General features: G+C 41.0%; 3 protein-coding genes, 1 long non-coding RNA gene and 1 pseudogene across 20 annotated transcripts; 1 reads left to right on the top strand and 4 right to left on the bottom strand.

The window, feature by feature from the left end:
* Positions 1 to 11,304: 11,304 nt before the first annotated feature.
* Positions 11,305 to 17,577, bottom strand: LOC147825677 (protein FAM170A-like). The gene is made up of 2 exons (XM_087185350.1): positions 16,872 to 17,577; positions 11,305 to 11,384 (listed from the first exon to the last, which is right to left on the bottom strand). Exons 1-2 carry the CDS (start codon positions 17,575 to 17,577, stop codon positions 11,305 to 11,307), a joined length of 786 nt encoding a protein of 261 aa, XP_087041476.1.
* On the bottom strand, positions 16,742 to 29,378 carry LOC110347789 (NADH dehydrogenase [ubiquinone] 1 beta subcomplex subunit 8, mitochondrial pseudogene; annotated as a pseudogene). Its single transcript, XR_015440398.1, has 3 exons — positions 26,217 to 29,378; positions 23,618 to 23,802; positions 16,742 to 22,127 (listed from the first exon to the last, which is right to left on the bottom strand). The product of XR_015440398.1 is annotated as an NADH dehydrogenase [ubiquinone] 1 beta subcomplex subunit 8, mitochondrial pseudogene (transcript).
* A 13,073-nt stretch (positions 29,379 to 42,451) lies between these two features.
* LOC110347846 (uncharacterized) lies at positions 42,452 to 61,983 on the bottom strand. The gene is made up of 3 exons (XR_015440397.1): positions 51,080 to 61,983; positions 50,708 to 50,934; positions 42,452 to 50,151 (listed from the first exon to the last, which is right to left on the bottom strand). It is a non-coding gene; the product is annotated as an uncharacterized LOC110347846 (long non-coding RNA).
* A 27,002-nt stretch (positions 61,984 to 88,985) lies between these two features.
* On the bottom strand, positions 88,986 to 223,957 carry R3hcc1l (R3H domain and coiled-coil containing 1 like). Of its 12 annotated transcripts, none has more exons than XR_015440393.1 (8): positions 223,802 to 223,955; positions 177,916 to 179,717; positions 148,409 to 148,584; positions 143,603 to 143,673; positions 142,647 to 142,742; positions 141,911 to 142,051; positions 99,956 to 100,092; positions 88,986 to 89,346 (listed from the first exon to the last, which is right to left on the bottom strand). XR_015440393.1 is itself a non-coding variant. In XM_087185097.1 (7 exons), exons 2-7 carry the CDS (start codon positions 179,701 to 179,703, stop codon positions 100,079 to 100,081), a joined length of 2,286 nt encoding a protein of 761 aa, XP_087041223.1. In that variant the 5' UTR covers positions 179,704 to 179,717; positions 223,802 to 223,955; the 3' UTR covers positions 99,835 to 100,078. The 12 variants fall into 12 exon arrangements, 5 of the variants coding, with proteins under 5 accessions (XP_087041223.1, XP_004838690.2, XP_004838689.2 ...); XR_015440394.1 differs by lacking the exons at positions 88,986 to 89,346; positions 99,956 to 100,092 and adding exons at positions 129,715 to 130,514; positions 146,878 to 146,947; XR_002392594.2 differs by lacking the exons at positions 88,986 to 89,346; positions 99,956 to 100,092 and adding exons at positions 129,715 to 130,514; positions 132,855 to 132,960.
* Positions 108,805 to 127,426, top strand: Loxl4 (lysyl oxidase like 4). 5 transcript variants are annotated; one of them, XM_021253174.2, is made up of 17 exons: positions 108,805 to 108,933; positions 110,739 to 110,813; positions 112,872 to 113,165; positions 113,742 to 113,920; positions 114,791 to 114,996; positions 116,531 to 116,569; positions 116,698 to 116,917; positions 117,432 to 117,615; positions 117,765 to 117,919; positions 118,478 to 118,645; positions 119,503 to 119,592; positions 119,685 to 119,847; positions 121,840 to 122,083; positions 123,369 to 123,484; positions 124,170 to 124,306; positions 124,610 to 124,721; positions 126,198 to 127,426. In XM_021253174.2, the coding sequence occupies exons 3-17, from the start codon at positions 112,889 to 112,891 to the stop codon at positions 126,263 to 126,265; spliced, it is 2,358 nt and encodes a 785-aa protein (XP_021108833.1). In that variant the 5' UTR covers positions 108,805 to 108,933; positions 110,739 to 110,813; positions 112,872 to 112,888; the 3' UTR covers positions 126,266 to 127,426. The 5 variants fall into 5 exon arrangements, 3 of the variants coding, with proteins under 3 accessions (XP_021108833.1, XP_021108832.1, XP_004838688.1); XM_021253173.2 differs by lacking the exon at positions 110,739 to 110,813 and having other exon boundaries at positions 108,807 to 108,933; XM_004838631.3 differs by lacking the exons at positions 110,739 to 110,813; positions 119,503 to 119,592 and having other exon boundaries at positions 108,807 to 108,933.
* Positions 223,958 to 224,258: the final 301 nt, after the last annotated feature.

Here is a 224,258-nt window from a genome sequence, read left to right as displayed (position 1 = left end):
AACTGGGACCAATAGACCCTCTACCATACAACCAAACCATAGGGGATTATGTACATTTCTCCTTTAGCAGTGGGGACACATGAGATTAATTTTTGAACTGTTATTCATGTACATGTTATATCTAAATATTTATAAGCCAAAATTTGTCTTGAAGTAAATAGTATTTTCCACTGTAGGCCAAACCAAAAACGCTTATCAGGCTAAACAGACAATGAGGACACAAAATCAATAGTAATTTATAAATAAAAAGTATGAGTAACAGCAACCAAAAACTACAGCAGCTCAAAACAACTGCTAAAAAGCCAACTAAGAAGCAAAAAAAAAAAAAGTTCCATCTATGTAAAGTGTAGTGTACAATAGCAAATTTGAGTCCTCAGTAAACTCTGGGAACACTAATTTTAGTTTGTGAATACCAAATTTTTGTGGTTTGCTAGCAAGTAGCCTTTAATTGTACATAAGAGGGAGAGTCCATGGAAGGTGTGTGTGAACCACTTAGAAGAAGCACAGGGAAGATTTCAAGGTAGGGCCACTTGATAGTGATTAGAATGACACTCACACCCCACCAGGGTGTCAAGGCCAACACCTTCAAAATCACTGTATCAGCTCCATTCATAAATTAGAAAACTGAGGCCCAGAGAAGTTAAGTGACTTTTCCAAAGCTTTAATTATCATGGACCCCTTCCCTCTCAAAAAATTTTGTCTGGGGGTTCTAGAAAATCTTTGATTGTTAGGGAGGAGATTTATAAGATTTTCAGATATTTTATTTGTTCTCTTTAGTTAATCCTTCCAGATGCATCTGAAATAGTGAAAGAGGACTAATTCTGTAGGCCCTTGTTGGTCCTGTTACGGGTTGAATTGTGTCCCCTAAAAAGGTACACTGTAGTTCTTTCTTTCTTTCTTTCTTTCTTTCTTTCTTTCTTACTTTCTTCCCCGCCCCCCCAGCCCGGTCTTTCTTTCTTCTTTTGGTACCAAGGATCAAACTCAGGACTTTGCGCTTTCGAGGCAGGTGGCAGAACCACTGAGCTAACTCCCTGGCCCAGGTACACTGTAGTTCTAACCCTTGCTACCTGTAACTGTAACCTTATTGAGGAATACAGTCTTTGCATATATATAATCAAACTTAGACAGAGTCATCAAGGTGAGACCTCATCCTATAGAACTGGGCTCCTGAGAAGGAGAGGGAAATTGGGATACACACACACCACCACCACCACCATCACAGGAAGACATAGACACTGAGGGAAGATATGCAGGAAGATGGCCGTGTGAAGACAGAAGCAGAGATGGGAGCTATGCTGCCACAACCAAGGACACCTGGGGCGACTAAAAGTTGAAAGAGACAAGGAAGTGTCCTTTTCTAAAGCTTCAAGGGAGCATGACCCTTCTGATACCTTGATTTTGGACTTCTGGCCTTCAGAACTGTGAGAGAATAAACTTCTGTTATTTTAAGCCAACCAGTTTTGGTACTTTGTTATCAAAGCTCAGAAAATGATTACAGGCCCTCTAAGTGGCTCTAAGTCACTCAAAACCCCAGGACTGGACATCCTTCTCATGTTCTTTGCATCTGGTTGGGAAGGCACAGGCCCTCATTGCTTCTCTTCACTGTGTACCTCCTGTCCCTGCTGTAGCATCAGGCAGCTTGGGGGCATCCCTCGCCTGGAAGAGCTCCCAGCTCAGGCCTGGAACAGATGACGTGTGTTGATACCTATGTAACAGGTGGCAAGGGAGCCTGGAGATGCAGGGAAGGTGAGCCAGCTCCAGGCCAAGAGCTTCCTGCAAACACTTGATATTTGCCTGTCCACACACCATTTGAAAGGAGCAAGGGCTTTTATAAGCTGTCCTACCTTTCACAGTTTTGTTCTAAGACAAAAGTTAAAAGCTCATCAGATTGTGAGGAAGGGACCTGCTTCTGTGGAAACTGATACATGGTGAAATAAAATTTTAAAAATTTATTAAAGTAAAAGATGTATTGCATTAATTCCCCTTAAAACACTCCCTCTAACTTTGCACACACTTATCAGTCTTGTGACTTTCTGAAGCTGTTCTGAAATTCCTCTTTTGTGAGTGTCTTTAGGAGGTGTGATAAAAAATACAGTGAATGTTGCTGCTGCGCCACCCAGTGGAAAGGCAGGCTTGTAAAAACATAATAGTTTGAGGGGCCGGAGATTTAGCTCAGTGGTTCTGCTGCCTGCCTCGCAAGGGCAAGATTCCGAGTTCAATCCCCGGTTACCAATAATAATAATAATAATAATAATAATAGTGTGTCCTCATCCATATTCACTGGATGTGGCATCTGTGACTTCTGGCTCTTCTCCAAAGTCAAAATGACAATGAAAGGTAAATGTTTTGAATTGATTCAGAATATTGAGGCAGCTACAACACCACAACCAAAGACACTCATGAAAAAGAACTTGTAGAACTGCTTCAGAAAGTGGCAAGAACAATGGGATAAGGTTTTAGAAGCAAGGGAGGACCTTTTAGAGGATTAATGGTAATGTCCCTTTTACTATAATAATTTTTTTAATTTAACATTCATCATATTTTTCAATCACATCGCATTCATTATGTTGCTCTTAGCTCTAACATCTTATAGATGCAACATAGAGAACTGGTTGGATTACAGACTCTTCTGTGATCTGACTGCTTCTGAACTTGCTCCCTGAGGAGAGGACACCAACTATTACAAGGGGATGCTTATGAATATTCACAACATACAGGGGCCATGGATTTAGCTCAGTGGCACCGCCTCTGCCTGGTAGGCGCAAGGTCCTGAGTTCAATTCCTAGTACCAAAAAATCCAGAAAATATTTACCACATACAGAGTATGATCAAAATTTTATAAAATAAATGGACTGAAAAGTCTTTCTGCATATTAAAATGTATGGAAAGAAAATACCTAAACATTATCCATCTAGGGCAGAATTATGAACATTATTTTATCTTACTTTTTGTTTATCTCTTTTCTAGTATTGCTACAATAAACAAGGGCTAATGTAAGAAAAACTAACAATAGAAAAAAATCACCCTTGGTTACAGCTCTTGAGCACAAATGTGTTAATATTTTGATGCCTGATAGATAAATAAAAATGCCAAAAGAAAGCAACATAACGGCATTTAATGCATAATAGCCACCCTTCCTTACTCCAGAAAGCAATGAATATGGCTTTTTCCAGTGAAACACTTTTGACCCAGAGTGTGTGTGTGTGTGTGTGTGTGTGTCTGTTTGTAGTACTGGGGATTCAACACAGGGCCTTCACACTAAGCTACATTTCCAGCCCTTTTAAATTTTTTTGAGACATCTCACTAAATTGCCCAGATTGGCCTTGAGCTTTCAATCCTCTTGCCTCGGTTTCCCAAGTAGCAGGTGTTCCCTAGTTTTGATTATTCTGTGTTTACAATACTGTGGTTTCACATACCTTCATAACAAACACCTCCCACATTGTTCTAAACCCTTATAGTCATACTAACTATAATACTTAATAGGTGCACAATAATCCATTAGGTATATTTAGCCTTCACTTACTTGAACAGTCCCTATAATTGGACATTTTGGTTTTGGAATTTTTAAACTGAAATTTTATGCTGTACTTCTAGTATCAAAATTCAGAGACCACACAAGTTACAACATGTAATCTTTTTTTATCCTATTAGTTTATTTTGTAGCTGTCTGTGGTATAAGTGCATGAATGCTTTTGTGTCTTACCACCTTCTTCTGTCTTTTTCTTTAAATTACAAGTTTTTAAAACATCTTTAACATTTTATGCCCTGGGATCCAATTTGATTGGTCCTCATAGAATAGCAACTTCCCTTCTGCTGAATTTGAGAGAGTTTGCAGAAACCTGTCTGGAGCCAAGACTCTCCTTACATGACTGGCCCATAAAATCCACTGCACCTGGTCCACAGGAGGAGCAAGCACTGGTTTATCATCTCTCTGTTCCCATCACTGCTACCAGCACTCAGTATGGAAATTAGCTGGAGTCACCAGCACTCAGGATGGAAATCACCTGGAGTTGCAGATGGCTGTTTGGATTTCACCAGTGTTTGGATTTAGAACTATTTTGCTTCAACCAGGGCCAGGCATTCTTATTACTATTTTTTCTTTCCCCTGTGGGTGTATGGGGGGTATGTATTTGTTATACAGAATAATGGGTTTCATTCTGGCATGTTTGTACATGCCTAAAACATACTTCAATCATTTCCACCCCTCATATCTGCATTCCTATTCCCTTCCTCCTGATTCTTTATTTTTTTAATTTTTTACCAGCCTTGTTGGTTTGAAAGTGATTTCGAATATCAGTTGATATTGAGTAAAAGAAACACTAATTCTGCTACTAGCTTTCAATTTTCCTAAAATACCAGTGTTATTTTAACTTCCCTTGCCCAGTAGGACATTCCGCCTTTCTGTTAGGAGGACTAATATGTGGCATATGTCACCAACTCCTCATCCTTTGCTTGTGGCAACATCACCAGATGATCTCAGCATTCTTTTTGGCAAAGTCCAGACACAGCAGTGATTGGCACTGGGACCTGAGATAGAAAACTATTTGCTGTCCCTAGACTCTATACTCTTTAATGTCTCTTCTAATTCTTATTCTGTGAACCTTAGTCCAACTGTTCCATTTTCATCTTTTTAATTTAAAATTTGAAGTGTGTATGACTGCAAACAGAACTGGAGAAATCTGCTGTTACTAACAGAGGAACTCTGGTACTAGGAACTGAACATCCTTGAACTCAGCGAGGCAGGGCAGAATCTGCTGGAAGGTGGGATATGAGGACCAGCAGCACATAAATGATGAAACCGGAATCTGGAAGGAAGCTCCCCGCTGCCACCCCAAGCTCCTAGGACAGAGAAGGTGAGCTGGTCCCAGAACCCGGAAGGAAGCTCCCCCTCCGCCATCCCAAGCTCCTAGGGCAGAGAAGGTGAGCCGGTCCCACAACCCGGAAGGAAGCTCCCCCACTGCCATCCCAAGCTCCTAGGGCAGAGAAGGTGAGCTGCGCGAGCACCAGAAGCACCCCCCCCTGCCCCGTGGAAATGAGAAGGCATGTAAACAAGCCTCAGAAACAGACTTCTGGATCACCTACAGCAACCCCAAAGGAAAAGGAGAAGGAACAATCTGATACTCAACCACCTGGACTCTCTGAACTGGCAACAAAAGAGGATCTGGGAAAAATGAAATCAGAAATAATTACTCAGATAACAGCAAAGATTTTGCTCATGGTGCAAGACATGATTAATAAATCTAGAGAAGACACAGATAAAAAATAGAGGATCTGAAGAACATGACGGAATCCCAACATAGGAAACAAATGGAATCCATAAAACAGATGCAAACAGATTTCCAAGAGATTAAAAACTCCACTGAAAGTCTATGCAGCAGAATGAGCCAATGTGAGGACAGAATTTCACATATGGAAGATAAGATTGCAATTACTGACCAGGAAAAGAAAAATTGCTTTAAAATTGCAAGGGAACAGGAGAAATCAATCCAGCAGCTGCTAGACGATGCAAAGAAGAATAACATAAGACTGATTGGAATGAAGAATGAAGAAACAAGAGAGAGTGCAGATAACATAAAAAAACTGTTCACAGAAGTGATGGCAGAAAGCTTCTAAAGGATGGGGAAAGAACTTGACATACAGATAAGTGAGGCATATAGGACTCCAACTAGCCTTAATCAAAAAAAATCTACACATAGGCATATAATAGTTAGGATTCCAAAAATCCAACAGAAGAAAAAAATTCTACAAGCAGTGAGAGAAGAGAAACAAATCACATACAAAGGAAAGCCCATCAGAATCACAGCAGACTTCTCAATGCAAACCCTCAAGGCAAGAAGAGCTTGGAGTGATGTATTTCAAGCCCTAAAGGAAAACAGCCTCCAACCCAGATTGATGTACCCTACAAAACTATCTTTCAAAACTGATGGAGAAATAAAATACTTTCATGATAAAGAGCACCTCAGGAACTTCATGAATATCAAAACGGCAATCCAAAAAATTTTAGACAATACCCTAGGAAAAGACAGTGAGGATCACAACCCCAGGAAACCCAGCAGAATGAATCCATTGGGCGTGACAAATTAAACGCAAAGCGGGAGAATCCAACAAAAAGAAAAAGTCATGACAAGGCTTTTAAAACTTTTGACTTCATCTCCCTAATGAGTGTATAATTCAATCTTGTTATTGTACTGATTAGTATTTTTCTGATTCTAGAGTTGCACACCATTCCTTGTGCTGGTACTGGCTATTTATCATCTTCTTACATCTACATTTTAATTGGGCTATTAATGAGCTCTAAGAATTCTTTATATATTCTGCTCATAGGTTATATGCATTGTAAATATGGTCTGTTTAAGGACTACTTTTCATTTTAATGATGTCATTTAAAGTTCTAAATTTTGATGGAATCTCATTTATCAATTTTTTTCTCTTATACATCATGTCTTTTGTATACTAGGTAGTCCTTGCCTACCCTGAATTCATAAACATTTTCCCTTATAATTTCTTCTTAAAGTTTTATACTTTTAGGCTTTCATATTTAGGTTCATAGATCCCTTCAAATTATTTTCATATATGGAAATAAAGGGTTGAGGTTAATTTTTTATGTAGGGATACCAGGTGTTCTAGTGCCATTTGCTGAAAACACTATCTCTTTCTCAGCTCTTGAATTGAGTTTATATTCTATAAAATGCTAATGTTAAATAATCTTTCAAAACTCAGTGGACTATATATGTGTGGTTCTATTTCTAGATCCTCTGTTTTATTCAAATGATCTATATGTCTTTCCTTACACCAACACTGCCTTGATTACTGTAGCTTTAGAAAAAGTCTTAAAATTAGGTACTAAAGGTCTTCCAACACTGTTTATTTATTTATTTATTTTTTAACTTTTTAACTGGCAAAGAAACAGACCTGAGAACCAGTGGAACAGATTAGAATATGCAGAAACAACTCCAGACACACTCAGCCACCTCATCTTTGACAAAGGAACCAAACACCCTCACTGGAGGAAAGATAGCCTCTGTAATAAATGGTGCTGGAAAAATTGGGCTTCAACTTGCCAAAGATTAAAACTAGACCTATATCTCTCACCATGCACTAAACTAAAATCAAAATAGATTAAAGATCTTAATATTAAAACAGAAATGCTGAACTGGCTGGAACAGAGGTTAGGTAGAACTCTTGAAGACTTTGGTGTAGGAAAAGATTTTATGAACAAAACCTCAGTTGCCCATGAACCAGCACAATCAACAAGTGGGATCTCTTCTTATTAAAAGCTTCTGCACAGCAAGAGAAATGACTGACAGTGTGGAGAGACAACCCACAATGTGGCAAAAAATTTTCACCTGCTGTTCCTCAGACAAAGGTCTACTATCTAGAATATATAAAGAACTGAAAAAAATGAGACCTCCCAAATTTAAAGACCCAATCCAAAAATGGGCATCTGAAATGAACAGACATTTCTCAGACAAAGAAGTAGAAATAGCAAATAAACATGAAAAAATGTTCAACATCACTGGTCATTCAAGAAATCCAAATGAAAACAATGCTGAGATTCCACCTCATCCCAGAAAGAATGGCTGCTATCATGAAATCAACCAATAACAAATGCTGGCAGGGCTGTGGGGAAAGAGGAACCCTGTTCCACTGTTGGTGGGAGTGTAGACTGGTGCAACCACTGTGAAAATCAGTATGGGCATACCTCAAAGAACTAGGACTGGAAGTCCCATTTGACCCAGCTATTCCTCTGCTGGGTAAATTCTCCAAAGAATTAAAGAAACATACTACAGTGATATATGTGCACCCATGTTCATAGCAGCAAAATTTGTAATAGCTAAAACATGGAAGCAGCCCAATTACCCATCAACTGGAGACTGGATAAAGAAAATGTGGTGTTTTTATAAAATGGAGTACTACTCAGCCATAAAAAATTAGAAATTAGAGACATTTAAAGGTAAACAGATGCACATTGAGGGGATATTCTTAAGTGATATAAATAGGACACGCATGTGTAAATACCAAATAGTTTCTCTAGTGTGAGAAACTTAAAATGTAAATAAGGACTAAAAGGTATAATAGATAATGTGAAATAGGAAGAAAAGGGGCAAAGGGGAAGGGGAAGGGGGAGACGTAGGGAAAAGGAAAGAAGGGAAGGAAGGTAATTGAGTTAATATGAGGAAATGAAAAAATGGAAAGAAAGATTTTGTAAATAGAGAGGGATGGAGGGGTTGAAGGGAGGGTAGGGGAATGGCAAAAAAATAAGAACCAAGAGAGATTATGTAAAGGTGCAAATTTCCAATGGTGAATGTCATTACGTTGTATACCTAAAATGTACCAGTAAAATCTTTAAAAATAGAAAAATAAAAAGAAAAAAAAATGATGAAACCAAGCCAGGTGGCAACAGAGGCACTTCCTTAACCATACTGGCTGAGGATTTTCACTCATCCTTGGTGAGGAGTGATTAGAAATTATTATCAGAATCCCACTGTGTATCTGTAATTCACAACATACAATTATGCTGAAGTTTACAGTAAACCATATGTAATTCTTACTCTATATGGTAGTCCAGACAGTCTCAAACAAGTCTATTATTGTTCTTAGAAGCCCCATGGCAAAAATAAAACTTTCTGGATATCATTATAATTATAAATCTGTCCTGGAAGTTCCCCCAAGTGCTTACCTGGGATGGGGGTGGAGGTGGGCTGGGATGGCTGTTGCAGCAGCAGAGAGGTGTTCATTCTCTCCGCAAGCATCTACTGAGAACCTGTGATGCAGCAGGCACTGCATTCAGTGCCAGGAACACAGCAGAACATAAAATGGAACTCATAGCCTCAGGAAGCCTCCAGGAAATAATTAAGCAGTGAAGATATGAGTGAAACTGGGACCTTAAGAAAGTCTGGGACAATCACTGAAGGGCAAAGATGATGAGGACCATGTAAAATACATAAAAGGACCAATGTAAAACCAAGCCCGTATTGTTACAGACTAGGTCCCTAGGCCCTGTATTAAATATTTAGAATGAAGAGATGAGAGGCTGGGTCATTCTGTTTTGTGCTCCAAGAACATAAATAGTGCAAACAGTGAAATTCCAGAGGATTTGGATGAGTTTGAACATCAGGATATTAGGCAGCAAGTATTCTGTAGTGTGTGCAGATGGCATGAAGTGGAGCACATGAGCAAGGAGATTTATAAGGGGCCGATGACTGAAGTGCTCATCTTGCAGCACAGCTGCAGGAAGGATAGCCAAAGAGCTGCAGGTGGGCGAAGGACAGGGAGCACCTCAGGTTCTACCCTCCCTTCCATTGCCAAAACCAAGGGAAGTGGGGAAGCCCGGAGACACTCAGATCTGTGAGTGCTCAGCCTCAAGAAGCCTAATTGCTAGAAAGGGCTGAGCAATTGCGTTCTCGGGAAAGAGGACAGTTTAGAGGTGACTAATCAAAGCCTTTAAAATTACTGGCTGAGTTTTTAGTTCTGCCCTGAGGCTATCTTGGCTTTGGGTTGTGTGCAGGAAGGAATGTGCAGGAGTCTCTTTTCTCCCAAAGGCTCTAAATGTAAAAAAACCTCAAATTCCAAATGATTGCATTCCCCACTTCCACCACCTTCCACCCTTCCAGCCTCCAGGCTGGTTAGTACTGAAGCTTATAGCTGTCTTTTTGCCCCACTCCCTCCACTTGTCCTGAGCAGCCTGGCCTTCCTTGATGACAGTGAAAATTACAATGATACTTCATTGTGTCTGTATCAGTCTCAGTGTACACACTTATGACAATTTTTAATCTCATTTGATAGAACAATGATAGAACACTTTTACAGCAGAAAAAACTGAGGCTCAGAGAGGAGATGGTGGGCATTTCCTTAGAGTTCCATAGCTGGTGATGGTGCTAAATTTCAACTCCAGCCATCTGCTTCCAAAGGCCGCTGTGTGATGAGTGGTCTTCATAAGGCAGTGTGTCCACACTGTGAACTGTAAGCTGCTGATGCAACCTTGTCTAAGTACATGAAGACTAATTCCCAAGAGGTGAGATGCTCCTTCCCAGTTCTGGGTTGGAGGATGTGGGAATCTTGCCCACCATGGCCAGATGTAGATGGCGGTAATAATGGTGGCATTACCAATGGCATTCTCAATATGCTAGGCCCTGTCTCAGCCCTAATGCAGTCTGAGAGACCAGAATTTTAGTCCTTGACCACTGGAGACAGTACCTAAAAAGTTCTGGTGTAGTAGTCACTTCTTTGGGGGGCATTTAGTGCCCATTTCCCCTCCGTTTATAATGGCATTTGGAGAGTCAGAGCTCTCTCCTCTACTGGTACTGTGTTGGTGCTTTTATATCTCCTGGTTTAATATACACCCATCAACCCAGTGCAGCCAACTAGACGCTCCCCTAGGACTTCAACTCTCACTTTGCTTGTGGTGAAATGGTTGGAGCACATTTATTCCACCAAGCACCCCAAGGCTGTTAATTTCTTTCTCTTTCTCTGACTCCAGAATACTTCTGGTTGTTATCCTTTCAAAATGCTATTCCACTGGATTTCAAAAGCCACCTGGTGCCATTAAATAAAACCCTGTTCCCTCTAAGCCAGCCAGAATCCCCACCTGCTGCTTGCAACCAGAGAACAGTTGATCGTCATCATCTTTTTTCTATTTCTTTTGTCTTCTTTCTTTTCTATCATCCTTTTAATGGGAATCAGAAAAGTAGAAAAGAGAGAACCCCGGATCGAAGCCAAAATGCTGTTAGAATCGTCTCTGCTACCCCATAGCCAAGTAATAACCAGACAAGCCAATCAACCTTTCTGAAAACTCAAATTTCTCTCCAAAAACTACAGCTAATGATATTATGTTTGTTGTAAAGATAACATGAGAAAATGTAGAAAGGCTCTGGCATAGGACCTAACACATACTAGGTGCTTTCCTTCTTTTCAGTTCTATTCCCTTGCTGGCTCTCTCCAGGTTGTTTCTACCTCTAGCCTCCATCTCCTGAAGCTTCTCTCTCCTCTTTAGTCTTCTTCTATCCCTCCTTCCTGCCTAAAGCAGCCCCTTCATCTCTGTCCTACACTACCTCCACCCCTCCCATAACCTGCTTCTCCATTCCTCCTCTTCAGCCACCTGCTCTCACCAATAACCAGCACACTGGTGATGTGCGGGACAAGGCCTTGGCTTACCAGCAAGTTAGCAGCAAATTACACGCACACAGAACACTTTTAATGGTGCTTTGATCAACCGATCATGAGATGTCAAGTCAATTAAAAATAGCTTCTAAGATAAGTAAGAATAAGGAAGGAATTCATAAATAAACCTGATGGTAAAGCTGTTTATCTTGGGGGAAGAAGACGGAAGTAGAGCAGGATCTCTGACCCTTCCAGATCTGTGAAGGAGCATTGTTCCAAGTACCCTGTGAGGAAAAGAGAGCAGGCCCAGAAACACACCTTAGGAAGAAAAGTAAACATGCCAGCCCCCAGCCCCAGGTGAGACAACTGCCCTCTTTCATCTGGGGATAAAGAGCACACTGAGTTTGTGACCAGGCTGAAGGTGAGTGGAGGTGAAGTTGGAAATTGGCTATATTAGGCTGGCTGCAAGTCAGCTGGTGTGTTTGGGGCTCAATGAGCCTGCCCTGCTGTGCATCTGTGCCTGCCCCAGGCTGAGTGTGGAAAGAAGGACTACCAGACTAAAGCAGAAGGGCATATCGGTCCCTGAGCTGTGATCAGACTCAGGGCATCAGCAGGCAGCTGCAAGACCAGGGCCTGACTCTGGCTTTGAAATATGTAGACAAAACCCCAGCCTGCATCAGAGGCCATCGTGACATTTTCAGTTGCTGTGAGCATGTCTGGGCACTTCACTTCCACCTCCTTCCTTTCCACCACTTGAAAATAGCATATTAGCATATTTTTTGTCTTGGATGAATATTAGCTACTGAGTTGACTCAACACAGCTTCCATCAGCCTTGTAGGCAGAAGCATCTTATGCCACAATGGCAGAAGTTCTAATGGGTGGCCTGACCCACTTCTTCATTCTGAGCCAGAATTCTGTTCAGATAATTCTTCCATCAAATGATTATGTTGCTCTTCAGATGCACATGCCCAATGAGCACTGCAGTTTGATCAAGGTCAACAAGATTTCTGGGCCTCTAGTGACCTATCCAGAGTCGTGCCATTATCCAAATTATTTTAGAATTGTCAGAAACCTATATCTGAAAGTGTGGAAAGAGTGATGGTGGGCTGTGAGCTCTCAGAGAATAAAGCTCAATATTAGAAAAGAGAAAGGAAATTGAGTTCATCTTCAGATGCTCCTATTGCTGAGGTCATCATCATCTGGGACACCAGTCCCATAGGACACATGGCTCCCTCCTCCCCTCCTTCCTTCCTTTATTCTCAATGGTAAGGAACAAGGAATCATGGGTACTTAGGCACATCATGGCTAGTGACCAACCATCTGCTGTCTACTTATCATCTCTAGCCTAGATGATATTTAAAGTCTTTTTGATCTTTAATAGTCCATGACTAATGGCATTTATGTTTAGAAACAGCCATGAACCTGGAGTCTCACCCAAAAAACAGTAATTATTTAATCTGGTTTAAAATCCTCTTAACTACAAACACATTGGTCACTATGAGCAAACAAACTATCTGAAAACTTAGAAAATAATAAATAGAAAAAAAGTAAGGGAATGATTAACCCAAAATGCAAAACTATCTTTGGGTATAGAAAGGAGAATTCTATAGGGAGGGCTTGCAAGAGAGGCTAAGTTACTGGAGATACTATGTTTTTTAAATTGGCTGGTGAATACATGAGTGTTGACTTTATTATGATTTGTTTGGATTTCATATACCTTCTTCAGTGTATGATATATTTTATAGAGACTTGCATATACACACAATTTATTAGGTGAAGTAAGGGAAATAATAGATTGAGCACAATGTCTGCCATCAACTGTATCTAAATGGACCATTTTACTCAGAGCCTCCTCACATCTAGTTCCTGTGTGAAGAACTTGTTTCCTACATGAATCTATTGCTTCCAGTGTCCTGTGGTGGTAACAACCTCAAACTTGGAAGGGCTATGCTGCTACTCATTAGCAATACTATATTTTATGTATATTGAAGTTATTGTATTCTCTTCTATAAAATGGGAATAGCAATTGCCTACCTTAAAGTGTTGGCATGAGGATAAAAGATGATGATGAAGGCCAATATTCTAAAACAGATGTCCCCAATCCTCAAGCCACAAGTCTAGTCTGTGGCTTGTTAGGAACTGGGCTGCACAGCAGGAAGTGAGCAGTGGGTGAGTGAATGAAGCTTCATCAGTATTTGTAGCTGCTCCCCATTGCTCGCATTAGCACCTGAGCTCTTCCTCCTGTCAAATAAACATTGGCATTATAGTCTCATAGAAGCCCAAACCCTCCTGTGAATTGTCTATGTGAGGATCTAGGTTGTATGCTTCTTATGAGAATCTAATCCCTGATAATCTGAGGTAGAGCTGAGGCAGTGATGGAGCTGGGGCACTGGGAAGCAGCTGTGAATACAGATTAACATTAGCTGAGGGGTTTGACTGCACAGAGACCATAATAAATCAATTGCTTGAAGACTCATATCAAAACCCTATTAGCAAGTGGCAGGGACAATTAAGCTGCTCCTAGTAGCAGGCCTTATAGTGGCAAATGAATTGATGTACTTCAATTGTATAACTGCATTTGGTGGCATGCTTTAGGTCAGAATCCAACACTTATTTTAGTCTGCACATTATTTTATTTATTACTTCTATCCATGCCTCTTTCCTGTACTGTGCACTTGTCTCAGTCACAGTTTTGGTAAGCCCACAAGCTAACCCTGAGTAAAAAACAAAATGTCAATGGAAAGCTTCCTTGAAAAGGGGGAAAGACCCAAAGATAAGAGAGCAGAAGACTCTAAGACTGCCAATAAAAAAGAAATCTGCATTTAAAAGAAAACACCGAGTCCTACTTAGATTGTCAAGCGGTGTCCAGCTATCCAAAGAAGATATGAAATCTTCAGAATGGTTTTACCACATGGAGAACAAGCAACCTGCATTGAAATACAAGACTTTGAAGTTTTTCAAAGGAAAAAAAGTGAACACAAAGAATAGAAGCAATTATTGAAGGCCACCACTTCATCAAATGTGTCTGCACTGAGAGCATCATTCTTAGTGGCTAACCACATAGCAAAAGCTATGAAGCCCCTTACTATTGGTGAAGAGTTTATCTTGCCTGCTGCTAGGGACATTTGTCATAACTTTTAGGAAAGACTGCAGTCCAAAAAGTGGCATGTGTTCCTCTTTTGACTAATAACATAACTAGATAAATTGATGAAATAGCAGAGGATATTAAGGCACAATTGTTAGGGAGGATTAATGAGTCACCATGGTATACAATTCAGGTTGATGAGTCTACTGATGTTGAGAAGCCAACAATGCTTGTTTTTGTGTAATGTATTTTTCAGGAGGATGTCCATGAGTATTTGTTATGTGCCCTTTTGTTACCAACCTACACCACAGCTGAAGAACTATTTAAGTTTTTGAGTTATTACATATCAGGAAAGCTTAATTGGTCATTTTGTGTTGGTTTATGGAAAGATAGAACAGCTATCATGACTGGATGACTTTCTTTGAGTCAATAAGGTCACTTCTGAATGTGAGTCTATTCACTGGGTCATCCATAGAGAAATGTTGGCTAACCAAAAAATTGTCACCTGAACCTAACATTTTACAGGATGTAATTAAAATTACCTACTGCATTAAAGTACATGTCTGTTCATTCAGTTCTGTGAGGAGATAGACTCAGAGCACACATATCTCTTATGCACAGAAGTGAGATGGCTTCCTAAAGGTAGATCACTGACCAGAGTTTTTGAGTTACAAGAACTGCTCAAGAAATTTGTTTCACTACTATTTAGATTCAATGCAATGCCAATTGAAATTGCAACAATATACTACACAGAACTGGAGAAAACAATCCAAAAATTCATTTGGAAACAGAATAAACCTAGAATAGCAAAAGCAATTCTAGGCAACAGAGACATGGCTGGGGGTATCACAATCCCCAACTTGAAACTATACTACAAAGCTACTGTGATAAAAACAGCGTGGTACTGGCAAAGAAACAGACCCGAAGATCAGTGGAATAGATTAGAAGATGCAGAAACAACTCCAGACATACTCAGTCACCTCATCTTTGACAAAGGAGCCAACCACCCTCATTGGAGGAAAGATAGCCTATTTAATAAATGGTGTTGGAAAAACTGGATTTCAACCTGTCAGAAATTAAAACTAGACCCATACTTATCACCGCACACTAAACTAAGATCAAAGTGGATTAAAGATCTAAATATTAAGACAGAAACACTAAACTTGCTGGAAGATAAGTTAGGTAGAACTCTTGATGACATTGGCATAGGGAAAGACTTTATGAACATATCTTCAGTAGCACAGGAGCTAGCACAAAGAATCAACAACTGGGATCTTATCATATTAAAAAGCTTCTGCACTCCAAGAGAAACTACCAACAGAGCTAAGAGACAACCTACAATGTGGGAAGAAATATTTAGCAGCTGTACCTCACACAAAGGTCTATTATCGAGAATATACAAAGAACTGAAAAAAATCAGACCCCCAAATTCAAAGACCCAATTCAAAAATGGGCATCTGAAATGAACAGACACTTCTCAGACAAAGAAATAAAAACAGCAAGTAAATACATGAAAAAATGTTCAACATCACTGGTCATTTGAGAGATGCAGATGAAAACAACACTGAGATTCCACCTCACCCCACAAAGAATGGCTGCTATCAAGAAATCAACCACTAACAAATGCTGGCAGGGTTGTGGAGAGAAAGGAACCCTTCTCCATTGTTGGTGGGAATGTAGATTGGTGCAACCACTGTGGAAATCAGTATGGAGATACCTCAAAGAACTACAGCTACAGGTCCCATTTGACCCAGCTATTCCCCTGCTGGGTATCTTCCCAAAAGAAATAAAAGAATCATACCACAGCAATATATGTGCATCTGTGTTTATAGTGGCACAATTTGTAATAGCTAAAGCTTGGAAAGAGCCCAAATGCCCATCGACTGGAAACTGGATAAAGAAGATGTGGTTTTTTTATAAAATGGAGTACTACTCAGCCATAAAGAATGAGAAACTAGAGACATTTATAGCTAAATGGATGCATATTGAGACCATACTCTTAAGTGAAATAAATAGGACACACATGTGTAAATACTGAATAGTTTCTCTAGTGTGAGAAATTGAAAGTGTAAATAAGGATGAAAATGATTAAAATGAATAATTGATAATTTGAAATAAGAAAAGGTCCAAGGGTTTGGGGATGGTGGAAGGGAAAAGGAAAAGGGAAGAAGGGAAAGAAAAACTTATGAGAAAAAAATGGAATCAAACTCTGTGTAGATAGGGAAGGGTCGAGGGGGTGAAGGGTGCACAGGTAATGGGAGAAAAAATAAAAACTAAGATGCATCACGTTCTGGTACAAACACCCAATGATAAATGTAATTACCTAAAATGTACCAATAAATATATATATTTTAAAAATTAAAAAAATTTAAAAACTTAAAAAGAAAGATGTCAAAGTAGGGGTGAGGGAGGGGCAGAAGGGAATGAAAAAGGAATGAAGATGTGTTATGTCCATGTACCAACTCTCCACTAGGAATGTAATCACTATGCTCTGCAAACATGTACTAATAAAAAATAAAAATTTATAAAAATTGTAAAAAAAAAAAAAAGAAAAGAAATTTGTTTTAGAAAGAGTCACCACTGGCAGTACATTTTTTAAAATTTAATTTGTATTTATTATAATAGTAAAACAAAAACTCCAAAAAGCCAAAAGTAACAAGAGCCTCAACAGTGTCCCCATATCACCTCCAGATGTTGTCATATTCCCATTCTCCCCCTCTGTGATTCTCTTGCTTTGCTTCGTTTTGTTCCTTAGTTTGGCAAATGGAAGACTAAGGCATGAAGCACCACCCTCAACCCCATCCTTCAGGTGTTTCTTAAGCATCCGCATATTGGGGAAGACCTGGCAGCTGCCCATGCACCTGAAGCCACTATACAGGTCCTCCAGCACCAAATCCCGGGCCAGATGCTCAGGCGGCTTCTCAGCCTCTTCCCTTTCCTCTTGGCCTTCCCAGTACAAGCCATTTTCACTGTCAGTTAGGGCATCTCTTAGGCACACAGAAGAGAGGCTGGCTTTTGAAGGGATCTTCTCAGGAAAGGTGATTTTTGCTCTTCTTGTCCTCTTTGCGGGGGACTCCAAATCTTCTTCTGTATCCCCCAGGGAAGCCCTACCCCTTTTCATTGGGACAGGCTTATAGTAAACATTCAGGACTCTTTTCTTTTCAGTAGATGTTGCAGACTCTGAGGGGTTATTGGCCAAGGAGAAAGGTAAATGGGAACGTTCCATGAAGGAGAAATTCTCCCTCTCCATCAAATCTTGATTTAAAAGCCTCTTGGAGGATCCAGGACCATCCTGCTCCATAGGAATGCACTTGCTTGAAGAAGAGATCCACAGCAAATGTTCTGAGATGGAGAAATTCTCTCCTGCATCCAGATTTGAACTTGGGACCATCTCATGTGTCTCAGCGGTATCCTCTGGAGAGTCGTGCAGTTCTGCATCCAAGCATTTGTCTTCATAGGAGAAGTCCCCTGAGATTGAGGAAGAACTGTCCGCCACTTTGTGGCCTTGAGTATGGGCCAGTACCTTGCTCTACCCTGCAGAACATCTTGTAAATCCATCTTTCCTCTTGTACCCCTTGACTTCTTCACAGGTCATTTTAAGAGTTTCTTCTGGTGTTTTTTCTTCTCTTTATGTTTCATGGTTCAACTCTTTGCAGAATTGCTGATAGCAAGTAAGAGTCTAAGACTGTTCTCAGAGAATTATTAGTAAAGATAAGAAATTAAATGTATACACCCAAAATAAAGCAAATAAGACACTATCTGTTCACCAGATCACTGTCCTTCGCAACACTCAGTGTGATACCCTGGTTGGTATGATACCAGTTATCACTAAGGCCTCAGCAGGGTTCTACGACCTACTGACGACATCCACGGTGTTCCAGGACCCCACCAGTATTCACAGCACTGCAGGATTGCCTAATCTATTGCCTTCGTTCATCTGTCACTGACTTGAACTTTCATACCCAAAGTGTAATAGATGATATTAATTAAACAAAGGAAATCCTTTGATGTGTCTAGGGCTACTGTACTTCTGAATCTTCCCAACCCCAAGGATATGGCAGGACCAGAGATGATTAGGCTTAGAATCATACTTCTATCATGGAAATTAGTAAATATTACATCATAGTATTACTATTTAAGTTATCTGGAAATACACATCAGATACATATTATAATAGAGGTGCATATTTGAGAGTACCTCATAAATCCAAACAATTCCAGCACTTATTAAATTTCTCCGGCTACTGTGTACATTCTCATGTGTCTTCCCAGTCCAGCCTGTCTCCTTTGCCACTCTTCTTCATCACTTCCCTGATAGCTGGGAGAGACTCAGTTTATTTATTTATTTATATATATATTTATTGGTACATTTTAGGTATAACATACATGTACATTTATCATTCGGTGTTTGTACCAGAACATGATGAATCTTAGTTTTTATTTTTTCTCCCATTACCTGTGCACCCTTTACCCCCTCCACCCTTCCCTATTTACACAGAGTTTGATTCCATTTTTTTTTCTTTCTCATAATTTTTCCTTTCCTTTCTTCCCTTTCCCCTTCCCCTCCCACCATCCCCTAACCCTTGGAAAAAGGTAATGATTCTGTTTTGTATCTAGCAATATGGAAGCTCTTGGAGACAGCAGAGGTAGAGGCAGGGACTCAAATTAGAAGACTACTAGAAAAATCCAGGCAGTGAAAGCTTGGAATAGAGTGTGATTATGACCGACAGCTGCACAAGCTCTTATGACTGACAAAGGTAAGGAATTCAAGATTATTATGGCCTTAGAAGTAGGAAACTAAAAAAAAATACTGAGCCTACTGATGGAGCTAGTGAACTTGAGGATGTGGGCAGGGGATGTGAAGAGATCACTTTTTATGTAGAGGGCATCATGGCGTTTCCAAATAAATATGTCTTGTAAGCAGCTGAAGACTTTGGATCTAAATTGGTCCAAAAGTTCCACCTAATGCACGAGCACAGTAGACTGTAATCCTGCCTGTTTTAACTCCAGAGTGGAGGCCTGGTTATCTGAATGTAGGGCCCAACTCATTCTGACACAATTTTGGAGTGCCTTTTCATGTGCATTTGGGAGTTCTGAGGTCAGAGAGAAGACACTTTATGGCACCATCCATGCTTAGAGCACCTTTTTTTACCTACTACGCTCTCAACAGGTATTTCTTGAATTTAATAGTAGATGAGACCTGAGGAAAAGTAAACAGGATTAAAAACTGAACGTTAGGCAGTATGCAGAATTAGGGAATAAGGCAGAAGTGTCATTGATGGAGTACTCATAAAGAAATTCAGAGACAGAATCAGTTTCAAGTAAGACATGATTAAACAAAAGTACACCTTTCCCAATTCACACATCTCTGAATTCTCTTCACATTATAATTGCTGGACTACTCTAAGTAATTACTTGACAATTTCATCTTGTACAATTTTATATCCCCAGGGCCTATCAGTGTCTGATACAGAGACACACATTTGCTAAATAAATGATGATTGCTAGGCATGGTGGCACACGCCTGTAGTCCCACTGCTCAGGAGGCCGAGGCAGGAGGAGGATAGCTAAGTTGGGTTTTTTTGGTACCGGGATCGAACTCAGGAACTTGTGTTTGTGAGGCAGGCGCCAGGACCACTGAGCTAAATCCCGGGCCAGGATAGCTAAATTTAATAGAAATCTCATTCCAACCTGAGAAGTTAGGAAGACCGTCTTCCTTCTTTGATCCTACAGATGAAAAAAGGAATGACCTTTACTACATGCTACACGAGCGGAATTCTCCATCCCCTCCCAGTCCGATGAGGTCAATACCCATCTTTCCACTTACACCAACAGAGCAGGTAGAAGGGGAGGGGAGTGGACAGTAGGTGGGGGAGAAGGGTGAGGCTTTTCACAGCAGTGACTGTTCCTGTGGAAATGAAGCACAGATACCACAGCACCAAGTTTTGTTAGGGATTTCATTAATGTTAAATCTCTAGGAATGACGAGTCCTCATTAGAGGGCACAAGAGTCCAGAAAATCTCTTCAGATCTCATAGTGAACCATCAGCTCAGGTTCTTTGGTGGGATCACCGCCTCGTTCCAGGTACAGATTATTATAAGGACACTGTTTCGGCCCCACAGGCTGGTAGATGGGGTACATCTCTCCTACCCAGAACATGAAAATCCTGAAGGCCACAAAGCCGAAGAGATGCTTACACATGATGTCCCAAGAAACAGGTGTAGGGGACGTGTCTACACGGTTCCTGATATACATGTCTAGGTCCCAGTGAATCGGTTCACCCCAGTTCAACCTCAGGTCTGGGTGATCCCATGCATACCATGGATCCCTCTCGTGCTGTGAGGAGTCAGGCAGCTTTGGGTAGTCGCCATACCCCATGCCATCATCCGGGTAAGGCTCGTAGTCGTCCACACACATATTACACTTCTTGGCGGCGGCCGCCCGTTCCTCTGGGGTCCTAGGGTAGGGGCCCGGCAGCAAGTCCTTGGTAATGTGGGAGGCTGTCTGTGCCCCTAAAGGCACCGCCTCCTGAGCTACGCTTTGCAGTTACCGGACGCCAAAAGCCGCCGCCCGGCTCCCCGCCATCTTTGGCAGTACATTTGATGTGTGACATATTCAACCTGTTCAACAAACTCAATCTATCACTTCAGGGGAGAACAACTGTATTTAAATGGCAGATAAAGTGGATATATTCAAAGCCAAACTAAATTTATGGGGGTGACAAATGAAAATTTGGATTCTTGACATGTTTTAAACATTAGCAGAGACTTTGAAAGAGCCTGGGCAAGGGACTTCTTTCTTCCAGCTTGTGCATGACCACCTATCTCAGCTTTCAAGAGTTTGAGCATTACTTCCCCACCACAAAGGCCCCGAAGTGTGAAGGAATAGATACACAGCTCATTTGTAAATAAGCCAGGTGAATCAGCTGTCTGTTCCAGGAGGCTCAACTACTTGAGATCATACATGACAGTGATCTTAAAAGTATGTTTGGGACAACTTCTAATCATACATTCTGGGTCAAAGTTAAGGCAGGATATTCTGAGATTGTCACAAAGCCTGCTTCTATTTCCAGCATCCTTACTGGAAGCAGGGTTTTCTTTAGTGACAGCAACCAAAATGAGATTACAGAATAGACAAGACATAAGCAACTTCAAATGTCACTGTCTCCTATCACCCCTAGAACAATCTAGTTGCAGGAAAGCAAGCTTGAGTTTCTCACTGGTTCTGCATTATGGTGAGTTGTATAATTACTTCATTATATATGACAATGTAGTAATAGTAGAAATAGAGTGGACAATAAATGTAATGCACTTAAATCATCCCAAAACCATCCTCTCCCCTACCCTGGTCTGAGGCAAAATTGTCTTCCATGAAAATGGTCCCTTGTGTCAAAAAAGTTGAGGACCACTGTTCTAGAAAGCTTCATTTTTTACCAACGGCTTCCCACTATCTCCAAGGCTCCAGTGATGTGCTTCTTCGACTCTTGTGCAATCTTCAAGCCTCCCAATGCCTCAGCTTACCTCAAAGTTCTGGTATTGCAGTCATCAGATGAAGGTTGCTATTTCTTTTCTGATTAAGCCAGGGAGCTGCTTTGTTTTCTGCTACCCAAAAATGGTCAGGGAAGGGACCACCTTTTCTAGAGACTGTCTCCATATCATTTGTCCCTATATGAATGGTCCCACTTGTGGCCTAAAGTCTCCAGAAACTAGGCGTTTGTGACTATTCTGGGTGACATACTGACTTCCTTTGGAATGTGCTCATCTCAAGCTTTCCATACTTTCAATCCCCTTAGGAAAGCACACAGCAGTGTTACCTTAGGGACAACTACCCAGCTCTCCAGGACATGTCTGCCATCCCAGCTGATCTAATTTGCTTCCAGGAAGAATTAGGACATACTGTATCTTAGTCAGTTTTCTCATCACTGGAACAAAGTACCTAACACCTGCGATTTAAAGGAGAAATTTATGTTGATTCACAGTTCAGAAGTTTCAACCCATGCTCATCAGGCTTAAACAGAGAAACAGCATAGCAAAGGGGCCTGAGTGGAGGAAAGCTGCCCATGTCACAGTAGGCAAGAAGCAGAGAATGCAAAGGGAGGAATTGGGGAGGGAGATACTGTACACCCTACCAGGTCATGTCCCCAGAGGCCTACCACTTCTAACCAAGCCCTACATCCTAACATTATATTTAGCTATAATGCCACCATGATTCAATCACTTTTAAAAGCCCCATCTATGAGCATATAAGGTTTGGGGGGACAGCTAGATATAAAATATAACATTAGGCAAAGCCTCACTCAGCCCAATCAGTCACTCAGCCAGGAAGTGGTAGGCAAGTTAAAAACGTTGGTACATCAGCCCTTGGAGTGCACCTTTTCCCAGCCACTGTCCAATAGTCTCCAGAACACACACATCAGGGCTGGGCCTCCCCTTCTTCTCTATTCTCCATGTCACATTAACTTGGTTATTCTTAACATCAGCTTCCTCCAAATACTCAGAAACATGTACCAATGAGTCACTGGCCTTAGTTTGCATCAGGTGCAGCTGAAGGATTTGGGCTGCGGAAACCATGTTGGTAGAAAGGCCCAGAAGGGCCTGTGCATGTCAGGTACCATTCTTGTTGCTACAGAACATCCCTAAGGCAAGTATATATTTTTTTTGCATTTTATAGTTTATTTTGAAGAGCTAAGGTCCTTAGTAGTCAACCAAAACATGTTGTTTTCTTTTTAAAATACTTTAAAATGTTTCACAGCATCAAATATGATCTTGGAATCAAAATGCTTTCTAAAATTAATGGCTGATTTTATGACTCAAGACTATCAGAAAATAAGCCTCCTTACACATTCAAAAATTACTTTACTAGATGCTTTTATGCATACCTATTCCAATAAGAGGTAATCCCCCACTCATTAATTTCATGGAGATTCAGAGGCTAGCTGATGGGCAAAGAAATGAGGAGGATATATTTTGTCCTCAAAGAAAGTTAAAGCCATTTTCAAATACTAAGTTCCTTGTACTTTTTAAAGAGAGTGAGATTTTGCAATCTGAGGGTGTTTTACTGTTTAAGGATCTGCCATTAAAAAGAATAACTACTGCTTTTCTCCTTTAAAACACACATATAAAATCACACAGGCCAGGATTCTCTTTGTACTGTAATCATTTTCATCCCACCTCCTAACCCCCAGATGTTCTGTTTCCAACATATTGGAAACCCAATTCACCTAGCAAAACTCCGGGAAGACATAGAAAAAGCAAATAGATCCATTAAAGTTCTACTTTATTTTTCAATATTTAGCTACTCCACAGTCCTCACATGGCTGTCAAGTTCCTCCAGTTCACAAGAATAAGCTCTAAAGTCAGAGTGATGCCCTGCAGCTCCAGAAAGCCTTCTACAGATGCAAGCACATGGCCATTCCTTGTTCTCTTGACTCACCTAATTGATGAGGCTGGAAGGCTTGGGCCAGAGCAGGCTAGCTTCCTGGCCTTCCTGCCTCCAGGTCTCCCTGTCTCCACTCAGACACCCCACAAGAGATGTCATAGACTCTTCTTCCCAGCTTCAAACCACTATGATTGCAATAAAGGGAGACAGCCAAACATTATGAGCCTCCTGAAGTTGTCCTGAAAGAAAAAATATCAAACCTGAATCTGATGACATTGATAGCTCAAACTTTCAATTCATAGCTAACACACAAAGGCACATGTTAAATGACACCATGCACAGGCATCTCACAAAATCCAGACTTTACAGGGCAAATGACCAGGTTTCTTCAGCAATAAAGAGAATGTAAACACTTAATTGAATATTTGGTAATCGTAAAGAAACATGGCTAAACATTTTTAGATGTGGTATTGTGGTTATGCTTTTTTAAAAAAAAAAGTCCTTTCCTTTTAAAAAAAATATAGAATATTTCCAATCAAAATTATGATAGCTGAGATTATCATCAAATTAATCCACAGGTGGTAGAAAGAGATAAACAAGCTATGGCACAAAAAGACTGACCTTGATCATTGTTGAAAGTAGGCCACTGAGTCTATTAGATCATTTATAATTTATACTTTTGATATATTTGAAAAATATAGTAAATATTTTTTAAATGAAAAAATGTTCTTATTATCTCCCGTTGTCTAGATCAGCAGTGATAGCTCTGGATCTCATGTATTTCACATCATGAAATACATAGATTCTCTCCTTTAGAAATTCATGTACAAAACATGGGCATAGTGGCACAATCCTATAGGGCTGATTACCCAAAAAGCTGAAGCAGGGCGATTGCTTGCATCCATGAGCTTGGGCAATATGGTGAGATCAGAAAAAAATTCATGCACAGTCAGATGTTTGCACATAATTGGGGTGATCACAGACTCATGACAGCCCTTAGATCTCTAGTTTTCAGGTTCAATTATGAGCCAGGCCCCTTGTCAACTTCCTTCCCAGCCTTTCTCCACCTTCTGCTATCAGCTCTGCCCACACCTGCTCCTCATTCTTCTGCTCATGGGGGCCCCTTGTCTGAAGACCTTTTCTAAGGCCACAGTAAACCTCCCCTCATTCCTACAATTCTCCCCAGTCAGCAGCATGTCCACAGTGCTGGCCTCCACCCTGAGGACCAGGTCCTCTCCATCCCCACCTGCCCTCCAATGCACTGCCACTCAATAACCTGGAGCATCCATCCCACCTGCACTAAAAGCCCTGCTCACGGGTTTGCTCCTCTAACACTACAAGCTTCTGTAAGGCTAATTTTCTCTTTTCTATGCTGAGCCCAGAACTTTATACACAGCCAATAAATGTTGGTTAAAATGAATTCAGTGGAAAATATAATGCCCCAGGGTCAGGGGAGAGCTAATGGGATCTCACAGCTCAAATACCAATATTACCAAAATGTCAGTACAGAGGAACAAAACGCTGAGCTCATCACAGCCAGGTCATTTGTCAGATGAAGTCCATACCCTGAGGTGGCAAGGGTAGAGGTGAAGCCTCTGCCAGGTCAGTGGCCTGCACAGCTTCAGCCCACAAGGACTCTGTCCCTGAGCTCAGCTAAAAAATGGAGGTTACCAAAATGGGGCCCTTTGACTCGTACATCTGGTATTTCATTTTCTCCCTGGAAGTCCCTGAGAATGTGTCTGTGGGTGCAAGTGGGGATGTCTTCTTAGGCAAGTGGGGATCGCACTGGACATGTGAGCTCACCTGCACACACACGTACACACACACACACACACACAGGCCTCGTAGCTTCTGTGCTAACATATTTCCAGGTGAAACTTCACTCAGCCCTCAGTGTGAATTAACCCAGCCTTCAAGAGTTCCCAGAGAACTTCAGGCATCCAGGAGGCAACCTGAAATCCAAGGTCCTAGGAATACAAAAGCCAGCTGAGGGAGAAGAGCTCAGACAGCGAAAGCTACAGCCAGGAGAGATGGGCGAATATTAAGTCAAGGGCAGATAGAATGGCTCAAACCAGAGAAAAAGCCCCTAAGCCCCAGAGGAGAGAATGCAGCCAGTTCAGGAACTGACATGGCCCATGACAGAGCCTGAAGGGGCTGCTAAGTTCCCTACCAACTCACCTCAGCATTTGAGTGGCACCTCTTTAAAGGACTTGGCCCTTCCTGTTTTTTAAAAGTCACCCTTGGACCTGACAAGATGAGAGAAGCAACAAAGGGAATAAGGCAGCTTTTCTGAGTTTGCTTTGATAGCTATGTGACAATGGCAGGGACAGTCTGGGTAGCTGCAAAGTAATTTTGGTTGTCCATTCAGGTACCTTCTCCACCTTTCATACACTAGAAAGGACAAGCTTGTGAGGGGCACACTGGGTCTGACTCTGGGAAGTTTGCCTACTCTCAGGTGGCCTCCACTGTCATCTCTGAAGAAGGCAATACTGCTCCCATTTTATAGCTGACAGTGCTGAGGCTCATCAAGTGCACTCGGAGTAGACAAGTCCCTCATCCAAGAAGACGTGGCTGGCAGGTAGCAGTCCTGGATTTAGAAGCCAGGTCTGATGTGCTGAGAAGTCTAGAGCCTGGTACAACTGCCATGTCTCACCTGTGGAGATGAGGCTGTAGCTGGCTTCAGGCAAAACATGTGAGCCTTGAATTGTTCCATCAGCTCTCACAGCTAACAGTGGCACAACTCCTACACCAGACCTGGCATGAAACAGTAATTATTGCTTACATAATATATTATGGATGGGGGAACTGAACTTGGCAGGCAGAGGGGACCCCCCCAGGGAGGTAGTGTGGAGTTTCACCTACCACAGCTACTTGGCCAGCATTTGCTCTTTCTGAGTTTCTTCCACTCTGGACCATAAGCAATAGCTAGAAGAAAATTCTTCTGGAACTGGTACCTTCCCTCAAGGGATTCTGTGAAACTGGGCAATGTTTCTACTTCTTTTTTTTTTTTTTTTTTGGTACCAGGGATTGAACTCGGGTCCTTGCACTTGCGCAGCAGGCGGCAAAACCACTGAGCTAAATCCCCGGCCCAGTGTTTCTACTTCTAAAGTGCCCCATTTCCCCTCCCACCTGCAGCATTTTCGAGGGGACCCCCAAATCGTGTTCTAGTCTTAGTCATAGCCACATCTGATGCCAGATCAGGAAAGTGTTCTTGCCAGCCTCTCATTTCCCTGTTTTATCCCCCTATCTCTGTAGGACATCCTCTCCCTCCCTGGTGAATGATGAACTTGCCAGGAGACCTGGATTTTCTTCCTCTCTTCCTTTTCTCGTTTGCAGAATTTCCTTATCTTGACTCCTTCTTTCATTCCATCTTTAATCATTTGCATCCTTCCTTTCTCACTTCCAGTTCTTTCCTCTTTTCTCTTTGCAGACTTTTATGGCACCTGCTGAGTCTCCTGAACCCATTATGTCTAGAGCCCATCCTGTGGATACTTTCATGATTTGCTTCATTGTGTCTTCAACTCCTACACAGGATCCCAGGCATCCTCCCCATTGTGAAATGTAGATTCCTGGCCTATTTACCCTTCCTTCTCTAAGGGAAATGCACTCAGACTCCAAAACCTCGGCCTCTTCACATACACCACAGCAAGGAGGGTTGCTGTAACTACCTCTATTTCTCAGGTGGGAAACTGAGGTTCAAAGACTCCCCAAGTTTCCCATGGCTAAGAGGTGTTGTGGGAAGCACAAAGCAGATGCCTGCAATGTAGAAGTGCTGCCCTTTTCATTCCTTCAGCTGTCACCAGAAAAATCCTGGAGATATGTAAGACGTGCGGTTCCCCTGTGAGGACCTCATTGTAGCCACGTAGGGATTCATCAAACTGAATTGCCAAAAAGAGCCCCATATGTCCAGACCCCTGTGCATAGGACGGCCTGTTTCCCCACAAGCTCCCCAGAATTGAAAGGGAAGAGTTTTACTCACCAGTTCCACACACTCCTGAAACAGAAGGATGATGTCTGCCCTTCAGCAGCCCAAGTTCCTGGGCTCCAGGTCTTCTCTTCAAAGAGGTCTTCTCTATGAAGGAGCCAGAGCTCCTTTGTATACTGGCCCACAGCCAAGGTTCCCCTCTCCATCCAGAGTCTCCTCTGGCTGATGGCTTAACTTCTCTTCTCCCTCTTCCTCTCATCTTATCAAACTCTGACAAAGTCTTTACCTGCTGCAGAGATGCTGCCTTTTGCAAACTGCCACAGACAGAATTTACTTTTTCCTCTATGAACAGTTTAAACACTCTTTACCAGATCCATCACACCAGTTGAGGTTAAACTTGCACCATGAACATATCTGACAAGCTTGCCCTACCTGTCTGCCAGCCCCCACTCCTTCCTCACTTGGACACTTCTCTGGATTTCCTACACTCCCTGCAGTCTCATCCTTATTCTGGCACTGAGCCTCTGGCACTTGTCAGTTTCAAACTCTCCAAAATTGATGCCCTTCCACTTGGTTTGGACAGACATATTTTCTCATTCTTACTGGAACATAACTCCATGGCTGAAACCTCCACCGCTTTTAAGACAGGACTTTCACAGGGGGGTTGTACTCATCAGCTCAGCCATTCCCACAGTCTTTAGCCTGTAGCCCCCAACAATAGCCAGACCCCTTGGCCATCTTCCAATTTGAGGCCCATGGACCTGAGAGCCCTGCTCATGCAGTGAGTAACCCCTGACCTGAGACTCTTCCTGGACAGCCTGTCCTCTTGTCTGGATCTTGCCAAAGAAATTGGGACACAGAGTGCCTGTTGGGAGGAGGGGCAGTGGTGGAAGAGCTACCTGGGGTGTAATGCACAAGGCAGCCTGTGCTGGTCTCAATTCCTGCCAGGATGGAGTCTAGCTCTGTGAGTGTGAGGACAAGGGCCATGGCGACAGGGCAGCAGGGTCTTCAAGCAGAGCTCTAGAGTCAGGCAGCAGAAAGGAAATTAAATCTCCTACCAATAATAACCATTTTTCAGCCATTTCCACTCCACCCTCTTTTTTGCCTTTATAGTCTAGTTTTTTAAAATCTTGAAATAATTAAAGATTGATGGGAAGTTGCAAAGATAAGACAAAGATGTCACCTGTACCCCTTACCCAAGGGTTATCAGTACAGCTATAGTACTAAATCAGAATGAGAAAATTGGCACAGGGTCAGTGTGTGTGAGTATTTCTATGTCATTTCCTCACATGCAGATCCACATAACTACCACAGCAAATGAGATACAGAACTATCCCATCACTACAAAGAACATAGCTGCTCTTTTTATTGTATCCTAACAGTGTTCTAGGTATATGTTCAGCATATCTTATTTATTTCCTGTATCACCTGTGACTGTTAATTGTGATATATCGATTTGACTAGACTAAGAAAAGCCTAGCAGATTAGTAAAACACACTTCTGGGTGTGTCTGTGTCATGATTTCAGAGACCATTGGCATGAGAAGGAAGAACTCTCCTGATTGTGGGTAACACCAAGAAGCAGGCTTATAGCCTGGGTGGAATGAGAAGGAAAGAAGGAAGGCATTCAGCTTGCATTTAGAAAGCTCCGCTCTGCTTGAATAGGCATGTCCTTTGCTACTGTCATCACCTGTGGATATCAGACTCTAGTTTTTCAGCCTTTCAATGCAGACTAATGCCAGCAACTCTCTGGGAAGCTTCCCAGCCTTCTGGCTCAGACCAGTACTGCATCCTTGATCTGTCTTCTTCTGTGACTTCCAGCTCCTTAGCTTTTTTTTTTTTAAGCAAAAGATTTATTGGTACATTTTAGATATACACAATTATAACAGTCATCATAGGGAATTTGCACCTATACATGATGTACCCTGCCCCTTCCCCTTTTCCCATTCCCCTCCCTTCCCTCTACCTTCCCCTCCCCTCCCCTCCGCATGTATGAAAGCTGTGTTTCCATTTTTTCCTTCTATTTTCACTTTTTTTTAATGTCCCTTCTTTTCTTTTCCCCTCCCCCTTTCCTTGTTCCCCTTCCCATTTGAACATTCTCTTCGCATTTCCCCATATCTATTATACATGTTAGTCTTCATTTCCAATTCAGGTTTCTAACACCAGAGAAACAATGCAGTATTTACACATGTGTGTCTGATTTATTTCATTCGTGAAATAAATCGGACACACGTGTAAATACTGAATAGTTTCTCTAGTGTGAGAAACTGCGAATGTAAATAAGGATTAAAAGGATTAATAACTAATAATTGATACTTTGAAATAGGAAAAGATCCAAAGGGGTAGGGGTGGTAGGAGGAGATGGGGAAAGGAAAGAATGGAAAGGAAAACTTATGAGAAAAGAAAAAACAATGTAAATGAAGTCTATGTAAATAGGGAAGGGTGGAGGGGTGAAGGACGTACAGGTAATGGGGAAAAAATAAGAACCAAGATACATCATGTACAGATACAAGCACCCAATGAGAAATGTAAATGTATTGTATACCTAAAATAAACCAATAAAAGAATTTAAGGGAAAAAAAAAGAGTATGGCCTTAAGGTGCATGCAGTTAGCTATAAATGTCTCAAGCTCATCCTTCTTTATGGCAGAGTAGTACTCCATTGTATTAAAAAAAAACACATCTTCTTTATCCATTCATTGGTTGACGGGCATTTGGGCTGTTTCCAAGATTTAGCTATTACAAATTGTGCTGCTACTATATTTTTTTCTATTGTTTTTGTTCCTTTAGAGAACCCTAACCAATGCAATACTCTACCAAATAGGGTCTAGAATTACCTTCATTTCACACATCAGAAGATAGAAGCTCAAGATAGTCACATTTCTTACCCATGTCTCACTGTTAGTAAATAACAGAGGACTCGAGCTGGGGTCTTGGTGTCACCAGCACATAGTCGAGTACACTCCACTGCTCCAGGGTGCAGATCAGGAGGCCCCTTTATCTAGGCCTGTTGGTGTTGAGCTGAGCTGAACTCATTCAAGAGAAGATCATTCTTATATCTGTCTTATCTAATTTCACTGATGAACTTGGAGGCTCTTTTGATTGCTGTTAACAAACCTTTAGTGTAGAAAGTGGTTTGTGCACATAACAGAAGAACAATATAATTTAAAGAGAAGATATTATAAACTAAATACTATAAATTAAAGAGAAGATGAGAGTATCAACCCTAACCAAGAGAATGAATTTGATAGAGAATTAGATCAAGCAAGACCACTCCAGGATAGCAAAGAGGGGGTCCAGAGAGATGTGAGAGCCAGAGACCTACATAGAAGGAGGAGCCTGAGAGCCATACAGCACCAAGTTTGGAATGGCACTGCCACAAAACCTCTGAAGAGGGTGTAGAAGCACCTAGAAAGCACTGCAGAAAGGGGCTATGGCTATGCATTGCTCTTGCAAATCTAGGTCTCCTCCCCACACTTCAGCAATGATGTTGTCAGAGAAGCCTCTTGAGATGTCTGTCTTAATTCCTGTCTCAGCTTCTCCATTCTGCAGAAGAACTTTCCCTCCAAGATACCCAACTGGATGCTGTGTTTCATGTGTACTAATTCTAGCTAGCCAGGCCTGACTGAGGACCATGAACTGTGAGCAATTCCAGCATGCCGGAGCCAACGAATGATTTTCTCAAACAGTGAAAAATGGAACTTGTTTTCACTTATCATTGACAGGTTTATGGATTCATCATATGGACTTAAGGAATTTTATTTCACCATACCCAGGCTGTAAGCATCCATCCTTAGTTAGCATAACCACAAAGAAACTCTCTTTTCTGAAACACAAAATCCTCAGACTCTTTGCCACCTAGTGAGTCTTTTCCCTCGTGTGAGTTCCCTGCACAGCATGCAGATGGCCTCAGCTCTGTGTTTGGTTGTGGTCTTTGTTCCTTAACAATTTCTTTCAATGACAAAATCAGTTCAGAATACAAGTGAGATGGCCATGTGTATTTTAGGAATAATCTCCATGTTTTCCTTTTCTATCTTTTCTTCACTGCATGATTTGTTTACCTTGGAAATAAATTAATTGTAACATATCACACCTGGTCACAACCCTGCTGTTGAGAAGCAAACCTCATCCTTCTCTCTGCAGGACTTATTGTTTTTTTTAAAGTCAACTGAATGATGTTTTAGACTCTGGCAAGCTGTGGTCAGGATCTCTGAGGCAATCAGTCTGGCTGCTAGCAGAATGTCACTCATTTTGAAATGTGGAGGAGTAAGATGCTGCTGTTTGGTGAAATGGAAGTGGCTTGATGGGACCATTCATGCAGCTATTACTTACTCATAACTTTCCTATCTTCATTTTATGGCTGCAACATTTTACAGTTACATGTTAATCACATTTCCCACTTCCTTCTCCACTAAGCTCAGCCCAGCCAGTGATAAGTTTAAGTGCCTCCTCTCAGCATGAAGCAAGGATGCCTGAATTCTTAGTTGACAGCAGCTTGCAGGCTTGGAAGCTTTTCCTTCTGTTATCCTGGAGAATGTGGGCTTGTTTGAGGTCAGGATGCAGGAAGTATCTGTGTTGGCCCAATGTGCTGGGTCCCCAGAGAGCTATATTTCAACAGCAAGAAAAATGTATAGTTCCTGCTCCTCCTTGCAAGTCCAGATGTGCACATGCTGAAAAGGCAGCATGCTGAGAAGTGGTTGAGGCAAACACCCAGGGCAGCTGCTCTTCAGAAGCTAAGACTTGTAATTTGGCACCAAGTACCCTCTCTTGCTGTTTGTCTGGAATTAACATTGCCATTTGGGATGTTTTTAGATAAGCTATAAATCTCTCCCTGCCTCTGATTTGACCCAACAAGTTGGCAATGCACAGTGGGATACCAGTAGGTTGGTTCCTCCATGGGGTACCTCCAGTCCCCCTTCTGAGTGTGAATTATGGCCCCAGGGCATCCATCATTACTTGATATTCTGCATCTGGAACTGTCACCTATGTCTGAAGGGCAAGAGGACATAAATGTTCAACAGACTTATGGATTCACTCAGCTATGATCCCAAAATTCCACAGAAAAAAATGCAGAGAAAGCTCTCAGATGTGAACTCCAGAGACCTGGGAGATGCTCGTGTTGGTAGGAAATGAGCCCTTTGCTACCACCTCAAAAAGCAATCGATAAACAAGTGAGAACTTCATAATCGATGTCCAGAGGAGACAGCCCTGATGGAGCAGGTGATTTAAGTTGTGGCTGTTCCTCTTTTTTTGTGTGTCTCCCTATAATCTAACATTTCTTTAGAGTTTTACTGTTCCCTAGACACCCTAAACTTCTCATTCAATTCTTGTACCAGCCTATGCAATAGGTATTGTGATCCGTATTTTACTGAAGACTATGCTGAGGCTTCAAGAAAAAAAAAATAATGTGTCCAAGACCCTTCAGCTAGTGAGTAACAGAATGGATTTCATATCATCCCTTCTCCTTTAAATACCACCGACTGGGTGACTTAGTCAAGAGATATTCAGTTCTCATAGTTCTGAGGCTGGAAGTCCAAGATCAAAGTGCTCTTTAGTTCAGCTCCCAGTGTGAGTGCTCTCCCCTGCTTCCAGACGGCTCCCTTCCCACTGTGTCCTCTCATAGCCCTTCCTTAGTGCAGTCAAGGAGGGAAAGAAGGAGAGAGATCTGGTTTCTCTTCTTATAAGGGCACTAATCGCATCAGTCAGGGCCTAAATTTATGACCTTGTGTAACCTTAATTACTTCCTTGGAGGCCTCATCCCCAAGTATAGCCAAACTGAGGCAGGGTTTCAGCATATGACTGGGGAAGGGACAAACACCAATGCCTAACAGAGAGCTACCAATTTCTATTCCCTCATGGTATGCTGGGATCTTGTATGAAGAGGCCCTGGTAACCAGCTCAGCAAGAAATAAATAGTTGCAGACAGGTAGGTCTGTGCACGCCCTACCGAGGTCCCGAGTCACGTGGAAGACGCCAAATCACTCCGCTGCAGACAGGCAGCCACCTGGTTTCATACTACAAAGACGCAGAGGACACCAGACCACCAGACCACGGTACTGAGTCCTGCTGCTCCCAGCCCAGAGGTAGGGGCTTCTGAGCCGCCGTCCCACTGCTCCTGGTCCAGAGGAAGGGGCTTCCCGGTCACCATCCCTCCCGCTGCTCCCAGCCCACAGGAAAGGGCTTTTGGGTCACCATCCCTACTGCTGCTCCCGGCCCCTGTCCCACCTCTCCCAGCTCAGAGGAGGTAATCCGTACCGGCGGTAACAGCCCACCGCCCCACTTGAAATGAGAAAACATGTAAATAAGTCTCAAAACCAGACTTCCAGATCACCTACAGCGACCCCAAAGGGAAATGAGATGGAACACTCTGATACCCAATCACCTGGACCCACTGAACTGGCAACAAAAGGGGATCTGGAAAAAATGAAATCAGAAATAATTTCTCAGATAACAGGAGAAATTGTGCCCCTAGTGCAAAACATGATTAATAAATCTAGAGAGGAGCTCAGGAACATGATGGAATCCCAACACAAGAAACAAATGGAATCCATAAAACAGATGCAAATAGATTTCCAGGACATGAAAAACTCCACTGAAAGTCTACACAGCAGAATGAGCCAATGTGAGGACAGAATTTCAGATAGAGAAGACAAGATTGCAATTAGCGACCAGGAAAAGAAAAATTGCTTCAAAATTATAAGGGAACATGAGAAATCAATCCAGCAGCTGCTAGATGATGCAAAGAAGAATAACATAAGACTTATTGGGCTCAATGAAGAAACAGGAGAGAGTGGAGATGACATAAAAAATATCTTCACAAAAATAATGGCAGAAAACTTCCCAAGCAGGGGAAAAGAGCTTGACATACAGTGAGGCATATAAGACTCCAAATAGCTTTGATCAAAAAAAATCTACACATAGGCATGTAATTGTTAAGATTCCAGAAACACAACAGAAGAACAAAGTTCTACAAGCAGTTAGAGAAAAGAAACAAATCACATACAAAGGAAAGCCCATCAGAATCACAGCAGGCTTCTCAACACAAACCATCAAGGCAAGAAGAGCTTGGAGTGACATATTCCAAGCCCTAAAAGAAAACAGCCTCCAACCTAGATTCATGTACCCTGCAAAACTATCTTTCAAAATGGATGGAGAAATAAGATACTTTCATGACAAAGAGCACCTTAGGAATTTCGTGAATACCAAACCAGCACTCCAAAGAATTTTACACAATATCCTAGGAAAAGACAATGAGGATCACAATCCCAAGAAGCCCAGCAGAATGAATCCATCAGGCATGACAAGAAATTAAAAGCAAAGGGGGAGAATCCAACAAAAAAGAAAAAGTCATGACTATAATAAGTCAATACATATCAGTTATAGCCATCAATGTTAATGGTCTCAACTCACCAATCAAAAGAAATAGACTGACAGAATGGGTCAAGAAGCAAGATCCAACAATATGCTGCATACAAGAGACACACTCAATTCAAAAGGAAACTCACAGACTGAAAGTTAAAGGGTGGAAAACAATACTCCATGCGACAGGAACCCGAAACAAAGCAGGAGTAGCTATCCTCTTTGCAGATCAAGTAGATTTCAAACCAACACTGATTAAGAGAGATGAAGAAGGACACTACATCCTTGTAAAGGGAAGAATCCAAGAGGAAGAGATAACAATCATAAATATCTATGCACCAAACACTAGTGCACCCAACTATATAAAACAAATACTAACAGACATGAAAAGTCATATATGCACTAATACAATTGGAGTGGGGGACCTCAACACCCCACTGTCACAAATAGATAGATCAACTAGACTAAAAATAAGTAATGAAATACTAGAACTCAATCAAACTCTTGAACAAATGAATTTAACAGATGTTTACAGAGTCTTCCACCCCACAAAATCAAAATACACATTCTTCTCAGCTGCACATGGGTCATTCTCCAAAATAGACCACATACTCACACGTAGAACGTGTTTAAGTAAGTGCAAAGGAGTTGAAGTTATCCCCTGAATATTATCAGACCATAGTGCGATGAAATTGGAGATCCATAGCAAAAGAAACTCAAAAAATTTCATAAACACGTGGAAATTGAACAACACACTTCTGAATAACCAATAGGTCACAGAGGAAATTAAAGAAGAAATCAGACATTTCCTTCAATTAAATGACAATGACAATACAACATATCAGAATCTATGGGACACAATGAAAGCAGTCTTATGAGGGAAATTCATAGCAGTGAATACTCATATTAGGAAAACAGAACAAGCCCAATTAAACAACCTGATGCTGAACCTCAAGCTTCTAGAAAAAGAAGAGCAGGACAAACCCAAAGCTCATACAAGGGAGGAAATTATAAAGATCAGAGAAGAAATCAATGCAATGGAGACTAAGAGAACAATACAAAAAATCAATGAAGCCAAGAGTTGGTTCTTTGAAAGAATCAACAAAATTGACAAACCTTTAGCCAACCTTGTCAGAAAAAGGAAAGAAAAGGCCCAAATCCATGCAATTAGGAATGGAAAGGGTGAAATTACAACAGACCTAGCAGAAATCCGGAGGATCATCAATACCTACTTCCAGAACCTATATGCCAATGAGATGGAAAACACAGAAGAAATGGACAGATACCTAGATACATATGAATTACCAAAGTTGAACGAAGACGACCTAAAAATTCTGAACAACCCAATATCAACCAATGAAATTGAAAATGTAATTAAAGACTTATCAACTAAGAAAAGCCTGGGCCCTGATGGCTTCACTGCTGAATTCTACAAGACATTTAGAGAGGAACTGCTGCCACTACTCTTTAAACTCTTTAATGAAATTGAAAGGGAAGCAATACTCCCAAATTCATTCCTGGAAGCAGGCATCACCTTGATCCCCAAAGCAGAGAAAGACCCAACCGAAAAAGAGAACTATAGGCCAATCTCACTAATGAACATAGAAGCAAAAATCCTTAATAAGATACTGGCAAACAGAATGCAGAAGATCATCAAGAAGATCATACACCCTGATCAAGTGGGATTCACCCCAGGGATGCAGGGATGGTTCAATATACGAAAATCAATCAATGTAATACACTATATCAATAGAGCCAAGGACAAAAACCATATGATTATCTCCATAGATGCAGAAAAATCATTTGACAAAATCCAACATGCATTTATGATAAAAACCCTACAAAAAATTGGAATAGATGGTCTCTACCTCAAACTGATAGAAGCCATCTATGAAAAACCAACAGCCAATATCATACTAAATGGTCAAAAACTGAAATCCTTCACACTCAAATCAGGAACAAGACAAGGATGTCCACTATCACCACTCTTGTTCAATATAGTTCTGGAAACATTAGCCACGGCAATTAGACAAGAGAAAGACATAAAAGGAATAAAGATAGGTAAAGAAGAAGTCAAATTGTCATTCTTTGCAGATGACATGATACTCTATATAGAAGACCCCAAGAACTCCACCAAAAGTCTTCTAGACTTAATCACCAAATTCAGTCAAGTAGCTGGTTACAAGGTTAACACACAAAAATCAATAGCTTTCCTCTACACGAATGACAGACTCACTGAGAGAGAAATACGGCAAATAATTCCTTTCACAATAACATCCAAAAAACTGAAATACCTAGGAATCATCCTAACAAAAGAAATCAAAGACCTCTTCTCTGAAAACTATGGCACTCTGCAAAGAGAGATTGAAGATGATATCAGAAAATGGACAGACATCCCCTGCTCCTGGGTAGGAAGGATTAATATAGGGAAAATGGCCATACTTCCAAAACTGCTATATAGATTGAATGCAATTCCAATTGAGATCCCAGCAGCATACTTCATAGACCTTGAGAAAACAATCCAAAAATTCATTTGGAGCAAGAAGAGACCCAGAATAGCAAAAGCAATTCTAGGCAACAGAGACATGGCAGGGGGTATCACAATCCCCAGCCTGCAACTCTACTACAAAGCTACTGTGATAAAAACAGCATGGTACTGGCAAAGAAACACACTTGAGGATCAGTGGAACAGATTAGAAGATGCAGAAACAACGCCAGACACACTCAGCCACCTCATCTTCGACAAAGGAGCCAAACACCCTCACTGGAGGAAAGATAGCCTCTTCAATAAATGGTGCTGGAAAAATTGGGCTTCAACTTGCCAAAGATTAAAACTAGACCTGTATCTCTCACCATGCACTCAACTAAAATCAAAATGGATTAAAGATCTAAATATTAAAATAGAAATTCTGAACCAGTTGGAACAGAGGTTAGGTAGAACCCTTGAAGACATCGGTGTAGGAAAAGATTTTGTGAACAAAACCTCAGTTGCCTGTGAACTAGCACAAACAATCAACAAGTGGGATCTCTTCTTATTAAAACGCTTCTGCACAGCAAGAGAAACCACCAGCAGTGTGAAGAGACAACCCACAATGTGGGAAAAAATCTTCACCTGCTCTTCCTCAGACAAAGGTCTACTATCTCGAATCTATAAAGAACTTCAAAAGATCAGACCTCCCAAATTTAAAGACCCAATCCAAAAATGGGCATCTGAAATGAACAGACATTTCTCAGACAAAGAAGTAGAAATAGCAAATAAATACATGAAAAAATGTTCAACATCACTGGTCATTCGAGAGATGCAAATGAAAACAACGCTGAGATTCCACTTCACTCCAGAAAGAATGGCTGCTATCATGAAATCAACCAATAACAAATGCTGGCGGGGCTGTGGGGAAAGAGAAACCCTGCTCCACTGCTGGTGGGAGTGTAGACTGGTGCAACCACTGTGGAAATCAGTATGAAGATACCTCAAAGAACTAGGACTGGAAGTCCCATTTGACCCCGCTATTCCACTGCTGGGGATCTTCCCCAAAGAATTAAAAGAATCATACCACAGTGATATATGTGTGCCCGTGTTCATAGCAGCACAGTTTGTAATAGCTAAAACTTGGAAACAGCCCAAATGCCCATCAACTGGAGACTGGATAAAGAAAACGTGTTTTTTTTATAAAATGGAGTACTACTCAGCCATCAAAAATGAGAAATTAGAGACATTTATAGCTAAGTGGATGCACATTGAGGCAATACTCTTAAGTGAAATAAATAGGACACACATGAATAAATTCCAAATAGTTTCTCTGGTGTGAGAAACTGAAAGTGTAAATAAGGACTAAATGTATAATAGGTCATGTGAAATAGGAAGAAAAGGGGCAAAGGGGAAGGAAGTGGGAGGGCTAGAGGAAAGGATAGAAGGGAATGGGATTAATATGAGAAAATGGAAAAATAGGAACAAAATTTTTGTAAATAGGGAGGGCTGGAGGGGTTGAAGGGAGGGCTGAGCAAGGGTGAAAAACAAGAACCAAGAGAGACTATGTAAAGGTGCAAATTTCCAATGATGAATGTCATTATATTGTATACCTAAAATGTACCAATGTTTAGAATGAATAATTGAAAATGTAAAATAGGAAGAAAAGGTCCAAAGGGGTAGGGGTAGTGGGAGGGGCAGGGGAAAGGAAAGAAGGGAAAGGAAAAATGATGAGAACTGGAAAAAATGGAAATAAAGTCTTTGTAAATAGGGAAGGGTGGAGGGCGTGAAGGGAGGGCTAGGAATGGGGAAAAAATAAGAACCAAGATGCATTATGTAAAGGTACAATTCCCAATGAGAAATGTAATTGTGTTGTATACCTACAATGTACCAATAAAAGAATTTAATTTTTAAAAAAAGCTAAGAAGTAAATAGTTGTCTTCCTTATACTGAGGCAGAACACTGGCTGAAGACTAGGGTAATTATCTGAGAGCTGGACTGGGGCCATGAATTCGATGAGGGGCAGAGGTCTGGCTGGAGAGGAAGAACATGGGTCACAAATTGTTCTGAGCTGCATGTGGTCTGTGTCCAAAGTTCCCTGAAGGAAGACATGGATTGAGGGTGGCAAGGTTTCTCAAGGAACAAAAATGGTCCCAAATCTCCTCTCTCCTTTCCTTCTCCCTTCCCTTTCCACTCACATTCCATTTATTTATTTATTTATTTATTTATTTATTTATTTATGATTTTGCCTCTGGAGCTATACAGGTTAGGATTAAATGAAACCATAGTGACCACATTATATCTTGTCTAACATCCCAGTTTTTCAGTCCATCCACCACAAATTCACCCCACCTCTTCCTGAATATTGACCATGTCAAAGAACTCACCACCTCCTGAGCAGGCCCATTCCATTTCTGAAAATCTTTGATTGCACAAACCATACTTCTCTTTGGGTCTGGGTTCCACATTCTGGGATACCACAAATGAGGTCAGCCCTTTAGAAGACATGGAAAACAAATCTCTCCCTTCTCAAAATTCACAAATTTCTTATCTGTTCTTCATGTCTGGTGTTTCTTTCCACATTTCAATCCTCAAGATGACCTGGTAGCTTTCATTTCTACACCAGCAGCAAATTCTAGTTAAATAAGCTTGCATTCACTAAATTTAAATCCACATTAACTGTTCTCTACATTTCCTTCTAAGTCATAAAGCTGCTCTTCATCCCCTTAGAAATGACTTAGGCATTATCTCTGTACAAACACTCCTCAAGGAACAAAGGATACAGTTCTGAGTAACATGGACAGAGTTCCTCACCACACAGGGTTTATAGTCTTAACTGGGAAGATAAGTAATAAACAGACAAACAAATAAGAATTGCAAGTAAGAAATGCCATGAAATAATAACATTTTCTTTCACAGTCAAGCTATAGTTCTAAAGTCTAGTGAGCACTGACTTTGAGCAAGGCAATGACTAATTACAGAACTAATAATCTATTGATTTTAAAAATGGGTTTCATGGCACTTTTTGTTCTCTGATGCACACAACAACCTTATAAAAGAAATAGGGGCATTATTTTGATAATTAACTCCATATCATAAACTGAGAAAACTGAGACTTATTTTAGCAAAAAGATAACCACTGAATATGTGGAAACTTGCTCTGGTCACAGATCTGCACTGTTCAAATGAACAAGATTACTGATTCCTTTTCCTTGTTTCCCAAGCTTCATTCAGCTATTAGCAGTGTTGTTGGCCAGTTTTTAACATATGTGTGCATTCAGATATTTATGCAATGTCTTTGGTGGTTTGGAAAACATACCTTGCATCTTGCTGTCATCATCAGGGAGGACCCCACCTTGCTGTAGGGAGGCAGGAAGAGGCTGGTCAACATCAGGAGACTCCATCACAGAGCAGGGTCTGGTTTCCACATCAGGAAACACAAGAAAGACATCTGGGAAGGTTATGGCCACTCAGTTAATAGCCAGGATTTGGTGGTGGAAAGATATGGCTGGGTGCAGGCGGGGAGCCCTTTGCAAGGGGTGAGCAGCACAGCTGCTGGGGGAATAATCATATTGGGCCAGAGTGCTGTGGGAGCTTTGGAGACCTCCAGAATGAAGTGTCTTCCAGCAATGGAGGAGGCAGTGGTGTTTGGAAGTCTTTTAAATGAGGTGGCAAAAATGCTTCTCCTCCATGTCCGAGCATATCCCTGGCTGTTCAGCCCTTGTTAGAACTCTCAGCTCTTCCTTCCTTCTCTGCTTGCTCATGAAGGGACAACCCCCAAAACAGTGCACCCATCATAGGATTTCTCATGATTAGTCTCCTTTGAAAACTCTACACAAGACCTGTTTTATTTATTCTCTAATCTTTTTTTAATCACTCTGTTGTGTGACCTCTTTATGCCATCTATGAGCATGGCTGTATATCAGTCCCTGTGTTTATAGGTAACGTCGTTACCTAGACTGGGGCCAAACAGCCAGATGGGGGGGACTCCTGAGGTGATGCAGGGCTCCGTCAGAGGCACCACATAAAACAGAAGAGTGGCAGGTAGCAGGCTTCATGCAAGGAACCACATAGAATAGGAAATTAGCTTCTCAAGGGAGAGTGAGACCATGCTGTAGCATGGGAAAGAATAGAAGCTTTTCATTTCTCATCCCTCTTGGACCCCAAGTAACCTGGTAGCAGAGATTCATGGGTCTGAGCTGTGGTAATTATTATTATTAGGAACTGGAGGCCTCTGAGTCAGTCATGTGTGTCTGTCATGCCCTATGTAGTTACTTCTTGTTTTTCAGTAGTGACCAGCATGACTTGTCCTTGAAACAGTGTAAAATAAAAACCAGAGGAATATGAAACAAAGTATAAATGTGAGCTAGGACGTCCAATTTAGACAGCCCTTGGTTTGTTCTATGTCACTTGATATTTTCTTTAACTAGTGATGTGTGATGTTAGCCATGTGAGCCTGATTCCTAGTCTGTAGCATGACAGAGTTGGGTCCAGTGACACCCCCCACCCCAACCATACCATCGAACTGGAAATACTGAATTCCTATGAACAGACATGCAGGAAGAATGAGAAGGCCGAAGAATACCTGTAAAGAACTCTTTAAGGGTACTAGATATTTCTAAATCTTACTAATTTGCCTCCTTTTTGTACTACATCTCCCAGCTTCTATTTCCACACATAAGTTGTCCAAGGTGGCACCTGCCACAACACTGGGACACAAAGCCAAATTGGACTTGAACTCATCACATCATTCCACTTTGCTCTCCATTCCTTCATCTCTTCCTCATCTCATACACTGCCTGCCTGTTACCTTGACCCTGGCTTATAGTCATCTGCTGTCCACATAGACCTGGATGTGTTCTCTTTTTCCTGCCTCTGGGCTCCCTGCCCCACTACACTCATGTTCATCCTTGGATTCCATTTGTTTCTGTTGATCCAGGTCGTGCTCAGCTCAGACTCTGAGACTTACCTTGTATTGGCTGATGCAACCAATATCCATGCAGAAGGAATTCAATAACCGCTGCACAAAAGAATTATGTCCATAAGGCAGGAGGGTCTTTCTGCCACATCTTTGAAGAGGAAAATCAATTCAACAAATATTTATTGGCACTTATTCTGTGCGAGGCATAGTCTGTATATTAAAAAGAGAAATGGTATGGCCTTGAGGTGGTGGAAAAAATAAAAACATGGTTCAGCCAATTTTTAAATGTCCAAGTGAGTACAGGGAACAGGTAGGCTCCATAAAGCACTTGTCCAATCTGACCAACATTTCTATTTATTCCACAATAGGAATAATGACAGCTTAAAGGATATGTCATCTCTTTGGACAGCAGTACAACTTCTCTCCCAGAAGACAAACAAGGAGCCAAATCAAGAAGTGGCTCTGTGCCTAAGGGAATGAGCTGATCAAAGAGAAGGCAAGTTAGGAGGAAAGTGGGCAGGTGCTGCTGAGTTGAGCTCCAAGGGAAGTGGCTTCTGGGGTTAAGCCCCAAGGTCAAGTTAGCTGGGAAGCCCTGTGCTGATTGTTCTTCCTCAGCCACCTGCCCTGGAGGCCCTCTATCATTCCACTTTTGGCACCAAATTTGATCTCATGTAGATCTTGTGTGTTCTTTTTCCCTCACAGAAGAACCTGCTAGCCACACTTTCTGGGCACATAAAACTAAGAGATCATTCCAGACTTCTAGGACTGTACTTGTCTGATAAATATTAAAGATAGAAATGAAAGAAAGCAAAGAGTGATTAGCCTCCTTGGAGAATAATCAGTTGGGCTAAGAATAGGTTCCTTCTGGGACATCACACAGAGTCACAGAACTGCATCTGAGCCTTAAGTCCCTGATGCTACTTCCCAGTAAACAACACCCAGCCCAACCTGGACACTGGCCCTGGCCATTGGTCATTACCAGTGCTGTCTTACCAGGCAATCTTGGTGCTTACCAGCACTCTCTTCCTAAAGGTTCCTTTCTCCAATAACTTCCTTTAGGTGACCATGGCTTCTGCTCCTCAAAGCCATAATGAACAAGGGAGATTCCTAGAATTTTTACTGTCTGAGACTCTAATGCAAGATTAAGGGCTCCTAAAGTGCAAGAACCAAATTGAATATTTGAAATGCTCTTTAAATTATGAAAGAAATACAAGCTCACTGTACAAAACTCAAAACCACAGGAAATCAGGCATAGTCTCTCTTCACCCCTTTCCCAGAGACACCCACTATTAACTTTTAGACTTTTTATTATGCATTAATTTTAATTCCACTGTGGTTCAGTTCAATCTTCACTTTTAAAAGCCTCTCTCTGGCTGCAAGGTAGAGGATGCACTGGATGAACCAAGAATCAAAACAGGAAGTCTCTCTGGCCAAGGTGAAAAATAAAGGGAGCAGAGACAAGGCGGCAGCAAAGGGGATGGAGCCAAGTGGTCATATTCGGTGTATTTTGGGACAGTAGAACCAGTAAATAATTGCTGAGTGACTCACTGGACCAATGTGTGGGGCCACTTTCCTTCCCACTGTTGCTCCTTTGTCCATATTCCCCCTGGTAATGATCAGAAAACCAAAAACTTTAAAAATAGAGCTAAGCTTCCCCTCACCTGCTGTCTAAACAGGGTCCCTGGACAGCAGAGCAAGACAAGACAAGAAGCAGCCCTCAAGAGGCATAGGGGAGATGTTGCCTCTTAAATCCCTATTTTTAAACCCTGAGCACTTACTAGAAAGTGACCCCCCCAGCATACATGGATATTTATTTCTTCATGGTTTCCAACCCATGGGTGAAATTTGAAGATACCATATATTTAGGCGAAGAACTGACTCCCACCACCCTTCCATGGTCCCAGATTTACCCCTAGGGTGCAAGCCTATTTGCAGATTTCTTTTCTTTCCCACTTGCAGCATTTAAATTGCAGCACCATCCCTATACATAGCCAGGGAAGCAGCTGACTGAAAATAGCTACTTAGAGAAACAGAACAATTTGGAATAAGCAAAAATAGCTCTTTGCGGTAATTTGAGTGTCTCATTTTCGATATTGATTTCCGCACCCTCTTGAATATGGTTTTCTGAAACTGTGTGTACAGGCAGGTGACAGCACCACCCTTGTGTATTTCCTGATGCACAACAGCATTCTCTGGTCATGTGTGTTCAGAGGCTGAAATAAACCTAGGGAGCAGGCTTATTTTCACTTGTGGTCACTAAACTTGTAGGTACTGGTTTAGTATCCCTAATCCAAAATGCTTAGGACCAGAGTGTTTCAGTTTTTTCAGATTTTGGAATTTTTGCATACATGCAATGGGATATTTTGGGAATGGGCTCAAATCTTAACATGCAATTTATTCATGTTCCACATACACCTTATAGATGTAGCCTTTTTAGTGCATCTACATTTTGACTGCAACCAGTCATATGAAGTCAGATGTAGAATTTTCCACTTATATCATGTTAAGTGCTCAAAAATCTTCATATATGGTGGTGTTTTGTGTTTGAGTTTTGAGGTTAGGGCTGCCCAACCTGTACTGCATTCACATGAGGGCCAGAGGATGCCCTACCAGCTATTTCAGGTCCAACTGAGCAGCCCCCTTCTTCTGTGGAAGGTGACTCTTCTCTTACCAACAGGTGCTGAGTTCTCTTCCTTTTCCTTTGTCCATTGCCCAGGTGACTTTTAGAAATTAGTTATGTTCCTTCAACCTAGCTATACCTCAGATCTCTGAACCTCTGGAGATGGAGTCTGGGCAAATGCAATGTGGAAAACCTGTTGCAAGATCCTAGTGTGCTCCCTGGTAAATCCTGTGGCTTTAGGATCATCTTGCATACTACTGGGACATGGGCATACCAGAGTGCTCAAAATGTATGTGTCAGAAATCCCAGGCAGCCAGGAGTTCATGACCAGAAACCCCTCAGCTAAGACCCTTGGGAAGCACTGCCAGCCTGCATCTCTCACTTGGAAATAATTTTTTCCACCATGTACAGGAAAAGGATATACTTTTTTAAAAGCAAAATCAATAATCAGTAGCTTTGATGAATCTCAAAATAATTATACTGACTCAAAGAAGCCAGACCAAAACCCAGTGCCGCTGGTATGAATCCATTTATAAAACTGGAAAATGCAGGCGAATCTGTAGTGGTAGGAAACTGATCACTGTTTGCTGGAAACAAAAAGGGGCCAGCAGGGATGGAATATAAAAGGGCATGAGGAAATTTCTGAGGATGATGGGTCATTATCCTGATTGTGATGATGGTGTCACAGGTGTGCACTGTGTCAAGACTCATCAAATTGTACGTGTCCATACGTGCAGTGCACCGTGTGCCAGGTGTATCTCAACAAAGCAAGGAGGATGGGGAAGATGTTGTGAAAGGACTGGCTAGGAGGGATGACTCCTGAGCAGCAGCAAGAACACTGGACTGCAGTCGTAGCTCGTCTGCAGCATTCACCAGCCACACTCAGCCCGCACTCATATTATCTATCTCATTTCATCCTCATAGAGCCCCAAGAGGAAAGGAGGTGTCAAGGCAATAAGCAGTCTCTTCATGTTCCCTCAGTGAGTAAGTGGTAGAGCTGGCCTGGGGCCGGCTTCAAAATGACTTCTCAGCCCAAACTCTTAAATCCAAAAAGGTACATATTTATTTCTGGCCCTGCCACTAAATGGCCAAGTTATTGAGTTGGGAGGATCCCTAGGTAAATATCATTATGAGGCCTGGACACTCCCTAAACAATATATTTTTATAAAATTTTCCTGTGAGATCACCAGATTGTTCCAAAAATTAGTCAAAGCCTATAGGTCTTAAATTATAAGCTGGCTAATGTCACATAATTATAATGTAACAATTTCAATTTGGGAGTCACTGCTGTGCTTGAAAATAAAAGTGCATTTGGCCATCAGCTGCTTACTCTTAAAGGGTGGTGGGCAGCCCAGCTGCTCTTGATGAGAATCCCTGGGGCCACCTCTCTGGGACAGCTGAGGTGGCAGGCTGCCTACAAGGTTGGTGAAGCTGAGGCTGACTTCAGAGCCCATGGACGGAAAGGCCACTCCTGACCCACCAAAGTAGAAGGTGCCAGAATCTTAGAGCCCTTACCCTATATCACCTCCAATGCTTTTGCCCTGCCTGAGAAAGAATGAGAGGTTTTTCTTCTTCTCTTACTGGACCACAGTTTGTGTCACCCACACCCCAGACATCTCCACATCTTCTCCAACTCTCTGTTTTACCCAGTTAGTGGGAAAAGAACCTGCTGCAAATTCCCCCTCTGAAACTAAAAAGGTATCCTTAATCACACTAACGCTATGACCATGGGAAAGGCGCTTCAGTATTCTAAAGACTACACTTTCAGTTTCTTTAGATGTAACAAAAATAATAATAGATTAGTTAAGTGACATCAGGCAACTTACCTAATCTCTCTGCACCTCAAATTTCCTCACCTGTAAACTGAAATGAAAATAGGGCCTAAAAAAATTATGCCTAACTCAGTGTTTGTGAAGATTAAGTGAAATACGAGAAGTAACATGCTCAGGACAGAGCGTGATAATTCATACACAACTGTTGGCTGTGGATGGGTTGTTGTTGTACTTTGCCATTTATGAAGAGCTTTAGAAGTTCATTGTGTACTCATTTTACAGAAGAGGGTCCCAATGCTTAGGAAAGTTAAGCAACTTGCTTATATTTAGTGAATGGACAGTTAGAATGTGATGCAGAAACTGACCAAACAATGAAAAAGTCCCCTCCTACTCTAGCACTTTTTTTGCTTTCTTTTCCTCCTCCTCCCTCTTCTCCTTCCTCTGCACTCTCTTTCTTTCTTTTTCACTTCAGTGATGATAAGTTTGTAATATCCTTCATAAAAGATCTCCAAATCACATACCACTCTTGCATTGTCAAGCAGAGATGGAAGAAGAGGAGGATGGGCAGGGACAACCCCTCTGCTCCCCTGCCCTTTTGGCAAGAATTCGGAGGTGGGGTGGGCAGAGGACCTCCACCCTCTGGTGCACTGCCCCCTGTTGGTCAGTAAACTAACTCCCTAACTAGCAGCCCATTGTTCACCTGGAGTCCACCACCTTCTACAAAAGGGGTTAATTTTCACACCCAAAAGTATATGGCACTGGTGGTTGTACAAAATTTTTCTGCTTTGAACTTCACAGTAAAATGTCCCCAGAAATCTTGAATCACCAGGAATGCTGAAGGACACCCAGACACTTGATTTAGAGGGCATCTATGTGAACCAGACAAAAACCTGAGATAACCATGCCAAAACTATAACTTCTGATTCTTCTATATTTATTGTTAGAAAAATTCCAAACTTTAGTGGACAACTCAGTGGTCTGGTTAAGAGGAACATTTTTCAGGAACAAAAAAAAATTAAACTGGGTTTGCCTTCAGAATTGAAAGAAGGAAATACAACTAGTGTTTTTTCATCATAAGTGCCTTAGGCTTAGAGTGCTGACTTCTTGGTGCAAGAAGAAGCAGAAAGCCACTTGAACTAATTGAAATAAGACAGTTATGAGAAGAGCAGGGGCCATCTGAAAACTACAGGCTTGTATATTCATTGTTATCACATGAGTGTCCCCAACAAAACTCATGTTGATATTTAATGACCATTGTGAGGTACCAAGAGGTAAGAACTGGTAGGATTTTAAGAGATAATTAGGTCATGATTAGGGGATTCATGTGTTGATAGATTATGTGTTAATGGGTTATCTTGAGAGTGAGTCAGCTATAAAACCCAAAAGTGGGTTTGGCTGAGTCTTTTGCCATTAGACACCCTGTAACACTCACCAGTAAGAAGATCTTTACCTGATGTGGCCCCTCTGCCTCCCAGGCTCCAGAAACGTGTTGAATAAAACTTTAGTTTTATAAAATAAACCTGTGGTGTGCAGTTGTAACAACAGGAAATAAGACACATTCATATTCTTTTTCTTAAGGAGGATCCCCAAGTTGTACAAGCTCCGGGCCCCACAAAAGCTGGATCTACCCTGTACTCTGAGCCTCAGTTCTCTTTGCACACTGGCCCTGCTGGTGTGCTGAAGGGCCTGTTGCTGGCCAAGCTCTACATAGTATTCCCTCACTGCCTAGAGTCTCTCCCTCACTTAGCTCAAACCCTTGATAGGAAAGACCACTGTTGTTGCTGGCTAATCAATGCCTTGGCTGCGCCCTTCCAGTAACCTGCAAGAATAGATGGGAAAGGAGCCCTTTGGAATAAAGGTAAGTTTACCTTTGAGCATCGCTTGTGAGTGAGACCAATTCCCAGAAAAGGTGGCTGCAGATTATGTTAACTGTATCAGAAAACATGACAGAAAGACCTTGAAGAATGTGGCCAAATCACCGAGCACATTTGAGGTCCTGGATTTGATCCCCAGCACTGTAATAAATAAATAAACATAAATAGCTAGTATATGAAATATAAAATATATTTTTGAAATAGATCAAGTCCTCAAATTGCTCTTCCTTCTCCCTCTTCTTTTGTCTTTTCATGGTCTTTTGAAGGTGACAGGGGTCACGGGCCAAAGGACTGAGAGGCAGCAAGTCTAAAGAGATAGCAAGCGGCCAGGATGCCAGAAGCTGCAGTGGGCAGCAGGGTGGGGAGCAGGGCCCCAACCTCAGAGGCAGTTGGCATTGTCAGGACATTGTTTACACAAGGGAACAGAGAAGAGAAGTAAATAAAGGTTAATTGAAGCCAGAGTTCTCACTGAAGAAGAAGTAAAAGATGGAATTCAGAGGTGACAGATTGTAATTGGAAGTGTTCCTATGAGCTTGTGGGGAAATAGACAGATGATGATAGTTATATGTGTTTATATATGTACATAGTATGTGTGTGTGTGCGCACGTGCGCGAACGTGCACACGCATGCAAACACAGGATTCCAGCTCTGTCTACTGAGATGGTCTACTTTTTCACCATAAAATGTTAACAAATGGATGCAGAAGGAATGATGAAAATCAATTACTGCCACTTGGCAACTGTTGTAGGGGTTGTGGATAAAGGCATCCAGGGACTTTTAAGGGTGGGGAGAGGAACATGATATGGGCATGGCTCTAGAATATCTCCTGTCAGTAACCAAGGGAGAAATGATAAGGTAGAGAACTTTGGCAGACACCTTGACCAGAGAGATGATCAAGGTTCATGCTGCTAAGGATGGGAAGGTCGACCCCCCCATTTCCCTGAGAAGAGCCCAGCCTCATTTCTGTGGTTTTCCTGACAAAAAGCAGGGCCTGAGGATATACTGGACAAACCCAATGAGAGGCCCATCCTCTTTCTAACCTGTTGAGGTCAAGAAAGATAGGGAAAGAGTGAGGAGCTCTACCATATTGAAAGGAAATAGATAAACATGACAACCAAAGGCCACTTGTGATTCTGGACTGCATCTTGAATAAAAGAAACATTAATGGTCCAGTTGACAACTTTGAATAAGGTCTGTGAATTGGATGGTCATATTGCTGATTTGGAAGATCTGTGATTGTTGTGTAGAGGAATGTCCTTGATTTAGGGAAGTACACATTGAAGTATTTAGGGGTAGGGGTATAAGACCTGTAGCTTATTCTCAAGTAGTTCAGAAAAGGAAAGATGATAATAGATAGGTGTATATAGAAAGAAGGTAATGAAGCCAAGGAGGCAGTGTTGACCTTTGAGGAATGTCGATAAAGGGATAATGGGTGTTCTTTGAACTCTTCTTGCAACATTCCTGTAAGTTTAAAAGTAACTTCGATATATATAAATTATTAAAATTTGTTTGTAAAACAACCACTCCCTGAAATTGTTACCCATGGCCCCAGACTTTTGCCTTAGGGAGAGAATTCTTCTTCTCAGCCTCTAACAAAGTCACTTCCATTGTCCACTTCAGTAACCAAGTGCTTCCCCCTCTTCTGCTGACCTCTGCAAAACACCAAAGCCAAATAAAATAAATTTTACAGTCTCTCACAAGAACAAATGAGAAACTGGTTCTGCTTTGTAAGACACTCGGAAGCAACCCTTTGCTCATAATCACAAAAGCAAACAACTAGTCATGCTAAAAACAGAAAGCATTTAAAATTTTAAAATTAAGCGCCTCTGGCAAACTGTTTGATTAGGGCCAAGGTAAAAGCACTGTGCTAATCATTTTCATAATTTATTTATAATAAATATTGGCATTAAAGAAGATCAGTATGGTGAAACATAGAGAACTCATTTTTGGAAACCAGACTGTCTTGGGTTCAAATTGTGTGACTTTGGGAAAATTATTCTACCCTTCTGAACTTTGTTCTCCTAAACTATAGGTTGTGCACAATCTTAAGCTAGTTCCTATGCTTGTGTGAGGCTTAGTGAGATCTCATAAGCAAAGCATCTTGCATTTGGGGACCCTTAATCTATATTTGTCCCCTTACTTTCTGTCAAACACATGGAGAAGCCTCAAATTCCACCTGCACCCCTTGTCCGTGCTGTAAGAACTGACCTGACAAACAGTGAGGCACTTTACCAGCTTCATTTGGGCCTCCAGGCCCAAGACTCCTATAGCCTGTAATTTCCTTCCTTCAGTCTGGTTTTTTTTTTTTGGCCTGTCTTTATTTCAACCAGACATCCTTTAATCTCACAGTACAAACTCCAGGCCACATTTGCAACATGCCCAAATTTGTTCTTCTCCGTTCAAGACATGGCCTTTCACTTCATGTGGCTTATAGGCTAAAGAAAACAAGAGGAAAAATGTTTGTGTGTCTTAGCCTGTCTGCAAAGAGGAGCAGCACAGTAACAAATTGGACTGAGATAAATTTTCAAGGAGGTGAACTTAATAGCAAAAAGCCAAATAAATCTCAAGGAGTGCACTCACCAGACAGGAGGGCACTGCTTTGGGCCTTTGCTTCATGGAAGCTGGTTTATCCAGAGAAGAATGTGTCATCTTTTACAAGCCAGGGGGATGTCAGGCCAGCATCATTTGTGTTCTTGTCTCCCATCATTCTCACATCCAGTAGGGTGCGTCACTCGTAAGCCACTGTTTCAGATCAAGCCCCACCATCATCCCACAGCTAATCCTTCACTATCATTCTGTTGACACTGCAGGGAAGGGGAGAAGAATGGATCTCTGGAGCTTCCGACTCCCACACAAATTGCTTCAAACTCACTGAGGGACAGAAAGGGAAGGACAGTGGAGATAAATGGCTTAAAGGTCAATAATTCTATCTAGCTCCAACAGGGCAAGACTGTTCCAAAAATGCTCCTCAAAGATCTCCTAACACTAAGTGTATTCTTTCAGAAGACAAGCTGTGAAATAGCACTCATTGCTTTGGAGGGGAAACCTTGTTTTCTTTTTCTTATTGCCAAAGAAATTCATAGTCATAATAGAAATTTTAGTACATACAAACAAGCCAAAAATAGGAATGAGGGAACAAAAGAAAATCATCCGTAATCCTATTGACATATGTATTCTCTCTTTTTCCAAATAGAAGGCCCTATGCATGAACTTTTTCAACCTGCACTTTTCATTTGAGAGAAGACCGTGAAGCATTGTCCCTTGCACTAAGAAGCCTTCCACACCATCCTTTTAGATGGTTGCATTGTTGTCCATAGGACCACAGTTTATTTAACTAAATCACTAATGGTTTAGGTTGTTCCTCCATTTTACCACGTAGATAATGCTGTGATGAATGTTTTATGGCTCTTAAAACCTGTATCTTCACCTGTATCTATGATTGTTTCCTTAGAACATGTTCCCAGGTGTAAACTAACGCAGTGAAAGTATGCACACTTTTAATGCTTTTGCCTAAAATTGCCAGTTTTATTGACAGACATGTTTTATCAATGAAGTAATACAGCCTTACATTCAGTGGATCATAGCTGCCGTGTTCTGCCCTTATCTTCTTTAACCTACTATGAAATTAATGGTGTGTGATTTACTTACACAGTTCTGAAGACAGGGCTAGGTTCAGAAGCTGTGAGAAAGCTGAAATAGGAAGGAAGTGTCCATAGTTCTGAGAGTCTAGAAAGGGTCAAGAAAACAGACTATCACTGAGGGGCTCCTGAAACCTTAGCTACCTGGGAGGCTGAGGCACAAGAATAGCAAGTTCAAGACCAGCCTGGGCAATTTGGCAAAACTCTGTCTCAAAATAAAAAATAATTTTTAAAGGGCTTGTGATATAGTTCATTGCCTCTTGGGTTTAATAGTACTTTACAAAAACAAAAATCACAGGCTATTGTGATTTCTTTCTACAACTAAAGTTCTCCCCCAAAAAAGAATTTATATTTTAAAAATCTGTTTTTCATTTTTTCTATTTATAAAATTTTAACAGTTCAATCTAGATTTGAAAAGAAAAGACAAAATTATAAAGAGTTGTCCCAAGCCCCACCACCCAGAGGTTACCATTATGAACATTTGGTGAATTTCTCTTCATTCTTTCCTGGCGTATAGGCTGAGTTTGTGTAAATGAGATGATATGGTCATGTTCCACTTTGCACTTTGCATCCTTCACCTCTCTTTCTATGTGGAGGGCTTTCCCACCTTCACCCACTCAGGACACTGCCTCAATTGACTCTCATGCTTCCAGGAGTACATGAACTATGTGGCATCTGGTGGAGGAAAACCGTGTACCTCTCCTAAGGCTTTGGCTACCGGCTCCAGTGCTGGGCTCCTAAGCACTCCTAACAGTGCCTCCCTCTATAACAATCTATAAGCCATTAGCTGGGGCTATATTAAATCTAGCAGGTTCATCCCTAAGTCCTCAGCTCTTACTCAGGGTCGATATAATAAACGACTGTCTGGAGAATGTTTCTGCATCTTCTGCAAATCTTTGAGGAGAATGTCTGTTATGTGCCTCTCTGTCCCTTCTATTGAGATTCTTATGATAAATCTGAACTCACATGGAGTATCAGGGAAAAGTTTGGCTCTCCTGACAAATGGCTATACTTTCTTTTATCCAATAACTCATCACATTTTGCCTTTCGCTTTAGCTCAATTTAATGCGCAATTGCAGTAACTATCTTCTGCTAAGTTTCTGGTTTAATCTCCTCCCTTCATCCATATAACTTCAGATATTTTATTTTTAATCTCATTGTCTTGGAGCCCATATTTCTAATTGTCAGTCATCTCTAATCTGTATGGAAGTGAATAGGAATACAAATCATAAATAAAATTAACAATCATCTTAACCCTCAGGTTATCTCTTTTGGAGTCATGCCTGCCTTACTAATTAATAATTGCTTTCATTAACCCTAGATTCCTTCCTGGTATTTCCAAGCAACTGCACCCAAAGAGCCATTATAAGATGCACTTGGGGACATTAGGCTTGACAGGGAGGGAAGGGGCTTTCTTAGGGATGAATTATCTTATATCCATGTCATTTAGTCATTATCCTTCTAAATGCAGTCCTGGAAAGTCTCTCTGATCAAATGCACCCTTTTCAGATATAACAGTGGGCTATTTCCTTGAGAATGGCAGTCACTTTGCTTTCGTGCTGACCACTAATAGATAAAGTTGAATAAAGAGGTCCTGGCCAGTGATGCTTCTTCTTGTCAGTGCTCCAGGACCCATGGGAATGGACACATTGCTTTTTTTCTTGAACTATCTGCCACACAGCATTTCCTTCCTTCTTCAGCCCCACCATGGATCTCCCCAGGTATGTAGGAGAAGATTAGAGGGACATAAAAAATCCAGGATAAAACATGGATGACTAACATTGTAAAATCATCACATGCTTATCTATGGCTGACAATTGTAAGATCATCACACACTTATCTGTATACCATGTGCTTGAAAAAAAATGCACCCTACTGTATCCTTATGAAATTGTTATTCACACTTACTGCATGCTTAAGAAATCTCCAACAGACCTTGTCTCCTTCCCAGCAGCAAAGCTGAGACCCTGATTGGGCTACCCACACCAATCACCGAAACAGTTTGTACCTGTAACTATGAATACATCTCATACTCACCTGGGGCACCCCAAGCAGGATGCCCCCTGTCTTGCAGCTCACTCTGCTATTAAGATAGCCCTTCTGCTTCTTCTGCATTTGCCACACTTTAAATAAACTTTTGCTTTGCACTGTACCAGTCTTGATTTCCCCCTTTCTCCTGAGAGTCCCACTTCTCCATTCTTCGCCAGAGTGAGAGCAAGGACCCAAAGAGAAGCAGAGGGTCATTACAGGGGACTCCTGGCCCCCTCTCCTCAGAGACACCCCCACACCAGATGCAACAAGTGTATGTTTCCCCACTTTGGTGTTTGTCCCCTTGGAGTTATCTCTGCCTCTTCAATCACCCCCACCCACTAGGGCCCACGTATTAAGTGATAGATCAAATTAAGGCCGTAATTCTTCACCTCTCCTGACTTCCCAGCTCCTTGCATTGAAGGTTGGCTCTGTGACTTGCTTTGGTCAATGGAATGAAACGGAAGTAACAATGTACCAGCCACAAGCCTAAGCCTAAAGAGGACTGGTGAGCTTCCACTTGCTCTGCTCCTTTTGTTTCTTTTTTTTCCCCCTGTGTTTCTTCCAAAGCCATGAACACAACTTCTCCTGGGGACCTTCAGTTCCTTCATCATAGACTCATAGATTCATGAATGAAGCAAACACTCGGGTGGCTTGCCACTGAGGTGTTGTGGGGATTTCTTATGCAGAAGAAGCTGACTGATACTCTCTGTAACAGCCTTCCTGGAAGAGCTAGTTCTAGTTCTTGCCTCTCTCCTTTTGTCTTTGATTTTCAGACCATTCAGCTTACTCCCAAGTCACCTAGAAAATAGACTCTACTTCTGTGACAACCCCAAGGGCCCTACCTCAGGGTACACTACTGTGCCTGCAGCTAAAATCTCCTAAGAATGGGTAGGTATATAGAATATGTATCCCCTTAGTTCCTGGAATGGGGGTTCTTGATACTAAAAATAACCAACACTTACTGACCATGTGCTAACAAACTGCCAGGCCTTGCACTAAGTGCCTATATGTGCTGTAAGGCACTTGCTAGAATTGTGTAGTGGATACTGTTATTATCTTTGCCGTACATGAAAGAAGACTGGTACCTGACACACTTAACAGAGTTTACTCAAGCATCACAACCTCACAGAGGAGGACTGGAACCCAATCATCTCCAATTCCAGGTCCCATACCATGCTGCCACCCTTCAGTTTAGCTCAACTATAGAAATCACTCTGGTAGCAAAGTGATTCCAGTCGCGGCTGGGCTATTTCCTCATCCCTATGTCCAGAGTCAAAGAGCCAGGTCCTGGGTCCCTACCAGTGGCCATCTTTGCCATTGCTCCCTCCCACTTGACCCCCCACCCCCACCTTAGAGGTGACAGAAATTGTGGCAGGAACTTGCAGGAACCTGTCTGTGTCGTGGTGAGCAGTAGTGAAGCCTTAGGGAGCCATTTTGTGAGTGGGGGAGCTGGAGAACTAAGAAACGAAAGAGCAATAAGATAATCAGGCCAGCTTTGCAGAAGTTTCTGGGAGGATCTCTGTGTGGCTATGGGAGATCTGGACCATGCCGCTTCTCTAGGGAATAGCCTCAGCCCCCTGCTACTGCTGAAAATCACCAAAGCACAGCAAGGCAGACCTGGATGTGGCCCTAGGGAACTTTAATTCCAGCTCCCTCATTTTACAGATGGGGAAACTAAAGCCCATTTCTTTCTTTCTCTCTTTTTTTTTTTTTTGGTACCGGCAATGGAACTCGGGACCTTGTGCTTGCAAGGCAGGTGCCAGAACCACTGAGCTAAATCTCTGGCCCTAAAGCCCCTTTCTTTACAATGTGGTGTCTCACTCCCCAGTTCCTATGAGCAAGAGTTATACCCATGGGGCAGCACATTGATCCCTGCTATAGTTTGATGCTAAACGTCCCCCAAAGGCCAAAATGTTAAAGATTTGGTTGCCATGGTGGAGCAACTGGGAGATGAGGGAAGCCTTAGAAAGTAGGGAGGCCTACTGGGAGGTCCTTAAGTCACTGAGGGTCACCCTCATAGGGGACAGTGGGACCTCAGCCCCTTTTTCTTCCTTCTTTGCTCCCTGACCATGAGGGGAGCAGTTTGCTCTGTCATATGCCACTGCCATTGCACCCCCACCATTGGTCTACCTGCCCATAGCCTGAAACCTTTAAAACTGGGCGCCAAAAGAAACCCTTTCTCTTTATAAGCTAACTATCTCAGGTGGTGCCGTGAAGCTGACCAACACAGGTTCCTTATTAAAATGTTTATGCAGCGCTGTGTATCCCTCGCATACATATTACTATTAGGGTGCTAATTCATTCAGTTGATTTTGAGTGCCAGACTACTTTGAGGCAGACACATTTTGAATGCTGTGGGATTGAAAGTGTCACATTCACCTTTGTATGCCTTTGTGGAGCTTTTGTTTAACCAGGTGGATGTCTGTATCATGAAAATCTGTCCTTTTCTGGGCTTCTCCAGTCTGCAAGTTCCAGGGAGAGGTGAATTTGTTCCTCCCAGTGGCTCCCTGGAGAGGACTATGTTTCAGAACAGACAGGTGACAATATCATCCCACAAGGAAGGTGCCCCTCATCTCTGCTTATTTTCCTCACTCTCATGAGCATCTTCCCACGCCCTGAAAAGCGCTCTTTGTGAGCAATGATGCTCACTTCTTAGGAGATTTGCTTCTGGGGATGGAAACCAAAAGTGTGCTCCAGTTTTGGTCGACAATGCCTATCATTTATTGAATCTATGGGAGCAAAGAAAAGGTTCAGTCTGTTAACATCTTCACCCTATACCTGACATCCATCTCTCCACAGGAGTGGCATGCTCCGGATCCCTTCCAAAGAGGGAAGCCCAAAGTCCACTCAGTACTGGCCCAGAGGCCATTGTCCAGCTGTGTGCAGCAGGGACTGTGTGTCCTTGTTGCCCTTGGACAAGTCTGCTGGAGGTGACAGCTTCACAGTCCTCCACCCATGGTTTTGGAGCTACTGCATGCCTTCCTCACCCCTCCTCTGATAGGTGTAAATTGGTTCACAAATCCTGCAATTCGTTTAGCTCATGCTCCACTGAGTTTCCTCGGCGATTTTCTGGTTTATTGCCCGTTGCCTGGTTGCTAAGATTCCTTGTAAATTGCATTGCCCTCTGCTCTGTTCTGCCATTTGTTTAGGCTCAGCGTAGAAGCTGTCGCCCCGGCACTTGCCATGTGCCAGTCGTGAATTGCTCCTAAGCAACAGTTCTGCTGCAAGCAGGCTAGCCACCTGAATGGCAAAGAGGCAGCACAGTGACACAAAACCCAAGGGTACAGAGCTAATTTATGCCACCAAGCAGAACTCATCTTTCTCTCCTGTCTCATTCCAGAGGAGGAATCAATATATTGAGGTTGCGGGATCACTTGGTGCTCTTGAAGTGTTTCTCGATGCCATCACCCCCATGGGATTGCAGATGACTAAAAGACAGGCAGATGGTCTTTCATGGGCACCGCAGAGACAGACAAGATGTGACTGGGGAGAGGCTAAAAGTGTAGGCTTGTGCCAGATGATACAGGTTCTAATGAAATCTCGGCTACTTCCTGGCCGTGACCTTGGATGAGTTACTTACACTGTCTGTGCTTTAACTGCTCTTCTATAAAATAGGGATAACAAGAATACCTACAGCACTGGGTTGTTGTGAGGTTAAAATGAAATGATAACATGTAACACATGGTGCCTGGCATATAGTAAGGGACTCAGTAAATGTCAACTATGATCATTCTTATCATTAACAACATCATTGTCCCAAAGCAGCTGGCCAAAAGCCAGTGGGTAGCACCCACTTCATCTCCTACCTTGGCCAATGTGTTTTTACATTGCAGCCCTACTGTTCTGACCACCCCTGAGCTAGTGTTCCCTTTTAGTTTTATCCCTGTTCTGCCTGCCTCTCTGGTTAACAATGGTGGTTTCATACTTATTATGGTTTATATCTAGATGTCTCAGAAGAGCCTCATGTGCTCAAAGGTGGGGCTTTTGGAAGATGATTGGATTATAGGGGCTTATAGCTAACTTGCTGTTAGGGGATAAGGTCTGGTAGAATAGGCAGGTCACTGGGGGTGTGGCCTGGAAAGGTTTATGCCCCTCCCCAGCTCTTCACTTCTCTCTTTGCTTCCTGGGCACCATGCCACAAGCAGCTCTCCTCTGCCATGTCCCTCTGCCATGTCATCCTGCCTTGGAGCAGCCAACCATGCAAGGACAGAAACTCCTAAAATGTGAACCAAAACAAACCTCCCTTCCTTTAAATTGTGGATGTTGGGCATTATCTCCCAGCAATGAGGAAAGCGACTAAGACAAAACCCTTGCACTCTTTAATTGGGAACGATAAGTCAGTCGAGAGGGACCTACCTCTTCAGGGCAGAATTATAAATTATACCTCACATTTCTATAGATGCCATGGAGTTATATAATTATAGGTGATATTTGTATGACATAGACCTGTGGACTTTTATACAGATAAAACTTTTCTCTAAGTACCTAAAGAAAGGCTAACATGCATCTTCCTTGGACAGACCACATCTATATGTTCTTAGCAGCCACCAGAGTTCATCTGATGGAAGTGTCCTTATAACTAACTTTTCCTTCAGCTGCCTGAAGGGAAGAATGTGGCATGACCCAGGGGCTCACAAACGACTTTGTGGAGCTCTTCACAGGAACTCAGAGGTAGAAGAAACCTGAGAAATCACCAATGATTCCTGTTTCTACCCAGCCAAGCAATGGGCTATTATAGTCTAAATATGAAGTATCCCCCAAGACTCATGTATTGAGGATGCCAGCTTCGTCAGTGGATTAATCCACTGATGAGTTCATTAGTGTGAAATGGGCTCATCACTTCTCAGCCTTTTGGCTAAGATAAAGTGTAGTGTGGAATGGGCTGTTAGGAGGTGGACCTGGTTGGAGGAATTGGATCACTAGGGCATGCATCAGAAGGGTATATCTCTTCTTGGGCTCTTTCTCTTCTCTTTCTGCTTCCTGGCTGCCATGAGGTGCCAAGGTTTCCTCCATCATGCCATCTCTGCCTTGGACCCAGCTAACCATGGACTGAAACCTCTAAAACTGTGAACCATAAATAAATCTTTCCTCCTTTAAGTTGTATATGTCAGGTATTTTATCCCAACAACAGAAAGATGAATAATACAGATTCAAACACTAGATCCTGAGGCTCTTTCTAGAGGAAAAGCCTGCTGTGCTATGGGGCTCAGATGCTAGAAAGTCACTTACAGTTAAACTTAAAGTTAGCTTCTCTACTCATACCCCATCCATTCTTGCTTCTTTGCCAAGAAGGGGAATGTCCAGCCCTCCTAAACACGGCAGACTTTTCAGACATCAGAAGCCACCCTTCCATCTCTCTTTGGCCTCCCCTTCCTTGGGTTAAACATTCCACATTCCTTAAATAATCCAGACCATTTCTCAACTGTTTTCCATCCCAGTGTTTCCTTCTGACCACTCTCTGGCCTGTTAATCTGCCCTCAGAACACAGAGCCAGACTGGGAAGGCCTTTACTTAGAGGAGTTCCAACCAGCCCAGGCCTCAGACCCAGTAACACGATATCATAGTGCTCATCCTGTAACCTGAAACTCCACTGGCTGTTTGGTAGCTCAGTCTCAGATCATTAACCCCTGGGACTGATGTTAAGCCATGGCTCCCTTAACCTACACTTGCAAATTGATTTTTGAAACTAAAGGTGGAATTTTACATTTTTTCCTTGTGGCCCTCAATTTAGCCTCTCTGTTTCTTCTAGGCAGGGAAACAGGTTAAAAAGGAATGGACTCTGCCACTCCAGCACTTAATGAAGCTTGCTACAGGGACTCTGTTACAGTTACTTCTTTCACTAGCACCTGTTGTGTATAGCTGAATATGGATCTGAACTGCTACATCACACCCTAAATCATGAGTTCAAATGTAGGATACATGTAAATACTCTTTAAATATTGTCAAGTACTGTGCAGACATCAATTAGTGTTAATGTTGCTATTGTTACTAAGCATATGAAAGGCAAAAGCCATGTTATTTTTCTCTATCTACGAGTGTGATGTCTTTTACACAGAAGGTACTCCATGAGTGTTGGCTGAACATCATAGAAAGATTTGCACAACATCTTGGATATGGACTTAGAAGAAAAAAATCCAAACTTGAGGTGGGAGTCTCTGGATAGGATGTGGCAGGAGATAAGGTCATAGAACAGAAACCAACAAGGAAGAGATCTCTAAAAAGTAGGGTTTGGGACCATACTGGGCTGGAGGCATAGCTTCTGGTGTTTCTACACTGTATTAATTAGCAGATCAGTAGGTAACTCTTCCTCCATAGTTAAGTTGTTTAAAAGCAGCAAGCATAACAATAGCAACCTGTCATAAGACTGTGGTTCAGGGGGCCAGATCAAACCCAGGTGTGGCTGACCTGGACTGAGCTGGCCTCATTCTTGCATCTGCTGATCAGATGAGGTTGCAGCTCGAGGCCCCTCACATGCACAAGCAGGGTTGCCCAGCTGCAGGCTGTGAGGGTGGAGTGACAAGACCATATATCTCTCATCATCAATAAGACAGACCCTGCTTATTGATGTGGCAGCTCAGCAGACTTCCAAGAAAAAAAAGCAAGGATTCTAAGAGGTTGTTGTGAGGCCTTGGCTTAAAATGCATACATTATCACTTTCACCACATCCTATTAGCCAAAGCAAGTGACAAATGCAGCCTAGATATAAGAGATAATGGGAAAGACCCTCCACCTCTTCATGCAAGGATCTAAAAGGTCACATTGCAAAAGGCATGGATCCAACAAGAAGTGAAGACATAGAATCATTTTAATAATAAATGCACCCCATTCTTACCTTCCTTTCCTTTCCCTCCCTTCCTTCCTCCTTCCTTCTCTTCCTTCCTCCCTGGTGTTCCCCCTTCTCTCAATCCACTCTTCCATCCAACACATTCAGATTGGATGTCTGCTACAGGATTGGACCACCTGGTGTGGCAGGCATGGCAGAAGTGGTATATATGTTAGGGACAGAAGCTCTTGACTTTGGAAGGAGCTCCAAGTAGAAGAATGCTGCCATGGAAATGGATTAGGAGGAAGACTGCTGATAGTAGCCAGCGTTGTTTCCATAGGTATCAATGTCTGGCTGTGGCAACAGAAGATTATCCTTGTGCAGATTCTCATCAGCACTCATTTCCTTCTGTGACCAGACTGCACCCTGATGCCCAGCATGGCTGCTGCCAGTGCCAGAATCCTGAATGATGTGCAAATCCCATCCATCACAGTGCCCAATGCCATGTCATTTTGACTCTGGCAAGGACATGACAGCCTGATAGTCCCCTTGAGGATACAAAGACCCCAGCAGTTTTCATCAACTGCAGACATGTCCTAGAGTGACTTGGGACAAAATTGGGACCCCTGGTGGGGGCAGCCTAACCCCATGCAGAGCTCTTGGGAGGGCATGTTATAGCTCAGTTTTATGAGCTCTTAAATCTTAACATTTTCTAAAATGAGGGAGCCCAGCAGGAAGATTAAGTGTGGCCAGGCCCTTTAAATCATCAGCACCACCTTTCTGGGGGCTAGATTTCTTTTAGGCCCTGGCATGATCTCTGTGGCCCATGGAACTATGCAATCATTAAGAGCTTAAGTTCCTCACCAAGTTCTGCCACTGACTAGCAATGTAACCTTGGGTGGGTGACCCAGTGTCTCTGTACCTCAGTTTCCTCCTTCACACATGAAACTGTAAGCACTCAAAAAAGTACGTCTCGGAGAGTTTGAGAGCCCAGATATAGGGATCCAATGACTCTGGGTGCTCTTAATGGATTCTAGCTCCAGTAAGCAACTCCCCCCACCCCCAACCTCAACCCCAACAAACCCCAACTGCAGAAGTTCCAAGGCTAATGTGTCTATAGGAGCCCTCAACTTGTCAATCAGCCAGAGTCAGAAGCAGACGCCTTAAATCAGCTCAAACAACCCAGACCTGAGAACATTCTGCAATCCCTCAGAGATGCCCTGAGCCCAGGATGTAGGTGAGCCTCAGCTGCTCTCCTGCTCCTCACTTGCTGAGTGCTCCAGACAAGTCACTTACCTTCCATGCACCTCTTCCAAGTATCACAATACTCTTAGGGACTTTGGTGGAATAAATGGTACATCAGGTATGAAAATTCTTTCAAGATAGTAAATTTCTGTGTGGTAGATTTACTTGTTCAACAATGAGCACCACACATCCAGCACTCTGCTGGCCTTGAAAGTAGAGAGGAGTGAGGCACCATCCTTGCTCACCAGGGAACAAGGAAGAGGAAACCAACATGTTCCTGCATAGGGTCAAGGCCCTGGAGAGCCTGGAGGAGATCTAACAGGGTGCCGAGCATCCAGGAAGCTCCATGGAGGATACCCCAGCAGGGGCCAAAGGAGGCAACAACCCAAAAGGGGATGGGAAGGAGTGGTGGCCATAACTGGAGAAGAGTAAGTAGGGTAACAAGGCTGTGATAGGCAACCGTAAAGTGTCTGCTGGGGCCTGGGGCCTATACCAGAGAGGTCAGAAAGAAGAGGATAAGGCCAGCCCACAGAGAGCCAGATGGGCCCTGTCAAGGGGACTGGGTTCTAACCCGAGAGCAGAGGCAGTAATTGCTGGCAGTGGCAGCACCATCAGCCATGCCGGAGCGCGCATGCACCATGTTCCTTGGAGAGAGCCAAGCAGCGCTCACAGCCAGCCTTTCCTAAGTATGGGTCATACCCAGAGCCCTGTGGCCAGCACCCAGTTCCTCCCATGCACTCACACAGAAAGGCAGAGCTGGGCATTACTGTATTTGTGTTTTGCAGGTGAGGTGATTTTGTCTGGAGCCAAGGTCACCTAATAAATCTAAAGCAGAGCTGGTTCCAGACCCTTGCCCCTTACCTGGATAGGCAGCCTTATAAAAGGCAGACTCCCCACTCTGTCCTCTAGGAACCCCCAAAACAGACTTTCTCCTCAAGTGCCCAGCACAGACTTCTCCCCCTATATCCAAGCACTTCCACCTCCAGCTTACCTTTCTCCCTCCCCAAGCTGAAATCCCCTAATTCATATTTCCCCTCCTCCCCAGGCCTAGCAGTAAGCCCTGTCCCTAGAGTCTGTGCTCTGAAATCCTCATTAGGCTCCTAATGTGGGAAATTAAAGCTATGAGCTTGAAGCTTTCCAGGGCAGCAAATAATATTTACAGGCATACTGTTTTTGAAGATCAAATATTTATAATAGGGTTGACTCCATGATGTTGCCCGTTGTCTGAGCTTCTGGGGCTGCAGCAGCTGCATTATGAATGGGACCAGTCATTAAAATGCTTTCAAAACCATTTGTGCTGGGGGGTGGAGGGGCAGGGAGGGGAACTCAGGGAGGATGGTGTATCCCCGTGTGGAAACCACTGCCCAGAGCTGAGTGAGTCAGGGTTCCTCCACAGGGACATCCATTCTTCCTACAACTTCCCTGGTTTGGGGGAGGTGCCCCTCCCTGTCATTTGTCAGGTCCTAGGTTTCCCATCACAGTCCCAGCCCGTATCACTTGATACCCTGCCGACCACCTTCTTATTAGATTCCCCACCAAAGAGCTCATTCATTGAAAGGCAAGACAGTGTCTTTCTTCTGAACAGCTGTTTTCCCAGGGCCCAGAACAGTGTATGATACAAGGTAGAGACTAGACACACTGTTGCTGGATGGACAACTTGCCTCCAAACTCATCTTTTTCTGTAAGAGTCATTATCCATCCATCAAAGAGGGATTCTGTTCAATCTATTTTTTCCTCTCTGTCTAGTTCAGTTCTCCGTCTATGCTTCCTAGTCATAGACTCAATTTTACAAAGAACCAGGTCTGATTGATTCAGAGTCACTCTTGCCAGGGCTAAGTTGGGTCCCCTGTTTTCTAAGTATTGCATTTCTTTTCCTTAGCCATTTTCTTCCTTCTAATCCTCATCTTATAGTACTAAATTATTATTGAAAGAGTTCTATTATAATTACTATCTAAAGACTTTATTTTTGTCTTCTTATCCCAAAGCATCACCCTAGTGATCTTCGCCAAATTTCTCTAAACTTCCCCCAGTTTGGAGATGTCTGGTGGCCAAGAAGCATGTGCACTCCAGATGTGGCAAATCCTTTGCCTAGTTCATAGTCAGAACAAGGCCCTCTGGCAGGGGGTCATTGTCCAGACTTCTTGACCTTTGCAGAATGTTTTCCTGTAAATAACTGCAGAGAACAGTTTGCAGGGACTCTGGGTCCCTTTCTGGGATTCATGTGATAGCTCAGTAGGATGCAATTCAGGTCAGGGAGTACATTAGTCAGCTTTCAATCACTGTGACAAAATACCAGCTTAAAGAAGGAAAGATTTATTTTGGCTCATGGTTTCAGAGGTTACAGTCCATGATAAGTTGGTTCTATGCAATACATCATGGTAGAGAGCTTCTGGTAGAACAGAATAGCTCATCTCATAGAAGACAGGGAAGAGAAAGAGACCCAGTGTCCCAACATACTCTTCAAGGCCATGCCACTCAGTGACCTACTTCTCCAACTGCGCCCCACCTCCTATAGTTTCCACTAGTTTTCAATATTGCTTCCAGCTGAGGATCAAGATTCCAACACATGAACTTTCAAGGGGCATTTAAAATAGAGGCCTTAACAGGGACAAACTACCCTGGTCCCAGGATGGTCCCTTCTTAAATTTTCCCAAGTCAGCTGACTGAAAGGTAGGCCACATGATCTTTGGGGCCTTGAGCCTACATCTGTGATGTGGCTTTCATAAATACAGCATCTGTTTGTGTGGACAAGCTGGAGTAGACAGATCAAAGGGTGGCCATGAAGTAATGAGACTATGTTTAAGTCATGATGTAATGAGGGTGATTTTCTGGTTTGGCTCCAAGGACCAAAAGAGCCCTCAGGAGTGTTTCATAACAACTCTATTATGTGGGAAGTGTAATCAAATACTTTTTTAAAAATTCAGGTAACTTACATTTATCCTCTTTCCTGTACACATGTAGTTACTACCTCCCAGATTACTGATAAATTAGTGACAAATGGCTTCTTTCAAACATCCTGCTTACTTATGTGTTCAATGATTTTACCCTTCATTATAGATCAGTGGTTCTCAAACTTGTCCATGTGGCTGAGCACCTGGAAGTTATGGGGCTTTTTGCGGAACACCATGAAATACTGATATATTTAATCCCATTATATGAGCCAGGAACAATTTTACAAGCAGAAAATATTACTATATTAATGTGTGTAATATAATATCATAACCATAAACACATGTATCCTAGAAAAGAAAAAAACTGTCAAGCTGAGATTAGCTGTATATGAAATTTCTCTTCAGCGTTTGTTTGCTGCATGCTCATTCATACTTTTATCTCCTGAGGCTGATCAGTGTGTATCAGAGTTTTAGGAAAAGAATTATGGACCAAGGGTGAGATGACTGAGCAGTTGTGTAGGAATGTAGACCCTGAGTGTTCAGAGAGCCCCTTCCATCTACCCAGATGTGGGGTCCTGGAGTCAGAAGGCCCCCAGGGGCTCAGGTAGCTCTTGCAGAGCCACCAGCACTGTCTTTTTTTTTTTTTTTTTTGGTACCAGGGATCGAACTCAGGACCTTGCGCTTGCCAGGCAGGCACTGTGCCACTGAGCTACATCCCGAGCCCTAACAGTACTGTCTTGAAGCCCTATGCCTTCTAGGACAGCTGGCTGAAGTACCAGATTCCAGGATGGCTTGGCTTCTGTTGAGGCGATACTGTTGTGACCTCATATTCTTAGACATCCTTAAGTCACCTTGGCAAATCTTGTCCTTGTGACTATGAAGACCAGTGGGCATAATGAGAAAGATAGAAGCAGGAACCAAAGGGAGGGCCACCAGGATGATCTCATCCCTGGCTTCACTTATGGTGCCCAAGGATGAGTATAAGAGGCTCTGGATCTCTGCTCTCTTCTTCCCCCCACCATAGCCCAGCCTCAATCGTCCACATGGGTTCAGCTCTTCAGCTAATATTTTTGCCACTTAGTTCTATATCCACTGCATTTATTTCCTAGGGTGGTGATAACTAATTAGCATGAACTTGGGATTTTTAAACAGCAGAAATTTATTCTCTCAAAGGTCTGGAGGCCAGCAGTCCAAAATCACCATCACTGGGTAGAAATTAAGGTGTCAGTGTGCTTACACTCCTCCAAAGTGGGAGAAACCTTCCTCTCCTCTTCCAGCTTCTAGTGACGCTACATAGTCTTTGCATTTGGTTGCCTCATTCCAAGCTCTGCTTCTGTCTCATCTGGCCACCTTCCCTGCTGTCTCCTATAAGGATCTGAGCCACCCAGATAAACCAAGACGATCTCACCTTGAGATCCTTAATCTGATCATACCTGCAAAGACTCTTTTCAAGTAAGATTACATTCCTAGGTTCCAGGGGTTAAGACATGGACAAAGCTTTGGGAGGGGCCACCATTCAACCTATGACAACCTACTGAAAAATCTCAAGATCACTCTACTGAAAAATCTCAGCACCTGGATGATACTACTGCACTGACATATCCCAGCTCTGGGCTCCAACTCTTGCCTGTGGTCTTGGCTCAGCATTGCTGTGAGGTCTGGCTCATGCCAGAACTCCAACACAGCATCACAGGGAATGATTCCGCCAGTGAGAGACCTCAACGACAATTTAGCTTTGGTCCCACCTCATCTTAAGTCTAGCACAGCTCACCTCTCAGAAGGAGGGTTTTCCATACAGACTATGATTCACATCGAGACAGTAATTTGATTTTTAAAATCTTTTCAAAGGTAACTTCTGGGGAAGATCTTTGGGATATGAAGTTGACAATACCAAAGACAAAATGAAAATTGTTTATTTTCTACAATTAGGATCAGAGAATAAAAGGCCCACAGATTTGAGTAAAGCTGAGACTTTCCGGGGCCACTGAAAAGTCTCATTCCCTCTGTTCCTGGGGAAATTCTGCCCCTAAGATTGTGAATACCATGAGGAAGGTGATCCTGGGAAGAGAGTTCTACCCTGGGTGATCTTTTCAGGAGATGACTCCCCCTCGCCCACCAGTTTATGCAGCTGACCAGACACCTCCCTGAGTGGGACTGCACTAAGCCAGGGAGTGAAGGTCCCCAACTGCACCCCACTCATCCCTTTCTGCTTTGTAGCTTGCAAAACACTTATCACCTGCCAGGGGATGATCATTTCACATGTGGTTTGTCATCACACCATTGAACTTCTTGCTCTTATATATTCATTTGGGCCATTTGGATTTTCCGTCTCATTGTCTCTGGTCTTCAGTGCAAAACTGTAGAGGAGCCTCAGCTGTGCTTTCTAATCCCAGCAGTTTGCTTTCCTTTCAGAAGGTGAAACTGAACAGGACCAAAGGATCAAACTGTCAAGGACTCCTGTCCTGGGTCCCAGCCCCCATGGACTCAGGGTGCATGGAGTGTTTGCAGCTGGACCCCAGCTCCAGAAGGAGGTACAGAATTGACCCCAGTACATTCCACACACAGAGCGGAGGTGAAAATTCTGACCCTGTCACTCAAGATAACTCAGCATTACTTCCTGGCCCAAGTCATTAGGAAATAATCTGCTTCTTTAATGTCTGTGTCTCACCAGACAGTGAACTCCCAAGGACAGCGATAGTAATAGCACTAATAGCCGCCATTTGTTCAGCTTGTACAATAGACCATGCACTGTCCTCAGTATGTAGCACACATAACCTCACCTGATCCTCTTTACAGCTCAGGGAGCCAGAAGCCGCCGCCACCTACCGGCTTCATTTCCTTTGACACTGGTGCTTAGAGGGGTTAAGTGACTTACTTGCCCAGTGAACTGGAATTCAAATTCAGCCTGAAAAACTCCAGAGCTTCTGTTCTTAATGCCATCACCAACCATAGTGCCTGGCACAGAGTAGGTGTTTAATAAAATATGCTGGCAGGAACAAATATATAAATAATGCCTTTTCTCCCCCTTCCCAGGTTCAGCCAGTGCAAATACCCCCCACTCTGTCTGCTCTTTCCAGCAGGGACTCACAGCGGGCTCTTCTAGCCATGCCCAGAGCTTGTTTCCTGACTTCTGTGGTAAAGTCCTGGGCCTGGTGCTCTCTGTGCTGCTATACATATCAGGAAGGAGCATGTAATTCTGAGAGGAGACCAGGACACAGATTCTGAACAGGAAAACATCTGGAGGCCAAATAGAAAAAGAAATCAAAGTCAGGAGAGAGGCTGGGGATTTAGCTCAGGTCCCGAGTTCGATTCCTGGTACCAAAGTTAAGAGAGAGACTCAGAAGTAAGACCTAAGACAGATGGCTTGTTCACCCTGTTAACCCATTCCCCCTCTTCTAACCACCTGCCCTGGGGCTCAGCTGCAGAGGAAAGGAGATGTAGCAGAGTCCTGGTCCCATGGACACTTAACCCACCACAGACAAGTGTGCCTGGATTGTTCCAATAAACAGAACCTCAGGGAGCAGAGGGGCTCCTAACGAAGAGGGACAAGATAGGCTCAAGGGCTGGCGGACCTGGAGCCCCCTCCTGCCTGGGCAGTCCAGAACAAGGCTCTTTATACCCTCTAAGCCTGCCTTCTGTCATCTGTAAAGATAGGGCAGTGAGACCTCCTTAGGTTATCAGGGTTCATACAATGTTGATATAAAGGGCCCGCGTCTTCCTCTCCAGGCCTGGCCTACGAACCAAGCCATGTCTTCCCCTTTGGCCCTTCTGGGGACTTGAAAAATCAACAAGATACAGAAGAGACAGGCTCTGGAGCCAGAAGTCCTGGGTTTCTGTCTCAGCTCTGAAGTTTTCTACCTTGTATGATTTTGCATATTTTTATCTATGACTCAGTTGCTCTATCTGTGAAGTGGGGCATGTTTTACTGTCCTATCCTGATAACTGTTGTGAGGATGAAATGAGATAACAGGCTCAATAAATGTCACAGCAGCAGAGCAGCAGTGATTTTACCATGTCGTCCCCCTCTTCCTTCCTCCCTCCCCCACACTGAGAGAAAAGGAAAGACAGTTTCTTCAGGGAGGAGATTTAGACAGAGTAAGACCGCCCCTCCTCCTTCCTCTCCTGACAGAAAAGACCCCAGAAGGAATTAGAGCCCCTGGAGGTCCTGGAGGCCTCCCTCTACACCCTCCCAGTAGAGAATACTTCTTCCCTAGTAAAGATTAAGGAACTGAGTTCAGCTGTCTGTACCAATGCAGACCTGGACAAAAACCCCAATCCCATCACTGATAACCTTAAGCAATCTGCTTAATCTCCCTGAGTCTCAGTTTTTTCATCTGTAAAGTGGAGAGAATTGCAGCATCCTACCTCCAGTGTTGTTGTGAGACTTAAATGAAATAACACAGAAAAGTCCTATAGAGCAGACTGCCAATGCATGAGCACTTGGTAAAGTTCAGCTACAATTTTTCCATTTGTACAGTGCTTTCGAGTTTACAAAGTATTCTTACCTACTCTATACAATCCAATCTGAAAGGCAGAGGGCAGTGGCCTTCAAATTGATCAAAGTAGGAATTATCCTTGTCTCACATATGAGTCCAGGACTCAGAAAGCTTCCTGGAAAATCCAAGCTCACAGGACATGGGACAGCATCCTCTTTGTCACCAAGCCAGACTATTTCCCAATCAAGGAAAAATGTCACCACACCCATGAAGGCATTTAATTTTACCACATCCCTGGCAAGCTAAGTGACTTCCTTGCACTGGTTCTGTGGGGTAAACAGCCCTGGCTCTGTGTCACCTGAGACAAGGTCACAGGCTTGGGTGTTGTGTTGCTGTAAACAGTTGCCACCCTCTTTGTTCTGCAAATAAATGCCCAGGCAGGGTGACGTCAGTAGAGATGAAAGCAGGGTTCTGGGGACCAAAAGCCTCTCCTTTGTTGTTTTCCAATGTGTTCTTCCTATTAAAATTCAGGCTCTGTCAACACCCTCCTGGAAACTGTGCTGGTTACGAAAGCTATGACCAGACTCATGGACCCCAAACACTTCTTTGCTGAACTAAGGAGTCCTTTTAGCTCAAAGGCTGAAAGGCTTGAGTAATCCCCCAATTTGGAAAGACAGCATTTTAAGAAAGCAGCCAAAGCTAAACCTAGCATAAGCAAAGACATTTTTTTATCCAAGAGAACAAAAATACCAACAGCCCCCACAGTAGAAAATGAAGCTGTACTGAAAGAAGAGGACACACTCACTGTCCTCCCAAGCCCACCGCTCTCCCCCCGGGCCAAATGTGTTCAGTGGACTGTTTCAAGGATGTTAGTAAATATTCCACCAGGGACAAGAGGGCTTTGAAGGAGGGGGAACCACTGTCAAATAAGTTTAGGAAACTTTGAACTGAAAAAAGTTAAATTAGTGTCTTCCTTTCTCCAGCAGATGAGTGGCAAAAAAAGGGTCCAGAAAATGATGCTTCCCAGATAGAAGTGTCGACATCACCAGAGGACTCTCCCTTCTCCCATCACTGTGCCGGGAGACAGTTAGGGATGGTGATGCCAGAAATGTCCTAGTCCCCATCCAGAGAGAGACCACTTAGTCACCTTTGCTGCCCCCAGAGCATCTAGTGAAGCACCTGGGTTAGAGAAGGCAGGAATGAACATTTGTTGAATTTAATTGAATTTCAAAGCCCCCTTCATGGGTGTTTGTCAGCAGCTTTCCAAGGTCTTTGTCATTGGAATTCTGGAAGGAGGTTTTAATGCTCCCAAGTGTCCCTGATTTTTTTGAAACAGCTTCTACATCTTCTGCAATTAAATGTGACTTGAATTCCTGCCCTGGATGTTGCTGGCATATGAGAACTGCTCCCTGGGATCCGGGGCGCTTCAGTTCACAGGCAAGGGAAAAGCAGGCAACCACATACAAGATTCAAGACCCCTTCCCCAGTGTGTGACATTACCCAGTAACAGGCTGTTTCCTTATCTGGAATATGAGTTTCACTGCATTGTAGGCTCACATTGAAGGTTTAATGAGAAAATAGATGTGACGTATCAGACACATCGTAGGTGCTTACGCAACATTAATTCTGTTTCTTATTATATTCTAAGAATCTGAACCAGGTACTTGGACAAGTTCAAAAAACTGGAGAGGGACCTTGCAGTAGGGGAAAATGCAAACCTTTAACTGACGGTTATAGCAAATGTCAGGGAAGATTTCATGGGTATGGCTGCAGTGACAGTGAAATTATACATCTCTTCAGAATCACAGAGGTAAATTGCTAGTGAGCTAGCAGAGGCCTTCTTCTCTAGCATATGCAGTCCAAACCACAGTGTGCCTAGTACTCAGACTGAGGTTTTAGCAAGGAATTCATAACCCTCGTCACCAAACTCTGCTTCCTACTCTGACCATTTAAGCTTGGGCCACGCAGCCCATAGTTCCCAGCCAGAAAACACAGGGGATGCTGAGGGATGGCGGGGCCGCCTGGTCCAGAGTCCCAACTCGGCCACTTAGTAGCTCTTGGATTTGCAATAAACTAATGTCTGTGAGCCTCAATTTCCTCACCTATGAAAGGAGAGTCTTGAAGCCTCCTTCCTGGGAATGTCAGGCCAAATGAGCTATGGCACAATGAAGACTTTATAAACCACATAGTGTTCTGCCATTTAAAGAGAGCTGCTATGGTGCTATTTCTAGAAAGAAGCCCAGTGACACGCCCAGGCACCTGCTGTGTCATGTGGACTCCCCCCTGGGCAGAGGCTCATTTCTCTGAGATGGTTCCTGCAGCACAACATGGAAGCCTGCAGGGGGCAGGGAGCAGTGTGATCTTCAGTGTTACTAACACCACAATGTCACTGTACCTGGGAGCAAACCCTGCAGGGGGCTTGGGAGGGAGCCATGGGTGCTGTGGCCCAAGTTGTCACCCACAGTTTAGGGCTCACAAGAACATAAGCTCCTGTTCGCCTGGGTTATACTTGTCATCCCCACATATTAATAAATAAAACAGCCTTTACTCTCAGAAGCACCCCAGTTTGATGGTAACTCACAAGTTTGGATGGTAACTCACGTATTTCCTGGGGCCACAGTAAAGGAAACAGAGCTGCCTCCCAATCCCTCTCCAACAGGAAAATGGTCATCTGTCACTGCAAGAAGACCCCAAGAGACCCGCCAGTCCAACCCACTGGTTTTATCGTAGAACAGACCAAGGCCTGAAAAAGCATCAGCTCTCAGCCCTCACCAAGTTCACAGCTAGTGAAGCCCAGACACCAAGTCTCCTGACTCCTAGGCTGGTGTTTTCTTCCTGTGTGTTCTGCCCAGTGGGAATCACAGAGGTGAACAAGAGCTGGAGGAATCCAAAGCCACACCTAAGTGAGGCATCTTGAACTGTGACACTATGATGCTGATGTGGAGCTTGTGACCTGGCCCATGCCTCTCACCTACCTGTGCCTGGTCAGGGCATCAGCAAGTGAGGGTGTGGCCATGTCTCAAAGCCGCTGAGTTCTGCATCACTCCTGCCCCTTGCTGGAGGCTGGACAGTGGTCTCCTCCTGCAGGAAAGACTTGAGGCAGATGTGGAGGTGTCCATGCATGAGGGGGCCAAAGCTGCTCCCCAGACAGCATCAAAGCATGTGTCTTTCCCAGCCAGGTAGTCCTACCAGCAGGCCCCTCAGGTGCAGCAAAGGGAAAAACAGATTGGGCGGACCTTTGCCAGAACTTGGCAGCCAGAGGCCAGGGACCAGGCAGCATTCAGTCTCTCTCAGGGCAGGCACCATAGACTTAAGCTGTTCGTGCAGAATAAAATCCTTCCTCCAATTCTTCCAACCTTGTCCTGGCCATACTTCAAGGGGCACCATAACTATTACCTTCTTTGTGGAGATCTTGCTGATTTCCAGACTAGCCCCCTTACCATCTGGGTATGTTTCTTCCTTTCTTTGAACCTTCCTTTCTTCAAATACTCTATTGAGTACATACTAAATGCTAAGCCTGGCACCAGGTACTATATATCACCTCTGTCCTTACACAGCCTCATGAATTAGTCAGTGATCTCCACTTTAAAATTAAGGAGGCTAAGACTCAGAGGCCATGTTGGAAAGTGAGGGAAAGAGGCAAAGAAAGAGAAGAGGTAAGTTTTCCAAGGCAATCAATTACTATTTGGAAATGAAGATGTGAAAGAAAATCACTATGGAAGGGAAGGGAAAAGAGGAGAGATAGAATTATTTTAGACTTTCCAACAATAAATGAACGTTGTGTGCTCTGACGGCAATGTCCCTAATCCTGGTGGTATGGTATCTTAATTTGTCTTGCAGAAAAAAGTGAGTCAGAGAAGCTATGTGGTTTGCCCCCTGAATCACACAGTTTAGAAATGGTATAGATGGGATACAAACCTGAGCCTGCTGATTCCAACCCCTTGCTGTATTCCACATGTGCACCATACTGCCTTTCTCTTGAGCAGCCACTGTGTGCTAGGTGCTATGCCCTCCCTGGACTCTTAGCATACATCTCCAGTAGAAAGTTCACTGAAAGGTTCTGGAAGAAGTTTTCTTCAAGAGGGAGATCACCTGAGATGGTAGCAGTGGAGGGAGAAGAACATCCACCCATTCCAGCTGAGGCCCGTACCAAGCCCTGGAGGAAGGGCAGCAGTGGCCTGTTTTCTCCTGCTACTCATTGCAGGCAGAAGAAATGCTTTTACAAGAAGGAAAGTTGATTCACACACATGACTCATTTGGTTATGTTCATATTTGTGAATCTACCACTGTGATTTTTAAGTGTTTTAAAGCACAGGATCTTTCCCCAAATCTTTCCTAAAACCCTCACTTTACAACTACTGATGTGAGCTGATGAAAGGGGTAAAAGTGGAGTTCTTGTAGTCTCAAGGCAGTTGGATATCATCCCTTGGACGGCTCTACAGCCAGCCTGAGAACTCCCAATACATAAGATGACGAATCACACAGCTGCTGAATCATAGGACTGTGCAGCATCAGAATGAGGCGATCACAGAATGATGACAAACCAAGGTCAGCATCCCAGGTGCTCTTGCTAAGGAATTCATATCAGGGTGAGCAGAGTGGGGTTTGGGGTTGATTTCCCATTAAAAACATATGACAGCGTTAACTGCGTCTCCAAAGTGGAAGAGGGACGTGTCTGCTGTAGAGAGAGTGCTGGGGCAGGGACCAGGCTTTCGAGGATAGGGACTAACGGAGGGAACAGCCAGGTCCAAAGGACTAAATGGAGCATGGGGAAGGAGAGCATGAGGTTAAACCGAGTTTGAGGAGGGAAATTGGGAGAAAAGAAACAGAAGGAACCAGAGCATAAAAGGGTCCCTCATGCAGTGTTTGATTTCCAAGCAGCCCAGAGCTGTGTTTGTGAATAGAGGGTGACTTGTAGAGATATCCTTGTCCCCTGGTGAAAAGAGAATCCAAAAGTCCCCCACAGGGTGGTCTGCTGAAGAAGGAGATCTCCCAGATTCCATGGAGTTAAGCCTCCTATTTCTCGTCTTTGCCAGGGTAATTGCCCAACCACCTTCCTTAGGCTGAACTGACCAGTCCCGGAAGGCTCCTAGCAAGGACTCGTTCAAGGTGGCCATAAGAGGGCAGGAGAGGGCTGGGAATGGGCTGGCGGCGGCAGCCTCGCCTGTGTGCTGGCACTCAGGCCGGCCAGCTTTGAAAGGTGGCTTTGAAAGGCCCTGCTACACAGAATGGAGTAGAGGATGGGAAGGAGAGGTAGGAGGGAGGAGGAGTAAGGTTAATACCACCCTTGGGAACAAATGCCATGATGAGAACTAAACAATGAGTGGGATTCCCAGCTAAATCACTTCCTACCTTTGTGAGATTGAGTGAATTAACTGGCCTCTCTGTCTCATGTCCTCCTTGGACTTTGAGAGATGCTAACAGTAAAATTACGGGGAGGTTCACACAAAAGGAAGTGAAAGACTGTCCTGCATGAATTCCAGGGCACTGACGACAGTGTCTTTGACCCCAGTCCCCCACCTCTCAAGTTCTCTGTCTCCAGGAATACCACGGACCACTCAGGCTAGAACCCTGGGCTCCTCTCCTATATCCACTCTGTCACAAACACTTGCTTGTTCCATCCCTAAGACATCTTTTGATTCTGTCCTGCTCACTCTCTCTAATTCTCTTGCTATGATGACTCCAACAGCCCCAGCCATAGCTTTGCCCTTTCCATTCATTCCCTAAAGAACATCAGGTGGTCTTTCCAAGTCACCAATGTGATTCTGTCACTCCTCAGCCTAGCACACTTCACTGGGTCCCCGTCACCTCCAGGATAAAACTCAAACACTTTAGCATGGCCTATGGGGTCTGTCTACATCTCCATATTCACCGAAGTTCTAAGGCTCCCAAATGTGTGCTGCTCCTTCTCGCCTCTGGGCCTTTGCATGTGCTGCTGTCCTTCCTAGAATGCTTGTCTTCAGCCTTCTCTTTTCATTCTCTAGCTCCTTCCAAGCTGCTCTCTCTATAGTTCCAACATGTCCCTCACTTCCCACCTAAACCTCACATCCTTGAGAACTGCCTGCTGCCTCTGCCCAGACCAGGTGAGGAACCCTGCTCAGCATCCCGTTCCCTCCCTCTCGCTGTCAAAGCACTAACTACTGGGTTTTGGTCACCGATTGCCCCCACTCAGTCACAAGCTCTCTGAGGGTAGGGACCAAGCGGCTCTGTGAGGGGCCTTAGTCCTGGGCAGTACCTGGCCTGCACTGATAGATGCTCCAGTTAAGTGAACGAATGAATGAATGAATGAGTGAACACATGCACACAAGGGAAAGACTAGATATCCCCAGTGATAGCTGTAGTTCTTCTCTATCCCCTTCCCTTTTTTCCTCCATGTGACACATTCCTTTTTCTACAGAAACTCCCTATCCCCCCTCCCATTAAGCTGGAAAGAATCTTGGAACTCAACTATTTACATAATAAAGTAATCAAATCTGGCATTTAAATGCCCCAGGCACTCTGCTAAACCCTTTACATGGGTTACTTTTAAGAATTTGTATAATTCTTAGTATGAAGTTGCTGTCTCCATTTCACAGATTAAGAAGTCAAGGCATGGAAAAGTCACTTGGTTTTCCCAAGACCTTCAGCTAATAAGGAATGGAGTTGGCTTTCACATCCCGATGGTCTGATCTAAGAGTCCACTTGCTTATCCCTCCACTCCACTCCTTGTTCTCATCCAGCCTTATGTTTCTGTCAAGGAAATTGAAAGCTAAATAACCCAAGGTCACACAGCAGATTTATAGAGAGCTGGGATTGGAGCTGAGACCTCCATACTCTGGGTTCAGACTCTCACCTGTACCACCTGTCTCCCATGGGCAATCCCCAAGCCCAGAAGATGCACTCCCTTTCTTTGTCCCTAACCTCTACCATCTGAACTCTCCAAGGTGCTCCCTGAAAGCTGAGCTCCTCTCTCAACTTATGAGAGACCCCACAGGCTCAAACATGCACACAAGGCCTTCAGCCCCATTGCCAATTCCTGCTCCCAAGACTGCAGTTTGCATCTAGCTACAGCTCAGCATTTAAGAAGCTCAGAATTGGCTGCACTGTCATCTAAAATGCCTTTCCACCTTACAGCCCTGCTTCAAGCTGCTTTCCATTGCTCTGTCTTTCTGTGTAACTTCCTTTCTGGATTCTGCCTGGACACGACCACTCCCAGCACTGGATGTCAGAGGTGAGAAGCCTCAGAATACTACCCACATGGAGTGGGCTGGTCCCAGGGGAGGAACTTGTCCTTCACTCTACCTAGAGATGCTTAGCTGCCCACCTGTTTCAAGTAGCAGAGTTGTATCTTTGCTTTGTTTTGACAGAGGTTTCTGACTGAAGAAAACTAGCTGCCTAAAATGGGCTCGAATCCTCAGCAAGCCTAAACTCCCTCCAGCTGGGTCTTCACAGTCATACACACCCAGTGAGATGAATTTCATCTTCACTCTCTTGTTGTCACCTTGTGGATATTTATAGCATTATCGTGTCCACCAGAGAGCGTAATGGCCTTTTTAGGCTAAACCAATTAAACTCTCTTCCCATAAGTCATGTCTCCTGCATGGCTTCTGCTGCCCTTCTCTGAACTTGTTCTATCTTCATTATCTCGGCTCCTCATGGCAGGGGAGGGCACAGCTGGGAGTTCACAAAATGGTTATTGGGTGTTTGCCTCACTCTAGACTGGACAGGTCCTCCTTCCCACCTCCCCTCTCAGTCCCTGGGCCTTGCAGACACAATCCAGACCGAGGCAATACTGTTGACCCTCTGGTAAAGGAAGCAGAATGTACTCAAGAAAAGGCGCTTGGTCTTTCTCTTCTTTTAATCTTTGCTACCTCCAAATATCAAGCAATACCAACAATGATCAACAAATACCAACCATCTAAGTCTATACAAATACACTGGGCTGCATTTGATCCCCATTTAATCAATATTACCTAAGTGACTATACTTGTAATCTTATTGGTTGATCATAGTTTGGTCCCACCTTGTGATTTCCCATTGGATCAATATTACTTTAGCAACTATACTTGTAATCTTATTAGTTGACTGTAGTTTTGTCCCACGTTATACCCACCTCACTTCATGGCTTTGCTCAATAAAATACCACTGGGAAGTAGAGTGGTCAGGCAACCCACTTTCTGGTCAGTCTTCTGTCTCTCTTAGACAAGCTTTCTCTCAATAAATTCTTCCTACTTGTAAAAAAAAAAACAAAAAAAAACATTGGACAGGGATTTAGCTCAGTGGTGCCATATCTCCCTCACAAGCTTGAGGTCCTGAGTTCGATCACTGGTACCAAAAACACCCACAGTGGGCTGGAAACTAGGAGGCTATAACCTGCAGTGACTGAGTTCTGGATGGTGCCCCTGGGCACCTACAGCCTGGTGAAAAAGTGCTGGGTGACACTGTGATTCCTAAGGACTCCTGAGGACATGGTAAGGGACTCTTGAGCTTAAGGGGATGAGAGTATGTTTCCATTTCTTTTCTAAATCAGTAACAGTCACTTTTCCAAAGGAAAGAGCATGAGTGCTCCAAAGACTTGCCATGATATCCTTCCAGCTTTAGTGGAGTTCAGATCAGTTGTCAGTGACTCAGTCTCCAGCTCACTGGCTCATCACTCAGCCGAGCACTGATAACCAACCTGGTGGGTCTCCCCATCACATGGTATTAAATTCTTTTTATGTTTAGTCATACCCAGTTTAATTTACACCCAATATGGACCATTGGTTCAAGACAAGAAACATAAGGAACACTGAGATGGAAATACAATATCAAGTTAATGAGGAACATAAAATATAGAATAATTCTAAAAATTTTCCTACTACTCCATAAACCAATGCTAAAAAAGGAAAGCACAGGAGCAATTAAAGCCAATTTGGCTTTTTTGTTTATTAAGGATAAAGATGATCCATTCTTGTAATGTTTTTTTGAAGAGTGCTTGCAAACAGCAATTGAAAATTTTCCCTTTAATCTCAATATCCAATGGGGGGAAATCCTTTGCATTTAAAAAGAGTTGATTTTTCAAAACACAAAATTTCAAGAATTCAAAATATGAGGTCTTATTTTTTACGCTGTAACTTACAATTATAATCTGCATTTTAAACTACATTTGGTTCTCAAACAAAACATGTATCAAATTATAATTTGCAACAAATCACCTTTTTGCATAATTAAAGTAAATTAGAGAACATTTATCATTTTCCTAATAAAGAAAATGCCCAAATTCATCTCTATACATTACAGATATAAAGAATGATTAAAATAAACTTTATGGCACATTTTTAAATAATACACTGATACAAAAGAGAATTATCATATCAAATTACAGAATTATTTTAAATAACTCATTAATGTTGCTGTCTGTATTTTTCTGGCTTCTTTGGAAGTCGCACGGTAAATATGCACTTTTTGTCCCCATGCCCACCTTGTGCTTAGGATGAGGCCACGTGGCTACTTCTGGCAAAAGAGTTGTAAGAAGAAGGTTCTAGACCCCCAAGAGCTTCTTTTCTTTCTGGAGGTGACTGGCACTATTTGACATGTGGCTGTTCCATCAGCCCTGGGCCCTGAGCTGGGGCCATGTGATGAGTGTGGCTCTTGCTGACTTATATCAGATATGTACACTGAGTAAGAAGGAAAACCTTGTAGTTTTAAGCTACTGAGATTTGGGGACTGTTTGTTATTGTAGCTTAACCAAGCTCATCCTGACTTATAAAATATATCTACTGTTTACATCTAGTAATGGCTCACTTCTATGACCAGGAATAATAGTATAATGGGACAAGCTTGGATGTTGGGGATAAACACCCTATGTTTGAATCTTGGACTAGCCACTTGCTGGTTATGTGGCTTAGGCAAGTTACTTAAACTCTCTAAACTTAGCTTTCTCATCTTTAAAAATAGCAGCACAATACCCACCTTGATTGGCTATTAAGGGAATCAGAAATAACATATTCAAAAGGTCTCACAGCATGTACAATCTGTAGACACAGTAAAAATAGAAGCCATTACAAGGTAGCTTAGTAAAATTCTATTACACTCGTCTTCCCAGCACTCCTTTCCATGTCCCTTTTGGACTCCTTCCACTGTAGTTATGTGGTTTTAGCAAGGTTGCCAATCACAGTGAGTTATGTCCTGGCTGAAGGGTGAGCATGTAACCAAGGCTTCACCAATCCCCTTCCCATTCACAGAACTGGGCATGTGACCCAGGCAGGTCCAATAGGACACTTCTGTGCTCTCTGACACAAGAGCAATGAGAGAGTGGCTCCTCCAGGGAGAGTGACTGGCAATGCAATAAGCCTGGAGTTGGCGGTGTTCACATGCCCTCCCATGGAGAGGAACACTCTTCAATGGAAGAGGATAAAGTTCCATAAACAGAGGAGAGCCAGGAGATGGGGTTATGGGGAGGGAAGAAAAGAAAGAGGGAGATAGGAAAGGTCAGAGAGAAGAAGGAAGGGGAGAAAGAGAGACTCTCTCATCATAGTTGCCATTCTCCAGCCCTTGGATATTGCTCCATCCAGCCTTGTCCAATACTAGTGTCATTTCTTTCTTCCTAGATACATGAATGAATAGACTTCTTATACATCGCTTAAGCAGATTTGAGTTGAGTTTCTATCATTGGCAATCAAAAGCATCCTGGTGAGTCCAGATATGTACACTTACCATGCAAGATACGCACACACAGCCTTAGCACAATCCAGGAACATGTGAATAGCAGCTCAGGAGACATGACAAAGGTGCAGCAGAATTCAGGGGAGGGAGCAATCATGCCCAAATGGCTAAGGCAGGTGGTGACCAGGAAGGTCTTCCTGGGGAGGTGGCATTTGACGCAAAGCCTTGAGGAAGGGTAACAAAGGCTGTTGTATTTATTTATTTTACCTTTTCAAGCACCAATGAGAGCATACATGCTCCCCCCATTCTCATCTATTTCAGATCCAGACAACAGAGTTCAAAAGTGATATGAATCTCCTTTACTTTCCCATGTCTAAAGGCTAAATTATAGAAAACATCTTAGAAAATTTCCAGAGAGAGCTTTCGGAAGGAATTTCCTCAAACAGCCCGCACCTCACCCCAAATACTAATCAGGTGCCAACAAAGTGGTAGGTCATGGGGGTATAGAAGTGAACAAGGCTGACATGTGCTGCCCCAAGCCTTATAGAACTGATAACTCACTGGGTATGAGTGGGGAACAAGACACCACAGACACTGGTGAAAGCCATGTAAGGAAGCAAGAGAAGTGGAGATGTAGAGTGATTGTGGGACAGGGTAAGGACATCCATCTCAGGCATCCCTCCCCTGTGTGAAGAGTAACCCTTCCTTTAGGACTAGAGAGACAGAGGCTACCAAGAGGGAGATGAAGCTCCTTGCACAGGGGCCTGAAAGTTCCACTGCTCAGAGGTGGGAGGAGAAGAGATATTATGAGAACTGAAAGAAGAAAGAGTGATGTAAGTAGAGCATAATAAGGACAAGGAGGCTAGAAGGGTTGAGGCCAGAGGAGTAGCCAATGGCTCAATCACTGAAAGCCAGGAAAGCAGTTGGAATTTACTCCAAGGATGTGGGAAGCCATAAAAAATATTAATCATGGAGAAGATAAGATTTGCCCCTTCCTATGGCTTTAAGCCCAAATCCTAACTCTTGCTCCATCAACCCTTTGTTGTGGAAGGATTTAAGGGGCTCTTTGGGGGCCCAGTGTCTTCCCTGGAGGCATCTGGTCCTCACCTTGTGTCTGGTGCCATATGGACTACTTACTCTGCTGCTCATTTTCTCTAAGATCAGGGCCTGCCCTGTACTTACCACTTCTCTAGGCTGCAGTTTCCCATGGTACAGTCCCAAAACATCTGAATCAGAGTTACCCAAGGAGCTTGTGAAAGACTAATTCCTCAGACCCTCCCCAGAGAAGCTCATAGGCAAACCCAGGGTTCTAAACATGCAGAAGCTTCTGAAGGCATCAGAAGAACTGTGAAGCGTGAGGATGGGGTCTCCTCTCATTGGCACCCCTTCCTGGGGCCGAATCCTTTCTTACTGGACCACTGCTCTGCCCTCCTGCCAGACTCCCAAAAAAGGAGTTCCGCTGTTCCCCAACTCCCCAGCCCACTGCCAGGCCCATGCCCGGCTCCTTCTTGTATTGAACATGTCAGATACTGAGCTTCTGTCTGTACCAACACCTGTCTGTCACTCTGCCCTCTTCCCCAGTGTCCCTAGCTGGGCAAAGTCCTACCTCTGCTGCTTGCTCCATAAGTAGGTCTGGGAAGTACCCACACTTCCCTGTGGCTAAGCACATGGGCTTTATGGTTGGACAGACCTGAATTGGGGTCCTGGCATGGCTACAGACCAGCTGGGTGATTTCAAGCCAAGTTACTATCCTAGAGTTTCAGTTTCCTGAATGGAAAATGGAGCTAATAATATTCAATGGACGGAATGTTTATGTCTCTCTAAAACTGATGTTGAACACCTAAACCTCTTGTGATTGTACTAAGAGATGGGACTTTGGAAGTTGATTATGAGGGTCTTCAGGTCATGAGAGTAACCACAGGCTCCCCCACTCTCTCCCTCCTTTTCCAAGTGAAGTGTAACCAGTCTTCAACCTGGAAGAGGCCCTCACCAGAACCTGAACATGATGGCAGTCTGGTCTAGGACTTTCAGCCTCTGGAGCTGTAGGAAATAAATTTCTGTTATTATGGACCCCATCTATCCCAGTCTACTATATTTTGTTAAGGCGGCCAAAACTCACCGTGACATTTAACTCTTACACTTCTGCTATGAGAATTAAGTGACATAACACAGGTAACAGTTCCTAATGTATAGCCAACACGCAACAATAGTTAGTCTACTATACCATGATCACCTGAAAATAATAAATCTGGCTATTATTATACCTGGCCAAGATACTCTTAAGTGAAATAAATAGCACCCACGTGTGTAAATACCGAATAGTTTCTCTAGTGTGAGAAACTGAAAGTGTAAATAAGGACTAAAAGGTATAATAGATGAGGTGAAATAGGAATAAAAGGGGCAAAGGGAAAGGGAAAGTGGGAGGGGTGGGGGAAAGGAAAGAAGGGAATGGAATTAAGACGAGAAAATGGAAAAATGGAAACAAAGTCTTTGTAAATAGGGAGGGGTGGAGGGGTTGAAGGGAGGGCAGGGGAAGGGGGAAAAATAAGAACCAAGAGAGATTATGTAAAGGTGCAAATTTCCAATGATGAATGTCATTATACTGTATACCTAAAATGTACCAATATTATACCTCGCCAAGTATCTTTCCTTGACAAACAATTCTTTATTAAATGACGATGTACACCTTGCTCCTTACAGGAACCCCCGGCCTTCCTTGAGTTAGGGTGCTAGTAAGAACACCAGTCTAGGACTGCCATTCAGTGGCTGAGGAGAGGCAAGAGGGTGGGAAGCAATACCCACAATGCCACCTGGAGCTCAAGGCCTGTGCTGATTTTTCAAGAAGGGTAACTTGTCCCTCTTTCCTATGTCTGTTGCTCTGACTAAATTCTATTTTTATCTGCTTTGCACTCCCCTGAGCTAAGATGTTTGGCTGCAGGGAACAGCTTCTCCAAGGGAGGAAAACACACACACACACACACACACACACACACACACACACACATAAACACACACACATAACCTTCAAGCCTCTCTCTAAAATCAGTTGCATGAGTGCTTCTGCTGCTCTGGCACTTCTGTGTGCTCCAGCTGGGAGACCAGCTGTCTGGAAGCTGGGGCATATCCAGTGCCCAGATGGAAAAGGAAGGTATTTCTTTCCAACCAAGCTGCCTGGAGGTGGTCTGGGAGCTCTAGGCTCCAAGAAGAGAGCCAAGGTAGGCACAAACAGCATGTGAATGTCCCCTTCCCAGGCACCGTCAGGTCATGTTAGGAGGTGAACTGCCCAGAATCAAACCCAAGTTGACAGGGCCCTCAGAGACCATCTCTCTCAGCCTTTCCATTGGTCAGCTGGGCAATGTCTCCAGAAGGAAGGCACTCTCTGCAGCCACAGTGAGGCAAAGCCACAGTTCCTAGCCTCCTGGTGACCTCCCTGGGGGACTCACTGGCAAGCTGCTGAGCCAGGTGATCTGTTTCCCAGAGTAAAAGTCCCACACCTGGACCACCCAGTACCCCCTGGAGCTGTCTGGTTGGCCCCTGGTCCTATTTGCTCACTGGCAGCACTGCCTTCCTGCTTGTTTTCCTACGGAAAGAGCCAGAGGGGCCAGGCAGGCCCATCGCTATTGAATAGCCCTTCTGAAGAGAAGACTGTTATTCCAGTGGCTCTGGAATGTCTAGAAGGAAGAAATGGAACTACTGTTTGCAAGGGTGGATGGAGTGATCTGGCCTCTGCTCCAGCTTTGTGTATATTATGGGATCAGAGCTTTTAAACAACTCCAAATTCCAGATTCCAAAGCATGTAAGCATCACTTTCATGCTTGTGCCTTCTGATGCCCCGGTATGTAAGGTCACTGAGCTTTATAGCCATTGTCATCTACAGAAGATGAGCTGAGGTTTGAGAGTTCACATGACTGTTTACAGAACCCCCAGCTGCCCTGCCGGTCATGACATCCCAATGGCTTCCACTTTTCTTACCCTCAATGGAAGTTTGCAAACCAGTTTGAAAACCCCAGAGCCTGGTACAACTGGTAGAATGAAATTTATTTCAGGCATAATGCAGAAAGTCCCTCAAAATTTATGGGGTTCCCAAATAGAAGGCCACCTCAGCCCACACAACACCTTTGTGCAAAGTAGAAAAGAGTTTCCTTTGCACAACACACCTTCCTCCTAAGTGTTGAAATAATGTTATAATGTAGTGACTTTGTCAGTATAAGGTAGCTGGTTGCCAGGAGTCTGTCATAATTTATCTACACCTTTGCGATATATAAGACATGAATGGGACCTCTGGGTTGTGCAGTGCACCATCCACACAGAGGACCATGATGGCCTACATTAATGGCACTGTTTCTCTCTGTTTCATCTCAGATCCAAATGGTCCTGTAGAGACCTTTGATTCTTCCCTCCTCTTCCCTGAATAGTTGGCTCAGCCTGGAATGGATAGCCAATGGTGACTCATAAGCTCAGAGACAAAACTGATAGAGCCCTAAGATAGTTCCCCAAAGCCTCCTTCACCCTCTCTAGGCCAAGGAAATGGCCAAGGGAAGAGGAGGGAGCCCAGGCCAACCTCTGATTAGAAAAGGAGGAGAGGGACAGGAGGCTGCTTCCAGTCTCCTCTACAGAGTGAAGGGTGTAGGGAGGCAGGCCAGTGTGGAGGGCAATAAGGAGGGGAACAAAGCCAAATGCATCCCAAAAGCATAGAGACCCTGTTTCCAGGTAAGAGCAGATTCTGAGTCTCGTTCTCCTCCCCAGACTGGGGACAGACCATTAAACTACTGGATGATCCCCACCAAATCTCTCCAAATTGAGAAAGAAAAGGCAGCCCCTGGGATCTAAAATTCACCTTCATCTTCCTTTAGGAACCAGAAAGACAGCTTTGCCCACACCTGCCCTCCTAACCCCAGCACTCCTTTTATCCAGGCTTTAACCCTGGCCCCTGCCTCTGGGCTCATCATGGGCCCACTGATATTCAGAATGATTTCATTAACATCATCACAAATGCAGTCATGAAGAACTTTTTAAGGAAGTCTGAACTGGGCAATGTTTCCCACAAAGAGCCAACTTAAATACCGAGCAAAAGATCCATTTACAGCGTCAAAGAAAACCCCAAATGCATACGGTCAAGGAAATATTGTTGCTCTTGGTCGATGATGAGGATGCTGCCAGGGAAGCTGCAAGAAAATAATTAACATCTATTTTGGGGAAAGTGGATTAAAAATAAACAGCCAAGGTGGAGGGCAGAGGTGTGACAATGGAGCAAATGTGAAAGCCAAGTGCAAGGATGTTCAGTCACAGATTTTGAGCCTGAATGATCAAGCTTTATTTGTTCCCTGTATGGCTCATAATTTTAACCTTTTATTATGCAAAGCAGCCAGTTTGGTTTTACATTGCCAAAAGAGGCTTGGCATGATTAACAGATCACATTTGCCAACCTCTTCATCTATGAAAAGATGGGCTAGATCAAAAGAGATTGTTTAAGTTATTTTCAACTCTTTGGTTATGGAGACATGAGTATCCTAAGTCAGCATCACTTCCCAAAAGCTGATGTAGAGAAAAACTTACAATGGGCCAGATCAGAGCAGGGAGTACAGGGGATGATCCAGAATGATCCTTCAGGTCCTAGGGGTAAGCTCTCCCTGTGTATGCCATTGAGCAACCTTCAACTCACTGAGAATCATGACAGGGAAGGAGCTACCAGGTGGGCCCATGTCTACAAGAAGCAAATAGGTTTAGGCTTTGTGCTTCCTTAGGAGCTCTCCAGGGTACTGGACAGGCTGCCTGAAACACTGACCCAGTGGACACTCAGGCCTTCAACTGCCCCTGGTTTCCTGGATTTTTCTCTCCATAAACCACCTACATTTGCACTTGATCTTAGCCGAAAGGCCAAGAAGTGATCCAGCTACATTTAATATTAACAGCCTTCCAGGGCCAGTATACTCTTCAGTCTTACAGTACATGAGAAAGTAGGATGGGGTAGTTGAAAGAGTATAGATTTTTCAAGTCACACAGATTTGTGTTTGAATCTACCCATTACTATGTGAGTTGAGGAAGTTAATCTGTTTTCCTTGAGCCTTAGCTCCCTTCCCTGTAAAGAAACTTAATTAGACCCATTTGGAGTCACCTTTGACCAAAATAGACCAATCTAGGGGCAGGTCACCCAGCAGGACCATGGCTATTGGGCAGAAGGAGCCATTCCCAGGGAACAAGGGATGAACACATATCAAATGGTTACTTGAGTTTCCAATACAAAAGCCACTTTCACATATTGGCTAATATATAAAAGCTCTTAAGTTGTTGTATAACAGATAGATGAGACATACGATAGATAAGACTTTAGTGATAGAGACAAAGGTACTTAAATTAAATATTTTATTGTGTTTTTCTTATCATCAGACCCACAAAATAAAAAGCAATGGTCTTACCAATGCCATTCAATAACTGACTGTGTGGGGCAGACATTGGAGATATTATATTTGCATAGAAGCCCCTCAAAGCTTGTGCCACCCAGTCATTCAGCATCCCTGGCAAGGGAGGTTATTAGAGTGATGAGGTCTCCTAGTTTCTCAGTCTGTGCCCCAGAGGTGATATGACCCCGCAGGAGACATTCCCAAACAAGAAGGACTAAGCAAAGAGAGCTGAGCCCAGAATCTGTCCCCATACAGCCTGTTTCAGAACAGTTTGTTCTGTTCCAGCCTCAAAGGGTTTAATTGCAGAACTTTCTTCTCCACACAGTCAGGATGCTGCTCTGCATCCTCTTTTCTCAACAAGAGGCACTGATAGCCTTGAGGCATCCTCTGTTATTTTTAAATTTTTAATTTGGAAACAGAGTCTCACCAAGACTCTAAGTTGCCTAGACTGGGCTCAAAATCCACCTTCCAGAGTGCTGGGATTACAGGCATGCACCACCACACTCAGCTTTTAGATATGATTTCTAGGGACAGCCTCCATTTTCACTCCACAGAGGGAAATGATATATTTCCTTTCTTCTGTCCTGACAAGCTCTCAGGAGAAAATGCCTCAAGAAGTCTGGGCTGACAAATCAAATCATTATGTCTGGATTCCTCAGGATGTTACACCATCTTCTCAAGAACCCTCAGAAGAATGGTACCTGCAAGCCTCAATTTGAGAAAAACTGTTTTATTGAAAAGCAGCCAAATCAATGCCCATGTGGCAATGGAATAGGGACTTCCTAGACTCTAGGGGCCACTGGAGTTAATGTTAAGCCACTGTTTACAGAATCCCAAGCAAAGCCTAATTGCTAAGGTTTCATTACTAATGGGAAAGTGATGGCCTCACCTCTACAAAATGAAGCCCTGCAAAGTGAGGGTCTGACACTCCTTAAAAGAACAGAAAGGCTTTGGGGCTAGTGGGAGAGGGCAAGCAGGACAGGCAAAGAATCAAGGGAGCTGGCCAGAAGTGGAGAGTAAGAAAGAGATTGAGGAGACAAAGAATTAAGAGGAAGCTCAGGGTTTAGACAAGGTTTAGCAAAGAACTCTACTGACTTCCCAGGAAGTCTCAGGGAGAAGGATACTGGACAGAAACAGGCTGACCTCAGCTGACCAGTCAAGATTTAGTAGAGACTCAGTAATTTCAGCATAGTGTGTGGGACAAGCTGGAGCTCTGTGAAGACACAGAATGTGGCCTTAGCCACGTGTTACTTCTAATAGCTGTGTAACTCTGGACAGGCTGCCCAACATCTCTGGGTCTTGGTTTCTCCATCAATAAAGTGGTTTCTTCATCAGTGTGGGGACAGTTGATCCCTGAATTGTCTCCTAGTTCTGAGTCTTATAGATGTTTCTGCTAACTGGGGAAAGCTCAAGCCTGGCTACTGTGTGTGCTAGAATATCCGCTTACTCTATCTGGTCCCTGAGAGATCCTATGACACCAGGAAACCATCCACTGATGACTGTCTAGGAGAGAAGTAGGCACCAAGGGCATGGGGGCAACCATGAGTGAGCCATGGAAGTTGGGAGCCTGGAAAAGAGCATCACAGTCATTGCAGGGGAGGGGGAGTAGCACAAGCCTTAGGAAACCTGACCCCAGACAACTGCTCCTCTTCCTCCAGGGATCTCAAGGGACACTGCAAGAGGGTCTCACTACTTCTAAAGACAGAAGGGAATCCATAACTGCCCTGATCAGGCCACACAGGCTAACCAAGGTACCAGGGCTTTTTGCTTTGTGCTGGAAAAGCCTCCACAGAGCATAAGTGGCAGTGACAGCCACCTACTCCTTGGACAGATGAAAAACAGATGGCAAATTACAGCTTCTTTGAGTAATCTGCTGGGCAGTGGAGGGGGGCTGTGTCAGTCAGGGCCTGTTTGGGAAAACAGAAACCACAGCAGTTATTTTAACAGAGAGAATTTAATCTAGGGAATTGGTTAGACTGCTATCAGATGACTGAAAAGGGGGGAAAAAAGACATTAAGGCAGAATAATCACAAAACGCAGTTGCCAGCCCAGGGCAGGATCAAAGGGAGGTTAGGAGTTATGAAAACCTAGAAGTTTGGAAGAGCAGCTGCCTGGGGCAGGAGCTGGGACCTGGACTTCTGAGGAGGGGTGCTGCCTGGCTGGTATATCTGAAGGACATGGGGAGGCTGTTTCTAGAATTATACAAAAAAGCTGGAAAGGACTGACTTCTGCTGCCAGGTTGAGGAACCATTGCTGGAGGGAAGTTGCCAGGAGTAAGGCTTTGCTCCCTTCTCCTGCCTTCTTGTTTCCTTCTAGACCCCACTGGCAGAACCTAAGGAGAAACAGCTAGCAAAGGGGATTGTGGCCTGCATAGTCCCAACACTGCACCACAGAGTGGAATATAGAACAACAGCAATGGGCCTGAGAAATGTTGTCAAGCAGTCTGTTTGCCAGCCATGGGATCCACAGCAGGTGAGAGAATAAAGAAAGCCCACTGGAGCACCGTGAAAGCCAAACTGAAGCTGGCTTTGATGTGCTGCTTTGGGACACACAGAATGGCAAGGGTCTCAAGTAGCTGGGTTTGGAGTGAGACTCAAACTTCTCATGGTAGTGGGCAGTGGGCTCTGAGCAGGTGCCCAAGTAATTCTGGGCTGAACAGCCCTACTCACCAGAAACCAAGAAAAGGCTGGCCTGAGAGATGGCCTTTCGGTCTCCGGACTTCCTTCCACTCTTTCCTTCCATAAGGGAAGGGAAGCCACTTGTGAGGAACTCAGGTGGGGATGAGACCAGATGTTCTTGCTGGGTCAAACAAAGCTGTCCTGCCGGAAGAAGAAAGGATGGGCACTCTTTTGCTTGCAATAGAGACGCCAGCAAAGTGTGGAGCATGAGAGAGGGCCTGCAAAATGTGTCACTGGCCCACTTTCACCAGCACCATCGCTGCAGGAGGGATGGGGCCTGCATAGACCAGGATGCAGGAGATAGTGCAGTGCAGCAGCCGTGCTGTGTGATTCTGGGCCCACCTCCTGGGTCTCAGTTTCCATGTCTGGAGGAACTAAGGTACCCAGGAAATGGGGAGAAAGATAGAGGCCTCAGGATGGGACAGGGGCTGGCCCCAGGGGCAGCCTGGATGGACTCAAGCCTCACCTCGTGCAGGTATCCCAGCCATAGCACGCTGACCTTTGGAGCCTGGCTTGATTCAGCCTTGAGTCTTTTCTGAGCGAAGCTCCAGCTGCACTCTGGTTTGTTTTCCCTGTGAGTCTGTCACACCCATGTCTACATGACACCCAGGCCTTTGAGCTCTGAGCATATTTTTGAAAAGGAAAAATCTGGGTCAGGCAGTCACCATCCAAGCCAGGTTTCAAAGGACTTTCCATTCCCTGACCCCTTCCCTTTGAACTTGGTCAAACCTTCCTCTTGGGTTGGAATTTCTTCCTTGGCATGAGATCTCAAAGGTGAAAAATGCAGGGCAGCCTTCACCACAAAGGGTGGGGTTGTTTTTGAGCCTGATGAATAAGTGGGGAAAAGTACTGGCAGCTGAGGTTGGCAGCTCCAGACCCGCCCAGGATAGCCCAGCTCTGCCCCAAGACCTTGCCAGTTACTCATACCACAGGCTGCCACTCCAAGAACTCCCCCCTTGAAACCACAAAGTGGTTAAAGCTACCACCTTAGCCTTTTTTTCCTCCTGCCTTCTGATACAATCCCACAGCATGTGGGCCATCCACAGATCTCCAGCCTCAGCAACAGGTTCCAGCCCAGACAGGGCCAGAAGCACTACCAACATGGGCATTGGCACACCAGGCTCCCCTTCCCAGTATCTTCCCCTTATTCCTGCCTACATGCCATGGCTCCTGCCTAGCTGGGCCAACTCAGGCTAATTTGCTTCCAGAGGCTTTTCCTAGTACAGTAATGGGGTGGAGTGACTGAGCATTGATGTACAAATTGGGGAGGAAGTATAAGATGGGTTTTCTTTGTCTGGAATCCCAGGAAGTGAAGCACAGCTCCAAGGAACAACCTAGTGTGACTTACTTTGTCCTCAGAGCCATCTAGTGGATCCCCAGCATCCCCAGGGCCTTGAAACTTCTCAAAGGACTAGAGGCCACCCTGGGCTACATAATAAGTTCAAGCCAGCCTAAATGACATAGTAAGACTGTCTGAAAAAAACCCAAAAAACCAAATGAAGAGAAAATCTTGAGGCCAATGTCCCTTCCCTGCTCAGAAAGAAGTGGGATGTCTGCAGGTAGATGTTCCTCTTGAGCTAAGGGAGCAGTCGATGGCCCATTGTGCCAGAGCTGGAGCCCCCAAAAGGCTTTGTCCTTCTGGTCTGCAGCAGAAGAGAAAGGCAGGATCCTCAATGTCTGGCCCTCCTCCTTTGAAGTCCCCAGGACTGTTGTGCTATATTGTTCTGGCAGAGATGGGTCTTTTCCTTTTTGGATTTTAATATTATTTTATTTCAGGTATAAAATTTCACAAGGGCACTTCTTTGGTTTTTGTTTTTACACTGCTGGGTATGGAACCCAGGGAACTGCACATGCTAGGCAAGCATTCTATTGCTGAGCTGCACCCCCAGTCCTTTTGCTACTTGGATTACCATATGATAATTGTTTTGGAAGGGTGGTTGAATGGTAGTTAATTTGTAGCAGCTGGCAGGTCAGCACTCCACCACTGAGCAAATTCATACACCCTCCCCCACCACAATCAATACACTAGGAGTCTCATCACCCCCAAAAACCTCACACCCATCCTCTCCCCAGCCCGCAAACCCTGGCCACCACTAATCTGTTCTCCATCATTGTGTGTTTGCCTTTTGCAGAATTCCTATAAATGGAATAACACAGTCTGTAACCTTTGAGACTGGCTCCTTCCATTTTGCACTGTGCCTTTGAGATTCACGAGGTCATTTCGTGTATCAGTAGTTTGTTCCTTGTATAGCTAAGTATCATTTAATCATGTGCACCACCATTTATCTATTTGAAAGAGATGTGGGTTATTTTGAGGGGCTTTGTGTGGTTATGAATAGAGCTTCTAGAAACAGTCACGTAAGGTTTTTGAGTAAACATGTGTTTTTATTTCTTCACAGAAAGTATTCACAAGTGAGCTGGATCATATGGTAAATGTGTGTTTAATTTTATAAGAAATTGCCAGCCAGGGATTTAGTTCAGTGGTTCCGGTGCCTGCCTTGCAAGCGCAAGGTCCCAAGTTCAATCCTCAATACCAAAAAGAGGAATTGACAAACTGTTTTCCAAAGTGGTTGTAATCATTTGCATTCTCACCAGAAACATATACACTTTCTTTTAACTTTGACCTGGAAACAGAATCTTCATCCCTGCCAAGGTAGAGGATGTAAACCCAAAGAACTAAAATACAACCTCAGTCTAGGGTTGAGTTAGATGGTAGACCCAAGTGATTGTGAGCCAGTGGGGCCTTCCGCAAAACACCAGGTGTGCCTAAGGCTGAAAGCACCTCAGCCTGGAGCTGTAGGTGGATGTGGTGCAATATGCACAATGGGATAGGTGATTGGGCTGCATCACAGGAGAACTGGGGCTTAGTGGGAACTCTGCTGTGTGCCTGTGGGCAGGCTTCTCCACTTCTCTGAACCTCAAGCTTCTCCTGAGATTGAGTTTTACAGGTTCAATGAGGCCATGACACGTGGTGTTTCACTTGTTGCATGGAGGAGCTTTGAGGTGAGGATCAGAAAAAGCTCTAAATAAAGGCTTGAGAACCAATGTGTGGTCACCTACAGACCATGGCAGGGACAAGAACCCTTCCAGAAGTATTGAGATAAAGATACTTTGCTTAGTAGTTATACAAAGACTGCAAATGCTTTGCTTTGCAATAGAGATGTTTCCAGTAGTGTAAAACCGTTCTCAGATTTGTGGGCAATGGAACAGATTTGACCCAGAGTATAGAGCTCCATTCTGACAAAAGTGCCCAAATAAAGTTGTGATTGTGTTCCTGAACTTTCTCTCTGGACCCTTTCTTTGCCTCTTGCCCCTCTTCATTACAAGGAGTTAGTTCCCCAATCCAGAGTGGAGAGTTCAAATCAGGAAGACCTCATTCAAAGCTAAGCCACCTTTTGGCTTGACAACCTTGGACGAGTTACTCCTCTTGGTCTCATTTTTCTCATCTGTAATGGGGATAATAAGAGTGCCTCCCTTGTGCAACTATTCTGAGGGCTTAATGAGATAGCAACTGTGCCCTTTGAGTGAGTCTGGCACACAGTATGTTTTACCTTGTTTGTTTATTGCTTGGTGAGAGGTTGTTTTTAATCTTCAAAGAACATCAGACTTCAGATCTTTAAGCTCTCTTCCTTCTCTTAAGGTTACACGAAGCAGTGGAGCCTACTTCATCCACTCTAGAAATCTAGTTAAGCAAAAGTGATTTACTAGAAGTAAGGGCTATCATGGAGGAAGTGCCAGTTCTGCCCAAGCTCTTCTGCTAAACCCAAACTGACTTCAGTGTCAGCTTTGGTTATGATAGAAGACCAGAAATTCTAAATCTCCTCATATCTGCTGCAAGAGTCATTTCTAGTCCAGGGCAAAGGCTTCTGAGTGGCTGAACAAAGGAGCAAGAGGTCTGCATACTTCTCCCTCCACCTGGATAGATCATCACTTGTAGCCTCTTTTTCCTACAAGGAATCTAAACTCAGGTCTCAAATGGCAGGGCTTTGCTTCTGGACATTGCCCTGGCCATATGAGGTAGGAGGACAGTCAACCCTCCACCACCATCTAGTAAATGAACAAGCAGGCTCAAATGTGCCTCAACAGATTCCTGAAAATTTCACGATAAAATGGTAGTTGTGAAACAGTCTTTGTTTCCCTCAGGCACAGGGTTATTTATAACTATTGTCACTTGCCTGATCAGCAGTGATTCAACAGGAAATTTATCACTGTTTCAGTCAACTATGTCATCAAAACAAATACATATTGGATGTCTCTATAATACTTAAAATACTCAAGTTATGCTCCAAATCCTATAAAATGGGCATAAATACAATCAAACACTTTATTATGTGAAGAAAGCCAGTGGCCTATATGCAATATATGGGCAACTATAAAAAATACAGACTTGTCATAAATTTGAACTAAAACCAATATTCTAGACTTAATGAACATGAATTAAATATTTAACTAATCCCAGTTTTCCCTACTTGCTTAGAATTCAAAATTAATTTTAGGGGCTGCAGATATGGCTCAGTGGCGCCACGCCTGCCTGGCAAGTGCAAGGTCCTGAGTTCGATCCCCAGTACCAAAAAAGAAAAGAAAAGAAAGAATTTGGGATAGATGATTTGAAATGGGTAGCTCAGGTCTTTTTTTCTTTTTTCTTTTTTTTGAATGCCCAGGGAAGTCTGAATTGTTACTTTTGTCCCTCAGTAAGTGAAGGTCCCTGAGAGGAGCAACAACATCCAACCCAGTGAACTAAACATGGTTGTAAAGGGTGATGGTCACCCCACCAGGAGCATATTCACAAGAGGATGGCCCCACACAGTGCTCCTGCTCCCTTGGTGTGGAATCCAGGAACATGGTTGGGATGCCCATGCCTGGGTCATATTCTGACATTCTACTTCAGTTCGGCTGTCAGGGGCCTGGAATCTGCATTCTAACCTACCCCTTAGTCATTCTGGTGCACACTCGGGTTTGAGAATCCCTGTAAGGGAGTCAGGTTTCATCCCACCCTGCTCCTGGCCATGCATACCAATTACTAGCGTTCTCCTAACTACACAACAAAACTGAGCACACCCTCATCTACAGCTAAACCTAAAGTCATCTCTACTATGAAAGTAATGTAGGAACACATTTTCATTGTCTAAAAAAAAGTTGAACAAAAAACAAATATAAACCATACAAAAGTAAACATCTTCCTTCTCCTCCTCTCCACCTAAGCTGACTTTCTTCCTGGGAAGGAAGCCCTGTCAGTCATGACTTGTGCATCTTTCTAAATATTTTTTTAAATGCATTCTCATATAAAATCTGTATTAACACCAACGGTATTATTCTGAAGTAGAAAGAAGGGCATGGCAAAGCTGGCTGGGGAAACGAGCAGGACCTGTCATTTACAAGATCCCAGGACAGCAACAAATAATTCCCAGGATCCTGTATGTGGAACTTCTTGGGGGCTCTCACATGATGTGGATGACATATAAGACATAGATACCACAAGGAGCCTGCTACTGATACTTTTCATGGTAGCCCACACTGTCTTCTAAACCAGGGTGCAGTCTAACTTTTGCTCTTTTTCTCTCTTGTTCAGGCCCAATTCACTCTGCAGAGCCAGTTTTCCCCTTATCCCTTCATCCCTCACTTTTCAAATAAACTTTTGGCACTGTTTTTGGCTTGTCTCACCTGATTCTTATTTTGAGGCAAGAAAGACTTGGAATAGATTTAATTGGCAAGCCTTTTCTAAATAAACTACCAAAAAACACTTCTTGCACTGGTGTGTGTGTGTGTGTGTGTGTGTGTGTGTGTGTGTGTGTGTGTGTGTGTGTGTGTGTGTGGTGTTGGGGATCAAACTCAGGAAGCCCCACATGCCAAACAAGCACTGTACCTCTCAGGTACACCCCCAGTCTGGTACTTGCTTTTTGTACTTTATAACGTGCCTAGAAACAATTCCATGGTTTCCTCATTGTTTTTCTCTGCTGCACCATATTCAGTAACAGGGATACACCATGGGTTATTCAATTGCCTCTCTTCTGAGGAACATTTAAATTCTCTGTTTTTCCTGATTATTGACCACATTATTTACATATGTAATGCAGAATCTATCAAGCACTTTCCTCACCAGAAACAGAGCCAAGAACTGAGAGAAAAGAAGCAAATAGGCTTGCAGATCATCCACGGTAGGGCAGGCAGCATTTTGCTGGTCCCTACTTTAAACGATTACTAGGCCATTAACTCCAACATTAGCCTCTTACTAACTTGCATACACTTTAACAGAAGGTCTCTATCACTTCACACCTGGGATAACCTCCCACCTATTTTCTCCACCCAGGTGTGTCCAGTTTGTGCTACCAGATCGCTCTTTTTAACCCATCATTTGTTTGGATCAGCACCACTAGGCCTGCAAATTAGGCCAGCCAGCTTCTGCTCCCTCTCTCCAGCCTTCCACTCCCTTTCCGGCATTTCCTCCCTTCGGTCCTTCCATTGATCTTAGGTCCCAAGCCTCAGATGAGTCCCATGAGTAGGAAGGGGCAGCCAGGACTGCAGAAGATGTTGTCCCACAAAACTATCTGCTCAAACCCCATGATGGCCACTCCTCCATGAGAACCACTCTGTGCTCACACCTGCTGCCAACCTCCCTCCACCCTTTGTTCCCACAAAGCATTTATGTGCTGAGGTCCCTAACTCCTCGTAGTTCAACTGCCTGCCGCTCTCATCTTCCCTATGGGAAGGTCAGCTCCTCAGGCCATACATGCATGCGTGCATGCTGTGGACATCAGAGGCTACAATGTGACTGTCTTCCCAGTGCCAAGGACTCGGGATGCAGAGACTATCCTAGGCTCCCTTCTTCATCACTTGGCACTTTCCCTGGGTGACAAACCTGCTTGCTGATGATTAATTACATCTCCAGCCCTGCCCTTCCCCAACACCCAGAAAACAGTTCCTAGCTATCTACACAAAGGTCTCCGCATGTCTGAAACAATGTAAAGCCTGCCTCCCACCACAGCCTCAGCGTTCTATAATCAGCAAATTAACCTGGCAGCCTGGTCCTTCCTCTCACCCCAGCCACAGGTCTCAAAAGCACTTTCAGCTTTTGCTGGGCCCTTCTCAGGAGTGGTGTTGAACTGTATCAACCACTGGATCCCCCCACCCCCATCCTCAGAAAGCAAACCTATCCATAAATGAAGAGGCACTTGCTCCCTGATAGCCATGATACAAGCTTTAGTGTACATGAGAACCAGACCTGCAGGGCTAGAACATACATGCTGGGCTCCTTCAGAGTTTCCAGCTCAGATTTGGGTTGGGGCCTGGTAACTGCTGTTTCTAAAAAGTTCTCAGGTGATGCTGAAGCTGCTAGTCTAGAAACCATAGTTTGAGACCCACGATCTTCCAGGGTTTAAAAGTGGTTTCTGTCACCTGAATTTGAGATGAGGTGAGCCTGAAGCAAATCTCTAGTTCCCTCACATCTACCCCAAATCTTGTCATTCTCTCTCTGGGCTGGTTTCATACAGATAACAAGAGAGTGGCTCTGTCTGGCTCCCCAGCACACTAGCAGTGGCCATCTGGCTGCTGAGCTAAGAGAGGACACCTGCTTTATGGGGATTGTGACAAGAGTGCTTCAGGGGAATACTGGCCTCAGAATGACCAAAGCTCACTTCTACCCTCAGTCCCAGTGCAGACCCTGGCTCTCAATTTAACAAGTCTGCTTTAACTCAGTGATTCCCAGCCTTTGATGGGCAATAAGATCACCTGAGAACTTTAAAAAGTACTAATGCCAGAACTCCCTGGCAGCAATTTTAGTACAACAGGTCTGGGGCAGGACTGAGGCATGGGATTATTTGAATACGCAGCTAGATAGAGGACCACTGCAACTTGTCTCCTTGCCATTGACCTCCAGCTCTTCCTCCCTTGCCCACATTTCTAGTCCTGGGACAGCCCCACAGCCCTTTCTGCCTCCTTAGATCCCTGGCCAACCTCAGCCGCTATTTCCCACTATGATGATTATGGGTAGATGGGGTGGCTTGGTGTCTGCCCAGGGTCACCTCTCCTCAATTATCATCTTCACAAGGTTCACAGCCAATCTCTAGGCCATATCCTGTGTCCTATTTGAGAGGGCATCTGGAGCAGTCAACCCCATCCTTCCCACCTGGGAACAGCTGTATGCCCCATTAACTGAGCTGCTCCTTCGCACTTAGTTGCAGATTAGTAATAGAAGGAGCTGTTATTCTGTCCTGTCTTAGGAAACAATTAAGATGAGAAAGGATCTCGAGCAACCACATGGAAAGGTCTGCTCCAGCACAGGGCATTGATATGCCTATGTGAATCAGAGTGGCAGTGGCACTGTCCCAGGAGTATACTTTAGGATTTTCAGAACAAGGAACTCTATAATCAATACTAGGAGACACCATGGGCAATTGTAATTGATTAAGTGAGGTGCTTAAATAGAACGATCACAGTCTAATTATCACTCATGGCTGACTCAGGCATCCTCTAAAGTTATAAAAAAAATAGTGATGTGAGGCTCTCCCTGGTTCTTGTGAGGAGCAGAGTGGGAAAACTGATTAGGAGAGGGGAGCTGGGGCAAGAGGAGGAACAACAGAACCATTCCATTGTGTCTTGCACAGACGAAGTGTCCCCTTTTACCTCCCATGCCCTTGCTGCTGAGCAAGGCCCTGCACACCCATCACCTGGACTAGTCAGACATTTTCTGGTGGGATGGGCAGAGGCATTTCACTGGTAGCAACCTGAATCAACTACCTTTTAGTTCTGACTAATAACCAGTCTCCTGAGCTTTAGCCTGTCCTCATCAACCTCATTATTCAGCCTTTCCTAGATCCTTCCAATAAATTCCTTTTTTATTTCACTTAATCAAAGCTGGTGTCCATTGTTTCCAAATTATACAAGCTAACCAATCCATGGCTCCGAAGGTCTGAGAAGTGAAGGGTACTGGAGCTGTAGCCCATCTTCTGACACAGCTGGACCTGGGCAACTAAACCACTTCAGGTCTGCACGGAGGCCTGAGACACAATTGAAGTCAAGGAAAAGCTAAGTGGATATAAAGACCTCAGACATGGCCAAGTTCCAGATGTGTCTGGGATGAAGCCCATGAGGTCAGACAACTGCAGACCATAGAAGTGATGTCCCCCCCAGCAACCAGAGGTCACATAGCAATAGAGCAACTGCTCTGTCTTTGCAGTACTTGATCCACTCACAGAGAAATTTCCTTCTGTGGCTTTTTTACTAGTTTCCTAGGGCTGCCACAAGAGATTACTACAAACTAGGTGGCTTAACCACTTAACAGGTTACCCTGAGCATCGTTCAGCAGGTGTCATTTCAACCAGTTAATTCTTGTATTGAATAAATTTGATAAAATTGTCATTTTTATATTTTCTGTTATGTTATCTTATAAAATTAACAGAAAAAAATGTAATCTTTGGTCATCCTGTATATAAATAATTGGACCTGTAAGTGGTTAAAACAAAAGAAATTTATTCCTCATAGTCTGGAGGCCAGAAGTCCAAAATTAAGGTGCAGTAGGGCCATGTTCAGTCTGAAGGCTCCAGGGGAGAACCCTTCCTTGCCTCTTCCAGCTTCTTGTGGTTCTAGGAATTCTCTGTCTTGGGATAGCATCACTCCCAGCTCTGGTTCTGTTTTTATATGACCTTCTCTTTATGTCCATGCATCTCAAATTTCTCTCCTTTCCCTTATAAAGATACTGATTACTGGATTTAGGGCTCATCCTAAATACAGAATGAACTCATCTCAAAACCCTTCACTTAATTGTATCTGCAAAAACCCAAAGGTCACCTTCACAAAGTCTAGGAGTTAACATTTGAGCACATCTTATTTGGAGCCACTATTCAACTACTGTTACAGATGATATCTGGAAACAGAGTCAGACTCTGCCTCCTCTAACTTTCAGCCCTTGTCATAGGCAGGCAGGACATCAACACCCCAGAAAAGCAAGATGCATCTCATGGAGAGATGAGGCACTAGAAGAAGCCTGGTTAATTAAGACAGCAGCAAAATTAGGATCACCTTAGGAGATTAATTAGGGGAAACCTAGGCACAAGGGTAGGTCAAAGTCAAAATATACTATAGCTCAACGGTTATGAGTACAGCTGCCATGGCATCCATATCCCACACTTACAGCATTGAGGTATAGCAATGCTTTTTATGTTCCATCCCATATATCCCCAGGTGGGAAATTCCCCACAGGCAACCCTTCACAACAGGGAAACACATGGAAGAAGAATTGGTAAATAGATACCTAGCCTCTCATTCTTTGGAAGGCAATTCTTAGGTGCATCCATTCAAAGGACCCATTAGACAGAGCCCAATTGCTCAACTATGGTAAGCAGCCTAACAATACATCTTCTATTGGCTCTTGTCCTTTGCATCATTCTTCTTGGTCCACCCTAGTCCTTGTCTCAGGCACTGCCTTCAAAGGAATCCAAACTAATTCCACTGGTACCAAAAGTGGTCCTAAATAGCACTAGATGTGATTCTGGAACTGGATCATTTACTTTTGCATGTGAACTAGTAAACACTGGGCTTTCCTGAAAGGATTTCAAGAGCCCACATTCCCTGCAACCATACATCAGACTGCTGAAAATTTAGCACAGGATTTAATCATAAGGGTGACAAAATTGTTAGGTATACAACGTCAGTAGGTTTCTCATGCTAAAGTCAAGTCCCCGGGAAGGAGTGGACCCTAAGGTCTAGGATAGGACATGGAAGTGGATATGTACAAGAACTGAGCTCTCAGACTCACCAAAATCTTGTGAGCTGGAAGAAGCATCCTCTACCCCTCAGAAGGCAAGAGAGTCACCCATTGAGAAGATCTAGCCCATTGAGTGGGTACCAAAGTCGTCAGCTGAGATCGTGCTTGTCTTCCTCAATCTGACTGAGCTGGAAAAAGAGAGAAGACACAAACTAATGGAGAAAAAAAAAAAGAGCCAGATGTGGTGGCACATGCCTGTAATCCTAGCATCCTGGAAGACTGAGTCAGGAAGATCACAAGTTTGAGCCCAACCTGGACAATTTAGTGACTTAATGAGACCCCATCTCAAAAGAAAAAAAAAAGAAAAAGAAAAGAAAAGAAAAAGAAAAGGTTGAGATGTATCTCAGTGTAAAGGCCCTGAGTTCAAACCCCAACTACAGACACTAAGATGAAGGAATGTGAAAAATGCCTACAAATTTGACTACTTAAATGAAATGGACAGATTCCTTGAAAAATCATGAACCACCAAACTCAGTAAGAAATAGATAACCCCAATAATCCTAGATATATTAAAGAAATTAATAATTAAAAATCTTCCAACAAAGAAAACTTCTGACCCATATAGCTTCACTGGAAAATCTACCAAATGTTTAAGAGAGTAACAATACCAATCCTACACAAACTCTTCAGAATAAAACAGAAGGAAACATGGACTTCTGCTTCCAAAAAGTTGAAATAAAAGTGCTTTCTTCTATTCTACGTTAAGTGGAGTTGAAATACAACAAAAACCAAGAAGATATAAAGGACAAAAAAGAAATTTTAGAAAAGAAAAGAAAAAATTTTCCAAGAAGTTATGAAGTAATGAACATCAGTGGTTGGTGTGTGTGTGCGTGTGTGTGTGTGTGTGTGTGTGTGTGTGTGTGTGTGTACAGGAGCAAACCTGGAGTGAAAGATTATGGAAGTGCTGCAATCTAACAGTAACTCACAGCTTATTTACAGGTATATGTTGACCACTCCCTGAAAACTCCTAGATGTAAACTGATAAGAACCTGATTAGTGGTGGGGCGTGGGGCATGGTGCTGGAGGTGCTACCTGAATAACAGAGACAAAGATTTGGAAAGTGTGACCTTTAATTATTTCTGTGACCCTGGCAACATCCTGAAGCTGGGAAATTTGAGTTATATTTTCCTTTCCCTTGTACACGTACTAGCTCCCTATGATGAATGTAATCATTAGGTCCTGCAAACATGTACTAATAAAAAATTTAAAGCTTTTTTTAAAAGACCCCCACAGTGGCTACATAAATAATAGGTACTCAATAAATATCTGTTGAACAAATAAATAAATGAATGACCTCACCTATGCAAAAAAGATGTGATTAGCTGCTGTGATTCCTATTTTTCATATAATGATATGAGTACAGTTGATGACCTAGATGATTTTAGACAGAGGACAGGAACTAAGTCTTTGCCTCTTTGAGTCCCTGCAGTGCCTAGCAAGGTGCTGTCTTTACAAATATGATGGATCCATGCCCAGGTTTTAATACAGAGCAACACCCCAACTTGAATGAGGCACATTCACTTGTTAGCTCTGATTTACAAATCCTTGCCAAAGATTTAAGGTGTTACACTCAGTTCCCGTCACACTACCTTACCACAGTGACAGTAATTCAGAGTGCTGGTGGGCAGAAGCTTATGCTCATTAATTGGTAATGAAGACAGGAAATTATTTCCCCTCAGATGTTAAGTTTCTGCTGATATGTTGGTGGAATTCCTTCTCTCCCACCTTGTTTACTAGCACTCAATGCTAAAAGGAGACATCGTTCATCTACTTTTATTTTCTGGATAGTTCAGTCAACACATTAGAGGTCAAGCTGTCCTAAGGAAAGTGGTTTTCGGTTAATGGTTAGGAAATGAAGCTTTTCTTGTCCTTTCTGGGCAGTTTCCTTTTGTAAAAAAATTAACAACCTTGCAGCTTTTTAACTCTTCTTTGGCCACTGGGATATCCAGAATGGTCCAAGACTGAGAATTAATCCTGCAATTCTGAGTCAACTGTGAGTAGGGAAAGTCAGGACCAAGTCAGAGAGAAAGGAGCGCCCTTGGAACAGGATCCAGGGTCTTTCTACCTGCCAAGAGTTGGTTGGAATCAATGATATTTGTTGACTAAATAGTCTCCAGGAAGATCTCAGGCTTAAGTCTGATGTACACAATGGCATCGATTCTTACTATGGTGTTGAACAGATGCTGAATTTCCAGTCATCAAGCAGATTCTGACAGAATCTAGATGTTGGTCTGACTGCATATTCCTGGCCCTATTCCTGGGGTCTATAATGAGGATCCCTACCATCACCAGCACCAATACATGATGAAGTCTTTGAGGACATGGAGATCACTGTAAACTCTAAGTAGGACAGAAGATATGTCCTACTCACCCCACCAAGAAGAGATTGAAATCCATTTAGGTGTAACTGGGATGTAGAAGGCTGTGATTCCCAAAGACTCAGCCCATCATTTGTGGAGGAGACCTCTCAGAATGCAAGAAGACCCCCAAGAGGGCTGAGCCCACCAGGCAAGTCTGGGACTCTAAGGAAAGTAACAATCCACAAGGCTCTAAATTTTGTCAGAGTAAACATTTTCCAAGGGTGTGGCCTAGAGAAGTGGTTCTTCGATGTTAGTAAGCATAGAATTATCTGGAAGACTTGTTGGAACATAGGTGCTAGGCCCCATCCCCCGTTTCAGATTCTGTGGATCTGGGATGGAGCTTTGTAATTGGCATTTCTAACACATTCCCCCGTGATGCTGACGTTTCAAGTCCAGGACCACACTTGGAGAGCAGCTGGATTAGAACTCAAGGGTGCCAGTTGTACCTCCTGCTCTGTCTGGCATTGTGTGCACAGGCCACCAGATTTAGCTCTGCCTGCTGGTGGCGCTTGTCTCTCTAGCTTCTGCCCACTGGTCTGACTACCAGTTCAGACCTGATTTGATATTATATTACCCTTTGATGCTAGCGGCTCCACATAGCTCTCTTGGGCTGATACTGGTTCAGGTTCTGCTTGATACAGCTGTCTCCCTTGACTTCCGACCTAGAAGTCTTCAGAAGTCTTCCTCTCCATCCCCCAGGAAGCCAAGTAAGGCAAATTCCCCACCCAGACAGCTCCTTGCTGCCCCCTCCTGGTCCTTAGAAACTGAATATGGGCTGATTACTCAAAAATTCAGAATTAGTCTTACTTAACCTTAAACAATCTTATGTTCTAGCTGGAAAGATAAAAGCAATTCCTCCTAAGAAACTTTAAAATATTTGCAAAGGTTTATATTGACAAAGTCCAATGCAAAAGAATGCAAAACGGAAGCTATTTATGTTAAGGTTAGATGTGGCACTTTTTAATCAATACTTCTGCTCCTGGACTCATATTTCCCACTGAATATATCAATTAATTTCAAAGGTAATTCACAAACCATTAATCCAGGGCTGGGAATGGATCCTAACACTGTTCCATGTGGTTCTTCCCCTAAACAGAGCATGATTTTCCCAAAGGAGCCAAAAATCTCCCAGAAGATTCTGCTGAGCTAGGGGAGGCATCATGAAAACTTCGAGGTTCTCAGGCTAGAACACTAAGCCCTGTTAACTTTATCTGCCACAAGAGACTGGAAAAGGCAGTGTAATTACTATGCTTGTTGCTGTAAAAGACTCAGGAAAATACTATGGAATAAGAAATGTGTTTTAATTTAACCTGTCTGGTGCTGTTTGGGGAAAAAGGGGTTAAGTTACTGGAGGAAGAGAAGGTCACCCAAGGGGACCTTAGGGACTTCAAAGCTGTGACACAGTCTTTGTTCATTATCGCCGCCCCCCCACCCAGAATTTATGACTTTAATTTGCCCATCCAGGCACTGCACCTGTATGTAGCTGCAGAGGCATGAAGGGGGGCAGGTTGCAGGTGGCACTGGAGGGGTAGAGAGGAATGGAAGGGGAAGATATCACCAAGAGAACTGGAGAAGAGCTGAAGGGGAGTTTAAGAGAGTGTGTGACTAAGTGGGGGAGACAAAAGGAGGGAGTAAGGGCAGTAAGGGGTCTGGAGGGGAGGAGGAAGGAGGAAGTGAGGGGAATGGTGATGGTGGTGAAGGTCATAGCAAACTTCCTCCAGCCAGAGGGAGTTAAATATGAGAAGGGGGGTGACATGAGAGCATGCATCTTCCTGTGGAAGGTGAAGGCTCTGTAGAAGAGAGGCACATTAAGTTGTTGATACCAAATCAAAGGCTGAACATCTGAGGGAACTCAGACTTTGGGGCTGGGAATCCCATTTGTGGAGGCAGAGGTGAAAATGGGGGAGTCTGGATCTGTTCCCTCCTTTTAGCAGCTTGCAACTTAGCTCACTACTCTAACCTACTTACCAGTCCTACCACCAAAAAAAGGCATGACTACGAGGGGCTCGTGCCCAGCTCAACAGTGTCCAGGAAGATCTGTTCCTACAGCCTGACCCAAACCCACCCTGCCCTCTTCAGAATACTGTGGGCCTCCACCTGCCAGAGTAAGGCAGCATGCACCTGGCTCTGGGGCTGGTGGCCCACACTCTAAGCAGAGGCTGCTCCTGACCCATCCTGTGTCCTGGGCTTCTGGCTTTCTCTCCTCAGCCCTCTCTACCTGACATCTTCAATTTAACTCCAGATCAAAGGTCTCTTCATCTTGTTCCTAGAAGCAGCTCTGGCCCTCTTTCAGCCCCAGAGCATCCTGTGGGACCCTAAGGAAGCTGAATAATTTGGCACCCCTACTATCCCCCAGAACCCACTTCTGAGCCACAGCCCCACTTCATGTCACAGCCCCCTATACACTCAATCCAACCTTCCTGTTGCGCTCAGACCTGAGCACCCTCTCCCTGCTCTGGTCCTCCATGTCTCAGAGGGCATCACCCTTGTTCCAGGGCAAGGAGTTACAGGGGATGTCCTCTCTGGAGCCCCACCCATTTCCAAACCCATACTTTAGGAACTTCCTGCCCAAGAAGCCCAAGGCTGCCTGCAGCCCAACCTCCAGAGACTGCGCCTCCAGAATGGACTTGTGGGCACAGGTGGTCTGCACAGAGCTTGGGTGCTGTATACATCTGTCACACCCAAAGGCCTCTTACTGCATGGGATGGAACAGAGGGCCACAGGGGGCTCTGAGGCTGGGAAAATGGCTTCCATAATAACTTGCTCCATGAAAAATTCCAAGGAATGGAACGTTCTGAGTTGAAACCTGACCTTCCAGGTGTTTCTCAAGGTAGGAAGGTAGACCATGTTTTGTTTAATAGCAAGTTAGTCTTCTTTATGACTTTTAAATACTTAGACCTGTGTATGGTATGGGGCTCTTTGATCCTTGGCCTGGGCCTTACAACTGTTGGGGTAAGACTATCCAGTTCCAAGCCTTACATGAGCAGTGAAAACTTTTCTGAAGTTTTCCCAGAAGAAGAGGGGAAAATGAAACATTACCTATCACAAAACAAAACTTGCACAATTTTTGTGTAACCACTGGTGCTCTGCCTCCAATTTCCTCTCCTTCCTACAAGCCAGCTCCTCCATCTTTTCTCCTCAGGAGCCATCTCCACGGCTAGCTTTGCCTCCTTGCTAGGTCTTTCTGCCTTACTATACCACCCTACCAAGTCTCCAAGTTCCCTCAGCTCCCATCCCATTTGGATGAAAACCCTGCAGCAGCTAAACAGTTCTCGGCAAAGGAAAAGCCCATCCTAGCAAAATGGCTTGTGCCTCCCCTTCCTCTCACTTTCTGTTATCATAGTCCACCCTCCAAACAGCTGTATGCATCTCTGAGCCATCCCTCCCACCAGACAGTGAGTTCCTGGAGGGTAAAGCTTGTCTGGTTTAGTTCTGTGACTCTTCTAGTACCTTCTATTTGGCGAGCATTCATGCAAGAAACTTTCATGGAAGAATCCATAGAGGAGCTGGAATCTCAGGCCAGGGTAAACAGAATATGAAAAATTAAGTCAGAAGAGGAAAGGAGCTCCAAGTGGAGGCAACAGGAAGAACAACAGTGGGTTCTCCAGACCCTGTGTGCAAGAGTGAGCTATTAAAGATTCTTGAACTAGGGCATGACAACACTTTAAGATTACTCTGTGCAGGGTCTAAAGAAGTCAGAGACAGCAAGTCAGGGAAGAAAGGAGAGCAGTTTCAAGCCTGTTAGCACAGCACAGGCATAAGGCACTGGGAGTCAGAAGGGCAGGATGAATAGATGCAGGGGGCAATACCTTGGCTTGGTGAAATGACTTGCCTGAGGCCACACAGTTCAGTTAGAGCTGGAACTCAAGCTATCCCTGTCCAAGCTGTACAACTTCCTCTGTATGAGTCTCAAAGGAGGTGAGCCTCAAGTGGTCTTGATGGCTGCTGAGGAGGCAGAGGCTTGCCCACAGGCCAGGACACTGGCTATTCTGCCAGGACCATTGCAGGAGAGTTTTCTGCAGGGAGTTCTGGCTTTTCCACTTAGGAGGAAGACACAGGTCCTGGTGTGGGTGGATGAGGTTGAAGAGAACCCTGTGGTGATGAGATTCATGTTAGCACTTATCCATGGGCAGGGCTAGATAGATGGTGGTGCTCAAAGCCCAGGTCCCTGGGGCCTAGCAGAAGAATGAGGGGAGCTATGATCATTCCTGATGCTGGCACAGTGCGCCAGGGCTTCCAAAGCACTGAAAAGCACTATTCCTGACCACCCATCTCCCACTCCCTGCCCTGGGCATCAGATGCATCCTTCCAGGCTCACAGCACTTCCACTGCAAAGCTCACTTCTCTGCACCCTCACAGCCCTGTGCTTCTGCTCCAGTTTACATAAACTACCCTCTACAGATAATAGCTGTGTGACTTTGGTCACATCACTTCACCTCTGTGCACCCATTTTATCATCTATGATCTAAGGGGGTTTTGTGCAAGGATTAAATGAGAGAGCACACAGAGCATCTGCCCCATACTTGCTGACGATGATGGATGCCTTCTCCTGATGGTGGATTGTGGGTAACTTCCCATTAGTCTGCATACTCCTTGAAGACAGTACAGAATAATATCTGGCTTATCTGTGCCTCCCTGGACCAGCCCAGGGACCAGCACGCTCTAGGTCTATTTATTCAATCCACAAGCGCTTATTCCCTTCTATGTGCCAGGCCCTGTGAGGGAATCTGGGCTTAGGGATAAATAAGGAGGTCAAGGGACATAGACCTATATGTAAAGAGTACAGCAGAGGGTCAAAGGTGCTGGGCAGAAGCCCTGTACATATGCTCAGCACAGGGAGCAAATGGCAGTCTACATCCAGTCAAAGCTGGCTAAGACGAATTGAATTGCTCTGTTTGCACCCCTACCCGTACAACAGCATTAAAGGATGATGAGATGGGGGCTGAGAATGCCCAGCCTCTAAGCCATGGGTCTGGGTCCAGGCCCAAGCCCTCACTTATCAAAGAAGGGGGCTCATAGCAGACCCCTTGGAGATTTCCCCACCACTCTCCAGCCTTGGCTTCCTTGCAGTCTTGCAAGTTAAAGGAGTTCCGGGCAAAATCCATTCATCCCCTGGGCTCTACCTGGTGCCGGCCCCTGGGCTCCAAGGTATTTTTAGTTCTGGGCAGGCAGGCTTGGGTGGGTGACTGGCGGCAGCCCTCTGTGTTGTTCCTGGCTCAGCATGAGAGGTGGCTGGGCACGGGGAGGGCTCCCAGAATACCTGGCACCCCAGTCCACAGCTGCCTCATTGTCCTCAGGGGGAGGAGTTGGACTGCTGCTGCTACCACTGACCCGAAGCTGGGAGCATTCTTTCCTGTTGATTCATCGTTGGGAATGTTTTGGGCCCAGCTGGGGTGGGGCAGGGGCAGTGTGGGGACATCTTAGACCTGGGGATACAGAGATGGATGTCAGGTCCCCAGCAGCAGGGTCACCACGGTCCACCTTGCCATCTGGTACTAATCACACTCAGCTTTCTTGCTCCTCTATCTCTCCCTCACCACTACCCTAGAAGCCCGGCCCCTCCAACCTCTAGCACTCTGGCACCTTGTCTAGGACAGAGGAGAAAATCAATAAAGCCTTCCGGAATGAAAGAGCCTTTAGAAGGACACTAGGGTACCATGGAATCAGAGAGGGATCAAGGCAGGACTGCTCTGGGCCCAGGGAGCAACCTGGAAGGCTGAAATCCTCTGCCTATTTTACAGATGAGTGCACTGAAAGGGGCCAGGACTCTGGGAAAGACACTGAGGGCTGGTCCTGGAGTTCAGGCACTGGGTGCCCATTCAGCTGCTGGGACGCCCCTCTCAGCCATTTCCACATTTGTTTTATTCCGCCTCCTACCCTCCCCACACACCCTCCTCCACTTCCTCCCTCAGGAGCCTGACAAGGGCCTGGACTGCCTCATGCAACTTTATATAACGGTATAATGGAGACTTTAAATTCTCTCATTCACTGTTTATCACCCAGGGGAGCAAGTCGTGTCTCGTAGGGCTGAGAGTTCCCAACTGCAAATGGGAAGAACAGAGCTTCGCCCCCAGGTAGCAGTCAGTAAACTCTGGGGACCAGGGCAATGGATAAACAGCACAGAGGCAGGGCTCACTCAGACCTCCTTTGAACTGAGCCCTCACTCCCAAGAAGGGCGCCCACATTGTCCTGGGCAACAAGCTAGTGGGATAGGAACCCTGGAACCGCCGCTCCATGTGAGGGGCCCGGCCCTGGGGCTCTGAAAGCAGCTCTTCGGCTGAGCATGTTCACCGTGCTTGGCAGAGGGGGACACCCCCTGTGAGAGAAGCTGGCGCGTGCCGCCGCCTCTCCAGGGGACCCTAGGCCACCTCGTCCCTCTCGCGCTCCCCAGGACCTCCCGGTCTGGGCCGCGCCCCAAGCGGAGGGCCTGGCTGAGGGCCGGCCGGGCGGGGCTCTGGGGACGGGGCGGGGCCTGCGGACTCTCCCGCGGCAGCCTGGGGCTGGGGGCCGGGCGGCTGGAGGATAAAAAAACCCCAGGGCGCTCCGGGAGGCCTGCTAGCTCTGCTCGCTGCGCGCCCGCCCCAGCCCTGACCGCCTGCGATCCAGCTGGTGAGCCCCCGCCCGGAGGCCCTTGGCCCTCGGCCCCCCGGATCTGCCTCTTGCTGTGCTGCCTTTCTGTCCTACCTCTCTGGATCTGCAGGCTTCTAGGGGTTCCTGGAGGCTGGGGACTGGAAAGAATGGGGTCCCATGCACAGGTGGTCTTAGCCCAGAGTTGCTCGCTTACAATCTTTTCCTAGTTGGACAGTGACCAGGTCGGGGAGGTTGGCTGGAGGCCCGCGTGGATGGTGCGCCCCAGCCCCAGGGGTGCCTGCGTGTGTGATTTGTGAACACCCTGTATGTAACCATTTCTCTGCCTTCTGGTCCAGGCAACAGGGAGGGGACTGGGCAAAGTGGGTTCAAATGTCACTCCTGAAACTTGGAGAACTAAACCAGGGCACAGCTGGACTCTCCAACTCAGCAGTCCAGAGCTGAGGATTCTGGGGAGAGAGGGAACCGGAGGGAATGGAGGGTGACAGAGGATGTCAGCCCCCACCTCTCCCAGCCCCCACAGGTGCCCAGTCTGGCACTGCATCAGGCCCACACAGTGAGGGCTCCCAGGGAGCATGCAGGGCTTAGAGAGGAAGCCCAGCTCCTATAGAGCTACACAGAAGGGTCTGGGAGTGATCCTGGAGCTGGTATCTCCTCCTGCTCTCTCCTGCTACCCTTGGGCATTTGCCCTCTTCCAGCCCTCCCTTCCTGGACTAGGTCAGGCCAGGTGCCAGTGTTCCCTGGCAGCACCTGCAGCAGGTGCCTCTGCCTGGAGCTGCAGGGTCCTGGATCTGTCACTTGGTGCCACTCAGTGCTGGCATCCACCCCAGTACCCTCAGACCACACTACAGCCTGGGTTATAAATCAACCAGTAACAGGGTTCAATTACATTCAGCTCCCTACCACCCTTCCCTCTTCCTTTTCCAACATCCATTTCTGGCAGTTTGGAGAGCCTGGCTTCTAGCCACGCTGCCTGGGTTTGATTTCTGACTGAGCAAATTACTTCATTCAGGGGCCTCATCTTCTCATCTGTAAAATGGAGATAAATATTAAATAAACGTTTTTAAATGTTCAACTTCCTTCTTCCTTATTTTCCCATCTCCTTTGCCTTCTTTCCCCTCTTCTGTTTCCTTCACTTGGGAAAAGGAAAAGACTATTGAGGCTGCCTCCTTCTCTAAGGGCTGATTCTCAGCCTAGTCCTCGTCTCTGTGTTCCTCTGGGAGACCAGATATATGGAGACTGGTTGTGGAGTTAGGAGGCAAACACACGAAGTGTTAGGAAAGCAGGGGACTGGGAGCGCTCAGTGGAAGAAGCAGCATTTGAACTGAGTGTTAAAGGATATGTAGGAGTCTAATAATCTGAGATAGAAGAAAAGGGCACTCCAAGTAGAAGGAACAGTGAGAGTAAAGGTTTAAGGCTGCAAAATGAAGGCTATGTGCAGGAAATAGATCAGTTTAGTGTGAGTGAAAGCTACAGGGACCCTGTAATGTGTGTGTGTGTGTGTGTGTGTGTGTGTGTGTGTGTGTGTTTGGAGAGACCTGAGAAGAGTGACTATCTTTGCATCTGACTCTTGGTTCTGCTATCACCCATTCACCTCTGGGCAGCTTGTGTGGAAGGAAGCTGCCCTGGCCCAGAACTCAGGGTCCTGAAGCAGAAACTCTCCCCTGTCCTAGACAGAGAGCCTGCTGACCTGGTACTATCCATAGCCTCTGATAAGACCTCCTCCAAGCTATGGGCACTTCATCCACAAGGCAAACAGCAGATATGCCAGCCACCCTGGCCCCTGTCAGAACATGTAACACCTAGTGCCACCCCTCATTTTACAGATGTCTCAGCTGGGGAGCAGAGAAAGGAAAACACAAGTCCAGACACAGAGCAATTTGGTGGCAGAACTCCAGAAGGTTGGTGGGGGAGGTAAAGTTATCTCAGCCCAGACTCAGTGTGACTATTGGGTACTGACAGTGAGGGCCCTGAGCCCAATCCTTCTGACCCTCTCATGTCACCTGGGGAATCTTTCCTCCTGTAGTGACTTTGGTTTGGCTCATGCCTGGTGTCCACTACTCCTCAGGGGAGCACAGAGGAGAGAAAAGTGACATGGGAAACAGGAAGGCTCCATTCATGATGACAGCCAGCCAGGAGAGGGAGAGGGATCTGGCCTCAGCAGTGGGGTGGACAGGATAGGTAACCTGGAGAATGTTGCAGAGAAAGGTACCAAGGACCTGGCAACTAAGAAAGAATGTGGTCTCTGTTTCCTTCTTTGTAAAAGAGGGGAAAGACCAATAGAAGCCAATGGTTCTGTTGCAGCTGTTACAATGGTGTCCTAGTAGTTCTGAGAGAAGAGCCTGCTCTTCTAAGGGCTTAGTGTTCAATCATGAACCTTCACAAAAATCTTATGCAGTGCATCCCATTACTATCTCAATTTACAGAGGGACACACTAGGGCCATGAGTAATTGCCCCTCAAATCACCTAGACACTGATGGGGGAGTGGAATTTGAATCCAGGCAGTCTAGTTCCCTATCTGTACTCAAGTCCTAAGACAAAGCATCTCCCAGCCGTGCAACCATGGATATTTCTGAGTGCCACCCCCATTCCTTGCACTATTCTGGGCATTCTAGACACAACACAAAGTCACCACTCCTAATGGAACATCATTCCCTAAGCCCATCTGATACACTTCCAGCCCCCTCCACCCCAGCCCTCTGTTGGATACCAGAGGAATAAGAAGTGACTCCCAAGTGGATACCAGCTGTGGGGACAAGACTTGCAGGCACCTGAGACCCTCCCTGCACAGCCTGAGTGAGTCTTGAGTGATCCCCAAGACCAATATGGCTGTAGAAAAGGGTCTCAGAGCCAGCTCTCAGAAGACAAGAGCACCTGGGCAGGGAGTCAGGGACCCAACCTTCTTCAGCCACTTTTCCAGGGAGCCTCAGCTCCCCATCAGCATAGAGCCTGGGGTGGAGGGAGGCACATCTGCAGTGGTGGCTCCAGAGGTCTCTGGAAGCTCTACCAGCCACAATAAGCTCTACCAGTTTCATCATCCAGGAGCCTGATAACCTGGGCCAGTTTGTCCCTTCTCTTTCCCCTCCAAGACTACAACACTGTAGCAGGGCCAAAAGATGTGCACTCCCTGCTCTTGCACAAACTCACCTTTTTCTCTCTTTCCTCCTTTACCTATCTGGTTCCCTGCCCTTCAGTGTCCCTTTTCCCACCCAGAAAAACTCTTACTCATCCAACAAAGGCCATGTTAAGAGTCCCTCCTTTGAAAGTCTTCCCTGATTTCTCTTCTGTACATCGTGAATATAGCGAGGATATTTGAAGTCTTTCTTTTCGTGTCACAGTACCCTGCCTAAGAACTGGCCAGAAGTAGATACAGTTCTCCAAAGGTGTTCGTTACATTAATGCATGAATCTTACACCTAGATAGAACTGAAGCTGTGACTGAAGGATACCACAGGCCATCCAAGCTGGAGATATTAGATCATATTTGGCTCAGCCTCTTCAGTTTAGAAATAAGAAATAAGGGCCAACAGAATTTAATAGAATTGGGAAGGAAAAGATAAGAACCAAGAGAGTATGTAAAGGTGTATATCTCCAATGATGAATGTCATTATACTGTACACCTAAAATGTACCAATAAAAGGATATACAAAAAAAAAAAAGAATTTAATAGACTTGGCCAAGCCACATAACAAATGAGTGGGAGAGATCTTGACTTCTCTAATAAGTCTTTCTGTCCCAGCATTCCATGTGCCTTGTGTGTGAAGGTGGCATTTTACACCTTTGCTCAGGGTGCTGAGAACATTAAAAGGTAGGAAAGAGAAATATCCCTGGAGTAGATATTCCTGACCTGAAGTTACCTCTGGGGGCTCCCCCATTTCTTGAAGCATAGGCCCCCTCCTCTACCTTCCTATGTGTTACTGAAGAGTAGAGGTGGTGATCATTGTTTACTCATTTCCCAGGTTCCCTTGAAGTCATCATGATGTGGTACCCACCAGCCACCCTCTCTCTGTTCCTGCTGCTGCTAGGCCAGGCCCCTCCCAATAAATCACAGTCACCAGGCACCAAGAAGCTCCGGCTGGTGGGCCCAGGGAGCAGGCCAGAGGAAGGCCGCCTGGAGGTCCTACACCAGGGCCAGTGGGGCACCGTGTGTGATGATGACTTCGCTCTCCAGGAGGCCATGGTAGCCTGCCGCCAGCTAGGCTTTGAGTCTGCCTTGACCTGGGCCCACAGTGCTAAGTACGGCCAAGGGGAGGGTGAGTGATGGTGCTGCTGCTCCACAGGATGGCAAAATGATAGCTGGCTTCTCTCAGGGGCTAGGCCCATTGAGGATCCAACAGAATGTGCCAAATGCCCACCTACCCTTTAATGCCCAGCTCAAGTGGCCTCCCTCATGGGGCCCTTCCTAAATGTCCCACCTGTAGAGGACTCCCACTCTGACTCTCCCATTCTCTCTTATAATGGGGCCACCACCATCACCATAACTGAACTCATTAAGTTCCTTGGACATAGCAGTTGGCACATAATAGGTACTTAGAAAGCACTGAATGGATGGATGAGTGACCATGTATGTCTAGACCCACCTGGCATTTTCCAAAAACTAGTTCTATGGACCTGAAACCAAGAGGAGGCAGTAGGCAGGGCAGTGAATACTAAGACCTCAGAGAACGAACTCCTCTTCCTCCCACTTTTCACTCAGCATTTAGAAGAGACTTGATAAGTGGGCTCCTATCCAAAAGCAGAGCTTGGTAAGTGGGCTCCTATCCAAAAGCAGAGCTGTGGCCTGCCTTTCTGTGTCCAGTCCTAAGCATTGCCCATCCTTTCCTCCATAGGACCCATCTGGCTGGACAATGTACGCTGTCTGGGCACTGAGAGCACTCTGGACCAGTGTGTGTCTAATGGCTGGGGTGTCAGTGACTGCAGCCACTCGGAAGACGTCGGGGTGGTGTGCCATCCCCAGCGCCAGCGTGGCTTTCTCTCTGAGAGGATCTCAAATGCCCTTGGGCCCCAGGTGAGGAGGCCAGTCAGGTTCTAGCTTAAGCCAAGCATTGTATGGTGGAGAGAGCCTCCTGGGACCAAGCTTGGGCTGAGCAGCATCCCTGGGCTCTGGCCATGGGCAGGTGCACAGAAAGAGGCCCCCAGTTTGATGCAGAGCAAGTCAGGGGATCAGAGGCCAGGCTTGCCAGGAATCACAGAAGCTGCTCCCCACAAGGGAGGTGGAGGGGGGGAAGGGGGCTGCTTCACCCACAGGCCTGGCCACAATTGCTGCCTCTTCCCAGCACAAACAACCCTCAGCTAAAAACAGCCTAAACCAAACATCAGGAGTGGGCAGGGCAAGGCTCTGTCTGGCTCCCACTCTCTGCTGCTGGGTAGCTTCTGCCCAAGGAGAGCTGGCCCTAGCCCAGTGAGTGCAACAGGCCACCATGGGGGCTCCCTGAGTCTAAGTCACCCAGGGCTAGGGGAGCAAGTCTTGCAGGCCAAAGGACCCTGCTGGTAGTCTCAAGCAGCTGTTCTGTGCCCATCTCAACTTTCCCCAGGGTGGCTTGAAGAAGGCCCCTCCATGCCCAGCAGAAGACTCCTAAACCCCAAGTGCTCTTGTACTGAGGGCAGGAAGGGCACAGATCTGCCTCTTTCTCTCCAGTTTAATAAATTTGAGGAGATGAGGCAAAAGGCCTATACAAACAGGTTCTGCCTCCTACTCACACTGGCCTTTAGTGAATGTCTTCTGCTCTCTGGGCCTTGGGTTCCTAGCCTAAGCAGTGAGGGGCTGGAGGAGATAAGAGCTCTGTAAGAGCTCTGAGCTCAGGGCTTTCCCACGGAAGACCTGCAGCGCCCCACAGAGGCTCAGGGATGAGGCCCACGGTGACTGTGCACATTGCAGGGCCGGCGGCTGGAGCAAGTGCGGCTCAAGCCCATCCTTGCCAGTGCCAAGCGTCACAGCCCAGTGACTGAGGGTGCTGTGGAGGTGCGATACGAGGGCCACTGGCGACAGGTGTGTGACCAGGGCTGGACTATGAACAACAGCAGGGTGGTATGCGGGATGCTGGGCTTCCCCAGCCAAGTGCCTGTCGACAGCCACTACTACAGGTAGGAGAGTGGTGGGATCCTGGAGCTATGGTTGAGAGAGAGAGAGAGAGAGAGAGAGAGAGAGAGAGAGAGAGAGAGGGAGAGGCGCACAAGTGTGACACATGATTTCTGAGTATGTGAGTACAAGTGTGAGATGTGAATGTGTGTGCATGTGTGTGTGGTGTGTAGAACCTTGCAGGGTGCTGTGACAGCTGGAGGATAGATGGGGGAGGCTGTCCAAGGCATGATATCTGCACATGTTGGGATGAGAAGGGAAAGAGCTGAAGTGAGGAAAGTGCCTGGAGTTCTTGAGTTACTAATCTCTCAGAAGAGTTAAAGAGTACATGAGGATGAGCTCCAAAATCATGAAGAACACCTAGAAGTGGTCAGAAAATAAATTTTGTATTTGCCAATCACATGGAAAGAACTGACTGGTACAGAATACCCTGGCAATGAAAACAATTGAATGTAAAACTTTTATGTCCTTGATTGAAAGATAGATTTTACCAAAGAGGTCTACACTGTTGCCCACAAGTATAGAAAAAATGCATTCTGGTCTCAACTCTACCAGCTTTGAGACCTGCTACCAGCTACCAGCTTTGCAACTTTGAGTCATGCATCTGGGCCTCAATTGTCCATTTCACTGTGAATTATCTCAACTTTGTCCCAGTGAATTTCCTCAACTAGGATACAAGCCAGGGTGATTGGGTTGCATGTAAGCAAGGCATAGAGTGGGGCAGATTTTGGGAGAGAAGACATAAAAATATTCTGCCAGAAATGTGACTGAGCTATCATAGCAGATTGCATCACCCAGTACATAATGACCACAATCCCAGTCCTGCTGGCTCCATGTCCAAGAAAATGTGTTTCTCATGGAGGGAAAAATCTCCTGCAGCACCTCTGGTCATCTACCCGAGTCAGTTCATCATGTGGCATTGATGCAGTTGCAAATTCCTGATATTCTAGCTTATATGACCTTGGTCCTAAGGGGAAAAAAGTGGTAGGCAGCCTTGTGACTCCATCCTTGGGGACGATGGGGATGTGAGGCCCTGGCTCCCTGCTGCCTGGTAATTGCACAGTGGGCCCTGCTGACTCACCTGCCCCCCATGAGGAAAGTGGCCCTGATTATAGCTTGGATATCTCTGGGTAGCAGCACTTCTACCTCCAGCAAGGCCTTCATCTCCCACCTGTCCCCAGAGGGCCTTTCCCCAGGTCCCTTCCCTCAGGGTGTGACCTCAAGGCTACCCTTCATCAGGACTGGGGGAGGGTAAGCTTAAGCTGCCTGTTCCAGGGGCAGCTCCAGTATAGTAGAGATTTCACTGCAGGACAAGCCACGGGAACTTGCTCACTTTCCCAGTTAAATGGGGATCATCATTATTTGTGAACTGGCCACCTTATTGGGCCTGTTGTGAAGCTCAGCAATGAAATAAGATTTGTGAATACGTTTGCAGACTATGAAGTCCAGGGCAAACTTAAGTGCAACTCTGTGGAACAACCTGGCAGTGGGATTCCGTATCCCCTCCACTCCTCCCCCCACTCTTTTCTCCCAACACAGGAAAGTCTGGAATTTGAAGATGAAGGATCCCAAATCTAGGTGAGGAGCAGCACCCCGGGGGAGGGTGCAAAGAAGTGTGACATGAAAGCCTCTTTCTTTTCCCTTTCGCTGTCCTCCCAATTAGCCTTCAGTAGCCTCCTCTACCCAAAATTTTTCTTGACTTCCAGGTTAAAGAGCCTGGCGAATAAGAACTCCTTCTGGATCCACCGGGTCAACTGTACGGGGACAGAGCCCCACCTGGCCAACTGCCAGGTGCAGGTGGCTCCAGGACGGGGCAAACTTAGGCCAGCCTGTCCAGGTGGCATGCATGCTATAGTCAGCTGTATTCCAGGGCCCCGATTTCACTTACCAAAGGGGAAGCCCCGGAGCAAGGAGCCCCGGGCAGAGGTGAGTGAGCACCAAGGGGCCCACACCCAGCCTGGAGGCCCAGAGCCCCTCTCAGCAGGACCCTGCCTCATGGGGAAAGGAGAGAGGAACCAGACCAGGAAGAGGAGACAAATGACAGGATGGTAGAGACTTGGCATTTATTTCAAAGGAATCATTTATAACCCTACCATAAATGGAAAGTTGACATCACTTGCCATGGGGTAACCATAAAAACAGTAAATGGCAGCTACAGCCATTAGGGCTGAGGGCATTAAATGTAAGCTGGCCCTTTGTTATAGAGAGTAGAGGAGCAAGTGTTAGTGAAGTGTTTCCAGCACAACACTGAGAATACCTCCTTGATGAGGTTTTGGGGTGATTCCTCTGGAAAAGTGGAGGTCAAAAAACACTGCTTATTTGAGGTGATAGTGATGGGAAGTCAGAGGGAAGCCCAGGACTCCACAGACAGCTGGAAGAAGCCCTGGCCTGGGTCTCTCTGTGGTGATACAGCCCCTCTGGCTTCCCTCCCTGATGCCAGGAGCTGAAGGTGCGCCTACGCTCCGGGGCCCAGGTGGGTGAGGGTCGGGTAGAAATGCTTGTGAACGGCCAGTGGGGCACCATCTGTGATCACCGGTGGAACCTCATCTCTGCCAGCATTGTATGTCGCCAGCTTGGCTTTGGCTCTGCACGTGAAGCCCTGTTTGGGGCCCAGCTGGGCCAAGGTGAGTGAGGGAGCCTGAGTGGGTTGGGAGGGACAAGATGTGCCCTGGCTCTTCTCTTGGTGGCCCTGGGTTCTAGCCATCTATGGAGGGAAGTCTCAGGTGTGGGGTTATAGAGGTGGAACTCCACTCACACAGCACCTATCCTCCAGGGCTAGGGCCCATTCACCTGAGTGAGGTGCGCTGCAGGGGTTATGAGCGGACCCTCAGTGACTGCCTCGCTTTGGAGGGGCCCCAGAATGGCTGTCACCATAAGAATGATGCTGCTGTCAGGTGCAACATCCCGGATATGGGCTTCCAGAATCAGGTGAGTTCAGGTCAGAGCATGTCTGGCAGGAAGGGGCTCAGGAGATGGGTCTTAACACCCCTGCCGTGGGGGTCCACCAACCCCTGGGTTGCTCAGAGATGTCAGAGGGACACACAGGAGCTCTTCAAGTGCACCCATTCCTCCACACACTCGAAGATGCTGAAGGTGAGGGTCATAGCCTGCCAGCATTGGGGAGTGGCACAAGGTGCTGTGTGGGATGGGATGCTCAGGTTCCAGGGTCAGTGCTGGTGGGGACTGTGGGGTTCTCTCATGGGTCATTGTGAATGAGGTAGTAGACATGAAAGCCCTTCACAGATTGCAAATCATCATTAATGGTAGGATTTTAGGTAGGAAGAGGGCAAGTTCCAGGGCAGGAGGTGCTGCATAGGCACCCAGAGTCAGATTTCTTTAGTAGGTAGGGCCATTCAGGACTATGTAGTATACTGTCCCCACTTTAAAGATGGGAATATGTGGTCTAGGGCTGGTCTCCAGGTTTGCAGTCTTGAGTTCTTCCCACCTCACGTTGCCCTGAACCTCACACATTTCTGACCATTGCAGGTGCGCTTGGCAGGTGGGAGAAGCCACGAGGAGGGCGTGGTGGAGGTGCAGGTGGAAGTAAATGGGGTCCAACGCTGGGGTACTGTGTGCAGTGACCACTGGGGGCTCACTGAGGCCACGGTGGTCTGTCGACAGCTCAGCCTGGGTTTTGCCAACTTTGCCATCAAGGTAAGTCCCTGTTTTGCTTCTTCCCTACAACCTCTCAGCCTCCTAGACTAAGAGGACCAAAATTTTCTGTAGTAGCATTCATTCAATAATTAATTGAAATTCTGGGCTGACATAATGCTCAGTACTAGGGTGAGCAAGACAGTCTTTGACTTGCAGAGCATACAGTTGAGTGAATTAGTGTTTGTTCATACAAACAAGTACACAGGTGTATCTGTAGGAAAGACAAATAGATGTTAGCTAGATGAGGTGCAAGATTAAACAGCTCATGCAAAGCCCTTGTGGCCAGAGAAAGCCTGATTCAGTTGAAGAAACCAGGGACCCAGGGTTGCAGTGTGGCTGTCAAAGGAGAGTAGTGTGACATTTGAGGGTGGAGAAGAATGCAGGGGCAACACCATTCACAATGTCTAATCCAGAGTTTTAAAAGCTTTCTTTCTTTGCTATTTCAAAAACATTTGGGGTGGAGACTAACATAAATGCAGGTAAACATACTCAGGAGGCTACTGTAGAAGCCCAGGTGAGAAATGATGTCAGACTGGATGAAATAAGTGAATAGATTCAAAACACACAAAGGAACAAAATCAAGAGATCTCGAGCATGGCTACAGTACAGCCATCCACTCTGGCCTGTTGGGCAGTGCGTGGGAAGACTTCACTAAACTGGGCACAGCCCTGAGCATAATGCTGAGGCTATGTGAGTAACAGATGGGGACACACCACTTAAGTGGGAGGAGGGGACAGCCCCACCCCTTAAAGCCCCAGAGGAAGACTGCCATCAGGGAGAGGGTAGGAGCGGGGCCAGATGGAAGCCACAAGCTACAGGTTTTTGCCTCAGTACATGGAAAAACCTTCTAATATCAGATGGGTCCGAATGCAACATGGACTGCACAAGATGTAGAGGTTTTCATCAGTGACAACTTTCAGGCCCAGGCAGGGCCTAGCCTTGTGGAGGTGAGATAATGGGGTCTAAGCTGCAGATGGGCATCAGAGATGATTTAAAGCACCTCTCTGCTCTGACTGGGTGGTGCTGGCTGTTTTCTTAGGATACCTGGTACTGGCAGGGGACACCAGAGGCTGGAGAAGTGGTGATGAGTGGGGTGCACTGCTCAGGGACAGAGTTGGCCCTGCAGCAGTGTCAGAGGCATGGGCCTGTGCACTGCTCCCATGGCACCGGGCGCTTTTCAGCAGGAGTCTCCTGCACCAACAGTGAGTAATGGGAGGGCTCACAGGGTGTGGACAGGTAGGCCTCCGCTCCCCATCAAAGGCCCTAAATGCTGGACCCAGCTGCATGGTGGCAGGATTGAGTAGTGGAAGCACTAACTCCATTTCCCAGCTGTGTGGCCAAAGCACCTATCACATCAAGATATAAATCTGCCCTGCCCACCTTATGGAGTTACTGTGAAAATAAAAACAGAATATGCAAAAACACAAGATAGAACAGGGTTTTCCAATTCTGCGGTTATGACTTTAAAAAGTAAAACAGACTAGAAAACAAAAGAGTGCATTGTATTTATTAACGAGAGTGGTTTTTTTCTCTTGGAACTATATATGTGTATACTGTGTTACAACATGAATTATAGTTCTTGTCATTTGTAAGAAAACAAGTTTGAAAGAGGATATATATGAGGCACACCAGAGCCTAAGGCTTAGCTTGTGTGTTCTCTTCTTGAGGTATGGCATTTCCCAAAAGGCACAAGGACAAGACCATTTTGTGGTAAGGGTCTTCCCTGCAAACCCAAATTCTCAAGGCAGTAGCATCTCTGTTCAACATCTGCCAACAAGGTCAGTGCTGAGATAATTATTTCCAGTCCAAAAGCTGCAGGGTAACACTAACTTATATGGCTAGTTTACCTAGCCAGACTTCAACCCAAGACATTCTTAACCTTGGTCAGAGAGTGTTAGGCTTCCCCTATGCAATGTAGCCTGAGAGTGCTGGGCCAGGCCATCACCCCTCTCCTGCAGATTGATGGGGCATCAGAGTGGGACCTCCACAGCACCAAGGCCCCAGAGCAGGCTGGGGACCTGCTCTCCACTCACCTTCCTCTTCCTGAAAACCTTGGGCCCTTCCCTGTTTTACAGCCTCCAGTGCCAGGTCTCTACTTGCATACATTTGATGCTTCCGAAAGCTGGGCAGCCAGCCAACTGATCTGCAGCCTCTGTGGCCATCCTTTCTCTCTTTAGCTTTTCTCATTACTTTTCCCCCTTTATCCTCTCTTCTGAAAGCTCTCCTACTTTCCCTCAAGAACTCTGGGGTCTGTCAGTGGGCATATTCTGGCTCTCTCCAAAATATAACACAGGAATTTCAAGAGCATTGTTAGTGACAGTATATAGCAAAGCACCTTCAAAGCCCAGCCAGTGAAATAAGCCAGTGTTCCCACCCACCTGGATCAGTATGTGGGCCCACCCAGAGGAGATGCTTCTGCCCAAATACCTAAGCTGTGTCCCCGTGGTTTTGCACAGACAAGCACCAAGAAAGGGCAATTTTTCTTTTTGAGGTTACATGGCAACAACTATGGGTCTCCACATTTTTGTACCAGCAAAAAAGGCCTGTGGCTTCAGAGGATGTTAAGACCCCTGTCACAGGAGAGGAAAGGCAGGCACTGAACTGCCTATAGAGACACTGGCACCAGTGTGTTGGGAGTTTTAACGTACAGAGAAGCACTAGAAATACTCATGATATCTCAGAAGAGAAATGCACAGGGAACACTCACAGCAGCAGTTGGGCTAGAACAGGATTCCTGTTTGAGAAGATGATGATTATATGCACTTTACCTGCTGAAAAACATTTTTCAAAGGAAATGCTAGCTTATATCCACTGCATGTTTATCGTGGGCCAGATAATCTAAGTACATAACAAATATATCATATTATTTCCATCTTGTAGATGACAAAAATGACACACAAAATGGTTAAGCAGTCACAGAACTGGTAAATGGCATAGTAAGAAGCTATACCAAGAATGAACCCTGGTGGCCTGGCTCCCGAGCTGGTAACCTTAACTATGACCCTGGAGCTGCCTTCCAGGCTAAAATGATGTTATTCCTTTCACTGATATTAGAACATCTCCTGACTCAACTGCCCTTCTTATTTAGGCTCCTCTTAGAAAGACTGGTCTGGGGGCAAGCATGTGCTCATGCCAGAGGCAAGACCAGCTGCCCTGCTACCCTTGGCCTCTTGTCTTGACTTCTGCTGCCCCAGGTGCTCCAGACCTGGTGATGAATGCCCAGCTGGTACAGGAGACGGCTTACCTGGAGGACCGCCCACTCAGCCTGTTGTACTGTGCCCACGAAGAGAACTGCCTTTCTCAGTCTGCCGACCACATGGACTGGCCCTATGGACACCGGCGCCTATTGCGCTTCTCCTCACAGATCTACAACCTGGGCCGGGCTGACTTTCGTCCCAAGACTGGACGCCACAGTTGGATTTGGCACCAGTGCCACAGGTCAGTGCCTGCCTGTGCCATGTCTCCAGAGGGTGAGGAACAAAAGCAGGGTCCATGGACCAGTTTGGTCTTCCCTGGCCTTGGACAAACTTTCCTGAGAGAGGTGCACATGCTAGTTAAGTCTCCCATCTTAGATGCCTTCCTGGTCTTACTCTCTGGGGGCAGAAGGGGTGCCAATAGCATTCCCCTGCCCTCTCACCTGCTTAGGACATAACTGTGGACGGTGCTCACGGAGCATTTCCCACAGAGAAGTTATGTCCAGCAGCTGCTATCCGTTCGAATGGTATTACACTTTTTTCGGTACTGGGGATTGAACCCAGGGCCTTTGTGGTGAGCTATATCCCCAATCCTTTCTTTTTTGAGACAAGGTCTCACAAAAGTTGCTAAATTACCCGGGCTGGTTTATAACATATGATCCTCCGGCCTCAGCCCCCCAGAAGAGTGGGATTATAGGCATGTACTACCATGCCCAGTCTACGTAACTTTTCTACATAGGATCTTAAGCCTTAATTTTAGAGCCAGGTAAACTGAGGACTCCCAGAAACCTGGAGGCCCAAAATAGGATGCTGGCTCTGCAGAAAAAGCTTGCTGGTTCCTGCAGCAGTAGGCAAGGCCTCCAAAGAATGGTATGAGCAGAATGGTACTAAAAAGGAGACAATGAGCATTCTTTCCTATCAGAAGCCTCCAGACCAGAAGGAGAGACAATGCCTGTGACAGAAAGAATGGAAAAAATTTTTATTTATTTTGTCAGGACATAGCCATGGGTGGGAAAAGCTGAGAGGAATGGGCAATGACTTTGGGACTTGGGCTTGCCTGAGGTAATAAGCACCTTTTCCTGTAGGATGAACAGAGTTGTCATTATAGCTGTATTGGAAACTATGGTAGCAATTTGGTCCCAGGCTGACAGGGAGCAGAGTTAGCTTCCTCCCCAGAACCTCTGCTCCTAGACAGGTCCCCAGGTACTCCTCCCCTCTACCTCTGCTTCAGGCCCTGCAGCCAGGTTCCAACATCCTGAAGGCTACTAGGGCAGGACTTTTACCTCTCCCCACCTGAGTTAAGACCCTAGGTGACAGGGATAGCCATGCCTTGCTGGCTGGCAGGGGTGCCAGCAAAGTAGGCTGTGAGTCACACTAATCTTGGGTTTGGAAGAAAGAAGAGCACTGCTCTGCTATTATAACTCTTTCTGTGTAATGATGGGGCCTAGTCCCTCAATCTTCCCTGCCAACCCCTCCAGAGAAGACCTTTTCCTACTGCCTTGGGGTTGATAGCTCTGCCTCATCCGCAGGCACTACCACAGCATCGAGGTCTTCACCCACTATGATCTGCTCACACTCAATGGCTCCAAGGTGGCTGAGGGGCACAAGGCCAGCTTCTGTCTAGAAGACACAAACTGTCCTACAGGTACATGCTTTCCTAACACCATCTATCCTCTTGTTACATTCCTCTGTTTTGGGAGGGTAAGGATCTCTTCTGCCTTGCTCAGCAGCCCAGGCACCTGGAGATTGGCATGGCAATAGCACTCGAGACAATTAAAAAAGATCAATTTCTCATCTTCTGAAATCTTCGGTAGAGGGTCTCTGTTTTCTCTGAATTCCCAACACCTTTGTACTGATTTTAAAAGCTTAACACTTTCTATGTTGGCTAACAGTTGGCTTAGTTACTAAGCTCTCTGAGGGCCGGCATTGTCCAATTCCTATGTGTCTACCCCATCTCCATCCCTAAGGAATGGCATGGTACGCATGATCTTTAGAGGGCTGAGTAGACAGGTAGACAAATAAATTAACACAGTAGGACTGTAACCTCTCAACCACATTTTAGGCCAACAGGGCTTTTTAACATGCCATCCAAAGTAATAATCTCCTTGTAATAGATGTACTTTCCTGTGGTGCTGAATTCATAGTCCAGTTCTGATACTTAGGCAAGTCATCTAACTCAATCTCAGGTTCTGCATCTGCAGTCAACTGCACTGACTGATCAGTAAACACTTGTGTGAGGATTAAATGAATAAGTATGTGAAAGACTTAGCACAGTGCTTGGTCACAAGTACCTACTTGGTGCCTCAGTAACCATGTACCTTTCCTTACAGGACTGCAGCGGCGCTACGCGTGTGCCAACTTTGGGGAACAGGGAGTGACTGTGGGCTGCTGGGACACCTACCGGCATGACATTGACTGTCAGTGGGTAGATATCACAGATGTGGGCCCAGGTGACTATATCTTCCAGGTAAGATGAAGGCAGAGTATTTTCCATGCACCCTCCAACAGGCCTATCACTTTGAAGAAGCTGTGCCATGGTGAAAGAACACTTACTAGGGATCTCAAGGCCCTGGATTTGAGTCCTGATTCAGTGGACATTGGACAGTTTGTCTCCATCTGTAAAATAGGGACATTAATGCCTATCTTATGGGTAATTGTAAAGATTAAGGAAGCAAATAGAAAGAAACACACTGTAAAATACTATGGGGGTTCTGACATATCAACTCAGAAATCAAATCACCCATTTTCAGTCGTTCCTCTCTCACCCCAGGTGGTTGTGAATCCCACAAGTGAGGTGGCAGAATCTGATTTCTCCAACAACATGATGCGCTGCCACTGCAAGTATGATGGGCAGCGGGTCTGGCTGCACAAATGCCATACAGGTAACTGAGCCACTGTGGGACCAGTACTGTGGTGGGCTCAGGGGGCTGGGAGACTCTTAATTGCATGTGTGGAAGGGAAGGGTTGCTCCTTTAGTCATCATGTATTAAGGTCTTCTACTGTGCTGAATATTGTAGCAGCACGGCAGGATACAGCTCAGTGTCAAGGAGGGTGTGCCCATACACAAATAGTTAACCCCAATACTAATGAGTATCCTAAACAGGTATGAATTAAATGTGGAACAAGCAAAGAGAGAAGGCAATTTACAGGCCAGAAAAGGTTTCAGAGAAGACATTATATTTGAGCAGAGTTTTCAAGAGAGGGCAGAAGACACAGAAGGGAGTAGTAGGAGAAAGAGCATTGAATTTAGCTTCAGACATCTTCATTGGTTTGGGTTCCAAATCCAAATGTATTACTGTCTAGCTGTAGGACAGTGAAGAAATTTGTACTTGTTTTCTCTTTTGTGAAATAGAGCCTTGAATTTCCAACCTACTAAAGTTACCTCCAGGGAGGGCTATAATTGTTCTAAGAGAATGGAATTTTATCCTGTGGGCTTCTAGGAATAATTGACAAATGTCAAACAAAAAAAATATTTATGTTTCAAAAAATAACTCTGGCAACAGATGGAGACAGAATAAAAAGAGGAAGAGAGTTTATGGTTTCCAATTTGGGTGATCAAGTAGATGTTTCCTGAAATTAAATAAAGGGTATGAGAGGAATCAAGAATTGAAGTCCAGTGTTGTGCTTATGGAGACAGTAGACTCTAACTAGACTGCATGGATCTGGAGAAGTGAAGAAAAGGAAAACATGCATTTTGTAGGTCCCTTGCCTAATGATTAGAAACCCATCAGAGTCCTAGCAGAAAAACAGAAGGCACATCCTGGAGTTGTGTAACAAAGGACTATTTAGAGAGGTGTAACAGTCTGTAATATAGGATGAAGAAAATAAGAGATGCTGAGCATCCAGGGATAAACAAGTAGAAAACTTTATCCCATCTAGATCTAAAGGAGGAAGGTATGTTAGGAAGCCAGATGAAAGCAAGAATTATGAAGGACGTTGAACCTGGCTAGAGCTGGAGTCACGGACTGACACTGCCCCAAGTGCAAGGCAGAGCAGAAGAAATGCCTGACCTCTCTTCTGCTTTACTCTAATCATCTGCTGCTGTTGACTTACCTCAACCAGAAACCAGAGGACAAGGCAGCCAGAGTGGTGCAATCTCTAGGGGTCAGTTTCCCAGGAAATAGAATAAAGACCACAGAATGAATCAGGGAAGGGGGCAAAGAACCACCATAGCCCCTTCCATTCAGCAGCCTCTTCTTCCTAACCAGGGTCTGTTTCTAGAGAATGACTAGTGTTTGTGCCCATGACTGAACTGATGTGAAGGATTAGCTGAACAGAATGGGTCTATGTGAAGTCCTCAGGGAAGGAATGAGACTGTGGTAGGGTTGGCTACTTAACTATTTTCGTTTGGCTCACAGGAGATTCATACAGAGCCAATGCAGAACTCTCCCTGGAGCAGCAACGACTCAGGAACAACCTTATCTGAAGCCATCACTGCACACTCCCAGCTGCTGCCCACACACCAGATACCTCAGCTTATTGGAGCCATGCCCTTCACAGTCCTGACTCAAGAGGAAAAGGGGCCAATTCCAAAGGGCACCAAGAACATGCTCAGGAAGCCTTTTGATGGCACAATCACCAAACCTGAATGATACTGCTCCCTCAGGATGGTTCTGGGCCTGTCCCTTGAGAGCCTGTGGCCTACAGAGTATGGCCTCTAGGCTTTGTTCTGCTAAGTTCCTCTTCTGGAAGGTCACTTAATCTTTCCTGAAACCCACTGCAGATGTCCTGGCTTCTGGAGCTCTCAGTTCCATAGGGATTTACTGTGGGCACAGTCCCCCAGCTAAGTGGTACTTTGTAAATGTACCAAAACATAAAGGAAGTGGGGCTAGTTCTCTGGTAACTGTCAAAGGCACAAATGATAATGGTGAATGCAGTCTCTCACCTTATTTGTTCTCATTTAGAACTCACTTCTCATATTCTTTAACGAGTCTTCTTCTTAGTGTTTTTACCTTTTATCCTGTCATATCCCTGGGTGTTTCTAATACCCCTACAAATTTAAGCCTCAGCAATCCCATCATCTCCTGATGGATCAACACCAGGAGTTACTGAGTGCTTGAGAAGGGGCAAGTTTCACAGAAGTGGTCAGATAAGGCCTTCCTGCAGAGCAGCAGGAGAAGGCCTAAGGTAACAGATCCCAGCTTGTGTCAAGGCCTCTGCCAAGGAAAGAAATATGTGTCATATAGTTGACAGACAATCCAGTCTCTCAGGACCACCACACATCACAGGATTGGCCTAAATTTCAGATCTCAACCAAATCAGCTTTACGTTGAATAAATTTTTGCAATGGAAGGAACATAGGTCAAAGAAGCCACTCTACAGGAACAAGGAGACAGGTGTGGCAAAGTGAGAGACAAAGGATTATAGAGAAATCAGATGGGGGAACATTTAAAGACTGAACCCGGAAAAGGCCACCATCCCTACCTGATGTGGCTGAACTATGCTCTTGGTTAGGTGGTGTAAAATCCCATGGTTTTCTTAAACATGACTCTTGATCTTTTCTCAACTGACACACACTTAAAGAGATAATCCTTGTAAATCTGACATGCTAATGTCAATAAAATTTCTCGTTATGGACTGCTATAAAGCCAAGACCAGCTGTGATTATGTACAGTTCCCAGCACACTACCTCCCCCCCATTGCAATGGGGATGAGGATACATGGGGCACATGTATTACACATGTACATTTCTCTAATCAGGTATTAGCCCACTGTCTGCTTTTCAGTTGCCTTCATCATGCTCAATGCTAAAATACAGGCTGGAAAGGTTATAGAATGAAAGGTACAAGAAGGTAAAGTCTAAGAACTGTCAACTTTTGTAATAGAGGCTGCAAACCCAAAATGAATGGTAGCAGACAAAGCAGATAATAATAGTAGTCTTACCCACATCACAAGAGCCACTCTCTCCATAAGGAGTCAAAGGGACTCCTCTAGTCCAGGTGGTACCATCTGTGAATACAAAGAAGTGCTTCCTTCCTTCCTTTCCTCTACCCTTTTGATTCTCAACTTTCTCATCCCCTTTATTAGGGAGAGGGAGCATTATACTTTGGCATGGCAGTTTAGGTAAACAGGGGAAGGACTGATTTCCTGTTGGATCCAGCAAACCTCTCCCAAACAGTAACAATATAATTCTCACACATGCACCAAATGGTCTATGAAAGAATATGTAGCTAGCCCAGGAGTGTGTGGTGACTGATGACTAGATTTAGACACGGAGGTTACCCTCAGCTTCTTGCTGAATCTAGTTTCCAAGACAGCCAGAAAGAGCAGGCCAGGCAGACAACCACTGGCTCTGATCTCAGTCTTGCTGCCCACATCACATGTCTAATAGGTGCGACCTGTTATAATTCCTGGAAAAAGCTATACAAGGGTTGTGCTGTTATAGCACTGAGTTGAAAGGGAAGGTCATGGGAAGACTGGTGGCTGGCATGCCTTCTAACTAGATGAGGAATGTTAATTGAATACCAACCACTAAATTCCAGACTGAACCAAAATCCTAAGACTCTCAACTCAGCACTCTCTGGCCTCAGAAATTAAAGTACTAGGAACTTCAGCTTAAACTTGCTTCTATTCTACAAAGCCCTTCACCCTGAGGAGGAAATTAGAACATATGGGGAAAGTACCTTTCTACTGTAAATTCCAGGTGATCCCAAGATTTAGATGTTTGACATATATGAAGAATACCTACAGCAGAGTGCATGAGCTATCTTTACAATGATCTAACAAAGAAGCCCATGGAGGCTACAGGGTATCTCCAGTTAATTCTACTTGTGTAGACATGACTTAGACATGACCTAGGATTTGACTTTCATCTGGACAAGCTCAAGGCAGTATGCTGGGACACGGCAGGACCTCTTGTATCTGGTCAATATACATCAACCCCAACTACTGGGCTTGATAACTAAAAAGCACATTCAACTAATGAGGAAAGCTATACTCTGTAATTTTCAAGTGATGGCTGTAAAAAAATCCCTTTTTCTGGAGTTGGTTATAAAGATAAACCTGAGAAGTAAAGATGGCTAGCTGTAAACTAAAACAAAGGATAGGCTGCTACTAAACTGCCTCAGAATGAGAAAAAAATAAGTCCTTGAAATTATGAGGGTTATAAGAAAACTGGGTAATAAACACAGAGCTGTATGTTACCATTAACAATGCCTTTAGAAGCTAAAGAGCAGTCACAAAGGGGAAGCACCCTTACAAGCAAGTGATAAGAACAGTCATCTCTAACTCCCAAGGCCACACTTAGCTTTGAAGAATGAAAACATGGGCTTGAAAAGTAGCTCAGCAGTGCTCACCTAGCACGTGCAAGACCCTAGGTGTGTCCCCAGCAACGCAAACACCCATAAATTTCAGAGATATACCATTCAGTATGAAGCCATGGTACAATAATCCCTTGCATTTCCTACCATGAAGACAGATAAATACAATTCAAAGACTAAGTAGTAGTAGACAAAGGGTCACAACAATGACTTACTCAACTTCCCGGCATGGAGACACTTAATAGGAACATGGGACATTGGAAGAACTGACCAAGAATGAGACAAACAATATTAAGAACAGTTAGAGGGCTCTATGACTGGAACAGCACAGGGACAGTTGAGTCAGGACTAAGACAGAAGGCCAGTGTCATGTTTTGCCATGTCAGCACCTTAAGACCCAGCACTACCATTTCTTTGGGGTATTATACTTTCCAAAAACATTGAGAATCCTAGGATAGTCATTTTAAAAATATACTCTGGGGCAGAGAGATTCCACTCACTGGGTTCAATAAAACCAACAGATCCACTTAAACTACATATAACCTCATAGGCATGAAGAACTGAGTTGCTCTCATTTCTTTGTGGGAAAGAAAAAAATTGATAAATATCATAGTGATACATGTCATAAAATGACCTTTAATGTTTCCCTCTTACAATACATTACTGCTTAAAGTAGAAATGGCACACAACTCCTTAAGACTAGCTTGAGGAAAGAAGCTCTCAGGTTCCTGGTTGCTGTGCACTGGAGCAGCCCCAGGCACGGAGTTCAGTACCAACTCTGGATCCATATACACACATCTGTGAAAGCTCACCAACTCTGGAGTTCTGGGACCGGCAGTATAGAGTCAATGTATGCCAAGTACAGCACTGTTCTATCTGTATTAATTGCTCCCTATATGTCCCCTCTTCCTGCATCCAATATTGCTATTTTCAGCTTTGTAAGGTACTAAGGAATGCTCTGCCTTTGCAGGGCCTAAACCTCCCATCATTGCAGATTTGAATCCTCTGTTCTGCTCTGCATTTGCTTTAGACATTTTGGGAAGTGTGATCCATGCTAACATGACTTGTCTTGTCCAGGGGACTCTTGGAAGTTGCATGTTCCATGTTTCTTCCCAGTTGACAGCTCCCTTTTATATCTACCACAGTAGGGCAATAACAAAGAACTGCATTTAGGAGTGAAGACAAGAGTCTATCTTCTTTCTATACCTAGTCAATCTTTGTCTTGATAGCCTTTTCACTTTCTTTAACGTGCATGTTTGCATGTACACAGTTCTGGAAGGATCCTCTTATCTGAGGCAATGGAAATACTTTTTGAATTCATGGAGTTTTCCTTTTCATTGAATGATGTTCAAACTGCAGATTGTTCTCTGCCTTCCCAGATGTCTTCTCGTTGCTTGGCTTCCAAACGTTTTCGCTCTGTTTTTTTTTTAAAAAAAAAAAAGGCACACTTAAATGTGGATGTATACTTCATACAACCAGTGAGTCTCCCTTAATCCAAATTACAAAGCAATCTTTAATCATAAGACAGGTGGATTTCCTGGTCACCTTTTACTTGATTCCACAAGTTGGTATCTTTAACTTTTTACCAGCTTTGTAAGCAGAAATGACACTACTATAGGTGTATTTTTGGTACACGTGTGCATGGTTCTGGTCAAATCCAGGACTTCGCACATATGAGGGATGCACTCTACCACTAAGCTATACTTCCAGCTCCCACTATCTTTTATGTAATAAAAGATTTGGGGCTCACAGAAATTAAAGTATATGGAATAAGTCAAGGCTAGCAGGACCTAGATTCTAGTTTTCCTGATATATATTTATCTTAATTCTACTTTTCAGCTGTGTTCAGTGCTTCAATATAATTGCCCATTATTCCTTGTGTACGATTTTTATATTTCAAGAGGAATCAAGAATATGTCTTAATATTCTTCTATTTTGTTGCTTAAATGCAAATAACCACTAAGCTTTATTCATATCTCCTACTATAACTTTATTAGAAAAATATTTCAGAAGTAAACCAAATCTTAGTATTTTGCAGAATACTTTCAGAAGCCAGAAATATACTGGAATATACAATTCCAATATGGAAAAATGACCATTTATAATGGAGGAAAAATTGACTAACCAAAAAATGTACAAATCTGAATAAGCCAGCTTCAATTTTTAATACAAAACTTGCTTTTCCATATTACCCTTACCAAGACCTGATAAAATAAAAACTGGAAGCAGTGGCATGTGCCTATAGTCTTGGCTACTTGGGAAGCTGAGGTGGCACAGATTACTTGAGTCTAAGAGTTCAAGACCAGCCTACATAGCATAATGAGACACCATCTCCAAGCCAAGCCAACAAAACAAAACAAATATATGGTTTGGTAGCCCAAACACTTTGTTAGGTTCCATAATACTAGTTCTAATTTTATGGCCAGTTGCTTATCTTGATACCATAAAATGCAGACAATAAGCCTAAATGCTTCTTTGTAAGCAAATTGATAATGCCTATGAAAGACTGCAAACCAGGTGAATTACAAAAATCAAGGTGAATTTAAAGTTAACTTGCTATTTTGACATATCTTTCAAAATCAACAGAGTCTCTTACAATATTCTGAGCTCTATTTAACTCTAATGGCAAAGAAGTTTGACAGGAAGCTGAGTGGCACTTGGAAATGTGAGCGAGAAATTCCCTGCTATTTGGGCACCATCTTGTGGTATTTTCTGAATATAGCAGCAAAGTTACAAGATGCAAAAAATGGAGGTCAGCAAATTGCAAACTAAAGGATGGTTAATAAAGTACCCTAGGACTCAGCTGTAAGGGAAGATTGAATTAAGCTGAGATTCTCTAAGAGACAGTGGGAAGACAACTGACTTGTCTAAAAAATTTAAGGATTTTTGTAGGAAGGCAGTATGATTTTGATTCTTACAAACATGGAGAAGTTAGGAGGAGATCTAAAGGCAAAGGGAGGATTGGATAAAATCCCTGGCCCAAATCAACACAAAATTGGTTCTAGATTTAAAAGAAAAGTTAATAAACAAGAAAAGTGAATTGAAACTCAACTTTTTCAGTCAGGTAGGAAATAAATCAGAAAGGTAATATGAGAAGTTATAAGAAAAGGCATCTAGGAACAGTAAATGTAACAATCCACAATTCTAAAATTAAAACAGTTCTAAAAAGAAACAAAACAAATTGTTTTAAGTTTGGGCCCAAACTCACTGATGATGGCAAAACTAACCTGAAATAACACACAGGGTTGATTATAGTCTGTATATATTCCATTCAATATGAATAGAAATATACCCTGCTGAAATATTAAATGTGTTTGATTTTGGTGTTATGAAACATGTATCATAGATACTATATTACCTTTCTAAAATCTGAAAAGTTTAGAATTCTAAAACACACCCTATGCTAATGCTTTCTAATTAAAAAAAAAAACAACATAGCTCTGTATTACCAAATATATGTAAGAGGAAATTTTGGTGGTAAACAATATGAGAAAATTAATAACAATAGGAAGACAAACTGAGAGGCACAAAGAAATAGTGAAAATGTGGGCCGGGGATTTAGCTCAGTGGTTCCGGCGCCCGCTGCGCAAGCGCAAGGTCCCAACTTTAATCTCCCTGGTACCAAAAAATAATAGTGAAAATGCGAGGTATAAATTTACCAAAACAGAATATGAATACCACAGAGAAATACAGGTTAGGATGGGACTTACAATAATATTTTCATTTTTACGAGGAAAATAAGACTGTAAAGCTTACGTGACATGCCTAAGGCTACATAATTAGTGAAAGGCCAGAAGTTGGAACCCAGGTCCTTATTCTTAACCAGCACATTTTCCACTATCCTGACATCTGAAAATAGTATCTACAAAGAAAAGGAAAAGCATGTTAAAAAATGTATTGACATAAAGAATTGTCCCTTTTTTAAAGAGAAAAGAAAACAGATAATAGCTGACAGACTTCATAAAAAGAAAAGGCTCTTATTAACTTTACCTCTTATAATTAAGAAAAGAAAACTAAGCAAAGAGAAAGCCCAGTAGCAGCCAAAGGGCAAAGAGCTAAGAGGGAGAATAGATTAGAAGAAATGATTAATCTAAAGCAGTCACATAAACTGGCCCTGAAGACTTCTATTCCTTAGTATAACAAATATATTGACAAGTAACTGTATTAAATGAATTGCTCCAGATCATGTACCTATCAGCTACCACTTCTCAGGGAGGGAATGGTAAGCATTTAAGATTAAAACAAGCCAGTTTGACCACATTGAAAAAAAAAAAAATTTTTAAGGGAGGGAGGAAAAAAGAAAGGAAGGTGTACAAATTAGACTTTCAAATTTCACTTTTACATCTAAGAAAAATGATCACAAAATCTACTTGAAGCCACCTACAAAGTAATAATCAACATGCTTTGTGAAGAACAAATCTGGTCAAATTAATTTAATTGCCTTATTTTATGGAGTGACAGACCTGATAAAGAATATTAATCTAAGTAATCAATTTTAGCAAGGTTTTAGGTTTCAAATTTAACAAATATTTGTATAATCATTAATATACTAGAAAAATGTAGTCCAGATCTCATAAAGAGGCATTTTATTCTGGAGAGAATGATTATCTGAGTATTCCACATCAACATAAGAAATAATGTGCTACTTTTTTTAATACTTGGTGAACTGGTCAGCTAGTTTTCACCTATAATTTAGGCAAAGGAAGTAAGCTTATTAAGTAACAACCAACATGAAAAAATAGGTAAGTACTACATCTCAAGAAAAAATATTGCCTAAAAAATATGATTACTGATGAAGGGAACATCAGAGAACAGGGGAGAAAAGACATTAAGAAAATACCTGAAAGAGCACCCGGAAGGAAGCTCCCCACCCCCATCACAGGCTCCTAAGGCAGTGAAGCTCAGCCGGTCCCATCACCCGGAAGGAAGCTCCCTCGCCTCCATCCCAGGCTCCCAGGGCCAAGAAGGTGAACCGGTCCCAGCACCCAGAAGGAAGCTCCCCCACTGCCATCCCAAGCTCCTAGGGCAGAGAAGGTGAGCCGCGTGGGCGCCAGAAGCACCCCCCCTGCCCCGTGGAAATGAGAAGACACATAAACAAGCCTCAAAAACAGAGTTCCAGATCACGTACAGCAACCCCAAAGGGAAACGAGATGGAACACTCTGATACTCAACCATCTGGACTCTCTGAATTGGCAACAAAAGAGGATCTGGGAAAAATGAAATCAGAAATAATTACTCAGATAACAGCAAAGACTTTGCTCATGGTGCAAGACATGATTAATAAATCTAGAGAGGACACAGATAAAAAAATAGAGGATCTGAGGAACATGATGGAATCCCAACATAGGAAACAAATGGAATCCATAAAACAGATGCAAATAGATTTCCAGGAGATTAAAAACTCCATCGAAAGTCTGCGCAGCAGAATGAACCAATGTGAGGATAGAATTTCACATATAGAAGATAAGATTGCAATTAGTGACCAGGAAAAGAAAAATTGCTTTAAAATTGTAAGGGAACATGAGAAATCAATCCAGCAGTTGCTAGACGATGCAAAGAAGAATAACATAAGACTGATTGGAGTCAGTGAGGAAAGAGGAGAGAGTGCAGATGACATAAAAAAACTCTTCACAGAAGTGATGGCAGAAAACTTCCCAAGGAGGGGAAAAGAACTTGACATACAGATAGGTGAGGCATATAGGACTCCAGCTAGCCTTAATCAAAAAAAATCTACACATAGGCATATAATAGGATTCCAGAAATCCAACAGAAGAAAAAATTCTACAAGCAGTGAGAGAAATGAAACAAATCACATACAAAGGAAAGCCCATCAGAATCACAGCAGACTTCTCAATGCAAACCCTCAAGGCAAGAAGAGCTTGGAGTGATGTATTTCAAGCCCTAAAGGAAAACAGCCTCCAACCCAAATTGATGTACCCTGCAAAACTATCTTTCAAAACTGATGAAGAAATAAGATACTTTCATGATAAACAGCACCTCAGGAACTTCATGAATATCAAAATGGCACTCCAAAAAATTTTAGACAATACCCTAGGAAAAGACAGTGAGGATCACAACCCCAGGAAACCCAGCAGAATGAATCCACTGGGTGTGACAAATTAAACACAAAGGGGGAGAATCCAACAAAAAGAAAAAGTCATGACAAGGCTTTTAAAACTTTTGACTTCATCTCCCTAATGAGTGTATAATTCAATCTTATTATTGTACTGATTAGTATTTTTCTGATTCTAGAGTTGCACACCATTCCTTGTGCTATACTGGCTATTTATCATCTTCTTACGTCTACATTTTAATTGGGTTGTCTATTAATGAGCGCTAAGAATTCTCTATATAGTCTGCTCACAGGTTATATGCATTGTAAATATGGTCTGTTTAGGGACTACTTTTTATTTTAATGATGTCATTTAAAGTTCTAAATTTTGATGGAATCTCATTTATCATTTTTTTTCTTTTATACATCATGTTTTTTGTATCCTAGGTAGTCCTTGCCTACCCTGAATTCATAAACATTTTCCCTTATAATTTCTTCTTAAAGTTTTATACTTTTAGGCTTTCTTATTTAGGTTCATAGATACCTTCAAGTTATTTTCATGTATGGAAAAAAAGAGTTGAGATTAATTTTTTATATATGGATACCAGGTGTTCCAGTGTCGTTTGCTGAAGACACTATCTCTTCCTCAGCTCTTGAATCGAGTTTATATTCTATAAAATGCTAATGTTAAATAATCTTTCAAAACTCAGTGGAACATATATGTGTGGTTCTATTTCTAGATTCTCTGTTTAATTCAAATGATCTGTATGTCTTTTCTTACACCAACACTGCCTTGATTACTGTAGCTTTAGAAGTCTTAAAATTGGGTGCTAAATGTCTTCCAACACTGTTTCCATTTTTGTTTTTGGCTTTTCTGGGTCCTTTGTATTCCTACATAACTTTTAAATTTCAATATCCAGTTCTTCATTTATAGTAAGTATTCACAGACCTGAATTTTTATATACCTTGTGTTTTCTAATCTTGCTAAATTCAAGTACAAGTTCTAGGGGCTCCTAGAGATTTCTTAGTATTTTCTCTGTAGATGAGCGTTTCATCTACATATAAAGATTTTGCTTCTGCCATGCCAATCCTATCCTAGTTGTGTCATTTTATTGCCAGACTATTTTGGTTTAGACCTATGTTTCAAAGTCTAATGGACAGATGAAGAGTAGGCATATATGCCCTTGTTCCCCACTTTAGGGAGAAAGCATTGTTTATCATCTCCATTCATAGAAGGAGTTTTTGTTGGAAGTATGCAGTACATGTCTCTGATCTGTTGAGAGGGCTCTGTTCTACTTCTAGTCTCCTGATAGCTTTTACCATGAACAGCTGTAGAATTTAGTCCAATACTCTTTCTCCAACTAGTGACAGGATCATATGGCTTTTTCCTTTCCTCTGTTAAAATGATTACTTTTGGGGGTGGATCTTCCAATGCTGAACAAACACTACCATCCCTATAATAAAACCACTTTCTACATACTGCCAGATCTGACTTCTAAGAGTTTGTTTTGTTAAACAAATTTCTATCAATGTTCATACTTTTTTCTTCTATTATCTTTATCCAGTTTTAGGATTAGCACAATGTTGATTTCCTAAAATGAGGGGAGAAGTGTTCCTTTTTTCTGCTTTAAATGTTTGATATAATTTATCAGTTAAAATGTTTATGAGCCTGCTGTTGTCATATAGGTAGGTTTTCAAGCTAGGAATATACTTTCTTTAATAGGTGCTATTCAAATTTTATATTTCCTCCAGAGTTAGTTTCCTTAATTTGTCTTCTAAGTTACTTCTTAGAAGTTGTCAAATTTATTTCAAAAAAATTTTTGTAATATGCTTTCTATATCCTTTTACATTCTGTAAAATCTGTGGTAACATCTCCTAGATCTTAATATTGTAATTTAAAAAATGTATAACTGATATTGTGTAATAGGAAGAAAAGGTCTAAAAGAGCAGGGAAATTGGGAGGGGTAGAGGAAGGGAAAAAAGGGAAAGGAAAAAATATGAAAAGAGGAAAAAAATGGAAACAAGGTCTTTGCAAATAGGGAAGGGTAGAGGGGGTGAAGGGAGGGCAAGGGAAGGGGAAAAAAATAAGAACCAAGAGGCTCATGTAATGGTACAAGATCCCAACGATGAATGTAACTGTATTTTATACCTACAATGTACCAATAAAGTTAATGGGGAAAAGAAAATACCTGAAAGCCTAGATTATGAGCCAGTAATACAGCATTATCCTTTAAGGCAGAAAACGGAATGCCTAAAAAGGTTTTCAGAAGTTGGCAACCATGGTTAAATTTGTTTGTTACAGTAGACTAAGTATTACATAGGGATGATCTTAAGTTCTTAGTGATTTAATTATCAACTGTTTACTTACTCTGCCTTTTAGACCTATGAACCAAAACACGGCTTTTCAGAACTAGCCATTAATCACCTATCCCCAAGCATAAAATGGAAATTAATTATGAAACAAAATTACAGCAGGCTTTGAAAACGAGAGGGTTAAGCTTATTCTAAGAGGCAATGATATCTATATCCAATTTTAGATAGGAATCAAACATTTGGATAAGTGAAACATGGGAAAACTTTATACATATTCCTAAATTGGGGCACTAAAAAATGATCTATCCTTTATGCTTTCATTTTCCACTTTTAGTGTATCTCTGATCTGTTATGCACTGTGTTGAACTAAAAGATACTTTTCTCATGTTCGGGGACTATGTACTATAATAGCTGTCTTCCTCCTGATATAATCAATGTGATTTGCTTAAAATGATTTGGAAACTTCTTTTTCTCAATTGTTTTTTTTGGTTTGCTATTTTGGTACCAGGGATCAAATTCAGGATGTGCTTTCAAGGCAGGTGTAGCGCCACTGAGCTAAATCCTCAGCCCTCTTTTTCTCAATTATTCCAGGAGTAGCACTAATTTCTGAATCTCCTTTAAAGGTGTAAAGAAAATACAAGTAGAGTGGAAAATCCTAGCAGGAAAGTATTTAAAATTCAAATTTACAAATTCCAAACTCATTAATTAGAAGGAATTTCTATATTCAATGATTAATTTTAGATTTTAGAAACATGGAAGGCTTAAGAGTTCAGAGTAAAATCATAAGATCTATGAATAAAAACTAAAGAAACCAACGTCACTCATGTATTCAATCAATGAACATGGGTGGGGTACCTTTTTATGTCCTAGGTACTGAGGTAGGCAACAGAATTCTTTATATAGGAGAAAGAAGGCCCAGAACATTATTGTATAGTATTAATGAAAGTACCTATGCCAGGATGGTACACAGATTAACTCCCACACTAATTCTGGTCAGTTGGAAATGGTCATGTCAATACTAATCAACAGTGAGTATCATGACTGATTAGTACTATTTGCTATGTGTAGTGGATGGGGGAGTAGCAGTACATAATACAAATTTGTCATTACTGGCTTTTATTACTATAATGTAGAACACTCAATTCTCATGAGTCACAGAAGAACAGTATCATGGATTCGTAAAGCATCTTTCCAAGCATTTTTACAAACATTGACTTATGTTGTGCTGATTAGGTAGGGAGAGCAGTACTTTCACTTTGTTGGAAAGTGGGGCAAAGAGAATATAATTGACTTCCCCAGGCCACACAGCTAGTTAATGGCAAAATATCTATTAAAGCTCAGATTCTCTCATTCCTAAATGATCTGCCCTTGATCTTTATGGTTAAATGTTGCTCAAATAGAATGGTGTCCAGATGTTTTACTAGAAAAAAGGAGGAAGCTGCTTTAAACTATCACACAGATTCTTCTGACAGTGAAAGTTGCTAACCATTGGTATTGCTATGAAAAAGAAGTCTATCACATTTCATTCTCTGAAGACTTAAAAGATTTTATAAATGTAAAAGTGACATTTATATAATTTTTATTATATAAAATACAGAATAATATTTTTTTTTCTGGGAAAAAATGTCAATCATCTCAAAAGTCCTTTAGGAAGGACTACAGTACTGTACAAAAAGTATGAGTTTTAACTGGAGAGATCTACATTCAAATCTCTCCTCTCATTTTACCACGTGGATAACTTTAGTCTAGGTACTAAATTCTTTGGGCCACCTCTAAACTAGAGATAATACTATTCATCCCACCTTATAATGACACAAAACTACTACAAAAGGCTATACTGATTGCTTGGAATTTCCTACCAATTCTTTTCATGAATAAAATCTTTTTAATGCCTTTTCATCTTAAATCTTCAGAAATGAAATTTCTGGCTGGGGATGTAGCTTAGTGGGAGAGTACTTGCCTAACTTGTACAAGATTCTGGGTCCAATCTAACACCTGGGGGGTTGGAGGAGGGGAGACAAAGGGGGGGTTGGTGAAAGAAAATGAGAGGAGAAATATTTGCTCTAAATATCTAAAAGTAGTCCATATTTTATTCCTTACTCAAGGCAGATAGCCCCACTAGATTGTAAGTCTTAAGGAGAGGAAATCTTGCTTTCCAATTCTCCTACATAGGGAAAGACAATGCTTTGTACAGTGAATGCCAAATAAAGCTAATAGAGTATTACAGGATTTTTAAAATAAAGAGTAATGATAAAAAAATTATGCATTGTAATCTATGTTGGATTCACTACATAATGATCTTATTATTACTAATAAAAATAGCAGCTAACATTTATATACCTACTATAGGCCTACTGGAACAGCAGTGCCAGTTCCTTTGATTTTAAAAAATAACTCTTTTATAGACTATCTCATCTGATTTCCATTTTATGAACAAGGAAACAGAGACCTCCAGAGAGTAAGTAAATTGCCCAATCACATAGCTAGTAAATGGCAGAGCAAGGACATAGGACCTAGGCAACCTGATTCCAGAATCAATACTGTAATGTTATCCACTAAGCTGTACTGCTCCCATCTGGAACAAAAATAAATGTTCTGCTTAATACCCAAACAGTACTTATAATTTCCACAGGAAAAAACTTTTTTTTTTAAAGTGAGAAGGCTTGGGCTCCGTGCAGGTGTATGAATATCCGCTCAATACAAAAAGGTGCTGAAAGAGACCAAGAAGATTTCCAAATGCATTTTTTAGGCCTGAAGAATAGGAGAGCTCTGAAGCATAAGAAAGGAAGGGTCCCCTGTAATCCATACAGTCTCAGTATCAACAGACAGGATGAACTTTTCACAGTGAGTCTCTACTCACAAACGCATTCTTTAGAAAAGTAACAGAGTATTAAGTTAGCCAACAGACTCTTTTTCTTTCATTGCATCACTGAGGTGTCCTTTATATAGCAAAGTATTTAAAACAAATACTTGAAGTGGAGCTGCATGCTGATGTACCTACAGACAACTAGAGGAGAATAATCAAAGGATATCCATGTAAAACAACTGTTGCAGTAGTTAAGTTACAGAGATTCAGCTAACATTAAACCCATGCGGAAGCATGGTACATTGCACAAGGAGTCATATCTCCTTCTTTAGAAACCACTGTTAATAACCTCTACTCATCTTTTGAGATAATCATAGCTATCACAGAGAAATAATGTTCCTTAGAGATAACCAATTAATAAAGGATATTGCAAATTCTTCTTTAGTTCTGTTACTACCACCTATAAAAACCAGGGCAATCCTCTCTGCTTTCCATAGTCTATAAAAGGCCTCTGAACAAAGCACTGGGAAAAGTCAAAACTATCTCATAATCATTAAGGTTTCAAAACTTAGTTGCAATCAACTCTGAAACTCTAGCACCTGCCATGACACACTCTGTCACTGGTTATCTGGCCAGTGCAGCTGAGAGTCCGAAAGCTGCCTGCTATCATCAAAGCAGAGTGGACAGGAAGTATTAATGGCCTTGTTAAACTGGTAATAAACAAGGAGTTGGAAACTTCATTCATTTAATAGAAAAAATGAAGTCACTTTTCAGTAAGTGAAATTTTCAGAATAAATTGCCTCCACAGATTCCACAGATCTTAGGCTAAGGCAATGAGACTGTCTAAAGCCTGAAGGTTGATAAAAAGCATTTAAGTACCAAGCCCACGTCTCAAGTCTTTACATACAATTCAACAGCCTATAAAGGAGAGGTAACTTCAACTCCCAACTATAAGGCAAGAAAAATCCTGCTTGTGGACAAGGAAATTATTTTCTGAGAACTCTTAGATACCAGAAAATAATTAAAAGAGGTGAATCCAAATGTACTCTAATTGAGCCACTCAAGACTGTCTTAAAAAGACAAACATCCCTCTTACCGTTATTATCACTAATGTCAGTTGCTGGTTTTATCTTAATTTGTCTTCTACCTAAGATCTAAACCATTTAATAACATCATGGCAATACCATGGCAATCGTGGCCTAGTAAAACCACAGCAAATGTTTTCTAATCTAGGAGACAATTATGTTTCCACAGGAAAAGTTTTTCTAAGTTTGGAGCAAGAACCAAAGAAAAAGGGCCAGGGATTTAGCTCAGTGGTTTTACTGCCTGCTGCGCAAGCACAAGGACCCGAGTTCAATCCCCGGTACCAAAGAAAAAGCCAAAAATGAGCTGAGGCCAAAATCTATCTCTTAGAAAACAACAGCAGGAGTACAGATTAGGATGTCTTGGTATGTGAGGAACACAAAAAATCCTGAAATGTCTTTCTCTTATACATAAAGCTTGAAAACAACTTTTATAAACTTGAGAGGCTCCTAGAAATGGAAATGACATGGAATGGGGTTCTTTATTTTTTTTTTTAAACACACATCTTACAGTGAACTCTAAGAGGAACTAGGGAAGAACACCATTGTATCAACTCACCCCTGGCTTCTTGCAGTTTCTTGAGCTCTGCTTCCCGTTCTGTTTTGCTCTGTTTGCTTCGAACCCCAAGGGCACTGATGACTAACCTTCTGGCTAGGGCTGCTGAGGTTTCAGGTCGCTCCTTAGGTGGCTGAAGGAATTCTGAATGGGCAAGAGGAAGAGAGTAGGAGGGGATAAGGGAGAAAGCACTCTAGCTCCAAGTGATTTAACTCAGTAATTAACATACAAAATAGACTAACAAGGTCTGCATCAGCAGTAATTAATACAAATCGGATAGATGAGGATCAGAGGAAGTTAACACGGCAAAGCACAAACAACCCTGCTTCATTATCTGCATTAAGGCAATTTCTTACAGTGACTATCAAACAGGTAAAAGCAAGGTAAACTAGGTACAGCGTCATCAAAAACTGGTTGCTAGGGCCAGGGATTTAGCTCAGTGGTACTGTGCCTATAGTGCAAGGTGCTGAGTTCGATCCCTGGTACCAAAAAACAAAACAAAACAAAAAAACCTGGTTGCTCCATTCCTTGCAGCTAGTATCTCCCACTTTCCAACCAGCTGTTCTGATGGCTTATTTCCACCACAGTCCTTTTTCTTTTTGTCCCTAAAAGTATACTTCCTTCATATGAAAAATAAAAATGATGTCTTTACAACTCTGGATGGGGTACAACTGCTGTAAAAAACAGTAATGCTGTCATCAAAAGGAAAAATAAAAAAACCCAGAGATTTTAAACTCACCAGCATAAGCTTTAGCTTTGGCCTTGGCTGCTCTTGTGGCCTGCGATAAGGGCCGGATCTTCACCATGGTATGTTTAATACTCAAAGCATCACGAGCTTCGAGTAGGAATAAATGTAAGGAAACAGAAGACATGAAGTAGAGTTATATAGAGGAAAATTAAGTATTTCCTAGATCTTATTTTTTTTCAAAGCAAAAAAAAGATCATAAAATACAGAAAAATGTAAAGAACTTGGCAGTGATTATGTCAGATCAGGTATCAATAAACTGCGGCTCCAAGACCAACCCCAGCCAGCCACCTATGGTTATAAATACAATTTTATGAAACAGAGCCAGAACCATTTATTTGCATATTGTCTGTGGCTACTTTCTCGCTACAAAAGCAAAGTAGCAATAGAAACCTTCTGCCCCACAAAGTCTAAAATATTTATTACTTTACCTTTAGGGAGCAAGTTTGCAGACCCATGTCCTAGATGGTTCAGACAGGAACCAACATTTTAACATTTCTAATTTCTCTGAATGTCATGCATCAGATCTATCATGAGCCTAATGATTTATGTACAAAGGCCCAATCACAAATTCAGAAAGTGGGGACTGCAATTTCTCACTGATAGGCTAAAGGGCTATTTCAAATTCATTAGTCTGACGCAAAAAAAATAAGATATACTGTTAAGACTTAGTCCTACTGCCTTCTTACATCTCTATCTGTAATCTGTTTATGCACTATCATGTCTGACAGTTATGTGTGCGAATAATCTTGGAAGTAGTTGATTATCTCTCCAAATATCATCGGATTAACAGAAATGGGAGAGGGGCAACACATGAGTACCCAAGCACCATGCTTCAAAAACTTCTATCTATTCTACTATCTATATTAGCTGAATAAAATGCCCAATTGGAAATAAGTAGTAGGAGAAAATGGACAATAAGGAAACACTGAAATACACTGGATGAGTACCTGTGATTGGACTGGAGAATACTCCTAAAGCATGTGTATCATCCACCCATTTAATATCAAATCCTTTCTTTCTGCAACAAAAGAAAACAATTTTATTTCTTAAAATAAAATTTACTTTTATGAAACATCTTTCAAACAGAGTCTTATATAGCATTTCATGAGACAGAGAAACACTCAGACTGCACAGGTGGAATGGGGATAATGACACAAAATCACCTTGGAGGACAGAAGAAGCCCCTGAATTTTAAGAGCAATAATACCACCATAAAGAATTACCTGGGAGTATTTTATGTTCCCAGACATTTTATAGACATCAACTAATTAATCCTCACAAGTCTCCTGGGAGACAAAGTATTTACTGCACTATTTATAAAACATGTTCTTATGGAACAGGGAATGAAAAGAGATGGAAAGGGAAGTAGAGGAGGGGAGAAGAATATAGGGGGAAGTAGTCAAAGGAGGTCACTTAGATTTAATGCAAATGTACATTCTGTTGTTGAGAGAAACAGAAACAAATGTATTGCATTTCAAATTCTTTAAAAAGTCAAGTAATGGAGAAAAAAGATAATTATAATCATAGAGGCTTATCTACTCTTTTTTAGTTGTTATAGAAGGGTGGTAAGAAAGAGAAAATAGAAAAGATTGTGACAAATTCAGAAAAAACAATTAATGATAAATGAAATCATGATATGAAAAATACCAGACAAGATTAGAAAGTATCAAAAGAATGAACATTTAGGTACTAGAAAAATACCTTCATTTTGGAACAGAACTATATAGTAAGACAAAGACTTACCAGGATGATAATCTAAGTTATTTTTTTCAGTAGGAGTTTAAAACTGCTCATGAATTCAATAAAGTTCACTGGAAAAATCATGGGTTTGAGGGTCACATATACAAGGACTTAAGGTTCTATTACCTTCAGACTATCAACTTTCTTGAGGCTGTCTGTTCGTCTGTAAAAATGGGCAGAGTACCTTCCTTGTAGAGTTGTGAAAATGGAAATGAGATCATCCATAAAAAGGCCAAGAACAAGGTACTGAGCACTCAGTGGGCATATTATAAATGAATGGTGCTCACTTTTATTAAAAGCAATGTTCATCAGGAAGATTATGAACATTAATGAAGACAGTAATAAAAACACAAGTTGACTCTGGTTACAGACTTATAGCCATTATTCTAAGTTTCTGCACCATGACCTTTTAAAAAATTATTTTATAAATCATTATAAAGGAAAAAAAAAGACAATTGCTAAAATATTTTTCCTCTTTAATAGTAAGACCAAAAGAAAATCTCATTGAGGGAAAAAGGAATAAAGTAGGCTTCAAAGGTTAGAGTATTTCCTGAATATAAGCATAAGATTGACCACATCATAAAATGATCATAGAGGTTAAAGACTGGAAAAGTTCAACAGCAAAAGTCTATACTACAGGATAGTTTGCAAAATGGCTGGGAAAAGACCTAGATTGGTTCTGAAAGGTCGTTTAGACTTTAGGATTTTATAATCCTTTAAAATTCGTACCTTTTGGAAATGTTTTTGGATTTGAAAGAAAAATGGTCTTGCAGGTAAGATTACAGAGAACAAACCCAAGGAAAGTAATAATTCATAAGAATTAACCACTCTTGAGAACATTCGGACATCAATAAAATGATCCTTGGTTTTACAAATTGTTGTTATTAATGACAATCAAAGGTAGTTCTAATGTGGAATTTAATCCCACTGATTTTAAAGATCTATGACGACTTTTATACTGAACAAGCCCTGATACTGGGTCTTATCATAATTATAATAAATTAGGGTGCCTGACCTACACTGCACAATTAATGTACGGTTTATGGCAGATATTAACTGCCACAACTAATACATATCTAAGTGGCATCTTAGAGAAGGTGAAAGAGCAATATTTGATTGAAGAGATGATGTCTAAGAGTTCTCCAAAATTAATCAAAAACCTTAATCCTTTGAGTCTGTCAACCCACATAATCTCAATCAGGATTAAAAGAAAGAAAAAAAGAGGCAAGGCAAATTAAAGGGAAGGGGAAAAATAAAAAATAAAAGAGCCAACAACAGTAAAATAACATGACAAGGATTAGTCAATACATATCAGTTACAGCTATCAATGTTAATGGCCTCAACTCACCAATCAAAAGAAATAGACTGGCAGAACGGGTTAGAAAGCAAAATCCAACAATATGCTGTATATAAGAAACATGCTTAATTCAAAAAGAAATTCACAGACTGAAAGTAAAAGGATGGAAAACAATTCTCCATGTGACAGGAATCTGGAAAAAAAAATCCACAAAGCCCACATCAAGATGAAAATGAGGAAGACCAGGGCCAGGGATTTAGCTCAGTGGTTCCACAGCCTGCCTCACAAGTGCAAGGACCCAAGTTCAATCCCTGGTACCAAAAAAAAAAAAAAAAACCTAAAAAAATAAAAAAAGAAGACCAAAGACAGAGAAATTCTCAATAGCTTCTGTGACAGTTAATCTTGATTGTCTACTTAACTGGAATGAGGGATGCCTAGGAAATTAGTAAAGCACACTTCTAGGTGTGCCTAGGAAAGCATACCTAGTTTCAGAGACAATTAGCATGTGAGTCAGTGAATTGAGGGGAAAACCTTCTCTGAATGTGGGTGATAAAATACAATAGGTTGAAGCCCCGATGGAACAGAAGGGGGAAGGATGATGAAGCCAACCAGCGCATGCAAGCTTGATTCTTAAGCAATGCCTGTGGACAACAGCGTCCAGCTTCTTCAGCCTATGTGGACTCACAACAGCGACTCTAAAGGGAGCTTTCAGGTCTTCAGTCTTGGGCTGGGCCTGTACTACTGATTCCTCTCACTCTGAGGTTTCCAGTTCCTTGGATTAAGCAGCTACTAGTTTCCTTGGCTCACCAGCATCTCCCCACTGTAGGACTATCCAGTCTCTGATCCTGAAGGCCAATCTAATAAAACCTTCATTAACATACATACATGCACACAGTGTGATCAAAAAATATGGTGAATAAAATTTTCAAATTATTACAGTAAAAGACACATTCCCACAACCCCTCCCCAAACAATCCTTCAATTCAAACACTTATCTTGCCTTTATCGCCACTTCCTAAAGCAGTTCTGGAAGACTTCTTTCACGAGTCTCTATTTGCGCTATCATGACTGCCTCAATATCTTGACTCTAATGAAAATGTTTACTTTTCATAGTCATTTTGACACTGGGAAAGAGCCAGAAATCATATTGTGCCAGATCTAGTGAATAAGTGGATGAGGACATACCATAATGTTTTTAGGAGCCTGTCTTTCTGCTGGATGGTACTCAGCATTCACTGTATATATCTGACCACACCTGGTAAAGACACAAAAGAGGACTTCTAGAGCTGCTTCAGAAAGAGGTAAGAACAATAGAATAAGTATGTTCAAAGCAAGGAGTATTTTTGAGGGGGACTAATGGCAATGTGTCTTTTACTGTAATAAAATTTTAAAAATTTAAGTATTCACTGTTTTCAATTGCACCTCATATATGTGCATGTGTATATGTATATACACATATCCATGTGTATATACATGTACACATACATATATATACACACGTGTATGTGTATATTCTATTGGTTCTGTTCCTATAGAGAACCCCTGACCAATATACTATACCATCCAAAGTGACTAGTTGTCAGACTGTCAGCTGACTTATCATTGAAAGAGATTACAAAAAAACAGTAGACTATCTTCAAGTTTTTGAGAGAAAAATATCTTCCAATGTAGAATTCTTTTTTTGCTGTTGCTGTTTGTTTTTTGAAATAGTCTTGTCATGCAGTTCAGGCTGGCCTTGAACTCACTATATGTAGGTCAGGCTGGTCTTAAATTGAAGCTATCCTATCCTGCCTCAGCCTCCTGAGTACTGGGATTACAGGTAGGTGCTACTACACCAGCTTATTGTAGAATTCTATACCCAGCAAAAATGTTCTCAACAATGAAGCTGAAATAAAGCCATTAAAGTAAAACTTAGTTTGCTTCTAGCACATTGTTTCTAAGTTAAATGCCAAAAAACATACCCCATACAAGATGAGAAAGATTTCAAATAGAAGGAATAAGATGCAAGAATGTATGATTCCAAGTACCATGGCAGGGGGGTGGATAAATGAAGTATGGAAAATACATAAACCTAAGCACTGAATATGTAAAATAATAATGTCAAATAAAACTTAAAAAGAGAGAAAACAAACAAGAATCACTCAGCCACAACAGCACACAGGTTTATAAGCTGGGGAAAGAAGAGGTGGGAAATGGAATTAAAAGTCCTTACAGTGTTTAGAAAGAAAGTAAAAAATTAGCTTTAGTTATTGATAAATGTAGCATGCATTTTATAATTTCTAAAGTAAGCACTAAAAACAGATAATCATTTCTTTAAAAAAAAAAGCAGAATAAAAAAATACCTAATAAATCCGAAAGAAGGCTAGAGAAAAGAGAAAAAGGACAAGTAAACACACACAAAGAAGATGGAAGGTAAATATAAAAATATATATTTGGCTATAAATCCAAATATATCAATGACAATGACAATAACATACCATGAAAACAGATTCAGGAGTTATCACTGATGACAGTCTTCTTGAAAGCTTAAATGTGGCATTTTTAAGTAATTCAGAAGAGCAGTTTGATATTTCTAATGACCTGGACTAGATAATAAGCCTGACTGCTAAAGTAAACAACAAGAAATATGAAAACAAGAAGTGATTACTCAGAAGATGTTATTAGGAAGACTTCATTCCACCTTTCCTAATATCTGTAGTTACTTTTAAATACTTACTGGTAACTGCAGAAAACCCGTAGAAGGTCTTCTGTACGAAATTCTTGGGGGAAGTCATAAATTTCAATGACATGTGGGAACTCACATTCACTGAGGTCAATATTAGGAACTTCGTGGTTGTAATAATCAAATCTGGATTCCTGGATGCTTTCTTCGTTCTTCATATTCCTTGATAACTATGGAGGAAGAAGCACATAAGTGACCATTAACATCAAATTAAAGCATTATAAAATACACTCACATATATAAACTATCCTACTCGCTGTCTCTATGTTTCCAAAGGTTTTTTTTCTTAAATTCTTTTATTGGCACATTTTAGGTATACAATACGTTTACATTTACCACTGGGTGCTTGTACCTGTACATGATGTATCTTGGTTCTTATTTTTTCCCCATTACCTGTGTGCCCTTCACCCCCTCCACCCTTCCCTATTTACGTAAACTTTGTTTCCATTTTTTTCTTTTCTCATAATTTTCCCTTTCCCTTCTTTCCTTACCCCTTCTCCTCCCACCACCCCTACCACTTTGGACCTTTTCTTCCTATTTCAAATTATCAATTATTCATTTTAACCATTTTAATCCTTATTTACACTTTCAGTTTCTCACACTAGAGAAACTATTTGGTATTTACACGTGTGTCCTATTTATTTCACTTGAGTATGGCCTCAATATGCACCCATTTAGCTATAAATGTCTCTATTTCTCATTCTTTATGGCTGAGCAGTGCTCCATTTTATAAAAAACACATTTTCTTTATCCAGTTTCCAGTTGATGGGAACTTGGGCTGTTTCCAAGCTTCAGCTATTACGAACTGTGCCACTATAAATATGGGTGCACATATATCACTGTGGTATGATTCTTTTAATTCTTTTGGGAAGATAACAAGCAGGGGAATAGCTGGGTCAAATGGGGCCTCTAGCCCTAGTTTTTTGAGGTTTCTCCACACTGATTTCCACAGTGGTTGCACCAGCCTGCACTCCCACCAACAATGGAGAAAGGGTTCCTTTCTCCCCACACCTCCGCCAGCATTTGTTATTTGTTGATTTCTTGATAGCAGCCATTCTTTCTGCAGTGAGGTGGAATCTCAGTGTTTTCATCTGCATCTCTCGAATGATCAGTGATGTTGAACATTTTTTCATGTATTTATTTGCTGCTTTTACTTCTTTATCTGAGAAATGTCTGTTCATTTCAGATGCCTATTTTTGAATTGGGTTTTTGAATGTGGGGGGTCTGATTTTTTTCAAGAAATATATTTTTTAAAGAAATATATTTTAGATAGTAGTCCTTTGTCTAAGGTACAGCTGCTAAAATTTTTTTCCCACATTGTAGGTTGTCTCTTAGCTCTGATGGTGGTTTTTCTTGCAGTGCAGCTTTTTAATAAGATGAGATCCCAGTTGTTGATTTTGTACTAGTTCCCATGCTACTGAGGTTCTGTTCATAAAGTCTTTTCCTATGCCAATGTCTTCAAGAGTTTTACCTAACTTATCTTCTAGCAAGTTTAGTGCTTCTGTTTTAATATTTAGGTCTTTAATCTGCTGCAATCTTAGTTTAGTGCATAGTGATAGACATTGGTCTAGTTTTAATCTATGCCAGGCTGAAGTCCCATTTTTCCAACACCATTTATTAAATAGGCTATCTTTCCTCCAATGAGGGTGGTTAGCTCCTTTGTCAAAATGAGGTAGCTGAGTATGTCTGGAGTTGTTTCTGCATCTTCTAATCTATTCCACTGATCCTCAGGTCTGTTTCTTTAACAGTACCATGCTGTTTTTATCACAGTAGCTTTGTAGTATAGTTTCAAGATGGGGATTGTGATACCCTCTGCCATGTCTCTGTTGCCTAGAACTGCTTTTGTTATTCATTCTAGGTCTCTTCTGGTTCCAAATGAATTTTTGGATTGTTTTTTCTCGTTCTGTGAAATGTATTGTTGGGATTTCAATCAGCATTGCATTAAATCTATACAGCAGTTTTGGAAGTATGGTCATTATTTAGGTATTCTTTGATTACTTTCAATAAAGTTTTATACTTCTTTTATTAAATTTATTCCTAAGTATTTTATTCTTTTTGATGCTATTGTAAATGGAATTTTCATTTCATTTTTTGATTGTTGGCACTGACCTTTTCGAGTTACTCTGCAAAGACTGCATATTTGTGCATTTAAAAATTGGGGCTAAATATTGCAATGTGAGAAGTACAATGCAGACTAAAAAAAGTACCTTGGAAGTATAAATCCCAAGAACCGATTATTAAGAGGAAGGAAAGACAGGATAGTCTGGCAAGAAACTTGATTACAATTCCTTGCTCAAACCTATACCAAAATTGAAGTTGTAAGTTTTCATCTTATTTCTGAGACTTATTAAAAAACAAACTTATCATAGCAAAAAAATGGAATTCTTATTCCACATTGCATGGAACAGCTATACAGCTTGTAAGTTACATAACCCTATAACACAGACTTGATTATCATCAGGTATTCCCAACTTTTCCTAAGAAAGAACTTTTTATTCTCCATATTGTGTACACTAATGGCAGCAGCCTATATTTCCACTGGTAATGCTTTTCTATGTGTGTGTTTGTGAAGGTAGAAGGCCATTCTGTTAATGGCACTCTCTCCTTAGAATCTCAGCAAAACAAGCAAGGGAGCTTGAAAAAGAGAAGAACAGGTGGAATTGTAAAAAAAAAGATAAAATGGCATAAAGGTGGAAGTGAGGACCAGAGGAAGATTGTGAAGGGGAGCAGGCAGGTAGAACCATTGACAGAGGGAGTAGACATAGTAGTTCAGAGCTTCAAGGAAAGGCTCTAAATTCTGAGGTGCCTGAACTGTCCATGATAAAAGACCAGCTGACCTACAAAATCCTAATTTTTCTTGAGTTCATGAGAGTGTTGAGTTTCTGAAACAACCAAGGAAACTAAAACTGTCCAATGTAGTAGTTGCTTATCATATGTGGCTATGAAGTACTTGAAATGTGGCTAGTCCAAATTGAAATATGTTTTAAGCATAAAATATACATACAATTTCAAAGTTTGAATACATAAAATGTCAAAAATATCTCAAAAATTTCTTATAGTGATCACATGTTGAAATAATGTTTTGGACATATTATATTAAAATATATTAATTTTGCCTCCTTATTTTTATTTTTTCCTCATATGAATATTCAAAATTATACATAAGGCTCACATCATATTTTTACTGTAAAAAAATAAAATATTTATCCTAATAGTCTCATGTATTGGGGCAATACTTACTATAGTCAATCACTGTAAATGTGAAACTTTCATATTGTAAGACCAGCTAAGAAATGTTTGATAAAACAATAACAGAGGTGAAACATTTATGATGATTCATTCTCATGTATTTATTATAAACCAAGGAAAAGTTTGCAGATGACTCGGAGTAAATAATTTTGGGTTATGAATCACAAACATTTTAGGATTTTTAGCAGTATGTAGTCTGTTTTGCTATTTATAAGGCATAAATGAAATATGAGTATCCCTTCATATGTTTAACTAGCTTTCACAAAACTATTCAAATAAATTAACTTCCCCAAGTGAGGGCTTAAAGAGTCATACAATCTAGTAGTCTGGTCCTGAAAACAGGTCTACAAAATATTACCGGACTTGCTATGATATAACAACCTAATGTCTATTTACAGAGAAGTAAAAAGAATGGAGAGGAGGAGAAAGTAAAAGAAGCATGCAGGAGTCACTGAACTTGTTTTTTTGTTTCATCATTTGTTCTTTAAGATACAAAAGGAAAAGCAAAGTTATGAATTTTTCCTATATAAAAATAAAAATATGCTATATTATTTTGGAATAAGTTCATCTTTGTATCTCTGTCAGATTGGCATGTTGAGTGGGCTGTTATTATCCCAAGTACTATACACAGGTGGAGAACTGCAACACAGAGAGACTAAAGAATAGCCATAAGATTACAAATCAAATTATTGACAAAGTTTGATTTATAGCACCAGTCCCCTAAATGTTAATCTAGTACTCCTTTTATAACATAGTGAAATGGCCTTACAGTAAACAGGATGAGAAAAGTGACTGTAACAATGTTCAGAGTAACTAATTCTCTGATTAAGGATTTATGGATAGAAGCAGTTATAGAAGAAAAGTGTCAATGCAAAGCTGAAAAGACAACTGAGGATTGCTGATTTCTAATCGTATTCTAGACAGCATATAGATGGTAGAACAGATTACAGATTAAACTTCTAAAAACACTGCTTTGATCACTGCTTTAATCAAAAATCTTCAATGCTGTATTTAAAGCTTCTATAACCTGGCCCCATCTACCCACAATAGCCTCCCAAAGATGTCTACATTATTATTCCTATAATTTGTGAATATATTACATTATGTAACAATGATGAATTAAGGTAGCAGATGTTAAGATTATGCATATTAATCAGCTGACCTTAGAAAGATTATACAGGTGGGCCCAGTATAACTACAGACATCTTTGAAAGTGAAAGAGCTCACAGAAGAATCAGTGTATTAGAGTCGTGTGATATGATAAAGATGTCACTGGCCACTGCTGGATTTGCAGACAGAAAGGGAGCACAAACCAAGGAATTTGGGGAAGCCTCTAGAAGCTGAAACAGGATAGAAAACAGATTTTCCCTGAGAGCCTCCAGAAAATACCGCCCTACAAACATCCTGACTTTAGTCTCCTTAGACCAATTTTGAACTCCCGCCCTCCAGAATTTTAAGATAATAAATCTGTGTTGTTTTAAGCCACTGGGTTTCTAATAACTTATTACAACAGCTGTAAAAATCTAATATACTTTATTTTTTGCTTTATGTTACAGTCATCCTATAAAATACGCCACATTCCAAACAAAAACAAATGCTTAGCATGTCCATACACTTCTTGCTTCATTCTGCCTATTGGTTTGATCACATTATTTTCCAAGTGCTTTTGCATATGGCATTGTGGAACATCTCAAAATATTCCCCAGGAACCTGCAGTAGAACCCTGCAGAGTTCAACCCTGCAGGAGGACAGGGAGCTCGACTTGGTACCTGCAGCCAGAAATCTGCCTGAATCCCACAGGTCTGTGGCTGGCTTGCTGAGACTCACTGACTTATGTCTGCACACTGCTGCCCATGTTGTCTATTGTGACAGCAGAGACACACCCTGAAGGAGTTTCATTTTTATTTTTTATTTATTTTCAAAATTATTTTTTTGCTCTTATTTTTAACTTTTTTTTCCTACTCTTCAAATTTTTTTCTCTTCTTTTTCCTTTCTTTTTCCTTTCTCTCTCTCTCTCACACTCACTCTCTAGCTGTCCCACACTGTTCTTCATCCTCTTTTTGTTCCTGTTCTGGCCCTAATTCAGGTTTCTTCATTTTTCTTTTCTTCTCTTGCCTGTGTCCTCTGGACTCACTGCTAACCTTCCCCTATCCTTCTACCTATCTATTCCTCCCTCCCCAACTCCTTCTAACTCCCCATCCTGAAGGGTAAAGTTGCTATATTGAAGAGTTTATTCACTATAAACATATCTTGGGTTGGTCCTCGATTTAGATTTAATTCACACAGTTAAAGGTGATAGATTAATAACTACCACAAATTGTCATTTTCTAAGATGCACTTGATGGTTTGGTGTTGCTGATTGTTATCACTTGGGCTAAGATGTGATTGATTAATCAGCTGTCCTTCCTGGTATAATGAAAATGAGATAGCCTCAGACTCATTAGAGACTCAAAACCTAAAGACCAGCTATATCTAGAAGACACCTCTGAGAAGCAATCATTCCATAAGGGTCCTAGTTACAAGCAACAAAGATACTTACAATAAGCAATTTTGAAGTACCAACACAAGAATTAAATCAAGGACAGGACCAAAAACAAAAACGAGAATACATTTAAGCAAGGCACAAATGCAGACTTCCACCCCACCAAGGGTAAATTCTGGGGGAAACGAGTTGGAAAAGTCTGATAATCAACCACCTGGACACCCTGAGCTCATAGCACAGGAAGTAACAAAACAGATGAATGAGGCCCCAGAAAAATTCAAAACAGAAATAATTTTCCAGATAACTACAGAGATGGTGAGCAGAGTGAAAGACATGATTAGAGCCTCTAGAACAGAAACAGATAAAAAAAAATAGATGAACTCAGACACATGCTGAAAGCCATGAATGCCTAGCATAAGAAAGAAATGGAAACCATGATTGACCAACATAAGAAATGGAATCCATGAAACAGATCCAAACACATATCCAGGAGATTAAAAACTCCATTGAAAGTATGCACAGCAGATTGAGGGAATGTAAAGATAAAATATCAGATACAGAAGACAGGACTGAGGTTAATGACCATGAAAACAGAGATTTCTTCAAAATAGTAAGGGACCACAAGAAATCAATCCAGCAGCTGCTAGATGATGCAAAGAAGAATAACATAAGACTGATAGGACTCCACGAAAAAGCAGGAGAAAGTACAACTGACGTAAGAAAACTGTTCACAGAAGTAATAGTAGAAAACTTCCCAGGCAGAAGTAGAGAATTGGACCTACAGATAAATGAGGCATATAGAACTCCAACCAGCCGTGATAAAAAAAAAAAATCTACACCTAGACATATAATAGTCAAGATCCCAGAAACCCAACAGAAGAAAAAATCCTACAAGCAGTTAAGAGAAAAGAAACAAATCACCTACAAAGGAAAGCCCATCAGAATCACAGTAGACTTCTCAACACAAACTCTCAAGTCAAGGAAAGCCTGAAGGGAAGTATTTCAAAGCCTAAAAGAAAATAACCTCCAACCTAGACTGTTGTATCCTACAAAATTATCTTTCAAAACTGATGGGGAAATTAGATACTTCCACAACAAAGAACACCTGAGAAATTTCATGAACACCAAACCAGCACTCCAAAAAATTCTAAGCAATATCCTAGAAAAAAACAACGAAGGTCACAACTCCATGAGGGCCAACAGAGGGAACCCATCAAGCAAGGCAAGAAACTAAAGGGAAAGGGGAAAAATAAAAAATAAAAGAGCCAACAACAATAAAACATCATGATAAGGATGAGTCAGTATCTATCAATTATAACCATCAATGTTGATGGCCTCAATTCACCAATCAAAAGAAATAGACCGGGAGAATGGATTAAGAAGCAAAATCCAGCAATATGATGTATACAAGAAATACACCTAACTCAAAAAGAAATTCATAGACTGAGAGTAAAAGGATGGAAAACAGTTCTCCACGTGACAGGAACCCGGAAAAAAGCAGGCGTAGCAATCTTATTTGCAGACAAAGTAGATTTCAAACCAAAACTAAGAGAGACAAAGATGGTCACTACGTCCTTCTGAAGGGAACGATCCAAGAGGAAGACACAACAATCATAAATATATATGCACCAAATATGAATGGCCCCAACTATACAAAACAAATATTAATGGACATGAGAAACCACATAAGCACTAATACAATTGTAGTGGGGGACCTCAATACCCCACTATCACAAAGAGACAGATCATCTAGACAAAAAATTAACAACGAAATTCTAGAACTGAACCAAGCTATTGAACAAATGGTCTTAATAGACGTTTACAGAGTGTTCCACTCCACAAAATCAGAATACACGTTCTTTTTGGCTGCACACGGGTCATTCTCCAGAATAGACCACATGCTAGCTCATAGGACATGTCTAAGTAAATGTGAAAGAATTGAAGTTACCCCCTGTATATTATCAGACCATAGTGAAATAAAATTAGAGATCAATAACATAAGAAACCACAAAACCCCTACAAACACATGGAAATTGAATAACACTGCCCTGAACAACCAATGGGTCACACAGGAAATTAAAGAAGAAATTAGAAAGTTTCTACAAGTAAATGATAATGCCAGTACAACATACAGGAATCTATGGGACACAATGAAAGCAGTTCTAGGAGGGAAAGTCATAGCAATGAATGCCCATATTAGGAAAACAGAGAGAACTCAAATTAAGAACTTAATGCAGAACCTCAAGCTCCTAGAAAAAGAAGAGCATAACAAACCCAAAGCTCATAAAAGAAAGGAAATTATAAAGATCAGAGTAGAAATCAATGTAATGGAGACTAAAAGAATACAAAAAAAAAATCAATGAATCAAAGAGCTGGTTTTTCAAAAGAATAAATAAAATCAATAAACTGTTAGCCAACCTTATCAGAAAAAGGAAAGAAAAGGCTCAAATCCATGCAATTATGAACAAAAAAGGTGAAGTCACAACAGAGCTAGCAGAAATCCAGAGGATTATCAATACCTGCTTCGCAAACCTGTACTTGAATAAAATGGAAAACACAGAAGAAATGGACAGACTGAATATGAACTGCCAAAGTTAGATGAAGATATAGAAATTCTAAACACCCCAATTACAATGAGTGAAACTGAAAATGTAATAAAAAATTTACCAACAAAGAAAAGCCCAGGTCCTGATGGCTTCATTGCTGAATTCTACAAGACATTTAAAGAAGAACTATTTCCATTACTCTTGAAACTCATCAAGGAAATTGAAAGGGAAGCAAGGCTTCCAAATTCTTTCCTGGAAGCAAGTGTTACTTTGATTCCAAAACCAGGGAAAGACCCAACCCAAAAAGAGAACTACAGACCAATCTCCGTAAATAAACACAGATGCAAAAATCCTCAACAAGATACTGGCATACAGAATACAGGGGTTCATCAAGAAGATCATACAACTCTGACCAAGTTGGATTTATCCCAGGGATGCAGGGATGGTTCAACATTTGTAAATCAATAAATGTAATACACTATATTAACAGAGTCAAGGACAGAAACCATATGATCATCTCAATAGATGCAGAAAAGGCATTTGACAAAATTCAACACCCATTCATGATAAAAACCCTACAGAAAATTGGAATAGAAGGTCTTTATCTCAACCTGATTAAGGCTATCTACAAAAAACTAACAGCCAACATCATACTAAATGGTCAAAAACTGAAAACTTTCACGCTAAAATCAGGAACAAGACAAGGATGTCCACTATCTCCACTCCTGTTCAATACAGTTCTGGAAACATCAGCCACAGCAATTAGAAAAGAGAAAGAAATAAAAGGAATAAAGATAGGAAAGGAAGTTAAACTGTCATTATTTGCTGATGATATGATACTTTACATAGAAGCAAAAGAAAACTCTGCCAAAAGACTTCTAGACTTAACTGACAGATTCAGTAGAGTAGCTGGATTCAAGGTCAACACTCAAAAAACAATAGCCTTCTTGTACACAAATAGCAGACTCACTGAGCGAGAAATTAGGGAAACAATTCCTTTTACAATAGCATCCAAAATAATGAAATATCTAGGAATCAATCTAACAAAGGAAGCAAAAGACCTCTACACTGAAAACTACAGCATTCTGAAAAAAGAGATCGAAGAGGATATAAGATGATGGAAAGACTTTCCTTGTTCCTGGGTAGGAAGAACCAATATAGTGAAAATGGCCATACTTCCAAAACTGCTGTATAGATTTAGTGCAATGCTAATTGAAATTCCAACAATATATTTCACAGAACTAGAGAAAACAATCAAAATATTTTCCAAGAATGCACTCAAATACCATCTTTTATGAAATCTTTCCCTAAATATCCCAAAGCATATACAATCTGATTTGTCCTCTCTACTCTACAGTTCTTTCTTCATTTGTATTTTTATAGTACTCATCGCACAACAGCTTATATTTCAGCTATCTTTGTCTTCCCCAATCCTACCTGGAACACCTAACCATCCATCCAAAACACATTTAAAGTATGGTTAACATACATTAGAGAAAAAAAATTAAAGAATTTTTACATGTAATAAAGCAGAAAGAATGAAGAAGTTACCACAGATAAGCAAGAAAATAACAAACTTCGCTGCTGCTTCTTCACTGCCCAAATAAAGAAATACTACATTGAGAAGATAGCATACATATAGTATAACAGGGAGAAGAAACATAGTGTACAAAAGTATGCAGCCCTGAAGGAATACGGTATTTGTTAAATAATTTGGTGTTATTACTGTAAAGATAATGTGAAGACTTGGGGGAATGTTAAAGGCTGACTTAATGTCCCTCTAAAATTTGTAGGTTGAAGCCGTAACTCCCAGAACCTCACAATATAACTATCTTAAGAAGGTCTTTAAGAAGGTAATAAAGTTAAAATAAGTTCATGAGGGTGGGTCCTAACCCAATGACTGGTGTCCTGAGAAGAGGAGGAAATCAGGACATAGACAAGCACAGAGGGAAGGCCACATGAGACACAGGGAGAAAGGCCTCAGAAGCCAACAATACTGCCATTACCTTGATCTTATACTTCTAGTCTCCAAAACTATGAGATAAAATAAACTTTTGTTGCTTAAGCCAACCATATTTTGTTATAGTAGCCCGAGCAAATTAATGCATGCAGTGAGGCTGGAAAGGAAGGCCAAGTTTCAGTTTCCTCACAAAAATTCTGATCCTCTGTTTCAACTATGAGACATAGCATATTTAGTTCTATATCCCTCTACTTCATATATTATCTTATACAAACTAGGGAGTCAATATGCATTTATGGAATGAATTAAACACACATGCCTCAAGATAATTAACTATTCAAATGCATGCTCAACAAGATTTATTCTGTCAGGGCTGGGGATTTAGCTCAGTGGTTTCACCGCCTGCTGCACAAGTGGAAGGACCCGAGTATGAACCCCGGTACGAAAAAAAAAAAAAAAAAGATTTAGTCTATCAAGAGCTGTCAATAAGGACTCGGTTTATGCAACATATATTTTTTAAGAAATTCCAGGTGGCACTCTGAAATTTGGGGGCAAAATGATACTTTTATCTTTCCCTTTCTCAATAAACTTAGTTGTCCTGGTTAATAAATCACAAAGAAAATCCAAATCAATAAATCATCTAGACTTCTGACAGTGACAAATTTAGGACCTGAAAACATTTTGTAATTTTTACAGGATATTCTCGTAGTCAGTTCATGATCTTTCCTCATCCAACACACAGCTTCAATATTCCTCTTGAAATTTTCCCTATTCAACTCCAAATTGATGGTCTCTCCTTTCCTCATACTACTGTATCACATGGTTGGATATATACCACATCTCATCAGTCCTAAAATGCATGTTTTTTCACATTTTAACATCCCTGACATCAGGAGGTGTCTTATAATCACCCATATTGTCACTGCTAGTCTACATATCCATAAGCATCAAAAGCGCCAGTATCAAAACTGACAGAGAAGGTAGTCAGCAGTGTGGGAAGAAAAATACAAATAAAAACTGTACATAATTGTAAAGATGCCTTAAGAATCCAGCATCAATGAATTTTGGTTCTTTCAGAAATTATTTTAAGAAATTAGCGGGACATGGTGGCACATGCCTATAAGTCCCAGCACTCTGAGAGGCTGAGGCACCTGGAGCCTCAGCAAATGAGTCCAGTCTGGGCAACTTCATAACTTAATGAGACCCTGTCTCAAAATAAAACATAAGGGCTAGGAATGTAACTCAGTGTGAAGGCCCTGTGTTCAACCCCTAGTACTGCTCCCCCCCAAAAAAAAGAAAGAAAAGAAAATCAAAGTTATTGATGACATATGATGGATAGAAAATCAAAATCGGTGACTGAATCAAAAAATGATTAGAAAGAACTGAATTATGAACATGAAACTTTTAACGAAATGGTTATTAACCAATTTATTTTACCTACTTTTTCCTTTTGATGTAAAAGAATGATATATGATTAAAAAACCTATTTAAGTGTAAGGGTTTTTGGTATGCATAAAATTAAAATTCTAAGTAAAAAGTGCTATGTCAAATTTTTTTTCTTAGTGATGCATAAAATAATGCTGTATCTCACAAACAATAACACTTTCAATTCAATGAAACAGAAAACTCATTCCACCCCAGTCATTTTCTGAGTGAGACTATAAACATTTTATTCTTCTCTTTTATCCCTTATATCACACCAAGAACACATGCCTGTTGATTGTTGGAGAACTGTCAGAGGCAAAGGCTTAAGGTCATGGAAAGAATCCAGGGCTAGATTATCAGGAAAAATGGATTCATTCTAGTGCCACCTTTGGCACTAACCAACCTTCGCTAGGTAAGTACTGTTTTGAGCCTTACTTATCTATAATACAAAAGATGATCAGACCAGATTATAGTAGGCTAGATTAGGCTTCAGCTACAGCAGATTCATTAAACAATGGTCAAGGAGTTCATAGTTTTGTGGCATTCAGGAGACTTGACACGTATTAATTGCACATATTTATGAGGTACCATCTCATCTTTCAGTACATGATTTTTCAGATCTTTCAGTACCATACTGAGATAATTAAGGTAAGTATAATTTTTATCTCCTTACTGCTTTGTGTCTGGAGTCTTTGAGCTTCTTTCTTCCAGTTATTCAAAAATATGAAATAGGTTATTTCAAGTTATAATTAACCACTGTGCTGTAGAACACTATGACTTACTACTTCTGTGGTTTGGCGATCTGTTATCCACTCTGTTTGATTTTCCAACCTCTAGTAATCACTGTTGTACATTTAGATTGACATTTTTTTACCATTCACAAATGATAACACATGGTACTTGTCTTTCTACATCTGACTTATTTTACTTAACAATGTCCCACAGTTCTAGCCATTTTGCTGCAAATGATAGGATATCATTCTTTTTATGGCTGAATACACCTGTATGTGTAGATCCCACATTTCTTTCCTCATTCCTCTGTTGATAGGCAACAAGTTTGACTCAATATCTTAAATATTGTAAATAGTGCAGCAATAAGCACAGCTGTACAGGTATCTTTTTTATATATGTTGATATCTTTCCCTTTGATATATATCCACAAGTGAGATACCTGGATAATATGGTCCAAAAACAAATTTCAATACTAACATTCCACTTTTTTAAAAGGCATGCAGTTCTACCTCAAAGGACAGGATAAAGTTCTAGTTCCTAGTCTTTAAAATTGAAGAGCTATAATATAATCCTGGCTGAGGTCTTTGAAAATAGGAATATTTTTGTGAGTGCTTTTACTTAAACTCAGATATACATAATAAAAAACTTTATTGTTACAGTTGTAGCAATTTTAAATATGAGAGGTATTAAGGGGTTACTAGGTCAATAAGACTTCAATACAAGTTGGTAGTTACAAATCACTCCACTTGCTTTAAAAGTTACTATGTTGGCCGTCCCACTGCTCCTGGTCCAGAGGAAGGGGCATCCCGGCCACCATCCCTCCCGCTGCTCCCAGCCCAGAGAAAAGGGCTTTGGGATCCATCCTGCCGCTCTCAGCCCAGAGGAAGGGGCTTCTGGGCTGCCATCCATCCTGCCACACCTGGCCCAGAGGAAGGGGCTTCCGGACTGCCATCCGTCCCGCTGCTCCTGGCCCAGAGGAAGGGGCTTCCCGGCCACCATCCCTCCCACTCTCCCAGCCCAGAGGAATGAGCTTTTGGGCTGCCTTCTGTCCCGCAGCTCCCAGGCCAGAGGAAGGGGCTTCCAGGTCACCATCCCTACCGCCACTCACAGCCCCTGTCCCACCTCTCCCAGCTCAGAGGAGGTGATTCGCACAGGTGCCAACAGCAGCCCCCCGCCCACCCAGTTGAAATGAGAAAACACATAAATAAGTCTCAAAACCAGACTTCCAGATCACCTACAGCAATCACAAAGAGAAATGAGATGGAACACTCTGATACTCAACCACCTGGACCCACTGAACTGCCAACAAAAGGGGATCTGGAAAAAATGAAATCAGAAATAATTTCTCAGATAACAGGAGAAATTGTGCCCCTGGTGCAAGACATGATTAATAAATCTAGAGAGGAGCTCAGGAATATGATGGAATCCCAACATAGGAAACAAATGGAATCCATAAAACAGATGCAAATAGATTTCCAGGAGATTAAAAACTCCATTGAAAGTCTACACACCAGAATGAACCAATGTGAGGACAGAATTTCAGATATAAAAGATAAGATTGTAATTAATGACCAGGAAAATAAAAATTGCTTCAAAATTATAAGGGAACATGAGAAATCAATCCACCAGCTGCTAGACGTTGCAAAGAAGAATGACATAAGACTGATTGGAGTCAATGAATAAACAAGAGAAAGTGCAGATGACATAAAAAAACTGTTCACAGAAGTAATGCCAGAAAACTCCCCAAGCAGGGGAAAAGAGCTTGACATACAGATAAGTGAGGCATACAAGACCGCAAATAGCCTTGATGAAAAAAAAATCTACACATAGGCATATAATTGTTAAGATTCCAGAAACACAACAGAAGAACAAAGTTCTACAAGCAGTTAGAGAAAAGAAACAAATCACACACAAAGGAAAGACCATCAGAATCACAGCAGACTTCTCAACACAAACCATCAAGGCAAGAAGAGCTTGGAGTGACATATTCCAAGCCCTAAAAGAAAACAGCCTCCAACCCAGATTGACGTACCCGGCAAAACTATCTTTCAAAATGGATGGAGAAATAAGATACTTTCATGACAAAGAGCACCTTAGGAACTTCATGAATACCAAACCAGCACTCCGAAAAATTTTACACAATATCTTAGGAACAGACATTGAGGGTCAAAACCCCAGGAAGCAAAGCAGAATGAACCCATCTGGCATGACAAGATATTAAATGTAAAGGGGGAGAACCCAACAAAAAGAAAAAGTCATTGGGGCTGGGGATTTAGCTCAGTGGTTTCGCCGCCTACTGCGCAAGTGCAAGGACCCAAGTTTGATCCCCGGTACCCCCCCCCCCAAAAAAAAAAAGAAAAAGTCATGACAATGACAAGTCAATATGTTTCAGTTATAACCATCAACATTAATGGTTTCACTTCACCAATCAAAAGAAATAGACTGGTAGAATGGGTCAAGAAGCAAAATCCAACAATATGCTGCATACAAGAAACACACTTCATTCAAAAGGAAACTCATAGACTGAAAGTTAAAGGGTGGAAAACAATACTGCATGCAACAGGAACCCAAAAAAAAGCAGGAGTAGCTATCCTCTTTGAAGAACAAGTAGATTTCAAACCAACACTGATTAAGAGAGACGAAGAAGGACACTACATCTTTATAAAGGGAAGAATCCAAGAGGAAGAGATGACAATCATAAATATCTATGCACCAAACACTAGTGCACCCAACTATATAAAACAAATACTAACGGACATGAAAAGTCTCATGTGCACTAATAGAACTGTAGTGGGGGACCTCAACAACCCACTGTCACAAACAGATAGATCAACTAGACTAAAAATAAGTAATGAAATACTAGAACTCAATCGAACTCTTGAACAAATGAACTTAACAGATGTTTACAGAGTCTTCCACCCCACAAAATCAGAATACACACTCTTCTCAGCTGCACATGGGTCATTCTCAAAAATAGACCACATATTCACACATAGAACATGTTTAAGTAAGTGCAAAGGAATCGAAGTTATCCCCTTTGTATTATCAGACCACAGTGTGATGAAACTGGAGATCCATAGCAAAAGAAACTGGAAAAATTTCATAAACACGTGGAAATTGAACAACAACTTCTGAATAACCAATGGGTCACAGAGGAAATTAAAGAAGAAATCAGACAGTTCCTTCAATTAAATGACAATGACAAGACAACATATCAGAATCTATGGGACACAATGAAAGCAGTCTTACGAGGGAAATTCATAGCAGTGAATACGCATATTAGGAAAACAGAATGAGCCCAATTAAACAACCTGATGCTGAACCTCAAGCTTCTACAAAAAGAAGAGCAGGACAACCCCAAAGCTCATACAAGGGAGGAAATTATAAAGATCAGAGGAGAAATTAATGCAATGGAGACTAAGAGAATGATACAAAAAAATCAATGAAGCCAAGAGTTGGTACTTCGAAACAATCAACAAAATTGGCAAACTCTTAGCCAACCTTGTCAGAAAAAGGAAAGAAAAGGCCCAAATCCATGCAATTAGGAATGAAAAGGGTGAAATTACAACAGATCCAGCAGAAATCCAGAGGATCATCAATACCTACTTCCAGAACCTATATGCCAATAAGATGGAAAACACAGAAGAAATGGACAGATTCCTAGATACATATGAATTACCAAAGTTGAAAGAAGAAGACCTAAAAATTCTGAACAACCCAATATCAACCAATGAAATTGAAAATGTAATTAAAAACTTATCAACTAAGAAAAGCACAGGTCCTGATGGCTTCACTGCTGAATTCTACAACACATTTAGAGAGGAACTACTGCCACTACTCTTTAAACTCTTCAATGAAATTGAAATGGAAGCAATACTCCCAAATTCATTCCTGGAAGCAAGCATCACCTTGATCCCCAAAGCAGAGAAAGACCCAACCGAAAAAGAGAACTATAGGCCAATCTCACTAATGAACATAGATGCAAAAATCCTTAATAAGATACTGGCAAACAGAATGCAGAAGATCATCAAGAAGATCATACACCCTGATCAAGTGGGATTCATCCCAGGGATGCAGGGATGGTTCAATATATGCAATACACTATATCAGTAGAGCCAGGGACAAAAACCATAGGATTATCTCCACAGACACAGAAAAAGCATTTGACAAAATCCAACATGCATTTATGATAAAAACCCTACAAAACATTGGAATAGATGGTCTCTACCTCAAACTGATAGAAGCCATCTATGAAAAACCAACAGCCAATATCATACTAAATGGTCAAAAACTGAAATCCTTCACACTAAAATCAGGAACAAGACAAGGATGTCCACTATCACCACTCTTGTTCAATATAGTTCTGGAAACATTAGCCAAGGCAATTAGACAAGAGAAAGAAATAAAAGGAATAAAGATAGGTAATGAAGAAGTCAAATTGTCATTCTTTGCAGATGACATGATACTCTATATAGAAGACCCCAAGAACTCCACCAAAAGTCTTCTAGACTTAATCACCAAATTCAGTCAAGTAGCTGGTTACAAGGTTAACACACAAAAATCAATAGCTTTCCTCTACACGAATGACAGACTCACTGAGAGAGAAATACGGCAAATAATTCCTTTCACAATAACATCCAAAAAACTGAAATACCTAGGAATCATCCTAACAAAAGAAATCAAAGACCTCTTCTCTGAAAACTATGGCACTCTGCAAAGAGAGATTGAAGATGATATCAGAAAATGGACAGACATCCCCTGCTCCTGGGTAGGAAGGATTAATATAGTGAATATGGCCATACTTCCAAAACTGCTATATAGATTGAATGCAATTCCAATTGAGATCCCAGCAGCATACTTCATGGACCTTGAGAAAACAATCCAAAAATTCATTTGGAACAAGAAGAGACCCAGAATAGCAAAAGCAATTCTAGGTAACAGAGACATGGCAGGGGGTATCACAATCCCCAACCTGCAACTCTACTACAAAGCTACTGTGATAAAAACAGCATGGTACTGGCAAAGAAAAAGACCTGAGGACCAGTGGAACAGATTAGAAGATGCAGAAACAATGCCAGACACACTCAGCCACCTCATCTTCGATAAAGGAGCCAAACACCCTCACTGGAGGAAAGATAGCCTCTTCAATAAATGGTGCTGGAAAAATTGGGTTTCAACTTGCCAAAGGTTAAAACTAGACCTATATCTCTCACCATGCACTAAACTAAAATCAAAATGGATTAAAGATCTAAATATTAAAAGAGAAACTCTGAACCAGTTGGAACAGAGGTTAGGTAGAACCCTTGAAGACATCGGTGTAGGAAAAGATTTTTTGAACAAAACCTCAGTTGCCCGTGAACTAGCACAAATAATCAACAAGTGGGATCTCTTCTTATTAAAAAGCTTCTGCACAGCAAGAGAAACCACCAGCAGTGTGAAGAGACAACCCACAATGTGGGAAAAAATCTTCACCTGCTTTTCCTCAGACAGAGGTCTACTATCTCGAATCTATAAAGAACTTAAAAAGATCAGACCTCCCAAATTTAAAGACCCAATCCAAAAATGGGCATCTGAAATGAACAGACATTTCTCAGTCAAAGAAGTAGAAATAGCAAATAAATACATGAAAAAATGTTCAACATCACTGGTCATTCGAGAGATGCAAATGAAAACAACACTGAGATTCCACTTCACTCCAGAAAGAAATGGCTGCTATCATGAAATCAACCAATAACAAATGCTGGTGGGGCTGTGGGGAAAAAGGAACCCTGCTCCACTGCTGGTGGGAGTGTAGACTGGTGCAACCACTGTGGAAATCAGTATGGAGATACCTCAAAGAACTAGGACTGGAAGTCCCATTTGACCCCGCTATTCCACTGCTGGGGATCTTCCCCAAAAGAATTAAAGGAATCATAACCACGGTGATACATGTGCACCTATGTTCATAGCAGCACAGTTTTTGATAGCTAAAACTTGGAAACAGCCCAAATGCCCATCAACTGGACACTGGATAAAGAAAATGTCGGGTTTTTTATAAAATGGAGTACTACTCAGCCATAAAAAATGAGAAATTAAGAGACATTTATAGCTAAGTGGATGCACATTGAGGTGATACTTTTAAGTGAAATAAATACGGCACACATGTATAAATACCAAATAGTTTCTCTGGTGTGAGAAACTGAAAGTGTAAATAAGGACTAAAATATATAATAGGTAATGTGAAATAGGAAGAAAAGGGGCAAAGGGGAAGGAAGTGGGAGGGCTAGAGGAAAGGATAGAAGGGAATGGGATTAATATGAGAAAATGGAAAAATACGAACAAAATCTTTGTAAACAGGGAGGAATGGAGGGATTGAAGGGAGGGCTGGGCAAGGGTGAAAAATAAGAACCAAGAGAGATTACATAAAGATGCAAATTTCCAATGATGAATGTCATTATATTGTATACCTAAAATGTACCAATGTTTAGAATGAATAATTGATAATGCAAAATAGGAAGAAAAGGTCCAAAGTGGTAGGGGTAGTGGGAAGGGCAGGGGAAAGGAAAGAAGGGAAAGGAAAAATGATGAGAAATGGAAAAAATGGAAATAAAGTCTTTGTAAATAGGGAAGGGTGGAGGGGGTGAAGAGAGGGCTAGGAATGGGGAAAAAATCAGAACCAAGATGCATTATGTAAAGGTACAATTCCCAATGAGAAATGTAATTGTGTTGTATACCTAAAATGTACCAATAAAAGAATTTAACAACAAAAAAAAAGTTACTATGTCAGCCAGAGAGGGTAGCACACAGCTGTAACCATAGCTAGTTGGGAGGCTGAGACAGGATCACAAATTTGAGGCTACCTTGAGCAATTTGGATATACCCTGTTTCAAAACAAAATAAAGGGCTGAGGATATAACTCAGTGGTAACGCTCTTGCCTATTGTGTGTGAACCCCTGGGTTTGATCCCCAGTATCACAGAAAACAAAAACAAACTAATAAACAAAGCCACTATATCCATTTGCATAGAATTAATCCACATGGTCAATTATGTAGGTTAGATTATTCAAGCCCTTTGTTTTTCTCTTCTACTATAACTTGTAGCTACTTAACTGCTTATTAACTGAATTTCTACTGAAGAAAATCAATTTAAAATTTTATGTATGATTTATTATAAATCTTGAGAAATTAAAGATTTGCTTAGAGAACAGAATTAAGCTATATAAACAAAAATTATTTCTGTATTATCTGAATTTGATTCTAAGGTATTATCACAGAACACTGAGAATAGCAGCCAAGAATTTCTCATACTGGTCCATGGTAATGTCATGAATAAATCAATCACCAGAGTTAAAATGTTTTGCTTTCCATCTTTGGCAGAGAGACAAATATACAATTTATTTTAAAAAGAAAAAAGTACTTCAAGTCTTTTCAAATTTTTCATGACCTAAGTTCAAAAACATCCCAAGACAATTCCTAAAATAGACAGTGATAATACAATGTAATATTCAGCATGAGTTATAGCTCTAGACTCTTTCATATTGCTTTGGGCATAAGTCATTTTTAACAGTAGTATAAATTCAGACTTTTACACTCTAATATTTTATACATTAAGTGTAAGAATGAGTAAGGTTTCCAATGGTAATCCCTATCTGCAAATTATCCAATATATCTAGGCTGTTTCCCCTGACCTCAACAAAAAATCAAGGCTAGAAATGCACTTTAGCTTCATAAAATTCGTAAACCTAAAACTGCTCAAAAAATAGTCTATTAATTTAAAAAATATAAAAGAATTGAAGAACACAAAATACATTAGTGGGAAGTGTAATCTCTTAACTATAGCCTGACCAGCATGAAGCTCTATCAATGAGTCTAGCCCTGGAGGGTCTAATTTCCCTCTGGACCCACTGACTGACTATGTCACTCATCAGACATCAACTAGTTTTAGTATATCTCTCATAAGGCTCTTTTATATGTTGTTTTATATTAATTACCCTTCAGATTGCTACATTAATCTACTCTATGATTATGTACTGTTTCTCCAAATAAAATGAAAGCAACTTTAGAGAAAAGGCTGTCAAGGAGTACAATACTTTTAATAGAGTAATAATGTATCTATTTTCAATTTATATTTTGCTGGACTGTAAGTGCTCAATATTTGATATTTAACTGAAAAATGATAGGATATCAACTATTTACAAGGCCTGTAGAAGGTGAGATATGAAGGGATTCCTTCCTTTGTATTTTATGTAATTTGCTTTAAGTGGCTAGATTATAAGTTTTTCCTTTCTATTTTGGGTTTTCTACTTAAAAATGGACAGCATTTTTGCAGAAGACTAGGGAGACAGTGTGAGAATTCATGTTAGCACATATAGAGAAGGAAGAAAGGTGGGAATAAATGCTATTCCTTTACTCTTTTTTCCAAGGTTATACACTGTTTAGGGGCCTTCTGTAACAAAAGGACTTTTTGAATGGAAGGCCTTAAAATACAGGGTATTTCTACTTATTTATCTCTAAAAACTCAAATAAAAACCAGATATGGCTAACGAAGATGCCAGTATTTATCAACATAATTATGATGATATTCATATCCCACTCCCACCAATAAATCTGCTGATCAATACAGGAGGGAGTAAAGGCTATAGAACATTTTTCTAGAGAATAATTTCTGTGATCTTGTACCAAAAATCTTAGAGAGCTTAAAGAACACATGCCAATGTTGTCTCATTTATCAATTACTAATTTAAGTTTCTGGGCACTCTGTAACATGGCTTTAGGAGAGTAAGGGTAACCTTTGGAGATTCATCTAGAGTTGTAGTTCTGGGAGCTCAATAATAACTATGCTCTACCTCCTCCAGCAGTTTTAAAGGTTCACATGTCACAGTAAATTGTTTCACATGCCAATGGTTACCACACCCTATTCTACAGCATACCTTTCTGCTTATTAGATATGGCCTCTATATATCTAGCCATTATCAACAAATAGGCCAGCTGGGAAAACAGCCAAAAAAAAACCCCTTAGGCTGGAAAAAATTTAAGATAGGCAAGCACTCCGGTATAGCATTTAATAAATTATATTGGCAACAATATAAATAATTAAGAGTAAAATTCACCAAAGAGCTATTAATGTAATTAAATTTGTGACATCTTTTAATAACATTTTCTAAAACTCAACGTAGAAGAGTACATAGGTGACAGTTGGATCTGCTTTCATTCTCAATATATCTCCCTCTTCTCATTCATCTTCATTCCTCAACACAGACCCCATCCATCCCTATGTCCTTCCAACATCAGACACTGCTCTTCTTCAGCTTAATACTCCAACTTAATACATTATATACTCCACTATTTTGCCATTGCTAGCTTTAAGTCATGCCAATATCCTCTTTTGTTATTATACTCCTCAAAATACCCTAAATTCTTTTGAACCGAACCTGAAACTGGAGCTGTACACTTGACCATTACCCAGTACATAAGCAATATCCCTAACTCACCAAACATAATCTGAGTTCCAGCATCAATAATATTTTGAAAGCCCTGAAGCCAGGTGAGGTGGCATGCCCCTGTAGTCTCAGCACTCAGGAGGCTGAGGCAGAAGGATTGCTTATGTCCAGGAGTTCGAGACCAACCTGAGAAACATAGTGAGACTTTGACTCACAAAACAATGAAAGCCCCTGGAGACCAACCTTAAAAAGTGAGCTCTAATTCTGCCCTATCATCTCCATCCACTCAGTAAGTGTTTAGTATTACCATGTATAAAAAGCTCTGCATGCCATGCCCTTCATTCTTATGAAGCTATTCTCTCTCTCATGAGCGTGTGTGTGTGTGTGTGTGTGTGTGTGTGTGTGTGTGTAGGCAGGAAGCTATTCTTTCTCTCCTGAGTGTTTGTGTGTGTTTTGTACTCCTCAGGTAGTTGTTTTGTCAATTCCTGTGAACTATTTCCTTTCTCAGAGTAAGGCCTTCTCTCAATTCTCTCATCCTTTAAAACCTCCAAATTCAGCTAACTACCTCTATTATTAGTATTTCTTCACCTGATTTGGGTCTCAAACCTTGGCACAACAGTGTTTTTCTAACTATGGGCTGACTACCATTTGTAGTTTACTACTCAAATTCTGATATGCATTTGTGTACTACCTCTGAGCAGGGGTTCTCAAACTTTACATGATCAGAATTACCTAAAAGTTATAAATGTACAGGTTGTTGGGCTAAAGGGTTTACAGTTCTAACAAGTTTCAGGTGATGCTCATGCTGCTAGTCCAAGTATCACATTTTTAGATTCACTTTGTGAATAATCTAAGGTACAAAGAAATGCACATATATATACAATTTGCCATGTTAAAGAGTTCATGATACTGAATCATAGTTACTCTCTGTTCTACATTTCATTCTAAGGAATGTTTAAGGTGTGATGTTTCCTGACTGAACAATAGGAAGTAACAATGAAATTCTGTGTAAACACCTAACAATAAGGTGGGACTGCCTGGTATTGGAAAATCAGTTCTGTCCAATAGGCTGCCCTCTTCGGTCTCACAAGGGTATTTCCAGGCATATGATAACTTGTCTATACTTTCAGACAAACTGTCAGAAATGAAAGACTCACTGTTCCATATTAAAAAGGCTCTCTGGAATGGCTCAAACAAAACCCCTGAGGTGAGGAAAGAGAACATAAATGCTAGCTAGATTTAAGACACAACTAGACTGGCATCCTGATTCTGCCTTTCCTAAAGGTGTTGAGTACTAATCTTTAATTTCCTCATTTATAGAAATGAGAATCACAGGGAAATCATTTTTCCTTTCCAAGCAAAGGTTATGCAAACTCACTATAAGGAATGAAAGAGACAGTGGTTCTACTATTTAAAACTAATGGATTTAATTTATAGTTGTTGGTGGTCTCTCTAGAGGGAGACCTGAGACCCCAGAAAGCACTGACTTTTAAAGAAAGAAAAGGAGACAGCCTGGGGGACGAACAGCAGTTTAATTCCTCTGGCACTATTCGACAATCACAAAGGAAAGAAGCAAGGCTTTTATACATGTAGGAAAGCAGCTTAGTTATTCTGGCTATTGTCTTTCTGATTTTAACCTCTGTTGATAACCAGGACTTTAAGTGACCTATAAAAGCTACAGGCGAATTCACAAGTCCCGTTTCCGTTCACCAATCCCGTACATCAAAGAGCACACTGCAGCCCTCTTCTTATCAGATGGTACCAAGAGAGCAGGACAACTTCAGCCAAAATCAAGCCCACTGGCCCACCACAAACATCACAGATGTGCATAGTGAGTGCTATCTCTCTCACCACCCCTAGAGTCACTGGGTAGCGGTTCTCTGATCCCAGGAAATGGTAAATAAGAAAACTAGGAAAACCTGTTTTTCTCCCGTGAGACTTTTACAACGTCTCTTAAAGTTTTCTGGCATTCTTTTAACAGACTTGTGGAATTTCCCAGAAACGTCTTAATTTTCTCAGTTAACAAACTTCTTGTGATCAATTCTTACAACTAGATAGCTGAATTCTACAATTTCCCACAATAGTAAGGAATTTAAATGTTGGATAAAAATTAAATGTATAGTATAAATTAAGAAAATAAAAAGAACTAAGTAATTTGTAACATGCCTTCAAATCCATCCAATATTTTCTTATTTATGAACTCTGAACTGGCAAGTATGTCACTATTCATTTATATTTTCTAGACAAGCTAAGCAGTTATTTATTCCTCAACTTGAAGGGCAAAAGAATGAGTTACAACAACCTATCCCATACTTTTCTACTAAACTGTGTACTTTAGCATACAGTAGCTAGCTGTACATCTCAGCATCTACAGCTAGGAGATACAGGAAGAAGCAATGTTTGTATTTACCCACTTGGTACAATGAACCGCAAGGTGTGTGCACATGTGGAAAAGTGTCAAGCTGGAATTTTTACCCATGTAATGCTCCGGCTAACAAGTTTTCCATATGTTCACCTGAGCATCACAGAGGGTAAAATACACCCATAACACATATTTTATCATAATAGAATGTGGGTGTGACTCACAGTAGCTGTACCTAGGGAAAGAAAAAACCCATTTGTGTATTTACCCACTTGGCAGACAAATGGCAAGGTGTGTTTCAGAGCTCCAAAGCAGCAACAGGTGAGTTTTACCCATGAAATGCTCATTGTTAAATTTCTGTCCATTTAGTTGTGGTTTTTTTTAAGTTTTCTTTTGATTTTTCTGGTAGAAGTAGCCCAATTCAGAACAATGGCACATGAAAAACCAGATTTGCAAGTTTTGGAGAAAGGCAAAAGTGAATCATCATATTACTCACACATGGATGATGATGATGATAAAGACTATGATGTTGGCCATGTGAGCCAAAGTATCTGTGACAGTGAAATGGAGCAAGAACCAACTGATACAGGTACAGGAAATGCAGACCTCAATTCAGATAATGAAGAAAACAGCAATGTGAGTGCATATTTGACTAGTCAAATGTTGCAATGGCCACACAAGCAAATGGAACAATCCAATATTAAAATCAGTTCCAAAAACATAGTGAGGATGTTGGCAGGGGTGAAACCTATTGGACAGAATGGCAGCACTGCCACTCAATATTGAAAATTGTAACAGATGAAATGCTACAAGATGTTGTGAAATACACAAAGGCTGAAATACAAGTAAAATGTCCTGTGTGCACCAACAGCTACATTCAAAAATGTTATTTATTATGACACCTCACTAGCTGAACTGAAAGCATTCATAGGTCTGCTGTACTGAGCAGGGATTTCTCATGGTAATCACAGGAATGTAAAAGATTTATCAAAAAGACATGGGTCAAAATATAGCATAAAAATGTAAGCTCTTGCAGGTACGAAGACTTATTATGCTTTCAACTTAGATATTTATCCTGAAACTCAGCCACCAGGTCCTTATTCATATGGTGATAAACTGAATGATGTTGTGAACAGACTTGTTGCTCCCATCTCCCAACCTAATCTGAATGTGACTTTTGACAATTGGTTTACCCATTTCCAATCAATGTTACATTTGCGTACAGAGCAAAGTTGACCAGTGTAGGAACTGCGCACAGGAACAAAGAAGATATTACAAATGAAATGTTGCAATTTCAAAAGCAGAGAATTGTATAGTACAATCTGTGGATTTCAGAAAGATTTACAATGGCTTCATATAGCAAAGAAAAACAAACTGGTCCTGCTGATGTCAACATTGCACCATGATGGATATACTGATAGGGAAACAACAAAATGGAAGCCTGAGATGGGAACTTTCTACAACAAAACCAAAGGCAGAGTAGAAATTTAGTACGCAGCAACTATGATGTCATTCAAAACACAAAGCATCGGTCAATGGTTGTGTTTTACTCAACCCTAAACAGGGGTAACATAAACAGTTTGATAGTTTACAAAGAAAATAACCAAGTGCAAAATACCATGGAGAAATTTTCTGAGAGGATTAGCACTGGAACTCATAAGTGATCATTTACATCACAGGGAAAACAAAATGGTTCTGCCCAGGGAACTACGCAAAAAAACTGTGGAGCACACTGGTGAGCTGACAGGTGAACAGGCAGGCATAGCATCACAAAGACCTACTACAACAGGAAAATCAAAAAGATGTCAACTGTGCCCTACAAGAAAGGACAGGAAAACAAAAACATACGTGCTATCAGTGTAAGCAATACTTGTGTACAAAGCATGCAGTTTTCATGTGTGAAGACTGCCTTGGGTGTGACAGTTAAAACAAAGGTTATTTCTGTGGTAGATTTTTGTTTGTAGTTCACATAGCTTTTTATTTCTGATATTATCTTTTAGGTTTTGTAAGAAGTACACAGCTGATGTGAAAATGTTGATGGTTATTCTAAATGTACAGTAGATATTAAAAATTTAATACTTTATTGATATTTTATGTTCCTGTTAAGTACATATTGTGTAATATAGTAAGAACCTACTGACAAAACTGGCGGGGTTGTGGGGAGAAAGGAACCCTTCTCCATTGTTGGTGGGAGTGCAGACTGGTGCAACCACTATGGAAGTCAGTATAGAGATACCTCAAAGAACTAGGATTAGAGGTCCCATATGACCCAGCTCTTCCCCCTGCTGGGTACCTTCCCAAAAGAATTAAAAGAATCATACCACAGTGATATATGTGCACCCATGTTCACAGCGGCACAGTTTGTAATAGCTAAAGCTTGGAAGCAGCCCAAGTGCCCATCAACTGGAAAATGGATAAAGAAGATATGGTTCTTTTATAAAATGGAGTACTATTCAGCCATAAAGAACGAGAAACTGGAGACATTTATAGCTAAATGGATCCATATTGAGGCCATACTCTTAAGTGAAATAATAGGACACACGTGTAAATACCGAATAGTTTCACTACTGTGAGAAACTGATAGTGTAAACAAGGGTTAAAATGATTAAAATGAATAATTGATAATTTGAAATAGGAAAAAAGGTCCAAAGACGAAGGAGTGAAGGGAGAGGAAGGGGAAAGGAAAAGAGGGAAAGGAAATACTATGAGAAAAGAAAAAAAAGGGAAATGAGATCTATGTAAATAGGTAAGGGCAGAGTGGGTGAAAGGCGCACAGGTAATGGGGAAAAAAATAAGAACCAAGATACATCATGTACAGGTACAAACACCCAATGATAAATGTAAATGAATTGTATACCTAAAATGTACCAATAAAATTAATTAAAAAAAAAAAGTTTCTGCACTGCAAGAGAAACCACCAACAGAGCTAAAAGACAACCTACAATGTGGGAAAAAATTTTCAGCGGTTATACCTTAGACAAAGGACTACTATCTAGAATATATAAAGATGTGAAAAAAATCAGACCCCCCAAATTCAAAGACCCAATTCAAAAATGGGCATCTGAAATGAACAGACATTTCTCAGACAAGGAAGTAAAAGCAGCAAATAAATATATGAAAAAATGTTCAACATCACTGGTTATTCGAGAGATGCAGATGAAAACACTGAGATTCCACCTCACCCCAGAAAGAATGGCTGCTATTAAGAAATCATTCAATAATAAATTCTGGCAGGGTTGTGGGGAGAAATGAACCCTTCTCCATTGTTGGTGGGAGTGCAGACTGGTGCAACCACTGTGGAAATCAGTATGGAGATACCTCAAAGAACTAGGCTTAGAGGTCCCATTTGACCCAGCTATCCCCCTGCTGGGTATTCCCAAAAGAATTAAAAGAATCATACCACAGTGATATATGTGCATCCATGTTTATAGTGGCACAGTTCATAATAGCGAAAGCTTGGAAGCAGTTCAAGTGCCCATCAACTGGAGACTGGATAAAGAAGATGTAGTTTTTTAATAAAATAGAGTACTACTCAGCCATAAAGAACAAGAAACTGGAGACATTTATAGCTAAATGGATGCACATTGAGGCCATCCTAAGTGAAATAAATAGGACACACATGTGTAAATACCAAATTGTTTCTCTAGTGTGAGAAACTGAAAGTGTAATTAAGGATACACACGGATGAAATGGCCTAATAGCATATTTCTCGGATTGTGTTTCCATGACGTGTCATATGACTGTATCAAAATTTAAATCAGGGAGAAGTTTGGCTTATGTGGAGTATGCTAGCTAACTGGAGTTCTTTTCCAGACCACTATTTGTTCAGTGTTGGTTTTGCGGACCTTTCTGAAACAAATCACATCCTCTGGTGTCTCGGTGGTGCTTGAGATGGTTTTTTAAGTTATATGGAAAAATGTTTAAGTGCTTTTCAGTTTTGTTTTGGTTGAGTTCTACTGTATTTGAATATTATTGTAGTTTTTTTCCCCTTGCATTGTTCTTCTTTGAATGGTTTTAATTTTTGTATGTGTGTGTGTTTGATAATAAAGTATTAAAAAAAAACAAAAAACAGCAAGACCAGACAAAACAGTGAGATGCAGGGGCCGGGGTTTTAGCTCAGTGGTTCTGGCGCCTGCCTCATAAGTGCAAGGTTCCAAGTTCGATCCCTGGTACCAAAAAAAAAAGAACAGCAAGATGTCAAGTACATCCTACAAAAAGGCTAGGAAAGCAAACACATGAGCTGTCAGTATAAGTGATATGTGTATATGGAATGTGCTACTGTCATGTGTGAAGACTGCCTTGGGTGTGATAATTAAGTTTTCTTTTATAGAGTCCTATTGGTATTTTCATTGTAGTTCATATAGGAATTTATTTGTTACTTTTAGACTTTGTACACCAAAAAAGTTGATGTTGAAAATTTTGATGATTTTTTATTAACACTCAATATTAAAATTTCAATACTTTATTTTTTGATATTTTTCCCTGTTAAGTACCCATTGCTTAATATAAAACTCATAAAATTAAAATTAATAATTCATCAACTGAAATATTCTAAATAAACGTGGGCATAATGTACCCAAGTTTCTGCACCTTTATGACAAAATTTGTTACGCCCCTTAATATAAATTCCTTAAAAAATAGCCGTACTGTCTTCTACCCTTCCCTTCTCTACATCCTTCCCTCTATAGCAGGTGTATTTAATTTTTGGACTGTTTTTGCCTTTATAATAAAAAATTTTTAAAGGAAGTTTTATTACTTATATACATTAACTGTATTATATATTTTATATGTGGCCTAAGACAATTCCTCTTTACTCAAAAGAACAAGGGCAAAAAACCCAGCAGGGGAAAAAAAACCTCAGCAGGCTGCAAGTTGGACATGCCTGCTCTACACTGTTTAACAACATACCAACATCCACTAAAGAAAAGTAAATATGAGTAACAGTTATCCTCCTCTCCTCAAATGGGCTCATGTGAAACATATCTTGTCAATATAGAAAAATCCTTTTGAAGAAGTTTCCCTGTGTATTTCCTCAACAGATAGCCAGAATTCATTAAATCTATTAAATTCATTTTTAAGCTATTCAGTAAATTTCTCAGGACTGGGCTATTACAGTTCAATTCTATATGTTTTAACTTAAATATCTATTCCTTTCTCAATCTACAATCCTATTAGGTTATTAGGTTATTGTAGGAACCCTTAAGATGAGTGTTCACATCACGTGTGATGTGAACATAACAAAAAAGGTCTATCAAAATTACCTCTAAATCTAAGTTCCTCAAATTTATAAACTGTCTAAAAACCAAGCAATTTCAAGGGAACATACCTCTTGTAGAAGACGTGGATCTATACAGTCACCATCATCATTAAACATAGATTCCCAGCTCTCCTCTGCAGCAGTACTTTCTGCTATGTAAGAAGTTTCAGCTGATTTTAGTTCCACAGATGTTTCCATAGATGATGCTCTAACAGGAAATGATACACCAAATTCTATAGTCTCTGAGTCATCTTGTTCTTTTGTTTTGAACTCTTTAGCAGTTCTTAGTTCATGTAATGCCTCTGATACATTACCAGTAATATCTAGATCATTGCCCAAGGCACTCCCTGAAAGTTCTTTTGTCCCATTTGACATATGTATTTCAGAGTCCAAAAAACTGTTATAATTACTGCCAGCAATCGTCTTTATAGGGGAGGAAGCACAATCTGACATACTGTCTATCAACTTTCCTGTTGACTTTGTAAAACTAGATGAAATACTTTCAGTGTGAGTATCTGAGCAAGCAGTCAGGTTGCTGAAATTTTCAGAGTCATTTTCACTTCTAACTACATCAAGAGGCGCTGTGTCTCCACTCATTTCTATGTATTTTGAGAATCTACTTGTATCGCTATAAGTATCAGCTAGTCGAACTACATAAGGACTACCTACAGCTATATGACTGCATGTGGCACCTGTAATGTCCATCATACATGCCTTAGTAGTAATGTCATCTACACTCTTAGATCCATTATCCGCTTCACAAGCAAGGACCGCTGTATCAGAAGGTTCATCCTTTCTACATAACCCATCAGCAGTGCTGCCATTCTCCTCACGTCCTCTAATCATTGTTAGATCAATGCCATTTGTGTGCTCTAATTTGCTGACCGTAGTCATTTTATGAGAGATGTGACCCATAGTCTCAGGAATAGAATCTATACCTTTCCAATCCAAGCTGAAACCTGAACTGTTGGCTATACCACCTACATTCTCAACTTCAAAGTCTACACAAGTCTGATCAATGACAATATCTGGACTTCCAGAAACAGAAATAGCAGTGATGCTTTCATTGCTGGGCTTCAATGTTCCATCTTGTATTTGCACACTTTGCTGTGTAAGTTCAGAATCCAAGCATAGTTCTGCTGGTGCAATCACACTCTCAGGTTTTAATACAGCAGTAAAATCTCTAGGAAACTGGGTTATTATCTCCACAACTTTGGTATCAGTTTTAATTCGGCTTCCCAAATCTTTGTCTTCAAAATTTTCCCCACTTAGGTCATGTCTACTAAAATCACAGAATTCTACATTCTGAAATGGTCTGCTTAGAACCTGATTAGCCTCACTAATTTTTGAACAAGACTGTGATAGAAGTATTCCTTCATATGCTGTCACATCTGTATTGTGAACCTCTAAACATTCCATTGTCTTTGGTTTAAAATATCTCTGTAAAGGCACTCTAGGCATAATCTCAGAATTTGGGACTCTTTGCTGATGTTCTTGGGATAATACTTCATTGGATATTGTGAGTCCTCTCTTAGTATAAACCCTGTCTTTATTCCTTTTATGAAGGCATGTGTCTTTTCTTAATTTTGTTGAAGATTTCTTCCCTTCTCTACAATTATGCTGCTTCTTATCAGGGTTAATATTTAGTCTCTGAGCCTCAAGTTTGTCTTCAAAGATCTCCTTTTGGGAACGACAACCTTCTTTTGGTTGTTCTTTTACCACAGAGTTAGGCGGACCACAGCTTTTTTCCTTATCACCTGTCTTGGGGAGTACTGTACCCCTACGAGCTTTAGGTACATAAAGTGCCATGTCAGGCCTTTTGGCTCGACCTCTGCATCTCTCCACTTCTTCCTGCATGGCATCACCTCAATCTGAAAGAAAAAGAGAGAGTGATTTAATTAACAAAAACTAATTATAGTGTATTGAACCAAGAGATTTTTAAAGACTAGATAGATAGAGGGCCTACTTATCCATCCTATTGAAATCTTTGACTAAAAAAAAAGTAAAACTAGCTATAAAATGATCAATGCAATTAAATATGCAACTAAGAAAAGTAAAATCTAAGAAAGATCAGATATCAAATTTTATCCAAATATCCTCTTTCTTCATATTTCCCTAAACAATAACCTCTGCCTTCCAAATCTTTTCTACTTATATATAGTAAGTAGCTTTCTCTTTGGCTAAATTAAAAAAAGATTATGTGAGCTAGCTATGTAGTATTCATAAAATAAAACATAACCATCTCCATATTCTAGAAACTTTGATATTTTACTTTGAGGAGTATATGAGAACCCCAAAATGTCATATTTAGACAACATAAATACACACAGATTGTTATAATCAGAAAATACTTCTTAGAAGTTATGGCTGGGGGTGGGGAAAGTACTGGAGAATGAACCCAGGGCCTCTGCACTGAGCCACACCCCCCTTTATTTCTTATTTTGAGACAATGTCTCACTTAAGTTGCCAAGCTGCCCAACTCCTCCTACCTCAGCCTCTCAGAGTGCTGGGGTTGTATAAGCATATAACCCCATGCCCAAGCTAAAAGACTGCTTTAGATCTATGACTTTGTAGAAAGAAAAAGGTAATGAAAAAGAGAAAGGCATTCAATTATCCTGATCTAATCACTATACATACATATACACACAGGGCGGGGATTTAGCTCGGTGGTTCCACCGCCTGCCTTGCAAGCGCAAGAACCTGAGTTTGATCCCCGGTACCAAAAAACAAAAAACAAAACAAACATATACACATATGTATATACATACATACATATGTACTGAAATGTCACACCATACCCCATAAGTATGTACAATTCTTTTGTGTCAATTAACTGGAAACATCTAATTTTAAAAAGAAAGGGGCACAATTCTCTTATAGGTTAAGCACTTTGTGCAGCTATCCCATCATAAACAACTGCCTTGTGATCCAAGCTTTTACACTGGCCTTCCACATGACAGGTTGTCTGGCCTTGTTCACATTCTGTTCCTTGAATGCACAAGGGGTCTGAGAATGGTACATCAGTAGTGGCTTAATCTTCAGATCAGGTTTGTGTTCACAAAGAGCAAAAGGGTCAATCTGTCCTTCATGGGCTTGTTCCCCAGCAGTGCCTTTTCCTCCTGCATGGTATCAGTTCTGTTCGGCATCTTCTTCCAGAGGAGCCCTGTTTCATAGCAGTTAAACACTTGTTGAGCGATGTATCCTTCTGCCTTCAAAAATTCTGCAAATTCTTTTTTGTAGGGTTCTGAAATGGGCTTGTCAGAACTAGAAGCCTCATCATGTCTTATCACACTATGGATGCCACTTCTCTTGTGGAATTTATCAAACCACCCTCTACTAGCTTTAAATTCATCACTTGTTGTATTTGTAGAGGGATTTTCTTGCAGTAAATCATTTTGCAATCTTCTAGCATTTTCCACAGATCATAGTTTCACTAACGCTATCACCTGCCATCTGTTTCTCATTCATCCACACTCATAAAAGTTTTTCATCTCTTCCAGCACTCGTGTCCTCTACTTGGTTAACTCCTTTTGCCACATCATCTCCTTTGGTGGCATCTTTATTCTTCAAAAAACTGTGGTTGATATAGCGGCACAGTTTGTAATAGCCAAAACTTGGAAACAGCCCAAATGCCCATCAACTGAAGACTGGATAAAGATGTGGGTTTTTTAATAAAATGGAGTACTACTCAGCCATAAAGAAAAAGAAGCTAGAGATATTTATAGCTACATGGATGCACATTGAGGCTGTACTCTTAAGTGAAATAAATAGGACACACATGTAAATACTGAATAGTTTTTCTGGTGTGAAAAACTAAAAGTGTAAATAAGGTTCAAATGGTATAACTGATAATGTGAAATAGGAAGAAAAGGTCTAAAGGAGTAGAGGAAGTGGGAAAGGTAGGGGAAAGGAAAGTAGGGAAAAGAAAAAATATGAGAAAAGGAAAAACATGGAAACAAAGTCTCTGTAAATAGGGAAGGGTGGAGGGGGTGAAGGGAGGGCTGGGAAATGGGGAAAAAATAACAACTAAGATACACCATGTAAAGGTACAAGATCCCAATGAGGAATGTAATTGTATTTTATACCTAAAATGTACCAATAAACTTAATGAAAATGAAAAAAGAAAACAAAAAATTAGTTGAGATTGACTTCGCCATCTTGTACTTCGAGGCCAGATCAGTCACATGAATACCACACTCATGCTTTTCTACAATTGCCTTCAATTCAATGTTTATTTTCTTCAAAATCTCACTATTCTTGCTCTGCACTTTCTTATTGCTTTGCACATTCTTATCACCTTCATTACTGCTCTGTACTTTGTTTTTACCATCACGCTTGCTCTGTATTTTCTCTGGAGCCATGTTGGATTGAGCAATATGGTACAGTACTGCACATGCTTAAAAAGCACATAAAAAAGCTTCACAGCAAGTGTGCACAGGTTTGTCTGCAACCGCAATCTTGACTGGAGGGAGCCATAACTATGTGCCAAAGGGGGGAAGACGGTCATGTTCAACACCCAGTGCAGAATTCAAAAATGGAAACAAAATTTTGCTAACAGAATCATTCGTGAACTGAGGTATTACTGTATTGGCTGATATTTTTATGTTGATGTCAACAATGTCTGCTAAATTAGATATTTTCTAGGTAATGAAAGAATACATCCTTGTTTTTTGAGCTATTCACAATATACAGCTAAAGGTATGACATTTACATTAATAGCATTTTATCCAACACTTTAAGTCTAGACAATCAATAAATAATACATTGAGCCCTAACTTATGGCATTTGCCAATTTCTGTGCTGTAAATATTCTTACCATGGCTAATTTCAAACTATCAATGTGATTTCACTGAACATGCAGGTGGGGAAGATGCACACCATTACAGAGAATTTCAACACAGAGATACAAGATACATTATTCAAGAGCACAGATTATAATAAAATGCAGAAGTGATGAGTTTTGAGTATTTTATTATTTTTTAAAAATTAATTTTATTGGTACATTTTAAGTATACCATATGACAATCATCATTGGAAATTTGTACCTTTACATAATCTCTCTTGGTTCTTATTTTTTCCCCATTCCCCTGCCCTCCCTTCAACTCCTCCACCCCTTCTTATTTACAAAGACTTTGTTTCCATTTTTTCATTTTCTCATATTAATTCCATTCCCTTCTTTCCTCTTCCCTACCCCTCCCACTTCCCCTTCCCCTTTGCCCCTTTTCTTCCTATTTCACATTATCTATTATACCTTTTAGTCCTTATTTATACTTTCAGTTGAGTATTTATTATTTTTAAATGTAAAGTGTTTAATAGTAGCCTATGTAACTTAATGTTTAATAATGGCTGTGTTTAATAATCTGTGTGCAAAACTCCTGAAATTTTAACAACTGGCTTTCAGGCCACTAGAAGATAGTCCAATACACTACTGACTGCAACCACTTTTTTTTCTCATAATAACTCACTGACACAAAAAAGGAGGAGTATCTCTATCTTGTGGACTTTAAAGATACTTGTCAATTTAAAGCTCTGTTCAATTTTTATGAATTTCTTTTGGAACTGCAGGGATGAACATTGAAAGTAAGGATGCTTGCCATACACACAAAAAAGTATCTTAGATTAAAAATGTCCTACCCAGGTATTTTCTCTAATACTTTTAAATTTTCCACAAGGTTATAAGTGCTTTCATGAGTCTAATTTGCTTCTTAACTGGAGAAGATTCAGTTATTGGGCATTTTCCAACTAGTTTATCCAGGAAAGACTATTAGCATACAATTCTGTTCAAAATCATATTTTCTTTCCCTTCCTTCCTTTTCATGGAAGAGAGAGGGTTGATTTGAGTCATGCAAAATCACAATTTTCTGGAAGAAATAAAAGTTCAGACGTCTATGGAAGAGGGTACTCAATTACTATATATGTCTTTCAAATATTCTTTTCTGTATATACTTTCAAACACTGGGCTTATACCTGAGCACTTTTCTTATTGTTTCTACACTTTCAAAGTCCCCTTGAGAGAAAAATAGTAGTAGCTTCTTTTAAGCACCTCTCTGAAACAACTTCTTGAGAATGAACTAGCATAAATCAGGATTTTACATTTTCACAAGAATGTTTTCACAACAGAATGTCCTGTATTTAGCATTTCAACATGCATCCCTTTTCAATCAACAACAGAATTTTGGCACTTTAGACATTCAGTGGATAATTCAACTATGAATTGATTTGATCCAGTATTTACTAAAGGCTCACTTAGGGCATCTGATATGTGAAAGAAACTAATAAGTATGTTAAACTATTCACTGCTTCTAGAACAAATTCTCTAAGCTCTATGTGTTAGTTCACATAAATGCCTCTTAACTAAATCATACATATTCTCAACTTTTTATTGGAAATAATTAAAAATCTATTCGCAAGTTATAAAAGAAAAACTGTAAAATCTGTCTCTCTCACATCCCACACCAATTTTTTGTCCTGATCTCTTCGATGGCAAATTAAACACATTATGGTCCTTCTATATACTTCATAGTCATTCTATATACTTCAGAGTGTACTTCCCCTCAGTAGGAACATTCCATTACATAGCCACAATACAGTTATCGGGGTCAACAAACTTAACACTAATATAATACAGTGTTAATACATCTAATGTAAACAATCCAATTTTGTTAGTTGAATTCAGTCATGTCCTTTATAGCATATTTCCCTTTCCAATACAGGATCCAGTTTAGGGTCAAATACTGCATAGGTTTCCATGTCTCTTTCACCTCCTACATTCTGGAACATATCCAGAATATGGATATTCTATTGTCTTTTACGCTACTGATATTTTAGAATTATAGCTCTCCTCATTATTTTTTTGTTTTGTTTTATTTTGGTGGTACTGGGGATCAAACCCGGGACTTTGTACATGATAGACAAGTGCTCTCCCACTGAGCTACATCCTCAACCCTCATCCTTTTTTAAAGAGAACAATTCTTAAGTTTGTCTTATAGCTTCCCATGATTACAATGAGGTTATACATTCTCAACTATTACACTACAAATGTGGTGATGTTATCTTCACAGAATCATATTTGAAGACACATGATTGCCAATTCTTCAATGGTGCTCTTAACTTTGATTACCCAATCAAGGTATTGTCCAATTTCTGTTTAGCTGCTTTTCTCCCCTTCATTTAAAAAAAAAAAAAAAAAAAGGAGAGGAGGAGGAAGAGGAGGAGGGGGAGGAGGAGAAGGCAGCAGCAGTTTGCGGGGTGGCAATTTAAAAGCATGCAAATATCCTACTTCTTCATCAAGACTTCTCCCTCAATATAGTGTCTTAAGTGCTTAATACTAAATCTAATGGCTATTTGATTTGGTCTTTAGTATGGTTGCAAAATGATTCCAACTCTAGCAATCCTCCCGCATTTCAGTCAGTCCTCGGCATTTTTCTGAAAACCAAAGCAAACCACATATCGTTGCTCTCAACAGATGCTAAGATTCTCTAAGTTAAAATGTTCAGCTTGGCTGGGGATTTAGCTCAGTAGTTCTGCCGCCTGCCTCGTAAGTGCAGTGACCTGAGTTCAATCCCCAGTACCAGAAAAAAAAAAAGATCAGATAAAATGTTCAGCTCTTATGGTTGGTAGCTACAGAAAATGCCCATCTGGAAAGTATTTTCTAACTACTGCAAACTTGAAAAATTGAATGCTACTATATCCAAGGCCAATTTCTTTCCTTTCTTTTTTATTTGGGGGGGGGGGGGGTGAGGTTGAGACAGTCTTGCTATATAGTTCAAGCTGGCCTCAAACCCATGGCAATCCTCCTGCCTCAGCCTCCCAAGTGTTAGGATTATAGGCATGTGCTACCTACCATGCCTGGCCCCAATTTCTTAAAAAAAGAGAAATGAAAAGCACATCTCTCAGACAAAGTTAATGGCCCCTTCACTAGACACAGCAAAATGTGTCCAATTCTTTTTCTGGAAAAACACAAGAATTGAGTTTGGTGTTCAAATGTGATGCTTAATCCATCCCAGATGTCTGGTAATATTTACTTCTCTGTCCCTTTTAAAATCCATCTCAAATTCCTCTGAGGAAGAGGCAAGGTACAATTAATTCATATATATTAATGAACAGAAATGAGAGTAAAAGCATTTTTCATGGAAAACAGGCAATATATTTTCTGAAGATTACTTAAATTTTTATCAACTTAAAATTTGTTTAAATTATAATCTTTTTTTTACAATAAAGAAATGCCTCAAATAAAGTACATGATTTCTGACTCTGGTACCCTCTTCAAATGATGTGCAAAAAAGTATGCATTGTATATTTATATAAAGCATACACTACTAGACCACTATAATTCTCATACATTAAAAAGCCAGTAAAAATATCTTGAATGCAAGATTCCACGGGCAGACAAAAATATGAGACGAGACTAAGCACACAAGTATACTCTTCAGAAACAGACCCACATCTATATGGGAATTCATTTTACAATAAATGTAGCACTTCAAAACAATAGGAAAATGTGGAACAATCACTATTAAAACAACTACCTGGCAATTCATTTGGCTTGTTAATACTAAGAACTTTATAAATGCATTCAAGTGAAATTAGTCTAATTTCCCTTTCCTTCCTAGTGTTGAGAATGATAACTGAGTTATCAAGGTTACTACAAAACACAGAATGTAACTTAAAATTTTCCATATAAGGCTAGGCTTACTATTCTGTAATTATTTGATAGAACTCATCTATAGATCTGTTGGGAAATTCTTGGTGAGGATGTTTTAAAATGGTTCGTTTTCTTAAAAGATATTTAAGCTTTATTCAAGTTCTCTTGTTGACTCAGTCTAGCAATTAACATGTTCCTAGGAAATCTGTCTTTTGACCTCCATTTCTAAATTTAATGATATAAAAGTTGCTTTTAGTACTTCCTGCTATTGCTTTAACTCCACTATATTTTCCAGTGTGCCTTCTTTTTTTGGTTCTTATTATCATTTATCTGTGCTTTCATTCTTTTGTGTTTGATCAGTTCTGCCAGAAATTTACTCCAAAGGACCAGATTTTGGTTGCATAGATCATTTCTACTTATTTTTCTACTTCATTAACTTCTACTCTCATCTTTTCTTCCCTCTGTTTTCATTAGGGTTATTCTATTTTTCTTTCATTAACGTTTTCAGTTAGTGATTTAATTAGCTATATTCTCAATTTTTTTTTGTAATTGCTCTTTTTACTGGTATTATAAAACTTTTAAAACATAATACAAAAATAGAAAAAATATTATAATGAACTGCTAAAATACTCATCACCCAGCTTCAAATCACGGCCAATATTTCATTTTATCCATGTTCACTAAGCCATGGATTTTAAAACAATTCCCAGATTATCATTTCATCTGTAAATACTTCAGTAAATTATCTTTAAACTTTTTTTTTTTTTTGGTACCGGGGATTGAACTCAGGTCCTTGCACTTGCAAGGCAGGCAGCAGAACCACTGAGCCAAATCCCTAGCGCTCTTTAAGCCTTTTTAATAAAAACTACAAACAATACCAATATTCAACTTTAAAAAGTAATAATTCCTTCTAGAACATGTCTAGTTTAATTTAAATTTTACCAACCGACTCTCATTAGGGTTTGGAAAGCCTGGTTTATTAAAATCAAGATCGAAAATAAGTTACACATTGCCTTGGTCATCTATGGGTGCCTATTATGACTCTATTGTTTTTCCCTGTCTTATCATTTGTTTGTTAAAGAGACTATTGTTTATCCCTTAGAACTTTTTACATTTCAAAGTTTGATGACTGCATGCTGTGGTACTGTTCAATAAGTTCTTATAGTTTCTGTACTTCCTAAAAGTGCCGTGTAAGCCTAGAAGCTTGTCCTTATTGATAACACTGTGCTTTCTGAATTTGAGTATTTGAGTTTTGGGTCATTTATCAATTCTATTCATTCAGGACAATCACTTCAGATCTACTCTGTCCTTAGTTTTATTTTTGCATCTACCTATTCTGCATTTTAATCATTCCAATGAGTTTTTGAATTTTAACGGCTATTGTTTTTATTAGGTAAGTTCTATTTATCTCCTAGCTACCTCTGATCTCCTTGTTTGTTTAGAGACAGTGTCTCACTATGCAGTACAGGATGGCTTTGAACTCACTGTGTAGCCCAAGTTGGCCCTAAATCCATCTGCCTCGGCCTCCAAATTGCTTGGGATTACAGGTCTGCACCACCAAGTCTGGCTCTGTTCATATTTTTAAACAGTGTTTTTGTTATTCTTTTAATGTGTTTTGTGTTTTCTACTATCTTTAATCATCCTAACATTTTTATTTACCAAATAATTAAAAGTGAGGCATTTAATTTTAACTGATTAATAATTTAATTTTTATAATTTAATACTGAATATTTCTATTTTCTGAAGTTTAACTCATCTGTTCACTATGTCTTTGATTTCTGATGAAGGAATTTTGTTTTTGTTTTATAACTGCACATAATAAGCTCAACTTTGGTGGGGCATTATCTAGAACACAACCAGTGTTCTGCAAATGATCCTCTAGAGTAGTTCTGCAATGTTTTCAGATTGGGGTGTTCTGCAATGTGCAGTTAGTATACATTTAAAATACAAACCCACCAAAAAATAAGAACCAAGATACATCATGTAAAGGTACAAGTTCCCAATGAGAAATGTAAATGTGTTGTATACCTAAAATGTACCAATAAAAGAATTTTTTAAAAAACCCACGGAAGGGTTAAACAGTAGCTACAAATTCCCAGAGAAAACTTCCCCTTACTCAGAGCCCAGAAAAAAATAGAAAAGCTTATTTCCTTTCTGTGACTCTGAGTACTCAATTTTTTTTTCTAGTCTACCCTTTGGGTAAGGGAACAACACTTCAGAGTTAAAGCTTTAGAAGATGAACTCAGTGTCTAACTTCTCATCTCTCCTAGGCCCAATCCCTCTATTTCTATTCCTCACATAGTTATTAAAATCTAAGCCTCTTAGTTACAATGAACAACTATCAGTAAAAGAAAAATTTTAAAAGCCTATAAACAATTTAAATAGCAATGCTTTTGTAATGGAATATTCATATGATGGATCTATATCCAAAATGTAATGCTAAGTGAAAAAAAAAACCTCCAACCTATTTTCTCATATAAAAGTGTCTATGTGTACACATGAATGCATGTGGCCAAGGACAGGCTGTGTAATCAGCTCTGCACTTGATTAGCCCTTATCTTGGCAAGTTATGTAAGTTTATGTGTGGCAGAAGTTACCACTCTTAGCCTTAGTTTATTCAAAACATAAAATAAGAATAGACTTATTTCACAGGCACATTGACCAGATTAAATAAGATGGTGCATGTACAGAAATTTGCCAGGCAAGATAAAAGTCTCCATAAGAGTTAGATATTACTACTACTTAAATAGGAGTTGAATTCCTTAAGTTTTGTAACTTAACAGTTACAGAAAGAGTCAAATGTCTTTATCATGAAATGCTACAACATGTCCTGATCACCTGAAAAATGTGTTTCCATGAGACACCATCAACTGCACCTAGTATTCTTGGCTTTATTCCATCAATATCTCACTAATAGCTTAATATGAACATCCAATAAACAAAGTAAACACAATGTAACCAGTTATAATGTGAAAATTCAACTCCTGAAAAAAATGTAGAATTTCATGAAGCATATCAAAATAATATTAAAGAAAGTGCTCATATCTCACAGCAAAACCCTTAGATTCTGGAAGAGTCAAACCAGGGAACAACAGGAAGAAGAGAAAATTCAATAAGGATGATGACAGAATACGAAATCAAGAAAGAAAGAAAATGTCAAGGGATTAGGAAAATCTCCTGAGAAACTGGTAAATCTCTCAATACTTTTGGTGAAATTGATGCACTAGTTTAGTCTGTAAGATAAATGCTAGGAAAATCAAACACAAAATGAAGGATGTTATCAGACTATCATACAATTTTATTGGAAAAACTATGCCAAGAAAATGTCACATCATTCTTTGTTTTGTTCATGCTGAGGATCGAACCTAGGCCCTTGCCCATGCTAAATATGTGCTCTGCCACAGAGCTACACCTCCAGCCCCTATTCTTTTGTTGATTCTGAGAATGAGCTCTACAGTTACAACCTAAGTTTTGTTAAATATATGGTAAAACAAATATTTCCACTTCTGAAGATTGTCACTAACAAGTCTTTTTCAAAACTTAATAATCATGAAATCTTAGGCTCCAATTTTAATAAGCCAATTTTTAAGAGATACCTTCTAAGTGCTAATCTTTTCAATTAGCAAGGAAAAAAAAGATTATTGTATAATCTGTTAACCATGGCTACTTCTGGCCCAGTAGGAAATGAAAGAGTAAAAAGAACTTAAAATAATTAGTATACTTTTATATTATACACATGACAATAGTGTTTAAATTTATTACAGCAAATGTAGTATTTTTGTAATTAAAAATAAAATCACTAAAATTTAAAGATGCTATTTTAGTAAAACAGAACACTACAATGAACAGGTATAAAAGAAAGCAAAGGCAATGAACACTGATAAACATCTTCACTGGACAAAATTACTGTAAGTAGAAAAATGATGAATGGAGAAATGAGGGAACTCTTTAATATACTTGACAGCGTAAGAAAACTAGCAGCATATAAATTACTTGATGTTGGAAATAGACCCTCAACTGTTACAGAATGCCAAGCAACCTCTACTTTTTGGTTTAAGAATGCTGTAGGATAGTGGTGGCGCATCTACAGGACACATGCCACAATGGGCTGTTTGTTACCATTGAAAGTTCTAAAAGGTTCGCCATCACTGCTCTAGAACAATAATGTCCAACACACTAGCCACAAGTAGCTCCTACATACTTAAAACATGGTTGGTTTGAATAGAGATGCACTGTGCATATAAAATACTCCTGGATTTCAAAGACTTGGTACAAAAAATGAATTTAAAATGTCTATTATTTTTATATTCATTATGTGTTGAAATGATACTATTTTGAATATACTAAAATGATACATTAACTATGTTCACTTTTAGGCTTTTAAAAGCGGCCACTAGAAAATTTAAAATATATATGGTTCATGTTCCATATTACTTTTTAAATGGGACAGAAGTGGTCTACGATCTTAACATATCCCTAATGCCACAAGGACAAAGATACCTGTAGTCTGCATTTCGTGTTGTCTTGTCTGCTTCAGCAATATGGAAATATACCAAACGAAGAAATCAACTAGCATGCAATAGTCTTACCTAGTCAGGAGGCTGAGATGGGAAGATCAATCGAGCCTACAAGTTTAAGGAGATCCTGCAGAAGGAGGCTGGACATGATCAATGCATGATATATACATGTATGGAAATGTCTCAGTAAAGACTATTAATGTGTATAATTAACACGGGTTAAAAAAAAAAAAAAAGAGCAGCCTGGGCAACACACCAAGACCCCAATTCAAAAAATAAATAAGCTCGCCGGGGATTTAAACTCAGTGGTTCCACCGCCTGCTCCGCAAGCACCAAGGACCCAAGTTTGATCCCTGGTACCAAAAAAAATAAATAAACAAACTAAAGAGAAATTATCTAAAGCATGAAAATATGTAAAGACAAGCTTTACAAACTTTAGTGAACTGTAAGTTCATAATGATTGCTAAAAGTTATCAGATGTTATTTTCCTAAAATAGAACATTACTATAAATATGGTACAATATAAAAGAACGCAAAGGCAATGAACACTGAAACATCTTTACTGGAAAAAATTAAGTAGGAAAATGATGAATGGAGAAAAGTGGGCACTCTTTTTTTTTTTCTAAACTTTTACAAATGCTTGAATCTGTGGAGGGCCCTAGATTTAGAATTATTTACTTGCATATCAAGAAAGCAACTTCCTTGGTTTTACTATACTACCAAGAGCACTCTTTAATTGATTTACTTACAAAATGCTAAAACTAAAGAGATACCAAGATCCTTCAGCTTAGCAGTATGTATGTCCATTTGTAAAGCAATGAAAGTATCTTAAAAGTAAACAGCATATTTATAATTAAATGTAAAATATAAAACACACTAAGTGATACCATCAAACCCAAGGACTTCTGGGTAATAACATAATTACATACTTTTAAATTCTAGCATCCTCTCAAAAAATATCACAGCTTTCCCCTTCCTTTTTCATAGTCTCGTAAATAGTACCATGTTAAACCAGTTGTTCAAGCTGGAACCCTTGAATCAACTGTCCCTGATATTTCAATGAATCTGGTCATTTCCCTGTTGAAATTTCTTTACTGACTCTTTATATTACATTGAAACCTTAAAGTACTTTGTGTAACATACATAACTGCACATAATTTAGTTCCACTGCCACACTCAAAACTTCCTACCAGTCTCATCTTCAACTACTCCTAATTTCAGACATCATTTCTGATCAATTCCAACTTCCAATTCCAACCAGAAGCATGCCTACCTCTATCCTCATACCTGTTTTAAAATATACTATTTTTCTCTGTCAGATGCCTGCCTGACAGTTTCTTCTACATCCTTCAAGTCTCACCTAAAAAAAAAAAAAAGTTACCTCTTCTGATATAATATTAAGGTTAGGCCCTTAAATTCCCACTATACACCTTTACATATACCTTCATTAAAGCAATGATCATGTTACTTTACAGTGGTTATTTGTTTGCATGTCTTCCATTCCAGTGTAGGGTAATAATCATTTTGTCTTTGTATCTATACATCTGGCATGAAACAAGCATGTGTTAAATCATAGTGAGAGAAATCTTTCAATAGATGCTGTCCTCCACTCCCAACTGAGATTCATTCATTCATTCATTGCACAAACATTTACTTACTACTGGCTATATGCCAAGTCCTATCTTAGGCACTAGGAACAGAGTAACAAATAAAACAAGGTCCTAGCCTCATAAAGCTAATATTCTAATAATGGGGATAATAAACAACAAACAAATATTTAAAGATATACTATCAAGTGTGAAAGTGACAAATGCTATGGAGTAAAATGAAGCAGGGATGGAGATATAAAGTGATGAATATGTGGCTGTTTTAGGAGGAAAGATCAAGTGGTAAAACAAGAAGGCCATTCTGAGTAAATACCTGATCTAATACTGAACTAAACATGAGAGATGCATGAATTATCAGAGATCCAGACAAAAGAAAAAACAAGTGCAAAAGTTCTCAGGCATGTACAAGGAGTAACAGCAAAACAAGTGTGGTAACAGTGGAGGAAGAAGAGACAGAGAGGTCTGTAAGACAGCTAAGGGACAGAACAAGAAGTTTATAGGCCATGACAAGAGCTTTGATTTTATTTTCAATGTGTTGAGCAACAGAAATGACATGATCTGACTTACCTCTGGTAAAGATCTTCCTAGCAATATATGAATATAAAGTGATTAGAGGAGAAAAATCTGCTTGAAAGTTATTACAGCATGTCCAGGGTAAACACAGAGGAAGTCACAAGTAGACTAATGATAAATTTAGAAAGCACAACTAACAAAACTTGGTGGGTTAACTGACATAAATGGAAGAGAAGAGTCACTCAGATTCTTTGGTATGATCAACTGCAGTGATAATAGTTCTATTTATGAAGAGAGAAAAGACTGAAGAAGGAAACAAAAAAAAAGAATCAAAGTTCTGGGTTTTTTTCCAGTACCAGGGACTGAACTCAGGACCTTGAGCTTGTGAGGCAGGTGTGGCACCGCTGAGCTAAATCCCCGGCCCAAAAAACCAAAGTTCTTATAGTGAGCACAGGATTCCAAATATCTGCATTTGGTACAAAGGAAATAAATGAAAATAAGTCTGAAGACAAGGGACATGTAAGAATTGGCCCCAAATTTGTGGAAAATCACCATAAAGATTCAAGCCAAGGAACAAGATAAAAATCACCCAGAGAGTAACAGAAGACCAAAGGAATGAGCCCTGAGGACACCCCAACACCTTAGGGGGAGGGTTACAAAAGTAATTGAAATTAAGAACACAGAAAGTAAACAAGCGCCTACAGTTTTTCAGATGGCAAGTGTAGAAAATAATTTAAAAGCAAGAGTAATTAACTTCATTAAAAGTTGTTGAAAGGTCAAATAGGAAGAACTGAAAATTTTGTACTGGATTGAGTAAGACAGAGGCTGTGACACTGCAATGAATTCAGTGAAGCTGGAGATAAGTACATCATAGAATGGTTAGGAAGTAAGCAGGAGGTAAGGAAGAATGATCCAATAAGAAGGGAGAAACAGATGATACACATAGGGTTGGGAGGTGAATCTTAATAAAGGTATAAAACCCTGAAAGGTTTTAAATCCTGAAACATAAAGTTAGCAAGTATGATAATGACCACCCTAACAGGTGTAAGATAATATTTCACTGTGATTTTGATTTGCACTCCTCTTGATGATTAGTGATGCTGAGTATCTTTTTACATTCTTCTTGGCAGTTTAGCTATCTTCTCTAGAAAAATGTTTATTCTGGTTAGCTGCCCATGTTTTAATTGGGCTACTGGGTATTGAGTTAGAGCATTTTCTTATATATTCTGCACATTAACCATTTATCTGATAAATGGTTTCAAGTATATTCACCCATTCTCTAGGTTGTGTTTTCACTTTGATTATCTCTTGCTATACCTAGGTTTTAAGTTTGATACAGTCCACAAAATACCCTCAATAAATGCACTGGTCTTTATTTTAATCTATTCTATTTCATTTTTAGTTTTAAAATTCTCATAATTCAAAATCAACTTATTCACTAAGTTGATTTCACTTACTGACTATTCTAACAGCATATTAAAGTCAGAAATTAGACAATAGGCATAGGAAATATTCTCTAATCCAAATGATATGGCATTCTGGTTGTAAAGCAGAATAAAAGGCTAAGTAAAATAGTAAAAACGTCAGTACATAAGACCACCTGATCAGGAATATTCTTTAGCAGAATAATAAAATTAGCAATATACTAAATCTTTCCACACTTTCAACATCCTTCAGTCCAAGGGTGAAGCACAAAGCACTTGCAAACAGGAAAACTAAGAAATGCCTATCCCCTGCAGTAAGAGCTTCACTTACAACAGACTTAACTTAAACACAGAGGTTCTGTGTGTTCTATAGTAACATAAAAACTTATACTTGAACAGCGGAGAATCTTTAAAATATGCTAATGATATTTATAAATATGCTAACTGATTCTACTGTAGTCTTTTTTTTGTACCAGGGACTGAACTCAGGACCTTGCGCTTGGAAGGCAGGCGCTGGAACCACTGAGCTAAATCCCCGGCCCTACTGTAGCATTCTTTTTTTTTTTTCGGTACCAGGGATTGAACTCTGGTCCTTGTGCTTGCAAGGCAGGCGCCAGAACCACTGAGCTAAATCCCCGGCCCTACTGTAGTATTCTTAATGCACAAATGAAAACACAAAACAATTCCTACATACATTTGGAGGTTCTTTCTCCTATTCAAACCAGACTGTATAAAATATACATTACAATTTAAATTAACAGAATAAGAAAATAATTTGTAATGTTACAGTCTATGGTAGAAGAAATTACGGTAGCCTTTTCTTTAACATACCTGGACTGAGAAGTAATAAGCCAAGTACACACTCATTTGAGGTTTTTCATAGACCTTTACCAAAGGTATGTGTTATGCCTTGTTAGATGTCCCCCCAAAGTCTCATGCAGTCACAGGTAGGCTTTTTCTGTAATTGATTCATGGTGCAATACTAGGCTCAAGAGCACTAGGAATAAGAGTGAGTGTTACCCACCCTAAATAGTGGCAGAAGGACTCTGTTGAGGGCCCCTCCCACTTCCTTTGTTGCTTTGCTACCTTCTGGCCATCACGAACTGTTTCTCTTCTACAAGGCCTGTCTTCCCTGCCACTCTGTCTTGGAGCCAGCCAATTATGGACTGAAACCTACAAACTATAAGCTCAATAAGCTTTCTCCCCCTTTAACTTTGGGTGGCAGGTATTCTGTCTCAGCAATCAAAGAAAAGTTAATAAGACAACATGCAAGAAAAAGATTCATAAGTAAACACCACAATGAAAAGTCAAATTAGTATATTCAAACTAACCTAGGCCACATATAAAGTAATGCCTCAAGGCTCTATTCATTGTGAAAAGCTGTCCTTATCCAATATAAAGATAAGTATATTACAGTCCTTTTTTAGTAGGTATTGATTTTTGTTTTTGTCTCTTTACTACCTGTTACTTCTACTACTCTAAATGTTTCTATTTCTCTCAATCTAATGGGCAAACACAAATTCCAATGTGTTCAAATTATGTACAAAATAAGAATAAAAGGTTTCTAAATAAGTATCTGAGATGCTTATTTCAGCAAAATTTATGAACTTTAACATGAACTTTTTTCTCATATTTTTTCTTTTCCCTCTTTAACATGAACTTTATGGAATCTATTTTGGTCACATGCCAGATATCTGCTTGGTGATGCTGGTAGTATTTGAAATAGGAACATACCATTTAATATTCCCAAAAATTCCAGGAAGTGGTATCATTACTAGTCCAGTTCTAACAAATGAGAAAACTGAGGCACTGAGAATGTTAAATAGTATCTCCAAGGTTTAAGAACTAAAATGTGTAAGATTATCTAGGCTCTTATCTTGATACTCTGATGTAAATCTTTGGGCTCATAAATACCTTATGGCAATATGAACACATCAGTGCATTTAGTACCCTCCACTACAGTTACCTTTGACAATCCTCTGAGGAAAAGAAAATGGAAACAACTACATCACTTAAATCAAAGAGATCAAAATCCCTAACTACCTCTTTTCACTTCTCTAAACACCATAACATGAAATGCCAGAGAAACATCAAAATGTCAAAAAAGCTGTTCAGAAGTTTTCAGGTATCTAGTCTTATGCAGGACTACAGTGTGCCTATCTTAACCCAAACCCAAGACTTTCCATTGCTATGTGAAGTCCACCTACCAAAGACGATTAAGGGCTATTGTTTTTGAGATGGAGCTCTAAACTATCTTTGAATGCTTATAGACTATTTACACATTGTAGATTTCAACAAATATGCTCTGGGTCAATGTGGGGTAGGTATTTTCTTGCTCCCTGCTGCTACACCAAACTGTTAGCTTAATTCCCAATTATCCTTTGAGTGTCCTGAAAGGGAAAAAAAGCCTTATTATCTTTTATATTCAATACTTAACACCATTCCTGGCAAAGAATGGCATCCAATAAATATCTGGTACAGATATGAATACAAATGCAAATACAAATACAAATGTGCCTCATACAAGGCAGTATCAATTCAAATGTTTTCCTTAATTGAAGACTGGGTGTGTGTATATATATGTAAAAGGTATGCATGTTCTTTACAAAGGTATGCATCTTCTTTACAAAGAAGTCACAAATCCTTTGAAACTGTGTTATTTCTTTGACTCACCTCCTTAACTATTTTCCCACTAATGTAGACCCTTCTCAATATGTGTATATGACATGTGCTAAATAACTATTTACAGAATGATACCTTACGTGCAAACAAATAGTGACAGCAAAATTGGGCCGGGGATGTAGCTCAGTGGTTTCGCCGCCTGCTGCGCAAGCCCAAGGACCAGAGTTCGATCCCCAGTACCAAAAAAAAAGAAAAGAAACTATATATGGCAATGTAACTTAAATTTGGTTGTTTTTGCAGTGCTGGGCAACAAACCCAACGCCCTGTGCATGCTAACAAGTGCTCGACCCACTGAGCTGTAACTCTAGCCCACTGCATCAAAGAAGTCATCAATGAATGAAGAAGCACTGGGCTAAGTGCTCATATAAATAATTTAACCAACAAAACAACTCATTCAAGAATGCACAATTATTATTATCATTTTATGCATGAAGAGATCACTCATCTAGCAAGTATACGAGTCTGAACTGAGAGTCTAATATCCATACTAGTAACTGCTCACCACTCTATCCCACAGTAAACCCTCAGCAAAGCAACTCTGCATTTTCTGATTCACCACCACTGTCATAATATACCATATGTTTTTAATGCCATCATTTTGAGAAGTGTTCACCTTCATAAGCTCTATGCATACCTTCCCACCTCAACTACTGTTATCTTGAATGATATGAAGGTTGTTTATTGCTAACATTCCCTGTCCTGTAAATTACACTTTGCCCCTCTACCACTATGAAAGAGTGCTTCTTGCCAGTTACTAGTGGTAGTGATCACTACCTGAGGTGACTCGGGAGCCTGAGAAGACCTGGACTCTCTAATACAGACAATAAAGGTTTATATAATATCCACCACATCAAATGTTAAGCAAAACTCTCTAGAAGAAAAACAAGTTATGTGATTAAATCTCATTAAGTATCTGTATATGGAATAGCTATTTGAGGGATCAAGTGTATGTTATTTTTGTTCCAAAAGGATAAGGAAGCCATTTGGCACATTTTATTTGTTTATATACCAATAGGCAAAACATCAAAACTGAAAGAAGCAGGGCCAGGGATTTAGCTCAGTGGTTCTGGTGCTTGCCTCGAAAGTGCAAGGTCCCAAGTTCAATCCCCAGTACCAAAAAAACCCAAAAAAACTGAGAGAAGCAAAATGTCTTCTGTTTTTCACAATATTTAAAGACAATCAGGCAAGAGAACTTTCCTTGCATGACATTTAAATCATTTATATATTTTTCCCCTTTTATGATTTACTTCCACCCAAAACCTCAATGAATTTTGAACCACGGGTCATGAATGCTGGCAATTAAGTCAACCAAAGATCTTTTATTCTACTATTCTCAAGGAAGGAAGAAAACTTGAAGGTTCTGTAGAAATACACCAACACTTTCACTGGATACACTTCAAGTCTTCCTTCTCCTTCAATTTTCATATTCAATCAATAGATGAGTTCAACTGATCTTTATACTTAAGTACCTCTTTAACCTGCCTAATTTTCCCTATCCCTAAGGCTACTGCTCTAGATTAAACCAGCATACACATAAATAACTGAATTACAGTAATAGACTATCTCTCTGGATTCTGTTTTGCTTTATTTCCATTCATTGCTCACCTTGCATCCAGAATGCACCTTTTAAAACAATCAGCTGCTGGGCCAGGGATTTAGTTCAGTGGTTTCACTGCCTGCCTCAAAAGCACAAGGTCCCGAGTTCAATCCCCAGTACAAAAACAAAAAAACAGAAAAAAAATTAGCTGCTTAGACATACCCCTCCCTAAAATCTTTCAATGACGTCCCATTATTTCTATGATAAAATCAACATCTTTACATGGTTTACAAGATTCTTTCTGACCTGGCCCTGGTCAGCTCCGATTTTAGCTTTTGTCTCCTCTGTCTTTGTATGCTATAGCCACAATGAGTTTCTTTCAGATTCACAAACTATCCATGTTTGTGGGTTTTTTGTTTTTTACTTTGGTAGATTCAAGAAAATTTGTCATTTGCACATTACAAAGCTATTAGCCCAAAAACCTAAGAACAAAAAACTACCTCAAATTTAAGGAAACATGGGCTCCTCAAAGGAGAGATAGAACATAAAAGACATGTACTTGCCTCTAGTAAACACTGAACACCATACAAGCCAGGGTCTTGTATGGACTTGGAAGGACTCAATTAAAATGTTTTAAAAATTACTACAGGCGGGCCGGGGATTTAACTCAGTGGTTTCACCACCTGCTGCACAAGCGCAAGGACCCGAGTTCGATCCTCGGTACCAAAAAAAAAATTACTACAGGCCATATGTGGGGTACCATAAGAATACAGACTCCTTGTAAACATAGAAAGAAGGGAATTCTCACCCTCTCACACACTCTTCCCTACAGACCTCAATGGAGGCTCAAAAGAAAAACTACAGGCAAGGTGAGAGACACATTTGTAAGAAAACTTCCCACTGTGGGAAGAGTACCAAGACCTGTCTGGATTCTTCTTGCTTACTTCCTGTACAGGAAAAGTCTTAACTGGATGGGGAGAAAAGGTAGTAAATGCCCTTACCCTTAGGTTACAAGGAAAGACCCATTGCAGCCAGGGAAAATAAATAAAACAAACAAACAAAAACTTCAATCACTAAAGAATGGAAAGAATCACTAAAAAAAAAGTCTCATACTTGAGACCCAGAGAAAACTGAGGAACCTACCTAAAACTGAGACTAACTCAAACCTATGGAAAATCTAAGGTTAGAAACCTTCAAGGAACAAGTAACAACAATCAGCTACTTGGAAGAAGAGTTAAACCATGGTGAGATACCTTATCTGAAATATAAGTTCAAAGGGAAGACTTATGTGTAAGGGTAGAGCAGACATTAGGAAAAACAATCTGATAGGACTGGAGGTAGGTATAGCAGTGGTACAATGTTAGCCTACCATGTGTGAATTCCTGGGTTTAATCCCCAGCAACACACACACAAATCCTTACTTCGTGTCGATCTTCTGTTTCGTATTTCTACCACTCTTAGATAAAAATCCTCCATTTTAGGCAGGATGATCTCATAGCTTTGTTCTTTCCAACTTCTAAAATGCTTTCCTTAAATTATTTCAATTTAAACAGCCCTGGTTACTATTCATTCAAAAGGTTTATCTCAAAATCAACTTCTTCCTGTAACTATTCTAAGGTACAATTTCACCCTTCCAAGAACAATGCATTCAATCACCTATGATATTCATTTATCATTATATACTACCTTAAATTCTTGTTTACACATTGCATTTATAGCCAGGCTCAATGGTGCACACTTGTAGTCCTAGCTACTCAGGAAGCTGAGGCAGAGGGATCATTTGCGTTCCAGAGTTGGGGATAGCTGGGGTGGCCTGAGACCTTCCCATTAAAAAAAAAGGGGGAGGGGGTTCCTGAATGTCATCTCATACTTGATAAATTTTTTTTTCTTTATAAGTTTCTTGAGGGTAGATATGCTTCTTGTTTTCTTGTGAACATAGTACTAAATAAGTATTCAAAGAAAAAACGTAAAAATTAACTTAAAATTACTTAAAATCCTATATTAATCGTAAATTAATTCTATAATTTCCTGGAAGTTTATTTTATACTTTGAGAAATTAAGGCAAAGGGCACTGGACTTTGCTCTTTGAGATTTGCAGCTGTAATGGTTATTGGCCTATTTCCAGAGTTGAAATAGAAAACACTAAAATATTTTAACCAACCTTCATTTTATTAAGTCCACAAAAAAATGGAACCCTAGACTTCTATCCCAATCTGCCCTTGATTATATTAGCATCTTGAAAATATCTGTAAATTCTCATATTTATTCACAATTCCCTCTGAACAGACTACAAATGTCAGACAATAGCTCTTCTTTTTCCACTTTTTAAAGCTTGCAAAGTATCTATCACAGTGCTGAACACATGCATGGTAGGTAGGCAGTTATTCCTCTCAAATTTTTAAAAGTAATATAAGGGCAGCTCACATACACTTACCTGCCCTATGTAAAAACATGTTAGTTACTCTTCCTACTGGGAAGATTTATTTTTCATCATCTTTGGCACAAACTCTAAAATGCTATCTGCCAGGTACCATGCCCCAATAAATATGCATCCACAGCAATTATGGAGATAAACAGCTTATAGGGAGGGGGCACTCTTTGGTCAGGTCCCAGTGCTGGCCTGTGGTTAGGGGAAAGTAAGAGCGGGAGGAGGGGTGTGGCCCTGTGATTAATCACTGCCCACTCTGCTTAGGGGTATTTATCACAGCCCACTGTCAGGTAAATCACTGGAAAAACACCTCTTCAGTAATTAATGTGAAGTGACGGATGGACAGCCCCTGGGCCCATTAATCAGGAACATCAGCAGCCTACGGAGATTATGAATGTCAGGATGCATAAACTGCTGGTGGATCAATAAGCCCAGGAATTCATCCAAGGCTCTCATTTCCGAGGTATCTCCGGTATATTAGGCTCCTTCAACCCCTCCCTGGATCCGAAGTAAAACTCAAGGCTTCAGAACAAAGAGCAGGAGCTGAGTTCTGAGATGACCAGAGTGAGAAAACAAGGAAGCTGGCCATGAGTAGGAAAGAGATCAGGATAGGTAATATGAGCACAAAGTGCTATACTGACCAATAGGCTCTATCAGAAGGTTTGGTGTACAATAAAAACAGAGCAAACAGAAAGATATAGTTACTCAGAGCCTAGGTACCTATTTTAGGGATCATCTAGCTTCTTACTTCTAATCTTTTACATTTTCTTAACTATATTTTCTTTCCTTTCACTGCTAATATAGAAAGAATGAAAATTCAATTTTTACTACCTAAGAATCTAGACAGTACAAATTTTAAGAAAAAAAGGATTTGTGTAAAACAAAAATCACTGAATTCCTTTTTTTAAATTAATTTCACCTCAACCCTCATTACCATGATGAATGGGGAATTGTCAGCAGAAATATTTATACTGTTAAAAATACTTTCCATCAGAAAGGTCTGCTCAACTTGTAATAATCTGGAGCTGAAAGAAAATGACTATCTCCTTGTCATCCCAAGTTTAGTCAAACTTTGTATGAAAATGCTGAATATACTATAGGCTGGGAGTAACAGGAAGGAGAGTGCTTGCTGCCACACCACGCTAAATCCCCAGTGTTGTGCTTTGTGGTCAGACTCAGGCCAGGTCTGCAACTGTTGGTTAGAAAGTGTCTCAGAGTTACGGCTGCCTGTTCCGCTAAATCTCATTTCATCCTGCTGATGGATGGATGGACAGATGGCTGCTTGGTGAAAGCAGCATTATCAGCCAGCTACTATGGAGCCTTTGAATGATGGATAGCCCTCTTTCTACTTTTTCCAAACTACCATCGATCCAAGCCATATTTCAGCAGTCAGAAACCCAGTAATATTAAGACACACAATCAAGTTAAGTTACTTTCAGTGTAAACCTCTAGAACAGAAATCCTAACACCTCTGCTTTGCTGTCACAAATTACAGTAAAAAACGTTACAGTTTCATTCTTTCTAACTGCTAACACAATGAATTCCAACAGCTTAAAGCCCAAAGGGAACAACTGGGCTCCATTTCTAGCAGTACTTGAAAAGCTACCTTGCCTGCCAAAGTTTTTACTAGCCAGTTCATTTCTGAAAAATGAACTCTGCAGTAGTGGTGAGCAGATCTGTGAATATGTGTATCCGGTGGAGTGTGAAGCTATTAGAACCATCAAACCATCTAGAGTTTGTCAGTGATATAATTAACCAACCTCAAATAAGTGTGATCTTAGATCTGCAGACTTGTCTACCAACACCAAGGATAATTAAAACCAAGACAGATTAAAATCCTGTCCTTTGTACATTATCCTAAAATGCTATATCTTATCTGTCAGACTGGCTTCTCCTCTCTTGTAGATATATATATCAAATTGTAAATACTAATCCTTGCCTACTTTCATAGGCACATTTCTGTGCCCACTTTCTCTGTCATCTTCTAAATACTCATCTCAGCTTATTTACTTAGACTCCTTCCATGTTAATATGAGCTCTGAGACAACAACTCAAGACTCATATAACTGGACTCTGAATTAAGGTTATTTTCACTGAAGCAGCTGGAAAAAAATGGATTTTGACTCCAGCTTTGTGACATGGATTCCTAGAATCCACATTTATTCTTTTTCTATGCTCACATATGTCCAGCTGACCTCCTCTGATCAACTACAAACAAATCTAGTTGACCTGGTTCCTAGTCTTGCTCAATTCTTGACTAAGCTGATGCTGCCCTAAGCCTATGCTCAGCAAAGCTATATATGTGTTTGTGAAATAAGAGAAATGTCTCAGCAGCGTGGCAACTGTCTTTCTGCTGCTGTATAGCAGTTTAACACTTTAATACCTATGATTTAACAACATTTATAACTCCATCAAAAAAGAAATGTTTATAAGATACAACTTTATTATGATGTTGTATTTAAGAATAATATTGACCTTTATATAAATATTAAATAATTTTCATGGGATCTGAGATTACTGGAAAGAACCATATTGGTCAGAACTCAACTTTTTTTTTTTTTTTTTTTTTTTTTGGAGACAGGGTCTTGCTATGGAGTTCAGGCTGGTCCTGAACTCACTATGTAGCCCAGGTTGGCCTCAAACACAAAGCAATCCTCCTGCCTCAGCCTCTCAAATGCTGAGATTATGGGCATGCACCACCACGCCCAGCAACATCTTAATTTTTGAAATAAGGATACTGAGGATCCAAGTTTTAATGTTCATGGTTACAAAAATATTAAATGACAAAGTAAGACTTGAACCTAGATTATAATTTTTTTAATTTCTATTTTTATTGGTATACATTTGCAGTACATAATTATATTTCTTGTGTGGAGTTGGTACATATACATAACACATCTTAATTCTTTTCTTCTTCCCCTTCCTCTCACTTCCCTCTCCCTTAGTCCCTCATTTTCCCTTTTGCAAAAGATCACTCTATTTCCTATTATTTATCTTTTGCTTTCCTCTTTATTTATATGTTGGGTTTCTCACATAAGAGAAGCCATACAATATTTAAGCTGGTGTGTCTAATTTATTTCATTTAACTCTACGGTCTCAAGTTACATCTATTTCCTACAAATGACTCAAGCTTATCCTTCTATATAGGACAGTAGTACTCCACTGTGTATAAATGCTACATTTTCTTTATCCATTCATCCACTGATAGACATATATGCTGCTTCCAAGATTTTCTATTATAAGCTATGCTGCTATAAGCATGGGTGTGCAGGTAGCACCCTATTATGATGTGTTTAACTCTTTCAGGAAGATATCTAAAAGGGGAATAGCTGGGTTGAATGGAATTTATAGTTTTAGTTTATGAAGAATTTCCATACTGATTTCCATAGTGGCTGCTCTAGTTTACATTCCCTGCTACAACGTAGAAATAAAACCTAAATTATAATTACAAGTACAGTACTATGTTCATTTTAGTATATTTCTCAGTATATTTAGTATATTTTTCATCCTTGGAATTTTAGAAAGAATAAGTAATGAGGGTTGAATGTTGTATGTGTGCACGCACACGCACGCACGTGCATGTGCACGCATGGCTGTGTCAGGAAGACGAAAAAGGTCACAAAGAATTAAGTTTGCTCACCTATACTACTGTGATCAAATAAAATCATGACAACTAGGGCCGGGGATTTAGCTCAGTGGTTCCGCCGCCTGCCTTGCAAGCGCAAGGTTCCGAGTTCGATCGCCGGTACCAAAAAAAAAACAAACAAACAAACAAACAAACAAAAATCTATAAACCTCTACTCCTCTTTTCCTTTTTAAATATGACCCAGTCCTGTTCGGAAGATTGAAAATAAGAAAAATACTGAATGGATGTAGGATCAGAGAGCAAGAGGCTCTAGATGACTTAGTCTAGACGGCAGTGGAGCAATGGTCCTCTTCATTTCCAATGATCAAAAACTGTGTAAGACTGCCTGAACTTCACCCTCTAGTGGTCAAAATGTGTCATTACTGCACTTTCAGCTTTCTGAGCTACCGTCATACAAGCTTAAAAAGGACCGCTGAAAGTTATGATGTATAAACTCATCTTAAAGATGAGAACACTGGTTGGGGAATTTATCTAAGACTTACAGCTACTTGAGTGGAAACTGAGACCAGAATCCAGATCACCTACCAATTAAATTAGTAACTATCATTTTACAGCTGTATCACCCAGTTTTCACCCAGTATATGCTCAGGAGATATGAGCAAAGTCTAGTCAGGAAGTTAATTGTGCTGCAAAAATAATCACACAATGCACATCAAATTCAAATATATTATCCACACTAATGCTCATCTCCATTTGTGTAAATGATCAGGATGAATTTTCCATCTCATTCCCATAAAAATGCACCTCATACACACTGAACAAGAACTATACTATAATGACTCTTAGAGCCAGAAAACATCATTTATCCTAAAAATTCCCAAAAAAGGACACTTTAATTCAAAATAATCCAGAATAAACCACCTTGTTAGATAAGTGATAAAGGATAATAATTCTTTGAATTCTTATTTCTATCTAATCCATAAATGATTATAGCCACTGAAAGGCTATTAACCAAATACATTCTAAAATAATTTTTATACTCATTTGCAGTTACCTTAAAACAACATAAAGAGCCTCACCTTTTCATTTGAAGGTCATTTTATAGAGTTTCTGTTCTGGTTAAAAAGAACTGTTAACTCAGTTTAATCCATGTTTAAGAGAATATTGACTTATTTTTCAGAATCTGATGCTGTGAAACATGTTTAATTATGTTTTGTTTCATTAAAGTTTAGGCCCTACAAACAAAAGTGAAATCTTGGTAGAGTAGTATCAATAATAGTAATAATAGTTAATGAGTGCTTAGCATGTCACAAGGCCTGTGATACATACATACATACATAATCCTCTTTCCCTCAGAAACAAGACCTAGCTGGAAAATAATGAGCCTTAAAAGCTAGAGATCAAAAATGCAAGCCCTAATCAGCCTATCCTTGCCTTGCTTGGCAAGGCCATCACTATTCTCTTGCTTGGGAGTTACTCTGCAAGGCAAGTATATATATTTATATATGACTGCAATTATAATATTGAAGTAATTATTATTCCAGTTTTACCAACAAGAAATCTGGAGTTTAAATAACTCAAGATTACCTAGCTTCTCAGTGTTTGTTAGGATTTCAAAGTCCCTGCATTTAGACTACTATGCTAGACTGCCTGATATTCAGTGGGCTGGTCTTACAGTATTATACTAATTTCATAAATATTTACAATTTGTTTAGAATCTGTGTAAATACAAAACAGAGAGAGTTCAAATACTGCTTCAGTAAGATGAGAATCCCAGCAAATGAACTTAAATGCTTCCATGGCCTATTTCCAATAACCTTTGAGACATAAAAGTGCTGACAATAATAATTCTCTATTGTCTTTGAAACTTCCTCATTCACCTTGCCTCACCCTCAAAGCCATATGGTAAAGAACCTCACCAGGTGTCAGGAGAGGAACTCCCTCTATTCTATTCCCCACAAGAGTAATTTTTAACTTCTTTCCTCCAACTACCCCAAGCAATTGAAAATGTCCAAAGTACATGTGATCATGGGAATAATGACCACTGAAACTGTTAATGATGTTCTTAGACTGGAGAAAGCTTCAAAGTAGAATGTAGAGTATACTTTCAAATCTGAGTCTTAAAACAGAAGAAATGTATATCAAATATCAATTGCAAATGGTATTCCTCAACTTTGTACGAACATACTTAATAGTCACAGTATTTTAATACTATTTTTTATTAGATACTTATAGCCTTTGCCTCTTTGCATGTAGTTGGACAAGAGTATAGCCTGTACAATGGAAAGAAACATTTCATTAAAAATATAAGTGTCAGGACAATAAAAGACACAGGATATATAATTATAGTAGGATCTTGGAAGTCCCAAGATACAAAAACAATGGAATGAAAAGGTTTTTCTCACAATGTAACACAATTAATGCTCTGAACTTATTTTACACTCCACTGGCTATAGCTGCCACGCATCATCACCAACAGATTTCACATTTTATAGGTTAGGAAACAGGCCGTAGTTTAATCTCTTTCACACTCCACTGACATGGTAACTCCATGGCTCACCAACTTAACTGATCCACGTTTATAATGTTAGCATCTATTACTGACTACCTCTAAAAGAATTCAGATCAGTTTTACTGAACAACAGCAATATAATATGTAATAAAAAGGTGGAAGGAAAAGTCTGCTTTCTACCCTGCATACATAACCTGGCAACGGGGAGCAAAGAGAAAAGGGGGGGAAGCAAAAACAAAAACCTCTTAAAATTTCTTTCCCTCATGACACATTTGAAGGTTGGTTTGTGTTTCTAAAAATATTTGAAACTGATTTCTCTCCTGGGTCTGTCTTGAGTTAAACTGATGTACCCTAGTATATCTGATAATAAATGAACTCAAAAGAATAAGGCTTGGGGCTATATCTCAACCTTGACATGTATCACAATTTGATTTTTTTTCTTTCTCTCTTTAGGATGCACAAACTAATGCTAATAAGTCACTGAGTAAATTTTAAAGGTTGATGCTATTATACTTAGTCTGTGCTTAGTGTCTATATATATGACCTCATTTGATCCCAACTACAATACACTAAATGCTAGCTAATATAGTCCCAACTTTACAGATGAAAAAACTGAGAGTTAAGTTACTTAACATCACAGAACTCACATGTGCTGGTTCAGATTTCAAAGTCCCTACATTTAACTACTTTAGTGGACTAGAATGCGCACCTTTTAAAAACAGTGGTGAAGTAAAAACAAAGCATAAGAGAATAAATACCAAAAAAGTTCAGGGGCAACAAAAATGAATATTCAAAAGAAGGTGGAATCTGTATGTTAGATATAGTAGTTAGGGCTCTGCATCTATCTGCTCTCTCCCTGTAGCTCTGCCGACGAGTATAAAAGCCAAATGTGCCCAAGAAACCAAAAAAAGCAAGTTTTACTTTAAAGCAAACAATACAAAATTAGTAAGAGCTTCTATGCAGTTTCAAAGCTTACCAGTTAAAAGCTTTAAGAACAACAATTACCTTGGAATACAGTAACATCTTCAGAGCAATGTTCCTTAAAGGATCAGACAACAGATACAGAGGGCTACAGAAGGCTTTTAAAGAATAATCTACTGAACAAATATTGCTCAAATATTTAAATTATATTCCAATCTATTAGTCTTCTAATTCAAAAAGAAAGATAAATGTTAAAGATGGATAAAAGCTAATTAATAGATAATGGTACTTTCTCACCATCAAACAAATATTAAGTGTATGAGGCCAGGGATTTAGCTCAGTGGTTCCAGTGCCTGCCTTGAAAGCACAAGGTCCCAAGTTCGATCCCCAGTACCAAAAAAAAAAAAGAACTTCAAATATTAAATGTACACATTGCATTGAAATCTATGCTGAAGCAATGATTATAAAGTCAAGCTACAAGTACACATGAATAAAAATGCAGCTTTACACCTTAAGATGTCTCTGCCTAACTGTAAAGATAGGAAAAAAGTTGCTTTAAAGTTGTCAGAAGAGAAAAGCGTAAATGATAGAAAACCAGAGGAGAAACACATCACTAAAGGCCTAGAGTGGCTGAGAAAAAAATGTCAGTGAGTGGTACTGTAGACAGGCCTTTAGAAGCTGATACTCAAGAGAATTTAGAGGGAACCTTCTAACTAGAAATAATACTGAACACATAAAGAGGCAAAAAATGTTATTTATTCTGCAGATATAGAATCTATTGCCTTAGTTCAAGCTACAGAATACCACACACTGGGTGGCTTATAAACTTTTTAATTTCTCAGTTTTAGCAAACTAGCAGTCCCAAGATTAGTATGTCACCATGGCCAGGTTCTGCTGAAGGCCCTCTTCTAGGCTGTAAATGTCTGAGTCCTCCTTGTATTCTCGTAAGGGAGAGAAGCATTCTGACTTCTTCTTATAAGGGCACTAATCCCATTCAACAGGGCCTTATTCTCATGACCAAATACTTCCCAAAGACCTGGACTCCAAAATATTATCACATTGATGATTAGATTTCAACATATGAACAAAGGAAGGACACAAACATTCAGTCTGTAACAATAATTTAAGTAAAGCCAAAGGTTCATTTTAGGAAAGCTGTGGAAGACTGTCACAAGGATTATATTCAGTCAAGGAAAGCCTTCAACATAGGATGAGGCATTCAATACCCCAGGCAGTGAAGAATCAAGCCTAGACCCTACCAATAATTCCAAAGAAGTAGCATTATTATGATATCTTTAGATCTCTACATCTTCCCTTGATCACTACATGTGCCCTCCCATTTATCCCTGGAATATACTTTTTAAAATATGTATCACTGGTGTAGAGAAAATAAGGTAACAAGCTACCTTAAAACTGATACATCTCCCATGCTTACTTAATCCAATGATATCAATGATCAATCAAGCAGTAATATATTTAACCTGAAACCAGAAACAGAACAACAAGAGGAATGGGCTTTAAAACAATGCACCCCAGGTCTAATCCCTTAATATTCCTTATCTGAAATGCTTGGAACCAGAATTGTTTCAAATTTTAGAGTGTAATTTTAGAATATTGGTGAGCATTCCTAATCCAAAAATCGAAAATCTGAAATGCTCTGAAATTTAAAACGTTTTGAGTATTCAATTTATACTTGGTATAACTATTCTTGTAATCAGGGAACAAAAGGAACCGTAATTTCCCCCACACTAAATTCTCCTCCATGATCCAAATATCTAGAAGCCCAGAAAGTCATTCCTTGATGTCTGACAATGATTGCTATAGTTGGTCGTGTAATTTTGAAAAAATACCAGCTAGTAGTACGCATATGTGTGTGTTTATGAATCAAACCAAATCAAATCAATCAAAAGAAATACACATTTGCCTGAGATAAAGGTTCAGTCATTTTGGATCTAAATATGGTAACTGGTCTCACTACTACTACAATAATTCCTAGAAAAAGATTAAGCCCCTGTTTTTTATTACCCTGACCGTCATAGTTTCATTTCCTGGTATAAAATATTTCTAATCTCTTCAAAATTTTTCATTCTACCTTACAGTTTTGATGACAAAATAATACCTTGAAAAAATTAGTGTTTCCACCTAAGACACAAGACACACATGCACGCTAGATTTTTTTTTAATTTCATATTCATTAGCAGAGCCTAACTAGAATAGCTTCCATTCAAACTGCCCACAAAACCTAAGAGTTGCTCTGGTCTCTCATTTCTCCCTCTATCTCATTAACTTACATACAATCACTTTACTCTGCTGTCCATCTTCCCCAGCTACTGCTCAGCAATTTACATGCTGTCACAGATTGTCAGTGCTGGGTTTGGAGACTGAAGAAGTACTCTTGAGGGACAGTACAGTGTGTTAGTACAGCATTATCCCAGACACAATGTCATTCTTTATAGCCAGTTGCAAATTAGTTTCTTCTTAAAAAAGTAATACTCCTAATAAGACAGGTACAAGGAGACTTTAAATAACCAAGATTAAAACTCACTTAGGTTTGCTCTAAGATCTAACATACAATAAAATTTTACTTAGGTTTGCTCTGAGATGTAACATACATCAAAATCTCAGATTTGCTCTGAGATCTAACATATAATGAAATACCATGCATCTACTCATGAACCAAGCACACCTAGAAACATAGGAAGACAGCTTTCCAGTACTAACAAAAGCAAAAAGACGACAAAAAAAAGGAGAATCTTATTTCCCTCCTTCTGTGTCGCCCTCATCTTCACTGTTTGAGAATACTTTGTTTAAATTCAAGTCTCAACATCAACATTTATTTTTTATTGTACAAAGTCATTTAAAAGAAAATTCTGCAAATCACCAGTATCATCTTGTTATCGTTTCTATCCAATCTTTGCAATGTGTTTTAGCAGCAAGTGAGTACAATTACCTTCTGACAGTTGCTGTGACCAACCCTCTAATTACCACTAAAGCTTTCATTCTGCAAATCAGCTTCCCAGTTGCCAATGGCAACACTAGGCATCACAAGCTGGAATATACCAAAAAGATCATCTGAGGATGTGGGTAAGAAAACCTCTTACAAAATATCAGATCAGAAGGGCTGGAGGTTTAGCTCAGTGGCACCACACCTGCCTCGAAAGTACAAGGTCCTGAGTTCAATCCCCGGTACCGCAAAAAAACAACAACAAAAAAAAACCCCCAAAAACAAAGATATACCTCCAATATACAAAAATATCTACAGAGAAGACTACAGCACTATTTGTAAATCCAAAATATTGAAAACAGCCTAAGAATATTAAATAGTACATGTATAAAGGAAAATAAGATGATACTACTCTGAATATATTTTTAAACAATGCTAACTTTTGGAACCATGTTAATGTTTCATATGCGTAAGAATAAATAAGATATATGAGGATGAAGGAGAAGAACATAAAATACAAACAGAAATGAACTGAACTACATTTCAAATGAATAACATAACCACTGGTATAGGAGAGAGGGTATGCTAGAGGAATAAAACTATTCATATAACTTTTGAACATCGTTTTTAAATCAGTACTGCCCTATGAAAATAAAGTAGTGCCAAATGTGTAACTTAATATTTCCTAGTAGTGAAATTAAAATAAAGTAAAAAAAAGCTGGGCATGGTGGCAAATGTCTGTAATCCAGGTACTCTGGGAAGCTGAGGCAAGATGATCACAAGTTTTGAGTCCAGCCTGGGTAACTTTAGCAACACCCTGTCTCAAAATAAAAAGGGCTTTTTGGTTGAGTTCTATTGTTTTGATTGAGTTCTACTGTATTTGAATATTATTGTAGGGTTTTTTTCCCCTTGCATTGTTCTTCTTTGAATGGTTTTAATTTTTTTGTATGTGTGTTTGATAATAGTTATTTTTAAAATTTTTTAGAATAAATAAATAAATAGGACTGAGGATGCAGCTCAGTGTGAAGGCCATGGGTCAATCTCTTGTGCCATAATAAAGTGAAAATAGGTGAAACTAATTATATTAATATAGTATGTAATACATCTAAAACATTTCAACATATAATCAACAAAATATTATAAAAATATTAATGCAATATATCACAGTCCTAATTCTGTATTGTTTTAAAATCCAATGCATATTTTACATTTGGGATACATCTCAATTCCACATGGTTAGTAGCTATCAAACTTGGACCACTGAGGATCAGACAATATGCCCTTGAGCTAAAGGAAAAAACTATAAACAAACTTTGAACCTCATTTACTAGGAATCTTTCAAATAGTAGTATGAGTTAGCAATTCTTAAACTATTTCCTAATATTCTAGGATTGAACCAATAAGCAAAACTATGAACAAGAGAACCAGGTTTCTTGGATGGACTATATGAGCTAAAGGAAGACAAGATAAACTCTGCAGTGTTAGATCAAAATTAGAGGTATTCATATAAATTCACTCACTTTTACTAGACAGGAAAAGATCTATTAGTATGTATGCATACACTTACATACACATATCTATTTCCTAGATGTCTCTTGAGAGGGCACAGCAATGATACCCTAGCAGCAATCAGTAAAGCCATTTTCTAATAGAATGAATCAGGGCTCTTTGAAGAAATTACTTATTCCAGGACTGGGGGTGGGAGAGCGGAAGGTGAGCCCAGAATATCTTGTTGTGGTAAAAAGTAAGATAGTGCTTAAAGAATGACAGAAACATGTCAAAAGGATACACAAATCAGCTTGAAGGAACTCTCAATGGCCAAATCATGGGTGGCATAAAAATTAAGTACTAAAATGAATGACAGAAAATCATCACTTGGAAACCATTTTGAAAATTATTCAGGCACCAGTTACTGATGGATATAGAAATCACCAATGGATATTAAAATTAGTGCATAAAAGTTCACAGTAACAAGATATTTACAAAATCTCCATGGGCAGGGGATTTAGCTCAGTGGTTCTGCCGCCTGCCTCGAAGGCACAAGGTCCTGAGTTCAATCCCTGGTAGCAAACAAAAAAATCTCCAAACATTTTTTAACAGGATACTTTAAAATTACAAAGGGAATGTGAGTGTGAATTACAAAGAGAATGTACTGCCACTGAGTTACACATTTAAAATGTTTAAAACACCTGAGAAGCATGTTAGTTCTGTGGTACTCCTGCCAAAAATGAATAACCTGAATCCAATTATGACAGAACATTAGATAAACCCAAGTTGGAGGCACTTTACAAAATAACTAGCCTGCGCTCTTCAAAAATGTCAATGTCATGAAAAAGACTGAGGAATGGCCTAGATTAAAGGAAAATAAAAAATGACAACTGAATATACTCCATGATGTGAAATTTTGTTTTGCTACAAAATACAGTATTGGGACCATGACTAAAATCTGAACAAGTCTGTGGATTATAACATTAGGTCAATGTTAATTTCCTGATTTTGACAACCTCATTTTGTAGTTTTCCTATCACTATGTGATAGCATAGCCATAGTAACACTGAAAACCAACACATTACTAGGTATTTGTGCTGATGATGGTGCAAACTTACTGAGCTGCCAGCTATACAAAAGTATAGCTCATACAATATTGTACAGTATTTAATATTTCACGATTGTAAAAAAACTACTTATTTATGTATTTACTACATATACTTTTTACCATTAGACTGTACTACTTCTACTTAAAAAAATTATTGTACAACAGTATGTCATGTCTTACATAGTTTGTGTAACATCTCTTGACTGCATCAAAGGCCCACATCCACTGATTGATCATAAAAATGCTCTATGTCTGCACAACAACGAAATCATCTAAAGATGCATTTCTTAGAATACAGCCTATCATTAAACACCACATGACTGTATACACCTATGTTCTGAAAAAGAAAATACAATAAAATGTTAACATTTGGGATATCTGAGTGAATTTTTTTCCCATTCTTAGAACTCCTTAATCTGAAATAATGTCAATATAAACAGAAATCAAGAAAAGGTATCAGCACAGGGCCTAATAAATAATCTACAATCAAATAAATGATAATCATTACATGTTCTTAATGAAAATAAAATTTCTAGGGTTCTGTGCACTGAAATTCTCATGAGTCAAAGAGATTAATATTTTTATGATTGAAAAAATACAGGAAAAAAGTACATGTAGTGTGTTCCATTTAAACATACATACACACACACACACACACGCAACCCATACACAAACACATAGGTAAAAGCATAAAAAATACATACTAAATTTGTTAACAGTGGTCACCCTGGGGTAGTGGAATTAAAGAGATTCTTATATTCATGACTGAGTATTTTCTAGTTTTCTTTTGACATTTATGGTTTTTTCCCCCAAAAAAATTATTTTTGGAAGTTGAAGGTATAGCTCACAATCAAGGATGATATAACATCCTTTCTTTTCTACAGCCAGGCCCTCTCTGCAAACCTAAGCTTAATTACTATATTTGAGCACTAAGTTGTTACTTTGTCTTTTACATATTAAAATAATGATCATGTAGCATTATTTTATATATGAGCATCCTATTTAGTCATCAAGTCATTTCAGTGGGTTGAGTAGGATTTATATAAACAAATAGTTTATCACAGTCATCATCCAATGACAATGAGAGGTAATACACTAAAATGAAAAAGAAAAACATCTAAGGATTACAAGGGAAATCATCCCAGGAAAAGAACTGTGCAATATGCCAGAGTTTAGTCTCAGAAAATAAGGAGGTGGGAGAGGAGAAAGGAGGAAAGGGCAGGACAGCAGAAGGAGGAAAACAAAAAACACTGCAACTTACAGGTTACTGCAATAGACCTTATAGAAAATCACACTCAGAGGCTATTTACAACACTATTAGTGAATAAAATTTGCACAGGCATAATAATGTAAATACAACATTAACTACAGTATTTGATTTAACCAAACATTGTAATATAACTAAATTGAGAGGCTAGGGGAGAAGCAGCAATAAAGACAGTTACTTAAAAACACTGAATCTTTCTTTACCATAGTGGAAATTCATTTAATAGGTGAATCAAAAGATTACCTTTCTAAAAAAAAAACCAATTCAAAATATGGAGTTATGTAATGCAAAAAACATAAAAAAACAAAACTAGCTTGAGGAGTTGAAAGTGGTTACCTTTAGGAACTACAGAGAATGGGAAAAGGTAGAATTAAAACTACTCACTATATTTTGTCAAGTCCTTTTTTTCCCCACTATTTGACTTTTTAAATTACGTCTATTTTAAACTATATGTGTATTGATAAAATGTAAAGAGTTTACAAAGTTACTTCAAAGAAATAAAAAAGCCTAACAGCAAGCAGCATACGATCTTTTCATCATAAATTTCCATCATTCAGAAATGTATAAATAAAACATTTTCAACTGAAAAAGACAAAAAAAATCATATGGAAAGGATGTTATTGAAAGATATTTATATTTCTAATGCTTAAAAGCACAAACACACAAAACATGGAAGCTTTAAAATTAAAAACTGTATAAAGCCAAGAATCATCAGTTAAGTGAATATGAAGAATGCAGTAATTGTAATACTAGGAAGATCGTAGGTCTGACCTTACTTACAAATTCATTAATGATCAGGAGACAGTGCAAATAACACATTTAATTAAATTTGCTCATTTATCTATTTTTGGAAGTAAGATTAACAGCACCGAGAGAAAAAAGTAATATAAGATGACAAAGATAGATTAAAAACATCGGTCAAAAACCAACCAAATTAAAGAGTGGATGGAAGACTGGGTAAAATTATAGACTTAAAACAACAAAAGAGAGATACTAGAAGTTTTTTTACCACCTATTTTTCTGCACACTGTTGCTATATGAAGTAAGGTTAATCAACATTAATACTAAATGGCAATACATCCGTTATGTGTGCACACACAGAGAATATTCATTAAAAGGTTACAACCCTAAAAACAACATATTGGTTAAGTATGCCTTAACCAAAATGCTTGGGACCAGAATCTTTCAGATTTTGGAGCACTTAAAATTTCCAAGTATTCAGTTTGGATTTCTGGATTAAAGACCAACTTTGCATACTGTTCATGCAATTTATTATAGAATAGGTGTGTACTCATAAAAGAAGTCTTGTTCACAGCTTAAAAGTCAAGAAAATAATTTAAAATAGCTTTAGGTTTATAAGTTTTTCAACCAAATTAATAAATGTACCATTAGCAATAGGTAAAAACCCTTCTCAACATTCAAGAGGCCACTTACTGCCTGCTATTTCTTAAATGACAGTTTTATTAACTCATTTTTAACCTGTTGCTTTTCATTTCAGTTGGTAGTTGTGACAGATTCTTTCCCAAAGATGGCACCTGTCTCTCACCCCACCTCCCATGTCTTTTTCACAATGTGATTTCAATACTCCTGATAAAATGTGTTCCACCCTGCTGGCTATCTTCCCAAAAGAATTAAAAGAATCATACCACAGCGATATATGTACACCCATGTTTAAAAGCGGCACAGTTTGTAGTAGCTAAAGCTTGGAAACAGCCCAAGTGCCCATCAACTGGAAACTGGATAAAGAAGATATGGTTCTTTTATAAAATGGAGTACTATTCAGCCATAAAGAACGAGAAACTGGAGACATTTATAGCTAAATGGATCCATATTGAGGCCATACTCTTAAGTGAAATAAATAGGACACACGTGTAAATACTGAATAGTTTCTCTGGTGTAACGGAAATGGAAATTTTTAGTTGAGAAACGGAAAGTGTAAATAGGATTAAAATGATTAAAATGAATAATTGATAATTTGAAATAGGAAGAAAAGGTCCAAAGGGGTAGGAGTAGTGGGAGGGGAAGGGGAGAGAAAAGAAGAGAAAGGAAAAATTATGAGAAAAGGAAAAAAATGGAAACAAAGTCTATGTAAATAGAGAAGGGTGGAGGGGGTGAAGGGAGGACAAGGAATGGGGAAAAAATAAGAACCAAGATACATCATGTACAGGTACAAGTACCCAATGATAAATGTAAATGTAATGTATACCTAAAATGTACCAATAAAAGAATTTAAGGGGGAAAAAAATAAAAATGACAAGTTTAAAAAAAAAAAGAGTATGTACCAAAGGCAAAAATAAAAGAAAGAAATGTGTTCCATGTAAGCACCCATCTCCTTGAATCTGCCAAACTATGACACTACATGACTTCCAAGGTCAGCTCAAATGAAGCAATGCAGCTTCTACTTAGTTCACTCCAGGTGCTAAAATCAGTCACCATTAAGCTGTGAAAAAGTTCAAATTGGCCTGTGTAGATGTTCTGGGGAACAGCCAACATCAACCAGTAGACATATGAGTAAAGAAGCCTCCAGATTCTGAGCTCCCGGCCATGAAAGCACAACCAGCTTTTGAACCTTCCCAGGTAAGGCTCAGGCACACTAAATCCACACTGCCCTGTCTTAATCAGATAAAATCCACAAACATAAGAAAATGGTTGTTTTACATTAATAAGTCTTCAAGCAGCTTGCTATACAACAAACGCTAACCAGTAGCTTCTTACTAAACATACACTCCCACTACTCTGCAATAAAGGATACACTTGAGAAATTTCTAGGCAAATGGTTGCATCTCGAGACCATACTTTTAAGTGAAATAAATCGGACACACAAGTTCAAATATCATATTGTTTCTCTTGTGTGAGAAAAGGAAAAGGTAAATAAGGGCTAAAATGGATGGAAGATATTGGGAAGTAGAAAGAAAATGTTCAAATGGGAAGGAGAGTAAGAAGGCGGGGAAGAAAAAATGGAAACAAAGCTTTTGTAAATGAGGGGAAGAAGGGTTGAAGAGAGGAGAGGGGAATGGAGAAAAAAGAATCAAGATATAAGGCCAGGGATTTAGCTCAGTGGTTTCACCACCTGCCACGCAAGCTCAAGGACCCAAGTTCGATCCCCAGTACCCAAAAAAAAAAGGAATCAAGATACATTATTTATAGGTACAAATTCCCTATAATGAATGTGATCACTATGTACACTTAATTTAAAAAATAAAAAATAAACATACACTCCCTAAAATCAATCTTTCCTCATCTTTAAGGATGGTCTTCTAATCCACCAATGTGCAAATAGGCAGATCTATTTAAGTAAGAGAGATTTTACTTAGAGGACTTAATAATTCATGTCAAATATATTCTGAGTACCTACTAGATGTAAGACACTTTGCTAAAAGCCTAAGGCACAAATATGAATAACACAGGTTCTATGGTTAAAGTTACATTCTAGAAGGACAGAAAATAAAAATGAGCTATGATAGAAAAACAGCATTTAAATTTTTAAAAATTATTACAGTAAAAGACACACTGCCATTAATCCCCTCAAAATACAACCCCTCATTTCACACTTATTCTCCTCATCCTTGCCACATTCTGAAGCACTTCTGAAGTCCTTTCTTGAGTGTCTTTAGTTTTGCCATCATGGCTGTCTTGACATACTGAAGCGTTTCAAAACATTAACTTTTCATGGTCATTTTGACTTTGGGTAAGAGGTAGAAATCACAAGGTGCCAGCCACATCCAGTGAATAAGGTGGATGAGGACACACAGTAATGTTTTTATAAGCCTGCCTTTCCACTGGATGGTACTTGGCAGGAGCATTCACTGTATTTTTTTAATCACGCTACACAGACACTCATGAAAAAGGGGTTCCAGACCTGCTTCAGAAAGTGGCAATAATGGGATAAGTGTGTTCAAAGTGAAGGGTAGTGTTTGAGGGGAGTAATGGCAATGTGTTTTTTTCATTGTAATAAATTTTTAAAATTTAAACATTCACCATATATTCTGATCACACTATATAGGTATAGTTTGAGAAAATACATTAAGTACCAAAACAGGTAAAGATAACTCTACCACAAATGGTTATAGTATAATTTTAGAATTAAAAACAGCTTTTTTTTACTCTCTTATGAAAGCAGAATGAATATCTAAAAAAAAAGACTAAAGAAGAACATGGAAGATGAGAGATTATGAGTGTTTTCTGTTATTATCCTTTTAGATCTTCTGTATTTTCCAAGTTTTCTACAGAAAGCAGGCACTGGACTTTTTTGAGGAAAAAACTTTTTAAGGAAGCAAAGAACAACAGTCATTTAGTATTTTTCTTAAATGTGATTAAATTACACCGAAGGGTTAGGTAGTTAACAGGACTGTAACACATAAACTGGCATGGTACAGTTGTACCTCCAGACTCATCCTTAATTAGTTCTAGAAGGTATGACTGGAACCAAAAACTGTGAGTACTAAATAAATTGTTTTGGCCACAAAGGGTAGTAAGTCACAAGACAATGATCACAAGTTCTTGCTTCCCCCTGGAATACCAAACAAAGGACAAGTAGCAGGACAAAATTTTCACATAAAAATGTATCAAGTACCAAATTCAGTTTCAAAACTGTCAAGTAACAAGGTATGGTTGTATTTTCATATTGAATATGGAGAATAAATTTTATATTTAAAGATGTTAGTGTAATTAAAAACTACATATTATTTTATTTGCTATTAGTATTTCCTTTTCTTCTTTCCTAGCTAACTATAAATATTTGAAAGTTCTCCTCAATAACGGACCAAAACAAGTGAATAAGCTCTCCACTTTTTGATCATACCCTCCTGGGTTCTCTCATTCTGTTTCCTTCCTTTTAACTGTTTGTCTCTCATTTCCAAGTGTGACCTTCTAAATCTGCCCTTCTCTCTACATCAGATTACCCTTCTAACTTCCTGTATAATATTCTCAATGTTTTTTACTTCTCTCAAATTCTCACTCTCTGCCTATCATGTATGTTTATATGACTGTCTTTGCATTCCTCTTAAATTTTGCCTTTCTCTCCTCTACAGTTACCCACCCCATTTTAAGACATCCTCGTTTCCTTTAACTTTTATAAATAAGCAGTGTTAGATTTATTATTACTATTTTACAGTTAAGAAAACAGAAATAGTGCTATTAATATAAATTCGAGGATTTTAATTCAAGTGCTTCCCTTCCTTAATACTCTTCTGACACTGCATGGCAAAGAACTTGAAACAGCCCAATTACAAGCCAATATTAAAACATATTCAAATTCTTTTCTAAGAAGTAGATTTGATATTTAGAAATACACATTTGTTGCACACATTTTGGACTCTGTATCAAGTTAATTGATCACAAACTGTCAGCTACCTGACTATTCCAGAAATTTGTATCATCATTTTCATAGGTTAACCCATATTATTTAGAAACCTCACAACTAAGAAAAACCATAGCAATAATGCTTCTTTGCTACTATTTTATTCCTACTCCTCAGACACAGTTGGCTTTTAAAAAACTATATGAGGAGGGCCAGGGATTTAGCTCAGTGGTTCCGCCACCTGCCTCACAAGCACAAGGTCCCAAGTTCAATCCCCGGTACCAAAAAAAAAAAAAAAGATATGAGGACAGCAAATATTAATAAAATTGAAGAATAAATTTGAAGAATGGAAAACTATACAGAAAGCTAGGCAAGACAGCAAAACAAAATAATACATACATGGACTAGGAGAAATTCGTCTATGTTTTGAGAAGAGAAAATTCTCTCAAAATGCAAGCTTACTGGTGCTGAGCAACAACACCCTGTAACTTTTTTTATCTAATGTTCTGACAATTTCTCTGTAATTCAATAACCTCTTAGTTACTCAAGCTTCATTCATCCTGCTGGGTTCATTAATGGAGAATTCTAAATGTTTTTCCCACTAGCTAATAGCACATTTTCAGGTGGGCAGCCTAGAAGAGGGGTTCTCTTTCAACACATGAACAGTCTACTCCTATTTCTTCTCACTTCTCCTGTAGGTGGGAAATCTACACCAAATACAATTTTAAAACTAAAAGAAATCCCCAAATTATAGGTTAGGTTTAATGATTGTCAAAGACTATCCTGTAGGTCACCAGTTTTATATATAGTATGAGGGCTAGTTTTCATAAATTTTTTTTTTGGTACCAGGGATCGAACTCGGGACCTTGTGCTTGCGAGGCAGGTGGTGGAACCACTGAGCTAAATCCCCAGTCCCATAAATTTTTAATAAAAAATCTCTACTCTTACTACTGGCAGTAGTTTATTTACTTACCTCTAATGAGGTATATGAATGCAAAATTTAAAAAATACATCACTTTTACTATTTATTCTGGTGAGTTATTTGTGGGTAGTTAGCTCATAAAGCTAATGAGGACAAGGTCATATATTCAAACTCCATGTTGGCCAATTAGCTTTGCAGTGTTTCAGGTTCCATGGTCAGTCAACAACCTTAACCTTGGCCAACAAAGAAACACTGATCATGTGAATCATTAGGAAATTGAATATAGATGTATAACCAAAATCTACTCCTATCAGAAAAGTACAATAATAAAAATTTAAATAGTATTCCAATTTTAAATAAGATTCCTATTTTTTACTAAGTGTGACTAGTATGTGCCTTGTTCAAATAATGTGTTTTCAACTAAACAGGGTTATAAGCCCTGTTTTACAGATGACAAAGTGAATTCAGAATGATTGTACAAACCAAAGTCACATGCAAGAAAGCAAGGATTCAGACCTTTGATTCTAGAGCTTTATTTCCACAATACAATATGGTCTTTCTTAAGTGTACTTCAGTGACAGAGAATAATCAACAAAATGTTATTCAGAACTTTTCAGCATCATCATTACTGAGTATCCACTATGCATACTCAGATTCTACAGCTGCCTGAGAGTAAAGTCTACCTTCCAAATTACTTTTAAGAGTCAAAGCTCAAGTGTTTAAAACACACTATAGCACACAAAGTTGATTTTAATGAAAGTGACCGTCAGCTTTTTATACAAGTCTGTTGTGAAAAAAAGTTATCTTGCTAATTCATAATTAAAGGGAAGAACGAAACTACCCTCACAAAACAAAAACAAAAAAAACCCTAGAAGTTATAGCACCAATTTGAGCTACATTTGTTCAACTTTGTACACTAATGCACTTTACTGTCATTCTGTTTCTTGAACCATATTCAACCAGTGGTTGGTATTTTCCAACCAATGGTTTCAGAACTTACACAGGTTAAAAGTACCTAATTACTACACCCCAATCTTTTAAAAAGCTGAATGAAAAATATTCTCTACAAGTGGAAAAATAAGACAATAAAAAGTAACCTGCTTAGTCTTGGAGGTTAACTGTCAAAAAAGAAACCAGACCTGGGCTGGGGATTTAGCTCAGTGCCTCGGCTGCCTGCCTCGCAAGTACAAGGACCCGAGTTCGATCCCCGGTACCAAAAAAAAAAAAAAGCAAAAAGAAACTAGACCTGAATTATTGGCTATTTATATTTTCAATTCCGTGAGGAAACATAGACTTCTAGCACACATGCCCAGGATAGGTGAAAAATACCACATTTCAACTACTGCATTCAGGTTAATGGGATTCTGTTAGAAGAGCTAAGTTTAGTGCATGAGTATTATCTGAAAATGAGAAAGACACTAGAATTGCTGGAGACTGATACTAATTTAGCACTATACTTGAGGAGTTTTAAGTGCTTTTCTTTCTTAAATGCTTGTACCTGTGCAATGCTGAAAAAAAAGGTTGTAACAACAGAGCAAGCAGGGTAGAGAGCTGTGTTGAAGAGAAAGAAGAGTCAAAATTCTGGTGGGCCTTAAAACCCAAGCAAAGTTAAAAACTGACTCCACAGGTGATAAATCCTTAATGTCACCTCTTCTCTAGAAACCTGGCCTGAGATCATCAGTATGGTTCATAACAGTTTCCAGACAGACATTCCCAATATTTATTAACTCATCTGATCTTCACAATGACATGAACGCGATTTTAAAATTCAACTGACTTGCAATGAAGGCAGGATACTATGGTTACATTTCAAATATGCTTTATAGTCCAAAGATCTGACACATGTATCACTTTTGCTGAACCTCATAATCCTGGAAAGTAGAACAGAGAAAAGACCCATCTTTTAGACAAGGAAACCGAAGCAGCAGTAAACGGACTGCAAGGATCCTGCAAGAGGCAGTCCGAGACTGTTCCTCAGGACATCAATGCTCCTTTTCCCTTTCCCAACTCTGAGAGGAGGCCGTATGGGGGGGAGGGGACACTTTGATAATGGGACTTGGGAGTCCTCCGAGAGCAGCCCAGGAAAAGCAGGAAGTTCGCGTATCCCCAGGCTTCAGAGCCGCGGAGCAGATTAGCCACCGGGCTCGGAGCCCAGGAATCGCCCGCAGCCCCGAGGTCGTCTAGGGGCTGACCCTGCGTCCCGCGGGCCACGACCTCGTATCCCCTAAGGGGTAGACTCCGCTGACTACCTGTTGAAACTGGCAAAAAGACGCCTACGCGGTGAACAACTTGGGGCGAGGGCCAAGTTGCGCACGTCGCCCCAGCGAGGGCCGAAGGGACCAGGACCGTCAGTCTAGACCCAGGCCCCAGGGGTCGAAGGGCGGGAGCTTCCCAGTAACCTCCGCCCCCGGCAGGAGCCGACTGTGCGCATCACGTGAGGAAAAAAACCACTGGTAACAAACACACGAGCAAAGAAAGTCTTGTCCTCGGCTTGTGAGGGGAGGAATGGGGGTAAGGAGCCGCAATATGGGAGCGAAGGAAAGGGGAGAAACGCACTGTGGTGGTTACCGCGATGTCGTCGACCTCCTCTTCCGCCGCCTCACCGAAGCTCCATCTCTTCCGCTCGCGCCGCTGGAGCTGGCGCCAGGCCTCAACTCCGCCTTGCGCCCCGAGGCCTTCTGGGGGACGTAGTCTGCACGACGCCCGGTCACGCCCACCGCGTCGTCATGCGGGGCGGGGCTGACAAAGGGCTAGGTAGGGAGTGCGTGGCCGCATGAATACCTTACCCTCGCCCACGTAACCCGCCAATGTCTTCTTAACAGCCAGGTTTCTTGAAAAAGTGATCTATAGTACCTCCACTTCCTCACTGTGTACGCCAATCTGCACTGCTGCTTCCGCCCCCGCGGAAAACGTGCTTCCCGCCTAACCCATTGTGGGTATTTCAGGCTCATCTAACGTAAACATTACTCAATGCTGTCATACATTAACACTTATTTTATATGGTACTATTCAG

The sequence above is a fragment of the Heterocephalus glaber genome, unplaced genomic scaffold, assembly GCF_053883595.1.
Source record: "Heterocephalus glaber isolate CG9 unplaced genomic scaffold, H.glaber_assembly_v1.0 deba00001497, whole genome shotgun sequence".
Taxonomy (NCBI): domain Eukaryota; kingdom Metazoa; phylum Chordata; class Mammalia; order Rodentia; family Bathyergidae; genus Heterocephalus; species Heterocephalus glaber.
This window is presented reverse-complemented; position numbering and strand designations above follow the sequence as displayed.

Excerpts from the sequence above, each read along its gene's own strand:
- LOC147825677 (XM_087185350.1), bottom strand. The coding sequence starts at position 17,577 with ATGGTCCCAAGTTCAAATCTGGATGCAGGAGAGAATTTCTCCATCTCA. Across the intron at positions 11,385-16,871 it reads GAATATGACAACATCTGGAG|GGTACTTGGAACAATGCTCC; the intron begins GTGATATGGGGA and ends TTTTCCTCACAG.
- R3hcc1l (XM_004838633.4), bottom strand. The coding sequence starts at position 179,703 with ATGCAGGAAGAAGTGGAGAGATGCAGAGGTCGAGCCAAAAGGCCTGAC. Across the intron at positions 148,585-177,915 it reads ATCCACGTCTTCTACAAGAG|TTATCAAGGAATATGAAGAA; the intron begins GTATGTTCCCTT and ends CTTCCTCCATAG. Across the intron at positions 142,743-143,602 it reads ATTCTCCAGTCCAATCACAG|CTCGTGATGCTTTGAGTATT; the intron begins GTACTCATCCAG and ends TCCTACTCGAAG.
- Loxl4 (XM_021253174.2), top strand. The coding sequence starts at position 112,889 with ATGATGTGGTACCCACCAGCCACCCTCTCTCTGTTCCTGCTGCTGCTA. Across the intron at positions 117,920-118,477 it reads ATATGGGCTTCCAGAATCAG|GTGCGCTTGGCAGGTGGGAG; the intron begins GTGAGTTCAGGT and ends TGACCATTGCAG. Across the intron at positions 119,593-119,684 it reads CAGGGCCTAGCCTTGTGGAG|GATACCTGGTACTGGCAGGG; the intron begins GTGAGATAATGG and ends CTGTTTTCTTAG.